Here is a 280209-nt window from a genome sequence, read left to right as displayed (position 1 = left end):
GATATGCACATACATTTGATCTCTAGTTAGGTAGGAAACTGGATATTGATGACAAGAGAGTACAGGTTCAGTTAACTAAATTCTGATCTAACATTTATACATTTCACAAAAAAGATTACTGCTGTCATATCCTTGCCTTTTAACATGTTATGTATTCTTCAGGACCTAAGATCAATGCTAATTTCTCCAAACCTCAATATATATTTAATTATCTTGCCTGTTCAGCCCCATACCATGTTGTTTGTTTTTCTATTATACAAATAATAGATGTTAGTATATTTCTATTATACAAACAAGCAGGGTAATCATCTTAAGCCCTACTTGCTATGAGGTGGTTGTATGATTTAATAGCCACACACAGGCTAAATTGTCATCTATCTTTTTTTAAGCTTTATTGAGGTAATGAGCATATAACATTGTGTAAAATTTGAGGTATACAACGTGATGATTTGATACACACGCACATATATATGTATATGTACATATATACATACATATATATATATATATACTGATAAATGATTGCCACAGTAGAGTTAGTTAATACATTTATCATCTCATGTAATTACCATTTTGTTTTGAGATCATTCAAGGTCTACTCTCTTAGCAACAGTTAAGTATATAATACTGTATTGTTAACTCTAGTCACCATACTGTACATTAGATCCCCAGATGTATTCATCTTATTAGCTGGAAGTTTGTACTCTTTTGACTGACATCTACCCATGCTCTACCTCCATTTTCTGGCAACAGCCCTTCTACTTTCTGCTTCTATGAGTTTGGCTTTTTTAGACTTTTACATGAACATGATACCATAGAGTATTTGCCTTCTCTAATTAACTTGTTTCACTTAGCATAATATAATGTCCCCAAGCTTCAACCATATTGTCACAAATGTCAGGATTTCTTTCTTTCTCATGGCTGAATATACTCCATTGTGTGTATGCGTGTATACACACCACATCTTCCTTAACCATTCATCTGTAGGTAGATACTTACGTTTTTTCCATATCTTGGCTATTGTGAATAACATTGTCCTGAACAGATCTTGATTTCATTTCATTTGGATATATATGCAGAAGTGAAATTGCTGAATCATATGATAGTTCCATTTTTAATTTTTTGAGTAACCTCCATACTGTTCCATAGTGGCTGTATATTCCCATTAACAGTTCATAAGATTTCCCTTTTCTCCACACCCTCACCAGTACTTGTTATCTCTTGTCCTTTTGGTGATAGCCATTCTAACAGATGTGATGTGATGTATCATTGTAGTTTTAATTAGCATTTTTTGATGATTAGTGATGTTGAGCATCTTTTCATGTATCTGATGACCATTTGTATCTCTTCTTTAGAAAAATGCTATTCAGTTCCTCTTGCCATTTTTGTTTAGAATTGTTTGTGAGTTTGGTTTTTTGTTTGTTCATTTGCTTTTGATTTGTATAAATTCCTTAATATTTTAAATATTAACCCCATATCAGATATTTGATTTGCAAATATTTTCTCCAATTCTGTAGGCTTTTTCATTTTGTTGACTGTTTCTTTTGTTTTGCAGAAGCTTTTTTAGTTGATGTAATCCCTCTTATTAATTTTTGCTTTTGTTGCTTATGCTGTTGATATCTTAACTAGAATATCATTGCCAAGGTCAAAGTCAAGAAGCTTTTCCCCTATGGTTTCTTCTAGGAGTCTTATAGTTTCAGGTCTTATGCTTAAGTCTTTAATCTACTTCAAGTTAATTTTTGTGAGTGGTATAAAATAAGAGTACTATTTCTTTATTTTGCATAAAATTATACAGTTTCCTCAGTACCATTTATTATTGAAGAGACTATCCTTTTTCCCATTGAGTATTCTTGGCTCTGTTGTCCAATATTAGTTTACCTTTTATGCAAGGGTTTATTTTGGGAAACTTGTTTCTGTTCCATTGGGCTATACATCTATTTTTATGCCAGAACCATACTGCTTTTATTGCTATGGCTTTCCAATACAGTTTTATGAAGAAGTGTGACAACTTCATCTTTGTTCAGGATTGCTTTGGCTAGTTGAGGTCTTTTGTAGCTCTGTACTAATGTTAGGAATGTTTTTTCCTATTTCTGTGAAAAATGGCATTGAAAATTTGATAGGGGTTGCATTGAATCTATAAATCTCTTTAGGTAATACCGATATTTTAGCAGTATTAATTCTGTCAGTCCATGAACACCAAATAACTTTCCATTTGTTTGTTTCTTCTTCAATTTCTTTCATCAATGTTTTACAGTTTTCAGTTTACAGATTTTTACCTCCTTGGTTAAATTTATTTCTAAGTGTTTTATTGTTTTTGATGATATTGTAAATGTTAGTACTTTATTTCTTTTTCAGATATTTTGTTGTTACTATACAGAAATGCAACTGATTTCCATATGCTGATTTTGTATCCTGCAAATTTTCTGAATTTGTTGATTAGTTCTAATAGTCTTTTAGTGAAGTCTTCAGAATTTTCCATATATAAGATCATATCATCTGCAAACAAACACAGCTTTACTTCATTCTTACCAAATTGGTTGCATTTTATTTCTTTTTCTTGCCTGTTTTAGAGCTTTTAGAGCTATATGTAATAAAAGTGGTAAGAAAGGGTATTTTCGTCTTGTTCCTGATCTTAGAGGAAAAATGTTCAACCTTTCATCGAGTATGATGTTAGCTATGGGCTTGTCACATGTGCTGTTTATTGTGTTGAGGTGAATTCCTTCTATACCCAATTTGTTGAGAATTTCACCATGAAAGGATGCTGTATTTTGATTTTAATCTTTGAAAATTTGCTAGGTTTTGTTTTGTGACCTATCATGATTTATCCTGGAGGATATTCCATATGCCTGGAGAAGAATATGCATTCTTCTGCTGTTGGATAAAATGTTCTGTATATGCCTGTTAGGTTCATTTGGTCTAAAATATAGTTCAAATCCAATATTTCCTTATTGATCATTTTGTCTGGATGATCTATCCATTACTGAAAGTGAGGTATTGATGTCCCCTACTAATATTGTATTGTTGTGTATTTCTCCCTAAAATTTGTTAGTATTTGCTCAGTATATTTAGGACTAATATGTTGGGTGCATATTTATTTATTATTTCCAATTGATGAATTGACTCCTTTATCATTGTATAATGGCCTTCTTTGTCTCTTGTGATCATTTTTGGCTTAAAATCTATTTTTTTATGATATAAGCATAGCTACCCCTGCTTTCCTTTGGTTTCCACTTGCATGGAATATCTTTTTCCATCCCTTCACTTTGAGCCTATGTGTGTCCTTAAAGCTGAAGTGAGTCTCCTATAGGCAGCATATAGTTGCTTCTTTGTTTTTGTTTTTCTGTCTAGCCACTATGCCTTTTGATTGAAGAATTTAATTCATTTATATTAAAAGTAATTTTTGATAGGTAAGAACTTACTAATGCCATCTTCTTGTTTTTGGCTTTTTTGTAGTTCCCTTGTTTTTCCCTCTCTTCCTGCCTTCCTTTGTGAATGGATGACTTTCTTTGGTGGTATACTTTGATTCCCTTCTCTTTATCTTTTGTGTGTCTACTGTAGGATTTTGCTTTGTGATTACCATGAGGTTACATAAAATATCTATTGATATAATGCTAATAAAAATTTAACTATAGTCACATGCAAAATTACTATCCCTTTTGTGTTTTTGATGTCAAAATTTACCTCTTTTTATATGTGCATTCATTAACAAATTATTGTAACTGTAGCTATTTTCAATACTTTAGTCCTTTAACCTTTATACTAGAGTTAAGTGTTTAGCACACTACCATATTATAGTATTAGAGTATTCTGAATTTGACTGTACACTTACCTTTACCAGTATATTGTATATTTTCACATGTTTTCGTGTTACTAGTTAGTGTCCTTTTATTTCAGCTTGAAGAACTCCTTTCATCATTTCTTGTAAGGCAGTTCTGGTGGTGATGAGCTCCCTCAGCTTTTTCTTTTCTAAGAAAGGCTTTATCTCCCCTTTATTTTTGAAGGACAGCTTTGCCACTTAGAGTATTCTTGCTTGGCAGTTTTTTATTTCTTTCTTTCAACATTTTGGATATATTATCCTATTCTCTCATGGACTGTAAGAATCACCTGAGAAATCTGTTGATAGCCTTATGGTGTTTTTTTTTTTTTAATTACAAGCTTTTTATTTTTTCTTAAGATTCTCTCTTTGTTTTTGATTTTTGACAGCTTTATTATAATGTGTCTTTAAGAAAATCTCTTTAACTTATATTTTTTGGTGACCTGTGACCTTCATGAACTTGCATTTGCAAATCGCTCCATATATTTGAGAAGTTCTTGGCCATTATTTCTTTAAATAAGTTTTCTGCCCCCTTCTCCCTCTCTTCTCCTAAGACTCCAATACTTCGATGATTATTTCTTTTGAGGTTATTCAATACATCACATATGCTTTTATTCTCCCATTCTTTTTGCTTTGTTCTCCTCCTACTGGATAATTTCAAAGTTATTGTCTTCTAATTCACAGATTTTAAAATTCTTTTTGATCCATTCTGATGTTGATTTTCGCTGTTGCATTTTTCATTTCACTTACTGTATTTTTTTAGCTCCAGAATTTTCTTTTTTATGATTTCTCTCTTTTTGTTAAACTTTGTATTTTGTTTATGTATTATATTCCTGATTTCACTGAATTGTCTCTCTGTATTTTCTTGTAGCTAATTTAACTTCTTTAAAACAGCTATTTTTAATTATTTATTGTGTAAAATGCCGACGTTCATGTCTTTGGGGAAGATAATTGTGATCCCTTAGTGGAGTCGAATTTCCTTGATTTTTGCATATTTCTTGGAGTCTTGAGATCCTGTTTTTGTATTTTCAGTAGTGATCGCCCCCTCCAGTTTTTACTAACTGACTTTGGGAGAGAAATATTCTTCTGTCAGCCCTGGTAGGGATTCTGAGGCTTTCTCAGACCTTCTGTAGAGATGCCCGCTTCATGCTTCTTGCTCCCTCTTGTGGCAAAATTCTTATATTTGTATGCCTTCTTTGCTCATACAACATATCAGGCCAAGTGCTGACAGCCTCTTTTCACTTTCTCCAGAGTGCCCTAAAGCTCAACTCTGTGGTTTCTTCCTGGCCCGCATAGCCAGGCTGGCTTTCGGCAGGTGGCCACCAGCCATCTGCCAAAGCTCACTCTGGACAGTTTCATGAGTGTGCGCAGAGAGCCAGCCACAGGGTGGGAGTGAGGCGTGTATAGTAATGGGGGTGCCTGTGTGCCATTTGTGGGGAATCAGCAGGCCAGGCATCCACAGTGGCTCATGAGCTGGTGTCTTGATGGAGTCTGTGATACCTTTAATAGGATCCATGTCCCTTGAATGCTCTTTGACAGTCCTCTTTGTTGCTCTCTGGCTTCTTCCCACCCCCCATTCATACAGCTCACTTCTCAGTACTCTGGGTGGGGCGAGAGATAGTTGGGCCTCTTTGGCAAAGTCCCACACAGCTGGGGCAGCCAGGCATTCACTCACATGCTCCCACTTTCCCCCAAGGGTAAATCATGGGTCAAAAAGGTCTCACTTGGCACTAAGCTGTGCCACCTCAGGGGGGGATGACTCAGGTAAAGTAAAACGGCTCCTCTTACCCTCTCCAATGTATTCAGTCTCAGGTGTTTTTGTTCCAGTGATGTACTGGAACTTCTATGCTGGAAACCTGGACTTCCACATAGAAGCCATGGGTGATTATCTAAGATACTTTTCTCCAGGGGCTCTTAGCAGTTGAGAGGGCCTGGAGCCAGTTCATTGGCCACTGCAGGATCCATAGCTGTGACTGAGGTCTCTGTGACTATTACCCCCATGCATGGGTAGGCAATACTCTTCCCAGGTCCCTTGGCATATGGTGTGGGATCCCATAGCTCCCACTAAGGCATTTTTGTCCAAGGATGGATGCCAAATCTTTGTTGTTGAGGAGGGATACTAACTATGAGGGATGCCTTATTCAGCTGTGTTGCTGATGCCACCCCAGCATCTATCTTTAATTGAGACATTAGTGTTCTACTTGGAACTTGAACTAGCACTAAGTACTCTATAATACTGTGCAGAAGTTAATCCCATTTGTTATTCTCTGTACAAATGTCAAAAGAGTGGTCAGCTTGCATGCACATATTTGGCAGCACAAATTTAGTGTTTTCTATATTTCATCAGTTTCTGTTTTTGTTTGATTGCTTGTTCCTTCTCTTCCTTGTTAACATTTGGTCACTCCAACGTGCAGTTTATATATTTGCACATCTTTAGCAAGTTCTAATTCAGTTGAAATAATTCTCTTAAATTCGTCTACATATCTGTGCTGCCCAAAACGAGGAAGGAAATGTGTTCCTATATCCACACTTTCCCTATAGTCAGCCTCAATAGAACTTGTTTAAATGGCAGCATAATCCACCTGTAGTTGTTTTCTTGTCTGCAAATCATCTTAGCTCAGTTTTAACATCTCTTGTTCTATTTAAAAATTATATTTCAAGAAAAAGTTTATTAAAAGGTTTTAAATGCTATTTCTGAATTCGTTCAATTCAATTAAAGAAAAAGACAAAAATATGATTATCACTAGATTATGGGAGATATAGTAAATTAAAATTGAATATGATATCCTGGCAATAATTTCAGTAAAACATTAGAAAGAGTTGCCTTATTTTTTAAAACATGCTCAGAGATAAGTTATTCAAAAATAAATTTCCTGCCTACCTGCATGAAGGTAACTTTAAGGGAAATTGTATTCCTGTTGGTTATGCCTGAATATATTTCACAGCCAGAATTTCAATTACTAAGGACCTTACATTAGTAAGCCAGGAGAAATCTGTCAGTAAAAAAAAAAGTAAGTGAGTAGACTAGAAGTATCTCTTCTTGTGCTTCTTCTGTGTATGGGAAAAATCAAGTTGCTCTCATCGTAATCCCAAATAGAAGGAGCAATTGACTTTGGGGAAATCCTGTAAAATTTATTGCTGACAACATGTTAGAGAGTACTTTCTAAGGATGATAGAATACATGAATTGATTTTGCTTCCAGTGACACTGGGATAACTGATTCTCTCAATCACATAGTGTAGCTCTGGGGTTTGTTGTCACTTTTCCCTGCAGTTTAAAAGGTTTATATCAAATATGTGGGAGGCCAATCTGAAAGGAGATATCTAATGTGGTACTTAATTAATATGATATATCCAACTGCCATTGCCTGAATATAGATACTATACAGAGTTAGTTACTAAATATATAGGAAAGGAAATATTGACTTAAATATAACAACAGGGTTTAAACATTAGCAAATATATTAAGGGATTAAATAATGTACTACACAAATATTAATTGAAATTCAATTTAAGAAAGATATAATTTGAGAGAAACTCTCTTATTTAGAAATATATTCCCTTATGCATCAACTTTAATATTTATAGTATACAAATGCATATAGTTATCAAATACAGTGGTTGATTTTGGAAGACTACATGGAATTCTTGAGTAAATAATATTTATATCTTGCCACATTCACAGGGTATTTGTGAGGTGTAAGGACACAGAGTGTGTGTGAGGTATAAGACAATATGGTGTACATAGACATATGCATACCTGTATGTGTATGTATTTTATTAGTATACATTGAAACCTACAGACATATACATTCACAGACATTTATCCATGCACATATACAAGTATAGACATGCATCAGAGATATTGCGGGTTGTTTCAGACAACTGCAATGAAACAAATATCACAATAAATTGAGTCACAATTTGTTTTTGGTTTCCCAGTGCATATAAAAGTTATGTTTACAGTATACTGTAGTCTACAGAGTATGAAATAGCATTATGTCTAAAAAAAGTGCATACCTTAATTTTAAAATACTTTAAAATTGCTAACCATCATCTGAGCCTTCGGTGAGTCATAGTAGTAACATTAAAGAACGCAAATCAGCATAGCAAGTATAATAGTAATAAAAAAGTTTAAAATATTGTGAGAGTTACCAAATGTGACACAGGGATATGAAGAAAGCAAATGCTTTTGGAAAAATGGCACCAATAAACTTGCTCTACCCAGGGTTGCTACAAAACTTTATATCTAAGAAGCCCAATAAAGCAAAACATGCTAAGATGAGGTATGCCTGTAATCAATTTCATATATACACATGTAATTTACATATTATAAAATATTTTCAAATACATAGGATGTAAGCAGATTTTCTTAAGCTATGCAATAGAAGAGAAAAGAACAGAATATTACAGATGTTTTGTAACTTCTTTTCCTCCTCCTACTTATGCCTCCCCCCATCTCCAAAAAGAACCTCATGGGAGTCAAAACCAGGATTAAAATACAAACATTCTATTTTTAAAGGCCTATGTGACAGATTGCAAGTTAGCCCATCCTATTCTCTCAACTGTTCCACAGAGGGCTCTAAAGAAAGGCTGAGGGAAAAACAATAGGGTTATTTCATCTCCCTCTGAGGAGAAGTAGGAGGTGTCTATCATTACTTCCAAAAGGAAGGACTCAAGTGTCCTTTGGGGAATACTAAACAGTCACACGCCTGCCTACTTTAAGAGAGGTAGTGGTCAAAAACATGGAAGATACGACCTTAACAGAGGAAATTGGCAGCAGACTGCCCATCAACAACTTCCACCAACGCCTTCTTGGGCAAAGGCACGGAATCCTTCCCTTCATCTTAAGCCAAGTAAAGGAGGTTTGAAGGTAAGCACAGCAAGAGTGTGTATGTTCGCTGGGGCTTGAGGACCCGAGGGGCCAGCAGAAGAGGCTACACATCATAGGCTAAGGTGGCAGAGAGAGAAAGCCAAACCTTTACTTCTAGCAAGATGAATGTGCTCCACACACAGCAAAATAAGACAAGCTTGGGGATTCTGCTCAAGAGCACTGCCTGAAAGTTTAAAATAACCCTCAGTGACAGAGTGTTAGCCTCCTTTGACACAAAGGAGGAGAAGTGGTAAGTAAGGTGCTGGAGAAGTTTTGGACATTGTCTACATCAAGATGATTGCTATTGCAGGTCCACAAAAATGGTCCCTGAGGAAGATCCAGCAAGGGTGCCTCAGTGATGGAGAGAACACCAACCCAAGATCACAGCTAACTCTGTCATGTATGATTGTGTTGCCTTTAGCAAATCCATCCATTCCTTTGGGTCAGATTCTGGAAGGGTTTAAAATTGCAGCTGAGTTGGGAGTAGAGAAAAAATGATATCTAAAGAAGAAACCAACTAGCTCATGTCCCACTGGAGGCTTACAGGTCTTAAGCAGACCCAAGCTTGGGATCTGCTGTTATGGACCAGATTGTTGTTGTGACAGGATTTAATGAATATCCTATCTGGAAGTTTTATGCCAAAGCAAGGAACTGTTTATATTGTATATTATGTGGACTGCCTGAAAAGCTAGAGGGCTTGTCTGAGGTTTTATCCAGGAGCATAAAAAAGGATTAGACCCCAAAGCAGATGTAAAGGCGGGAGTAAAAGTAGTTGGGTTTCTCATTACAAGCCAAATCTAGGTCAGTAAAAAATCCAGTGTTCAAGGGTGTGAAGCCATTTCGATGTCTAGTAACTCTCCTTGTAAAAAAACACATCCTTTTACTGTAAACTTAAAGGAAACATGTATTTCCTATCTTAATTATAGATGTATTAAAATTTGTCCCCTCTTTGCCACTCCTGATACCCCCATAGCTCATATACCATCATGCCTCCATGGTCCCTCCGAATGGTTTTGCTACCTGTGGTCTTAGAATTCTTAATGTATACTCAACACTTTCTCCAGCTTGTATTTCAAAAAATCAGAATCCAGTCATTTCAATTTTTGCTGCATAAACTCCAATCTTCACCTCCCCAACACCTTCAGAATAAAAGCCATACTTTTTTTTTTTATCAATACATATCAGACCCTTTTGTGTTCTGTCTCTTATTTTGCCTTTCAAGGATCATGTTTTCTGTCACTACATAAACTCCCTTAGCTCAAATATTTCCTCAAAAATATGATGCCTGCACATCTCTCTGTAAAATGTCAGTATCACTGCCTCACTGCTTCCACCATTTTTGTAACCTGACTAATGTCTACTTTTCCATCAAAATTAGTCTCAGAGACACTTCTAACTGGTGATTTCCTTAAAAGCCCTTCTTAACTTTTTTCAGCTACCACTCTGAGCTAAACTTCTCTACCCTGTTATGTTAACCTCCCACAAATTTCTGTCATAGCACTAGGTCTGTCACAAGGAGGTAATAAATAGATACTGCTAATAACATAAAAATTGTCAGTAAAATAAAACTTCTAAAGAAAATCATATTCTAATCATTTATTTCCACCAACATGTGAATATGATAAAAATGGTACAGATTAAATGAAATTTAAATAATAAAATTAATGATGAATCATACCTACCAAATAAAAGGTTGGTATCTTGTATGAAAAAGTATATAAAAAGTTAATATGAATAGCATTGATAGCTACTATTTATTAAGTGCTAACTTAATCCCAAATAAGTTTTATAACCTTACAAAGAACATTATATAAGTTAATTAAACTTCAAAAATTTGTAGCTTACTCTTATTTTTCCATTCTTTATATGAGGAAACTGCTGTTCTGAGAGATTAAGTAAATTCACAGACCTATAAAAGAGCAAGACAGAGAGCGAACCCTATTCCTGTCTGATTCTGAATTTCTTTCAGTTAACTTCTAGTTTTCACAAAAGACTTCTTATGACCCATAATTCTTATTTTTATTATATCTGCTTATCATAGATATGTATCCCTTTAAATAAAAACAGAAAAGCAGGTTGATACTTTTAGCTTGGTTCCTAAGTGTGTTCAAGGGATAAGGGAAGAAAGGAAGAGTTTTGTCTTATGGTTTTGATGAGACTCACATAGAAGTTCCATTCTGGACAATCTTTTAGATTAAATCCTCTCTCTGGTTAAAGGTTTCTTTTCTCCTTTAACATCTTTTTTTTGACAGAACTTGAATTCTTGTGTTGCTGCTTCTGATGGGGTGTGCGGACCTCTAAATTGCTATGATGCTGATGCTGAGAGGCAGGTCTTTCTACTTTATGTCTCCATATTTTAAATGTATTTTTAGAATTACATATACAACTAGCTATGAAAAAATGTCTTTGAAAAGCGATTCTGTTGAAATACTTTTTTTTTAAAATCCAGATATACATTCTGGCAACTTTATTCCTATAATTTTGTCTGGAAAATATTTCCTTCGTGTGTTCATTGTTCCCATATTGACTTAGGAAGCATATACTATAGGGATAAAATAAACGGGGATTACATATTTGTCAGTTAGTGTTAATTTTTACTTAATCTTAATTGGAAGACTTTTTTGTTTTACAATTACAAACATTGTAATTGTAAAATTGTAAAAAGTCCTAAGCAAGGACTTTTCTATATGGATACCCACAGATTTCTAAGAAGCTGATTTAATATTAGAATTTATTATGTGGAGTTTTTAATGTGTAGTTCAGAACAAGTGGTTTATAGATTTCCATGGCATGTGCTGTTTCTTCTTGCCTTGATTGAAAACTCTTGAAAAAGTCTGCAGATTAAGGAAATGTTCCAGGGTAGGGATAAGAAGTAATTCACTGGGAATTCCTTATTTAGCTTCTGCCATAAAACTATCCTTGCTGTAAGAGTAAGCAAAATATGCTGTAAGAGCAAGCAAAATATGCAAACACATCAAAAATATATACTAGGGTCACAAAATAAAGTGAATCTTTTCATTACATAGAAATAAATATATATTTTTCCTAATTTAAATTAAAAATATCCCTCCATGTATAAAACTTAATTCATCATGAAGAATATGAGAGAAGAAGATTTGGAGTCATAAAACTAAAAGTGTTATAATATTAGTTGAAATCCAAGGTTTTTCTTTAATTCATTATTAAAATTACTGGGAAAAATTGACACCTGATTATAAATAATTCATAATCAAAACAGAGATTTCATGTACAAAATGATGTGAGCATCAGTTGAATAGCTAAGGGGTGAAATACAAAAGAGGAACATTTAATTAGGCAGCGAGTAGTATTTGGTTCAAAAGTTGAGTCTCAAAACAAACAGTGTAAAATTGGAAATTGATTAGTAATATTTAGTTACTTACAAGCCCTTCCAGAATGTCTAATTTGACTTTTTCCCTTTATATTAAGAAATGAAATGTACAAGGCATTTAGCTGAGATATGTTTAGATCTGTTTCTAGAATAAGACTATCCCAATGGATACTTTGATAGTTCTACCCTTAAGTATCTTTAAAACACATCATATCATTTTTTTCTTGCCTGTATATGTCTGTTTTTGAATAATTGGTGTTTTCAGATATTTTCAATTACAAATGCATACCTAAAGTATCTAATAAGAATAGTTTATTGATTTTCTCACTTTTCTTATAGTGGTAAGTGAAAGTAGCGTTTTCAGAAATGATGGTTGAACCCCCTGGTCTCCTGATGGCATATCACCATCAAATACAAAACTAGTAGAAGAGAACGCAGCAGCAGTGTAAGTGGTCAGTGATGCATCTGGGCCTTGGCTGAGTTGGCCTAGGCTTTTAGGCACACTGACCCTCCAATTTACTGGACCTGCTCCCTGTGTAAGTATTGCTGCAGGGAGGAGATTGCTGCTACTAAGTTGTCTCTGCCTGCTTGGGGCTGGCCTCTGGGACTCACTACAAAAGCCTTTCTTAAATTGCATCAATCGCTAATGGCCTAAGGGATTCGAAATTTTGCATTTCTTGCCCTTAAGTTAGGAATGTCAGTGAGAACCGTAACTCCTCTAACTTTATCTTGTGAGACCACACTTCTTTCCTGGGGTGGTGGGGTGTAAATATGCCCAAATCTGCAATTAACCTTGAAATTGGAAAAAAAAAATACAGAAAAGCAAAAGAAACAAAATCCTTGCATCAATACCTTTCAAGGCAACTCCATTTTATTATAATTCTCTCTTAACTATGAGCATTTTGATCTGAAAGTTCATTATCTTCCAGTCAGAAAAATTCCTCCCTTCGCCCGTATCCTCATCTGTCTTTTCCTCCCTCCCCGTCTTCTATCTTTCATCAATGCATGTGTTGTATTTTATCATTTTTAACAACTTTGTTGTCACTTATTAGATACTGAAGTTTATCCTCTGTATTGGCTTTTCTCTCTCTCTTATCTCTTACACTCTTTTTTTCACTCTTCTCCATGAGAAAGTTTCAACATGTTTTCTACATCATTTATTTGATTTGAATTTTTCAGTACTGATGCTGTAGTTTATTGCTTCTAAATTTGTAATTTAATTTAAATTCAGTAATAAATTTTGTGGGTTTTTAAATGTATTTTTTCTCATTTAGGCCACATTTTAATTTATATTCCGGTTTCTCCATCTCAGTAAATGACAAATGCATTCTTCTTATTGCTCAGGCCAAACAACAACAACAAAACAAAAAGTCATCCTGAGTTTTTCCTTTCTCCCACTTCTTACAGCCCATCCATCAGCAAGCCTCATCAACTCTACCTTCAATATATATCCTCAGTTAATCACTTCATTTCTCCTCTGTTTCTAATATCTTAGGTGGAGACATTATCACTTTACATAGAAGACCTCAATATCATCTGATCTCATCTCCCCAATTCTATCCGTACTCCCATATAGTGTATTCTCCACAAAACATCCATTGAAGGATCCTTTTACTTTATTTTATTTTTTAACATCTTTATTGGAGTATAATTTCTTTACAATGGTGTGTTAGGTTCTGCTTTATAACAAAGTGAATCAGCTATACGTATACATATATCCCCATATCTCCCCCCTCTTGCATCTCCCTCCTTCACACCCTCCCTATCCCACCCCTCCATGTGGTCACAAAGCACCAAGCTGATCTCCCTGTGCTATGCAGCTGCTTCCCACCAGCTATCTGTTTTATATTTGGTAGTGTATATATGTCTATGCCACTCTCTCACTTCATCCCAGCTTACCCTTCGCCCTCCCCGTGTCCTCAAGTCCATGCTCTATGTTTGCGTCTTTATTCCCATCCTGCCCCTAGGTTTGAAGGATCCTTTTAAACTTCACCCAATCATGTTAACTTTAACAGACGGTATTATTGTTCACAATCACCTGCTTCTTCCTTTTTCTGCGGTATATGTTCTTCCACACCTGTTACGTTGAGATTTTCAGGAGAAAGAGTACATATCCTGATGTCATCCAGAGGCTTGGTGATGTGACTTGATGGGTAATTTGATGTGAACGCAGTGATCTGGGCTAGTTCCCAGCAGAAGTAACTCCATCTCTCTTGCTCTTCCCATCTGCCTTGGCGCATGGTTGTTCAGCCTGGGCTCCAGAATGGAAGGACACAGAGGAGAGCCACAGCTGACCTCCATCCTTGGATGTGGAACATGAACAAGAAATAAATCCCTACTGTTTATGTCAGAGCTCAGCCTATCCAGGCAGAGTCCTCTACCTTCTCTACCAAAACCATCCAATGTTTCCAGCAAACTGGAAGACCAGACGTTTTCGAGGGCCTGCAGGGCCTTCCATGAGTTAGCCTCTCTACCTCCCTACTCCGATTTACTTTCCCCGTATACACTCTGCTCCAGCCAAACCGCCTGCTAACGTTCCTGCACTCCTCCAGCTCTGCAGTTTGCAGTTTGCATTTACTTTCACTTCTGCCTGCAAGGCTTTTCTTAAATTATCCCATGGTTCATTCCCTCCCTTCATTCTCAGATCAGCTCTCATCTTTCATACAGGTCTTTTCTAACCAGTCAGGAAAATATTCAGACTGAGTCAACTTCTTGTTTCACACTCTGCTTTGTCTTCGTACAACCTATTGCTTATATCTTTAAAAACAACAGTAACAACATTTATAAGTAGTTACCACATGCAAGCACGGTTCTAAGTCTTTTCTGTGTTTCATCTCATCTTATCCTCTCAATAACACGATGAAAAAGGCACTGCTATTATCTTATTTTACAGATTAGGAAACTGAAGGACAAAGAGGTTAAGTAATTTGGCCACATTCACAGAGAATTAAGTGAAAAAGCCTAGGCATTCTCATTTTAGAGAACAAGCTCTTAGCCATTATGCTAAGCCAGCCTGAAATTGTCTCAAGTGTGTAGATGACTTCTCCTTGGGGCGACACACTATTCATCTAGAAACTGTTGAGAGATTCCTTGCCAAGATCAGAAGTTGAAAGCTGGCGTGATGTAACCTGGCATTATTATTTCAGAGGTTCAGCAACCTTAGAGAAGCAAAGATGCCATTAGGGCCATACTAAATCCCAGCAAGGGAAACAGACGTTCTGTTAATTCTGTTCCTGGTTTTATGTTTTTTAAATTTTTCTACTCTTTATTTTTGTAATTTTGGGGAGGATCCATGTACAGAAGATCAGCATTTCAGTATCTAGCTTATTCACAACATCCATGGAATAATTATATCAAAACTTCTTCCTAGCTATGACCCAATGTCAGGGAAAAACCTTGAACTCCACTATATGGGGAAAAGGAACAGCAGTTCTAATGAGTCATCTGCTTTCTGTTTATTGTTGCTTTGCTAGCACTAGGCTTCCAGATAGAGGTGATTCAGAATGACTTAGATACAGCACAGGAAACAGGCTTTGAACACATTGCTTTCATCTCTTATAGCCCCTGCTCATTTGGGTATGTTGGTGAACTTAGATGGTGTGTTTCCTGTGACACAAGCCACAGTATTAGAAAAAAATGTACACTTCATCCCTAAGAATTTTTCTATCATTTGGTTTTCCAATCCATGACCACCTGGCTTGCATTCAATTTGTCGAGGGCAGTGAGGAGGAAACAGACAATAAACAATAAAAACATAATAAAAATAAAATTACATAGAATGTTAGAAGATGATAACTGCTGTAGAATAAAAAGAGTTCTAATTAGAACAAAGGGATTAGGAGTGCCCAGACTAGGACAAAACAAAAAGTTTGGTATTAAATAAGGAGTCAGTGTTGGTGTGTTGGCAGTAATATTAGTATGTCCAATCTAAACGGATAAAAATCTACCTGCAATTTGTAGAGTTCCAAAGCTCTACTTTAATCTTCCCCAGAGGAGTAAAACTCCATTAAGAAAAGAGGCACAGATGGTTTTCATTCAATTTTTTCTCTCAGGTTTGCTTGAGAGGTGATGGTATTTACTCTGTCATTTCTGGCTGAGTCACATTGCTTAGAAAAGGTAACTCCATCGTTACGGAAATACGATACAAAAGAAAATCTATGCTTGCAAAATGCCAATAGGAGTAGAGATTTGGCTAAGAACAAACATCATCATGATTTCAGCTGTTTTTTTTTTTCTTGTTTTTACTATCTGAATGATATACTATACTAATATGTGAGTAACTGTGAATGTAGCATGAGAAAATTCTGACAAAAGATGAAAGAATGCATAGAATACAGAGTAGTGGGTTTTTTTTTGTTGTTGTTAATAGTGACCATGGTAATTCCACAATTTTATATGGAGAGTTTTGTCTTTATAAATGAAAATAGTTTGAATTTAGTTTATATTGATAATATATCTTGGAGTTTAGAGATACCAGTGTATGTGAAAATTACTAGTCAAACGTTTTAAAAGTAAATAATTAAATTTAAATCATAAATAAATTTATTTATACCCTCAAGATACATCATGTGAACAAAACATTTACGAAACAGAAATAAAGCACTTTTGCTACAGAAACATTTGAATTCAAAAAATCATGCATCTTTAGTTGGAAATATGTTTGTGCATGGCATTTGAACCATCAAAGAGGTGATTAATATTTATTAATTAAGCTCCAGAACTAGGTGTATTTGTAAATCCACAGCTTATAATCCTTTTCTATAGTGTTTATTGCCCTGAGTGAATCAGACTATATAAAAATCAGGGGAGAGCTTTTTAACTTAGTAATTGAAAATTATCGATTGAGCCAAGCCTATTTCAGCAAATAGTGGTTTTACGGGTAATATTTCACAATTCATTGGCACTTTACTAAGAGAAAAATCCCACTTTACTTTTAGGAAACTTTCACTTGCTGCCATCACCTATAATAAGTATACAGTTTTGACTAAAAATTAATGGGAATGTCTATTTTTCCTCTGCCAAAGCACATAAAAATGATTGTAACTCTGGGTAATTTCTTTGGAGAATTATATTCTATACACCATGTCAAGCCTGTTAAACATACCTTTGAACTTCCCTTTCAAAATCATATTCAGAGACAGTTTGTAGTGCAAAAGTAAAATAGAATTTAGATAGATAAATACATATATGCATACATATAAATACATAGAGTCTGCTTTCTAAGAATTTATACTCTTTTTTTTTTTGGTTCAAACACGTCATAATCATTTTCTTTAATTTCTTATTAATTAGATTTAGCTTTAAATTGCTACATGTATTTCCAACCATCAGATGCAACTTCCGAAGATGAAGGACTTTATTATTAAGGGTTTACAAAGCAATCATTTCTCATTTCTTCTGGTCTTCCAGGAGTGGTTCCAAAAAAATATCCCAATAGCAACATCTTTGACGTGAGAATTAAACCAAGAGAAGACAACTTTTGGAGTTCCTATATGTATTTGGGAACTATGTAAATGTTGGTTTTATATAATTTAAGAATTACATAATGATCAAAATCACCTAATGATCAAGCATCAGTAAAATTATCAAATATATACTTATGTCAAAAAAGTTGCCTACAGTAAAATATAAAGTACTCCCATAGGCAACTCTGGTTAACTAGGCCTACTAATTTATGTAAGGAACATCCTACATTCATTCATTTGCTCTGGAAAAACAAATCTGTCATTGATGATCAGTAGAAAATCAGTAAACACTTATCAGCTAATCCAGATGAGTCATGTAATATTTTGTGTCTTTCTCTTCATCAATGAATTAAGAATAATGTAAAAATATTTTTTCCTGTCATGTCACAGGGCCATATGGAGTTGAAAATTAGATTGTTTATGTTACAAAACTCAGTAAAGGTTGAAATACTATATAAAAATTGTGAGAATAGTGTTCATCTAAGCATATTCTTTGGGAGAATATTATCTGACCTTCCTGACACATGACACTATATAAAAATATTAAGAAAAATGTTCAATTTTGCTTATGATTTTGCTTGTGCTTTCTGGGCACTTTTCTGTGCTGTGCACATGTTATTTTATTTAATCATTATAGTAGCCTTATGACATGATGAGAACCCATGATCCACACTTTCTAAAGGAGGAAATTCAGTCACAGAGAAGTAATTTTCTTAAGGCCACAGTGTTAATCAGTGAGAAAAGAATTTGAATTCCATCAGCCTGTCTGCAGAGCCCATGTCCTTAAACCATACACTGTTTTCAACATTGTCTAGATTTCTAGTGTGGAGGAAAACATCATCTTGCTCGATTAAATAACAGTATTGTTATGTATCAAAATATAGTTATTTACAGTTTTTTTCTTTCACACATTATAAAAATGGTTCTGCAGAAATAGCTTAATATGACATTAGATGAGAGAAGAATAGAATTTTTCCTTTAGCTTAAATTCCCATATGCTATTACAAGCATACTTCAGGGAAAAAGAATTTGTCTTGCATTTGACTGATGTTTCTAAACTTCTAACAAGTTAGAAGTTACTGGAGCAGTATAATTGCACCCGAGACCTTCTCATTCATTTCTAACCACGGCCTACATGTTTTGGTAGCCAGAAAATAATTTAAATATTGATTAGGAGATATCCCACACCTCAGTGCCTCATTCTGTAAATAATTTTTTTTAAATGTTTGAAATAATCCAGGTTGAACATACTTGGTCATACAACGTTAGTAAAAGGTCATTCTCTTTAATCTGTAAGCACACATGTTTGGGGACTGTTTTCTGTACCCCTTTGTATTCTGAGCACTTAATATGTGATAATACAATCAACTCTCACTGAATTATTTTCTTCATTAAATGAATTAACTGAATTATTTTGGTGATTTCCAATTTGTTAGAATTTGGTTCTTTTAACATGTGAAATTCAATTGGAGGAAATAGGCTGTGTTGTATATCTGTTGACATATAGAGATTAGGCTAATGTCTTTGTTTCATTATTAATTCTGTTTAATGGCAGGTTTGCAAAGTAAAATCTGAAGACAATATATAGTAAATCTACTGTAGGGAAAAGATACATTACAGGGGCGAGATATACAGAAATTTTATGATTGTCTTTATTTGCAGAGAGGTGCTAGGTAAGCAACTGTGCAGTGTAGCTGAATACACCGCATGGGGCACCACTTACAACATCACACGGTGTTCTCGACTGAGAGGGTTCCAGCAGTCAGAGCAACCTTTGCAGCCTGCGGGGAAGCAGGGAGCCACAGCAGGCAACTGGAGAATGCATGCAAAAGCATGGGTGCGACGCTTCAATGGAAAGCTTGCACCTACAGAACACAGGGAGGGAGGGATACAAACAATAGAGTTCATGTTCTTCACCTAAATGATGGTGCCCCAGTTAAAGAGAAAAGATGGAAAGCAGTTTCTATAAGCTTAAGTTTTGATTAGTAGGAACTGGGATCTCAAGATGATTAAGTGAACTAGCTGCAAAATCATATTTAGCATATTCTTGGCACATGAAAAATTTTCATAATTACATATATATATATATATATATATATATATATATATATATATATACACACACATACCGAGAGATAATGACCATCATGACAGTATATAGTAAAGACTTTCTAATATAATTGGAATTGCAGGAAACTCTAAAGCAAAGGGATAGCCCTGGATTTGGGAGTAACAAAGAGGCTTTAGAAGCAGCAGGAAGAAAATCAGAAAGAATGAAGAGAAAGTAACTCTACATTCGGATAAGAGAAGTTCGATGTAGTCAACCTGTCGAAAATATGGTTAAAAGATGCATTTCTAATTGGAATTGCAAGCAAAAACATGCAAACCACTAGAACTACACATTGAGATATTGCCAATGCCTAGGCAAACAAAACAAATAGCTCACCATTCTAAATTCACTAGGGAAAAATAAAAATCAGAGGACAGTTCAGGAATTGTGAGGTTTCCGACTTGCATATTCGGTTTGGAAAAAATATATATACCCATTTTGAATAAAACAGAAAAACAAATGCCTTCAAAGTAGGTGATAACTATATTGATCATTCGATATGTAATATGCATGTTTCTAAATGTTTTCATGAATTTACTAATGTAATTTCACATTAATCAAGTAACATATGTAGTATTGGTGTTTCCATGTACAGTTGAGGAAAGTTAGACAAGGTAATGGTGGAACTGAGATTTGAGTGTAGGCAACTGACTGTAAACCCCGAGACCTTCAACCATATCATGTTGCCAAAATATGTCATTTATGCAAATAGTCTACCCATGTAGCTAAGGGAAAATTCCAATGGTTAAAACATGCAATTAATGACCAAAAAGTGAAGTTAAAAAGAGAAAAAAAGATACAGTAAATCCCTCAAAATATTCATGTAGAATAAGAGATATTTTTATTTTGTACTGAGGTATAATTGACATATGACATTATATTGGTTTCAGGTGTACAACATGATTCAACATTTGTATTATATATTGCAAAATGATCACCTCAATAAGTCTAGCTACCATCTGTCACCATACAGAGTTACAGCTTTTTTTCTTATGATGATACATCTCTCTACTGTCTTAGAACTTTCAAATATGCAATACAGTATTATTAAATATAGTTACCATGTTGTACATTACATCCACGTGACTTATTTATTTTATAACTGGAAGTTTGTACCTTTTGACCCCCTTCACCCATTTTGCCTACCCTCCACCCACACCCTGCCTCCTATTTTCTGTATCTATGAGGTTTTCGGGGTTTTGTTTCTTTTAGGTTCCACATATAAATTAGATCATACAGTATTTGTCTTTTTCTGTCTGACTTACCTCACTTAGCATAATGCTCTCAAAGTCCATTCATGTTGTCACAAATGGTAAGGTTTTATTATTTTTCTTAGCTGAATAAGAGATTTTTTAAAATAGTCCATTATAAATATAAATTTTAATGATATTAATAGCCTGCAGTACTTATCTCTGAATGACTTTAAATGTAGTATTGGATGCTGGTTAGCTATATTTCTTCTGTATTTCAAAAAGACAATATTATTTTCAATTTTTGTGAATAAAATGTGAGTATATTTCTTAAGACAGCTCATAAACCCTTTAACAAAGCTCTGAATATTTTTGTGATATATAGCAAAGTCTCTTGACCCAGTCTACAACTTGAAAATAGCCCCAGAATTTGAGAAATGGCTGGTCCAGTGACCTTGCTAAAGTTACTACAAGGAGAGATTAAGAAGTAAAAATAGGGTTTCCCTCGTGGCACAGTGGTTGAGAGTCCCTCGTGGCGCAGTGGTTGAGAGTTCGCCTGCTGATGCAGGGGACACGGGTTCGTGCCCCGGTCCGGGAAGATCCCACGTGCCGCGGAGTGGCTGGGCCCGTGAGCCATGGCCGCTGAGCCTGCACGTCTGGAGCCTGTGCTCCACAGCCGGAGAGGCCACAACAGTGAGAGGCCCACGTACCACAAAAAAAAAAAAAATAAGTAAAAATATATTTTTAAATCAAGGGCTTGAATAAAAAAACTTTCTGTTACAAAGAGAAGCAAAAATTGACAAACTGCAAATCAGTTTGGATCTCAAATGACATAGTGAAGGAGTAAAATTGGAAAGAGTTATGTTTATATATATATTATGCTACTGCTTCTGAGCTAATGTCAAATATGTCAAAATTCCTACTTAATACACCTTCTCAATTGTCCATATGCATGAAATATCTCAGGTTTATGACTTACCTTTACTCACTTTTGGTGCTCTCTGTTTAGTTAATTCCTTTTAGAATTATTTCTGAAAGGGAAATACTGCAAAGCAAGATGTATAAACCCTTGCTTGGTGAGCTCATGCAGTAACTTTGATAAGTGGTGCTTGAGGCACTGGAGAGACATCTATAGGTTCTCTGGAACCCTAAGAGTGAACAGCATTAAAATAAGCAGTGAAAAGTGCTAAATCAAAAAAAGCTATATGATTTCTGGGTTTATTTTAATAGAAAAAGTCTGTAAATAATGAAATCAATGCCTCATTTAGCCTTTCTTCCTCAGCCATTATTTGCCATGTTAATTCTCTTCCTGGTTCAATCCTTGTTCCGTAGTCTTGTCTGATTATTTTCTTGTTCTCTAATATAACTCACTCTTCAAATTCTAAATAACTCTGTATGAAGAATTCTCAAATATTTCCAGCAAATCAGATTGTTATATTCAGTCTGTAATATATTACATTGATTAATACAGTATTTGTTCTACTTACTTCTTAGGCTGCCTTAGGTTCTTTTTCTGCCTGGTCTTCCTACTAAGAGACAAAATGAAAATATATTGAATGGAAAGTGATTCAGTGAAAAAAAGATCTTGATATGAAAATTAGAAAGCAGCCACATCCAAACTGTAGAATTCTTGTCCACCTCACAAAACACAAACATTCTTAGCTACAAAACAAAGACAAAACACATACATATGCACAAAACAAAAAAATAGGAAACAATGGATCCATACCAAGCCTATATGCTACTTTAGGGAATTTAGAAATGACATTAAAAATATAAAGCTACAACAGGGCAGGTTTTATATATTACATTAGTTCTAGTTGCCAGACATCTTGTAGGACATAGCTTGTCAAAGGAAGGGCCACACTGATAACTAATAAGCGGCAGAAGGAGGCTATGGATAGACGGTTTAAATTAGTGACTGAAAAAAAAAAATCTACTCCCCACTTCTTAAATTATTTTTTTCTACGAATCTTTTTTCTTCCATTTTTGGGGGCATGTTGTGTACTTTTCTAAGTATCTCTAAATGATCTTTATATTGTGCAAGAAAAATCCTTCAAATCTGGTTGAGGAAAGTTCAGTGTAGTCAAGTTGTTATAGTACTTTCTGACTACACTTGAATTATACCTTGTTAACATAAAGGACTAATTTGGGTAATTCTGTCAAGCTGTAGTCATTTTATAGAAGGAGCAAAGTAATGATATTTTCAGTCAAAATAGTCATTTATTGTTTGACATTCACTAAGATTAGATACATTGATTTTATCTCATTTGCCTTTTTTTTTAAGTAAATTTTTTCTGTCCTGATTGGTAATTTTTTAGTACATGATACAAGGAATAAAGCTTCAATAGAGAGCAATTTAAGTCATTAATTATAATAAGTGGCACTCTCTTCATTATGTTGGGCAAGAGTGAGTTTATATCTATCCATCTCTTTATAAGTATCATTATTATCCTGACTCGCCAACCCAGACCTTTCTACAAACACCATGTGTTCAACTACCCATCAGTCTTTTTCACATAGATAGTTCTTAAGCACATAAAAGTCAATAGAGCCATGAATTAACACTCCCTTCACTGATCTTTGTCTTATACTCTTAATCTTGTAGAGGGATTCCCTGCTGACCAAGTTCTTAAGCCAAATGCCCGACTGTCATCTGAATCACTTCCTTTCCCTCACACCCTACTTCCAATCAGTCATCTTGTCCTCAAAAATGTCCTTCAAAATGCCTCACATATCCTTTTCTTCATTTCATATCTACTGTTAAGTTTCAATCTGGCTGCTACATTCCCTATGATGATGCCCTTGACATCGTACTTGACTTAGCAACAGCATTTGTCACGCTGGATCCATTTCTCTTTCTTGAAATACTTTTTCCAGGATGCCACACCCTCTTGGTTTTCTCCCTGTCTCAAGGATCATTGCTTTTGTGCTGCTTCTACCTTTTCTCCTAAACTCACTGGCATGTGGCAGTGTTCAGTATCTGAGCCTATTTCATACACTCATTCCTTTGCTAATCTCATCAGTCTTAATGAGGTACAAAGATATTCTTTTTATGTTGACCACATTATGATGAGAGTCTGAACTGCTTCTCTAAACACCAGCATACTGTATGCCAACTGAACAACTCTGCCCCGGAGGTTGAAGACACATATGACAGAGTATGTCCAAAACTACTTTCTGAAACTCCACCCACCTCCCCACAAGCAGTTTTTCTAACCGTTTTCTATGTCTCCATCCAAAAAGCTTGGACCACACTCTGTTTCTATTTTTCTTTGATACAACACATCTATTTCATCAGCAAACATTACCTTCAAGACATCTCCTCACTTCTGTTTTAACAAACTTTATTGTAATTATCTCTTCACCTATCATCTCCTTAATTCCACCCTGTTCCACCTAGTCTATCCCCAACACAGCATCCAAAGCACATGTTTTTGTTTTTCAGCCGAGGCACGCAGCTTGTGGGATCTTAGTTTCCTGACCAGGGATTGAACCCAGGCCCTTGGCAATGAGAATGTGGAGTCCTAACCACTGGACCACCATGTGAAAATATGTCAGATCACATCACCCCTTTGCTCAAAACCTGCCCATGTCTCCTCATCTCTTTTATGGCCAAAGTCAAAAGCACTACAATAATGCACGTGCCTGTAAATGATCTGGCCTATAATGTCATTCTGATCTCACCTCCTCTTCTTCTTGTTCTTTTTGCTTTAGAGGTGCTGGCCTCAGAGGTTTCCCTCCAACAAGCCAGAAAGCAGCCACATTAGAACATTTGCACTTGTGACTCTTTGCCTGGAACTCTGTCAAGTCTATTTAACGCTAGTCGTCAGTGGTGTGCTAGTAAATATTGAACAACCAAAAATATGTAAACGTGTAAATAAGCAAATTTCACTGATTAAAAAAAGATATGTAGCACCCCATTTACAAACAATTATAATGCATACACTACTCCTTATAAATTCCACATAGCCTATTGATTCTTACAGAATGCTTGCATTGATTTTTGCCAAACGCTTGCATCCACACACAACCTATTGTTGCAATCCAATGAATATTGACTAAATCCTACTCCAAATAAATGCTTGATTACTATCTGATTCAGCAAATAAGTTGCTCAGGTCACTGACAAATGAGTTTAGTTCCAGCTTGGGTGTTGGTTGATACTTCTGTTTACATTAGCCTGTAGATAAAAGATGTTTGTAAAAACTTCAGTTTTTCATCAATTATATAAGCCACTTTTTTTTCTGCTAAGTTGAACAATAGGTTTCATTAGTTAGAATAGTATTTCTTCAAATTTTGTGTTATTCGCATGTAATAGCTACACACGAGTTTAATATGCTTTATTTATGCTTTCTCCTTTACTTTCTCAAGTCCAGACAATCACTAACTAAATAGGTTAAGCCTTGATTTAGTCAGCATTTGCTGACTTTCATAATAAAAATATTTCCACTGCCCATGATTTTCAAGTTACCAAGATGACACCACTGAACATATAGTTGGGAAAGGATGAGCAGTAGTACATAATTCTGTAGTATTTCTACCACACAGATAAAATAAACAGATAACAACAAGAGTATATATAATAGTAAAATATAGTAATTCACTTAGAAAGAGATGTTTTCAGATACTTTTAAAGATATGATGTTGAATTGTAAATTTATATAATTTAATTATTAGCAATGGCTATATTTACTAACCAGCTGTACAAATCCTTTTTTTTTTTTACATCTTTACTGGAGTATAATTGTTTCATAATGTTGTGTCAGTTTCTGCTGTACAACAAAGTGAATCAGCCATATGTATACATATATATCTATATCCCCTCCCTCTTGAGCCTCCCTTCCACCCTCCCTATCTCACCCCTCTAGGTGGTCACAAGGCACTGAGCTGATCTCGCTGTGCTATACAGCGGCTTCCCACTAGCCATCCATTTTACATTTGGCAGTGTATGTATGTCAGTGTCTCACTTCATCACAGCTTCCCCTTCCCCCTCTGTGTCCTCAAGTCTGTTCTCTACATCTGTGTCTTTACTCCTGCCCTGCCACTAGGTTCATCAGTACCACGTTTTTAGATTTCATATATATGTGTTAGCATACGGTATTTGTTTTTCTCTTTCTGACTTACTTCACTCTGTATGACAGACTCTAGGTCCATCCACCTCATTACAAATAACTCAGTTTCGTTCCTTTTTATGGCTGAGCAATATTCCATTGTATATATGTACCACTACCATATGACCCAGCAATCCCACTACTGGGCATATACACTGAGAAAACCATAATTCAAAAAGAGACATGTACCCCAATGTTCATTGCAGCACTATTTACAATAGCCAGGACATGGAAGCACCTAAATGTCCATCAACAGATGAATGGACAAAGAAGTTGTGCCCAAATTCTTAAAATTTTAACAATCAACTCTTGTGAGCCAGAACTAGCTAACTCCAACATCCCACTATTTTAGTCCTAATTAAAACTGTAAGCCCAAATTAAATGCTTCATTTCCCCCCCTAGCCATTAACACCACCTAATCTGCTGTGTATCATATAGATAATTATCTAGTTGGTGTTTTTTTTTTTTTTTTCCTAATCTACCTTCTCTAGAATGTAAGCTTTTTGAGGGCAGTGATTTTGTCTGCCCCTAGGACAGTATCTGGATTTTAGTGCACTCTATTACACGCTATTACAACTAGTAGTTGAAGGAATGAATGACTCTTTACAGTTCACATTATAAAGAAATTCAAAGCCACTCTTCATGATCATACATTTGTATAATACCTAGTCTTTGATCCCTGAGACTACCCACACAAAGGTCTTTCTTCATCTCCATCTTTTCCGTGACATTGCATTCTTTCACAAATTTTTTTTTTTTTCATATTTTGTGTTTTTTTCTTAGGGTGCCTTCACCAGTCCCTTTTTGGTCAAAGTAACTCTTATGATTGTATTTAAAGAGTTTCCTAATACAGGCTCAAAGAAAATATCATGGGTTGAATTGTACTCCCCTCCCCCCTCAATTCGTATGTTGAATTCCAAACCTCAGGATCTTATAATGTGACCTTATTTGTAGATAGAGTCTTTGCAGAGGTAATCAAGTTAAAGTGAAGTTATAGGGCAAGCCATAATACAATATGACTGGTGTCCTTATAAAAAGGAGAAATTTGGACATAAAGATATCACAGAGGGAAGATGATTTGAAAATACAGGAAGAATGTATTGTGGGCATGAAAACAGTCATCTGCAAGCCAAAGAGAGAGGCCTGGAACAGACCCATCCCTCACAGACCCCAGGAAGAACGAATCCTGCCAATACCTTGATTTCGGACTTTTAGCTTCCAGAACTGTGAGACAATGAGTCTTCATTTTTAAGCCACCCGGTTTGTGGTACTTTATTACAGAATCCCTAGCAAGCTAATACATTTAATATCCAAAGGAAATAAATTAAATTTAGTAACTTATTTGTTTTATATCAATTTTAGTTTTATTCTAAACCCCAAATTTAATGCTATGATGAATTCCTATGGGTTTTGTGGCACTTCATTCATTCAGCAAATATTCATTGAGGACAACTATGGGTTGGGGATTGTTTTAGGACAATGAGGATACAGCAATGAAAACGTAACAAAAAAAAATTTTTGGCCTTGTGGAGCTTTTAGTTTAGTGGGAAAGAACAAATAGCTGCCAAAATAAGTAAATTGGCATAATGATAAGAAATAAATTCGTGTGATGACAATACAGAATATAAGAGGGTAAAATTGAGAGAAACAAGACAATGAAGTCTTTGGGAAAGGTAGGAATAGTATGCTGTGGCCAGTTTGCTGCAGATGAGATGAAAACAGACATTATCCATTGGATCAATGATAGGATTGAAGGGAATATCACATGAGCATTTTTAGTCATTTACATCTTCAGTGGAGGAGCTTGAAATTAGGGAAAGCAAAGTAGGTTCACTGTGAGGTAGACAGAGATGCACATCTCCTTTAAAGAAGGACTTGCAGTCCAGCATGGGGAGTACATTCAGCATCTCACTCCCAGCTGTCAGCTCCTTCAGGATCTATCCCAAGTGCTGATAAACACCTTGCCGAAGCCACGTCATTTCTGGGATAACCCTCATCCAGTGACGGAGTGTGGTGGACACTCAGACAGGCAGTATACCCCAGCTGCATTTGCCTAAACTTTGTTAGACCTGCATCCCAGACCAGTATCCCCCTCTCATCATTCATGCTCCCTCTCCCCTCCCTTCACAGTGGCTCCCTAGTAAATATCCTGCACCTAAATCTCCACCTCAGCAACTATTTCATACTATATATAGACAACTGTTTTTTTGTTTTTTGTTTGTTTATAGAGATTTGGCTTCAAGAATTGCAGAAATTCGGGGACGGTATATTTTTCATTTTTTATATGACAGGTACTATCGCATGTGGTATGCAAAGATTACAGAGATGTTTACATTGGTCACAGTGCAGGGAGAGATCTAAGAATCCCTATGCCTGTTCACTTCTCCTCATCTACCATTTTATCATCACTGGAGAAACTAAGTAGAAGTTAACATTTGGATGAAACTTTCTATTTGATCTGTCTGATTTTACTGTTTAGTGTTTCACATCTCTATTCATCATAGGCAAGATAATGACTTTTGAATTTTTCTACCATGGATTCGATTTTTGATAATTTTTAAATGCAAATTCCTTTTCTGAGCAACATATTAAATTATTCAGTATTCTCAGAAATCAACAGAATGACATATTTATCAGTTTCCAGTCATTCCTTCTCTTTCCATAGTTGTCTTCAAGGTTTGCTCCTCAGCTCCTTTTTTATTTCTTAGAAACCCTTTTCTAGAAGAATATTCACGTACTGATTAAAAGCCCCACTTGACAAATCATATAAGAATAATCATTTCCAGTTAATCTTTCCAGGGTTAAGGGCTTTCTACTCACTCTCTTCATCAAAGGAACAAAAATCTGTTCATATATTGATGCATCCACCTTCTGTGCCTTGGGTTATCAAATAGTAATGGATCCTATGACATTTTTCTATCACACAGTAAAAAAACACCAGAATTTTACATTTACATAACTCAACAAGCACTCAAATATTTTACTTAGAATGTAGTACTCTTTTACGTTCTATGTTCTGTTATTACCACTTAGCTGCTAGTTAAACAGGGTACCAGATTATTCATTTATGCAATACTTACATCTAGTAAATGCTAAGAATGTTCCCAAGCTACTATCATTGCTCACTTGAACCTTTGAAGAGTGTGAACAAATAAGGCTTTAACACATGAGTAAACCTCTCTCCCAGGAATGAGACTCTATAAAACTTTCACCTTTTTTGAGCCACTTAATGTTCCTTTTATTTTATGTGACATACCACTATGCTTGTAAGTAATATTCATAATTAGTTTCCCTATTCACATGATCTTACCATGTTGCCTCTCAGTGATACTGAAGCCACAATGGACACTCATTAGTTAATAACAAATGTATCTATAAATTAATGTCTCTCAGACATCTAAAGTTGAATTATTTACTAGTCAAATTTATACTATCAGTATAATCTCTCTCCAAATACTTTCAAACATGTTAATCTCTTATCATTTTATAAATTTCCAGTGGATTATAGGGACTGTCATAGTTAAATGATTGATTTTATGTTTTCACTTTTTTTTTCTGTTTTTGATTTTTTTTTAATATCTTTATTGGAGTATAATTGCTTTACAATGTTGTGTTAGTTTCTGTTATACAACAAAGTGAATGAGCTATAAGTATACATGTATCCCCATAAACCCTCCCTCTTGAGCTTCCCTCCCACCCTCCCTATCCCACCCCTCTAGGTGGTCACAAAGCACCGAGCTGATCTCCCTGTACTATGCGGCTGCTTCCCACTAGCTATCTAGTTTACATTTGGTAGTGTATATATGTCAGTGCTACTCTTTCACTTCGTCCCAGCTTCCACTTCCCCCACTGTGTCCTCAAGCCCGTTCTCTACATCTGCGTCTTTATTCCTGCCCTGCCACTAGGTTCATCAGTATCGTTTCCTTAGATTCCATATATGTGCGTTAGCATACAGTGTTTGTTTTTCTCTTTCTGACTTACTTCACTCTGTATGATAGACTCTAGGTTCATCCACCTCATTACAAATAACTCACTTTTGTTCCTTTTTATGGCTGAATAATATTCCATTGTATATGTGTAACACATCTTCTTTATCCATTCATTTGTCGATGGACATTTAGGTTGCTTCCATGTCCTGGCTATTGTAAATAGTGCTGCAATGAACATTGTGGTACATGTATCTTTTTGAATTATGGCTTTCTCAGGGTATATGCCCAGTAGTTAGATTTCTGGGTCATATGGTAGTTCTATTTTTAGTTTTTTAAGGAACCTCCATACTGTTCTCCATAGTGGCTGTATCAATTTACATTCCCACCAACAGCACAAGAGGGTTCCCTTTCTCCACACCCCCTCCAGCATTTATTATTTGTAGGTTTGTCTATTTATTTATTTATTTATTTATTTTTGGCTGTGTTGGGTCGTCCTTGCTGCACGCAGGTTTTCTCTAGTTGCAGCGAGTGGGGGCTACTCTTTGTTGGGGTGCACGGGCTTCTCATTGCAGTGGCTTCTCTTGTTGTGGAGCACGGGCTCTAGGTGCACAGGCTTCAGTAGTTGTGGCTCTCGGGCTCTAGAGCACAGGCTCAGTAGTTGTGGTGCATGGGCTTAGTTGCTCTGTGGCATGTGGGATCTTCCTGGACCAGGGCTCAAACCCGTGTCCCCTGCATTGGCAGGCAGATTCTTAACAACGGCACCACCAGGGAAGTCCCTGCTTGTAGGGGTTTTTTTTGTTTCTCTTTTTGCGGTACGCAGGCCTCTCACTGTTGTGACCTCTCCCGTTGCGGAGCACAGGATCCGGACGCACAGGCTCAGCAGCCATGGCTCACGGGTCGAGCATCTCCACAGCATGTGGGATCTTCCCGGACCGGGGCACAAACCCGCGTCCCTACATTGGCAGGCGGACTTTCAACCACCACGCCACCAGGGAAGCCCTGTAGGTTTTTTGATGATGGCCATTCTGACTGGTGTGAGGTGATACCTCATTGATATTTTCACTTTAGACTTATCTTTAAAAGATCAAAGGCAGTAAGAATGCATGAGCATTCTTGAAAGCCTAAAGACAACTTTACCATATTTTTCAATTATATTTGCACTTTTTTATGCCGCTCCTTGAATGTACTACAGTCATCCTGGCCCCATTCTAATTCTTATTCTAAGACACTTAATAGTCACTTGAGTTCTACACAGGCGTCTTCAGGATTCAACCATAAATTACGTGCCAAAGAAAATACAACTCATATTATATGCATACCCTTGAAAACTCAAGGCTAGTTTTATAGATTGGCCACATGAGTTTGTTTAGTACTGCTATTTGCTGTATGTAATGTGTATAACGTGTAGATAATATATGTGCATATATATCCAAAGTTATAGCATGCATATTGTGATATACAGCTTATTGTAAATGGTAATGTCTTCTTAGATTATTAGATTATGATAAAATGCATCGTAAAATAAAATCATTCTCTAAATGAAAAAATAAAACTTTCCTTGAAAATTCAAAAAGCAGATGACACAATAGGTAAATTGGTATTACAGGACGAATTGTCAATTTCGATTTACTTACAGGTCTATGTTGTCAACTAGACCATTACTAATAGAACTGGTTGGTCATTTGTATATGTATATTTTATAAAGCAATGTTTTAGTATTTTCCTTAATTAAATGCCTTTAAGTATAGTTGTCTCAAAAACAAATATTCCAAAGTTTTTTGATATAATCATATTAAGCACCATTTCTTAAATAGCATCTGTGACCCAAAAATCCTATATAAAGCATTTTACCTTTTTAAATTCATTTTAACCATTATATGATAAAAACTAAAGATAAAACAAATAAATTGTAGAAAAAAATAAACATAGTAATAGAAAAATATATCAATATTTAAACAAGGAATATCTACATAATAAACTTAGTGTTCCTTTTATGTGTTTGTATTTTTAGCCCCTAAATTTTTAATAAACCACATGAATAAGCTATTTTGGGAAAATTATACTTGACTACTTCTAGATTTCTAAATTTCTTTCTTATTATTTTATTATTATTTTCCAAGACAATACATTTATATTTAAGTTAGAGTGTATCTGGATTCAGTATCTTATAATAAAATATTTTATCTGATATTATAAATATTTGAAATTACATTTATATATAATTCTCTTAATTAAAAATATCATATATAATTTTTTTTACTCCCATAGAGTACAAATTACCAGATGATAATAATCTTAATAATTTCAGTGTTTACAGGAAGTTTTATTCCCTGTGTTCATTATACATCAGTTATATGAAGGTCAATTTTATTTTCCCTCTTCTCTTTATCTTCCAAATACTATGTTTACCTGAACTCATGAAATACGTATACATGTACCATAGCTGTAGTACTTTAGACATAGGCTTTTCTGTATAGTATGTGTACATGCACTCCAGCTCTGGAGAGAAGGGTGGGGTGGGAGGAAGAGAAGGAGGGGAAGGAAGGAGAGAGAAAGGGAGAGGGTAAGAGAGAGAGAAGAGAATATAGTATTTAGGGAATGCCTAGTCTTGGTTTAATGGTGTTAAGGGTAGATCTAAAAAGCCAACCATCATTTATTTCCCTGTGAGGAATATATGTGTGTGTGTTTGTACATATGTGTGTATGTATGTATGTATATGTGTGTATGTATGTGTATGCATAGGTATATGTATGTTTACAAATTTCTATGTGTGTGTCTGTGTGTGTATTCCAAATTTGAATGCCATTGCAAACTACCCCAACTCAGAGCTTTCAAAACAACAGTGATTTTGGAAGTCAAGAAGTTGAGCAGGAGTTATCTGGGGAATTTCTTTTTTCTTTTTTCTTTTTTTTTCTTTTTGGCTGTGTTGGGTCTTCGTTTCTGTACGAGGGCTTTCTCTAGTTGCGGCAAGCGGGGGCCACTCTTCATCGCGGTGCGCGGGCCTCTCACTATCCCATCCTCTCTTGTTGCAGAGCACAGGTTCCAGATGTGCAGGCTCAGTAGTTGTGGCTCACGGGCCTAGTTGCTCCGCGGCATGTGGGATCTTCCCAGACCAGGAATCGAACCTGTGTCCCCTGCATTGGCAGGAAGATTCTCAACCACTGCGCCACCAGGGAAGCCCCTGGGGAATTTCTTGATCCATGCGACACTGACTCAGTGTAGCACTTGGTAGCACTCAGCTGGCACCTGCACTCATTCAAAGATGAGTTCACTAATATGCCTAGTGCTTCAGTGGGAAGAGCTGGGGAACTGGGCTCAGATGCATCCCTAGCCCCTTCCATCTCACGGCCTCTCTATGCGGTCTCTAGCAGGGTAGTTAGACTACTTATCTGCAGGCTCAGAGTTCATACATACCAAGGTAGAAGCTTCCAATCCTCTTAAGTCCAGGGCAGAAATCGTCATACTATCACTTCCACTGTACTGTATTGGTCAAAGCAATCATAGGCCAGCCACAGTTAACGGTACTGGTATTTGATACCCTGCAAAGAGACCATAAACAGGTAATGGCCACTTGCAGCAAGATGAATCTTAGGTTTCTAAGTTTCTCACTCTTTCTCCTGTTGAACAAAAGGCTGAAACCTCATCTTTTGGAGTCAGATCATTTGGTTACCCATTGTATCCACCATTTTCCTGACATCTCCTTGATTATCATCAGAACTTTGATTCCAGTGCTACTAGGACCCAAACTGGCCAAGAGAAACAGAGATTTCTTCTGATACCACGTTATTAAGATGCAGACATTCTCCCAAAATCTACTTCAGGCTCTTTTGCAGTATTTTCCTCGATTTACTCACAAGGAATCAGAAGCTCAGAAGGTAGTGATTGTGACAGCAGGCTGTGAATTCTAATTGCATGGATTAAATACTGACTGTATGATACCTATCTGTCCTTGGACACTTTTCTTAACCTTTCTGTTCTTGCAATCACTCTTTGATACAGGGGATAATATGAATAGCATCCATAGTCAGTTGATGTGAGGACTTAACGTGAGGATTTAGTGATTTAACATAAATATTCCTCATTATGCTTAACAAATACTTAATAACTGTCAGTAGTTCTATCATCATCATCATCATTACCATCACCATTGGAATTTCATCACCCAGGTAAGCCTTTCTGGAAGTTTATTATTTATTTTTCTCCCTACAGTGCTGTCTCAGTACATTTTTACTGACCGGAGTAGTTAAGCTGAAAGCCTGCAAGTCTATAGAATATTTGGCCTTCACAAATGCCCTGGCAAACCTATGATTTTATCAGTGTGGTTATTAAATATATTGACTAGAAAGACTGGTGTTTGGAAGTTGTAGATCACATTGAAACCTTGATAACAGATATAAACATTAAGCATAATGCAAAAATGAGAAAAATATTGGAATAAAACCTTCTAGGTCAGAAGCATATTTATTGATGCATAAACACAACTACATTCTCTTTCAATCTGTCTGATCTCTGTCCCCAAATCCATAGAGAAGGTAATGCCCAGTTTTTATAATACTGTTCCTCTTTCCACCTCCTCTTCTCCTCCCTCTCTCTCTCTCTCTCTCTCTCCCTCCACAAACACACCCCTCCCTGTCTCTCTCTTTCACAATAGTACAAGCCACTCCTAAGGGTCTACAAGGTTAAGGACTTCATTACTTGAACTAATGACACTGTGGCATTCCGATTTTACTGTCAGGAAGTCCTGGGTTATATTTCAGCTTCTGCAAATTTCTGATCTGGAGAAAGTTATTCAAACTTTGAACTTTCTCTCTCATGAAGAATATGGAGAGAAAATATGAGCTATATACCTGAAGAGAGTGCCTATACTTCCATGCCTATACCTGAAGAGGTCACAGCCCATACTCAAAACCTGTGAACTCACCATCCTTTTCTGCTCACCAGAAATAAAACGCTTCACTGTCCATTTTAATGGTAGGACGAAAAAAATCTAGAGGAGGAAAAATTGAATCTTCCTACTAAATCATAAAGATGTCTACATTCCTGAATTTAGGATTGTTAATTCCATGAGTCATAGACTGAAGTTAAGTATGTTTTTTTTTTTTTTTTTAATTCTGGGATGCCAGTGTTTCATATATCTTATATTTTTTCTTTAAAAATAAAATATATAGTATAGTGAAAATATAAATAAAATTATGAAGTTTAATCAGTTATCCACTGAAGCTTTAGAGTCTGAAATGTGCTAAATTTATCCATAGAGATAACCATGCATCTGCCCAACCACAGACTGTAACAACTTACCAGTAGTGAAGTATAGTCAGTCTTGACTTTCCACAGGGGCATCAGTGGAACTATTCAAACTTTCAGTCACTTGAGGAACAAAACCTAGAAATATTCTGAGAGTATTAATGAGTACCTAATCTCTATTATTCTCCTACAGTTGTTTTCCAATGAAGCCAATGTGGTCGATACAGCCATGCACATTCTGTATCCACGCCTTTGTTCATGTCAGATCCTCTTTCCATGGATTCTCTACTTCTCCATCTATCTTTCATATCCTACAAACTTGTCATTGTCCCATAAAGTACTCCTTGGTCATGCTCATCCATTTCGATAACTAAAACCTTTCAAGTCTGTGTTTTGTCTTCCATTTAATAAAATCTATTTGCAGTATTACTTAACTTTCCATATTTGCATATTTATTTCCCTGTCTGTAAACACTCTAATCACAACCTTCTAAAGTCATAAGCTCTATCCTATATACCTTTGTATTCCACATTTTAAACAGAGCAGAGACACATTCAATATACATTGGATTGGTGACAAATGAAGGAAAAAGGTTTCTGAAACTGTGGTAATGTTGCATACATATAGATTCAATGTCTGAATGTTTTTTATTTCAATGTAGACAGGAATTTATGGAAGCCACATTACCTTTACAAAGTTAGTAGGGAAAATTCATAATGTGTATTTGAATAGAAGTAGCATATAATATACTAAATGTTGAAACAAATAGCAATTTAATATATAACAAAAAATCTGCCAGGTACCTAGATCATCACAATTAGGTAGCTGGAAAGATGAATTATTACTGCCAAGATATTAAGTGTCATTGTGTAGAAATTGAAACTTCTAAGCATTTATAAACCTCTCAGTGTTCATATTAATTATTTTAAATGAGCAGCTCCTCCAATGAAATATGAGCACCTTGAGGCCAGATATCATATGTTCTCAACTGTAGGTGGATATCTCAAATTGGACTGCTCATGAGAATCACAGAAGGGGCTTGTCACAAATATTGATTGATGCTGGGCCCACTTCCCCAGATTCTGATACAGTAGGTCTAAAATAGTGCCCTTGGAGTTGCATGATAATTGTCAATTCATGTGATTTTGTTAAGTGGCCCTTGTGCCCCATTAGAGAAACACTAGGGCTCCAATACATTTTAATAAACATTACAAAATGACATAATAGACTTTAAATGAATGAATGAACGATTGAACAAATTCAGAGGCAAAACAAGCAATTGAGCAAAAATGAGTATGTGTAGTTAAAACCTGGAAGAAAATTGACCAGTTCCTCTTATAAATGCATATATGTACCTTGAAGGTTTTTGTAGGAATTTGAATGTCATGCTTGTTTATTTGTTTCAAACTTTTAGGGGTTTTATTTTGAAGTCTTCTGTGGTATTATCTAATCAACTAGATTTGTATATTTCCATCTTAAATACTTTTTAGTGGGTAAAGTACAAGAAAAAATTTTGGAGGGTCTATTGCTCTATATGAATATCATCAGTCAGGAAACAAAAACACAAAGTGGGTTAGTGAGTCAGGTTCACTGAGTAATGTTTATGACCACAGACGAGTTTCAATGTTATGAGCCTGTGTTGAGCAGAGAGTCATTCCCAGTTACAGGCCCCTACATAGCAACATGATTGGGAAGCAGTAGTCAGAAGGTAATTTGCAGGCAGTGAGGCACCTACAATTGTTTAAAAGGAAAGTAATAAGAAACAAAACAAAATGATACAAGGGTAAGGACATCCTGTTGATTCAACACAGCATCACAGGAGAATAAGAGGAACAATTCCTGTTAAAATTTTTGAAGTAAACATTGCTAGTGAAGATATCAAACATTCAAAATATGCCATTACCAGTTACCTAGCATTTACTGAAAAGAGGAGAGTTTTCTTTGTTTTTAAACAAACAAACAATGCAATAATTTATGGTGATTAATTTAGCTGCTCTGAGTTGTTTTCTTCACAAATTTACTTAATAAAAGGGCCATGTGGTAAGTCCTTATTATGTTTATTTGGAAGACAAAAATAAGTTATATTACAATTACTGGGTCCGTGGGTACATGACAGAAAAGCCAAGCAAAAAACCAAAACATCAATTCTTATTTGGACTGTGTAAATATAGTTTATCCTAGTCTTGTACATGAGTTTAGGCTTCACAATTTTGAAAAATGTATATTACTATTGCATATTGTTTGTTGTCTGTGCACATGTGTATATCCTCATACATGCTTTTATTGACATGACAAGATGGCAATAAAAAGTGAAGAAATGTATGAATACATAATGGCAGAACTTCGTCTTTCTAACTGTGGCTTTTCAAAACATAGTTTGGACCCACTTACACTGGAATCACCTGTAGTAGTTGTTATGGATATTGGGGGAGGTCATCCAGAGGATGTGAATGCCAGTTGGCCAGCAAGCTGGACCCAGGCAACCAGAGGATCCGCATCCCCTTCTCTGACCTTGGAATGTGAGTTCTGCCCACATTTCCCACAGCGGGAGTTATTTTCAAGGATGCAGTCTTGAGAGAGCAAGGTTTCAGGATACAAGGTTAATATATAAAAGTCAATCTCTTTCCTATATGCCAGCAATGAACAAGTTGACTTTGATTTAAAAACACAATATGATTTAGGTTAGCTTCCCCTAAAAGAAATACTTGGGTATAATCTAATAAAAAAGGTATGAAATTGATATAAGGGAAACTACAAAACTCTCATTAAAGAAACCAGAAATATTATTAAATAAATGGAGATATATTTTATGTCCATGGATAGGTAAAACTCAATATTGTCAGTTCTTCTCAACTTTATCAATGGAATACCAATCAAAATCCCTAAAAGTTATTTTGTAGGCATTGAAAAACTTGTTTTAAAGTTTGTATGTAGAGGCAAAAGACCCAGAATAGCCAACACAATATAAAAGGAGAAGAACAAATTAGGAAGACTGACAGTACCCTACTTCAAGATTTACTATAAAGCTATAGTAATCAAGGCAGTGTAGTATTGATGAAAGAATAGACAAATATACCAATGGAACAGATTAGAGAGCCCAGAAATTGTTTCTCATGCATGTAGTCAACTGACCTTTGACAAAGAAGTAAATATTATACAATGGAGAAAAATTTGTTATTTCCACAAATGGTGCTGAAACAAATTGACAACCACATGCCAAAAAAATGACACAGATATTACACTCTTAGCTTAATGTCACTCAAAATGTGTCACAGACCTAAATATAAAACTATAAAATTCCTAGAAGGTAACATAGAAGAAAATCTAGATGACATTAGATATCTTAGGCTGTGACTTTAGGTATAACATAAAAGTTGTGATTGATGAAAGAAATAATTTATAATATGGATTTCAAAGTAATTAAAAACTTCTAAACTGTGAAAGACACTGTCAAAAAAATGAGAAGACAAGTAATAGCCTGAGAGACAGTATTTGCAAAAGACTTATTAGTAGGGGACTGTTATTTAAAATATGCAAATAACTCTTAAAACTCAACAATAAGGAAACAAATAACCTGATTTTTAAAAGTGGACAAAAGGCCTTAACATACCCCACCAAAGAAGACATACATATGGACATAAACATATGAAACAATTTTCATCATTATGTGCCATTAAGGAAATGCAAGTTAAAACATCAGTGGGATACCATTATACACCTAATACAATGGTGATAGTCTGAACACTGACAACACCAAAACCTGGCAAAAATGTGAAGCAACAGAAATTCATTCATTGTTGGTGGGGATGCAAAATGGTACAGCTACTTTGGAAGACAATTTGTCAGTTTCTTACAAAACTAAACAGCCTCCTAACATAAGATCCAGCAATCACACTCCTTGATATTTATATCAAGGAGATGAAAACTTATGTCCACACAAAAACCTGCACACAGATGTTTATAGCAGTTTTATTCATAATCACCAAACCTTGAAAGCTACCAAGACGTCCTTCAGTAGGTGAATGAATAAACAGTGGCACATCCAAATAGAGGAATATTATTCAGCACTAAAAGGAAATGAGCTATCAAGCCATGGTAAGACGTGGAGGACCCTTAAATGCCTTTTACTAATTGAAGAAGCCAATCTGCAAAAAATTGCACACTGTATGGATACAGTTATGTGACTTTTTGGAAAAGGCAAAATGTGGAAACAGTAAAAAGATCAGTGGTTGCCAAGGTTGAGGGGAGGGAGGGTGAATAGGTGGAACAGAGAGGATTTTTAGGGCAGTTAAATTATTCTGTGCAATACTACAATGATGGATACAAATCATTATACATGTGTCCAAACCCATAGAATGTACAACACCGAGTGATCCCTAATGTAAATTATGTACTTTGAGTGAGAACGTGTCAATGTAGGCTCATCACCTGTAACAAATGCATCATTTTAATACAGAATGGTGCTAGCTGGGGAGGCTGCGTGTGTCAGGAGGAAAAGGGTACATGGTAACTGTCTGTACTTTCTTAATTTTACTATGGACCTAAAACTGCTCTAGAAAATAAAGTCTACTTAAGAGGAAAAACTGTTACTGTGCATCAGCTGTGTTCTAGACTACCCTACTTACAAGCATCTGGGCCACATGTTTGAATAAGGTTATTGTATACAGGGATCATGTTGCTATGGCAATTTGCCTGAACATTCCCCAGTTACCTATGTGCCCTCAGGGGAGGTCATAGCTAAGCACATGCAACTGAGCCTTTCTCAAGAGAACCGAGAGTTTAAATGAACCCTTAAACAATCGTTTCTGAGAAAGATGTGTCAATTCTGGATATGCTCTTTTCTTTCCATAAACAAATTTAGCTGACAAATTTCTTCCCATTTCATGTCAGAGTAGCAGTATTATAAAAGAAGGGAGATAATGACTATTGCAATGAAATTATTAAAGTCCATGCTGTAAAACAGGGGTTGTGCTAATTCCTCTTCTCTGATCCGCTGAAATGAATAACATTCAAATTGCATAAAAATATCTATCATTCACTTTTTTAATGACAGATTTTATTTTCACATATGTATATTCTGCAAATATCACTGTAATGATTTCATTGTAAAACATCCTGGACAGTAATCTCATACTTCTGCACATCAGAGGCAAGTCCCATTTCTAGTGTATTCTTTTTAGGATGGCATTTTTTTTTCAAATATCAGAGAGTATACATTTCTTTCATTAAATATTTTCATAAATTCTTAACTTGTTCCTTTCTGCATCAATTTATTTTTTTCTTATATAATTACCATATGTGATAAAATGTTCTATTTAGTAAGGATGCTTGAGGCTTTTTCATATGCATGAATTAGATGAATCATTTATTATCATATTATTGTAATTTCTTTTGATAAGAATAATTTTCATTCCTATTTAGCTTCAGGAAAGTTCTCCTAAATTCCCTCAATTATATGTTCACAAGTTTTGAAAGTAGGGGGATCTCTTTTCCTGGGGCCTGTGGCTCTCCTCTCAGAGCATTGCATGTGCAATCAATTCAGTGAAAAAAAAAAAAAAGGAAGTGGTTAAGTGTTCTGTATTCAAAACAACTGATTGACTAAACCTTTCCACTTTTAAAAGACTATCTTTTCCACTTGGATATACAAACCCATTTTCTCCTATTATATCAATATATTGTCTGCAAAAGTGTTTGTTAAGCTCTATAGTTGGCAGTCATTATAAATGGCACTGTCCCGTGAATTGTGCTGCTAACTAATCAAGTGTGAGTTTGATTGAAGCCATTGGTGCCTTTCTCAAAAGTGACATGATCCAACTATTTTAAATAAAAGTAAAAAGGTGGTTGTTAAATGGTGACCTATGTTTCGAGTAGCAAATATATTTATATTGTACATTTATATGAATATAAAATATAAACACATGTATGCTTATATATTTATGTGCTTATGTTTAATATGGCTCATGTATATGAGGACAATTTTTTATTTTAAGACATATTTGATAGTCCTTGCATGAACTTGACCTGCTAGAAAATGTGTTCCAGTTTCTAAATGTAAGGCTTTATTGGCAAATCTATCTAATTTATGTGTGCGTGTGTGTGTTTGCCTACACAGAACTACATATGGATATATAACATTTTGTTATATTAATTATAACAAATTAATTAATATAATTAATTAATTAATTAATATAATGAGAAAGTGCATTAATTAATTAATGAGAAAGTGCATTAATTAATTAATGAGAAAGTGCATTAAGTGTCTTTTTTGGTACTACAAGACAAAGAATGTGACTTTTACATGCAAGTTTTGGAACCAATCTCATCACTTTATTTTGCTTGTGTACTTAGATCTAGTTCTTATTGTAGTTATTTCCTGACAAAAAGTCAGTTTCTTAGTCTTGATAAATGTTAAAATGCCTCCTGCCTGTAATCTTTGTTCAAGTGTCTACACTCCTCCATTGTTTTTCATCATCAAACTTTGACAACCCTGTCAGAAAACTATGTAAATTGTTCTGTAAGGAGGAAAATTAACCTCTGCTCAAAACATCTCAGCTAACACTTGTGAGGAGAATGAGATGTGAAATATTCAGGCCACCAACAGAAGAAAAGAGCAGGGACTGCAGGGCTGCCCTCTAGAGGCCAGTGACCCCAAGGACCGCCAAGAGATGGGTATCTTCATTTGCCTCTAATAGATTGGTTAAGGATGCGTGTTTATAAATAAATATTTCGATGAGACAGTTTTAATAACATTGTCAAGGTACTGTTTGTCTCAGAAGCCTGGTTTTCTCTCAAAAGCATTTCAGTTAAAACTACTTTTCTTAAAAGAAAAAAGAAAAAAGAGAGAAATACCTTGTTGCTTCTCATTTAATGTATAATCCATACTGTTTTGTTTAAAATATGTATTACAGGAGTTATTAGAACTGCCTTACATAATATGGACAGAGAAGCCAGAGAACATTACTCAGTGGTCATTCAAGCCAAAGACATGGCTGGGCAAGTTGGAGGGCTGTCGGGATCCACCACGGTCAACATCACCCTGACAGATGTCAATGACAACCCCCCACGGTTTCCTCAAAGTACGTACCTGTTTCTTCTGATTTGCACTTATCACTATTCATTTATGTAAAACAGATTGAAATACAGTTGACCCTTGAACAACACAGATTTGAGCTATAAGGGTCCACTTTTACATGGATTTTTCTCAGTAGTAAGTACTACAGGAATACATGATCAGATCTGTGGTTGGTTGTATCTGCAGATACTGAGGAACCTGGATACAAAGGGCCGACTATAAGTTATACACATTTTTGGACAGCATAGAGGTTGGACGCTCCTAACCTCCATGTTGTTCAAGGGTCAACTATACTTGAACATATAATATCATGTTACTATTATCTTAAATGGGAATATTTTGTTTTGTATGGTCTTCCTTTTATACACAAGACTAAAGAAATCACTCCATCTGTGGCCTCCTGAGCCTGGCAGATAATTGTTATTGTGTTAGATATCCATTTCAGTTGGCATCACAGTTAAATACTAAAAATGAGATAGTGGTACTAAAGAATGATATCCTGCATTTGCTGAAGTAGTTATGTATTACTAAGGAATTCATGGAGATATTCATAATACATTTTGATATGGGCATTCTACTCTTGCAAAATAGTCAAAAATGCACGCTTTGTGACTGAAATTAAAAGAAAAATCCTGCAGGTTAGGAATGAACACTTTTCACATACACACACACACAAACATGCCATCCAACCACAGGGTACGGCTAATATAATAAAGTCTGATCTCAAAGTAGAATATGAACCTTGTGAATACAGAGCACAAACTGTCAGGCAATTCAAGGGGAAAGAGTGTCAGTTCTGTGAGCTCAGAATGAAATGGTGTTTGTGACACCCTCAGAAAGGGAAAGGAACATATTTGAGTATTTCTAATGTGGCAGAAACTGTGGATGACATTTTATAGAAAAACCATTAATTATCATAAAGTCCTATAGGGGAGCTCTCCTACTTACACATGCTGTTTAAAAACTGTAACGAAGTAGATAGCGTGGGATATCAATAAAGACTCTCCACAAGTCAGTATGAAAGGCCGTCCCCAGCCTTATCTCTCAGCATCATTCTCAGTACACTCCATACACGATGGAATACTGCCTGTTCCGAAAATATAAGTTTGCACATCCTTAAATCAGCCCAGAATTTTCCACACTCACATTCCTTTGTTTAAAAGCCCACTTACAAGTTTCTCTGACCTCTGTTGCAGAATTAGCAGAGAGTTAATTAACCCTCATTTCCTGTTACATAGCACTTTCCCATGAACGTTTATGCTATATTTATTTCCATAGGTGCATATCTCCCCTACTTTGAGTCCCTCTAAGTAAGAATGATGCTTGATTTGTCTTTGCAACCTTGAATATTCAGATCACTGCCCAGCTCTGGATAAATGACTATTAAATGAATGAGTAAATTAGTCGAATTTAAATACTCTGTCAAATTACTATTGTTAAAAGACCATTGTTAAAGAAATGCAGGACTAATTCATAGTTAGGTAAAGCTACTTTAAAATATCGATTCTAAGGATAAGATTATATGACCTGGTCCTTTTATGTGGCTTTTGCTCCATGAAGAAAATATGTTTGAAAGAAAATTATAAATCATAGATAAGTCCACATTATTAAGCCATGAAGTATAATTAAATTTCAAGGGCTTCCCTGGTGGTGCAGTTGTTGGGAGTCCGCCTGCCGATGCAGGGAACACGGGTTCGTGCCCCGGTCCGGGAAGATCCCACATGTTCTGGAGCGGCTGGGCCCGTGAGCCATGGCTGCTGAGCCTGCATGTCCGGAGCCTGTGCTCCGCAACGGGAGAAGCCACAGCAGTGAGAGGCCCACATACCACAAAAAAAAAAAAAAAAATTCAAGTAATTTTACAAAATTACAGTGTACTTTTTTTTTTTTTTTGGCGGTACGCGGGCCTCTCACTGTTGTGGCGTCTCCCGTTGCGGAGCACAGGCTCCCGACCCGCAGGCTCAGCGACCATGGCTCACGGGCCCAGCCGCTCCGTGGCATGTGGGATCTTCCCGGACCGGGGCACGAACCAGTGTCCTCTGCATCGGCAGGCGGACTCTCAACCACTGTGCCACCAGGGAAGCCCTACAGTGTACTTTTGTATTCATTTTATCCCTTATTCCACACAATATACATATACACATATTTCATTATGAGAAAAGTGCTGTTGAACTCAGCTGAATATAAACTTTATTATAACTTACAACACCAACCTTATTTTCAACCTACCTTATTTTCAAATACAACCTACCTTATTTTCAAATAGATTCTACCACCACTATTTTAAAGATATTAATATTATAACCCTTATTATAATAGAGTGAAAAACTCAAACTCTACGCAGTAGGGGCTCAATAAATGCTTGATCTTGGTACAAATAATATCTCCCATTCTTTCTCTCCCTCCTTCTCTCCATAAACTGATTTTTAAATAGATAAGTCCATTAAAACTGATTTTAGAAATCAACCGAAAATTGTAATGGTGATGAATATAGAAAAGTATATTCCTAATTTATTTTGATTGATGATAGTTGCTGAAGCATCAGTTCATAGGAAAAACAATTGTTTTACCTGACAAGGACACAGAATAAACGTACACTCATTGAATTAACTCATTATATCCAATGGGATCTACATGTCTTCCGTCTGTAGCAGCCTGTGCAGAATGACTGACAACTGTCAATCCTGCCACATGCTGAGATGCTCTTAGTGTTTTGAAACAGAGGCAGTACACACCCGGAACCTCACACTCTGATTTGTTTAAAAGATATTTTATTGTGCACTCATATTGCACTAAACACATTGCTGTTTTCAGAATGGTGTCACCATGACAAGAGTAGCTTGCAGTAAAGTATTCTTTAATTTTCCCACAAGCATTATAACTCACCAAGTGGCTAGATATATAGTGGGAAACTTTGCAAACCGCATGGAGGAAAAAAAAAGATGTACTATGAGGACTTGAGTTCATGAAGCACCATGAAATGCACCATGAAATCTATATACAGTTCAAATTCTATAAAGATCAGTCATCAAATGGACCCAGTAGTCTAATTGTTTCTCTTAAGATGTTTTTGTTTTGTTTGGCTTACAGTTCTTCTGACTTTTTTTTCTCTTCACTTGAGAGAGCCATGTTTTACCATAACTGACTGACTCTGGTTTAAACATCTGGCACACAAAGCTTTGCAAAATGTTCCCTCATAGCATTTTTTACAATGTCTTTCTCTTCCTATCAATTTGCTAAGGCCTGTGAAAATCAGCTTGTTACATCTTGTATCTTAATTTAAAGTTATCAGTGTATCTTAATTTAAGGTAAATGGGTTTTGAGTAAGCATTTGAGAGTTACAGGTGAACTAGACTAATAATTTGCTTTACAAAGACTTTCTACACTAGGCAGATGCAAACTCAGTGGCCTGGAATACAAGGCAAATGAAAGTCCAGGTGGAAGAGGGCTGCCAGTGTCAGGGAGGCTATAGGGGAGAACAGAGATTGGATGGTACATGTCCAACTAAGAGGACAGCTACTGCTCAATTCCAGTAATGCCTACATGTGGGCAGGAAGAATTAGGAAAGGGAGCTACTTGTCAGACTCACAGTGAAAGAGGACAAATCAGCCCATCTGTGCCTTGAATCCTTACTCAGAGGACACAAGGGATGCCCATTTCTTCTTCAGAGACAATATCTCAAGGTGCAAGTTCCTCAATATAAGTTCTTCTATTGAAAGGAATCTATTCTACTTATTAAGATTCTTGCTATTTCCTTCTCTGGTTTTAACTATGTTATGGTTATTCCATAATTGATTCTCAGACAGATAAAAAGTCACTGAGGTCTATTATTCTGTGTAAAGAAAATGTGCATAAATATCAGTAACTTCCATGAAAGCTCATAAAGCAAACCTTCTATACCCTAAAGGAAGTTGTATTTGAGAATTGTCCTCAAAGAGTAAATAACCAGTCTGGGGAAACAAGAAGAACACATGTCAAATAATCATAATCAAAAAGTAGAAATTTGATCGTTTAACAAAACTTCCCCTAAGAACTTGAAATAATTGCAAAATTAAGTCATGCAACAACTTTAGCCTGCTTGTGACTCGAGTTGATATAGTGCAATGTAATATTGGGAGGATCAAGTCCTAAAAGCTCAGTAGATGGCAGTATTTCCCATAAACCTAAGAATGAGAAAGCTGTAACTGATGCGGGTAAATTTAATGTTAGTAAAAGAGGTAATACCATTGATGGAAATATTGACATTGATGTAATTTTGTTGATGGTAAAATATTTTAGATGAAGGCCCATTGTTTTAAAGTTATTATTTGCATTTTCATGAGAACAAATCTAAATGGCATATAATATATTCGGCATGAATATTTTATTTGAAACAGAAATTAAAAGAAACAAGCAAGCAAGCTTCTTTGATCCATCAAAATGTGAAGTGCATATTTCAATTACCACCAAGTTGGAGTTTTTCTAGCATACTTTAAAAAATACCTGGTTTATTTTACCATGGTTACAGGCATATATTTTGAAACTTCTTGAGAGTGTTTTTAAGTGTCAGCATGTACTTGATTTAAAAGAAGGTAAATTCCACAGCTTCATGGTTAGTTTTCTACATATATAAATTAGTTCAAGTTTATTCATTATGTCACTGCAATTTTCTATATTCAAACAGAAGTTTTGTTTGTCAGCTCTTGAGAGATATATGTTATTATATCCCATTATGATACTGGATTTTTCTATTTATTCTTTTATTTTCTATTAGTATTTTTTGGTTTTGTTTTATTTTGGTCAGATATAGTTTGAAATCATGTTACCAGATGCACACAGATTTAAGGTATGATATCTTCCTCTTTGAAAGTATGTCATTGTGAAACATCTCTCTTTAATAATGGTTCATAACTTAAAGTCCAATTAACCTGATATTAATATAACTATTCCAGATATTTCATTTTCCTTTTTTTAGTTAACAGTTGGATGGTATAATATTTTTCATTTTACTTTTTTACTACATTGTTCTTTTTTTTTAAGTTTTATTTAAGACACTAAGTTTTTGTTGATTTGTTTTAATCTGGTTTCACATTTTTGTTGTTTATTTTTATTTACTATACTTATAATTAATTACTGGTACATTTCTATTTAAGTCTATCATCTTGCTACTTGTTTCTTTTGTTTCTTTTCTCTCTTTCCTTACTTTCTATGAATTATTCATGTATTTAATTTTGTTCATTTTATCCTCCATCAATATTTTTTATTTTACTTTCTTCTATTTTTCTTTAATGTTTGCTCTAGACATTTCAATTTATTTCATTCCACCTTAAAATATAATTTATCACTTGAAAAATGGAATAACTTTAAACTTTAAAAATCTTTGATTTTTGCTATTTTTGTTATCTTATAAATTAAGCCTTATGGGAAATTGTAATTTTGTTTTGTTTTGTTAAAGAATCATGTTTTAAGTCAATTATAATTTATCCTTCCTGGTGCTATTTATTTTCTTTATTTTCCATTTTTCCTTCTATAGTCATTAATCGTTTTTAAAGGAAATTCTAAATTTTCTTTAAAAATCCCTTTCTGTTCCTTTAGTGCTAGTCTACTATCAATGATTTTTTTTCCTTTTTAGTTTTTTTCATAAACATTCTTTTTCCTACATTTTTAAAAGGGTAACTTCCAATGGAAATGGAATTCTAGCTTGAAGGATATTTTTTTCTATTTCAATAATTAATGATGTAATGTCTGCTGACCACCATCTTGTCTGTTAAAAAAAATCGGTCTCAGTCGTCTTATCATTTTACTATAGTTTATTCTACTTTAATGGATCTTTCTTATTTTAAGATATTCTGTGCTTAACTTTCCAGAATTTTAACTATGTTGTACCTAGGAGGTATTTACTTTTTTAAGAATCTGCTTTTCAATTATAAGGCATTTTAAAGCTATCTTTTATTGAGTTCCAGGGAATTTTGGTCAGCATTTACTAAAATATTTCTTCTCTCTTATTTCCTCACTTCTTAACTACTGGTTCTGCAAAAGTATACATGTTTGGTCTTTTAACTATGCACCATCAGTCTACTCTTCTATATATACATATTTTTATCTCTCTTTTTTGACATAGCTATTTTATATTGACCTATATACTAGTTCACTAACCTTTTCCACCATGTTTATTCTCCAATTAAACTTGTGTATCAAATTTATTAACTATATGCTTCAGCATTGACATATTTTGGCTCTATCATTTTCCCTTGACTTATTAAATATACATTATTGGTATTTGCTACAATTCTTCACCTTTTTTCTATATGTTCTTAAGCCTTAATCTTAATTATTTCAAAATCCTTTCCTAATAATTCCTAAATCAACATCATATCTGCGTCTTTTTATTGCTTGTTTCCTTTTTGGTTTTGGTTATTTTCCATTTTTAAGCGTGTCTTATTACTATTAATTGAACATTATGGATAAACGACTGTAGAAGTTCCTGATTATGTCACCTTCCTCCACAGAGAGTTGTTTTTCTTCTTGCAGATATATAGAATATGATTACCTAAATTAGTTAGACTTTGTTATAACTGGTTAAGTTCATTTTTCCCCTTATTCCTGGGAAGTAGGAATACTCTTACTCCTAAAAACTAATTTTTCTCTAATATCAACTGGAGTCACAAGCATTTACAAACTCTGATTCTTGGTGCCTCATGCCTGCTGAAATGTCTGCTTAGGTCTTTTGTCTTCCAGCTTTGCTTTCTCTGAGTCTCCACATATGCAAATGTAGTGTATATACCTATAATTATCACAGGGAAAATTGCATTCAAATTTTGGGGTTCATTTCTCTGAGGTTTCTTCTTTGTACCTTTATTCTCATTTCAGCTACTGTGCCAGTCCTTTAACCCCAACCTCTGTTTCACAAAGTATGTAATTTGGTCTCTTTTCCATAGCAGAGCATATTAAAAAAATGCCCTGAGTCGTTGAGAATGTAAAACTCATCTTGTTATGCTTCCTTTCCCTCAAGGACCATACCTCATCCAAGCCTCGCTGCATTGAATTCTCTCCAATGGCAGTCATTTTATGTATATTGTGCAGCTTGTATAGTTGTATTTGATGGGAGAGTTAGTCAGATATATACAATTCCATCAGGTCCAGAATGGAAATACCTCTCCATTTGTTTAAGTTGAAATATCATGGAAGATACTTAAATAAATAGTATATCAATTTGATATTTAACCTGGCTAAATTGAAAGTATACATTTTGAAAGAGAGCTGGAATTCTCTAATTAATGGTAAAACAGGCAAGTTATTGGTCTATTGTAAATAGTTTTTCATCAACCTTATTAAAGACAAAATATATTTATCTATGTTATGAGACAATATATAAAGACAATTGAAAAAATTATTTTATTTTATATTCATTCTATTAAACAAGATACATACACCTGAAGAGAATATTCTTTCAGACAAGATAACAGCTATAAATAAATAAGTTTGTGGAATTCTTTTAAGGTTGGATATTTTGGAATAATTTGAAATTGCCTGTTTAGAAACTAACTGGTCATAACACATCAATCATTTTATGATTTGTTTTAACCTATTTGGCTGTATGCTATGACAGCGTTGTAGACTGATTTTTTTTTCTTTACTTATTCTGTTTTGTATAGATATGTGTTTTTATGGACATGGGCATATATTTCTTAGAAATGATTTGATTGTTACTAGTTAGTCTTTACAAATCAATTTCTAATTCTTCATAGAATGCTGTAAAAAGTAAGAATGATTTTCAGTTGGAATTTATAAGTTTACAGTTTTTTCAGTTTTTTATGAGTGATGCTTATGATTAAAAGTGATAGAGTGTTAAAAAGTGGCCCATTGTATCATTACTTTGAAGGAAATAAATTTGTACAGGAGAATCAGCTTTGCAATGCTGCGTGTTGACAAATGATAACATAGAATGTAGGTTAAGCAATTTTAAAGGTATTATTCCCAATTACGGTGAATATTCTGATATAGGACAATTGTCGTTTTAATGTGTGGCATTTGAATAGCTGTAGAATTAGTCTTTTATTTTATTCATGTATTAAAAACATTACAGGCAGAGCTTAACGTAATGCTTAATGATTAGTATTCAATACATGTGTCTTAGATTCAGGGAAATCCCAGATTCCTTGTGTGTCTTTTTTTTTAATTTGAAAGTAGCATTTCCAATGTATACTATATCTGCATAAAACAATTTAATGTAGAGATTTTGAAACTCTCTGGTTAACCCTATGATGTCAGACATACTGGATAAATCATATTACAGTATCTTAACCAATTACGTGTCAATCAACTTTCTCCCAGAATCATAAATAAATATATATCTTGTGTAAAGGTGGTCACTTTCCCAAGTAAATATTATTCATGTAATAAAAAATATTAACTAGTCAGAATAAATGTAATGATCAGTTGATTACAGTTCTTATAGGCTAGGGCATAAGGTTAATCTTAGGAAATGACTTATTTGCTCACCTGGTAAAGCTACTGAAGGAAAGGTACGAGGTCTTTTTAAAATCAATTAGAATCAAGACTATCCTGGGAAAAAAGTATATTAAAAGGGACAAGCTTCGGGCTTCCCTGGTGGCGCAGTGGTTGAGAGTCTGCCTGCTGATGCAGCGGACACGGGTTCGTGCCCCGGGCCGGGAAGATCCCACATGCCGCGGAGCGGCTAGGCCCGTGAGCCATGGCCGCTGAGCCTGCGCGTCCGGAGCCTGTGCTCTGCAACGGGAGAGGCCACAACAGTGAGAGGCCCGTGTACCGCAAAAAAAAAAAAAAAAAAAAAAAGGGAAAAGCTTCAATGAACCAAATTCTCTTTTATTATTCCCATGAAGTCTTCCTTTCTTAAATGTACTTCAGCTAATCATTAACATTTTATGATGGAGTCTAAGAAATTATTGGAAAAGGATCACATATGAAATTATGGAATATTCAGAAAAAATATGAAATAATATCTGTATCTCTATGTCACATAAAATTATGTAGTCTTAACACCAAAATAGGTAACATTAGCCCTATTTAGAGGTATCTTTAAAACTTGCTAATGAGGTAGAATATCACTTAGAAATTATTCACATATATTCAACCTAAGAAAAAAAAAAGACACTACTAATGTACTATAAACAATTTGATACCTAAAATTCAATAATACACATTGCACCACCTCATAGCTCAACAAGTCTAAGCTTCACATCCAGGCATTTAAATCATAAATGTTCCATTATATTTACTTTTCCCAGATAAGGAGAAATTCTATCTTAAAATAATTTAAGACATCAAAAATGCTATAGACTCTGTAGTAGACATTTGGTGTAACAGAAGTTTCATTCATAGAAAAAATTCTCTCTACACACTTTCTAATTTTTTTCCATGGAAAATATAGTTGCCAAGAGTGAACCAACCTTCATGATATTTACAAAAAAAGAAATGTAGGTGTATACTTAATCAACATTTTGACAACAACTCAACAATATTAAAAAGGAGCTTAAATTTAGAGGAATGAGGAAAAACAAGTTGAAGACTTGTTTGATATGACAAGTCTAGTCTCTATAAGCTGGCACCAGCTATAGAACTCAGAGGCTTCTTCTTTCCAATATAGCCACCTCTTCAGCTAGGGAGCTTCCCCTCTTGCATATTTGCCCAGGTGCTGAAGTGCTCTCTGTCTCCTGACCTTGAAAATATACAGAACATTATAGGAGTGGGAGTTCCTTTCTACGGGAGCTCTGTTATAGAGTTCTGTGAAGCCTAAATGTCATACTCTGGACAAATAAGAGATTAGGGAATTATGTGCATTCTGATACTGATGTAATTATGTTTTCCTTCAATAAATTTTAATTTATATTTTCATGTGGTTGTAGTATTGTGAGTGAATCTGCACTTCAAGGGGGAAATTTGCAAGCTAATGTTGTGAGAGCCCAGAGAGAATATAAGGCAGGATGTAGGCACTGGGAGCTAGCATCTTAGCTTGTTAGCCCTGGAGAAAGGAGGAAGTATATAATTACAGGAATTTAGTAGAGATGTTACTAGAGTTAGGTGTCTGGTATGAAACCAGGGCTTGCTCTGAAATGAAAAATGGAAAAACTATACTTATCAATCAACAGAAGATGCAACGTAGACATTGACATTAGGGGAATAGATTAGACACAGCTGAATACAGAGTAAGTAAACTGGAAGATATGTTTGAAGAAAAATAACCAGAATGCATCTGAGAAGCTGAAGATGAGAGAGAGAGAGAGAGAGAGAGAGAGAGAGTGAGAGAGAGAGAGAGAGAGAGAGAGAGAAATATGTACCAAAGGAAAAAAGCTTCAATGTACAATCATAGGACTTTCATATGAAGACACCAAAGAAAATGGTGAGACAGTGTTCAAAACACAAAAACAAAAATGTAGACTAAGAGTTTTCAAGAATAAATACAGACATGAAACCTTAGATAAATAATTATTAGAAGCTCCAAACAGAGTGGAAAAATACTATCACCTAGATTTGTTATGGTGAAGTTTAGAATTCCAAAACCAAAGAGAAAACCATTTAACTCACTATGAACTTATTATCAACAAAAGCAGAGTACAGATGACAATAGAGAATTGTGTTCAAAATTGATGAGAAGGGGGAAAAACTGTTACTCTAGTAATCTTTAGCACACTAAATTGCATTAAAAATGAAGATGATATAAAGATACCTTAAAAAAAAAAGAATGAATTCACTGTTCAGAGAACCTCATTGGAAAACTACTTAAGATGTTTGTGTCAGAGGCTGCAATCATTATACAATATTCATTCTCATTTGTCTTCCTCAGAGAATTCTGTTTGGAATAGTATTTTACTGACTTCTCATCCTCAAATACTTGGTGTCTCTCTCACCTTCCCTGCTAGATTTAATTGTTCTTTCCCTGTCTCTGCCATGCTTTCCAGTGATTAGAAGATATTTTCCCATTGAATTTAGGATTCACCAGTTAATTTGACCAAGACACCAACAACAATAAATTATGTGGATTTGTGTTTGAAGAAGAAAAAGTATGAAGTAATGCTTATAGGATGCTAGAAGTTGACTGTGTTTTGCTTTGAGAAATATTTTCTAGGATAATTTGGAAGGCAGAAAATGTACCTAATGAAGCTATGGCTTTAGGAGAAGAGATATTAAGAGGGAATGTCTATGATATGAGTTGATTTTTATTAGCTGTATTTGATAAGATACTACAAGAAAGAGGTCAGCTCAGAAAAAAAAAATCATGTATTTTCTAAAGAGAAGAGGAGGAAACTAGAAATTTCATAACTTTTAGGGCTAAAAATGCAAATGTAAAGGGTTCGACAAATAAATTAGCCTTAGAGCCTTAAGGACAGAAACGCTTTTAATGATTGCAGACAATAATTTCTGAATTGCTATGAGCCACTGACATATTTTCCCTTTTAAACCGGGTGTTTATTTCAACAATTTTGTCCTTATTCATCCCCAGTTATATATTGAATTTTTGGTGGGCAAATAATGTGTCCTAATTCAGTGGTCTCTGGAACAAGAAAAGCCACATTGTATATGATTATATCAAAAGGTCTTGAAATCAAGACTGGTGCCATATTTTAAAGAGATTTGGGGGTGTCAGGGAGCAAGTAAGTGGGTTTTACCTCTAAGGGGCACATAGTTATTTTAGTCTAGAGACTGGACAGTGAACAGATTGTATTATTTGTTCACAATTATTTCTTTCCCTCCCTTATCATGCTTTCCTGTAGGTGGCATATATGTCCTTGCTACTTTAACTGTGCTTTGCCAATGACTTTGTTTTGCTAACAGAATATGAGAAGACATGCCATAAGCCACTTTAAATGCCTTTAAGTGGTTTCATTCTGTGTTCCCAATCTTTCCTTCCCAATGACTGCCTTTTCAGCTCATATTCTGAAATGAAAATTCACTTGGAATTGAGCCTAACCTAGTAGTTGTAGCTTAGTCATAGTTCTTATATAATGCAAGATAGAATTAAATATTTGTTGTTGTAAGCTACTGAGATATTTTGGTGATTAATCAACACAGAAACGGCTGATTAATAAACATGCTATATCTGTCATCTTTAGCATTATCACAGCATAATATACTGTATAGTTTTGTCATATATCTTGCCCATTTTCTTTCTCATAAGAATGTACACTCCGTAAGGATGAGGATTTTTGTGTTTTGTTTATTGTATACTTAGTACCTGAAATTATGCTGGCACAGATAAGTAACATTTACTGAATGAGTCAATAATCTAGACTGATCCAAAACTTCATGTGGAAGAGTGCATATCCATAAATAATCAAGAACTCTTAAGGGAAAATAATGGAGGAGGGGCTGATAAAACAGATATCAACATCCATTTGGTTTGGAAAGTAGATCTAGTGGACTTTGTGGAGTCCTTAGGAAGCTGTGTAATATATACTTCAGGACTTGGTATAGGTCCAAATTGGAGTTACAGATTAAAATACATTAGGAAATGAAAGGCACTGGCACCACAGGTCATCCTTGTAAAAAGTAGATAAATTGACATACTAAAGGTTTACCAAATTGATTAAAGACATAGGCTATTTATGCTTGTAAAGAAAATGAGATTATCTTATGGTACTAGAAGAGGGGAAGATTAAAAAAAACAAGGACATTAAACATAAAATGATCAATCAATATTACTACATAAACATTAAATTTCTTTAAGCTAAAGATATAAACAGGGAAAAGACAAATTAAAAAAACATAAAAACATAACAGTCATAATAATAATTACATATCATTAATGAGATTAGAAGGTTTTAAAAAATACTTTTGTATTACAAAACCAGAAAAGTTAGGAACATTACTGCAATAAAAGAGAAGATAATCTTACAGATATCCAGAGATCTGAGGCTAAGCCAACTATAGGCAATGAATTTTCTTTTTAGAAAACTAATTATCATTTTTAATATAATTGAAACAAAAATAGTTTCAGTATAATAGGTAAAGAAGTCTTGTAAGTTTCTGATATAGATACATTGTTGTTCAAATAGTTAAGAAAAAAAAAACAAAAAACCAGGCACCCTGATGATGTGTAAAAGGAGATGTAGGAAATAAATTAGGAGTTCTAGAAAATTGAAAATGCTTAATTAAGATCAGTCTTGAAAGCAGTAAAACTCGAAAGAACCAATAATAATATAAAAACAGTGATATAAAAATTAGGGAAAAGAGAAAAATCTTGATACAATAAGCCCAATAGTATTTTATACGTAGGAGAGGACAGATGGAAAAATTATGAATGTAAATAACCCTTCAAAAACAAAAACAACAAAAAATAAACGTTTTGAAAAAAAACTTTCATGACTAGGAAAAAAGAGACTCAGAACTCAGATTAAAGCATCTCAACATATTTTAATATAAAAACACCACCAGAGCTAAACACATCCTGGTGATATTTGTTTATTATAAAGACCAAAATATATCTCAAAATTATGGATGCAGGAAAAAAGCTTACCTAACAGCATTAAGTCAGCTGCTTGATTGTAGTTTTCTCCTCCGCCAAACTGTATCCCATCTCCTCACAATATATAGTGGTGCAAATGTGGACACTGTAGTTGGTTTGGGGGGAGGTTTTTTTTTTTTAATATAAATTTATTTATTTATTTTTGGCTGATTAGGTCTTCGTTGCTGCATGCAGGCTTTCTCTAGTTGCAGTGAGCGGGGGTTACTCTTTGTTACAGTGTGCGGGCTTCTCATTGCAGTGTCTTCTCGTTGCAGAGCACAGGCTCTAGGTGCACAGGCTTCAGTAGTTGTGGCACGCGGGCTCAGTAGTTGTGGCTTACGGGCTTAGTTGCTCCGCAGCATTTGGGATCTTCCTCAATGAGGGATCGAACCTGTGTTCCCTGCATTGGCAGGCGGATTCTTAACCACTGCGCCACCAGGGAAGTCCTTAGGGGTGTTTTTGTATTGCCATTTTACAAGTCATTACCTACTTCAACCATCAACCAAACAAAAAATTCGCTTTGCCATGAAGGATTTTTTTTCAGTGATTTTTTACTGCTACACAATTCCGCTAGAATACCCTTCCACAGTTGATGACTGTCATAACAATAACCAGGGCTGTTCTGTTGTAGCTTGTGTATATGACAACCAAATTTTTACCATGAGTGTACTGGGGCAGCATAATTATTAAATATGATTGTGTTTTACAAAAGCAGAGATACGGGTTAAGGAATGTAATGACTGTTTTACTTACTAAATAATGTGAAACATAAATTTCTGTATTTTTAAAAACATGTTAAATGATTTGGGTTTTTTTTTTTAATCCATAACCTATTCTATGAGATATTGTTTTAAAATCAATTCCTTTGTTATATCAGCTAGATCTTTGATTATATCTATGACATTATGAGATTTCAAAATAAATAAATATGTTCTAGCTATGAAATATATATATTTCACATATATAGTTATATGCATCACAAGTTTTCTCTAGTAAACACTCCAAGAAAAGGAAACTGAGAAAAAAACAAAAATCTCTCCCCTTAATTTTAACATGGAGAATTAAGAATTAAGTCTCTTGTTTTAAATTTGTGTTTGTCCTTATGGACCTAATTATAAAATTTATTTCTGGGAAACGAATACATGATCTCTCTCTCTCTCTCAAGCTCATATATAAATGGTGATACTATGAAACACACAGTCAAGTAATGTGTTGTGTATATGTATACCATACGTTTATGTGTGTGTGCTTATATGTGTCTGTGTGAAATAAAAATTCCAATGTGAAAAAAAAACCTCAATTTTGTTTTTGTTTTGTTTTTGTTTTTTTTAGTCTTCCTTTCTCCTTTTGAAAATTGGATAACACTCCTACAATATATAACCTTTTTTTGAGCTCAGACAGAGTACTCTAAGGATTTTTTGGCAACTATAGAAATGCTGATTAGGCTGCACTGTAAAATTATCCAAGATAGTGTCTTTTTTTTTTTTCCCAGAGACAGCAATTACTGAGTAAAAATAACATGGAAAGGCACAAGATCATTTACCATGTATACTAAGATTCTATGAGTTATGACCTTTGTTAATCTTATTTAGATAAGAGTGCATTGTTTTCTAAATAATAAGCTGACTCTTTCTATGTGATTGAATTATATCATGAATAGCAAGGCAAAACTTTAGACTATTAGTCAAAGATTTCTAAATACATTTTGAACCATATCTTTTAAAGTTTCTCCCAAGTGTTTTTTACTCCCATAGGGAATGCCAGTTTTCATAAAATAACAGGTAGACAAAAGTTTATGTATTATAATTATTATTCAAAGATGATAATACCTAGTTATTTATGGACTATTGACTCTCAGTTGTCAGAATTCTTAAAGGTGATTCTACATGTTATATGTCTTCAGGATTGATGGTTGCATGTTGTTTTGTTTTTTGTTTTGTTAGAATTAGTGTTTAGAGTAAGTTTTGTCTGATATCATTTGTTATTTTAGGATAATTTTATATATTTCCTCCCATGGTTAATCATATTATCCTAAAAATGTGATGGAACATAAAGGTATTATATTTAGGATTAAAGTTTCAAAGGTACATGTGAATATTTATGTTAAACACAAATACTAATAAAATATTTGAGCATTAAATGCACACTGGGCTCTTTAGAATATGCTTTCTACTCTAAAAAAAAACCCGGGTCCCAAAGACCTTTGTTTCCTTGAAATTATTTAATTCCTAGTAACTCTATTTTTATATACTTAGTGATCTTTATTGTCAGAGACATCCAATGCTCATTGAGTTCATCTCAATTTATCATAATATCTCTGTTTTTTCTAATTTCTACTTTTAGTAATCTTATAATTATCTCACTAGAATATCATATACACACACATACATACAACTCAGTAGTTTTATTTTCCAAATTGCTGGTATTTTTTATCTTATTAGACAGGCTCTTTATTCATTCTTTTTATTCATTTGCCTATCAATGGACACTCAGGTTGTTTCCATATCTTGGCCATTGAGAATAATGCTGTAATGAACATGAGAATACAGACATCTCTTTGAGATCATAATTTGAATTCTTTTGGATATATACCCTGAAGTGGGATTTCTGGATCATATTGTAGTTCTATTTTTAATCTTCTGAGGGACCTCCATACTGTTTTACATAGTTGCTACACCATTTTACATTCTTACCAACAGTGTACAAGGATTCCAATTTCTCCACAACCTTGCCAACACTTTTTATCTTTTGTTCTTTGACAATAGCCAGCCTAACAGGTATGAGGTGGTCTCTCACTATAGTGTTAATTTGTGTTTCCCTGATAATTAATGATGTTGAGCATCTTTTCATATACCTGTTGGCTATAGGTATGTCTTCTCTGGAGATATGTCTGCTCAAATACTTTGCCCATTTTTAAATTTGGGTTATTCATTGTCTTTGTTTTGTTTTGCTATTGACTTGTAGGAGTTACTTATGTATTTTGGAAATTAAGCCCTTATCTGATATATGGTTTGCAAATATTTTCATGCGTCCTATATGTTGCCTTTTAATTCTGTTGATTGTCTCCTTTGCTGTGCAGAAGATTTTTTTAGTTTGATGTAGTCCCACTAATCTACTTTGCTTTTATTTTCTATGCTTTGTGCCATATTCAAGAAATTTTTGCCAAGACCAGTGTCAAGAAGGCTTTTCCCCATGTTTTCTTATAGGAATTTTACATTTTCAGGTTTTACATCTAAGTTTTTAACTCATTTTAAGTTGTTTTTTTTATATAGTAACATAGGTATTCAATTTCATTTTTTGCATGTATGTATCTACTTTTCCCATTACTATTTGGTGAAGAAACTCAGTTCCCCATATTCTTACTCTTGGCACCCTCATGAGAGACCAATTGACCTTATATGCATGGGTTTAATTCTGAACTCTCTGTCTTGTTTTATTGGTCTATATGTCTATATTTATGCCAGTACCATACTGTTTAATTACTGTAGCTTTGTAATATATTTTGAAATCAGGAAGTATAAAGCCTTCAGTTTTGTTCTTTTTTCTCATGATTGTTTTATATATGTTGAGTATTTTGTAGTTTCATAAAAATTTTAAGATAATAGTTTTCTATTTCTGTGAAAAAGTACCATTGGAATTGTGATTAGACTAGCGTAGCATTAAATTTGTAGATTTCTTTGGGTAGTATGGACATTTTGACAATATTAAGCCTAACATTATAATCCTTGAGTACAGGATGTCTTTCCATTATTCATGTCTCCTTTAATTTATTTTGTTTTATCAATGTTTTGTAGTTTTCACTACACAGTGATTTTATCTCCTTAAGTTTATTCCCAAGTATTATATTATTTTCAATGCTATTGTAAATAGGATTGTTTTCTGAATTTCCTTTATGGATTGTTCATCATTAGTGTATAGGAACACAACTGATTGTTGTGTGTTGATTTTGCAAACTGCCAATTTTACTGAATCTGTTTCTTCATTCTAACAGGGTTTTTATTTGTTTATTTGGTTTTATTTTTGTCTTATGGAGTCTCTAGGATTTTCTACCTATAAAGTCATGTCATCTGCAAACAGAGATAATTCTACTTCTTCCTTTCTCATTGTATTCCTTTTACTTTTTCTTCCTTATTTATTTGGCTAGAACTTCCAGTACAATGTTGAATAGAAGTAGGTGAGAATGGGCTCCTTGTCTTCTTCTGGATCTTTGAAGAAAACTTTTTATTTTTTTAACATTGAGTGATATTAGCTCTGAGCTTTTCATATATGCTTTTATTATTTTGAGGTATCTTCCTTCTATACCTAGTTTGTTTTGGTATATATTCAATAATAATGGAATATTATTCAACCCTGAAAAAGAATAGAATTCTACTATATGTGACATGTATGAGCCTGGAGAACATTATTCTAAGTAAAACAAGTCAGTCACAGAAGGACAAGTACTGTATGATTCCGCTTATATGAGGTTTCCAAAATAGTCAAACTTGCAGAAGCATATAATTCAGTAGTGGTTGTAAAGGGCAAAGAGAATAGAGGAAATGGGGAGTTGTTGTTCAATGGTTGTAAAAATTAACTTATGCTAGAAGATTAAATTCTAGAGCCCTGCTGTACCACATAGTGACTATAGTTAACAATGCAGTGTTGTGCACATCCAAATATGTTAATAAGGTTGATCTCACATTAAATATTTTTTTACCACAAAAAACAAAATAAAACAAAAACATGCAAAGAAGCTTTGGAAAGCATTGATGTATTTATCACCTTGATTTTGGTGATGATATTGCCAGTGTTTGCATTTGTCCAAACTCATGAAATTGTACACATTAAATATATACAATTCTTTGTATATCAAGTGTACCTCAATAAAGCTATCTAAAAAAAGAGACTCACTGTAGTTATTCTCCTGGAATTTAGAGTAATTTTAAGTATCTGGCTATTCATTCAGTCCTTGGACATTCTGCAGAAATATTCTAAACCTCTCTTGATTTATAAATAAATATTATCTATCAGCTATTTTGTAGTGATTAGTAGACATTTCATTTTGAATACTTTGGTATTATACATTTTAATAGTTTGAATCAGTTTGGGCATTTTATAGTCTTCATTATACACTTTTTAGGATATCCACTATACTTAGAATTATCCTTCTGAGTTGTATAATAGCATCTTAAATTCATGTCTAATTATTATTTCTAAAATATAATCCTCTTTTATAAGGCTTTTTTTTTTAGAGGAGTTTTAGATTTACAACAAAATTGGGAAGGAGATGCAGAGGTTCCCCATGTATCTTCTGCCCCTGCACTTAAATAGCATCCCCCATTGTCAACATCAATCACCAAAATTGTACTTTTTTTTTAACCAAGGATGAACTTATATTGACACATAATAATCACCTAAAGTCCATAGTTTAACTTAGGGTTTACTCTTGGTATTATATATTTTATGGGTTTGGACAAATGTAGAATGACCACCATTATAGTATCACACAGAATATTTTCACTGTCTTGAACATCCTCTTTGTTCTGCCTATTCATCTCTCCCCACCCCACCCCTGGAAACCACTGATATTTTTATTGCTCCATAGTTTTTTTTTTTTCCAGAATGTCATATAATTGGAATCATAGAGTATGTAGCCTTTTCAGATTGGCCTCTTTCATTTAGTAATGTGCACTTATTGTTTCTCCATGTCTTTACATGCCTTGGTAGCTCATTTCTTTTTCTTTTTAACAATAATGTTTCCTTGTGTAGATGTGCCACAGTTTATTTATCTATTCACCAACTGATGAACATCTTGGTGGCTTCCAAGTTTTAGCCGTGATAAATAAAGCTGCTATAATAGTCTTGTGTAGGTTTTTATGTCAAAAGAAATTTTCAGCTCCTTTGGGTAAAAAACAAGGAGCATGATTACTGGATGGTATGGTATCATCTAGGAGGATGAGCTGAGAATTTGAATATGACAAGTGGTTCATCTTGAGCACTGGCCGTAACAGCAATAATTTATTTCTTTATAAAATAAGATGTGGAGATAAAAAGACATTTAAATACATTATTCCAAGAATAAATGTTTATCATGATTTTTGTTTGTTTGTTTGGATTTTTGTTTTGTTATGGCTTTGGTTTTAATTTCCCCAAACATTATGCAAAGTGAACAGGATGACAAGAACTAAAATGGTCCTTTGTATTTTGCAAATCACTGACAACTACGGTGCAGTTGTATATGGATTATCTATTGCTGTATTGCAAATCAATCCAATTTAGCAGCTTAAAACAACCAATATTTATTATCTCACTATTTCTGGAGATCAGGAATCTAGGTTTGACTTAGCTGGAGGCCTCAGGTTCAGGTTCATAAGATCCCAGTGTAGGCAGCAGCAGAGGTTATGGTCTTATTCAAAGGCTTGCCTAGAGGGAGGCAGCGATGGTTTTTGCTTCCAGCTCACTAACACGATTGTTGTCAGTTTTCAATCACTTGTCATATGGTCCACTAGGTAGGGCTTCAATACAACCTGGTAGCTGGATTCCCCCAGGGGAACAATCTAAGGGAAAGTGAGAAAGAGTACCCATGATAGAAGCCATGGTCCTTTCATAACCTAATCTTGAAAGTGACACCTCATTAATTTTGCTATGTTCAGTTTATTAGAAGTGAGTCACTATACCTACCCAACATTTGAGGAAAAGGAATTACTTAAGGGTATGAATATCAAAAAGTAGGAAACATCAGGGGCCACCTCAGAGACTGCATACTAAAGGTTTTTTCACAGTTTACAATTCATAAATTCTCAACTATATGGAAAGTGTATAAAATGTTAAAGTACTAATCTTAATATACCCCATTTTGTCTAATGGGGCAAGGGGAAAAGTTACTATACTTGTAATACTTGTATCAACAAGTATCAATTCTTCCTTTGCACTTGATCTTCTTCTTCCAGGGATACTCTTCCTCTTGTAAGACTCTACCAAAATGTTTTCTGGGCCATGAATTTTTATGACCCACTGGTACAGGTTTTTGCAGCTTTCTTTGTGAAAACAATGTGCTTTGTAATACTACTATCATAATAGTTCTCTGATTTACTTATTTATCTCTGTGTGCTGACTTTTTTTTTTGTTTTTTTACAAGTGTCATTGTCCTAGTTTTAGCTAGTTGAAAGTCCTTTGTGAGGCTTACTGAATTATGGGAAGTTATCTAGTTTAGCTGGAATTTATAGACTTTAGAAACCAGGAACTTGACTTCCTAGACTACCACAAAAAGTTTTAGGTGACATGTTCTAATTTATTTTGCAACATTTCTATATATTTTTTCATCAGAACAGTGTTCTATTTTGTATGTAACTGCCTAGGAACATCATAATATTTTTAAGGATTCTAAAAATTATTATGGCCCTTAGATTAGTTATTTCAACATGAATTTTGCAAATATGGCCATTGTCAGAAGCCCCTTTTAGTGTTTCACAGCCTTGCTATCAAAAAGGGACTGACGTTCTTTCCTAGTTCCAGTTTGAATATTTCGGGGAGCATACTCTTTTTGTGAATCATTGTGAATCAGCTGCCTATCCTTTTACCCTTCAACTGTGAAGGGCAAGGTGGAGTCCTGTAAAAACATGGGTTTAATGCTCTTCCCAGGTCAATTAGCTTTGTCAGGAGGGATAGAGCCTTTAGCAATATGACAGATCCTGATAAAAGCACGTGATTCAGCTCAGCGGATAATGTGTTTCACAGAAGAAGGTGCTCTACCCATGAAATGTTATGTTGGTGAGAGCTGTTGAGCTAAAAAATAACATTTGAAGTCAAGTAGTGTAAATATATTTATAGAAGAGGACTGGGAAATATCTCTGTTGAATAATGGATAAACACAAACACACACACACACACGTCGATGTTCAGTAGCAACATACAGCACTTTAAAACATACAATTGTACCTTTAGAAGCAAATTAGAATATTCCATACACTTACCAGATGCACTAACCTAAAAAAACTTATTATCATAACACAACTAAACAATTATTACCTCAGAGAAATTATTTTTATAGATGTTTTATATTCACTTATCCATGTAGTCTAATTGTATTTATGTATAATGTTAAATCACCATTAATTTAATCATGGTTGAAAATCTTTATAAAATTACATTTTAATTAAAGATTTCTGTTATTTATATAGCTATTTGAGATTTGCTATATAAATAACTTGCTGTAATAGATATGATTCTAACTTGACAATAAAACAATTGATGACAACATGTCCATTATGCTTAATGTCTAATTCATAAGTGTCTATAGGGAAATGTGAACATTTGTGAAAGAGATATAAGCATAAATAGATGTATGGTCTAAATATTTTAATGTCTCTTTCTAATAAGATTATTTTATGAACATTATTATCATTAAATAAGTTTAATATGAAATATTTTTCAGAGCACTATCAGCTGTATGTTCCTGAGTCAGCCCAAGTTGGTTCAGCTGTTGGGAAAATCAAGGCAAATGATGCAGACACTGGTTCAAATGCGGACATGACATACTCCATCATTAATGGTGACGGTGTTGGGATATTCTCTATCTCCACTGACAAAGAGACCAGAGAAGGGATCCTTTCCTTAAAGAAGGTAAAAAAAAAAAAAAAAAAAATATATATATATATATATATATATATATATATATACTGTTAGTGATTTAGGCAATTCATTCATTTTTCCACGAATGGAAATTTGGCAGAGGTATGAATAATGTATATTGTCATGTCATTAAAATGATCAAATATTTCCGCTTTAATATGTAATTACATTTTAATTATGATTATGTCTAACTGTTTAAATCCTCTCTTAAGAAATGTATTTTAGTAGGGTGGGAAGATTGGATATAGAATGCACTATGAATGTGTCGCCTCATCTTTGTTTTCAGATAACATATTTATCATGAATGCCTGTTCTATTAATGTCATTACTCTATGCTGTACTAATCAAAGTAGCATTAAGAGACCTTCTAACTAATGTAAAAAACTTCATCATGTTGGCTAACAATATTTAGGAGACGAGTTTGCTTGACGGTCATGGATCTTTTAGTGAAGCCATTAACCTTCTTCCCCATTCTTTTTTATTCCTAAGAATTTGTCATTGGACTAAATCTATTGCTTTTTGCCTTTAAGAGACAATAATGCTCATGTCCTTGTAAAAATGAAGTGGAACACAGGCAATTAGCAAAGAAGGATTTAAATGTAATTCCTAATGCAGTATGTCTCAGTCTTTAAATGTTTAACAACTTCAGCTTGCAAATATACTAACATTTAGGTCCCTAGGCCCTTCCCTCCATATTTTGATTCAGAAAGGATGGAGTGGGGGTAAAGAATTGGCCTTTTTAACAAGTACTCCAGATGATTCTACTGTGTAATATGTTCAGAGCACAGGCTGAGAAATTTTATTCTGATGTGCTACTGTAATATCGAAGTGAACCAATCAATCTATCTTTCAATCTATCAATCATCTATTTATCTATTTGAATCTAGCTATCTTTCATCTATCATCTAGCTATCTATCTAATCATCTATTTGTGTGTTTTGTATACAATTTTCACACTTTGTAAAATCTCATTTATTCTTCTAATAATCACAATTTTATATTGATTTAAAATTGAGGATTAATATGCTTTTTGTATGTTACAAAAGGGGCCTGCAAAGTAGAGCTTAAAGTGTGTAAATACTTAAGAAGTAGTCATCACTGGTCTATATAAAATATTGATTCTTCACCTAAAATATCTCATTTTCAACTTTCTGAGATTGTCAAACTTGGATCAAAAATGTGTTAATAAAAGTAGTCAACTTCCATGTCTTCGTTTAACAAATATGTGAGCTTTGAGTGTCTCTTATGTGCCCATAACTGTGCTCTACAAGAGTCATGAGAGCCTGAGCAGAACCAAAGTCACTGTCTTCTTGCATAGAGCTTCCACTCTATTGAAGTGGAGAGATACCAATCAAATATCATATGCATTCTTAGATAGGTAATAAAACTGTTCTGTGAAGGAGAGTTACACAGTGCTGTTGGGAAAACAAAATCTAGGGTGTTTGGTGCTGTCTGATAGTCAGCAGTGATTGAACAGAGAACTGAAAGAAATTTAGGAGGTAGTTAGGTAAAGAGCATTACAGGAAGAGGAAAGAAAACACAAGAACCTGAATGGAGTAGAACATGGTACAGTAAGGACCTAAAAACCTTCATTGATCCTGGAGCAGAGAGTGAGGGAGTTAGTGCATAGGTGAGCACACAGGGCCTTGTTAAATTTTACCCAATGGAGAGCCATTGAAGCTATCTAAGCAGGAAGTGATAAGGTCTCATTTGATGTCAGTATTTCTAATTAATTGTTAATAGAAACTACACAAGGACAAGACTATTTTTTAACTTATCACTGCATTCCCAATGTCTAGCATGTTTTCTGACATTGCGTAGGCATTCAATAAGCATTAGAGTAATTAATGGATATACTATGGATTAAAAAATGAAGTGAGGATTGTCTGCTTTTCATTCCTTGGATGGCTTCTTCACTCAGGTAAATCCAGGTAAGCAGATGAATAACTCTTTCTGAAAGATGAGTCTTGAACCCTAGGGAACACCAGTATTTAAGAAACAAGCAGAAGGCAGGAAAGAAATAGAGTCTTTGAAGAAAATATCAAAAAACAGAGGTGAATTTTATCATTGAAAATTCCCAAGGGATGCTGAACAGGAGGAAGATAGTCATTAAAAATATGAAGGATTCTAGAACTGAAACACAATTTAGGATTATAAAGATTCATTCGATTTGGCAAAAGGGGGCAGGGTGATTCTCATGAGCAGTTTTCAGCTCTCCATCCACATCCGCATCATCATTATCATCACAATAGATAGTAACAGCAAATAACATTTGTTAAGTGTTTCCTCTGTGTCAGGATGAGTTTTAAGAACTTTTCCCAAATATTTATTGAGCTGGTACACCTATTATCATTCCTTTCAATCTAACTGGAACATTATGATATAGGGAATATTATTATTCTCACTAATAAAACAAACTGAATCACAGAGAAAAAGAATTGTATCCGTGTAGAAACTGATGGACAGAAAATTGAACTCAGGAATCTGTCTCTTCAGAGTCTGAAAAGTTACCCATTTTACATACTTAAATGAAATATATGTATTTATTATTTGCTAAAATGAAGAGAAGAACAAATTTAGTGTGGTGGAGAGAAAATTGTAGGCAAGGAAATGGGAGAAAAAATTAAAAGGAAAAAAAAGAAAAAAACAACACTATCCCCTTTAAGAAGCTTTGTAGTAAAGCCAGGGAGAAACTTTAAAAAGCAAGTAAATGAGAACATCATAAAATGGAGATTTTAATTGTAAGTTGGGAGACTGAAAGTGTGTTTATAGCAGATGGATAAAAGGTCAATAGAGACAAGAAACTGGGGATACTAAAGAGAGGGTAATTGAATTCAAAAGATGCTCTGAGGTAGAAATGGCCCTGTTTAGGATCTCGATCACAGGTGGAAAGAAAGAACCTATGATAATATTCCTCCTTATTTGACAAAATCAAACAGGAGGGAGAAATAAATATTTGCAGATAAGTTTGCAACGATTTAGCTGGAATATGTGTGGGGTGTGGGTAGCAGGGGGATCCTTGCCTATTGAGAACTATTGTCCTTATAAAGTAGGAATTTATATCATGTTTACAAATGTGAGGGTAGTGGTGGATGATGTGAATACACACATAATCCAAAATACAAGTATAGATTGTGGGTTTAAGGACAATGGGGATCTTACCACCCTGCATGGCCTCAATTAATTTGATGCTGTTTGTGAAAAATGAAGGCAAAATGGTATATGTGCATATGTGTGCACATATATGTAGTTAACATTCTCTATTTTATATTGCATACACATATACACATACTCAATAGGTATTTTCAAGGTAAGTGTTTCAATTACGTAAATGGTAATGACTATGTACTGAAAATAACCTTGATAATGAGTCCAAATTATCTTTCTATTTTTTTCCTGAATTTATTTTCTAATGTAGTCTACACTTCCTCTAAACTGTATTAATGTTTGCATTGATCTATTTTCTTAATCCTTCAGATTAGGATTATCAATTTTAGAGTTATTCCATTGCTGTATATTTTATGTTATAAATAATTACAATTTGGAAACTAAACTGTATAACTCTGTGGATTTTAACCTTTAAGAGGCACTCATTCAGATGGCAGGGAACAGAAAAAACAGTCCTTTCAAACCTGTTCCTTATTTAATCTCTGAGGCAGCTCACTTTAGCCAGCAAGGCAGAACAGCTAATCTTCCCAAAGATCAAAATCAGCACTGCTCTATAAATCAGCTTGCAGGAGCATCTGCACATTCCTGTCCATATCATGCCTTCATCAGAAAATTGCCAAGTTGAATTCACCAGTCCATGGTGTGGTACGTTGTAAATACACTTTGATAACTTTCATTTATTGTTTAATGGAGCCTGACTGGGTGGAAAGGGGAAAAAAAGATATGGTTGAATGCAACTTGATGTGCTCTTTCCTCTGACATAAACCCTGTAGCTAGGGATAGGCTTCATAGCAGTCTCTCTCAGATTCTCTTCTTGTGGTCCATATGCCGATTTGCTTTCTTTATAATAAGCAGTTGTTCCATTTTTCTTTTTAATTCAAGGGTCCAATCCTATTTGCTTTCCTGACTCTCAGCAAATACTGTCTGTAGTATCACTTTTCTTCTTCAAGTGTATTTAACTGCAAATACAATGCCTAATATTTTAAGCCAAAATTCTTAAACATGGTTTTTCAAGTCAATGAAGGGTGGTGGAAAATACAATCTTTACTGTCAGATGAAATATAAATTTTGGTCTTGCCATTTAAGAGATCTATGAATTATCTCAAGTCTTTTAATCTTCAGTTTTCTTATTTTAACGTTTTATGAAGTGATAATTACAAAGAGATAAAATAAGGTAAAATAGTATTCTAGGCTGTGTCTGGCTAATAAGTACAATAATACCTCAATATCTTTTGGAAATCCAAAAAAGAGGGGATATATGTGTATGTACAGCTGATTCATGCTGTATAGTAGAAACTAACACAATATTGTAAAGCAACTATACTCCAATAAAAATTAATTTTTAAAAATAAAAAATAAAAACAAAAGTTAACATAAAAAAGTATAATAATACCTCAATATCTACATTTCTTGTCTTCCTTTCTTTTTCTATTTGCACCAAATTTTAATTACACTTTCTAGACCTCTCCATGTGTTTATTTTACTGCCCTCCTTTATTTCATGTTATCCAAATCACCTATAATCACACAAAGAATGACACATCCTGTGTATATTTTTTTGAATGATGTCAATATTTTCTTATTGAAGCATAGTTGATTTACAATGTTGTGTTAATTTCAGGTGTACAGCACAGTGATTCCTATATCTATCTATCTATCTATCTCCTTTTTCAGATTTTTTTCCCTTATAGGTTATTACAAAATATTGAGTATAGTTCCCTGTGCTATAAAGTAGGTCCTTGTTGGTTATCTGTTATATATAGTAGTGTGTATATGTTAATTCCATCCTCCTAATTTATCCCTCCCCACGCCCCTCCCCCTTTGGTATCACATGCACATGCTGTCACTCATGGCTCTTGGTGATCTTCTTCCCCCTCTGTCTTCTGTAAAAGATTTTTATCAAAGTTCAAGTTTAATTTTGTCTTTGCAGTGCAACATTTCCAGAGATGTTTCAGTCACAAATACTTTCTTTGAATTATCTTCTCTGTTTTATGTATCAAGGTAGGCATTTCACTAATTTTTCACTGTAGAAAACACAGCAATTCCATATCCCTCTTAAATCTGCTAGATCTAATAGAGTAGAAAAAACTTATTCTAATTATTCATTATGAATGTACTGATAATTTCCATTAATGTGTATCTGTGTGTGCTACAAGTGTATGTCTGTCCACAGTAGTTGTTAAACATTTTTGCAACTGGGTACCTTGTATTTTTAAAATTTTTATACTGCGGTGTGTAAAAGATCTTTATACCACTTTATTTAACAAAGGATCAGAGATGGATGGTGAGAGTAAACATAAAACGTTATATAAGTATTTTTAAAGTTTAAATTAATCCTAAGAGAAAATATATGAAATGTTTCCAGCTATAACCATACTAGGTCCATTCCAAATAGCCACATTTTAAATTTTTTAGTGGATTGCATTTATTGAATTTTTCTTTATCATTTCTTTGACTTGCGTTGAGTGACAGAATAAGAATCAGGACTTCCTTTGCTATTGGGTTGTAAAGTTTGGGGACTATGAACCACAATGTGCAGTAAAAAAATAAGGCATCCCAACTTATTATAAATGCACACACAGGCAAACACATGTGCACACTTTGTATATAAGAAGGAATAGGTTTCTAATGCTAATGGACTATTTATAAAAACTAAACATTCATTAGAGATTTTATTACTTAAAAAATCAGCCAAGCTACTATTTTTATTCTTATAAGATTCTAATACCTGGAAAGTGGTTCTCCTGCTTAGCCAGAAGCTGAAGAGGAAAGTCCAACTTTCAATTCAGTGAAATCTATCACTATATTTATACTACCTTTTGACAGAGGACTGCTTTGGGCAAACTTTTGTTCTGACTCTTCATCTATAGGCATGACCATGGAGTGACAGACCCACTGAAACTATTTTGAACATCAATTAACAGTTTTTAACACATATTCCTACAATATAATTTAGTGTACTAGTTGAAACAGCCTGTTGAGTTAAGCTATCCACACCCATGTGTTATTGGTAAATTTGCATATGTGTGGGACTATTGAAATATCCACACATATGTATATGTGTTTGTATGTAAATATATATAAATAATATAACATAGAATATATAAATATACTTCATATATATTATGTATGTGTTATTTAAAATATTTTAAAATATTTAAAATATTTTCATTCATTTCTTCAGTCTTCAAATGACAGTGAGCAAATATGTAAGATTTATTTGTATCAATAACCTTGGAATTATACACATTAAATGATCATGACACTCTTCTGCATAGAGAAATTTATAATATAACTTATACATGTGTTCCAGTCTTTGCAGAATGTCCACCATCCAGGAGAGGACTTTGACAAGGACCACGAATCATGGCATAATCAGAAAGCCTAGCTGATGAAACATTCAACTTCATGCAATTTTTCTTATGTTTTTGGCAAACTACTATCATTTAAGATATGCCATTTTTCAGGAAACAATAATTAATAAAAATATCAGTCACTATTCCAGGATTTGGCCATTTTTTGCATAATTGAAGTGACATTTTTTCATGTATTAAAATGTTGGTATCTGTCCTATTATTATCCTCCCATTCCTGCAATGGAAAACCTGGATGATGATGCAATATAGAAACTCGACCAAGGAGAGGTCCTATGGAGTCTCTTCTCTTATTATTTAGGAAAACAGAATTTTAGGAATTTCTTAAACTCCAAGAAGAATTGAGTCATAGAGCAACTTGACTAAATGCTGTTTTCAGTATCCATCTATTTATGATGGTTATATAGTTCCAGAGGAGGAATATATTAGTGTGATTTAATGAATAGTAGAAGTGATTAATGAGAAACAATTAACATGTTCCAAATATGTAAATCTGGCTAGAAAGATAACTTATCTACAGGAATATGAAATGTGTTCATATTAAAGAGGGAAAATTATGATTTTAAAAGTTAGAAAGAGCAATGATATGTGAAAGTAATTACTAGGAGTAATAGGATAAAATTAAGAAACTAAAACGTAAGATGAAAATTGGAGTCAATTCAGTGACAGTGAACTGCATTAGGACATTAACAGTAACTAAAGAAAAGTAAGAGGAGTCCCACTGCCTGGGGAAGTTAAAATTACACCAGAATAAACACATTAAAAAAATAAAATTGAAGTTAACTAGTTAATTTCTCATTTCAGATAAATGACAGTTTCCTAGTATAAGTATATCCTATGTGATAACTGACACATATGTTATTAAAAATAATTTTAATTTACTAAATTTGACAACAATAATCATAGCGTTTGTTAACTATGAGCATCAATGAGTTGGTAGCTTTGTTTTCTTACTCTCAGAACTTGGACCACAAGTGAGCCTTGTCCAGGGAACTAAACCCAAAACAAATTCTATAAAAATGAATAAAGAATCTGATGGTGTTCCTCCAATATTTCTCTCTAAACATTAATATTATGTTAGTAAACTCCAGGAGAACACCTTTGCCTTAGGCTCATCTACTTCTTGTCTTAAACACTGAACTCTTAATCCAAATTTGCAGTTTTCATAAAAAAGAAAAGGAAACGGCATAGTTCTGAAATTTTGTTAAATGAGATAAACTATGTTCAAATTGTAAACACTCACCCCCCCACACCAAATATCTTGGTGAGACCAGATTTATGGAGTAAATAATGGTGAACATTATCAAAGACTGGAGCCTATTCTTTCCAAGAGTCTTCAAGTAGCTCAAAAGGGAATAACTCTTTCCACAGTTCTTTTTTTCAGCTTGATTGTTTTAATCATCTGTTCAATCCAAATGATTATTGTAAGAATCCAGCCCAAAAAACCTACAAGCATGGGCAGTTGAAATTTTAATATAGTATAGCTGGAAAAAACTATTTATTATGCTCATAAACAATCTCTGGCTCTATAATCACCCTTATCAAGTTCCTACTGTGCCTCATGTTTATGGAGTTATTCTGTATCCATTTTTGTTTTGTTTTGTTTTAAGACAGGAGAAGGGTATGTTTTGTGTTATGTAAACTCGCAGCCAGACATTTCATGTTTTTGCCTTCTTGGTACTCTGATAACCTGAGTACATTTTCTTTTAATTTTTTTCCTCCACCTTTTCATCAAAACCAGGTTTTAGATGAATAGCTCTCACTGTTCTTGGTATATTGTTTCTGATAGACTATTTTAGGTAATAAAACAATCTGCTGGTAACTATGGAAGGTGAAAACCACAGACAGAGTTCTAACTAGTTTCCCAGGAGCAAAATATTACTACGAAATTACTGGAATATCTCTTTACAATGTATGAATGGTAAGTATTTGGAAAACTTTACCAGGATTTACAGTAAGAGGAAAAATAACAATTATAATCCTAATCCAATCTCTATGTACTATTGTAGTTTTAATACAAAACAAAGAATTAACATACTTTATATTGTATACAAAATCCTGCAATCTCCAAGAATAAATAGTGTAATTTCTTCCCAGTTTTTCTATACTTGCAATTTAGCACTGCCATGTTTTCTTCATAAATGAGGTTGTTAAAAATATTTCCATCTACATTAACTCATCTGCTTCTAAATTCCTGTCCCAACCTGAAATAATGCTTCTCTTTCCTTAGTGACTCGAAATGGGTCCTATCCATCCATCTGCCTGAAAAACAAGTCCTCCAAAATGATTATCCTTTTCTTGGGGTAGTTAAATATACATGAGATAATCATAAACATGAAACCATGAGTTCACATAAACAGCCTGTACCTTTGCAGTAGGTAGGTGAGCGTTAAGATAAATGACATCTAACTTGCCAGGGGACCTGCTAAAAATGGAAAAAGAGATGCCTGTCATATTGGATGCACAGCTTGATAATAATATCTGATAGGGTAGAGGTGGCCAAAAATATCCCCACAAATTTCATTGAGAGTCTTTCTGACTCTCAATGAACCTTAGTCATTATAAAGTCTACCAGATGCAGCAGATTAAGTCTAAAAAATTACACTGATCTCAAACAAGTAGTAAACCTGCCAAGGGTGTTGCTTTCCATGAGCAAAATGCCTGGATTCTGACAATCCATGTTCCTCTGCGCCAAGGGGACCACACCTGTGCACCTAATTCTTCTTTTTTTTTAATTTATTTATTTTATATTTATTTTTGGCTGCGTTAGGTCTTTGTTGCTGCACACAGGCTTTTTCTAGTTGTGGCAAGAGGAGGCTACTCTTCGTTGCAGTGTGTGGGCTTCTCATTGCGGTGGCTTCTCTTGTTGCCGAGCACTGGCTCTAGGCGCGCGGGCTTCAGTAGTTGCAGCACATGGGCTCAGTAGTTGTTGTGCACCTAATTCTTGATAGGCAGAAAGTGTGTACCATTTCTAGAACAGGTGATTTAAATTTGGATGAGACTTCTTGAATTAGCCCAAGACATTCTTATTTACTAATGTTAAGGAGAGAGGAGTCAAGGAAAGAAGTACAATAAATCTGTGGGTCCAACTGAAAGTAATACAACCTGCCAAACAAGATGGATGTTAGTTACTTTGGCAATTCATTTCTAGTCTTAATTCCCTGAGAAGGAAATGAATCCCACTTGGTGGGTTATAAACTTCAGATCAATTATCCCTTCTTTAAAGTATATAAATCTAAAATACATAATATCTGTACCATATATAAATGTATATGTATCATATATATGGTTCATATTTAAGAATTTTAGTTTTAACATTATTTAAAATTTTATTTTGTCTTATAAACACTTGTAAAATATTGTAATGACCCAGTCTCATCCATGGCCCTGAGAAGTATTCTAGGTTCTTAGTATCTGGTTGGGAAATTAAATGTTTGTTTTTCCTTCTTGCAATCTCCAGTCTTTGGGAAGGCCAATTTTCTAAGGCAATTCAGAAAAAATAAGGGAAATAATCATCAGTAGGACTGATCTTCTGTTTATAAGATCCCGTTAAGGATACTCTACAAATTCTCCTTGGCTCTTAGGGTAAAGGAAAATATCTGAGTTCCTCCATAGGGAATGATCATACTTTGATCCTGCCAAGAAAGAAGGCTGCAAGATTGAAGCAGGCTACTGAAAAATCAGTGGCAGAAATAGGGATGAAAAAGTATCTATTGTTTCTTTTCATAGGTGTTAATCTATAGGTAATTCACAATGATCAAAATAAAGGCTGATATCTGTATCACCTGCACTAGCATCAACATGGAGACTTTTGATGTGGCTAATCCTAAATCTAAGCTCATTTTATGTCACACAGCCTATGTGCGTCATGTTTAACACTTTCAAAACCTTCAGTTCTTACCTAAAAAGGTACTTCCTCTTGCAAATATTACCTACCTGCTCACACACTTCTGTATCTATGTTTGTATCCTTATTATTTTCATAATACCTACTATGTCTTATAACACTAAATGTACAGTGCTATAAATGTCTATAAATCTTATAATAGACCATATATTCCCTGGGACAAAACACTAGACTGACCTTATTTTTATTCATTATTGTATGCTAAGCCAAATTCGTGACTCCGGACATATATGATTAATAGAAAAAAAATTGGCTGGGTGATTTAAAAAATAAGAAAAAAATAAAAAATTATGACAAACTATTAATGTAAATTCAAAGCTAAAAAGTAAAACTAAAAATGAACAGAATACTGTAATAAAAAATAAAGTTGATCAAAACATAATAATAAAGGGAATAAAAAACAAAACTAATACATGAAATGGTATTAACAGCAAAAAAGAAATTAAAAAAATAATACAATTAAAACAACAAAAATGAAATTCAAAAGTCTGTATAAAATCTTCTGCTAAAATTTCAAGAAAATATTGTTGCACTGAAAATGTAAACATTTATCCAATTTTAAAATAAGATACCAAGTTTAAAACCAGCAAAGTGAAAATAAGATGATAATAGGTAAAAATCAATGATATGAGATAAATTGTTTAAATGCAAAATAAAAAAATGTATTTTTTAAATTTCTCAAATTAGTAGCAAATATTTTAAAAATTAATAATTTAAGCTGAAGAGGAGATAGAAAGAAGTTACCAGAAGAGACTAAGAATGAGTCTGCAAAAATCAATATTTGTTTGACTGCGGGAAATTTCCTTTTGTTGCTAGTTATCATCATATTTATGGCTCTGAAAAATCACAGTTGATTCAGACTTGAGTTTCCATGGTTTCTGCTTTAGGTGTCACTGTTAAGATAAACTTCATAGTTTCTTTATAAATGGAAGTGGATTGACCTAAACCTATCCATGTTTGTTTGTTTGTTTCAAAAAAAGGAAAAGAAAATATTTGTTTAACAAGTGATGGTAGTCATAATATTGGAAATCTTATTTTTTTTCCCACAGCCACTGAACTATGAGAAAAAGAAGTCATATACCCTCAACATAGAAGGAGCCAATACACATCTTGATTTTCGCTTTTCTCACTTGGGTCCTTTTAAAGATGCTACCATGCTGAAGATCATTGTTGGGGATGTAGATGAACCACCACTATTTTCCATGCCTTCCTATGTCATGGAAGTCTATGAAAATGCCAAGGTTGGGACTGTTGTTGGCACAGTTTTGGCACAAGATCCCGACAGTGCTAACAGCTTAGTAAGGTATGGTATACTTCCACCTTTTAGACATATACAGATTTTATTGACTCTCACAGTAATTTAAAATGAATTAAATAATATTTAAAATATTTATTTTCTATGTTATTTTCTTTTTTTTGCATATATACCATTGTATTCTTTTTTTTTAACAACTTTATTGGAGTATGATTGCTTTACAATGGTGTGTTTGCTTCTGCTGTATAAAAAAGTGAATTGGCTATATGCATACATATATCCCCATATCCCCTCCCTCTTGCATCTCCCTCCTACCCCCCTTATCCCACCCCTCTAGGTGGTTGCAAAGCACCCAGCTGATCTCCCTGTGCTATGCAGCTGCTTCCCACTAGCTATTTATTTTACATTTGGTAGTGTATATATGTCACTGCCACTATCTCACTTCATCTGAGCTTACCCTTCCCCCTCCCCATGTCATCAAGTCCATTCTCTACATCTGCGTCTTTATTCCTGTCCTGCCCCTAGGTTCATCAGAACCTTTTTTTTTTTTTTTTTAGATTCCATATATATGTGTTAGCATACAGTAATTGTTTTACTCTTTCTGACTTACTTCTCTCTGTATGACAGACTATAGGTCCATCAACCTCACTACAAATAACTCAGTTTTGTTTATATTTATGGCTGAGTAATATTCCATTGTATATATGTGCCACATCTTCTTTATCCATTCATCTGTCGATGGACACTTAGGGTGCTTCCATGTCCTGGCTAGTGTAAATAGAGCTGCAATGAACATTGTGGTACATGACTCTTTTTGAATTATGGTTTTCTCAGGGCATATGCCCAGTAGTGGGATTGCGGGGTCATAAGGTAGTTCTATTTTTAGTTTTTTAAGGAACCTCCATACTGTTCTCCACAGTGGTTGTATCAATTTACATTCCCACCAACAGTGCAAGAGGGGTCCCTTTTCTCCACATCCTCTCCAGCATTTATTGTTTCTAGATATTTTGATGATGGCCATTCTGACTGGTGTGAGGTGATACCTCATTGTAGTTTTGATTTGCATTTCTCTAATAATTAGTGGTGTTGGGCATCTTTTCATGTGTTTGTTGGCAATTTGTATATCTTCTTTGGAGAAATGTCTATTTAGGTCTTCTGCCCATTTTTGGATTGGGTTGTTTGTTGTTTTGATATTGAGCTGCATGAGCTGCTTGAATATTTTGAGATTAATCCTTTGTCACTTACTTAATTTGCAAATATTTTCTCCCATTCTGAGGGTTCTCTTTTCATCTTGTTTATGGTTTCTTTTGCTGTGCAAAAGCTTTTGTTTCATTAGGTCCCAACTGTATATTTTTGTTTTTATTACCATTTCTCTAGGAGGTGGGTCAAAATGGATCTTGCTGTGATTTATAACATAGAGTATTCTGCCTATGTTTTCCTGTAAGTGCTTTTTATTGTCTGGCCTTATATTTAGGTCTTTAATCCATTTTGAGTTTATTTTTGTGTATGGTGTTATGGAGTGTTCTAATTTCTGTCTTTTACATGTAGCTGTCCAGTTCTCCCAGCACCACTTATTGAAGAGCCTGTCTTTTCTCCCTTGTATACTCTTGTCTCCTTTATCAAAGATAAGGTGACCATATGTGCTTGGGTTTATGTCTCGGCTTTCTATCCTGTTCCATTGATCTATATTTCTGTTTTTGTGCAAGTGCCATACTGTCTTGATTACTGTAGCTTTGTAGTATAGTCTGAAGACAGGGAGCCTGATTCCTCCAGCTCTGTTTTTCTTTCTCTAGTTTGCTTTGGCTATTCGGGGTCTTTTGTGTTTCCATACAAACTATGAAATGTTTCGTTCTAGTTCTGTAAAAAATGCCATTGGTAGTTTGATAGGCATTGCATTGAATCTGTAGATTGCTTTGGGTAGTATAGTCATTTTCAAAATGTTGATTCTTCCACTCCAAGAACATGGTATATCTCTCCATCTGTTTGTATCATCTTTAAATTTCTTTCATCAGTATCTTATAGTTTTCTGCCTACAGGTTTTTGTCTCCCTAGGTAGGTTTATTCCTAGGTATTTTATTATTTTTGTTGCAATAGTAAATGGGAGTGTTTCCTTAATTTCTCTTTCAGATTTTTCATCATTAGTGTATAGGAATGCCAGAGATTTCAATGCATTAATTTTGTATCCTGCTACTTTACCAAATTCATTGATTAGCTCTAGTAGTTTTCTGGTAGCATCTTTAGGATTCTCTATGTATCATATCATGTCATTTTCAAACAGTGTCAGTTTTACTTCTTCCTTTACAATTTGGTTTCCTTTTATTTCTTTTACTTCTCTGATTGCTGTGGCTACAACTTCCAAAATTATGTTGAATAATAGTGGTGAGAGTAGGCAACCTTGTCTTGTTCCTTATCTTAGAGGAAATGGTTTCAGTTTTTCACCATGGAGAACAATGTTGGCTGTGAGTTTGTCATATATGGCCTTTATTATGTTGAGGTAGATTCCCTCTATGCCTACTTTCTGCAGTGTTTTAATCATAAATGGGTGTTGAATTTTGTCAAAAGTTTTTTCTTCATCTATTGAGATTATCCTATGGTTTTAATCCTTCAATTTATTAATATAGTGTATCACATTAATTGACTTGCATATATTGGGGTATCCTTACATTCCTGGGGTAAACCCCACTTGATCATGGTGTATGATCCTTCTAATGTGCTGTTGGATTCTGTTTGCCAGTATATTGTTGAGGATTTTTGCATCTATATTCATCAGAGATACTGACCTGTAGTTTTCTTTTTTTGTAATATCTTTGTCTGGTTTTGGTGTCAGGGTGATGTTGCCTTGTAGAATGAGTTTGCGAGTGTTCCTCCCTCTGCTATATTTTGGAAGAGTTTGAGAGGGATAGTTGTTAGCTCTTCTCTAAGTGTTTAATAAAATTCACCTGTGAAGTCAGCTGTTTCTGGGCTTTTGTTTGTTGGAAGGTTTTTAATCACAATTTCAATTTCAGTGCTTGTGGTCAGTCTGTTTATATTTTCTATTTCTTCCTAGTTCAGTCTCAGAAGGTTGTGTTTTTCTAAGAATTTGTCCATTTCTTTCAGGTTGTCCATTTTATTGGCATATAGTTGCTTGTAGTAATCTCTCATGATCCTTTGTATTTCTGCAGGTCAGTTGTTACTTCTCCTTTTTCATTTCTAATTCTGTTGATTTGAGTCTTCTCCCTTTTTTTTCTTGATGAGTCTGGCTAATGGTTTATCAATTTTGCTTTTCTTCTCAAATAACCATCCTTTATTTTATTGATCTTTGCTATTGTTTCCTTTATTTCATTTTCATTTATTTCTGATCCGATCTTTATGATTTCTTTCCTCTGCTAAATTTGGGTATATTTTGTTCTTCTTTCTCTAAATGCTTTAGGTGTAAGTTTAGGTGGTTTGTGTGAGATTTTTCTTGTTTCTTGAGATAGGATTGTATTGCTATAAACTTCCCTCTTAGGACTGCTTTTGCTGCATTGCATAAGTTTTGGGTCATCGTGTTTTCATTGTCATTTTATTCTAGGTATGTTTTTATTTTCTCTTTGATTTCTTCAGTGATCTCTTGGTTATTTAGTAATGTATTGTTTAGCCTCCATGTCTTTGTATTTTTTAGAGTTTTTTTTTTTTTTCCTGTATCTAATATTTAGTCTCATAGTGTTGTGGTCAGAAATGATACTTGATAAGACTTCAATTTTCTTAAATTTACTAAGGCTTGATTTGTGGCCCAAGATATGATCTATCCTGGAGAATGTTCTATGAGCACTTGAGAAGAAAGTGTATTCAGTTGTTTCTGGATGGAATGTACTATAAATAGCAGTTAAGTCCATCTTTTTTAATGTATCATTTAAAGCTTGTGTTTCCTTATTTATTTTCATTTTGGCTGATATGTCCATTGGTTAAAGTGGGATGTTAAAGTCCCCTACTGTTATTGTGCTAATGTCAATTTTCCCTTTTATGGCTGTTAGCATTTGCCATATGTATTGAGGTGCTCCTATGTTTGGTGCATAAATATTTACAATTGTTATATCTTCTTCTTACATTGATCCCTTGATCATTATGTAGTGACATTCTTTGTCTCTTATAATAGTCTTTATTTTAAAGTCTATTTTGTCTGATATGAGAATTGCTACTCCAGCTTTTTGTTGATTTCCATTTGCATGCAATATCTTTTTTCATCCCCTCACTTTCAGTTTGTGTGGGTCTCTAGGTCTGAAGTGGGTCTGTTGTAGATAGCGTATATTCAAGTCTTGTTTTTGTATCCATTCAGCCAGTCTATGTCTTTTGGTTGGAGCATTTAGTCCATTTATATTTAAAGTTATTATCAAGATATATGTTCCTATTACCATTTTCTTAATTGTTTTGGGTTTGTTATTGTAGTTCTTTTCCTGCTCTTGTGTTTCCTGCCTAGAGAAGTTCCTTTAGCATTTGTTGTGAAGCTTGTTTGGTGGTGCAGAATTCTCTTAACTTTTGTTTATCTAAAAGTTTTAATTTCTCTATCAAATCTGAATGAGATCCTTGCTGGGTATATTAATCTTGGTTTAGGTTTTTCCCTTTCATCACTTTAAATATGTCCTGCCACTCCCTTCTGGCTTGCAGAATTACTACTGAAAAATCAGCTATTAACCTTATGGGGATTCCCGTGTACATTATTTGTTGCTTTTCCCATTGCTGCTTTTAATATTTTTTCTTTGTATTTATTTTTTGATTCTTTGATTAATGTGGGTCTCAGTATGTTTCTCTTTGGGTTTATCCTGTATACTCTCTGTGCTTCTTGGACTTGATTGACCATTTATTTTCCCATGTTAGGAAAGTTTTCCACTATAATCTCTTCAAATATTTTCTCAAACACTTTCTTTTTCTCTTCTTCTTCTTGGACCCCTATAATTTGCATGTTGGTGCATTTAATGTTGTCCCGGAGGTCTCTGTGACTGTCCTCAATTCTTTTCATTCTTTTTTCTTTATTCTGCTCCCTGGCAGTTATTTCCACCATTTTATCTTCCAGTTCACTTATCTGTTCTTCTGCCTCAGTTATTCTGATATTGATTCCTTCTAGAGTATTTTTAATTTCAGTAATTGTGTCGTTCATCACTTTGTTTCCTCTTTAGTTATTCTAGATGCTTGTTAAATGTTTCTTGTATTTTGTCCATTCTGTTTCTGAGATTTTGGATCATCTTTACTATCGTTACTCTTAATTCTTTTTCAGGTAGGTTGCCTATTTTGTCTTCATTTATTTGGTCTTTTAGGTTTTTACCTTTTTCCTTCGTCTGTAACTTTTTTTTTTTAATGGGTGGTGCTGTATTCCTGTCTTACTGGTTGTTTGGCCTGAGACGTCCAGCACTGGAGTTTGCAGGCAGTTCGATAGAGCCGGGTCTTTGTGCTGAGATGAGGTCCTCTGGGAGGCCTCACTCCAATTATTATTCCCTGGAGCCTGAGGTTCTCTCTTAGTCCAGTGGTTTGGACTCAGACCTCCCACCACAGGAGCTCAGGCTAGACCTCCACCCTGGGAACCAATATTTTGCAAGCTCCCATTCCCTAGTTTTATCTCTTGGTTCCCATCTAGTCACTTCACATTTTTGGCATCTTTATTCAGAGAGACTCTTCTCCTGGAGCCACAGAGACAAACCGTCACAGCTACACATCCCATCCATGTTATTTTCTATTAATATAATTCAACTATAATCTTAGCTGATTATTTAACTGAATAAATAACAGATGGGTTTCTGTCAAATTTAGCATACATGTAGCTATCTCCATGAATATATTGGTGACCATACAGATGAGTTTTTTCCATTTGACTTAATAGATGGGAGCATAACTGACTGGAAACATTTAGAGAGGAATATTTAATCACAAAGTAGAGAATGTTTGGTATCTTAGCAATAGGAAGTATAAATACACACACACACAAATGAGGGTTTGGGAATAAACATTCAGCTCTGACTCCTTGTTCTGCCACCATGGCTATAAGCCTTTAGGAAATTACTTTTCCTTATTTGTGAAAGAACACCACAGATATCTATCTCTCAGAGTTACTGCGAGATTGTTTCAAGCTATGTGCTTTAAGTGCTAAGCAGAGTGGCCTGCACCTAATAGTCATTCAATTAATTCTAACTTGTCCAAGGCAAGTTAGAGACTCACTTCTGAAGACAGGAAGACCAATGTGGGAATTCTGGTGACTTGATTTACTAACTGTGTCATCTTATACAGTCATTCAACCTTGCTGAGTTTCGATATCAAATATATGAACAAGGAATAATAATGTTGCATACATATATTGAGGGAATTAAATTAGGTTGACAGAAAGTACTTAGCATAGTCAGCACGTGCTCACTGACTAATATTTTATTATTGTCATATGTCATGCAGAGATAATTAAAGGTTTCCTTGCATAATAAGAAGGGTGTTTGGTGTTTTTTTGTCTCAATTATGACAAAATCAAAGAATTGCATAATGTATAAAACTCTTTACTTACCCTGTATTTATACCCTCAGATAATTCTAAGGCTCTAGATAGTCTGAACTCTGAAACAAATCTGTCTACTTTTTCTCAAGTTTGTCTTCTCACTTTCTTTAGTTCTCATCCATTTTAACAAAAGCTAATATGATAAGTATTCTCCTTGATATCTATGTAATGTTTTGTAAAGTGTTTCCATTTCCTTTTATATAAGCATGATTGTTCTTAAGTTTTTAAATAATGGCCACAGCACTCATGCCTGGAGAGAAACAATTTTCCAAGCACAGAGGTATGTATTAAACAATTCTGCTTCAACTGTGAATGCAGTAACATTACCTTGTTAGTTGAGAACCCTTCTTTCACACTGAGAGAAAGAGCTGGACATGCTTGAAGCAGGATAGATAAAGTATACGATATAATAGGCATAAACCCAGTTGTGAAAATTGATCTTTAATTAAGCAATGCAAGCAGAAGTTGATATGCTTATTTGTCCAAGCACAGGAAGGACCACGATACTTCATCATTCCATAGAATGCCATCTTTTAATAGCATTTTTGACACTTAATAATGAAAGTGTGTCTACATTGAAAGTTAACATTATAAAGATATTTATAAATGTAGCCATTTACCAAAAGGAGCCAAAAGCTTTTGATAGTAAAAATATTTCCTGCTGTGAGTTTGATGTGGAAATATTTGATAAACACTGATAAGACTTTTTTTTAAAAAACTAAAACTTGATATTAATGATGCATTCTATATTTTTAATTAAAGGAGGTGGGAGGTACATTGATTTTTAAAAGTGATATTTAAAGCACCTTTTATATGCAAATATTATGATATTCCTCAGGATAAAGAAATTAAACAAATGCACACACACAGAGCAGCTTGAAGTCCAGTGGAGAGAAAAAATTTACATCCTTTCATAAGGGTGATAAAAGTCTGATACATATGTAGGGAATAAGTATGCCTGACATATTCCGGAGGGAATGAGTTGAGGAAGATTGAATTGAAGCTCAAAACCCAGGTTAAGATTAGACAGGTGAAGAATAGAGAACATAATTGCAGTTTGTTGTGTACACAAGGAGCTTAGGTTACCTGTGCGGGAATAGCAAATAATGAGGTTGTAAGAAGATGCTTTAGAGAGATCATGAAAAGGCTTTGCACTTTGTGCTTGGAAAAGGCATTCCAAGGTGACATCTTGGAAATTTATCGTGACAGCAGTGTCAGTGGGGGGAAAAGATAAATCAGAGATGCATGAGTGAGTTTAATAAGAAACAGTGATAGGAAGATTTGCATTTCAAAATAAATAATAATGAAATTTCAGAATGCTGTAAAGGGTGGAATATATGTTCCTAAAAGGTAGGCCAAAGGAGGAAAAATTGAGGTCAGGGACAAACTTGTTTCAATGTTGCTCTATATATCCCAACATACCAAAAAAAAAAAAAAAAAACTATTCCACATAAAACAATGGTCACCCAAGGGCAAATTCCCCCCTACCGGGGGACATTTGACAATGTCTGAAGACGTGTTTGGCTGTCACAACTCCGTGTGGAATGCTACCATCATTTGTAGGTAGAGGTCAGGGGTGGTTCTGAACATCCTACAACTCACAAGTGAGTCCCTACAACAGAGAATTATCTGGTCTGGAATATCAGTGTTTGAAAAACCCTCACCCAGAGTACACCAAACTGGGTAGTACATTGGTAAAATGGGGGTGCTAATTATACTCATGGAAAGAAATTTTGAAAATATATTTTTGGGAAATGCATACCAGCATGTATGTTTCATATATATGTGTATTCATGTGAATATTTCAACATACGTTTCATTTAGTAAAAAACTACAAAAAACAAATTATATATAATGGTTCCATTATATTGTTAATTGCTTCAGTAATTGCTCTATATCACTGGGAGCATTTAATTGAACACCAGCTATGTTACACACATTCGCCCAATTGTTGCTATGCAAAGGTGACGGATATATTGTCTTTAAATGCAAATATTGAGAAGCACAAATCCATTAGCATGTACATTATTCTTTCTGCTTTGTGTTGGTTAGACAACTAAATTGAATCCTTCCAAAGCTGCCTTAAAATAATCAGACTCCATAGCTGGTGTCTGAGGGCATAACTTATATAATATTTGTTCTTGATTTTAACAAAAGTGTGTCATTTACATGGGCCTCTAGGTGCAAACAGTGAATAAAGCAGAAAACATTAACAAATACAAAAGTAATCCTCATACTTCCACCTTTCCCAGGGACCAAATGTTTGTACTAATTAAGGAGGTGCACACTGAGAGATGTACCTTGCTATGTGCCCTGAAATGCAATTAACTCCAGGTCAGTAGAATTGATAATGAAAGGGAGTTTGAGTCTCACAGGTATTTGTGAAAAACTTCCTGACTTGTCTTTTGTATTCCCATTTTCTAAACTATTAGTAAGATTCTTCAGATTTCTAAGAGCATATCATGTCTAGCTTTTGTCTTTTTTAACTCAAAACAAGGATATGCAATTTACAGCAATATCATCATCAACTTTCTTAAAAATAAAATCAGAACCAGGCTATTTAACAGTAGTGAAGAAACCTTGATTTAAACTGGCTGTGCTCACTTGCTGGCATACTGGAAATAGAATTCAGGAATTTCCTGAGTAGCTACTGACAGATGAGCAGTCCTATGATGGACACAAGAAGCAGGGGAGTTTTCTGAAAATGTGACCCTATATCATGTGGCTACTAAAAACAGTGACCATTTGCTGCTTGCTATCTGTGGGCCAGGGGTTTGTAACAGCATGCCCCAAACCCTTGTAACAACCCTAATGAGTCTGCAATATTAGTCCCATTTTATAGATGAAGAAACTGAGGTACAAACAGGTAATTTGGCCAAATTCACATAGTGATAAAGTGGCAGATCCAGAATTTAAACCCAGTTTTGTTTTACTACAAAAACCCTGTTTATTTAAAGCCCCCAAATCTGCCTGTTGTATATTTCAACTAATAATAATAATAAAATGCATTTACAGAAGTCTGATATCACAAAGTAGGAAATGAATGTTTCCCATGTTCAGATGTGTTTCATACTCTGGGAGAAAAAGATGCTGAAGAGAATTCCATTTTTAACTATAGCATCTCGCGAAAAAAACCTGTTCTTTATTTTAGAGTTTCTCCATATTGTAAAGTCAAATACTTATGCCACTTGATTTAGTGCAACATAAAGAAATTATTGAAGCCCTCAATTAATAATTCTCGTAGGATGAAGAGCCTTAGTATGAATTTATATGAGTAAGTATATCCTCCCATCTTTGCTTCTTTTCTACTCTGATTTATAATCTGAATTTATCTATACATTTATTTATTGGTAAAAATTTTAGTATTTTCTTTGTATAGAAACTTTAAAGCCATCAGAAAGAAATATTAAAAATCTTACATAATTTTTTCAAATGCTTACCTTGACATTATTTAGGAAACTATATGCTAACATAAGAAATAAAATTGTGATCAGGTTTGGAAATATTTGCTAAATTAAAAAAATATCTTTCTAAAATATCTTAAAAAAAAAGAATATTTGCAGAGAATTAGAAGTCATTACTCATCCTGTTTTGAGTTTAATTGTAGCCTCAGAGAATAAATGATTCCAATATATTCATGGAATCCTTATTAGTGTGTTGTTTTCTTACACATTTCTGAAATTTTCGCACAGCTCATGATGAGATGGCAGTTAGGAATACCTCATTAATTTAGAATGTTATAACAGCAAAAAATAGATATTTCAAAATAATGACAAGGTCATATGGCAAACTTGAAAAAGAAAGTAAAAATTTTTGATTAAGAAAGTTTGAATACAGGATTCAAACTTCTGAAAAGAAAGACAAGAATACTCAGGAAATGTGTTTCAAAATATATTCATATTAAACTGAGTTTTTATTCTGTTGACCAAATTGATTTATAAAAGTTTAGCTTAGTGAAAGTCAAGAATATCTTAATTGGACCTTTAATAGAAAGCCTTAATATACCCTCATCAAAACTGTCATAGTTTTCTGATACAAAGGAGATAATTCATTAAGGACATTTCATGCAAACTGAGTTCAGCCAGAAAGCAGGCTTCCATTTAAAATCGGAAGTCTGTCTTTGACTTGTGTTTTGTCATTTATCACATTGCAGATAGCGAAGTTAGCACATTTAGATTGACCAGTACTTTACTGTTTGTAAACAGTACTGTTTACTGTTAAACATCATGTGACTATGGCATTTGAGAATGTGAAGGGACCTAAAGATGACTGAGACAATCCTGTTCTTACAGAGATGAATATATCATAGACTAAGATGCCTGAGTGACTGGCTTCCAATCACACAGCTAACTAACCATAGAGATTGAATAGAATGTGGTCACTTTTACCATTCTTCAATAAAGATACAGAAGACCCCTGAACATTTTTCCATTTGGGGCTCAAATTTACCTAATAGCCTAGTATGTGACGGTAACCACCCCAAATCAGAGTCCTGACACCAGAAGGAGAACCTATTTTCCAGGTGGGCATGTGTAACTCATTTAGCCCTGGAATGAATGCCTAAATCCAGGCTTAGTGACATCTGTTAGTCTACTGACTGGAGACTAAAACATCCAAATAGCTTTCATGTAAATTTTTCAAATAAATTTTTTAAAATGCTTAAAATGGTTCAATAGCATTTCCAGAACTCAATATTATTGGAATTTTTAAAATCTTAGGTACTTAGAGGCATAAATAACAGACAAACATATTTTCTTGTGTAGAGATTTTACTTCTTTAGGCACTTTTGTTTCTTTGGATCAAGGTTTTGGTTCAGGAAGTTAAAAAGCTTTCCAAAATATCTATGTGCTCTGAGTGCTGCCCATTTTATTAAGTACAATACACTATCAAGTGACAAATGATCCCTAGGTTCTAATTTTTTAGAAAGATTATTTTCTGGATGCATGACTTGTGGAATAAATTGCATCCCCAAAGTGAGCTAAGGGAATCTTAAAATTTTTTAATGAATCTGAGCTATACTGAAGATGTGTGACTTTTTGTTAAATTAAAGATGAGGCTAAACTGCTGTAATATCCCAAAGGGTGTATATTGATTAAACTTTATCCCATCTATTGATCATAGTCAGTAAAACTTACAAAAACAGCTGTTTGGGAGGCAAAATCTCAAATATATTTGCTTAACAACTCACATTCTGTATGTACAAGTATCAAAAGTGTGACAACTGAAAGACATCTTCTACACTTTTAGCCAACTGATGTTTCTCAGAGTAAATCACTGCAAAAAAAGATTTCCATTACATAAGTTTTAAATTAATTTTTATGGTGAAATGGACAGACTATAATGAAAATAATAAGTGCCTTTGAGGACTGAAGTTTTGTTATCGAAGTGAAAAATAACTTTTCTAATGTACTTTAACATGACTAATAATTATCTTGAATCTATGCCTATATAATCAAAGGGAAATTGAGTGTCAAATGATGAACTGGGTAATTTGTTTAAAGTAGCTTCTGTTGAAGAAAATACTTGAATAGAGGTAATCATTACTGAGATTGACTGCTTCTTGTGATCACAACTTGTCTGCCTATTTGTTTGCCCACAAATTCTAATTTTAACAATAAATTTTCATTTTATTTCAATGTAATGCGTTTTCTTTTCACTTTGCCCATTGCACTAAAACATATTTACTAGAAATATGAAATGGTGCATATATTGAATGACAGAACAGAGAGTAGTTGTAGGAATAAAAATTGTAACCCATGTTTATAAACTATAGTGGCAACTTTGCAAGATCTCCTGTGTTAAAAGGACCCATTTCTCTGCCAGCATGAAATTAGTCAGGGTTTGAATATGGAATTGTCAAATTAGAGGGCTCTAAAGGACTAGTGGACAAATCTGAGCTGGCACAAGCTTAATTGCACTTCCTCTGGTCTATAGCCAGGAGATTATCAATCCCCCATAGGTAACATCTTACTGATCATTGATTATACAATTTCTTAAGTAGCATTTAGTATATTGGTTTGGCCACAAAGTTCGTTCGGGTGCTTCCCTTCAGAAAAACCCAAGCGAACTTTTTGGCCGACCCAATGGATATTATCTTGACACCTACTTCATGGAGGATGCAGTGAGATTATAGTGGTGGTCGTGTTATAATGTGCTGTAATCATGGTATTAGAGTAGCCCTTGAATCTGCCTCGATATTTCCACCCTCATACTAACCCTTTTGGTCATATATGCTGTAGATTCGTCTAAAGCATCAGCTAGATGTACTATGGAGTGGCTCTTTTTCTTAGATTCTACATGAGGTCTAAAGAAATGGGCGTTAAAAATGATAATTGTATTACAACTTAAAATTAGTTTGAGAACTATAAGTTAAATGAAATACTGCAAAAAGTGTACATTTATTTGTCCTTTTTGCAATGTTTAGATATATCTCAATGAAAGGAAAACACGAACTAAGTACACACTGTAAAAAAAAAAGTTTATTTCCTGAGTTATTGTAACAAATTTCAAACACAATATTAAAAATATGTATAAAGGATAACGTTAGGAATCTATAAAATCGTAATCTCTATATGAAAACATACTGCTCTTGATAAGTAAAGCATAATGACTTATTGGCCTGATTATTTCCACCAAAATATTTACAAAAGAAGTAAAGGCTACAATGAAATGCCTTACTTAGTTTTACATTAGGTATTAACAGGTTCTTCTTTATATTTGTTGAATGCCTGGTTAGTTTATTCATTTGCTTATGAGGCAAAGTCATACACCTATGCTATTCAGGTGGAAGAAAAAGAACTTTATTCTCATAAACTTTCCAAATGAAAGTTGACTCATGTGCATGGAGAAGGAAATTAAAAATAATTTAGTTTTCTGACAGATTTCTTTTTTTTAGAAATGGACAGCAGTTCATGCTATTTGTATGGAGACTCTTGTTCATTCAGTAGTAACCCTTATTCAGATCCCACTGTGTTCACATACTTTGCCAGAAAGAAAAAGACAAACCAACAAATAAATGAAAAAAAAAAAAAAAGCATTCACTATTTTTGAAGTGTCTCAACAAAACAGACCCAAGTTTTCCAAGAAAGGAAAAAAAGAGAAAACCATCCTAAGAGACATTAAGACAAATAACATTTATCTACTGAAGCATATCACTTGATACTCAAGCATAAAATACTTTCATATATTACCTCACTTTATTGTCAAAATAAAATTATGATGTAGGTTGTATCTCCATTATGCTAACAAAAAAGCTCAGAGAGGTCATAGGGCTAATAAGTGGTTTTATCTGTGATGAACATCACGTTTACTTGGTTTCCAAGACTGTGTTTATTCTCTTACTATTGATCCATGCCATTTTCACAGTATGGTGGATCTATTTTAGAAATAAATTTCCATAGAATTCATCTTTACGTAGTGAATGAATCAAGTCCAGGATCTACAGTTTATTATACACTGAGGAAAATAATGTAGGAAATGTTTTTCAGTGGCCTGAAGAGGTTATTACATCTATGATATCTGAAAATTGGGAAATTTGTTTTGGGTAAACCCTCCTTGGCATTCTTTTCGTCTATTAATCTTCAAAAAACAACCTATACAGAAGTGCACTGTGGGTTGAATTTTTCCCCACCAACCACCTCTAATCTCTCTCTCAAGCATTCTCTCATTGGTTTAGTCGATGATATGATTGAATCAATATTCATTCCATATCAAAGAATATTTTATTTTAAAATAAGTTCTTCTACTCTAGTGTAATACTGTGTAGGGGTAGTAATGTTGACTGGGGCATTAATGTGGGAGTGAAGGAGGGAACGTCTGTCTGTATCCTACCTACAATCTCAACATGAAACCTCTCTCTTTCTTCCTCTCTTACTAGTCTAATATCAAAATAGTAGTGGTCTGAAAAATACCACCACACTTCACAAACCAGAGCTAAGATATCTGTCTCTCTCTCATCTGAAATTACTAAATTTTATACTTTCTAGATAATCTCTAACACATATCTCTCCTGTTACTTATACTTCAAGACTGATCACACTCATGTTTTCCCTGAACACTTTAATTGCTTAGAGTTTTACTCTGACCTCTGATTTTAAATTCTCTGAGCATCAATCAGTATTACCTTGCAAACGCTTCCTTTTTCTTTTTTGCCTACTTGTTTCCTTAAGTAAATCATGTCTAAATAATTCTCAGGTCTTTCTATTTCCTCTCTTTTAAATATTTCTTTTTATTGTACTCCTTCAAATGAATATCTTTCTTGTACTTGTACTCCTTCAAATGAATATCCTTTGAATTAATGGGTAAAGCTTCAAATATTGTCTACTTTAAAAAAGATCTTATAAATATTTCTTAATTTTTTAAACTTGTTTTAGGGACAAGTGTTTGTTTTGTTTTGTTTTTTAATGTGCTTGCATTTATTTATTTATTTATTTATTTTTGGCCATGCTCTGCAGCATGTGGGATCTTAGTTCCCTGACCAGGGATCAAACCTGTACCCCCTGCAGTGGAAGCGTGGTATCCTAACCACTGGACCACCAGGGAATTCCCAGTATTTCTTAGTAGACTGTATTAATTTTTAATCTCTTGCACTAACTAGCTCTTTGATGTTGAATAAAATTCTCCATCACCCTGTGTATTGGTTTTCTCCTCTATAAAAAATGTGTCTATTAATAGTACCTATCTCATCCAGTTGTTCTGGGTATGTAGTAAACTAATGTTTAGAACACATTTAAAGCACAATATAGTATATTGTAAGGGATCCATAAATGTTAGCCTTTATTATCTCATATCAGTTTGCTTTTCTAAATAGCTTATAAATGTGTATAAGTGTTTCCTCCCATTCTCAAATATCATCTCTATATAGTCTTATGTTAAGGGGGAAAGTAGAACTTGAAGAATATCTTTAAACATCTTATCCAGTTATATACACTATAGCCTCAATTTACACTGGTTCATTTTTGACAGCTATGATCTAAGATATTAAAAATAAAATCTCAAAACTCTAATTCTTTAGGCTTCATAATCAATCCCGATTTAGAACATATATCACCTAGGCAAATGGTTACTTTATTTTATACTTGCTGGATATATCTAAAAATGTCAAATTAACATTAGCAAAAAACCTTAATATATATATATATATAAGTTCATGAAGTATTAAGATGTTGTGTTTACTTTTTGAAGGTTAGTGAAGGAAATAAATGCATTTTATTACAAAAATATTTTGAAAAGTTACCTACTGAGAATATTTTATCTATTTGTTTTGATAAACAGTTTTATGGACCCATGTAACTTCTTAATTTTAAATAATTTGCATTGAATCATTGTACATATAACACCCGCCCCCCCCGCCCCAAATAGTTTTGAATAGTTTCTTTCACATTTCTGTTTTCCCTTTTTCTGTGTTATTATTACTATGGCTAGGCAGAAATCCAAGGGTACTTAAGCAGAACTATTTAGTTCTACTTGAGTCGAAATTCAATTGCAATTCCATGAATAAGACTTTTTGGCTCAAAGCATTGCCCTAATATCTAGCACTTACGTTGCAGATTTCCCAAGAGAGTTAGGTCACATAGAAAACTAAGAAGTAAATAACTTGAGTCTGAGGACACATGCCTTACATTATACCTACCATTTAAACATAGGTTATATATTTTTCAAATTCAAATAAAAAATATATGTATTCTAAAAGTATTTAACCACAAGTACTAGCACTTAATGTTAGAAATCTCTGTGTGAAGTGCCTGAGAGGGGATTGTTCTGATAAAGAGGCTGTACATTTTCAAATTCTTAATTTAGCTTATAAACAGAAGAAAACCCAGTTTATTCCAGACTGACAGCTGTGAAGTGATCAGATTTCTAAAATGCGGCATGTTCTTCTATATTACACAGGGTTGCATTGATAACAATGTAATCTGAGTTTTGCTGATAGTTGCTGCAGGAAACATTGAAGTTGAATAATATTTTTTAAATTTTAGGTCCAACTTTAGAAAACAAGAACCATTATTCTTAAACTACCCAAAAATGGAAAGTGTCTCGAAGACAGGTTACTTTAGATGATATAATAACCAGACTGCCAACTGATTACATTTTAAAGGATGTTATTCCTTGCGTGTGAAAAGATTTCTCACATCTCCTTAGCAAATCAGACTTCAGCGGCGTCAGGTCCCAGGGGAAGGATATTATGAGAGGGGTTTTTTGTGATATAAACTCAAGTCAAAGAAAGTAGATCACCTTTAGGACTCTCTATGTATAGTATCATGTCATCTGCAAACAGTGACAGCTTTACTTCTTTTCCGATTTGGATTCCTTTTATTTCTTTTTCTTCTCTGATTGTTGTGGCTAAAACTTCCAAAACTATGTTGAATAAGAGTGGTGAAAGTGGGCAACCTTGTCTTGTTCCTGATCTTAGTGGAAATTCTTTCAGTTTTTCACCATTGAGGACGATGTTGGCTACGGGTTTGTCATATATGGCCTTTATTATGTTGAGGAAAGTTCCCTCTATGCCTACTTTCTGCAGGGTTTTTATCATAAATGGGTGTTGAATTTTGTCGGAAGCTTTCTCTGCATCTATTGAGATGATCATATGTTTTTTCTCCTTCAATTTGTTAATATGGTGTATCATGTTGATTGATTTGCATATATTGAAGAATCCTTGCATTCCTGGAATAAACCCCACTTGATCATGGTGTATGATCCATTTAATGTGCTGTTGGATTCTGTTTGCTAGTATTTTGTTGAGGATTTTTGCATCTATGTTCATCAGTGATATTGGCCTGTAGTTTTCTTTCTTTGTGACATCTTTGTCTGGTTTTGGTATCAGGGTGATGTTGGCCTCGTAGAATGAGTTTGGGAGTGTTCCTCTCTCTGCTATATTTTGGAAGAGTTTGAGAAGGATAGGTGTTAGCTCTTCTCTAAATGTTTGATAGAACTCACCTGTGAAACCATCTGGTCCTGGGCTTTTGTTTCTCGGAAGATTTTTTAATAATCGTTTCAATTTCAGTTCTTGTGATTGGTCTGTTCATATTTTCTATTTCTTCCTGGTTCAGTCTCAGCAGGTTGTGCATTTCTAAGAATTTGTCTATTTCTTCCAGGTTGTCCATTTTATTGGCATAGAGTTGCTTGTAGTAATCTCTCATGATCTTTTGTATTTCTGCAGTGTCAGTTGTTACTTCTTTTTTATTTCTAATTCGATATGATACTATACACAGAGAATCCTAAAGATGCTACCAGAAAACTACTAGAGCTAATCAATGAATTTGGTAAAGTAGCAGGATACAAAATTAATGCACAGAAATATCTGGCATACCTATACACTAATGATGAAAAATCTGAAAGTGAAATTAAGAATACACTCCCATTGGGCTTCCCTGGCGGCACAGTGGTTGAGAGTCTGCCTGCTGATGCAGGGGACACAGGTTCATAGCCCGGTCCAGGAAGATTCCACATACCATGTAGTGGCTGGGCCCGTGAGCCATGGCCACTGAGCCTGCACGTCTGGAGGCTGTGCTCTGCAACAGGAGACGCCACAAGAGTGATAGGCCCGTGTACTGCAAAAAAAATAGAAAACACTCCCATTTACCACTGCAATGTAAAGAATAAAATACCTAGGAATAAACCTACCTAAGGAGACAAAAGACCTGTATGCAGAAAATTATAAGACACTGATAAAAGAAATGAAAGATGATACAAATAGATGGAGAGATATACCATGTTATTGGATTGGAAGAATCAACATTGTGAAAAGGACTCTACTACCCAAAGCAATCTACAGATTCAATGCAATCCCTATCAAACTACCACTGGCATTTTTCACAGAACTAGAACCAAAAATTTCACAATTTGTATGGAAGAACAAAAGACCCCGAGTAGCCAAAGCGATCTTGAGAACGAAAAACAGAGCTGGAGGAAGCAGGCGCCCTGACTTCAGACTATACTACAAAGCTACAGTAATCAAGACAGTATGGTACTGGCACAAAAACAGAAATATAGATCAATGGAACAGGATAGAAAGCCCAGAGATAAACCCACGCACATATGGTCACCTTATCTTTGATGATAAAGGAGGCAAGAATATACAGTGGAGAAAAGACAGTCTCTTCAGTAAGTGGTGCTGGGAAAACTGGACAGGTACATGTTAAAGTATGAGATTAGAATCCTCCCTAACACCATACACAAATATAAGCTCAAAATGGATTAAAGACCTAAATATAAGGCCAGAAACTATCAAACTCTTGGAGGAAAACATAAGCAGAACACTCTATGACATAAATCACAGCAAGATCTTTTTTGACCCACCTCCTAGAGAAATGGAAATAAAAACAAAAATAAACAAATGGGACCTAATGAAGCTTAAAAGCTTTTGCACAGCAAAGGGAACCATAATCAAGACCAAAAGACAACCCTCAGAATGGGAGAAAATATTTGCAAATGAAGCAACTGTCAAAGGGTTAATCTCCAAAATTTACAAGCAGCTCATGCAGCTCAATAACAATGTTTTGACATTGTTATTCTCAATAAGACAATAACAATTCTTATAACAATACTTATAACAATAAGAATGCTCAACATCATTAATCATTATAGTAATGTAAATCAAAACTACAATGAGATATCATCTCACAACAGTCAGAATCGCCATGATCAAAAAATCTAGAAACAATAAATGCTGGAGAGGGTGTGGAGAAAAGGGGACACTCTTGCACTGCTCATGGGAATGTGAATTGGTACAGCCACTATGGAGAACAGTATGGAAGTTCCTTAAAAAACTACAAATAGAACTACCATATGACCCACCAATCCCACTACTGAGCATATACCCTAAGAAAACCATAATTCAAAAAGAGTCATGTACCAAAATGTTCATTGCAGCTCTATTTACAATAGCCAGGAGATGGAAGCAACCTAAGTGTCCATCATCAGATGAATGGATAAAGAAGATGTGGCACATATATACAATGGAATATTACTCAGCCATAAAAAGAAATGAAACTGAGTTATTTGTAGTGAGGTGGATGGACCTAGAGTCTGTCATACAGAGTGAAGTAAGTCAGAACGAGAAAAACAAATACCGTATGCTAACACATATATATGGAATTTAAGAAAAAAAACAAAAAAGGGTTATGAAGAACATAGGGGAAAGACGGGAATAAAGACACAGACCTACTAGAGAATGGACTTGAGGATATGGGGAGGGGGAAGGGTAAGCTGTGACAAAGTGAGAGAGTGGCATGGACATATATACACTACCAAACTTAAAATAGATAGCTAGTGGGAAGCAGCCGAATAGCACAGGGAGATCAGCTCGGTGCTTTGTGACCACCTAGGGGGTGGGATAGGGAGTGTGGGAGGGAGGGAGATGCAAGAGGGAAGAGATATGAGAACATATGTATATGTATAACTGATTCACTTTGTTATAAAACAGAAACTAACACACCATTGTAAAGCAATTATATTCCAATAAAGATGTTAAAAAGGAAAAAAAGAAAGTCAACCAGTTTCAGTGCACCATGGCCTAATGCTTTGGGAAAGCCCAATGGCATACCTCTTTACCACTATTCTGTAGTGTCTGGATCACGTGTCTCTGAATCAGATTTGCTTTGTACCCCTATCTTTTCTCATTTAAATTGATTTTGCATGTTGAATTTTCTTTAATTAACATATAATTATTATTAGAACAACTGGTACACAAAATAGCCAATTCCTTGTTTTGCTCACACAATTTTAAGTGATGTCTTCTGTTTTTGTCAGGTGTTATTTTCACTAAATGAGCTCCTAGATTTCTTGGGATGCTCTATAACTTGGATCTCTGTGGTGCTATTAATATCTTCTGCTATGTTTGAGCATGTGTGTCCACAGGTTGTTATGAGGTTTATACCTGAGTGATATGTTCTAGGTACGCTGTTAACACCTTATGCCTATGCAAGACACAGGTTGTATTTCAGTTATGCTTATACTCTCTTCTAGAAAGTATGATGAAGTTTGTAATATTTCCATCACCACAATCACCTGTCTTCTGAGATTTTCCTCATGTTGAAATGCAAGAAGTGTCTCTGTTACTTTTAGTGGAAATCCTTATATTTGTGCTCTGGAACACAGTCTGTTCACCTTCTCATGAATTTTCTCTTTATAGATATTCCCCCCCCCCTTTTTTTTTTTTCTTTGGCTGCACCACATGGCATGTGGGATCTCAGTTCCCTGACCAGGGATCGAACCCCCACCCCCGCATTGGAAGTGTGGAATCTTAACCACTGGATTGCCAGGGAGTCCCCTTTTTTTCCTCCCTCTTTCAAAATTATTATATTCTTCAACAAAGACAGTGACTAATATTTCCCATATCAGAAGAAAATTAATTTGTTGAACCCACTTTTCTGATGACATAAGGCACCATTTTTCTCACCTTTACTTCAGGTACTATTATCCGATAAAGTCTCAGGACTCATGGGTTTCCTATATTCACATTCAATATACTTTAGAATCCACTACGGTAAAACTTCCATACTTTCATATTTTATTGAAACTACTCTTTTCAAATTAACCAATGATGTCCATCCTGTAAAATCCAATTCAGCCTTTACTAACCCCACTAAACTTAATAAATTTTACCCCAGCTGTCCACTTAGAACACTCCTTTCTTGACTTCTATGCCTCCTCTCCCTCCCAGTTTTCCTTCTCCCCTGGGCTGTTCCTCTCCTTTTGCTGGTACCTTCTCCTATTCAGACGCTGGACTGCTTTAGACTTAAAAGATTGGATGCTGTACTGCTCAATCTTTCCCTTCCTTTTCTCTTACAATTCTCTCCCAGATGAGATTGCTCCCATTATTTTACATTTAGGCTGATCTATCTCAAATTTATATTTCCTGTTCAGAAAGTACACTTGAACTCCACACCCATTTCTAATTTTCTTCTTTTTATTCCATATGTTTATTTAATTGACATCTAAGATATAACATGTCAAAATCATTGATTTCTCCCAAACTCTTTTTCTCCCAAAGGGAATCTTTCCCCTAACTTTTTATCCAGCTCTATGAATGGGCTTATTAATTATATGCTAGATCAAATATACAGATACAACACAAAAATTGAGTCATTTGTAATTTCTTCCTTTTACCAATGCCACAACAAAAAGCTTTATAGGTTGTAGTCAATATATAGCACTATTTTATACACTTCATTTTCTTCTAATTTTTCCACTTTTGTCCATGATGACATCATTTCTTTTCTTAATTGTTTTTAACATTCTATAATCCAAGATTCAAAGCAGCCACTGTCATTTTTCCAGAATGTAAATAGATCCGTTATTTCCTTTGTTAAAAATGTTTTCCCATCGATTTTATAAAAAAAATTAAAACTCTTTACCATGTGCTATAGGACTTGCTTGTCCTATGCCCTAGCCATCCACTTCATTCATTCTGCCAGCTACACTGAAACACCTATCTGTTTTTAAACCAAGTCAAGCTTTTTCTTTAATTTGGATCTTTACACTTTAGTTCCCTCTATTCAAATATTCTGCCCCTTGCACTTTTCACATAATAGTTCATCTTTTTTTCTTCAGGTGTAGATGAAATGTCACTTAAGCTAAGATTAATGATGAGGGAAGAAGTATTAGAGGTTTGAGGAGAAAAAAAAAACTCATTAAATTGTTTTAGGAATAGTTTGGAACATTTCTAGAACATATGATGATTGTTGACTATATTATTTATTCACATTTATGTTAATTAACTACTGCTGAATAATGTAAAACCCCAAAACTCAGGGTATAGGAAAAAGGCATGTATAACCATGGTGTATGTGTCTGTGAGTTAGCTGAGGAACAGCTGAACTAGGCTGGCCTCTCTTTGCCAAGTCTGCTAATCTCCAGGACATTCATTCCTACATTTGCTCATTTACTAGGTAGCTCTACTCTAGGATGGGAAGCTGACAACTCTGCCTTGAGGGCTCATCTTTCTTCTGGGAACCAGTGGTCTAGCCCTGGAATGTGCTTCTTATGGTAGTGGCAGAGCATAAGAGGAAACATTTAAAGTCTCATGAAATCTAGACCCAAATGTGGAACAGAACACCAACACTTTCAACTCATTCTATTGCCAAAGTAAGCTGGAGGCCAAACCTAATAGAAGAGAGCCCTACAAAATTACATGAACTAGTGAGGGAAGAAGATTTGTGGCTGAGGATGCAAACTACTTCCTGTTTATTTTCTCATTCTTTGACCAAACAAGTTTCTAGGTGATGGAGACACAATGGTCATTAATTAAAATGTTTTGTTTTTCATTTTGTATTTATCTTCAAACCTCAGCTATGATGAAATTCAAGATAAATTAATCTTTGACATCTGTTATCCTAAAAACATTGTACATATAGCAATGAGAAGTTTCATTAAAGGTTTATTTTTTTCTTAATGTACTATGGTCTTCACAGAGGCAGTTTTTTTAATCTTTCCCTTATTAATTACTGTGCTTTTGCTATCTACTATCTACTATTCTATTCATGGAGTTTAGTGTTTTGATTTTTACCTTTTTGAATGAGTAATGGAATTAAACCTTAATTAAGGACTGACAGAAAAATAATTGATATCATTTCTATGCAAATATAAAACAGGTGGACATATCTTAAGGGCCAAATATGGGAAGTAAAAATACATATTTCAATATTTGAGTATAGTAGATTTAATACCTCCCTTGGTTCAGTTTTCTTTTCTTCATTATAACATCAAGTAAAAGAGTATCCAATTTTTTTTTTCTCTAGATACTTCATCGACTACAATGCTGAAGATGACAGGTTTTTCAACATTGATGCCAACACTGGGACCATTAAGACTACCAAGGTTCTTGATAGAGAAGAAACTCCATGGTACAACATCACAGTTGCTGCTTCAGAAAATGGTAAATTTCTTTACATTATGTACCATAGGAAAGATGTCACTTATACATGAAGATTTATGCTGAGACTTTCTCTGGAGCAGGGCTATCATGATTTCTATTTTTTATGCCATGATCTAGCAGAGTGCACAGAATATAGTAGATACAGTTACTCATTGTCAGATGCAGTGAATAAAGCGTATACCTTTTTCTTTACTTTAATCCCAACATAGTGGTGGAAAATTGGCATCACAGAACACTTAGTCTGCATCACTGAGTCAAAATATTTCATTCTCTTCTTAATTATGAGACTTGCTTTGTCATGTGCTTATGTCTTACTTAAGTAGAAGAAGAATACTTCATATACGGTGGAGCAGTTTAGGAATATAAAGAGAAGAAACAAAAATCTAACATTTTACTTGAATAATTTTATCAATATAACACCCCTCCTCAAGCTTCAATTAACACTTAGAAATTTTATAGCAAAAGAATAGCTCTTGGCATTTCAACAGGCAGGTCTAAGTTCTTTTCAAGAGACGCACATGGTATACAACTGAGGAAGGCCATTGTTCCATCCTCATCCAGAGCATTGCATTGTGCTAAACACCTAAGTTTTTTTAAAAAAGCATAAATGTCAACAATTATCTCTGAGTTCAAAAAGATGTACATAACTGTCTTCAAATGAAATTAGAATAAAGCTTTAGGAAAATGGACTACTCTCAAGAAAATGAAGTCTTTCTTTAAATGTTGAGAAATAAGTGAAAGGTACAAATTGCCTCAAGTTTAGTATTATATATACTATAATAAAATTTAGTATAGTATACCCAGCTTACATATACATTTTAAAAGATTCCAGCATACTCATGAGTGAACTATAAATGTTAAAATTTAGGAAAACTTCATGTTAGAAAATAAAGGTATGTAAAATAAAATTATGCTCTCTCTTTCTTTTGCCCTCAGAAGGTATAAGACATTTTTAAAATATTAAAACTTCATTTAGAAATAGTTTACATACCATACCATTCACCTTTTTAAGGTGTATAGTTTAATAAGTTTTAGTAAATTCAGAGCTGTGCATCAATCACCACAATTGATTTTAGAATATGTTCATTAGTTCAAAAGGAAATCCCTGGGCTTCCCTGGTGGTGCAGTGGTTGAGAGTCTGCCTGCCGATGCAGGGGCCGCAGGTTCGTGCCCCAGTCCGGGAAGATCCCACATGCCATGGAGTGGCTAAGCCCGTGAGCCATGGCCGCTGGGCCTGCGTGTCCGGAGCCTGTGCTCTGCAACGCGAGAGGCCACAACAGTGAAAGGTCCGCGTACCGCAAAAAAAAAAAAAAAGAAATCCTGTCCCCCTTAGTCATCACTCTCTACTCCCCCTTCCCCATGCCTCAACCCAAGAAGCGACTAATCTAGTTTTTGTTTCTATAGATGTCTTAGTCTGTTTAGGCTGCTATAACGAAATATCATAAACTGAGTGCTTTAAACAGCAAACATTTTTTTCTCACAGTTCTGGAGTCTGGAAATCTGAGATTAGAGGCCAACAGATTTGGGATCTGGTGAGAACCCACTTCCTGGTTCATAGATGGCTGTCTCCTAGTGGTGTACTCACATGGTAGCAAGGGCAAGGAATCTCTCTGGAGTCTCTTTTATAAGGGTACTAATCTCACTCATGAGTGGTCCACTCTGAATTTTGGGGAGACATAAACATTCAGTCTATAGTGATAGATTTGCCTTGTATTGGTATTTCATATAAAATAATCAATAACACATGGTCCTTTGTGACTGGCTTATTTCACTTAGCATGATATTTTCAAAGTTCATTTACATTGTAGCATGTATCAGTATTTCCTTCTTTCTTATTGCTAAAAAATATTCCATTATATGGTTACACCACATTTTATTTATCAATTCATCACTTGATAGATGTTTGGGTTGCTTCCACTTTTTGCCTAATTTGAAGAATTCTCTTAAGAGCATTAATATGAATGTTTCCGTGTGGATGAGTTTTCATTTCTTTGGGATATATACCTAGGAGTGGGATTGCGGGGTCATAAAGAAACTATGTTTAAAATTTTGATGGACGGCCAGACTGTTTTCCAAAGTGGCTAAATTTTACATTCACAACAACACAATATGGCGGTTCCTATTACTCTACATTATTACCAGTTTTTATTATTACATACTGACCATAACCATTCTAGTGGGTGTGGGCTGATAGCTCATTGTGGTTTATGCTCTTTTATAATGTCCTTTATCACAAATCAGTAATTAAACTACTCCAGTCTTTTTTTTTTTTTTAATCTCCCTCATCCCATTTCTTGGTATCTGCTATTTTTTTTAATTAATTAATTAATTAATTTATGGCTGTGTTGGGTCTTCGTTTCTGTGCGAGGGCTTTCTCTAGTTGTGACAAGCGGGGGCCACTCTTCATCGCGGTGTGCGGGCCTCTCACTATCGCGGCCTCTCGTTGCAGCGCACAGGCTCCAGATACGCAGGCTCAGTAGCTGTGTCTCATGGGCCCAGTTGCTCCACAGCATGTGGGGTCTTCCCAGACCAGGGCTCGAACCCGCATCCCCTGCATTGGCAGGCAGATTCTCAACCACTGTGCCACCAGGGAAGCCCTACTCCAGCCTTTTCTATTCCACCTGAATTTTTCATGTTTCTCATCTGAAAAATCAACTCAAGTGGTTTCCATTTAGATATTTTTTCAGCACAGTATTTCCCTTTGAAAATAAGCATTTTCAAAGGGAAATACTGTGCTGAAAAATTATTTTTAAATGAGTGTTATAAAGAATACATGAGTGGGTTCATTTATTATAATTCTGGTTAATTTTCATTTTCAAAATAATCAGACTAGGTCTAGATTTGCATGTTCTTAGTCACCCAAGTACAATAAAATAGCTGTTAAATGATAAAGGATCGTTTAAAATTAGTTTTAAAATAAAAGAATAAATGGATTGATATACTGAAGTAGATGTGATGGAGACATTGAAAAGTTTCCAAAAATATTGTGTAGCTCTTCTTGAGAACAGGTTCCATGTACAGAAGAAGGAAGGGAAGAATCCCTGGAGAGAATGATATTTGCTTGTCAGAAAGAATAGGGGCTTATTTTAAAATAACATCAAGTTCAACTCCAGAGGTATTTTGATCAGAAGCCATACTTTAGATCACTTCTAAATCTCACCTCAGCCCAAATAATATTTGTATCAAGTAGAAGCTAATTTATAAATATACATGAGTTCAAGTATATCATGAAAATTATATTATTTGCAATCATTACTAAAGGAAATGTTCATTTTTACTAAAGTAACGTCTTAAATATGTACTTACTACGTTCTTTTTCTTTTCTTTCCTTTTTTTTTTTTTTTTTTACTATCTGCTAGTATTTCATATGGGAAATGAGTTAATACACATCTACTAAGTAAAACAGTACAGTAAAGAGTAACATCCTGAATTTTATAGATGGTAATAAAGAAGCCTTAGAGACTCCTCAATGAGCACTACTAAAATATAATTTAATCCTAATCATAAACAGGTATGTAGAAAGAACGAGCACTAGTTAAGATTTTATAGCCATATTGGGAGACTGTGTCTGGAAAAGCTCACATTCACTTACTGATTGCTTAGCCTAAGTGCCTATTAAATAGAGTTGGGTGCCCTTCTGCGTACCCAACCCAATGTAAGCATTTACTTTAACATGAGCCATGTCATCAAAGTATTTTCTATTTTGGATACTTTTTCTACAGGATCTTTTTAAAAGCTTTATTTTGTTTAGTGCAGTTTTAGGCTCATAGCAAACTTGAGAGGAATGGACAGAGACTTCCCATATATTCTCTGCACCTGCACATGCTTAGCTTTCTCTGCTATCAACATTCCCCCACCAGAGTGATACATTTGTTACAATTGATGAACCTACATTGACACATCATAACCAACCAATGTTTATAGTTTAATTTAGGGTTAACTCCTTATTCTATGGCTTTGGATAAATGTATAACGGCATAAACCCATCAATATAATATCATACAGAATAATTTGAATGCATTAAAAATCTTCTGTGCTGTACCTGTTCATATCTCCCCATCCTTACCCCTGGCAACCACTGATCTTTTTATTGACTCCATAGTTTTACCTTTTCCAGAATGTCATGTAGTTGAAATCATACAGTATGTAGCCTTTCAGGTTGGCTTCTTTCACTTAGTAATATGGATTGAAGTTTCCTCCATGTCTTTTTATGTCTTGATAGCTCACTTTTTTTTGTACTCAATAATATTCCATTGTCAGGATGTACCAGAGTTTATCCATTCATTGTCTGAAGATGAATTCATCTTGGTTGTTTCCAAGTTTTGGCAATGATGAAATAAAGCTGCTATAAGCATCCATGTGTAGGTTTTTTCTATGGCCAGAAATTTTCAGCTCCTTTGCTAAATACAAAATGTGCACTCCTTGGATCATATGGTAAAAGTATGTTTAGTTTTATAAGAAATTGACAAAATGTCTTTTGAAACAGCTGTGCCAGTTTGAATAGCCACCAGATATGAATGAATAAGAGTTCCCATTGTTCCACATCCTAACCAGCATTTGGTATTGTCAGTCTTCCCTGGATTTGGGCCACTCATAGATATGTAGTAGTATCTTGCTTTAATTTGCACTTTCCTGATGACGTATATGTGAAACATGTTTTCATATACTTATTTGCCATGTGTATGTTTTCTTTGGTGAAGTATCTATTAAGGTCTTTGGCCCATTTTTTAATCAGGTTATTTGTTTTCTTAATGTTTAATTTTGACTCCTTTGCATGTTTTGTGTAACTAATTTATTAGATGTGTCTTTTGCAAATATTTTCTCCCAGTATGTGTCTTATCTTCTCATTCTATTGACATTGTCTTTCAAGAGCAGAAATGGGATTTTCTAAAACCTTAATGTAACAGTTTTGAGGAGACTGTTGTTCTACGGAATTAAAATTAGAAGTTAAGGTTTTAAAATACTTGTTTAGCCTACCTAGGGGTTAAGAGAAGAGAAATGTTCCTTCTCTGGGCAGATGAAGCAATGCACCAGGATTTAAGAGAAAATAAGAGCAAAGCACCTCTGTGCAAAAGAAAACAAAAACAAAATATTGGTCTTTCCTTCAGGTGGACAGGCCTCCTGCTAGAGGACCAGTGTGAAAGCTGAGGGTGTCACAGCTGAAGTGGGCATCCTTTGAGCATTCAGGTGGGGCTCAGATGCAATGCAGCTGTTAATTACATGATGTTTGGCTCTGCCTTTTTTCATCCTGTGGTTCTAGGTCAAAGTGATTATTCAGCTGCCCAGTCATGCAGGAAAGACAGGAAACTTGGGTCTGGTCTGTGATATCTTTTACTACTGCAGCTAAACATAACTAGCAGCTATTTGCACTTGTATGGTGTGTTTTACAGCCATGTCATCCTAACAAAGTTTTTTGTGAAATAGAGAAGACACATATTTTCTTATTTTGTAAGAGAAAGGAAAGTGAGACTCACACAAAATATGGATCTAAATATTTTGGTTCCTAGATCTGTGCTTATTCTAATATGACCCTCTGTGGCAGCTGTTGTCCATTGAACCCAAGTACTGGTCAGGTATTTTAACTGATTGAGGTTTATTCTATTATTTTAAAAATTCATTCTGAGACATAAGATTATTTTCACAATTTTAAAGAATACACTAATAATCAGATAAATTCAATATATGTCTGGTCAGGGAAATAGAAAGTGATGTCTTATTATCACATATCACAGTTCTGGTGGAAGGGTACTTTCTCAAAAAATACCTGTGGAACATTTATGTTACATGTAACAATATAATCCATAATGGAGCTATTTGGTAACTTCTATTACTTTTCTATTAATATGTAACAAATAATCATATGATTTCTTTAGGTCAGAAGTCCAGGAGTGTTCAACTGAGTTCTCTGCTTTAAATTTGGAAAGACTGAAATAATGTGTCAGCTGGGCTGGGCTCTTATCTGAAGGCTCCAGGGAAGAATCTGATTTCACACTCATTTTCCTTGTTGGCAGAATCCACTTTCTTGAGGATGTAGGTGTGAGGGCTCCATTCTTTTTCTGGTTGTTAGCTGAGGCAGTTCCCTCCTCTTAGAAGCTGCCTGCATTCCTTTACCTTCTTCAAACAAGCAACAGTGTGTCAAATCCTTCTTATGCTTGAATCTATTTAATTTTCTCTTCTGCTACCATCTGGAGAAAGTCTCTGCTTTCAGTGGTTTTCACCCAACTGGGTCAGGCCCACCCAAATAATCTTTGTGTTTTAAGGTCACCTGACTTGGGACTTTAATTACACCTGCAAAATTCCTTCACAACAGTATCCAGATTAGTGTTTAGTTGAATAACCAAGGGACAGAAATCATGTGCTGGCACCTTTAGAATTCTACCTACCATAACCCTAAAATATCTGTAAAATTTGGGGGTATTATTTTTTTATAGGATAATAAATATTCTTTCAAACTTATATGTCATCACTTACTTTTCCTTTTATATGACTCCTAAGTAAAATAATAGCACTAGTAGGCACTCAATAAGTAGTTCTTAATATATTTTTCAAGTGACTAGCTCTCATCTCCCTCAATTTCCATGTTAATGTCTCAGCTCAGGATAATGTATAGCTTCATTCTAAGTGATTTTCAGAAACTGCCATTGTGTTCATCACTTCCCAATAGCTAAACCAATGAGTACTTTTCATTTCTTATCTCCCCTGATTTATTTGTGTTGTTTGACTGTACTAATCATCCTCTCTCCTCTTGGAATGTTCTACTTCCTTGGCTACCATGCCAGTGCTTTGGTATGGTATACTTTATCATCTTGGTCCTAAAGTATACCTTAACTAACTCACTCAGAATATATTAATAAATGATACTTGCTAGGTAGTGTAGTATTTTAGGCACTAATGATATTGAGGGTGTTATTTTGTCTTTGAGGAATTTAAGAGTCTAATGCAAAAGATAAGTTAAGCAAATCATTGCATTATGGATAATTACTGTGGTGATGTTTTCTTTTTTTAATTCTTAAATTTAATATTTTTTTATACAGCAGGTTCTTATTAGTTATCCACTTTATACATATTAGTGTATATATGTCAATCCCAGTCTCCCAATTCATCCCACCACCACTCCCCCACCCCCCATGCCACTTTCCCCCCTTGGTGTCCATATGTTTGTTCTCCACATCTGTGTCTCAATTTCTGCCCTGCAAACTGGTTTATCTGTACCATTTTTCTAGGTTCCACATATATGCGTTAATATATGATATCTGTTTTTCTCTTTCTGACTTACTTTGCTCTGTATGACAGCTTCTAGATTCATCCACATCTCTGCAAATGACCCAATTTCATTACTTTTTTATGACTAATATTCCATTGTATATATGTACCACATCTTCTTTATCCATTTGTCTATCGATGGGCATTTAGTTTGCTTCCATGATCTGGCTATTGTAAATAGTGCTGTAATGAACACTGGGGTGCATGTGTCTTTTTGAATTATGGTTTTCTCTGGGTATATGCCCAATAGTGGGATTGCTGGGTCATATGATAATTCTATTTTTAGTTTATTAAGGAACCTCCATACTGTTCTCCATAGTGGCTGTATCAATTTACATTCCCACCAACAGTGCAAGAGGGTTCTCTTTTCTCCACAACCTCTCCAGCATTTGTTGTTTGTAGATTTTCTGATGAGGCCCATTCTAACTGGTGTGAGGTGATACCTCATTGGAGTTTTGATTTGCATTTCTCTAATAATTAGTGATGTTGAGCATATTTTCATGTGCCTCTTGGACATCTGTATGTCTTCTTTGTAGAAATGTCTATATAGGTCTTTGGCCTATTTTTGGATTGGGTTGTTTATTGTCTTGATATTGAGCTGCATGAGTTGCTTATATGATTTGGAGATTAATCCTTTTTCTGTTGATTCGTTTGCAAATATTTTCTCCCATTCTGAGGGCTGTCTTTTCATCTTGTTCATAGTTTCCTTTGCTTTGCAAAAGCTTTTAAATTTCATTAGGTCCCATTTGTTTATTTTTGGTTTTATTTCCATTACTCTAGGAGGCGGATCAAAAAAGATCTTGCTGTGATTTATGTCAAAGAGTGTTTTTCCTGTGTTTTCCTCTAAGAGTTTTATAGTGTCTGGTCTTATATTTAGGTTTCTAATCCATTTTGAGTTTATTTTTGCGTATGGTGTTAGGCAGTGTTCTAATTTCATTCCTTTACATGTAGCTGTCCAGTTTTCCCAACACCACTTATTGAAGAGACTGCCTTTTCTCCATTGTATATCCTTGCCTCCTTTGTGATAGATTAGTTGACCATTTGTGCATGGGTTTATCTCTGGACTCTCTATCCTGTTCCATTGATCTATATTTCTGTTTTTGTGCCAGTACCATATAGTCTTGATTACTGTAGTTTTGTAGTATAGTCTGAAGTCAGGGAGTCTGATTCCTCCAGCTCCGTTTTTTTTTTCCCTCAAGACTGCTTTGGCTATTCAGGTTCTTTTGTGTCTCCATACAAATTTTAAGATTTTTTGTTCTAGTTCTGTAAAAAATGCCATTGGTAATTTGATAGGGATTGCATTGAATCTGTAGATTGCTTTGGGTAGTACAGTCATTTTCACAATATTGATTCTTCCAATCCAAGACCATGGTATATCTGTCCATCTGTTTGTATCATCTTTAATTTCTTTCTTCAGTGTCTTAGAGTTTTCTGCATACAGGTCTTTTGTCTCCATAGATAGTTTTATTCCTAGGTATTTTATTCTTTTTGTTGTAATGGTAAATGGGAGTGTCTCCTTAATTTCCCTTTCAGATTTTTCATCATTAGTGTATAGGAATGCCAGAGATTTTGGTGCATTAATTTTATATCCTGCATCTTTACCAAATTCATTGATTAGCTCTAGTAGTTTTCTGGTGGCATTTTTAGGATTCTGTATGTATAGTATCATGTCATCTGCAAACAGTGACAGTTTTACCTCTTCTTTTCCAATTTGTATTCCTTTTACTTTTTCTTCTCTGATTGCCATGGCTAGGACTTCCAAAACTATGTTGAATAATAGGGGTGAGAGTGGACATCCTTGTCTTGTTCCTGATCTTAGAGGAAATGCTTTCAGTTTTTCACCATTGAGAATGATGTTTGCTGTGGGTTTGTCGTATAATGCCTTTATTATGTTGAGGTAGGTTCCCTCTATGCCCACTTTCTGGAGAGTTTTTGTCATAAATTGGTGTTGAATTTTGTCAAAAGCTTTTTCTGCATCTACTGAGATGATCATATGATTTTTATTATTAAATTTGTTAATATGGTGTATCACATTGATTGATTTGCATATATTGAAGAATCTTTGCATCCCTGGGATAAACCCCACTTGATCATGGCATATGATCCTTTTAATGTGTTGTTGGATTCTGTTTGCTAGTATTTCGTTGAGGATTTTTGCATCTATATTCATCAGTGGTATTGGTCTGTAATTTTCTTTTTTTTGGAGTATCTTTGTCTGGTTTTGGTATCAGTGTGATGGTGGCCTCATAGAATGAGTTTGGGACTGTTCCTTCCTCTGCAATTTTTTAGAAGAGTTTGAGAAGAATGGGTGTTAGCTCTTCTCTAAATGTTTGATAGAATTCACCTGTGAAGCCATCTGGTCCTGGACTTTTGTTTTTTGGAAGATTTTTAATCACAGTTTCAATTTTATTACTTGTGATTGGTCTGTTCATATTTTCTATTTCTTCCTGGTTCAGTCTTGGAAGGTTCTGCATTTCTAAGAATTTGTCCATTTCTTCCAGATTGTCCATTTTATTGGCATATAGTTGCATGTAGTAGCCTCTTAGGATGCTTTGTATTTCTGTGGTGTCTGTTGTAACTTCTTTTTCATTTCTAATTTTATTGATATGTGTCCTCTCCCTCTTGTTTTTGATGAGTCTGACTAATGGTTTATCAATTTTGTTTATCTTCTCAAAGAACCAGCTTTTAGTTTTATTCATCTTTGCTATTGTTTTATTTGTTTCTATTTCATTTATTTCTGCTCTGATCTTTATGATTTGTTTCCTTCTGCTAACTTTGGGTTTTGTTTGTTCTTTCTCTAGCTCCTTTACATATAGGGTTAGATGGTTTATTTGAGATATTTCTTGTTTCTTGAGGTAGGCTTGTATTGCTATGAACTTCCCTGTTAGAACTGCTTTTGCTGCATCCCATAGGTTTTGGATCATCGTGTTTTCATTGTCATTTGTCTCTAGGTATTTTTTGATTTCCTCTTTGCTTTCTACAGTGATCTCTTGGTTATTTAGTAATGTATTGTTTAGCCTCCATGTGTTTGTGTTTTTTACGTTTTTTTTCCCCTGTTATTGATTTCTAATCTTTGTGACCAGAAAAGATGCTTGATATGATTTCAATTTTCTTAAATTTACTGAGGCTTGATTTGTGACCCAAGATGTGATCTATCCTGGAGAATGGTCCATGCACACTTGAGAAGAAAGTGGAATCTGCTGTATTTGGATGGAATGTCCTATAAATATCAATTATATCTATCTGGTCTGTTGTGTCAATTAAAGCTTGCGTTCCCTTATTAATTTTCTGTTTGGGTGATCTGTCTCTTGGTGTAAGTGAGGTGTTATAGTCCCCCATTATTATTGTGTTACTGTCAATTTCCTCTTTAATTGCAGTTAGCATTTGGCTTATGTATTGATGTGCTCCTACATTGGGTGCATATATATTTATAATTGTTATACCTTCTTGGATTGATCCCTTGATCATTATGTAGTGTCCTTCCTTGTCTCTTGGAACATTTTTTATTTTAAAGTCTATTTTATCTGATATGAGTATTGCGACTCCAGTTTCTTTTGATTTCCATTTTCATGGAATATATTTTTCCATCCCCTCACTTTCAGTCTGTATGTGTTTCTAGGTCTGAAGTTGGTCTCTTGTAGACAGCATATATATAGGTCTTGTTTTTGTATCCATTTAGCGAGCCTGTGTCTTTTCATTGGAGCATTTAATCCATTCACGTTTAAGGTAATTATCGATATGTGTGTTCCTATTACCATTTTCTTAATTGTTATGGGTTTGGTTTTGTAGTTCTTTTTCTTCTCTTGTGTTTCCCACTTAGGAAAGTTCCTTTAGCATTTGTTGTAGAGCTGGTTTGGTGGTGCTGAATTCTCTTAGCTTTTGCTTGTCTGTAAAGCTTTTGATTTTTCCATTGAATATGAATGAAATCATTGACAGGTAAAGTAATCTTGGTTGTAAGTTCTTCCCTTTCATCACTTTAAATATGTCGTGCCATTCCCTTCTGGCTTGTAGAGTTTCTGCTGAGAAATCAGCTCTTAACCTTATGGGAGTTCCCATGTATGTTATTTGTCATTTTTCCCTTGCTGCTTTCAATAATTTTTCTTTGTCTTTAACTTTTGCCAATTTGATTACTATGTGTCTCAGTGTGTTTCTCCTTAGGTTTATCCTGCCTGTGACTCTCTGCGCTTCCTGGACTTGGGTGGTTATTTCCTTTCCCATGTTAGGGAAGTTTTCAACTATAATCTCTTCAAATATTTTCTCGGGTCATTTCTCTCTTTCTTCTCCTTCTGGAGCCGCTATAATGTGACTGTTGTTGTGTTTAATGTTTTCCCAGAGGTCTCTTAGGCTGCCTTAATTTCTTTTCATTCTTTTTTCTTTATTCTGTTCCATAGCAGTAAATCTCACCATTCTGTCTTCCAGGTCACTTATCCGTTCTTCTGCCTCAGTTATTCTGTTATTGATTGCTTCTAGTGTATTTTTCATTTCAGTTGTTTTATTGTTCATCTCTGTTTGTTTGTTCTTTAATTGTTCTAGGTCTTTGTAAAACATTTCTTGTATCTTCCCGATCTTTGCCTCCATCCTTTTTCTGAGGTCCTGGATCATCTTTACTATCATTATTCTGATTTTTTTTTTTCTGGAAAGTTGCCTATCTTTACTTCATTTAGTTGTTTTTCTGTGGTTTTGTCTTGTTCCTTCATCTGGTACATAGTCCTCTGCCTTTTTACTTTGTTTATATTTCTCTGAATGTGGTTTTTGTTCCGCAGGCTGCAGGATTGTAGTTCTTCTTGCTTCTGCTGTCTGCCCTCTGGTGGATGAGGCTATCTAAGAGGCTTGTGGAAGTTTCCTGATGGGAGGGACTGGTGGTGGGTAGAGCTGGGTGTTGCTCTGGTGGGCAGAGCTCAGTAAAACTTTAATCTGCTTGCCTACTTATGGGTGGGGCTGGGTTCCCTCTATATTGGTTGTTTGGCCTGAGATGACCCAACACTGGAGCTTACCTGACTCTTTGGTGGGGCTAATGGAGGACTCTGGGAAGGCTCACACCAAGGAGTACTTCCTAGAATTTCTGCTGCCAGTGTCCTTTTCCTCACAGTGAGACACAGCCACACCCCGCCTCTGCAGGAGACCATGCAACACTAGCAGGTAGGTCTGGTTCAGTCTCCCGTGGGGTCACTGCTCCTTGCCCTGTGTCCCAATGTGCACACTACTTTGTGTGTGACCTCCAGGAGTGGAGTCTCTGTTTCCCCCAGTCCTGTTGAAGTCCTGTAATCAAATCCCTGTAACCTTCAAAGTCTGATTCTCTAGGAATTCCTCTTCCCATTGCCAACCCCCGTGGTTGGGAAGCCTGACGTGGGGCTCAGAACCTTCACTCCAATGGGTGGACTTCTGTGGTATAAGCATTCTCCAGTTTGTAAGTCACACACACAGCAGTTATGGGATTTGATTTTATTTGTGATTGTGCCCCTCCTACCATCTCATTGTGGCTTCTCCTTTGTATTTGGATATTGGATATCTTTCTTGGTGAGTTCCAGTATCTTCCTGTTGATGATTGTTCAGCAGTTAGTTGTGATTGCAATGCTCTTGCCAGAGGGAGTTTTAGTGATAAATATTTTAGGGACTAGAGAAACATGAAAACATGGTGTCTTAATCTCTCTAATAGGACCAGTGAAGATTTCATAGAGCAGATAATTCATGGATTCAGCCTTGAGATGAGTAAAGATTAACCTGCATTCTGCTGTCAACTGTACTTTTATTATTCAGGGTGCTACAGAGAAACAGAATCAATAGGATTCAGAATCAATCAGTTCATTTTGATGAATTGGCTTATGTTGGCTCCTGCAGTTATGGAGGCTGGCAAGTCTAAAATCCTCAGATCCCATGTCCTAGGGTACATCTTTTTTTTTTCTTCTTCTTCTTTATTGTAGTATAATTGCTTTACAATGGTGTGTTAGTTTCTGCTTTATAAAAAAGTGAATCAGTTATACATGTACATATGTTCCCATATCTCTTCCCTCTTGCATCTCCCTTCCTCTCACCCTCCCTATCTCAGCCCTCTAGGTGGTCACAAAGCACCAAGCTGATCTCCCTGTGCTATGCAGCTGCTTTCCACTAGCTGTCTATTTTACGTTTGATAGTGTATATATGTCCATGCCACTCTCTCACTTTGTCACAGCTTACTCTTCCCCCTCCCCATATCCTCAAGTCCATTCTCTAGTAGGTCTGTGTCTTTATTCCTGTCTTATCCCTATCTTCTTCATGACATTTTTTCCCTTAAATTCCATATATATTTGTTAGCATATGGTATTTGTCTTTCTCTTTCTGACTTACTTCACTCTGTATGATAGACTCTAGGTCCATCCACCTCATTACAAATAGCTCAATTTCGTTTCTTTTTATGGCTGAGTAATATTCCATTGTATATATGTGTCACATCTTCTTTATCCATTCATCTGATGATGGACACTTAGGTTGTTTCCATCTTTGGGCTATTGTAAAAAGAGCTGCAATGAACATTTTGGTACATGACTTTTTTTGAATTATGGTTTTCTCAGTGTATATGCCCAGTAGTGGGATTGCTGGGTCATATGGTAGTTCTATTTGTAGATTTTTAAGGAACCTCCATACTCTTCTCCATAGTGGCTGTACCAATTCACATTCCCATAAGCTGTGCAAGAGTGTTCCCTTTTCTTCACACCATCTCCAGCATTTATTGTTTGTAGATTTTTTGATGATGGCCATTCTGACTGGTGTGAGATGATATCTCATTGTAGTTTTGATTTGCATTTCTGTAACAATTAATGATGTTGAGCATTCTTTCATGTGTTTGTTGGCAGTCTGTATATCTTCTTTGGAGAAATGTCTATTTAGGTCTTCTGCCCATTTTTGGATTTTTTTTTTTTTTATTGAGATGCATAAGCTGCTTGTAAATTTTGGAGATTAATCCTTTGTCAGTTGCTTCATTTGCAAATATTTTCTCCCATTCTGAGGGTTGTCTTTTGGTCTTGATTATGGTTCCCTTTGCTGTGCAAAGGCTTTTAAGTTTCATTAGGTCCCATTTGTTTATTTTTGTTTTTATTTCCATTTCTCTAGGAGGTGGGTCAAAAAGGATCTTGCTGTGATTTATATCATAGAGTGTTCTGCCTATGTTTTCCTCCAAGAGTTTGATAGTTTCTGGCCTTACATTTAGGTCTTTAATCCATTTTGAACTTATTTTTGTGTATGGTGATAGGGAGTGTTCTAATCTCATACTTTTACATGTACCTGTTCAGTTTTCCCAGCACCACTTACTGAAGAGGCTGCCCTTTCTCCACTGTACATTCCTGCCACCTTTATCAAAGATAAGGTGACCACATGTGCATGGGTTTATCTCTGGGCTTTCTATCCTGCTCCATTGATGTATATTTCTGTTTTTGTGCCAGTACCATACTGTCTTAATTACTGTAACTTTGTAGTATAGTCTGAAGTCAGGGAGCCTGCTTCCTCCAACTCCATTTTTCGTTCTCAAGATTGATTTCACTATTCGGTGTCTTTTGTGTTTCCATACAAATTGTGAAATTTTTTGTTCTAGTTCTGTGAAAAATGCCAGTGGTAGTTTGATAGGATTTGCATTGAATCTGTAGATTGCTTTGGGTAGTAGAGTCCTTTTCACAATGTTGATTCTTCCAATCCAAGAACATGGTATATCTCTCCATCTATTTGTATCATCTTTCATTTCTTTCATCAGTGTCTTATAATTTTCTGCATACGGGTCTTTTGTCTCCTTAGGTAGGTTTATTCCTAGATATTTTATTCTTTTTGTTGCAATGGTAAATGAGAGTGCTTTCTTGATTTCACTTTCAGATTTTTCATCATTAGTGTATAGGAATGCCAGAGATTTCTGTGCATTAATTTTGTATCCTGCTACTTTACCAAATTCATTGTTTAGCTCTAGTAGTTTTCTGGTAGCATCTTTAGAATTCTCTATGTATAGTATCATGTCATCTGCAAACAGTGACAGCTTTACTTCTTCTTTTCCAATTTGGATTCCTTTTATTTCCTTTTGTTCTCTGATTGCTGTGGCTAAAACTTCCAAAACTATGTTGAATAAGACTGGTGAGAGTGGGCAACCTTGTCTTGTTCCTGATCTTAGTGGAAATGCTTTCAGTTTTTCACCATTGAGGATGATGTTGGCTGTAGGTTTGTCATATATGGTCTTTATTATGTTGAGGAAAGTTCCCTCTATGCCTACTTTCTGGAGGGTTTTTATCATAAATGAGTGTTGAATTTTGTCAAAAGATTTCTCTGCATCTATTGAGATGACCATATGGTTTTTCTCCTTCAATTTGTTAATATGGTGTATCACATTGATTGATTTGTGTATATTGAAGAATCCTTGCATTCCTGGAATAAACCCCACTTGGTCATGGTTTGTGATCCTTTTAATATGCTGTTGGATTCTGTTTGCTAGTATTTTGTTGAGGATTTTTTCATCTATGTTCATCAGTGATATTAGCCTGTAGTTTTCTTTCTTTGTGACATCCTTGTCTGGTTTTGGTATCAGGGTGATGGTGGCCTTGTAGAATGAATTTGGGAGTGTTCCTCCCTCTGCTGTATTTTGGAAGAATTTGAGAAGAATAGGTATTTGCTCTTCTCTAAACGTTTGAAAGAATTCTCCTGTGAAGCCATCTGGTCCTGGGTTTTTGTCTGTTGGATGATTTTTAATCACAGTTTCAATTTCAGTGCTTGTGATTACCATGTTCATATTTTCTATTTCTTCCTGATTCAGTCTTGGCAGGTTGTGCATTTCTAAGAATTTGTCCATTTCTTCCAGGTTGTCCATTTTATTGGCATAGAGTTGCTTGTAGTAAGCTCTGAGGATCTTTTGTATTTCTGCAGTGTCAGTTGTTACTTCTCCTTTTTCATTTCTAATTCTATTGATTTGAGTCTTCTCCCTTTTTCTCTTGATGAGTCTGCCTAATGGTTTATCTTTTTTTTTTTAATCTTATCAAAGAACCAGCTTTTACTTTTATTGATCTTTGTTATTGTTTCCTTCATTTCTTTTTCATTTATTACTGAACTGATCTTTATGATTTCTTTCCTTCTGCTAACTTTGGGGTGTTTCTTTGTTCTTCTTTCTCTCATTGCTTTAGGTGCAAGGTTAGGTTGTTTATTCGAGATGTTTCCTGTTTCTTTAGGAAGGATTGTATTGCTATAAACTTCCCTGTTAGAACAGCTTTTGCTGCATCCCATAGGTTTTGGGTCGTCGTGTCTCCACTGTCATTTGTTTCTAGGTATTTTTTTGATTTCCTCTTCGATTTCTTCAGTGATCACTTTGTTATTAAGGAGTGTATTGTTTAGCCTCCATGTGTTTGTATTTTTTTACAGATTTTTTCCTGTAATTGATACCTAGTCTCATAGCGTTGTGGTCAGAAAAGATACTTGACAGAATTACAATTTTCTTAAATTTACCAAGGCTTGATTTGTGACCCAACATATGACCTATCCTGGAGAATGTTCCATGAGCACTTGAGAAAAATGTGTATTTTGTTGTTTGTGGATGGAATGTCCTATAAATATAAATTAAGTCCATCTTGTTTAATGTATCATTTAAAGCTTGTGTTTCCTTATTTATTTTCATTTTGGACGATCTGTCCGTTGGTGAAAGTGGGGTGTTAAAATCCATTACTATGAATGTGGTACTGTCGATTTCCCCTTTTATGGCTGTTAGTATTTGCCTTATGTATTGAGGTGCTCTTATGTTGGGTGCATAAATATTTACAATTGTTATATCTTCTTTTTTGATCAATCCCTTGATCATTATGTAGTGTCCTTCTTTGTCTCTTATAATAGTCTTTATTTTAAAGTCTATTTTGTCTGATATGAGAATTGCTACTCCAGCTTTCTTTTGGTTCCCATTTGCATGGAATATCTATTTCCATCCCCTTACTTTCAGTCTGTATGTGTCTCTAGGTCTGATGTGGGTCTCTTGTAGTCAGTATATATATATATTTATATATATATATATATATATATGTCTTGTTTTTGTATCCATTCAGCCAGTCTGTGTCTTTTGGTGGGAGCATTTAATCCATTTACATTTAAGGTAATTATCGACATGTATTTTCTGATTCCCATTGTCTTAATTGTTTTGGGTTTGTTATTGTAGGTCTTTTCCTTCTCCTGTTTCTTGCCTAGAGAAGATCCTTTAGCATTTGTTGTAAACCTGGTTTGGTGGTGCTGAACTCTCTCAGCTTTTGCTTGTGTGTAAAGGTTTTAATTTCTCCATCAAATCTGAATGAGATCCTTGCTGGGTAGATTAATCTTGGTTGCAGGTTTTTCTCCTTTATCACTTTAAATATGTGCTGCCAGTCCCTTCTGGCTTGCAGAGTTTCTGCTGAAAGATCAGCTGTTAACCTTATGGGGATTCCCTTGTGTGTTATTTGTTGTTTTCCCCTTGCTGCTTTTAATATATTTTGTTTGTATTTAATTTTTGACAGTTTGATTAATATGTGTCTTCGCGTGTTCCTCCTTGGATTTATCCTGTATGGAACTCTCTGTACTTCTTGGATTTGATTAACTATTTCCTTTCCCATATGAGGGAAGTTTTCAACTATAATCTCTTCAAATATTTTCTCTGTCTCTTTCTTTTTCTCTTCTTCTTCTGGATCCCCTACAATTTGTATGTGGTGTGTTTAATGTTGTTGCAGAGGTCTCTGAGACTGCCCTCAGTTCTTTTCATTCTTTTTTCTTTATTCTGCTCGGCTGTAGTTATTTCCACTACTTTCTCTTCCAGGTCACTTATCCATTCTTCTGCCTCAGTTATTCTGCTATTGATCCCATCTAGAGTATTTTTAATTTCATTTATTGTGTTGTTCATTGTTGCTTGTTTCATCTTTAGTTCTTCTAGGTCCTTGTTAAATGTTTCTTGCATTTTGTTTATTCCATTTCCAAGATTTTGGATCATCTTTACTATCATTATTCTGAATCACTTTTCAGGTAGACTGCCTATTTCCTCTTCATTTGTTAAGTCTGGTGGGTTTTTATCATGGTCCTTCATCTGCTGTGTGTTTTTCTGTCTTCTCATTTTGCTTATCTTACTGTGTTTGGGGTCTTCTTTTTGCAGTCTGCAGGTTCATAGTTCCCGTTGTTTTTGGTGTGTGTCCCCAGTGGCTAAAGCTGGTTCAGTGGGTTGTGTAGGCTTTCTGGTGGAGGGGACTAGTGCCTGTGTTCAGGTGGATGAGGCTGGATCTTGTCTTTCTGGTTGGCAGGTCCATGTCTGTTGGTGTGTTTTGGGGTATCTGTGGACTTATTATGATTTTAGGCAGCCTCTCTGCTAATGGGTGGTGGTGTTGTTTGGCATAGGGTGTCCAGCACTGTATCTTGCTTGTCATTGAGTGAAGCTGGGTGTTGGTGTTGAGATGGAGATCTCTGGGAGATTTTTGCCATTTGGTATTACACGGAGCTGGCAGTTCTCTTGTGGACCAGTGTCCTGAAGGTGGCTCTCCCACCTCAGAGGCACAGCACTGACTCCTGGCTGCAGCACCAAGAGCCTTTCATCCACAGGGCTCAGAATAAAAGGGAGAAATAGTAGAAAAAAAGAAAGGAAGGAAGGAAGGAAGGAAGAAAGAAAGAAAGAAAGAAAGAAAGAGTATAAAATAAAATAAAATAAAGCAAGAAAAATAAAATTATTAAAAATAAGAAAAATACTTATTAAGAAAAAAAATTTTTTTTTAAAGTTAAAAAAAAAAAAAAACCCGACGGATAGAACCCTAGGATAAATGGTGAAAGCAAAGCTATACAGACAAAATCTCACACAGAAACATACACACTCACAAAAAGAGGAAAAGGGGAAAAAAGTAATAAATCTTGCTCTAAAAGTCCACCTCCTCAATTTGGGATGATTCGTTGTCTATTCAGGTATTCCACAGATGCAGCGTACATCAAGTTGATTGTGGAGATTTAATCTGCTGCTCCTGAGGCTGCTGGGAGGAATTTCCCTTTCTCTTCTTTGTTCGCACAGCTTCCAGGGCTCAGCTTTGGATTTGGCCCCGCCTCTGCGTGTAGTTCACCAGAGGGCGTCTGTTCTTGGCTCAGACAGGACGAGGTTAATGGAGCCGCTGATTCAGGGGCTCTGGCTCACTCAGGCCGGTGGGAGGGAGGGGTACGGATGCGGGGAGAGCCTGCGGCAGGAAAGGCTGGCGTTGCGGTGCACCAGCCGCTGTGCGTTCTCCTGGGGAAGTTGTCCCTGGATCCCGGGACCCTGGCAGTGGCAGACTGCACAGGCTCCCAGGAAGGGAGGTGTGGAGTGTGCCCTGTGCTCGCACACAGGCTTCTTGGTGATGGCAGGAGCAGCCTTAGCGTCTCATGCCCGACTCTGTGGTCCGTGCTTTTAGCTGCGGATCACATCCGTCTATGGAGCTCCTTTAAGCAGTGCTCTTAATCCCCTCTCTTTGCGCACCCGGAAACAAAGAGGGAAGAAAAAGTCTCTTGCCTCTTCGGCAGGTCCAGACTTTTCCCCGGACTCGCTCCCGGCTAGGTGTAGTGCACTAACCCATTCAGGCTGTGTTCATGTGGCCAGTCCTCTCTCTGCACTCCGAGACCGAAGCCCGAGCCTCAGCTCCCAGCCCTGCCCACTCCGGCAGGTGAGCGGACAAGCCTCTTGGGCTGGTGAGTGCCGGTCGGCACCGATCCTCTGTGCAGGAATCTCCCCGCTTTGCCCTCCGAACCCTTGTTGCTGCACTCTCCTCCGTGGCCCCGAAGCTCCTGCCTCCACCACCTGCAGTCTCCGTCCGCGAAGGAGCTTCTAGTGTGTGGAAACTTTTCCTCCTTCACAGCTCCCTCCCACTGGTGCAGGTCCCATCCCTATCGTTTTGTCTCTGTTTATTCTATTTTCTTTTGCCCTACCCAGGTATGTGGGGAATTTCTTGCCTTTTGGGAGGTCTGAGGTCTTCTGCCAGCTTTCAGAAGGTGTTCTGTAGGAGTTATTCCACGTGTAGATGTATTTGTGGTGTATCTGTGGGGAGGAAGGTGATCTCTGCGTCTTACTCTTCTGCCATCTTCCCCCTCTCCCTAGGGTACATCTTAAGGCCAGAGCCAGGGAGAGCCAATGTCTCAAAGGCCATCAGGCAAGAGAATTCTCTCTTATTTGAAGGAGGATCAGCCTTTGCTTCTGTTCATGTCTTCAGCTGACTGGATAACGCCCACTCACATAATGGAGGGCAATCTGCTTTACTCAGTCTCCCAATTTAAATGTTAATCTTATCTAAAGACAGGCTCACAAAAACACACAGAATAATGTTTGACCAAATATCTGGGAACCCATGAATTAGAAACTGGTTGTGGCCAAGTGTCCTGGGTTTTATCAGGCCCTGTAGGTGATTCTCATTCATTTTAACATTTGAAAAAACACTGACCTATGTGATTCTAATGTAAATTAAGTTTAAGAAACATTGTTTTTAATAACAGTTAGATTTATGTCATAGTTTCATGTAGTCCTACTCTCATGGGTATGCACACATGTGCGTGCACACACACATACACATGTCCTGTTTGCCTGAGGAATAAACTTCATATGTGACATATGTGGTATTTCTTTATAATATTTGGCCCTCTGTTCTCAGCTGAATCATCTGAAAAATATATATCACGCTTTTAGTCACAGACCTTCAAACAGGTCATGTTCTTTACATAATTTTGTAATCCTTTCATCTCTCAAAGCCCTCTTCTCATTTTCTTCTGCTTTACAAACAGCTATTTTCTTTTCAAAAACTATTTCAAATGTCACAACATCTGTGAAATTTCTCTCAACTTCTCAGGCAAACTTTAAAGCTCCTTCCCTTCTGTACTCTAACTTTACATGGGTCTTAGAATAACGCTCATCATTTACTAGTCTTGAATATAGCACTTATCACATTTTTTTTGTGGTATTTTTCACCTTTACTACATTGTGAATATCTCAAGTCTAAGAATCAGGTCTATTTTGTCTTTGTTTATCAGAGTATTCCCAAATTCTTTGTAAGTTTCCTGACATATAGAACTGGGTTAATAAAATTTTGTTGAATTCATCAATATTCTTTGCCCTCATTTCTCCACCCACCTTAATTACCCAACAACTTCATCATTCAGTACACATTGCAATGATCACTGTATATTTCCCATTTTACCTAAAATATTCGATTTCTCCTTGTTCTATGCACTGAATGTGAGAATGTATTCTATCTGATCAATACACCAAAATGGGACTCTCTTTCATTAATTGCTTGCATGACAGTTGTACTTCCAAAGGAGTCAAATTTGAAGAGATGCTTGTTTATTCATACTTCTAATGAGTCCAAAAGTTTCTGCTGTCTCCAGAGTTCACAGTTTAAGCAACAATAACAACTGCATGTTTGTGCATTGATACGAAAATTTGCCTCAGCTCCCTGTTTCATTTTTTCTCTCAGATTATATGCATAATTCAAGTCCAGAAACCAATGTGTACATGTTCTTTATTCATTGAATCTTTCTCATTTATCCCCCTCAATTCTCATGCAAATGTATTCAGAGATTAGGATCCACAAATTTCAAATTTAGCCCTATTGTTAACTGCAGGCAATGGAAATTAAATTTAGATTTTATGAACTCATTCCTTGTTGCCTTTTAATCTGAAATTAATTTTTGTTAGCAGCTGCAGCTAGCAATATAAAATGCTGTTACTGAAGAGTGGGTGGTTTTAAGTCCCTTTGGCTTCTACACATTCTTTTGTTATTGTCAGTGTGCTTATTTTGATATATAAAATTTGTCTTCCACAATGTGTTCATATTAGCAATTTCCCTAGCACACAAAGGTTCCTAACGGGCCTTTTATCCTTGGCACACAAAAGGAATAGCACACAAAGAAACTGGCATTGCTTTAACCAATGATCAAAAGTAATACAATAAAATACTTTTCTGAAATTTTTATTTATACATGCATGGGTCAGTGTATTAGTTACCTATAGCCATATGACAGAGTACTCCAAAATATCAAAAAATAATTCAATTTGGTCTAAGATTTAAAATAAATTTATTGGTTCATTTACCTGAAAATTTCATAGGTGAATCGGACTTCAGGCTTACTTAGATCAGGTATCTGTCTCCATTTCTCTGTGATTTTTCCATTTCTGCATTTCTTTTTATCTCATATTTTTCTTTAATGTTGCTATATTATAGTAACAAGCAACTAGTACTATGTTAACTTTTAGTATATTAACAGGATGAATGCCACCTTAAGGTGGGATACACTCAACCTCATTCACACCCAGGGTGAGATAAATTGTCACTTTAGATAACCATTAAAAACATTGTTCCAATTAAGTCATTTATGAACTAACCTCCATTCACTGTCTTTAAAAATAATATTTAATATGTGAAATGTGCCCACAATTTAATTACTTAGTGTAGCAAAATGTATGGGATTGTCCACATTGGCTCAGGACCTTCGAGGTTCATATTTTTATCTTCACTTGCAGTCAATTCCATTCAAAACTGTTGGATTCTACACACAAGGAAGAGTTTGATCAGACAATTATAATATCTAATACAGTCTATTTTTCTCATTGTTTACCCAATATGTCAATACATTGAGGGATTACTAATTGCATTATCCCAATCTCAGTATCAAATTCTAAAAGAATTAGAACACAGTTGTTTGTTCAAAAGAAACTCAGGCTTCCCTGGTGGCACAGTGGTTGAGAGTCCACCTGCTGATGCAGGGGACATGGGTTCGTGCCCCGGTCCTGGAAGATCCCACATGCCGTGGAGTGGCTGGGCCCATGAGCCATGGCCATTGAGCCTGTGCGTCTGGAGCCTGTGCTTCACAACGGGAGAGGCCAGAGCAGTGAGAGGCCCACGTAACACACAAAAAAAAAAAAAAAGAAGCTCAAGTAACTCAAGCAATTACATACAGCCCTGCTAAATATGTATTTTATCGTTTTTCCTCTCTCTACAATTTTTCAATACTTTTTCAAATTTCCTTACATGCATCAGATAATCTTGCTTCTCTAGTGACATAAAATAAGCTCAGTCAAAAAGAATGTCCACATTTTCCTTCTATCATATCTACCAACCTAACTAGTACTGTGGGCAATAATCCCCATAAATCTGACTTTTGTCAGGTTACTGTGAATGAACTCTTCACGCCATGCTTATGGCCACACCGCTATGTGTGCCCTGAATCCTGTCCTCCCTTGCTCACTCTGAGACATTGCACCATTAATAATTTCTCCTCTTTCCTGTATTTTTATTTTTCCTTATCTGGTACATAATTCCCCTGTCCTCAAAAACAGGCTTTATTTTCTATCTGAAAATAAAATCAACTCAAGCAAACAAAACCCAAAAACCTTCCTTGATGCAGTGTTTCCCTCCAGATACACCTCTACTATTTCATTCCCTTGACTGAAAAACTCCTTGAAAGAATTGCCTATATTCACAGTTTGCCTTTTCTCTCAGGCTCTTTCAACCTCACTCTAAAGAGTCTTATTTTTATTACTTCACTAAAATCACTCTTGTCCTTCATACTGCAAAATCCAATATATAGTTCTCATGCCTCCATTTGCTCAAAAAATTTGCAAATCTGACACAATTGACACAACTCCTTCAAGAAACAAGTTCTTTCTTTAGCTAAAGGGAACAACATTCTTATTCCTTCACCGGATTCTTCTTTCTCAGCGTGCTGCTTAGCTCCTCCCAATCTCTTCATTCATTGAATTGTGACGCCTCCCAATTTTCAGTCCTCAGACTTTTCTTGAGTTATTGCCCAATTAATCTCATTCAATCTAATGGACTTTTGTTAACATCTACATAGAGATAACTCTTGAATTTAAATCTACAGCAGCTTGGTCACCTTTTCCATGAATACCATATTAGCCACCCTGATTTCTTTTCTCCGAGTTCTCAAACTCAACATGATCCAAGTAAAACTTTTCCTCAAAATCCAGTTTATCTGTATATTTGCTCCTCCAGAGACCTTATCCATCTCAACAATGATAGTCATAGTCTTCAGATCGCTATGCAAATCACCCAGGTTCATATTTGAATCTTCTCTTTCTGTCATGCTGCACTTCCAGTTCCTCAGACCTTTCTGTCAGATATACTTTAAAAAATATCCATGAGGCGACCACTTCTTCCTATTTCCATCACTCCCACCCCTGTCTAAACAACCATCACTCCCACTGGATTATTGCAATAGCTTTCTAAATAGTCTAAATAGTCTTTAACCCTTGCCTCCTTTAATCTGCTGTAATGTTCCTTTTAAATCATAAGTAATACCATGTAGTTATTTTTTTCAGTATGACAAAATACTCCCAAAGAAATTAAGGCTCCAAAACATGACAGTTATATAGGGTGAAGCAAGATAGACACACACACACACACACACACACACACACACATTCACACTCACATCCTGCCAAACAAAGCGTAAAGATAAGGCGTGTCTTCTGTTTTCAACTTTGCTCTGGGTAGAGGAAGTGAAAATGTGAAAATGTTACCTATTAGAAACACTGAGTACGTGACACTTCTTACATGTTATTTCACATCACCTTGGCTTCAATGACTCTTTGACAAGTGTGAAACAGAAATGTTTTCAAACAACTAAAGTTGAGGAGGTTAACATTGTTACTTTGGAAGTTCTTAGAAAGAAAGAAAATTATCTCAGAAGGAAGGTTTAAGATTCAATAAGGAATGATAACAAAGCAAACGGTACACATGAGGACACTGACTCTGTAATAACATAAAATGTCAAATTTGACGGATTAACAAAACCTCAATCATCATCATCATCACCGTAACTTATAGGCATAAACTTGTAAGACTTGATTGGAATTAAAGCATTTAAAAGTTCTTATAGGGCTTCCCTGGTGGTGCAGAGGTTAAGAACCTGCCTGCCAATGCAGGGGACATGGGTCTGAGCCCTCATCCGGGAAGATCCCACATGTCACAGAGCAACTAAGCCCGGGTGCCATAACTACTGAGCCTGTGCTCTAGAGCCTGCGAGCCACAACAACTGAAGCCTGTGCACCTAGAGCCTGTGCCCTGCAACAAGAGAAGGCACCACAATGAGAAGCCCACGCACTGCAAGGAAGAGTAGCCCCTGCTCTCCTCAAGTAGGGAAAGCCCGTGCGCAGCAACAAAGACCCAACACAGCCAAAAATTAAATAAATAAATAAATAAATAAAATAAAAGTTCTTGTAATGTTCAGGAAGAAAGTGAAGATGCCAATTGTTTTTAGATTTTCCAGAGTTACACAAGCATGTTAACATTTCTAGATAAAAAAAATAAAAGAAGGGCTTCCCTGGTGGCACAGTGATTGAGAGTCTGCCTGCCAATGCAGGGGACATGGGTTCGTGCCCCGGTCCAGGAAGATCCCACATGCCACGGAGCGGCTAGGCCCGTGAGCCATGGCCGCTGAGCCTGCGCGTCCGGAGCCTGTGCTCCATAATGGGAGAGACCACAGCAGTGAGAGGCCCACGTATCGCAAAAAATAAATAAATAAATAAATAAATAAAAGAAATTTAGTGTACAGATGTAAAATCAGAACGGAAATTTAATAAGAATACAACTTTAATCTACTGGAAAATAATATTACAAAGGATTAAAAACAGAAAAATTAGGACAAATTTGAAGCACACAATAAAGTGGTAAAAATATATATTAATAACCAAAGTGGCATAAATGAGATAAACAATATTACCATACTGGAGTGAAATAAGAAAAAATTATCTTTATGCTATTCCTAATAGGCACATGATAAGATATAGAAACTTTTAAAATAATACAATACAATAAAAAATAGACAATACTAACCAAAATAAATCTGGCAGAACTGTTAGTATCAGACAAAATATACTTTAAAACAAAAGGCTGCCATGATGATAAGAAAGTCACCCAGTGAGGTAACCATTTGGAACTTGTATGCACCTAATTAAATGTATTCAAAATAAACAAAAAATATACTCATGGAAGAAAATGGTAACAGATCTCTCTCAGAAACATTTTATTAAGCAGACCAAAAAGTCAATAATGATAAAAGTGTTTCAAAGAATGAAAGGAAAACACTTGAGTTTAACTACATATATATGTATATATATTTTGCAGTAAACTTAAAGAATACATATCATTTTCAAACACGTAAAGCAAAATATACTAACATTGCTGACATATTAAACCACGTAACAATTTTGAAAAAGAAATGTGTTAATACAATTTGCATCCTTTGAAAACCATGCAAATTGCTAAAAGACAGTGTTATTGGCAGGCCAGTGGGGAGAATCGACAGACACTACAACAAACAGCTGAAGACAGAGGTATGTCATCTGGCTCTGAAAATAAAAGTACATTATTTAGCTACCTCACAACCATAAAAAATAAGCACTTCCAATTTGTGGAAGAAAAAAATTAAACCTTAAATGAAATGTAGGATAATATGACTATGGCTTAGGAAAAGAGCAAGTTTTATAAAAGTACAAATTGTAAAACCCTTAAAGGAAGACACTGATAAACAAAACTATGAAAATTGTGCTTAGTTGGTAATTAGAACATAATTTGAAATAATGAATGAAGATATGTATGTGTATGTACACAGATATCTCTATTAGTATATGAATACATTAAAATAATTGGACCAACTATTTTTCAACTGGTGTTGTAAGATATATCAAGTATTGGTATATTGATATCTTAAGTATATAGTCAGTTTAAGTAATAAACAAAACACTAATTTAAGAGCCACCCACCTTGAAGAAATAAGCTTTACATGTGCCTCACTGTGACATTCCTCTCCATTCCACCCAGAGCTCATCAATATTGAATTTTCTATTATTTGTTCCTTTGTTTTCTTTATAGTTTTACCAAATACAGTTTGGCCATTTATCTATATTTATGTATATAACTACATCTTTGTATTTATTGACTAATGGGCATTGTAAATGTAAGTGGCCTAATATTATATGCAGTTTCTGTGAATTTTCTTTTTTTTTTGGTGCTGTGTTTTAAAGAATCATCCATGTAGAGAAGTACAGCAAAAATTAATTCATTTTCACTGTGATAAGAAAATAAATGTATTTTAACTAACTAATGCATACAACTTCCAATGGCTTTGGGTTGTTTACTATTTTTTATAGCTTCAGATATTATTAATATTGCTGATATTACTTGTCTTATACATGGTTCTTATTGCATGTGAAAAACTTCTCTAGGTATATACCAAGAGTGCACATACCAAGAGCATATATTTCTAGAAGTACTCTCAAATGTTTTTCAAAAAGAGAATGTTTAACAATGTTTTTAATAAATATGTAACTATATTCAATGATTGACTCTGAAACTAGTGTGTATGTTTAATATGTGAGTTAAAGATCTCAACCAATAGATTTCATTTTATGCAGAAAAATTCCACTCTAAAATGTTTGTATTCAGTTCCAAAATTACACTAACTATCCTAAGTCTCACCTTTCTTGTTCCTTGAAATTGTAAGAATTTAAAGGTTATAGAAAAGATGTTTTAATATCTTGTATATGAATCTGGACACATTTTAGATATTTTTTTATAAATGTAGACTGCTCTGGCTTTTTTATTGTTTTCATTATGTATACTTCTCCACTTTTACTTCTATATTAATGAAGGGTATTGATTTATATCTAATTAATTATCATTGTATTATCAATAAAATCCTTACATTTTCTAGTAGGCAGTAATGCATAATACTTAAGAATACTAAATCTGAAGTAAGAGAGGCTCTAGTTAAATTCTGTTTCTGTTCATTATAAGTAGTTGAAACTTGGGGAAATTATTTAACAAAAATATTACATATTTTCTTATCTATAACAAAGGATTACAGTTAGGATTAAATGAAGTATCTTCACCCAGTATCTAGTACATGGTGTCATAATAAATGACAGTTCTTATCATTATTATAAATATGACTGAACTATATGCTAAATTAATATCAGTCATTACTTGGTACATCTTCATGGGGATTAGGGACAAAATTACATTTTGGAAACTACTAAAAAGTAACACACAGGTCAAAAAGTTGGAAATACATTCTTATAAATTATTATATATAATGATAAAATATTCTAGCACCTATGTCAACATTTAGAAAATGATTTCACATTGGAGCCCTATTAAAATACATTAATTAAACTCTCTTAACTATGATTGATTTTGTGTAACACTTACTTAGTTGATGCCCACAATTAACTGTATGCCAGTAATTAGAATAAGATTCTGTCTAGGATGTATGAGCATTCTATTCCCCTTAATTAAGGTTTTTTTTTTTTTAGAAAAGGATAATATTGACATTTACTAAAACGTACAGATCTCCTTACACTTCAATGGATTTTCAAAGGCACACTTCCATGTAATCACATCCCTATCAAGGTACAGGACATTTCTGTACCTTCAGAGTGGTTCTCCTTTACAGTCAATTCCCTTACCCTTCATTCCTCAGAGGTAACAATATTGTAATTTATTCTGTCATGTTCAATTTATGGAATTTCATATAAATGGAATCAACAAGTGTATAAGATTTGGGGTATACAGTACATATAATTTGGGCTGCTTTTGAAAAACATAATATTTTGAAATTAATCCATATTTCTTAGTAGCAGTAATTTATTTCTTGTTGTTTATAAATAATATTCCTTTATGAATATAACATAATTTGTCTATTTTTCTGTTGATGAGCAGTCAAGTTGTTTCCGGTTTGGGGCTATTATTTGTAAAGCTCCTATAAATATTTGTACTCCGGTATTTGCATGGCTATGTTTTCATTTTTCTGGATAAATACCTATGAGTTGAATGTTTCCATCACACAATATGTGCACATTTAACTTTATGAAAAACAAACTATTTTTCAATGTTGTTGTAACATTTGTCATTGTTAGAGATTTCAGTAATAAAAATGGGAAACAGAAACTTAGGTTATTTTCCTTATCAAAACTGTGTTCCTTGGAGCCGCAATATTATGATGGTTTTTGTGCTCTTGTACATTGGATGTCTTAAGCTGAGTGCAGTTTAGGGGATCCTTTCTAATTATAGGAAGGTACTTGTTTCCTTCAACACTGTGATCTGACCTGGGACAAATCTGTACTATACACTATGTAAATGGCTAACAAGTCAATCGCAAACCAAGTGAACGTACAAATCTTAGTGCTGGTGCTGAAATCTCTTCAGGATAGTCATCATGATCTCAAAGTTTGTTTCAAAATTTGCAAGCATCAAGTGTCAATCATAAATGAAGATGGAACACTAATGAATGTTGAATTCTCATGTTTTAGGTGTACTTCCTTATTAGAGTTTTTGGTTCTCTGCTACTTTTACCATACATTTCATTTAAATTTCCTACATACTAACTTCCTTTGTGCAATTGAAATAAAATTGCAGTATATAAAAAAATAAAAATAAATTAAATAAAAAATAAAAACATGAGAATTCTGGCTGTGTGCCTCATCATTTGGAGTGGATAATCTCTTTAAATTTTAGTCATTCATTTGGGAGTGTGGTAGAGTTACATTGTGTTATTAATTTCTGTATCTTTAATTATAAAAGATACTAAACACTTTTTCACATCTGTACTGGTCATATGTATATATTACTCTGTGATAGCATTTGCTCACTTTGTTTTAAGTTGATTTCTTATAATTAAATATTGTAAGAATTATTTTTATATTCTGAACATAAATCCTTGGAGATGTAATATGAATATTTCCATTATGAGCCTTGCTGTTTTGTTTACTTAACTGTATTTCTAGAAGAACAGAAAAGTTTAACTATCTTGAGTTAACATTATCAGTTTTTCTTTTATAATGTCATCCCTTTGTCTTGTTTATAACATGTTTGCCTACCCAAGACTGTGAATATTTTCTTCTAATAGCTTTGTATTTTTAGTTCTTAAGTTTAGGTTCAACCCTCATCTAGAATTGTTTGTACCTCAGTGATGTAGGAATGGGAGTAGATTATTTTCCCATACAGGAAAATGACTGAATCACTTTGGAAAATTTGACAAAAATCAATTTACCATATACGCCTGTTACTATTTTTGGATACTCTTTCCTGTTCTATTGATTTCTTTGTCTATACTTCTATTTGTGTCTGTATGCCAATGACACATTATCTTCATTACTGTAACTTTACAGAGAATTTTGAAATCAGGAAGCAAAAGGTTTACAACTATGATCATCATTTGCACAATGGATTTAGAATTCTGGGTTTTTTTTTTTCCTTGAATTGCATTTCCTTATAAGTTTTATAAACAGTGTGCCAATTTCTACCGAAAAAAGAAAAAAGCTGCTGAGATTTGGATTGGTATTGGATTAAAATTTATAAATCATTTGGGGAGAATTGACATTTTAATAGTGTCAAATCTTCTAATCCACGTATATGGTATATATCTCCATTTATTTAATTATTCCTTGATTTCTCCCAGCAATGTATTGTAGTTTTCATGTGGAAGTATTATGCATCTTTTGTAAAATTTGTCTCTGAGAATTTTGTGATTTTTTAGGCCATTTTACACATTTTTAAACAAATATTTATTAATTAAAGCTTTATTTCCATAATATTTAAATTTAAAAATCTAATATCATTATTCATAATGCAATTAATATCTAAACTAAGTGATACTATTTCTTGGCTCCAAGTCAAAAATCTCAGAATATACCACTGTTTTGTTTAAGTCAGATTTATAAAGGAGTAATTTACATAGTAACATCACTTTTTTTTAAGTATAAATTTTGGTGAATTTTGCAGAGACATCTAGTCATATGAGTAATGCCAGAAAAATGATATAGCATAATTCTATCACTTTCAGAAAGTTCTCTTTGAAACGATTTCCTTTCCCCTACTTCCAAATCTTAGAAACTAGTGATTGATTTCTGAGTCAATAGTTTTGCTTTTCCTAGATGTAATAAAAATGAAAGGTAAAACATATAGACTCTTTTGATTGGCTTTTTCTCATGTAGCATATACTTTTGATATCTGTCCATGACATTATCAATAGGTAATTACCAGTTATTCTCTTATATGTATGTATACCACACTTTATTTTTAAATTTGTTGATGGAAATATGACTTGTTTCCACCTTTTAGCTATTCTGAATAAAGTTTCTATCAATATTTACAATCAGATTTTCTGAGGACATATGTTTTAGTTTACCTTGGGTCAAGAGGTAGAGGTGGGAATTTTGGGACAAATAGTATGTTTAAGTTACAAAAATATGCCGAATTTTTTCCCAAAGTGGCTATTACCATTGCCACCAACAGTTATTCCTCAGCCTTGACATTGTCAGTGTATCCACCCCCCCATTCTAGTGTGTAGGGACATAATATTATTATTTCAATTTGCATTTCACTACAGACTAGTGATGCTGAAAACATTTTTATGTGCTTACATCTATATATCTGCTGTTGTGAAATTGCTGTTAAAATTTGTGCACATTTTTATAAGGTTGTTTAGCTTTTTAGAATTTAGTTTTGAGATTTTAATATATTATAGATATATGACTTTATCAGGTATCTGCTTTTCAAAATTTTTTTTATATTCTGTGTCTTATCTTTTCATTTTCTTAATAAACATTACTTTACATAGCTGTTCGAGGAAGGGTAAGTTTTTGGAAAAAGTATAATTGTATATTTTTCATTTATTTTATGATTCTTGACTTTTTTGGCATTATCTAAGAAATGTTTGCTAAATCATAAGGTAGTAAAGCTTTTACCATATTAGTTATTATATATTTAAATGTAAGGTTTTATGTTTTGGTCTATGGTTTACTTTGAGCCATGTTTTGTATATAATGAGCGGTAAGAATCAAGATTAATTTACTTTACATATGAATTTACAACACACACACAATTTGTTATAAATGCTAATATTTATCTATTTAATTATCATGACAACTTTGACCATAAACACTGGACTCTCTTCCATGCATACCAAGAGTTTTATTTATATATATATATATAATTTATAATATTATATAAATTATATAATAAACATAAAACTTCAGGGAATTTCATAAAATAATGTTGCTGTACTTAAATTATTTTGAATTTATCTTCACATTTTCCTTCATTTGGATTAATCAATTTTGGATTCTTCGATGAGGCAGTGCAGGTGGTTTTTACAGGATTTATGACAGTAACCCCAAGCAGCCCATCCATTCTCAGAGATAAAACTTTATCTCTACATCCAGGGATCTGAGATTGGTGAATGAATATGTAGTCAAATATTTTAATATAAATATTTAAAAAATATATGTATCTAATTTGTATTAATGAATTCTTGTTAGCTATTTTGTTATAATTAACAAAACCACTTTGAGGTGTTGGCTGTATATGATAAGAAAATTTTTATTATCCTTATATTTCTCACCCAGAAAATGAAAAAGAATATAAAATGATTTATGTTATTAGCGAACTTTTAGGCAGCATAAAAGTATGACTGCAAATATAAGCTCAAAGGACAGAACAATAGTTGATCACAAGCTGAATTTTGGGAACCCTAACAAAGATAAAAGCTATAATAGTTCATAGGCATTATGGAGGAATAGACCAAGATGAAAAATAAATGTTAAAACTGAATTATTACATAAAACATAGAAAATAAACATTAAATTTGTTAGATTCTTTAATATAATTGAATGGGTCAATTGTGACATTTTAAGAGTTGTTTTAAAAACGTATTTTTAATTAATTTTATAATCAATAGCAAATACTTAGATTGCCCATCCCAATGTAATGATTTTCACATAGAGGTGAATTATTTTGACTACAGTTCTGATTTGTAGAACAAAGACAGTGTTCATTCTTGAAATCAAAGATATGACAAAGTTTTGAAGCCTCCAACTTATACTAGCCTCAGGCAATAACACTAAAGACATATTAGAAGTGTTGGAGGATCTATGGGTAACTAGGAAAAAAATAATGTCCTTAAGGAAGCTGAGATTTATTTTAAGTAATTCACTTCAACCTGTGATCTTTATTGATGATCAGGGCGTTAATAAGATTTTATGTTGTAAACTGACAAAAAATTAAATAAATGCATGGAATGAGTTTTGACTGATGCATTTCTAATTGCCTTATAATTTTTGAAGGTGCTTCTAGGCAAGTATTAGTTTTCTTTAACTATTATGAAATAAGTAAGTGATCTAAAACATGTAGGGTTGCTTTAGTTTTCTATTGTATAATAATCACAGAATGTTTTATTTTAAACCATTTTGTCTGACTACAAGAAAGAGATGTTTGAGGATTAATCTACTAGATATCAGATGTATATTCTTATCCATTATGACAAATTATTTTTGTTACAATGTTTGATTTCTCAATCAATATTTAAACAAGATATAAAGAAGGGAAAGAAGGAGATAAAAAAGGGCATATTAGGGACACCACGCAGATACCAGACATTGTGATAATTTTATCCATAAATTAATTTTAAAATATATTAGATACATATTAATGAGTTTCTATTACTTATTAACTATTTTATCTTATTTTTTGCCTATATATTAAATGACTTCCATATACAAGATTTTAAAAAGACAAGAAAAAATATCAAAACTACCTTTGTTTCCAAACAAATATATCATGTGGAATATTTGAGATTCACTTGAGCACTTACTTATTTGCAAAACTTATTTATTTATTTGTGCGGTACGCGGGCCTCTCACTATTGTGGCCTCTCCCGTTGCAGAGCTCAGGCTCCTTACGCGCAGGCTCAGCGGCCATGGCTCACGGGCCCAGTTGCTGCGCGGCATGTGGGATCTTCCCAGACCGGGGAACAAACCCGTGTCCCCTGCATCGGCAGGCGGACTCTCAACCACTGTGCCACCAGGGAAGCCCCAAAACTTATTTTTATATAAATTGTTTAAGGAAATGCTGGAAACATGTTTGTTCATAAATAAAATATTAGCCAAGCGTGTTAAAATGTTCTATCACCTGTGCATATTAACTTTTGAGAGTGCAGACTGTTTTGGCTTGTAGATATTTGCTTATAGTGAAATGTTTTCATAGAAATCAAAGAAGCAGACCACAAAAATAAATTTTTTAATGCATTGTTATAAGCGTGGACATTTATGAAATTTAGACAGCTATAAATGTAATCATTTAATTAAATTTGTAATCACTGCAGTTTAGTATTTTAGTAGTATATAAGGTTTTTCATAGTGAGTTTTCATAAAGTAAAAGTGGTTTTCTGAAACCACATTTTCAGAAAAATAATCTACATGATATAAACAAGAAAATTAATATATTTATATATTTTCCAACTATTTAATACTAACTTCAGAATATGAATAATTAGAAATCTACTGAATTCCCTAGTAAACCTTGCTACATATACTAATGAATATGATTTAGGTTTTTAGGAGGGCATATTTAAGTAATAATAGCTTTGGAGTAAACATATATTACATACATAAGTCACAATTTCAAAGAAGACAAATTGAAAAAATACTATTATTGAATCTGTTTTCTCCAATCCATATTGATAATGGGAAATCTAGAGGGGGGCATATTTCACCGTTTCTGTGTTCTCTAGAGCCCAACATAGTAGTGAGTACATATCAGATTTTCAAAGTAACTCACTAGATAAAATAGATTATTCTTCAAGGTATTGTGAATCCTCTACATATCTTATTTATTTATTTATTTATTTATTTATTTATATTTTTTTAACATCTTTATTGGAGTATAATTGCTTTACAATGGTGTGTTAGTTTCTGCTTTGTAACAAAGTGAATCAGTTATACATATACATATGTCTCCATATCTCTTCCCTCTTGCGTCTCCCTCCCTCCCAACCTCCCTATCCCACCCCTCTAGGTGGTCACAAAGCACCAAGCTGATTTCCCTGTGCTATGTGGCTGCTTCCCACTAGCTATCTATTTTACGTTTGGTAGTATGTCCATGCCACTCTCTCTCTCTTTGTCCCAGCTTACCCTTCCCCCTCCCCGTATCCTGAAGTCCATTCTCTAGTAGGTCTGTGTCTTTATTTCCCTCTACGTATCTTAGCATGCAGTTTGTACTTGCACTGGGATACAACATTCACTGCATCCTTATCTCCATAGAGGGCGCTCTGCTGATGTGAGCTCCTGTTCCACCTGTATTGCATAATACCTGAATGATTTGTACATAGTACAGGATAGTTTGTGCCGAAAATCACATGTATAGGATTGTCAGTGTGCCATCTATTTTGTTCTTGATTCTGTTTTGTCCTTCATTTTCAGAAAGGATTAAAATTGGTATTCTGCTCTCTCCCAGTCTCAGTGTTTTAAAGTTTACATAGCTTCCTTAATTGTTTCTCAAAAACACAGTTTGGCACATTACATGACTCTTATTCCTGTTTACAGATTAAATAATTAAGGTATAGAAATAACAAATAACTTTCCAAAGTTCATGTTTCTTAAGAGTTCTGGAAAGGGCCTCCTACTGACGTTTGTCTGAATATGGTGTATTTTATTTACTCTGCCATCAAGAGGACTGAAAACTGATTTTTAGAAATGAAGCATGGACCTAAAAATAATAGTAGCAATAATAGAAATGTTGCATTAAGAACTCCAGCGACATTATCCAATTTTTGCCTTAGCAAAGTGCTTCTCACACACATGAATATGTTCACATTTATAGGTAAAGTGATTGGCATTCAAAGGGTAGAATACTAACCCTAGGACTGTGGGAAATAAGAAATAAAAACCCAAAGGAACTTGTCAATTTACTAATATAGATTTAGCTAATTTCATTATTGAGCAGAAAATACTAGAATGAGTGAAGTTTGGCCACAAGTGGTTACAAAACTATAGTGGGTTTTCAGCTCTAATTATCTGGAATTTAAAGCTACAGGTTTTATACACCATCCTACTTTTAGGAAATAGACAGCAATTATTCAATTTGCATCAGTAATGACGTTAAGCTTACTCTGACATTCTGTTTTTCATAACTCTTTATCCGTATCTCCTGAGGTTCACCTACATGTCCTACAGATCATTAGCTGCATCTACAGTAAGGTTAGATTCAGTTTAACTTCCCCACAGAACACAAAATGGTAGTAAGCCTACAGACAAATCAATATCTGTCTGATCCCAGCCCTGTACTTTTAATCCTTAAGTGATGGAATAGTAATTGTACACTAGAGATGTTCATTAACATTGGAGCAACATGGAGAGAGTCTGTTTCCATCCAGAAGGATTTAGTTTCCTGTACCCAAGTATGGAATGTAGCCAGGCTATGCCAGTTCCAAAGGACAGCATGAGCAATGCAGAGGTGGGGCAGTGAGAAGGTGAGGCTTGAAAACAGTCAAATGCTTAGGTGTTTTTTTATTCTAGTCCTTCCTCAAGATACAGTCTTTCCAGAATCCTCTCTTACAAAACAGTTTTCTGATATGCCAAGGTTGCTTCTAACCTTTCCTCTTCAGAAAAGGAGCAGATAACTATTTACTCATTTTAAGGCTGCTGATACCAATGATTAAAACTAATAATATTATTCTTGCCTCAGATTTCTGGAACAGATTGCTTTTGTCTGCTCTTAAATGTAAGCAAATACCTGGTTGAGAAATATAAGACTACACTAACAATGGTTACGATAGAAAATATATATTTATATAGTGGCAGTAGTAAGGCCTGAGAAGTAAACCATAACCTTGGCTTTGCCAAGATAGGTCATTTAAACGGTGTCAATTTCAATTTTGTAATTTACTAAATGAGATTTCAGGCTGAATATTCTCTTTCAGTTTTAAAATTATTAAAAGATCAAGTATTAGCTTCTAGAAAAGCTTAGCAATGCTTTTTCATAATAAGTAACTCTAAATAAGCAAATATTTAAATTAGCATTTTACTAATTTTAATTTCATGGATCTATTTATCTTTATAATAAAAAATATTATATTAATTAATTATCTAATATAATACACAAGCATCTCATTATCTTTCACTGTATAGTGACAAAAATCCATTAATGCCAATTCTATTAGATATTATATATTAAGCAATCTACACAATATATTAATTTTAAGATGTTTTTGTAACTTTTTTCTGTATACTTAATGTAGTACTCCACACTTACAAAGAAGATATTGCAAAACATAATAATAAATAAATTTTAACATATCACTGTACTTAAGAATTAGTGTTGTTAGGAACATATCCTCAACAATATACTATTTCATTCTGCAACCAGTTATTTAGTTTTGTGTGTTTTTTTTTCAGCTTTGCAATATTCTACCATATTTGAATGCAATCTTCTGAGACATTTCTGAAAAAATATTTCAATCAACATTTTGTTTCTAAGATTGTCCCTAATGTTGTAGCTATGTTGCTATTCATTTATTTTCTCTATGATATAAATAATCACATATTGCATCTATTCAGCTGTTGTTGGACATTTGTAATTTCCTGTTGTTGTTCCTATTAATTATGCTGGTGGTTTATGTTTTCAAGAGATTTTCCTTTGGATATGATCCAAGGAAATGGCTGGATCTTGGACATGAGAGTATACAACCGTATGAATTATTACATGTGGTTTACTTTAATTTGCAGTCATTCCCATTGGTCTATATCCAATCCAGCACTTGGAGAATCTTGTCAAACTTCTTGATATTGTGTCAATATTGTTGTGATTAAACGATAACTTATTTTGGTTAAGCTGTATTTCTTTAAATACTATTAATGTTGAAAACTTTCACGTTTATTTCCCATTGATATTACTTCTTCTGTTAAATGTTTGTCCTTCGTTGTACCCGTTTTTATATTGAGCTATCTCTTTTTCTTATTGATTCAATACATTGCATTATATATTAGAGATACAGATCCTTTGTCAGTTGTGTGTGCTGCAAATATTTTCACTCATTTTGTGACATTTTGTTTTCTTTGTGGCATATTTGGAGGAAATGAAAAAAGTCACATTTCACTGTAATCAAATTTATCAATGCTTCCTTTATGATTAGTGCATTTTATATTTTGAAACCTTGCTTGAGCTTTACTATATTACATGCTAATATTTTTTCTAAAGTATGTATAGTTTTTGCCTTATACATTTAAGTCCTTAATTATTTAAAATGTATTTTTGTGTATAGTGTAGTTATGACCCATTTTATAATGATGGTAATGACGTGGTTACAAGCTTTACTAAAACTATTTCTTGATCAATCTGTACTTTCCCCATTGATCTGCAATAGCATTAGTACCATATATTTAATTTCTATATATAGTAGATCTGTGGCTGTGTTCTGTTTTCTTTTTCTGTTTGTCTATCCCTTTGACACTTTCAAAGTGACCTAGGTTCTAATACCAAATAATAAAGCCTGATAAATGGTAAAGCAATTATCCTTTATTGTACTTCATTCAAGTCTGGACAATCTTAGTACTTATAAATCTTAGAATCAGCTTTCATTCCTCCTTGGAAGTCTATTAGATTTCATCAAAAATACACATCAATTTGGAGAAGTTGGCTTTATTTATGATATTTTGTCTTCCAACCACATAGGCAATATACCTCTTAATTACTTTAGATCTACTTTAATGACATTCAATAAAATGTTTTGCATATGTCTTTCATATACTTTGTTAGATTTATTTCAAGGATCCTCATAGCTTTGTTTATTAACTCTTGTTAGTTTTTGACCATTAAGAATAATGTTTGTTGTACTTTTTGTTGTTGTTTGTTGAATGTATCCTTAATCAGCTTGAGAGGATACATTCTGTTCCTAGATTGCTAAGAGTTTTCTTTTTTGATTTTGCTTTGTTTTGTTTAGAATGTATGGACATTAAATTTTATTTTTTGTTTTTTTCTATGTGTATTAAGATAAGCATCTATGTATTTTTTCTGTCCCTCTTTTAATTCATTAACGTTTTGGATAACTTTTATGCTTTTTAAAATTCCCTTCTTCATTTCTTCTCTCCCTCCCACTTTCTTTCCTTCCTTCCTCCCTCCCTCCCTTCTTTCTTTCCTTGGTTTAATGCCAAACTATGCAAGCATTCCTAGAACTAAACTGATGACAGACTTTCATTTCCATTCCAGTAGAGTGGGTTTGGTATTATTTTGTTTAGTCCAATGACAGCTAATATCTCTCATGAGTGGGGGCATATGGTATTGATATTAAAGTTTTACTGGCCACAAAAAAATAACTTGTAGAGTATTTCCTCCTTACTCTGTCTTCTGGGGAAAAGATGTATAAGACTGAAATCACCTGTATCTTTAACTGTAGATAAAATTATCTAGGCCTGATTTTTTACCTAAAAATTGAGTTTCTTTAGTTATTGTAGTACTACTCTGATTTTCTACTTCTTTTAAAAGTACCTATGGCATGTCTAGTCCATCCATATTCTTAATGGATAATTAAAAATGGATAATTTAAAAATCCATTATCTTTAATATCTTCTGTGTGTATATATATATTCCCTTTTGCCTAATGTGTTTAGTTTTTGCCTTCTTATTAATTTTTCCATTATGAATTCTTCAGTTTTAGCTTTGATGCATAAAATAAACCAAACATTTATCTTTTCTTATATCTCAGAACTAATAAACTTACTGAAATATGAGAAGACTGCACTCAAGAAGTATTTTAAAATATTAACTGTAATATTTTGATGTTTACCAGAGTTATATATGAATTCCATGCTAAGTTCTAATCTAAATTATTCTTTATTTTTCCCCAAGTATGACTTGACACCACAAACTGCATATATTCTCCTGTAAGAAAAATTTTACCCTGGTATAAAGAACTTTACTTTCTATTTTCTCCAAGTTGATTTAGACTGGAAACCTTGAATGTTTTAAAGATTATGTAATTTTTTTTCCAACTACTCTATTTTTCTTAGATTAATAATGAAACCAGGTGTTCATCCCTTAGACTCTGACAGCATACAATGAATTCTGACAACTTTCTCCCATTTCAGTTCCTGAATAACATGTAATTTCCTTGATATGACAAAATATCATTTTAGCATTCATGTCATGCCTTGGTGTTCATTTTTCATTTTTCTGTAAGTTAATGACTTCTAACAAAGAATGACATCATAAAGTTGTCTTTTGCCAAAAGTCCTGCTGCGGCATATGGGGCTAGTGACAAGCTACAGTATTAAGGAGATTGGTTTTAAACCAAGCCTCTAAAGTGTGCATGGAAATACTAAATGCATCCCTATGCGTTTTGCAGACAATCCGAGTTTGCTGAGCCATGTCACAGTGGTTATTAGAGTTCTGGATGTTAATGACAATCCACCCGAACTTGCCAGGGAATATGATATTGTTGTCTGTGAAAATTCTAAGCCTGGCCAGGTAAGTTAATTTTTTTCCTTCCTAGCATTTGAATGGAAGAAAAATAAGCAGCTCTATTTCTATTATTCTTAGGTATAATCCTCAAAGATCCCCCAGTGTTATTTTTGTGCTTAGTAAACATAATTTTATAAAGCTTTATTTTAAGTACCAAATAGATATTTTGAGACTCATAGAAAATACTCTTTCTCCAGATCCCAAATGTAATTCAACCAATGAACTCATTCATGTATACATTTATTATACCAATAAAATGATATTGAATGATTTTGGTACAGCCCTGTATTAAATGAGGAGGAAACAGTGAACTCTTCCTGTCCTAATGAAGCTTAGAGACTAGAGTGGGGAGGAGAGACTGGCCTGACCTACATATTTTGGAGGGAATGAGGGAGTCACATACAGTGGCCATTGAGTGTTATTGATACTAGAAGATGATTAGGTTTTAACATGAAGAGTGGGAATGATTGGTGGAGGTGGGGAGAGTGAAGGATGGAGAGAAGAGCTTGAACATAAGGCATGAATCTGGATGTAATATGGCAGCCAGTTAAAGGAGCATGACAATTCCGAAGGGAGGCCAGTGTTTTGACGCCCATAAAGCAAGTGGGACATGGGAAGGGAATGTGCATCTGTCTTCTCTGCTGTGTAACAAATTACACAAATTTAGCAGCTTAAAACAACACATATTTATCATCTCATAGTTTCTGCAGATCAGAATTCTGCTCATGGCTTAGCTAGGTGTTTGCAGGAGTCTCATAAGATGTAATCAATCTGAGTTCTTAACTGAGGCTTGGGGATCTCTTCCGAGCTCACGTTGTTGTTGGTAGCATTCAGTTACTTTCAGCTGCAGACCTGAGAGCTTCAGGATGTTCCTTGGCTCTTCAGTGTTCCCCAGAGTTCTGAAATGCCACCCAGAGTTTGTGTGTGTGTGTGTGTGTGTGTGTGTGTGATATGGGTTCCCCAACATGACCACTTACTTCATCAAACAAGTAAAGAGAGTCCCTCTGGTGAGTCTGACAGTCTCATATAATGACCAGAATAAATATATCATCCAAAATTATTTTAAATCATTTTGAAGCTTGTGACAAAATTATAGTCCTGAGAAACATTGCCTTGTGTATGAGGGACAATCAACTATGGCTTGCTAAAATTATCATTGATTATATGTTTTTAATATTTCCAGGGGAGGTATTTACATATATATATATATATATATATATATATATATATATATATGGAGGGCACTTTATGTAAAAACATGAAATTTTCTCATGTTCATTTCTCACAAGAAAATTAGAAAATATGAATGAGGACAAAATGACTGAAACTTATATTTGAAAATATTTATAGGCTATCTGGTTTACTCTTAGCAATGCTTTAACATTATCACTTCCAGTGCTTAAATATTTTTCCATATCACCATTTCAAAAACAGTATTTTATGGTACAGATATATAACGACTTACTTACCAAATCATACTTCAATTGTGTTAGAAATGGATGCACACATCCTAGAATTATTTTCTTAACATATTTTATACAAGTACAATTGAGAAAAATGTTAAACATGCAAATAGAAAATTTAGATTTTAAAAATACAGCCACTTAATATAGGATTTCAATTTTGGTAATAACGTCAGATTAGACATAGCTGAAGAGAAAATAGTGAACTGGACAGTAAGTTAGATTAAATATTCATGTTAAAGCATGGAAAGTCAAGAAGATAGAAAACATTAATAAGAATATGAAAGATATAGAACATGCAGGTCTAATACACAAGTTATCCAATTCTCAGAGGGATATTAAACAAGAGAATTGGGCAGAAGTAATATTTGAGGAGCTCATGACTGAAATTTTTTCCATACTGTTGGCAAGCAACAAGTCAAAAATTCAAGAAACATAAAGGAAAACAAAAACAAAAATCTAAGCAACCGTTTAAAAGAATAACTTTACCTAGATGAAATTTCAGAAATAAAATTAAGTTTAAAATTTAAAACATCTAGAAAAAAAAGACATAATACTGTTAGGGGATAAAATGGATGTAGTGTCAGGCAAAGAGTTCTTGGATGACACCAAAAGCATAATCCATAAAAGAAAAAAAATGATAAATTGGACTTGATCAAAACTAAATATTTTTGCTTTCTGAAAGACCCTGTTAAGATGATAAGAAGAAAAACCACATAGTGGGAAAAGATACTTGCACACCATTTATCCAATGAAGGATTAGTATGTAGAATATAAAAATAATACTCAAAACCTTTAAAAGAACAATTTCAAAAGCTGATTATTTAATCAGGAAGAATGAAAGATTAAAAAAAAAAATTTAAAAAAGGAAAGATAAATCCAAGAGCCAGAGATACTATCTAACAACCATGAATTCTTTTGTGTACTAAAAATAGTCCTTAAAAATAAAGACAAGAAAAGCTCGTATTTAGGCAAAAACAAACTACAACAACAAAAATGTGACAATTCCTTGCCAATACACACATTAAAGCTTTTTTTGGAAAAAGAAAAAGGAAAATAATCAAATTGGCATCTTGGAGTGGTAAGAATCCGTAAAGACCAAAACAATCAGTAAATATATTGTTAACAATAAATTATTAATGAGTGAATAGAAAACAAAGGAACATTTTCTGGGGTTTAAAATATACATAGTATACATGGGAACAAGGTATCAGAAGGAAGGAGACAAAGTTAAAATATTCTAAATTCCTTAAATTTGGGGTAATTGAGAAACTACTAATTTATAATAGATTTTATGTGTCAAGAATGAATACAGTAATTTTTAGTTTAATAAAATAGTAAGAGACTATGTAACTAACAAGATAATAGAGATTGGAATTTAAAATACTCCTAAATAAAGTGATGTTGACAGTTTTATTTATTGACCTTTATTATGTTTATTAAAATGTTCATTCAATTAAATAGTTCACACATTTACAAAATTGTTGCATGTGACTTTATCTTGCTTTTTTATATTTTATGATACAAAGATAAAGGGAAAAAATCTTTTATATAGGACCTATTTTCAAGGATTCTAGAAAGGCATATTTAAAAACTAAAATGTAAACTTAATAAAATATGAAGTATATAACCAATTTAATATTTCCAAAGTAACCCTGTGAATTTCTGTGAAGTTTTTATAATTCAAAGTTAGAATGACAAATTTTCATATTTGCTCTTGAGATATAGTTTTGTTTTATAACACAAGGTAGGTAAAATAAAAGAGAAAGGCTTAGTACACAAATTTATAATAGCTAGGTAGAAGTCATGGTAATTTTTTTAAAAACCAAGAAATAAGTTAATAAATATGGAACAAGTAGAAAAATAAAAAGCAGACAAATATAATGTAAACTTAAAGAAGTATATATCAATATTTATGTTAAAATAAAATCACCAAAGTATTTAAGAAATGTCTACTGAGATTATTGTGCTGAGAGTTTTAGTATGCTTTTGTCAGAAACTGATAGAATAATCACATAAAATTTTATTAAGGAAACTGAAAATTGAATACCACAATTAAGAAGCTGTACTGTTTAACAAATATAGAACATTGCATTGAACAACTTTAGATTATGCATTCTTTCGAAACTTACACAAAACATTGACCAAAATTTACCATGTTCAGGACCACGAGGCAAGTTTTAATAATTTTCAAAGAATTGGTCTCATTTTTATTACAATAAAATAATGCAAGATACTAATTCAAAAATATTGCTAGAAAAACTCCATCAGAAATGAAGACACTTCTAAATAAACAATGAGCCAATAAAGTAATAAAATTTGAAAATAGTTAAATGGAATGATAATCAAAATATACTGTATCAAAAAGGAAAAAAGGGCAATCAGTTTTTTACTAATTTTATGCTGACAACAAACTTTGAAATCAAAACCTGAGAAGGATATAATTTGAATTATAGATTTTCTCTTTCATGAACATAGAAATATCATAAATAAAATATTGTCAAAGCAAATCCAGAAAAAATAATTACTTTAAAATGAAAAGGAGAAAAATTAAAATTCATTTTCATAGGTGAAGCCAAAGGTTTTGATAAAGTTAAACATTCATTAATAATAAAAATACTACTAATAATAGTGGTAATACTACTATACAGTAGTTGAAATTGTGAATAAAATTGAGCACAAGTTCAAACTTGTGCTAAATATAAGGTCAATATAAATGTATTTCTTCATTTTCTTTATATTAGAAACAATTAGAAAATGAAACTTAAAACACTATACCATTTAATATCACTTTAAGAAAATATCTAGAAATAAATACTGTTTTTCTTAGGTATCAATCACCTAATCTATAAATAACATTTTTTAGTAAACTTAGGACCTTTCCCTCACTGAATCTTTGTTTCTTTGGTTCCTAGGTTATTCAGAGAAGTTAAACTTAGATCATTTGAAATGTGACATAAAGAATCAAAAATCATCAGCTTTTATTAGATGTTTTCTTTTTAGATTATTTCTTCTAAAATTTTTGTTTTAATTAACTAATTAATTAATTAATAATTTTTACTTCAAGGATAAAGTGTGATCTTGTATTAGGAGCAGCTCACACATACCAGTTTTGTAGGTGTAGGTGAAATTACTGAATTTCTGAGCAGATGATACTCAGCCCTTGCTCTTGGATCAACTGATCCTTCCCCTGTGGATGTAAACATCTTCTCTGTAATCGAAAATGCTAGTCTCAGTTTTCTGGCTTGAACTCTCTTCATATTGGCATGTGACCTTGAATTTTTCCATTGACCTTGCGTGTTGTCCACATTTTGCTCATGAGGAAGTCCATTCAGGCATTCTCACTGGCCATGCTCTCCTCTTAATGTCACATTGTTAGCCTGGGTCCCTCTGTTTTACCATCCACACTGACCACCTAAACTCTGTAGCTTTCCTAAGAAGTAATTTAATGTGATGTTGACAAGTGCTCTCTTAATCTCTAAAATGAAGAAAATTGTCAGAATTTCAGGGCCCTTCCAAGCCTGAGATTCTATGAGTATATGACTAGATAAGTCTTAAATTCCTTTAAGTGTGGGTTGTCCTGTTCTCCTCAGGTGAAAAGTTATTCCATTTTTTAGAGAGGGCTAAATCTGTGACAAACTGTTTCTTTTGTGAGTCCCATTAACTATTTATATAGTATTTATGTTTTTTCATATAACTGTTACTATTTTCAAGACATAATTGCTAGACCTAGCCCCCCAAATTTCTAATATATTTTTTATGTGATTATTTCTTATTCTTTGTAAACTATATTCACATTTAGCATCATTGCTGTCTTTAGTATTGCATGATTTTAGATGTCACTGTAAGAAAACTGGATTCTTTATGTTATCTGAGCTTTTGTTTCCAACTCTTTCACCAAAATGAATTTAGACTTTTCATTGAGGGAATAAAAACATCATTTTAAAAGTATTGCTTATTACACCTGCATTTAAACAAATCATTACCCATTCATGTAGTCAATTGTATGATTAACCCATTACAGTGGAAAATTGTCTGAATCTTTCTATTATTTAATTTTGAAGTCTTTTGTTCATTTACTTTTATGGTTGTAGCATTTCTGGAGAAACTGTATATTTTGATGCAGAGTTGGAATAGGAAATTATGTAAATAATGATTTGTGAAATAGCTTTTCTGAAGCATATTTGTATTGCCACAGTTCCTCTTTCTATGACAATTGCTTTTAGAATTACAGACACTTCTGTTATGGTTGTTGTGCATTTAAATGTAACAGCATGTGGCTACAGCTGAGACTGGTCTTTTCTGAAAGCAGAGGTTCAAACCACATGTAAGAGCAGAGTTCAGGTCGATTCAGGTATCAATATAAACTTCAACAATATATTTCTCTGAGTTAATATATTTTCCTGCTCTGAAAAAAATTTTAAGTACCTTGCATAAAAAAATACTAAAAAGAAAATCATGCATGCATGAAATTTGAAATCATGTAAGAGCAGAGTTCAGGTCGATTCAGGTATCAATATAAACTTCAACAATATATTTCTCTGAGTTAATATATTTTCCTGCTCTGAAAAAAAATTTTAAGTACCTTGCATAAAAAAATACTAAAAAGAAAATCATGCATGCATGAAATTTGAAATCAGTTCCCAAAGAAGAGTGAATTCAAAATAGTTGAGATGTGCCTGTACCTAGAAACTTTGAGAAATAACAAAGGGAATGCTTTCTGTCTTATTCGTATTGACTTTTCCCTCTGTATTTTTTCTTTTTAAAAGTAAACTTAGGGCTTCCCTGGTGGCGCAGTGGTTGAGAGTTCGCCTGCCGATGCAGGGGACACGGGTTCGTGCCCCGGTCCGGGAGGATCCCACATGCCGCGGAGCGGCTGGGCCCGTAAGCCATGGCCGCTGGGCCTGCGCGTCCAGAGCCTGTGCTCCACAACGGGAGAGGCCACAACAGTGAGAGGCCCGCAAAAAAAAAAAAAAAAAAAAAAAAAAAAAGTAAACTTAGAAAACATAACATATAAAAGAAAACATTTTATTACATAACACCAGCCTCTGCCCCCATGATATCCATGGTATTATTGATATTATTAACAGTACAACTTTGTATGAAAAAAGTTAACTAGATCAGTAGAGATTTTATATCTTACCAAAGATAAACCGCAGCTAAATAACAAAAGTTGGTATTATTATCAAATAAAATGATCATTTGAGAGCATATTATAAGGCAAGCTCTATTAATTAAAAGAAGATGCAATGTGTTCCATAGAATTTCCTTTTTAATTTGCTTTAGTTAGGGTTAGCTCATTTACCAAATAGAAGACTATGTTATTTGTATAAATTTCTGACACTATTTTTCCTAATTAAAGTACTCTAGAAGTGATAGATTTTAAACGTTTTAAACACATTTAAACAAGGGGATACATTTATTTAATAAGAGGAATATAAAATTGGTTTTAATTATTTTCTACCAAAGGTGAATCCTTATTCATGGACATTATCAAAAAATTCTGCTAGTAATTATTTGTAAATATCATCAATCAATTTGAGTTTTCTCTCCCTTTGTTAGAGTAAATCTCAGATCTTTCAAAATAATCAAATACGTTATGTACTTATTGCATAATGTGCAAGTGATAGAAAACATTTGAGTCCAGTTAGAAGGAAAGAGAATCAGAAAATAAATTTTTTATGGATCATACATCACCAACTAGCTGCACAAACAGAGAGCACAGGTAGCACAGTGTAGATAAATAAATAAGTCTGAAAAAATGGTAGAAAATATTGATGAATGGAAACATGGCAATTATCTGATATCTGCCAGAAGTTTAAATCTTCTAAAAATCATAAGCATGTTAACTTCTTAGGTACGTTTTCTATTAAAAGTCTGAGGAAGCAAATGGAAATCCCATTTCCTAATGAAAAAGTGATTAGTAAAACAACCAAAAAATAAATTGAATATACCTTCTCTCAACAAAAGAATACCTAGGAGTTCTAAATTAAAAAAAAAAAAGACCAACATACGTTTTTAGAATCATCTCTCAGAAATATTATGAAAAAATATTTAAGTACAGATGCATGTCCAACACTTCAACAAAAGTTCAAGATGAATCATTCACTCTTAAACAAAATGTGGTAACCAACTTATCATTTACTATGTAGATGAGACTGAGAACCCTTTCTGAGGAAGAAAAATTTGCCATAAGTGAGCTTCCTGGTAAATTGAGATTTGAAATTACCTGTATAAAAATGGAAGGGATATTTATATTTTAGAGATAACAAAAAAATAGTAAACATAATATAACATGAATTATATCAGTGTTTAACAAGTTGAATAGGCTCATGTTTGTAAAAATTTAAGAAAATTTAAAATAAGTGATAAATTAGCTTTGAAATGAGAAGAAAAGAAAATTGTTCCAAAGCATTGATAACAGAAAACATAAATAGCTCAGTTTATATAAATTAATTGTTCTTTACCAATCCCCTCCAGAGTTATATTCTAGGATAAGAAGTGAACTTGTAAATGTGTCAGTATGTTATGAGGTATCATTGAGGAAATAGGATTGTAAATTGCAGAATCACAATGAATGAAGAATAAGAGTGAGAAGACATTTATTTTCCCAAAGAAAAATTTATACGGCTGTCCCTTAGAATCTGTGGGGAATTGGTTCCAGGACCCCGCCCCCCTCAGGATAACAGAATCCACAAGTGCTCAAATCCCTTATATCAAATTGTGTAGTGTTTGCATATAACCTACACACATCCTCCCATATACTTTAAATCATCTCTTATAATATCTTATAATACCTAATACAATGTGAATACTATGTAAATTGTTGCAAATACAATGTAAATGCCATCTAAATAGTTGGCACAGCATGGCATCAAGTTTTACATTTTGGAACTTTCTGGAACTTTAAAAAATATTTTTGGCCCATGGTGGTTGAATCCACAGATTCAGAACCACGGACATGGAGGGCTGACAGTATTTGTTTTATCTAACCCTGAAAACAACCTTGAAAATTTGATATTTTATTTCAATTTGATACTAAGTAACTAACGTGTAGAAAATGTAGTTGTGTTCTTCAGATTTTGCACACTCTAAATGCTATGGAGCTTTTCCTGTGCTTGAGAAAAATCATAAAGATTTCTTCTGATTATCCATCAGTTTATTCTATTTATAGTCAAAAGGCAATAACAAGAAAAAAAAAAGATCTGTTCAGATACTAGTTGTGCTTTCAATGAAAAAAAAAATCAGCAGCTATGTAAATTTTCAGTTCATAGATAAATAATATGGAGGGAAATAATGAAGAATGATAGAAACTTCTTGGAATATGTAGGGAGAGGGGCTTTCACCAGGATCTCCTGCTGAGAAAGCAAACTCTGAATGGTGATGGGAAAGGGCATAAGGAATGAGCCATGGGCATATATGGAGGAAATTGATCACTTTTATACCTTGAAGCTCTTTCTTCATTTTCACTTCATGAAAACACATGCTCTTCTGTTCCTACTCTCCCTGACCACTCATTCTCAGTACCTTTATATTCCTCCTCATCTCCCTCACAAGCTAACAGTCTCAGTACCTGGAGAGGAATTTAGGTTTTAACTATGATGCATTTTGGTGGATTATCTCACATGTAAAATATTGAAATACGGTGAAACTGAGTAAAATGTTCTTAGAAATCATACCAATTTTTGAAATGCACGTACTATATTTCATATGCAGGAAATACTATTTTTCTGGCTCTACTTTCTCTCTGTTTTCAATTTCTCTAAGGATAAGCTAGAAAGAGCACACTTGAGCATTAGGATACTAATTTTTTTTCAAAAGTAAAATATCATCTTGCTTGTTTGTTTCAATATTACTTTTAAAGATTGTAATGACTCTAACGATCAGAATGTGTACGCTGCTCTTAGGCTACCTGGGATATTTTTTTATATATTCTAACTTTCTCTGTTTCTTAATGTGTGTAAAGTCCAAATTTGGGTATTGCTTTCTCTCAACCACTAGGGATTAAAAAATTTCCTAAAGCTCTGGGTGGTCTAGTTTTACCTCTGCCAGATTTTTACAGATTTGAGGCACATCACACTCCTTTTGGGACTCAGAGTCCTTGTCTCTAAAATACAGGGGCTGGATCATGATCTCAAAGGTCTCCTAAAACAAAAAATTATGACTCTAGTGCTTTTTCATTTGCTGACTGAGACCAACATGTACAGAAAGGCTGTTCTACATCAACACTGGAATATTGGTATTTGTACAAACCATATTTCACGTCTCCCTAAACAAGCGTTCACACAAAACCTTACAACTAATTGGCCCCAAGGTACTGTGGGTAATAAAGGAAAAAAAAAATTAAATGTTTGTGCCATGCTAGAAAATAAAGTGTGAATGATTATATGGTGTGCCATAATACATTTCTTAAAGTCTAATGCAAGGGAGAGCAAATTAGCTCATACCTTTACTAGAATAAGAATTTGAAAACACTCAAGTTGGATATTGAAAATGTTATAATATTAAAATCAAGGGATGAAGCCAAATTAAATTTACTATTTAATTTTGTCTTTTCTTTAGGTTATTCATACCATCAGTGCCACTGATAAGGATGATTTTGCCAATGGACAAAGGTTTAACTTCTTTCTTGATGAGCATCTGTCTATAAACCCAAACTTCACTCTGAAGGACAATGAAGGTGAACATGAATACATATATTTTTTGATCTTTGTGGTATCTGCTTTGACTTGATATGGAATAAGCCTGAGCAGCTTTGCTTTATTCTTATATACTCATGAACAGCTTGCAAATCAACATTCAAAGTCAGTTTGATGTTAATGTGTTATGATCCGTGAATAGCTTGTGTTTAAAATTGAGCCATATGTACAAATAACTTTCAATGAGTTTATTCAGAAGCATCCCTTTAAACAAGAAATCTTCATGTAATATGCTCTTGGGCAACTTTTAAGAGAAATCTTAGCTGACAAACATGTTTATGAGAACTGCTGCAACTGCTAGGAGGTGGAAAAAATTTAAATTAGGATAAATGAAAAATATGTCCTAGGGAGCATTAGAAAAGGAGCTGCAATGTTTGAAATCATCTTGCTTTAGCAAGGTTATCAAGATGTGCTGTACAAATTATATTTCCCCTTGTTATTATGAATATTTTTCCAAAATATGGGTAGATACATATGCATAATTACAGAGCACTGTGGAAATTTTTGAATTATTTTTGTTTAAACTTCTTATTGTGTAGAGAAAAAAGAACATAATAACTAGAGAAGATTCACCATGATTTAGAATCCTGATTTGGTAGATTCCTCAAAGTTGTGTAAAAGTCATTCTTCCGTATGGAAGGGAAACAGCAAGCCACTCAATATGTACAGTGTTCCGACTGGCATCAACTTTCTTCTTCTCAAAAGTAGTTTTTGATCACATATATCTGAATATACTGTTATTTAAGATTTAAGATGTGCCTCAGAATCACATGAAAGAAACAATAGCATGTACATTTTGAACTAGTTAATTCCTTCTCTGTACCCTTCATGTAGAAGCATTTTCAAATTCAAGCAAAAATAAAATCACTAAATGACAGCCCACTAAACATTTTTTCCATTATCCCTAAGCTTCCTTAAATAATCATAACAGGGATACTAAATTGTGCATGTGGCCATAACAAAATTCATATAAAAATACCAAGCTTGTTTGTCTCTCTCAGTTTAACTATCCCTGTGGTCAGCTGTACTTATGGCAATACATACTTATCCATGTTTGTGTATGACAAATTGTATTAAATTGACTATTGAACATTTATTTACATCTGAACATCCAACCCTACAATCCCAAATGTATTTAAATATTATAATTAACTATGCTAAATATCTGAAAATCAATTCATATTTTCCCATATTCAAATAATTGCATAATTTGGAGAGCATTCAACTTTCTGCTTTAATAAACTGAAATTTACTATATTTAGAAATACATATTTAGAAATCATATTTCAGTTGAATTTTTTCCATTCCAATTAAAAATGTATTTACATTTTAAAAGCAATTTTAATTTGATGATATTATAAAGAAAAATTGACTTAGATCTGAAGATGTGTTGTAATCAAGCTATTTAATGTAAATAACTCCTGAAATATTTTAGAAAAACAAGAGAATTTTACTGTTGTTGAAACCTATATTAGTGACTAAAAGTCCTTCATTCAAGATTATTATGCCTGGAATTTCTCAATTTAACTAATGAATACATTCAAAAGGTCTCATTTTAGTTATATGACAACATTACCAGTGCTGGGAACTCACATTCAAAAAATTCCCCTCAAATATGTACACACTTTTGAAAGTGTTTATAATGCTGATATAAATTTTTTAACATTTATTTTAACCATATATATGAATGCTTTAAATCAGCTATGCCATCTCAAGTATGTGATGCCTGTGGGCAGTTGTATGGGAGTAAAGATGTTTTAATTTATTTTAATATTCATTTAATTTATTTTAAACATTTTTGGGAATTGATGAAATTATATATAACACAAATAATTTCTTTCAGATAGAAAAAGCAGCAATGTTCTTAAAAAAAGATACTAGCACATAGGTGAAAACACATGCTTGAGCAAACAGCCTTGTTTCTGCTAGATAAGACAAGCCACCAAACTTCTCTTAACCTCAGTTTTTACATCCATTAAGTTTGGGTTTGAAATATCTACTTTGTAGCATTGGGGACATTAATGGCACTGTATAAAGATATTGAGTCAATGGGCTTCCCTGGTGGCGCAGTGGTTGAGAGTCCACCTGCCGACGCAGGGGACACGGGTTCGTGCCCCGGTCCGGGAAGATCCCACATGTCGCGGAGTGGCTGGGCCCGTGAGCCATGGCCGCTGAGCCTGCGCATCTGGAGCCTGTGCTCGGCAATGGGAGAGGCCACAACAGTAAGAGGCCTGCATACCGCAAAAAAAAAAATATATATATATATATATATATATATATTAAGAGTCAAGATGGCTTTTTCTCTAAACAGAAGGCAGTTATGGATAATAATTTATAAAGATGAAATTTAAAATGGAATAGTCATACCAAAATGAATATATACATATATTCATGGGTACATAAACATCTCTCTGGCCAACAAGCAGAAAAAACTACAAAGAGTAAGAGTCAGCAAGTCCAGGCCTACTGGATCCTGCAGCTTGGTCATTGCATTCCGTGAGTTAGTAAACATTTACATGCCCCCAGAATATAAAGAAATCTAGAAGAAAAAATTAAAACCATTGTTCTTCTGTGCCCCCTGCTTACATGAATATGAATATTCAGGGAACAATAGAAGCCAGACAGAGACTCCAAGCCAGGATGAGTGATCAGGAAGCCATTGGTTTAGTGGCATCTCCAAAACTGCTTTATGGCAAAGAGGGAGTAGAGACAAAAAGCTGTTTCTAAAATTAGACAGAGAGAAATGCATATTGTTGTGTATGATAAATCTGAAAGTCAAAAAATTAAAAGATAGTCAATAAATAATAAGAAATAAATCAGAAAATGAATTCACTCTGAATCATGCAAAATACATAAATGAACAGAAAAATACTTGAATATTAGCATGTTTAGCATTTTCAAATTAAGAAAAAGAAGATTGTTTTTAAAAAGACCGAGAAGTGATTACATGAAATGAGACAATGAAAGAAAATATTTATATAAAAATAATTTTAAAATCCTTATTAAAATAAAACTACAGTTTTTGCCTAGATAGAAAAGTATATAAAATGACATGAAAATTTATATATGTTTAGTGTTATATACATAATTATATAGAAACATACAGAAATTAAAATTTTGTTTATATATATGTATGTATATATGTCATGTATACATAAGATATATATTAAAATATAGGTATTGAATATATAGAAATGTATATAGAACTATATCTAGAAATTACATAGATTTAGTTATACATATAGACTATATAGATATAAATTATCCATACATTTAAAATGTATGTGTAAACATATATGTATATATACATGTATGATGTATGTATGTATATGTGTATGTATATGTATATGTTTTATATACACACACACAGATACAAGGAGAAAACAATAAAAAAAACTACATTACTTCTAGACTGGACACAGAGAGATTTAACAAGTCAAAAGTAAAATCCATTAATTCAAGCAAACAAAGTTCAGATACGTCAAAATTTTTAAAAATTGTGAGAACACATAGATATGGAATATAAAATATTTGGAAGAATTAGAAATTATAGCAACAAGCAATATATGTAGATAAAATTGCATGACAATTTTTCAAGGTTGAAAATATGTGGACCCTCATGATTAACATGAACACCAGGGACTTCCCTGGTGGTGCAGTGGTTAAGAATTGCCTGCCAATGCAGGGGACACAGGTTCGAGCCCTGGTCTGGGAAGATTCCACATGCCACGGAGCAGCAAAGCCTGTGCGCCACAACTACTAAGCCTGTGCTCTAGAGCCCATGAGCCACAACTACTGAGCCCATGTGCCACAACTGCTGAAGCCCAGGCACCTAGATCCCGTGCTCCACAACAAGAGAAGTCACCGCAATGAGAAGCCCATGCACTGCAATGAAGCATAGCCCCCACTCGCCACAACTAAAGAAAACCTGCATGCAGCAACAAAGACCCAACACAGCCAAAAATAAATTAATTAATTATTTTTAAAAATTGGATATTATATAAAAAAAAGAACACCCAAAGGCAAGCAGGAAATCAAATCTATACTTGAATATGCCAATTTAAAAGCACTAAACCTCAAAGATAAAGAGAAAAAATATGTAATCAAAAGGAAAAGGCAGAATATTTAAAAAGCAATAATAATTAGATCTAAAGTAGATTCCTGTTAAAAAAGAAAAAAATAGATGACAGAAGTTGATAACAATTATATGCTCAAACTGCTAAAGGAAAATAATTTCCTATTGTCAACATTCTCTATATTTAGTTAGCAGTGGTAAGCTATCAGGAATTAAGGGAGGACAGTTATTAAAGACTTTTTTCCAATGTATAAGAAAAGAAACTTTTAAATTTTTAGCTACTGACATTTTGGCAAATATTGTATTAATCTTTGCATTCAGGATCTCTGCAAGAAATAATAGACAAAAAAGCCTTGCAATTAACATTTCATTTCAAATGTTAAAACTTGAAGAGTTAACACTAGAATAATAGTTAATAGAATAAGGGTCTGTAATTTCCAAAGCAAGGAGAGATTTTTAAAAAGTTAAATAATAAAACATTTCATCAGTAGAACAGAGGTCAGAAAGTAGAATAAAAGATGCAAAATAGAAGCAATGACAATTTTATTTGAAGTAGAAAGTAGTTCAAATATACCATAGTCACAGATTAAATATCATTTTTAAAGATATTTTATTTTAAAAATAGACTGTTATATGCTGCTTACAAGAGATATGCCAAATTCAAAATGTAGTAGGAAATTTTACATGAAAAGTTAGAAATATTTAGCTATTGCTTAAAAAAACAGCTATTGCTGAAAAAGAAAACAATTCCAAAACTAGTTTTCTTAAAATAAAGCACATTTATTCATTTATTTAGCTCACATTTCTAAGAATTAGCAATTTCTGATGGGTTCAGCTGGACAATTCTGCTAGTCTCAGGATATTTCAATCACTACAATTAATCAGCAGTGTACTGAATGTTCTCCTCAGTCCAAAAAGATAAAACAAAACAAAAATAGAACAAAAGAACAATAATAAATAGAAACAAAATATAAGGTTATCATTGTTAACAAATGAGATGCAATTGTCTTTCTGAAAATTTAAAAGAATCCACAGAAACATCTTAAGAAACAATTGGATAGATTGCCAAATTTTGGAATACAAATAAATGGCCCAAATGGCTAGATTTTCTATATGTAAAAAACATGAATAAATAGCAAATCAGATAAATGTAAAATGGTAAAAACAAATCAAACAAATTAACAAAAAACTCTTCTAAGATCATCAGAGAAAAAATATCCAATAAATAATGTTCAAGTCACCATTATGAAAGGCAATGTTACTGAGAATATTAAAAAAACACAAAAATAATATATTTACCCCATTAGTAAATCAACACTCAAATTTCCAAATTAATATATAAGTTAAATATAATTTTTATCATAAACTGAATTTAATAATCTGTTAATAAAATGCAAATGGTAAAGGGTTGAGAAAAGCAAGAATGTAGGAAAATAAGAAAATAGAGGAAAGAGAAGAAAAGAGGGCATATCCTAACATATCAAGATATTATAAAGATGGTAAAGATTTACATCTCTATAAAAGGAAGAAATGGCTATCAACTAAAGCAATGGGTGTTTGGAGTACCTTTTCTTTGAATGGATGTATTTGCTTTGATAGATAGGATTCTTGCTTTCTAGAACAGAATGTTAGCTCAAGGAATAATCTGTTAATTGTTTCCTCTAATTATTATGGAGATGATATTATAAAGATATAAAGGTAGTGTAAACCCTGACAGCTGGCTTTTCTTTTCTTTTCTTTTTTTTTTTGTAATGTAACTGCGTGACTAAAATTTGATTGATTGACAGGGATCCATTTCAAAGAAGCAGCCATTTCAAAGATGGCTGTCTTGAATAAACACATTGTCAGCCACTAGTAGATAGAACGACAGCTCCCCCATTCCCTTTTGTTCTAGAGATTTTGGGGTGATTTCAGTAACTGATCATTTGGGCTTTTTTTTTTTTTTTCTTTTCCCCAACTTTAAATTCCTGTTCTTATGTTTTAAATTCATCTGTAAAGAGTGAGCTCGAGAAACTCTAGGCCCCTACCCTTGACCACAATAAAAGCTGAATCCCAGAGACATATACCTTAATAGTGTTTATGCCTGGAATCATAGCTAATGTCCTCATATCAACTAAGAAGATTTTCCTCCATCTATACCCTGGTGGGATTCTCCTATTCACAGCCCAGATCTGCTTGATAAATACTTAAATTTAAGGTAATGTTTCATGTTGTTCCAGTTCTTTACCATCTTTGTTAGATCTCTCCTGCCCTATGTTTTATCCCTCATTAATTTGGAATCTGCTAATTTATCTGAACATTACAGAACAAATGTCTTCTTAAGTGTTCCATCCTACGTATATAAAAGTTTCTTTATTCGGGGCTTATTTTTGTTTATTATTCACTGTGACATATGTTAGGAATATACTGGTAGAAAACACTAGCATGTAACTAACATTCTGCTCAAGGAAGCAAGTGTCCTATCAAATCAAATACATGCACTCAAAGAAAATGTGGTCTGCTCACTGATTTGGTTGATAGCTGTTTTATCTTTTTTTTTTTTTTTCCTTTTATAGAGATATAGATCTTGTGAAATTCTCTATAATTTCTTTTATGTTTTCTATCTTTTCTTTCTCCCTCTATTTTCTTGAACATATTAATCTTAATGATTTTACAATCACTTGTCAGCTAACTCTACTTTCTTAATAAAGTGATAAATTTTCTTTTTGTTTTTCATCAAGGGGACTGGGGAGACAGGACTGGGATATAATGGCTTTGTTTCTTACTATCTCTAGCAATTTTTAGTTGGGTGTCACACATAGTGTCTAAACATAGAAGAGCCTCAAATCGTAATATATTTCTTCAGAGAGTGTTTGCTATTTTCTTAGATGAACAATTAGAGAGGGGCATCATTACAGGTGAACCTCAGAGACATCTTGGGTTCAGTTCCAAACCGCCACAATAAAGCAATTATCATAATAAAGTGAGTCACATGAATTTTTTTATGCTCTCCAGTTCATACAAAAGTTTTGTTTACACTATACTGTAGTCTATTAAGTGTGAAATAGCATTATGTCTAAAAAATGTACATACTTTAATTAAAAAATACTCTATTGCTAAAAAATGCTAACCATCTTCTGGGCTTTCAGTGAGTCATAATGTTTTTGCAATAGTAACATCAAAGATCACTGATCACAGGTTACCATAACAAGTTATACTAATAATAATGAAAACGTTTGATGTATTGTGAAAATTACCAAAATATGACATAGAGACACAAAGTGAGCAAATGCTGTTGGGAAAATGGTGGCAGTAGTCTTGCTCGATACAGGGTTGTCTCAAACTTTAATTTGTAAAAAACCCCACAATATCCAGGAAGCACAGTAAAGCAAAGCAAGATAAAAGGAGGTGTGCTTGTACTTTAATCCAATCAGGGTAGGATTGAACTAAGTCAAGGCTAAGTCAATGCTAATTTGCAGTTTTCTTTAGATTCAGCCTGTCTCTGAACTATCCCTGTCCCTAAGGCATGGCCCTCTAGGGCTTTCAACTGAGAGCCTGTTTGTGCACTAGGGCCATTCACCCTGGTCCCCTACCTTAATCACTGTCTGTTCAACAGGAAGAGATGGAAAACAAAAAGCTCTTCTTTTCCACTTAGAGTTTTAGATCTCTGCTAAACTTTCAATTTTAACTTTCAATTTAACGAATATCTTTAGGGAGAATCAGCCATGTGTTTAAGGCCCCTTAATTTCCAGTATGACTGTGGGCCCAGGAGGGTGGGAGAGAGGGAGACGCAAGAGGGAAGAGATATGGGGATATATGTATATGTATAACTGATTCACTTTGTTATAAAGCAGAAACTAACACACAATTGTAAAGCAATTATACACTAATAAAAATGCTAAAATAAAATGATTGAAGGGCTAGGACATGGCACAAAAAGCTAATCATTTAAAGATCGAAGCCAAAAAAAAATAAAAAAATAAAAAGGCTCGGTTAAAAAAAAAAAAAGTTCTATTTTCTCTGTCCCCAGCTTGGAATTCCAGCCTGTTGTTAGCTCCTAATATAAACAAATACATTGTAATCCACAGTTCAACTTCCCACATTTTTGCGCTCTCTAGAATTTTACCCCTCTACTTACATCACTTTAGCGGTTCTCTAATGTTAGTAAACAGAAATTTCCTTGAAGATTTCAGGCTTTTCTCTCAGTTATCAGGGAGACTACTGGTTAGTCAAAAACTACTGTTTTATCCATATTACGTTTTATACTTCAAGAACCATTTGGCAAGTTTCATTAAATAGTTGGGATATAAACTGGGCTTGGAAGAAAGCTCATAGTTCATTAACAGTCTATCATTAAGATGTTGGCTGCCTGGTTGTTCATGTATATGCTACAGATATTTGTTCTTAAAATTTTAATTAAAATTAGTTCAGAATCTCATCCTATGTACTGAACAAAACCAAGATCCTCTCCAAAATTTCTGAGGATTATATTATGCGAGTGGGGTATACAACATTGTCACTTTTTATGCCACTCACCAATTCAACCATTCTTTTCTCTATTTCTCTGCCTTTTGTTTTTTTGTTACTCTTCCATGCCTGCTATAATCTTTCTCCTCAAAGTACCATGTGCTCAAAGCACAAACTATTACCAAAAGTAGAATACACAGAGTTCAGGGAAAGAGCAGCCCAGCGTGGCAGTTATCTGAAAGGGATAGCAGAATGAAGAAAACTGTAGCCTAAAAACTGATGTCAAACTCATTCTTTTTTAAAAAAATCTTTACTGAGATAACATGTACAGCTAAATAAACTTAACCTATGGATGAATCCTGAAAATCACCTCCAAAGCACAGAGGCATTGAGAATCACAAGAAGATATTTAGGTACTGGCCCAAATCTACCAATTAAATCTTACTGTATAGGAGGAATCCATTCAGAGCTCAAAGAACCTCCCTAAGTGGATGATCAGAGGACATTGCAGGGTCATGCAGGTTGAAGGACAGAGGCGGTTAACATATAGTGGGGTGTACTTAACATTAGAATGAGAAAACCATACTTAAATATCTAAGGAAGACTTTTCGAGTTGATGTATGAAAATATTACCAATTTAAATATTCGGGTAAGGTGATAAAATTCAAATGGACACTGCTAAAACCTGAATTAGTAACCAGAAAGATCAAAGAGGAGGCAACACTGCCCAAGAGAACATCGCTTTCTCCATCACAGCCTCACAAGGTGAGCTGGGAGGTGGAGTCGTTGTCCTTGGGCACCTCCCTGCCCCTCTGAGTCTTGTGGCATTTAGCTGCCTCTCCTGGTCCCTGTCATCTACCAAGCCCCCCTTTTTGCCAAAGTCTTGGGAGCACTTTCTCCATCCATACTCGAAATCATAACTGGAAAAATTCAATGTCCATAAACGCAAGTGAGCCAGCACTTCAGACACCCAACACTCAATACCCCACAGTGATCACCAAAGCAGATCCACATCTTTAAATGACAAATGGGGTTATTTGACACCCTGCACCTCCCTAATCCTAGCACTTATCACACTGTGACCTCTCTCCCATTTAGACTGTAAGCTCTGTGAGGAGAGGGACTTTTGTCTGACTTATTTGCTGCTATATTCCTAACTGCTACCAGAGTGCCAGACACAGAGGAAAGTTTAGATAAAAATTTGTTAAATGAAAAAAAAGGAAAAAAGAAGGAGAAGGAAGCAACATAGAAGAATGTTTCAGAGTCTGACTCAGGAAACCAGTTGCCTGAATCTGAAACCAGGTTCCTCTGCTAATTATGTGTGAGGCCATAGCCAAGTTCCTGCTCTCAGTGTGTTTCAGCTTCCTCTTTTGTCAAATGGAGATATGGAAGCAATTACTACCATTTCATTTTTTTTTTTTTATGAAGAGAGATCAAAATACAAAGAAGTTGAAATCATGCACAAAGTGCTGCAAATTATAAAGGGCACAATGAAGATAACTAAGAATTAAATAAATAAATAGATGGAAAAATAATAATGAAATATCTGAAGGAATTACCTTGAGTGAAGGAATATATGGGTTTTAGATCCAAAAATATGTATAGTGTCCCTAACTTGAGAGATAAGAAATCATTTTACAAATTTCCAGACAATGAATTTAAATTGTAAAGAGAATAATCAGTGCTGAAGTACTCATTTGCAAGATTCAAGCTAATAGTCCATGGACCTTGTTTTAGTGACATTTCAAAGAAACAACTACAATAAAATACATCTCTGCCTATTTAAGATGACACTCATATGACAATTAAGGAAGGGTATTGTAAAATACTGAATGCCTCAGAAAATATAAAAAACATGTGTCAATTACAGTAAAGTTCTATTGACAAAATATTTGGAGCTATAGCAAACAAATGAAAATAAAATAAAATAAAAATAAATTTATGAAAAAGTAAAGACAGTATAGAACAAACAATATATGATTAAATATCAAACAGAAATAATGATTTGAGTAGCATATATTCTCATAGAAAAGCAATAATGATAATATGATAGGATATATAATATTTCTTAAGAAACATCTATGAAATGCACTTTGAATATTTTCAGTAAGAATATATTCATGTATTGTATTGAATTAAAAATGAAAAAAAAAACACCTGAAATACACACACACACAGACACACACACACACACACACACGACTCAGACCTATCCCCTCCCCTGACATTTTACTTGGGGCTGTCCAGTGTGTTCTCCAGCCTCACACTGTATTGCTATTTACCACCATTCTTATTCTCCTTTCTTAGAATGCTTTCCTCTAAAAGAAATTCTATAGTCAGCTCTTAACATTGTTTTTTTTCCTTCCATTCAGTCTTCAAGGCATTGTCTGCTGTGTATGAGGCAGTGATCTAAGCTGTCCAGATGCAAGGAAATAAAACACATAGCTCCTGCTTTCAAGTGACTCTCCATCTATTTGGGAAAATAAAGATGAAATGAAATGTAACTTGCAATTGAAGGCAGTGAAATGTGAGTTACTTTAGAGAGATCACTGAAAGTCCTATAATTAAAAGAAGTGGAGCATGATTTGACTTTACAGGATAGAGTCGATTCCTTCATGTAGAGTGGATCAGAGAATACTTTTCAATGAAGTGGGGAATGAAGACAGTATAGAGGTGACAGAATGCAACATTAATCTTAAGAATCTAGCTAGGGAGATGTGACAGAGCAGAGACATGAGCATTTTAATTCACTATTAAAAACACTAAATATTAAGCACTGTGCTGTATTTTGTGCTCCCCCGAAACAAATAAGATATTCTGCCATTAATTCTTTATTTGCTATAGTACCAAACTGTTGCAGATAGAAAAATTTTTGCTAAGCAACCGTCTTCAATATTTATCTGGAAAGTTATGACCCCTTACCTATTAAATAAGAAACATTATGATTTGGAAAATAGCCAAGTGACAGATTTCTATTTTTTTAACAACATATACAGCAAAACGTATATTGTAAATATGCTTTTTGATAATGACCTTATTTTTATCATTAACTAATATACTGGTAATAATACAATTTTATTTAAAATTAAAGACTGGAATTCAGATGATAATTTTTAAGTTACAGCATTTAAAAATTATATTACCTTAAAACAACAATGAAAGCATGATATGTTTTCTGATTAAAATGTAGATTTTTCTATAGTCATCTTCTCTTTAAATTGTGATAGGTAAACATTTCATCTTGGTATCAAAGAAATCCATTGTATAATTTCAACTTTTTAACCAAATATCTATAATAAATGTACTAAAGCCATAATGTCATAAAGTCTGTGAGTCTAGGCTTACCCCCAGGAGGGTCTGTGCATACAGTACCTTTGTTCATTCATTTTGTAATAGAAAAGTGTATCCTAATCCACCAATATAAAATCATTAATCTACAAGTCTTTTCTGCTTCATGATCTTTATGCTGCCTCTTGAGGGACTAGGTTTTATTTGATGCAAGATTTGCCAGACTAATTCCTAGGCTTAATTCCGACTGTCAAGTGCATTTGTAAATCTTACAGATTTTAGTAGGAGAAGAGATTATTTTTAACTATGTACATGTTTGTATCTCTTTGTTTTCAGGGTTCTAAATCACATTTCATGTGCCTTTCAGATTGAAAATCCTTATCGTAATTTAACTGATAATTTGCTATCAAGAACATCTACTGCTCATATTTGTCTCTAGATTATCTTCTTTAGATACATGTTTTCCACTTCTGTAGACATTTCCAGTCTTTAAGAATGAATGGGTTCACTAACACAACATTGCAAAGCAACTATACTCCAATAAAAATTAATTTTAAAAAAGAAACAAATGAATGGGCTCAAATAGCACACTCTTTTTAAAATAGTGAGTGAACTGTGCCAAAAATGACCATTTTAAATCATATTAAATGGAAGATTCTGTAGACTGTCACTTTCACCTTGTTGCAGAATTTGAAGATTTTTTTCCCCTTGGTTTTATTACTTTTTATTATTTCCTTGTAATATTACTTTTAAAAGTGAAGGTCTTATTATTTATAAGCTTTATCATTTTTAACAAAATACTTAATAACCATTGTCAGAAAATACTGATTTTCCTTGTGGCTGTTTGGGTTTGGTGAAGGAATATCTAAGTTTATGTTGCATTGATTTTAAGATAAGGGATATTTTCAAATTTTACTATGAGCTGTTAAGAAGATGTCTTTTGGGGCATTTTCGTTCAGATTTCATAGTCCACTGATAGTGAAATGCAGTTTTTTAGTTTGATACATATTGGAAATCATGAGAAATTTTACATTTATTTTGTACTTCTTTGGCATTGTCAGATCCCTAGTAGTTGATATTCCCATCATTTATTTTTGTCCTTCAAATGAGAACTCACAGCTGGTATTGTAATGTGCTTAATGTCTCTATAGATTGCAACCATTTAAAATTCTGTTTTTTTCCACAGGGCTTCAAGAGACCATTTAGCATTTTTTCTCCCATTCCTAAATAAAATAGCATGTACACAGTCTGTCCTGAGAATATAGTTGCAAATGATGCCTCAAACAGTCTTTATGGGGTGTGGGAGCACCTGTGCCCCAAGTCACTACTGTCAGTGATGAGGCTGAGACACGAGACACGTTGTTTTTCTTCGGCTACTAATCTCCTTTCTCCTCCTGGTCAAGTCTCAGTCTTCACTTACTAGCATTTACCCAGTCATACTTGATAGACTCACACTATCCTTTATGGGAAGGCAGAGATTCAAAGCTTGACTAGTGAGAAGGCAAACAGTCTGTAAGCCATCATGACACCAATATGGGAAAGGGTGATTTGCAAATGTAGTGGTGTGTTTTAGTGAGTCTTTTGCTTTAGATAGAAAAATATGCATTTATTCTCTCCTTAGTGATTTTAACCTCTGTTGACTTTTTTTTTTACTTTCATGTTATTTTTTTTCTAATGGGTTTGTTAGCCCACACCTTATCTAGTGATTTTAACCTCTGTTGACTTTTTTTTTTTTACTTTCATGTATTTTTTTTCTAATGGGTTTGTCAGCCCACACAGTATCACCTTCTTATATTCCTACTCACAGTGACAGCAGGAAAAATAAAAGGAAAACAGAAAAAAAACCAAATAGCTGACACATATTCTAAGCAATAAAAATATGACCAATTGGGCCATTCTGTGCCACTTTGTTTTGCTTTCCTATTGTGAAAATGTAGGTTACACTCTTTTGCCTTAATTCCTTCCTTGCTCGGAATCACATAAATGCTGCAGGAGTCATCAGCTCTACCCTGTGCCTTAAGGGGGTAAAAATTTATTTAAAAACAGATTTTTAAATAATTTTAAGAGCAGGAATATGTATTTGCTTTTTCAGTCTCTCTAAGGATTAATCTTTAGAGTTTCCTTCAGTGTTTATAAATATCATGACTCCATAATTTATTGTACTTGACTCATCCATTTCCTACTAAAAATTTAGTATTTATTAAAGGTATGTGATAAATATTGGGTAGAGGGTTTCTGTTGAAATTCATGTACTTTATTTTTTATTTTTTTGGTAAACTGCTGTTCTCTGTACTTCTACAGTTTCTGCAATTATTATATTATTGTGATATGCTTATGAATTATTTTAGATTTGGGGTTGGGTTTACTTAAAAAGCTGTTTTTCTTCTTTATTACCCTATTTATCTAAACTAATGCTCTTATGCAAATTTATATGTGTTTTTCATGAGCAGATTTGCTGATATTCTTCAAGATTCATATTTTTGTTTCATACGTATTCATGTTCTTTTTTTATGTCACAGAGTCTTGTATACATAGATAGACATAATTAATAGCAAAGAAGGTTGAGCAGTTTTCAAATGTGGTTTTCATATGTTGATAATAGATGGTAGCTTCTTTTCAGAAAAAGCTGTTTTCCTGCTGTGAGTGGAGGAATAGTGCTTAAGAGAAAATGGCAAAATAAGCTTAGAATAGCTAGCTAGTCTATGGCATCTGATGAAATATGGATATTAATACATTAATTACCAACCTCCTTTGAGAGCTTAGAGTTACCCTATATACTTATTGGGGTCACTTAAGATGGTTACAACTATTTACCAGCGTTGTTTATGAATCTGAAAGCAGAGTCTTTAGACAATGTATGGTTGTATTTATCTGGGATTTAAAAAGCATCAAGAAGGAGTGTGGCAGGTGGTCAAAGGGGTGACATTCCAGGGTGCAAATAGGAACATAATAACATATTGGATCATGCATTTGTGGTTTGGCAGAAACACAAGTGAGGCCAGGAGAATGTTTACAAACTTAAATGAACTTGCCGAATCCAGTTGAAAATTGAAATTAGGGTAATTCTAGGATTAAAAGAATGGGAAGTGAGGAAACAGGAGAAAAAGAATCAACCTTCAGCAGAGAGCATGAGGAGATCAAGATAGATTAGTTCATTTTGGTTTTAATTTCTTAATACATGTCAATATAATGAGGAAACTGTAAGAGTAGACAGGCTCCTGCTGAGTGTAGTTCAAATCATTATTTATCAAGTACCTGTTATGTGAAAGGTACTTTGCAGGAAAGCAAAAGAGCGTTGTTTCCTGCATGGGCTCTGATGATAGTTAAATTATGAATGGATCTTATTGCTGCTGGAAGACCAGATAAAAATGAAATGCTATGAAGCCATGCATATTTATCTCTTCGGTGGAAGTTAAGTTTCTATCTCCCAGCTTTTTCTTCAGCTTTTAAAAAAAGTTTAATCCAATTACAGAGTTACATCTGAAGATCTCAAATGTTTCTGCTATTGTGATAGATTTGGAAATATTACTTTAATAGTCTGCTAGGCTATACTTGAGACAAAGTTTATCTTTATGTTTGCATGATCAAATAAGGAATTCGTTGAAATGGCAGGGAGGGTATGGGCATCTGATAGTTTAAGAGTTTTGAAGAACACATGATTTTTTTTTAAAATCAATTAACCATAAACATAACGGTTTATTTCTCAATTCTATTCCACTGGTCTCTATGTCTATCTTTATGGCAGTACTACAAGGTCTTGATTACTATAGCTTTGTAGTCAGCTTTGAAATCGGAAGCATGAGTCCTCTGATTTTGTTCTTCTTTTTCAGGATTGTTTTGACTATTTGAGATTCATTGAATTTCCATTTGAATTTAGGATGAGTTTTTTCCATTTCTGCAAAAAACACCATTGGAATTTTGATAGGGACTACACTGAATCTACTTTTGGTAACATTGTCATCTTAACAATATTAAGTCTTCCAACCCATAAACATGGGATATCTTCTCATTTATTTAGATATTTAGTTTCTTTCCATGAAGTTGTGTAGTTTTGGGTATACAAGGCTTGTGCTTCGTTTGTTAAATATATTAAACATTTTATTCTCTTTTATGCTATTGTAAATGAAAATTTTTTATACACCTTTATAGGAGTATAATTGCTTCACAATGCTGTGTTAGTTTCTGTTGTACAACAAAGTGAATCAGCTCTATATATACATATATCCCCATATCTCCTCCCTCTTGAGCTTCCCTCCCACACTCCCCATCCCATCCCTCTAGATTGTCACAAAGCACCAAGCTGATCTCCCTGTGCTATGCGGCTGCTTCCCACTAGCTATCTATTTTACATTTGGTAGCGTATATATGTCCATGCTTCTCTCACTTCTCCCCAGCTTCTCCCTCCTCACCCCATGTCCTCAAGTCCATTCTCTATGTCTATGTCTTTATTCCTACGCTGCCACTTTTTTTTAGGTTTTAATACTTTCCAAGATATAAGGTAATTTTGGACTTTAATGTAGGATGTGTTTTTGCCCAAGGGAGTATTTTAAAAGTATGCCTTATTTTAACTTAAACTCTACTACAGTTTATGAAAGTAGCACAGAGATTAGAACCTTTCAAGATCGTTCAAACTATTGAACAAAGAAATAATAGAGCACATACTACTAGTTCAAGAAAATTATATCTGAATTTTAGAAACACAGTGTTACTTGTATTATACTGTTGTATTCTGTAGCCTTCTGTCCCTATAGAAATGTAGAAGTTGGAAGTGTATCTATCTACCCAAACTTGTATTTTACTGTAATATTTTTTGTGTGAAAGATCCCCCCAAAATTATCAATTATGAAGTCCCTGGACTTCCTATAATTGCAAAAATAAAATTTTGTTATTATTATTGTTTTTCAAAGGACTCAAAATTTCAATTCTTTCACAGTCATCACAATGATATTTGTAAATATCTCCATGATTCATCTGTATATCTGCATGGCAGTCTCCCTGCTTCCTCCTATATATGTCCATATCATTTTCTGAACAAAATGAGATATGCAACAAAATAAATAATACATTGTCATCTATTTTGAAAGACCAAACCATGTTCAAGGCTATTTCCACATTGCATCAAAGTTATAGTTGCTGGGAATGTCAGGAAAATATTGATTATATTCAGAAAGACATTAATTACTAACAGAGTTTCCCAAATTTTTCTTTAAATTTCTAAGTCATTTCAGGCCCCTAAATTCATATAAGACATGTAGAATTTTCACACTGTTTGTTTCAAAGATTCTTCATATGACATACTTTTCTAACACTTTTATTGCAGTCAAGGTCTTCTAAACTGGGTTAAAGTATCACTTTTAAGATAGTAGACCCAAATTTATGCACTGTATTCCAATGACGTCTTCCCAATAAAGATCTGCATAAAAATTCCATATCATTATTGAATCCTTCTGAGACTGTTTTAGATCTATTGCCTCATTGCTACATTCAGATAGTATATGTATTAGAAAATAATAGATGTTACACAAAATCTCTCCCATATGATACTTTTCAAAGTGTACTGTCTAACACATATCTTTAGTTCCTGTCTTGTTAGCTTAAGGTCTTTGTGCTAGCTGTTCAAAATCTCCTTAAATCTTAATCCAATACATTAGCTATATTAGCTTGGCTTCCAAGTGTTCTATAATATTCTGTCTTCATCCAAACTCTTGACAGTTAGAATTAAGAACAAAACTTGGGTACACATTATTAGAGATTGTCCTTTATTTGACATTGATAATTAGCTCTTCTCATCCACAGATTTTACATCCTGCTATGGTTTCCTTTTATTTAATTTATATTAATTTTTTATCCAGTTTAAAGTAGTTATGCAAGACTTTCTGTAATACTTGTTTTATTTTTTAAACATTATATTTCAAGTTTAGAGATTTGTTTTCTTCTTGTCACCTAATATTTCAGTTTCAGCAAGACAAAGTTTGTTCTCATATGTATATGTATAATTATGTGTGTGTGTGTATGTGTATGTACACACACACACACACACATATATATATATATATATCTTCTTATCTCTTTCATTTTATTTCAAAGTTTTCTTGTTCAAGTTCAGTGAGCCTACTGCCAAGTACATTTTTTGCAGTTCCAGGGAGATATACAATACCCCTTGTCAAGAGTTCATTATTCTGCTGTGCTAAGCCTTTCTGGGTAGGAAGCTCTTTGTTTCCTGAATCCTCTTTTCTTTTCAAAAGTCAAACCTTCAGCTGGAAAAGTGAAAGAATATTGTCATGTCTCCATGTGTGAGAGCTTTCTATTTGAGAACTTAAAATGCACTAGAAACATATTCAGGCTTTCTTCTTGTTTCTCATCATGTTTCTGATTGCATTTCCAATAATTATCTTGAAAAGGAACATGCTTCCAGATTAAGAATGTAAAGTGGACACGAGGCTAGAGCCATGAAAGAGAGTCCCCATCTACCCCTGCATGTTATCATGTCATTCCACACATTATGATATTTACTGAGACCAGGGACCAGTGTCTTACATCTCTTCTTCAGAGGACCAGCAGTAAGATTCTCAAACGTGTTTGTGCCTATGAGCCCAAGTTCAAACCTTTTCCTTAGGCTAAGGAATTGTGCATATATGCAAGTTTATATTAATCATGAAGCAACATCCTACACCTGATAGGTGTGCTTACTCAAAGGTCAGGTTTCCAGGAGAGTACCTGTGATAGCTATACTCTTAAAAACACACATGATGCAGTTTCTCCTCTTTTTTTTCCCATCATTCTGAAACCTGCTTCAGAGTAAGCAATTGACACACTTTTCTTTAAACTTCTCTTCTTCCAATTGAGAAAATATTTTAAATAACTTATTAGATTATTTATTTATGTTCTATAACAAATCTTCAACAACTTATACATATATATGTGCATATATGTGTGTATATAATTTTAATTTACATATATAATGTGTATTATTCATGTTTTATTACCTGCGTTATATTGAATATTTGAAATATTCATTATCTTTCTATTGCATTAGTTTGGCAATGTACAACCAAGAGAATATAGCTGTAAGGTATTGTATCATGACTATCATAAACATACTCATAATTTTAAAAGTTCCAATTTTCAGAATAAGAGAAATTGATAGGGAAAAAAGAATCCCTAAAAGTAATTGTCTAATGATTTACTGACTTTTTAGTGAAAAGTAATTAACTCAGATGTGTAGTCACAGGTTGGATGATCAGGAAAGCAGGCTCTGGATTGGAGTTTAGGGGGCAGGATATTTATTGGAGTGTGCTCTCATGATCGACATCTGTGGACCACAGTGGAAGTGGAAGAAAGAAAGGCAGAGTGAGCAATTAAGCTGCCATGCAATTTGAATGTGTCCATGGTTGACCCCATGGGAAAGCTCTGGAACTAAACTTGCCCTTCAGTATTTTCTGCATTCAGCAGAAATGGCTTGACATTTATAACCTTGCAGCAATAAGTCATTGGCTATGTGTTGCTCCAGAAAAGTGTAACCTTGGGCCAGGTGGCAATCTACAGTTCAGGCAAATGTCACTTCATGCAGGGGTTCTAAGCAGCACATCCAAGTGTGCACCAAAAGGGTCCTTTAGCTAACAGACACGGAAGGGGGACTAACAATGCTAAGATAAACATTTCCTATGTGCACCTGAGGCATCAATACCAATTGGAAGTGAACTGGTGGAGTAGAGGCAGTATGACATCCTGGTTTTGAGCAGGGTTCTAGAATGTATTGGGGTTGTAGCTTGATTATTCACTAGCTCTGTGATTTGAGGCAATTTATCCTCTGGGACTGAGGTTATTTATTTTAAAATTATTATTCCTAATAAAAATGATTTTCCCTAAAATGTAAGGAATTTAACATCCTCTCCCGTATAGGGTTGTGTGGACTATCAAAATACCTCATGCAATCATTTACTATAGTACATAGTATTTTAAAAGCACATAAAAAATGAAACTATTTTATTCATTATTAACTTACCCATGGTGTGCCCACTATAACAAGAGTGCTTCAAATCACAAGTTTAAAACAGTTTATCAATTGATCTGGTGTCTCCATAAATACATTATCTGTACCAATGATTCTTGAACATTTTTGTACATTAACCTCACCCGAAGTTCGCTAAAAATATAGCTGTCTATTTCTATCACTGATATTCAGAGTCACCAGGTTTGTGGTAGGAACCACTGGCTCACCCCGAAGTCTGGTATCCATGTATCCTTTTCAGTCCTTTGGCTATTATGCCCATGCCCCAAATGCTTACTGCTTCCTTCCTCCTCTGTCATCCACTATTTCCCCTCCCCTTCAGTCCAGGCCCTATTAACTTTTCATATATGTTTTTCCATTTGAGAATGAGTTTTAGTCCCTGGTTAATAATCTCCCCTTCACGTTCCTTTATCCATTTCATAAACGGAAAAGAAATCGCACATGCCCATTTTATCCATTAAAGGAACTGTGAATCTTTAATGGCGGCTTTACTAAGTCCATGTTGTTCTGCTTATGTCTGTCATAGATAACACAGCCAGCATTCTGACAAGGCGGAGGAGATTTAGTCGAACTATTCAGGATGTGTATTACCTCCCCATTATGATCTCTGACGGTGGAATCCCCTCTCTCAGCAGCAGCAGTACCCTCACCATCAGGGTTTGTGCGTGCGAGAGAGACGGGCGCGTGCGGACCTGCCGTGCAGAAGCCCTCCTGTCCTCGGCTGGCTTGAGTACAGGAGCCTTAATCGCTATTCTACTGTGTGTTGTCATTCTCCTAGGTAAGTCATTCTAAATCTTAATGTGTGATGACGATTCTGAGTGTACCCTACAATGGCGCGTTAGAAAAGAGAGCAAAAGAGACAGAGAGAGAGAGAGAGAGTCATTTTGACAAAACTTTGGAATTAGTAGTGCTTTACGTGATAACAAGACATGGCTGTTTCCTTTAATTAACTTTCTCAATACCATAGTTAATCTGGAAATGATTTGGTTCAAATGTGATGAAAGAGTTGAAATATTAAAAGAAGGGATACAATAAGAGAAATCTTTTTGGAAAGGACCTATTTTAGAAAGAATTGATATTAAATATTCTAAATTTCCTATTGAAAGGGCATTTACAATTTATTTCAAAGAACATAAGTGACATTACTCTGCAAATGAATCTAACCACCAAATAAATGGAATAAATTTCTTGTAGAAATTTCTATCAGTCTAAAATGAGTTTATCATCAATCTTAGCTGAATTTTAAAGGATTAAATATAAAATAATTTTTGCCTCGGATATATCAAATTTTATTAAATTAAAACTAATACATTTTTTTAGTTTATTTTTTGCATTACATTTTATTTTAATAGAAAATAAAGTACTTTCTCTAATTTTATGTTATCTTTTTAATAGTTGGAATCTTATCACAACTGCATTTGAAACTAATATTACTATAATCTCTTTAGAATTGCTATACAAAACAAGAAAGGAAATCCAGATTTTTTTATAGGAAAGGCAGATGTAAATAATCTTTTGCTTTATAGTTTAAAATGGGTACATATATATATTTTCCAGTGTGTCCTCTCCCTCTAGTTTTCTCTTAGGAGTCTTATCTTTTGTTCTTTTCTTGCTACTGTGTATACATAAGGAAAACAAACAAACTATGTACTTTGAGACACAGATATTTTTGCAAGGAATATCCTTTGTTTTGTTCCTGGGTTAGAAGACCAATTACCCATACAGAGGAGTGGAGATCAAGGTGGAATAAGATTGAGTAGAAAGGATGTTTAGGCAGGGTCGAGGCAGGTTGGGGTAAAATGGCAAAAATGGTGGGCTTTGTTCTAGGAGTTTGAGGAGAAGTTGAAAGTAGGTGCGCCCCATCATGAAATTTGCATGTTGAACAAAGATGATTATGAATGAAGTGGAGAACAGATCTCATGCTGGTAAAGAGAGCAGGTAGGCAAACTGACTAGAAATATGACACATTTGTCTCACTCAGATATAGCATAATTTGGACCAGTATACTTAAAATGGAGCTGAAGAAAGATTGATAGTACCAAGATGTCTTAGGTGAAATCAAAAGTGATCTTGGGTAATAGGCTGCAAATCACAGGATGGAAATATTTACCAAAATCTTTACTGAATGCTTATTGGAAGTACCTGAGATTCCATGTGAAAACTGCAGTGTTAATTATTTCAGGTCAGTGAACAAATACTTAATGTTTATGACATGGTGTCTTTTCTTGGAACAAGTTTCCAAGGGCTAAAAGTAAAGTAGCCAAAAATTAAAACAAACAAAAAAAAAGTGATCTTGGATAAGCTGGATATGAGGCTGAGTTAGAACAGTATCAAAGAAGAGTTTTCATCTCTTGCTGAATATGGGCCCTGATCTTCCCTGAGTTGGGGGACACCAGAAATGCATTTTGTTGGTGTTACCACAGCAAGAGTCTATAAAGAGAGAGAGGATAGACTAGGACTGAGCTGTGATAAACTCCAGTGTGATCGCTAAATCAAGAAGGATGCGATAGCATAGAGCAAAGGAAAAAATCACAGAACAAGGAACAAAATTAGTAAGGTATAATATCCTGAAACAAAGAAAATAAGTGCATCAAGGAGGACAGAGCATTCAACAGTGTTCAAAGCTGCCCAAAAGTTAAATAAATTGAGTAGCAAAAAGTATCAATTGCACTTAGCAACTTGGAGTGTGGAGGTTTGATTCACCATAACAAAAACTATTTCACTGCAGTACAGTCTTTTGCAAAAGTGTGGTAGAGATGGTATTTGGGAAAATCAGGCTTTCTTGATTTTATTAATTTATATATTGATTATTTATATATATTTTAACTGCTATTTTCTTTAGAAATTAAAAAATTACCTTTTATGTCTTTGAAACTGAAAACCAAAATATCACAAACCGAAAAGGAAAACAAAACAAGAACAAAACCCCGAAGAATAAACAACTATAAACATTGAACCCTCTACGGTTCCTAACTGAAACTGAAAAGAATAGAACTCAGTGACTTTTCATAAGTCAATTTTACTTCCATTAAAACAAAAACAAAAACAAACACTCTGACATTACTATAAGTTCCTCCAGAGGCCTTATTCTGAAAGATATTTCAACTGGTGGAGGCATGTTACCTTTGGCTTTTGTTTTCATTTATCGTCATAAAATTATTTTTGCATACTAAAATTGAAAATCTTTAAAATTGAAAGATGTCAATATAAGGTACATTCAGGTGTACTATATAAAATAACATTTTATTATTTCATGAAACAATACATCCCTTTAATTGACTTTATGAAAATGTTTCCCCTTTGGGGTAAATAAGAGAACATTTCTATATTTTATGCTGTACCTCAGGGCTAATGAAACAAAGTTTCTATTTGATATGTTTGCTCTTTCAATTTTTATTGAAACTCAAATGTGTCTTTACAGTTTTATCCAAATGTTGCAGAATTTCTTAAGCTTAGATTTAAACAATCACTATTTATAATGTAATTTATATTTTTCATGGCATTTTAAGGGTTTATATCATTATTCAGAAAATATCTGACCCACAGACTTGGATGGAGTCATTTGCAGTTTTGAAATATTGTTGGTTAATGTGTGAGCTCATAGATTTCAAGGAAAATATCAACAACATCAGAGGTAGCAATACTTTTAGAACTTGTAATTCTGAAATAGCATTCAACCTCAACAGCTAAATAAATCATGAAGTTAAGTTAATCTTTTAATACTGAAAAATGTTTTACTTAGTAGCTGTTTGAGAACATGACTGTGATTGTGGAAACTCAGCCCCAGTTTTGCCACTAATTAACTGTGTGATCTCAGGACCCATGAAGTATCTTGCTTCTATTTCTGAATCTATGAAAATAAAGTTTCAACTAGAATGACCTTAGAGTCATCTGTAAACTTCTGTGGTGCATATTTATGTTTTATTATAGGTTAAATATGATTCAATATTTTACAGTTTGGTCAGACTCCATCTATGTATATATTGATTACCAGAAGATGGGGTGCTTGAAAACCAAAGGGCCTAACTTTAAATGGTAAATGTAAACCTTGTGAGTTGAGTTATGTTTTGTCAGGATTACCTTTTCAGATCCATTTCAAGGAATGGATAGAAAATAATTTAGAGTGAGCCATCATGATGCAGTCAGAGTTTGGTGCCAGAGGAGGGGATTGTCAGAGTCCTCTTTCCCTGCCAGGGATCTGACATTTCTTTCCCAACCCACCCTATTACTTATCAGAGGGACCAGAACTGTTGGTAGAGTGAACCAGTGCAAGAGATGATTGAATCAGGATCTGCGTCAGACCTCTGGAAGTCTACCTTTGTAGTCCATGCATCACATATGATCTGCTGACCTAGATGAATCCACCACATAGTTTGCTCCTATTCTTGGATGTAAATTTCATCATAAATGGGGATCAAGGTGGGTGTGGTGGGAGGAGAGTGAGGAACTAGGAGAGGAGGTGGAATTGATGAGAAGATAACTGCCAACCTGCTTGCCATGAAAGCTATTTTAAATGACCTTGTGGGCTCCCCTGAGTTTGAAAACTTGTTTCAATGAGAAGTGTCATTACCAATTATGGCTACAGAAGCTAATCAAAATCATCTCCCTGACTTGGGCCACCTCGTTCTACCAAGTTTAGTACTCACATATGATGGTATGAAAAAAGAATCAAGTGATATTTAGGGGTAAACAAATCTGCTATGAAAAGTAGTTTGGGGGAGTATGTTAGGAGTCAGTACATAATGTATTCAAATGCAAGTTTTATGTCAGTTTTATTTATGAAAACTCAAAGCCCCTTAGTACTCTAAGCACTGGAATGATAATATAAGTAAGTAAATATAATATAGGAGAAAATAAAGAGAAAACTGTTTCCACAAATTTGAATTCCTTTATGAATAGAATAAATTACTGACACAATAAATTCATTATAATTTTCTTATATAAAAAGAAGCACTTGGGTTTAAAATCGTGGCCAGACTTAAAGAGAAGAAAAAGACATATACTAACCAAGAATAAAATATTCATTAGAATAAAGACATCTCAAAAATACTACAATTAATTCATTTTATTCCAGACTATGTAATCAAACTTGAAAATACCAGAAATCATTTATAGTATAATTTTGAACAAAGGACAAGCTCTGTACCCCTCTCTTTCTCTCTTTTTTTTTTTTAATAACACCATGGCTCTATCATATTATATTTTCCCAGATGAACCACTGAAAGAAGTACTACCCTGTTATACATGTATGGTTTGATATACTGTGGGAGACTCATTTGATTATGCTTATTTGCCTGCCAGTTCATAAATAGGGATTTAACTCTCAAATTTATATGTATGATTATTATCTTCATTTATTCTCTTCAAATAAATTTGGCCTTGGGATTTTGGGGGAAACATTTAGTTTGTTTTTCAAACTTTAAAAAATATTCTCAAGCAAAATTAGGTGTTTGGTATTATTAGGAGCAGTAACTTGATTTTTAAAAATATTTAAAAATTATTTTCCTAGTGAGACTATTACTATTTCCTAGTGAGACTATTACTATGAAGATGCACTTAACCCAGTGCCACATTATCACTCTCACAGAGATTATTCTTTTGTTCATCCACATAAGAATTGTTTACAGAGTATCTGCTGTGTGCCATTTGCTCCAGAAACATCTACTGAACAAACATGATTGTAAAGAAATTCATTAAAAGTGTACCTTCTCATTCATGCTTCCACATTCTTCTCTGAATTGATTTGAATTTGTCTTTGACTAAAGGGACCATATGTCTGTATTTGTCCTGATGTCCTGATGTAATTATAAATGAAATCCCCTTCCACCCTTAAAAAGTGTCCCAGATTGTACGGCTATTTATAAATTGATCTTTATAATAAATAGTTATGTAACAAATCTAGGAATCATTTGTCACTGACAAGTAACTCTCTTTGTCTAGAAAAAGAGAAAGATGTAAAACTCTAAATTCAAACTTACCTAGTATCTATATTTTGAATCAACACATATGTATCAGGAATATTTTCTTAAATTTGGGGAAATAAGCAAATAAAAGCTATCATAATAATAAACCCAGCATTATCCACTATGTTTCATTAGGCAAATATGATACTGATATTGGTGTAGGATGTAAATTACTTCCATACTTCGATAATAGTATTGATCACATTCTTCCTGTTATACATGCACATAAAGTCCCTTGGCATTAACTACCAACCATTTCAACATAAGGAAAATAATTTATTGACAAAAGTAAGAAATTTTACTATAATAAATTAGGCAGTCTGTAGAAATAGATGTTTTGATCTAGAACGGCCTCCTCAGTTAATCATAAAGATGAGCAGAAATATATAGTGGATGACAAATATAAACCTCTTGGTAGAATGGAGTGCATTATTTGAGGATACTGCTTGGGCCACTGAATTAGAAAGCTGTAGGCTGGATTTACACTAAAATAAACAGTGAGGTATTAAATGCATATTGATGGCATTCAGTGAAATGTTTCTTTGTTGTTGTTTGTTTGTTTCTTTTTCCCAAAAAGAAAGTATAAGCAACGTGAATGGGAAACTACTGTATTCTGTAGCAGAGCATTTATGAAGCAGAGCCACATGCAGCATCAGCATTTCATTTTCTGCTTTTTCTGTAATCACTCCCTTTCCAACACAGTGACTCAGTAATTCCCCATGTCTACTATAATCTCCCCGTTGCATTTCCCCATTACTTAGGCAGTATCCTCTTATTCCATACTTTTCCAGATGATTCCCTGACCCTCCCTAAAGATGTTTTGTCTCATTTTTCTTTATTCCCACAGGTTCCCACTTGCCTCTTGTATGCAAAATTAGCTTCTTCCCAGTACACTGTGACCACCTCTTTCCACATATGGTAGATTTCCCTCTCATAATTATCCTTTCCACTTCTGGCTTGAATATCTATTCCTCTTTCTCTCTACATTTTCAAGTCTTAAAATCACATATACACTATGATATCTAGTTCAAATACAGGCAAAGCTTATCTGTATTGTTTATGGGTATACATAAAAAGGGGTTAAACTATAAAGATAAGCAAGGAAACAATAAAAGAAAAATAAGTTATTTTTTAGAGGGGAAGGGTAAAAGGGTGGATTCGAGGGTGTCAGGTATGTTCTTTGTCAGAGAATAGGTAACCCGGTGTTCGCTTGCTTTCTGACCATTTGTTAAAGCTTACATATAATCAGTATTTCCAGGTAAAATACAGTTTACAGACATAAATAAATAGACAAAATACAGTGTAGAAATGTGAGTTTTGTATAAAAAATATATATCTGTAGGAGTTTCTGTGTGTGTGTATGTATACACATACACCTACAGATATATTACATGGGACATACTTAAGCTATATATATGTATAAGCTATAATATAATTTTGAGATATATATATACACACTTATGCTATAATATGTATAGCATAAATATGTCCTATGCATAATAATGGGACAAATATCTAATATATATACTTAATGTGTTCATAAAATATTTGCACATTGCATGAGACATACTTAATTGTATATTACACATATATGTATGTGTATATGTACACATATTATATATAGTATGTAATATGTATGAATACATATATTATACATGTATTTTTGTTGTGTTTCATCTCATATTATACATATATAATACATATATATTTTCTGCTGTTATTCATATCAAATTTACATTTAATTAAGTGTCCTGCATTATTTGTTAAATCTAACAACCCTACATTCCATTTGAATATACCTCTCTGATTATTATATTATAAGGAATGTTTTAAATACTAGTGAACCTTATAATTGTTATCATAAAGCCTAAATTATCAGCTAACCAATAAGCTAACAGTCTGTAGAGATGAAGTAAAGGGTATTGGGCCTAATGACATAAAGTAGAAATATCTTTCTATTTAGTAATGGTTTAATACCATCAAATAGAGTAATCTGAAACTATTGAAAAACCACCAACACAAAATACCCAAGACCTATTTCTATTAATTTATTCAACGGCTACAACATTATTGATAATAAGAACCTATTCACTGCTTTTGGCTAAGTTGCCCTAAGACACACAGCCAACAGGTCACTCAGTTCCTTGTTCTATATTTTTAAAATAATGAAGTTTAATATGGTAATGGAAACATCATCATCTTTGGTGTGAAAAGTCATAAACTACAGCCCAAGGTTTTCCACCTGCCATTTGTGTGGTCTTACAGTTACATGGTATTTACTCATGTAATCTCTCCTGAGTCTCAGTTTCCTCATTTTAAAAATGAGGAAATCCCCAGCTCTGCTTTGAGGATTAAGTTAAAAAGTTATGTAAAGAGCATTGTGTAAACAAAAAAATTCCTATGAAACATAAATTATATACAAATAAAATAACATCTTGGGGGCTTCCCTGGTGGAACAGTGGTTGAGAGTCTGCCTGCTAATGCAGGGGACACGGGTTCGAGCCCTGGTCTGGGAGGATCCCACATGCCGCGGAGCAACTAGGCCCGTGAGCCACAACTACTGAGCCTGCACGTCTGGAGCCTGTGCTCCGCAACAAGAGAGGCTGCGATAGTGAGAGGTCCGCGCACCGCGATGAAGAGTGGCCCCGTTTGCCACAACTAGGGAGAGCCCTTGCATAGAAACGAAGACCCAAAACAGCAAAAATAAATAAATTAATAAAAAAATAACATCTTTTGCAGCTTGATAGATAAGTGCAATAATTAATGCCTGATAATATTATTCTAAAGGATAATGAACAAACAAGATGTACCATGTAAAATATTCCTGCTTTGATTTTCTACAAAGCATCAAAAGGAAAGAGTTAACGATAGGGGTTCCTTCTTTCTATTTTACAAAAACTTAAAATATCCTGCCTTTAGTGTACTCCTTAGAAGGATAAGTATCTATAGATTGACTCCCACACAGAATTATTTTTCCAGTCAAAATTTCATATTGCTTTTCCATCATCTGTTTCCCTGACTGAATGATTTGACTTCATCACCGGTCACGAATCCTGAAGCCATAGCCTGGCAAATGAGAATATCACAGAGTTCTCCAGAAGATCAGCGATTCCCAATGTTTTGTAGAGATAGATAGTCATTTTCTACATTCTTCAAGATGTTAAAATCTCTTGTGGTGGTATTCACAGAGTGCAGAGATCAGGGCTGTGTTACAATGTAAGCCTAAATGGAATGTAGCTGATGATAGTGGCTGGGAATTGCTGATGTCCAATCTCCAAGAATGTCCTTCTTCTTTTTCTAACCCTTCATCCTCTTTCCATTTTTCCTTAGCAATTGTAGTACTTTTCATCACCCTGAGACGCAGCAAAAAAGAGCCCCTGATCATTTCAGAGGAGGACGTGCGGGAGAACGTGGTCACCTATGATGACGAGGGAGGCGGCGAGGAAGACACCGAGGCCTTTGACATCACAGCCTTGAGGAATCCGTCTGCTGCCGAGGAGCTCAAGCACCGGAGAGATATCAGACCGGAAGTGAAACTCACCCCCAGGCACCAGACGTTTTCCACCCTGGAAAGTATAGATGTTCAGGAGTTTATTAAGCAAAGACTGGCTGAAGCCGACCTAGACCCCAGCGTCCCGCCTTATGACTCTCTGCAGACTTACGCCTATGAGGGTCAGAGATCAGAAGCTGGGTCCATCAGCTCGCTGGATTCAGCAACCACACAATCAGACCAGGATTATCAGTACCTTGGAGACTGGGGACCCGAGTTTAAAAAGTTAGCTGAACTCTATGGAGAAATAGAATCTGAAAGAACAACTTAGGGGGTCAATTCTTGCAACCTTCTAGAATTCGCTTCCTGAGCAAGTGGAGATATAACCTCAGCAATGGCAAGGAAGAAGCTTGGAAACAGTACTAGGAACTGAGCAAGCAGAGCACAGCTACTATAGAAACAAGTGCCCTTTTCATGATCGAAACTGGGTTATTTAATCGGAAGAAAGTCAAATTAAAAAAAAAATACAGAGAAAAAGCTATTGTTCCTTGTGTATATTTTCAATTGCTCAATAAAGTCTGTGTACTGTTTAATGAAGAATACCTGAATTAAGCCAAACAATGATATTTGTTTCAATATTTTGTGATTTCTTTTCAAAAGCAAAACTGAACAAAAAGTTTCCAAATCACTTATGACTGATTTCTAGGGGTGATACACTGTAAAATGAAACTGGTGAAGTTAGTCACAACCTCTTTTTCCACTATTTTGGGTGGACTCTTGAGACCCACACCCTGTTTTTGTGACACATCTCATTAGCTTTGTCTTGTGTTGAAATGACACGAGGTATTTCCAATATACCAGGACACTCTGTCATGGACTTGTATGTATCATTTTCCTTTGCCCTCCCCACTTCTTTTCTCCATATGAAATTGATGGAGCATGGGGATTTGCTGCTTGCACTATGATGTATGCAACTTCTGTGCACCAGTTGTGCACTGCTCTGAATCACGGAGACTACTGTCTCTGTCCTGCCTGTCCCCCTTTATTTTAACAGGAGAACCCCCTTTTTTAAGTGGATAGAATGAATGTTTTAAGATATACTCAGATCATCTATGTCAGGGAAAGATTTAATTAAAAAAATACAAAAAAACCTACAAACCTTATCCTGTACAAAACATTGAGGAACTCTATACTTTTTTTTTCCCCATTTGTTTTAGTGCATTTACGTCAGCAATTCTGATCATTCCTGTACCTAAAATTGGTTGTCAAATATTTGATGATTGGTTTATACTTGTCTAATTTGCTTATTTTTCACATGGCAGTCATTAAAAAAAAATGAACCTCATATGATAACTATGTAGCCTGAAAAGACTATCCTCCAACTTACATAAACTTCGTAAACTTATGATTGACTTGTCTTTATTCCTCACAGAAGCTCAGACTTTCCCCATCTCACTGATTGATTAGCCCTTTATGTTTGAGACCCACAGAAAATGTGTAGGGCTTGGAACAAAAAAATAGGAGTTTCCCACTTATTATTCTCAGACACGTCTCTTAAAGTCAGAGTCCCAAACTACAAAATAGAGATGGCAAAGACTTCCCTGCTTAACTTACAGGGTTATGTGAAGATCAATAAGTATCTGTAAAAATGTTTTGCCAACTGCAAAGTGTTCTGTTATGTAAAGGCTGGCAGACACTATCATTTTCTAATTCCATTAGTTCATAATTATAGAGTTGCATACATTTTGAATAAAATACTATATTACCATGGGAGAATTTCATGAAACCTTCAACAGTGAAGTAACTGCTAACTGGAAATATAATGTGAACGTTTAATTCTTTTGACATTTTCCCAAATAGGCTAATTTTTTTCAGAATTTCTTGCGGTTTTCCCCCTAAATTGCTTAGATAACAGTTTGCTGTTGTTGATATGGGTCGTGAAATAAAAATTCATAGCATAATGATCCTAGTCTCCAAAAATGACCATATTTATGTATTTTAGATTAATTGTAATTTTGAAACCCTCAAATTAAGATTTATTTTAAGGGGAAGTTTTGCCTTTGCTCTTTAAATATATTATAGAGTCTTCAAAAGTTATATGCCATTTTCTGTCTGATTCTACTGATGTGCAAAATTTTGAATTTTGCCTCTGTTCACAACTGCCCTGTGCTATTATTTTTCAATTTTGAGGTATGGGAAGAAAGTAAATTTAATTTGAGTATTTCTCAATTTGTGTTTGAAGCCTGAGGAATAAAATGTAATTTAAGTTTTTAACAACATTTTAGCTTTCCAGATGCTGCTTTATCATTTTTTATATCATAATAGTATGCAGTCCAGTATAAAGCTAAATCAAAAGAGACACTCAGGGGCTTTGGGGAACAATCTCTGGAGACCCATACTCTGATTATGCAAATGCTGGACTACATTCACCCTGACAGAAGGGTCCACATTTGAAGAATGACTGTGGATGCTGGTGCTTTGACTTTCTTATGCAAAGAGGACCAGGAAAACCAGGTTTTGGATGTCCCATAGGTTTTTGGATTTAGATTTTTGATAAACTATTCACAGCTTTTGTTTTGTTTTGTTTTAATATTCATCTGGCAACTTTACAGGTAAAGGCTTGAAAGAGGAGAATACATGTACAAACCACTTAAACGTAAAAGCCAAGGTCCTCTGCATGGTTTTGAGTACGGAAACATTTCCCTGATTTTGTGGAAAAAACACCCCAGATCCATCTGATTTTAATTACACATTTTAATGATAATGGATTGCTTCTAAGCCCCGATATTAAATCTCATATAGAAGCAAAATGGAGCTTCTGTAGTATTGAAATAATATGTTCCTATATTGATTTATTTTAGAATTTTGTTAAGGAAAGCATTCCAAATATTATTTTTATATAAATTCTGAAATGAGGCAATTATATCATTATTATAAGTATGGACTGGGTCTCATATTTTTTAATGTGCTACTTTGGGTCAAAAAACCAATAATGATATATAAATGTTCTGCCAAAGGACTGAAGTCATTTAACATTCAATACCTTGCTTTAAAAACTTCAGTTTATCAGTGTGAAAAGCTAATTCTCAAAGAGTTTAGTGGGTAAAGAGTTTGCACGTACTCTGAACCCTCTCTAGCCACAGATAATCAGATATGGAATATGTGATTCCATATGGATTCCACTATGGAATCGCTAATGTGTCTCAGCACATTTTGTAAGCCTTGGTTGATATTTACAGAAAATATATAACTTTGAAATCAATTTACTTATTTCCAAGAGAAGAATTTTCCACAGACAGACCTTATACAATGTGGTAGCTACTAAAGTAGAGGAAATACAAACAGTTATAACTTTTTTACCCCATGGCTTTCTTAATAGAATTTATAAATTCCAAATAACCTTTGTGCAGACGTAGGTCTTGCAGAAATTACTAAAGACCTATCATTATAAATTCTTTCTGTGATAAATCTGTATATACACAGATTTGAAGGGGAAATTGAAGAGGAAATTATCCCTAAGATAAGGCTCTATGCAAAGTTGTGACTTTCCCTAAACCAGGTATAAGAAGGAAAATATTCTGAGAAATGGCATTCATGTAACCACACACCCATACACACACATACACACATATGTCTTCTTGAAGAATATTTAGAGAGTAAAAAAAATATTCAAAATAGTGACTTAGATATTGATATGATCCAAATATGTGATGCATACAAAATTTAAGTACCCAGCATATGGAAGATTCAGCAAGAAGTTAACAAACATTCTTTTTGGCTTTTATTTTGTGTCTAGCCTCAGCCTAACTTTCAGTGCTGTCCATGATTGAAGCTGGTTTCACAGAGCAGAAAAAAATATTAATAATAAATCAAAATTTTAGAAATGATGATTTAATGAACTCAGTGTGGCTATTAAATACTAAAAAGTGATTTGACTTAGATTCTTAGTGTACTGCAATGTAGTCAGAAGTCTGGGTCAAAGAAGGAAAATGTACTAAGTACACCATTTTCAGCAATGTTGAAACCTTACATAAACGATTAGTCATTGTTTTATTTGTTCCTACAAACCTACATCCATAACTTTGATTCATTGTCCTTTTGGTTTAGCTGAATATATAGGGAAAACACAGAAATTCAGGTAGACTCATTCATGTCAGCAGCAATCAAGAAGTTCCAGGTACACTGGAACACTGGAACATGCATAGATCCAATAGGTACACTGAAACATGCATAGATCCAATATTTTTTGGTAAAAGCTTTATCTGCTTTTTAGTATGGGCAGTGCTTGATCAGCTATTCAGCAAAGCAGAACTCTAAAGCTGATCATTCTGGAAAGAGGCAACAGCCTCATTTTTCAAACTCAAATTGTACTTAGCTTCAAGTTATGGTTACATTCAATTAATTTACTTGCCTTTCAATTTCAAGAATAGAACAAATCTCAGAACCATCCTTGGTAGATATGTGACTCAAATCCTCTCTTTTTTTTACCCTTTAGGATTAAAGGCAAATCAAATATTATCTGAAGGAAACAAAACCACTTCAACTTTTATATTCTACCTCATCAGCAGAAGGTAAATTTTTTTTGTAATATAGAATTAGAAATCTCATAAACCCCACAGTCAAAAGTAGCTCACAATCATTTGAAGATAACACTAGCACAGAACCCACTTTTTTCAAAGATTCCAAATACATCATTTTAAAATGAAAATATTAATAGCAACAGTTTTTAACATGTCAAAAGATATATTCTGCCTTTGGTTTCTACCAATGAAAGAAGTAGTGAGGAATTTTTTGGTTTTTTTTGTTTTGTTTTGTTTTAATTAGAGATTAAAAAAACAAGTTGTGTTCTTATTTGAAGCTTGATGAAAAAAAGCTTTTAGGCTAGTAAGGAATGATTACATTTATCTTCTTTGCTGAGTCTATTGAATTGAAGGATTTTTGCCCTTCTACAGAGACATCAAACCTATTTTAGTAATAATTTGTTTTTAAAGTCTTAGGTGAAAATAAATGGGAAAATAGGAATTCAAAAAATCCTGAAATGATATTCTGTAAGGAAGTCATGTGTCATTTACAGATGGAAGTGGATTCATCTGATGATTTCGTCTTATTGCCCAGCAATATTACCTTCAGAAATAAAGAAATGGGCCATAATAGTTAGTGTCACCCTAATGATTTTATCAAGGCAATTTTTCTTGTGTCATAATGCATCAAATTCTTATTCTAAAATATTTATTGCCATTTTCAAAGTGCCACTTCAAATGCCTTAGTTTCAAACAGGAATTCATACAATCTAACATTGTGATTTACTGAGTAAGCTCTTCTAAACATGCATCATATGTAAGATACTATTCCAGGCACTGTGAAGACTGTAAAAAAAAAAGTGTCTTGGCGATAGGCGTTATCATCAATGAAATGAGAGTCTCACTTGAGAGCTAAGACCTACATATAAAAAGCTATAGACAATATAATATAAAGCAAAGAGTGGCAAGTGTTCTAAAATAGGCTCAGATATATCTAGAAAAGGTTTTAGGGTCACATTAAAACTGTGTCTGTAGTATGCAAGCTTGAGGTACTCCCCAGGATGTAGGGAATAATACAAGTCCAGAGGGAGGGTGAAGCAGGGGGAGCCGTTTCAACAATTGCCCAAAAGTAGATCATTCAACATGGGATAGAGGACTCATGCAAGGCAATAATGATAACATAAGGTGTTAGGAGAAGTTAGATTTAGATTTAAGGTGATTCAATGGCACTCATCCTTTAATCAATGTCACTGAGTTTATTTTTCTCCTAAACAGAAAAATGACCATGGCCAGACATCTCTTTTAAGAAACTCAGTCTTTCATTAATGTCTATCATTCAGTGAAGATATCTTAAAGAAAGATTACAGAGTCATTTGTGCCTCCAGAAGGAATATTAGATTATTTTAATTATTTCCAAAAGATAATACCCATTTTAGGAATATATTTTGAGAAGGCAAAAAATGAACAAAAAGACATAGGTGATTTACATTTCAGGGTTTAATTGTTGGGTCATTTAATTTGATCAATTTATTCATCCTAATATAAATAAATTTAAATGAGGGCAAAGGAGATACTTTTAAGAACAATATTTATTCATATACATTTATTCTTAACTGGCCAAATGTGCCCATATTCTATAATCATTTTTTTAGGTATAAAAATATTTTTGGACTAAAAAGAAATAATAACCAAATACCAAAGATCAAATTGATGCCCTATTAAAACTGCATCAGTTATTTTTAATTAGTCACAAACTTTAGTGTTTGTGACACTAGACGTCTCATACTCCAGTGTTTCATTTTATTAAAAACTTTGCATTTGGATTTGTTTTCAAAAAGTGACTATCGTAAACATGAAGATGCAATGATAGAGGTAGATTTCTTAAACTTAGAAATTCCTACTTTTAAAACTTGTTTCTCATTTTTCTTTTTTCACATTTACTTGCTTTTTTAAAAAAACAACCCTCGAAAAGCTATATTTGAGCAATTTCTATATCTCATGTATTTTTCAGAACGAATTCAAGAAAATGTTTTTCAGAAATAGAAAGCAGTTATCATGTTGTTTTCAGGGTTTAGATTTTCATCACATTTTCTCTCCCTCTGTCACTAATCATGCCCTTCCTCACCAAAAAGTTATAAAAGAAAAGTGCATTCAGAAAAATACTCTGTGACAGTCACTTTCCTGTGAGCCTGTTTCCTTCCATGATGCGGTTTGGTTTTTTTAGCTCTTTCGGTCAGCACTGTGTATTTCCAATCTCCTGGAAGTCATCCTGTCTTCTGCCTTCCAAAGATAATTGGGGGAGAAGTCATTTTTGTTCATATGAAATATGTTTCAAATATTTCAGATGGCTGGGACGATCCCTTTCATAAGCCATTGAGATTAAAAATGAAATTAAAACAGTGCTTTCCTCCTTTTAAGCATTTTTAGTATCATGTTTTAAAAGTTTAAAGTACAATTTTTAAAAAATCAGTATAATTTTATGGATACCCTTTCCTTTCCTTCAAGGAGACATTAGAAAATTGTTTTCTCAGAAAAACTAACACTGAATAAGTCTCCCAAATTTCATCACCTAAGTGATATTTTTCTCTTTTCAGATGCACATAATTTCTCATTGATTCCACAATGATGAGAAATGGAAGTTAGCATATCAATAAAATACTTCATGAAAATTTAGTTTTAATCATATCTTCTCATTTATGTTGTGATATGATGCTTAAGCTTCTTTTAATTTGAATTTTGCTAAATTCTCCTCAGAATATGATTTCCAAGGCATGGAAAGATTAACATTCCTTCCCTGCCTCTTACCGACATTTGTCATTTCCTTTCATTGCCCCTTTTTATATTTGCTGTCCTACCCATCCTTAGCTGTCTCAGCTTCAGTTTGAGAGAATGAATAATTCAGGGAAATGAAAGACCTGACTGGGACAAATAACTTTTTTAAAAAAAGGTCAGAACTCAGCTTTCTTGATTCTTAATCAATGTTTTGAATTAAAACCTGAAACTGGAAAACATTAACAGAATATATCTATACTTAGATTAATAAGGAAAAAAAAAACAACCAAAAACCTTAGGACTTGGAGTCCAGGATTGAGAACATGTCAGGAATCTGTGACTACAACTACTTATATAAGTTTAAATGTCATTTTAAACATTGTTTAAATCCCCCTTCCATTTAAAGTAGAAATAATATCTTTATATTTACCTCACAGAATTGATATGAATACTAGATGTAATCTTGTGTTTGAAGCACAGAAATGAGTAAAGTTCTTGGCAAATTATATTTTTATTATCATGGTTTCTTTTTTGTTCCTCAACCTTCCCCATCTTCTGGCTTCAGAAAGTTGTGACTTGGGCTATAAATTACAGGTATGAAGGCTTTGCAAAATTTCAACACACACTAAGCAGTGAAGTATTTCCCACCCAAGCAGGCAAAGAATAGAATCATCTACTATAGCAATTTGATCCTTCTTTTCACCATGCAGAGGACAAAGGAAATTACTATCTCATTTCACTATGTGTCTTTGATTTCCTTTAATAACTTTAGTACATAAAAATCTAAATATAAGATTAAACTAATAAATTAGAGTTGTGTTATAACTTATACTTAATACTCTTCTGTGTTTCAGAATCTTTTTTTCATGAAAATCAGTTTCTCTTGTTGATATAATTATTTTAAAACTTTTTAAAAAAAAATTTTCTGATTTTTTAAGAAGACATAGAATTGAAATGTTTAGAGCAAGGCTATATGGAGGTTCATAAAAACTCTGAAAATTCAAGAGAAACAAAACTCATTAGCATAGCCATGAAGAACATTTTTCATTATTAAGGAAACACACTTCTATGATATCTGAGAGCTCTTTGTGTGGTGTTACAGGGATTCTATCATGAATAATAACACCATATTATTATATAATAATTAATAAACACCAAAATATAATAAACACTCAAGTGTCATGTAGTGCTTGGAAATTCTTAAATAGAATAGACGTGATACAGGATCTAGAAGAAAACCTGGCATTTCCTTCAAATTCCATTTTTTCCTCCAATTTATCCACAACCTTAAAATACCAGGGTGTTAATTTTAATTGAAACGTTATTTACTGTGATAGAGTTATATCTCTAATAGAGAAGAGAATCTATTCTCCAATTTCAATCAAAGAAGAATGTTCCTATTTTAGGAAGCATTGAACAAAATAAAAATGATTTCCTCAGAGGCTAATCCTTCACCTGCCAGACAATAAAACTTCATATTCCACATACAGGAAAAGAAACACTTGTTTTCATAAAACAAAACTTCCTTTTGAGGAAATTGACATCAGTAAAATTTTATTAACACACAGTAATTTAAGAATATTAAGACGGATCTTGGATTTCTCTGGCAGTCCAGTGGTTAAGACTCCATGCTTCCACTGCAGGGCATGCAGGTTCCATCCCTGGTCAGGGAACTAAGATCCCACATGCCACATGGCGTAGCCAAAAGAAAAAAAAAAAAATTAAGACGGGTCTTATTGGAAACAAGAATACATTCTGAGAAAATTTCTTCTTTTCTCTATATCCCCATCACATGCCAGCCCACTTCTGTTAAATGTCAGTCTAATCTCCTTGTTTACTGACAGGGTAGAAATCCCTGCATAAGACAAATAACAGAATTCCACAACTTTCCCTTTTTCTCTCCCAAATCTTATTTTGTTTCAACAAACAAAGTTGACATCTAGGACTCTTCATCAATCCCTTTGAAGTCTACATCCATAGCTACTTATTTTTCTGTCAGTTAGTTAAAGGATTGGTCTCTCAAATTTTCATTCAGCCTTTACACAGAAAAGACTGTTGAAGAAGTTCCAAAAAAAAGCAACGGACCAAAAAACAACAACAAAAAAAGTTTGTGTTGGTGAAATTGTACAGGTTCCTAGAGTGTTACTCCCTGGCACAATCACTGCTTTTTTGCCAGTGGTTTCTTTTTTTTTTTTTTTACATCTTTATTGGAGTATAATTGCTTTACAATGGTGTGTTAGTTTCTGCTTTATAACAAAGTGAATCAGTTATACATATGTTCCCATATCTCTTCCCTCTTGCATCTCCCTCCCTCCTACCCTCCCTATCCCACCCCTCCAGGCAGTGGCACACGTGAAGTCCAAAGGTATTCTGCTGAAGAGCTACCACTTGTTCTAGAAGGCTGGTCTTTTTGTTCTACTCATGTCTTTAACTAATTAGATTGTGGAGGGAAATCTGCTTGCTCAGAGTTCACCAATTTAAATGTTATTCTCATCTAAAAACACCCTCAACTTTGACACATAACCTTAACCATCACCATGGGTACCAGATTTTGTCAAAGGCTTTTCCAGATCAGTTGATATGAGTACATGGCTTTTCTTCTTTAGCCTGTTGATATGGAAGATTCCATTAATTGATTTCCAAATGTTGAAACAGTTTTGGAAAATAATGATAAATTCCACTTGGTCTTGGTGTGTAAATTATTTGTACTGCTGTATAATAAAGAATTTGTTTAATCTTTGTCTTGTGTTCCTGGGATGGAGCTTCTAAACCTTTAGCATGTCCTGAGTGATAGGAGTGTCTTTGTTATTCATAGTGGGCCCCTGAAATCATCCCTTAGTTTATGCTAATGAGATAACTTATGGTGGATCCCCAATAGTTTCAAGATGAGTAAAGTGTGAAAGCTGACCATGCCAGGAAAACCAACTATGTGATTTGACTGTTGGATCTTTGAGCCAGGTGATTTCAGCCCAAACTCAGAGGTGTAGACGGGGTCTAGAATGAAGTACAGTCATTTAGACAAAAATTCAATCAATTGTACCTGCATAATGAGACCCAATAAAAACTCTGGATATCAAGCTTATTTGAGCTTTCTGGTTGGTAAACACAGGGATGGGTCAGGAGGGTAAATTTCTTAATAGACATGTCTATTAAAATTGTTTCTTTCTCCTTGTGTCAGTTTCAGTAGTTTATATCTTTTGAGGAACTGTTCATTTCATCTAATTTGTTGAGCTGTTACAGTATTCCTTTATTATCTGTATAATATCCATGGGATCTCGCTCAGCTTACATCAGTCTTCTTTTCTTGCATGTTGTCTACTTTTTCCATTAGTGCCCTTACCTATTAATTATAATTATTTCATATTCTAAAAACAGTCATCTTTAAGTCTAATTTGATGCTTCCTTGGCCCCTTCAGGCTGTGTTTTGTCCTTGTCTTTCAACATGTCTAGTAACTTTCGGTTGAAAGCCTGATATGGTTAGTCAGGTAAGTGGGGCTTATATTATGAGGTTTTACGATCTTCTAGCTACAATTTGAACACTGTTTAATGTTTGTGTTACCTGCACATGCCAGAGAATTCATAATCCTCTATTGTCCTTGTTTTTGTCTTTCCTGTTGTCCTGAACTCCTCCTTCAATAGGTCTGTGCCTCACCGCTCTTTTGGTTGTAATCCACTGTTTCCGTTGTATATAATACACTGTAGCCCTGTTGATATGGTGGTAAGAAGTGGGGAAAGGGAAGTACCCTACAATCTCATGATTAAATCTATGCATTTAATTTTCCTGTGTCCTTGGGCTGTGATTTTTTTTTTTCACAAGTGCTTCTCAGTTTACACCCTCTCTAAGCCTTAGCCTAGAGATGAAGTCTCTTCCCTTAGGTGGAATAATGCTCTGATAAAGCCTTTTTCTCATTTCCCTTGTTACAAAGAAAAAACTATGTTTATTTCTCAGTGGTTGATTTCCCCTCACCTTGCTGGAGCCAGAAGGAAATCTTTCTTGACTCTTTGATGCAAGAACTTGATGGAATTCTTATAAGTAAGAACTTAATTGTGGACCCCCTTGAGCTTGAGGCCCCAGGATTTTTTCATGCTCACACTAGTCCACAATGAGCCTCTAGCAATTGGTCAAAATTACCACTCAACTGTCCCTATCAGTTTTGACTCCAATGGCCTCTGATCTAGACAAGCAAATATTGGCTGTTATTCTGTGTATTTGCGTTTCTTTCTAGATTTCTGTGTGGCAGTTCTTCCTAAGGCCTCATTTCTCTGATAGGTTCAAGAAAATTCATTGATTTTTAGTTTTTTGATTTTTTTGTTTTTTGTTTTCTTCTTCTTGTAAGGATGGGGTTAGTGACTTCCAAAATTTTCGTATGTGGAGACTGAAACCAAGAATGGTCATTTTTAATACATTCATTCTATTATCACGCATTTAATAAACCTTTTTATTTAGTTGAATATATTGATTCTATATGTTCACTTGTATCTTTTTTATTTCCAGAATCTTTCGTCTTCCATTCTTTGAGGTGACCCTGCTAATTTCTGAAGAGAAGGGACAACTGTCACCACAAATTCTGACCAAATTGCAGAACTGTGAGTAAAATAAATGATTGTTGCTATTGTAAAGCACTGACTGATTCATTATGAATTAGAAAAAACTAGAATACCTAGGTTAAGGGAAGATTTTTGTCATTGTTGCCTTATCCAGTACTAGAATTACTATCAACTAGGAACTATCTCAAACTAAATAATCTGATGACACTTTCATTAGGAGTCCTTTTTCAGCCTTGTATTATGGCTAGGATGTGTTTACCAATTCTTAGAGGAAAATTGTCGTTGATCTTGCTTCGTCCTCTTAGATCCAGACCCCAAAATGTGATGGGCTGCTCTCTTTTCTGTCTCCTTTTACAGTGTGATTTTCTAAATTCTCACTTTTATTGATGTTTCACTTTTCTTGCTCCTAGACATATGAGGAGGTTTCTAATCTGAAGTCCCAACTTTCATGAGCCCGTAAGCTTTTTCTTTTGTCTCCATATATATATATATATATATATATATATATATATATATTTTAAATTTATTTTTGGCTGCATTGGGTATTTGTTGCTGCGCACAGGCTTTCTCTAGTTGTGGCGAGCAGGGGCTACTCTTCGTTTGCAGTGAGTGGGCTTCTCATCTCGGTAGCTTCTTTTGTTGCAAAGCAGGGCTCTAGGTATGCAGGCTTCAGTAGTTGTGGCACGTGGGCTCAGTAGTTGTGGCGCACGGGCTTAAATGCTTCGCGGAATGTGAGATCTTCCCAGACTAGGGCTTGAACCCACGTCCCCTGTGTTGGCAAGCAGACTCTTAATCACTGCACCACCAAGGAAGTCCCTTCGTATAGTTTTTTTAAAGCATAATTTCCAGGTCAGAAAGCCCATGGGACCACTGCTGACTAGACAGCTTGCTTTCCTTTCTGGATTCATGCTTTTTCATTGTTTGGGACCCATGAAAATTCCCTTTATATAATTGTCTGCTCAGCGGTATCTTTTAAAAGTATGTCTGTATTTTATCAAATATTTGAATTGTTTTCCACAAAGAGGCTTTCTTGTTTTTTAAGATGTCATATGCCCTTGTTGCCAGAAAGAGAATTAGTTTGCATTTCTACACTCTTCTTAAGTTCTTATTTTAGAACAATTCTCTAAAATCTAGTAACAAATCATGCCAGATATATCTCAAAAAAAACCACACACACACACACACACATCAGTTGTTATTGTATTACACCTCAAATAAAAGGAAATAAGTGAAAAGGATATGGTGAACCATGTTCAATCATTTTTAGCTTGAGAATATATTCACTGCCATCACTTGCTTCTGTTTTTTATTTTGGAACGTTCATTTAGTGAGGATCTTTGGGGGTCATGAAGCAATTTGTGTTTGTACGAGTTTATTGATATCACTCATAGGAAAAATTCTTATCAAAGCTCACACATCTCTTGGGTGTATTCTCTTTACTTAAGAATCCATGTAAATTTTGCTTTCACAAAAGGAGGGTGAAGGTTCAGCTTTGAACCCCCTCTTATTTCATCCACTTAATTTCTTCATGTGTTGAATATATGTGCACATACACACACAAACACACACACATATAAAATTAGAATTACTGTTTTCAACCACAAATCCCTGTTAAACCATAGAAATAAATGCATTTGTATTTTCATTCATTAAAATAATTCACAGAATTACCTAGTCATGTATTTTTAACTTCTAAGTATTTAATATCTTAGGTCACATTTTTAATATCTTAGGTCACCTTTAATATCTTTAGGTCACATTTTATAAATTATATATTTATAATTTACTATATTATGATCTGGGAATATGACTTTAATTTTTGAATATTTAAAATATTATAACCGAATGGTCTGATAAATATTCTTTTAAATATTACATGGATATGCAAGAATATTTATTCTGAGTTCAAGGGATGCAATGTTTTATATTGAAAATAATTCTGATACCAAATAGTTTATTATTTTCTTCATGTTTTCATAGTTTATTCTGTCTCCCTGACATCTTAGATTTTGTTGAATTCAAGATGCTTACAGGGAATGTCTAAGTTTGCATTGTTTTTCACTGTTCGAGTCTTTCAAACTGAAGACGTGTATTTCTCCAACTTGTCGGTATTGCTTTCCATTGTTTAACTGTTTCTTTCTTCCATCTGCTCCTTTTCTTATCATAACAATATTTTCATTAATACATAAGTTATTGAAACTCTTATTCCTCATACTTGTCTGTCTTTGTATTTTCACTTTGAGTTTTTAGATATTTCTTTGATTTTGTATCAGAGGTCACTAATTTAGAAATTGATGGTGACAATCCATTCTCCAATTTATCTACTTTTGCTGTGATTTGTTGTTGCTTTTAAGATCTAGATCTTTATCGGATTCTGGTTGAATTTCCTGAAATATTATCAACACCACTTTCTTGCAAATGTAGTCTCTTTCCTTTAGTGACTGTGTTGTTGGTTTAGGCACCATATTTAGTTCTACCTTCTGTCTTTATACTGTTGTTATCCAATAGAAATATAATGTGAGATAAAAAGTTAGCGTAATATATAAATATGAGTATATCATACATTATATAAAATATGTAATTTCACATATTTTTAGTTTTCACATTAAAAACAAGTAATGAGAAAATGTAAAACTAATTTGGATAACATATTTGATTTAACTCAATATATAAAAATATGAAACATCAAAATATGACTGTAATATGCAATCAATATAAATATTAATAAGATACTTTATTTTTTGTTGTATTTTTTAAACTGGCTGTATGTTTTACTCTAAGCAGACATCTTAATTCAGTCACCAAATTTTCATCAGTTAAAATGAAATGTAGTCTCATATGTATATATCATTTTTTTTCAGATTCTTTTCCCTTATAGGTTATTACAAAATATTGAGTATAGTTCCCTGTGCTATACAGTAGGTCCTTATTATCAATCTATTTTATATATAATAGTGTGTATATGTTAATCCCAACCTCCTAATTTATCCCTCCCCCCCGTACTGTAAATGCTTTAATCTGGATTTTTATACTTAATATGATATCAAGAGCCTTTTTGTTTACTGTGCTGTACACCTGAAACTAACATGATATTGTAAGTCAACTCTACTTCAATAAAAATATTTACAGTAAAAGAAAAAAATGAAATGTAGTCTCACTCATGGGAGCCACGTTTCAGGTGCTTAATAGACATAGGTATCTATTGAACGGTTCAGTCCTGGTACTTGGACACCTTAATGTGTTGTTATTTGACAATTTTTCTTTTATTCAGTTCTGGCTCTTAGAAAACACAAAGGATATAATACAATATTTCTCTTACTATACCGGTGTTAGGACAAGGGAAACCTTAGCTGACCTATTTTCTTTCTCAGCATCTTTGAGACCAGAGGTAATAGGGATTATGACACCAACAAAATCTTGGGTCCGTTAGGGCCAAGTCATGAAAAGATACACATACAGGTACAACCATGAGGATCTCGAAAAAGGTATAAGGATAATTTGATGAACTTAACAGTCTTTCATAATTAAAAAAAAACTTTAACAGAAGAAACTAGAAGAGAAGACACGTAACAATAAAAACTCCGGGCTTCCCTGGTGGCACAGTGGTTGAGAGTCCGCCTGCCGCTGCAGGGGACACGGGTTTGTGCCCCGGTCCGGGAAGATCCCACATGCTGCGGAGCGGCTGGGCCCATGAGCCATGGCCTCTGAGCCTGTGCAGTCGGAGCCTGTGCTCTGCAACAGGAGAGGCCACAACAGTGAGAGGCCCGCGAACGGCAAATAAATAAATAAATAAATAAATAAATAAAAATTAAAACTCCTTATTGAAAATGAAGGTAGATGTAACTATGTTCATTGAGAAATCTATTAGAAACAAGAGTCGGACACATTATTGAGTCTACTATTCAATATATGGAAGACCTGATCAGAAGAAAAGAAAGAAGAGAAAAATAGACATTTTTATGACAAGAATTTCAGAGAAAAAAATGCCTTTATTTGAGATCATGTGAACATCTGAGAAAATCTAGAAACAATTTATCAGTGGTACAAAGAAATTAGTAATTTCGCTAGACACAAGTGTATTGGGGATAAATGAGTACCTTTCTTTATAAAAATAAAGTTTTTAAGTACAATACAAATAAAAGAAGTTATTATTCTAGATAAAAACAAGAATTATAAGCCTTACTTTTATTACCTGAAATATGGATCAATTGCATTTTATATTTAGATTCTACATAGATGTGACCTTCAACAACTTATTACAGCAATCAATGTTTACGGCCAGACAATTCCATATGATACTATGCAGAAGGATGACTTCTGGGACATTGTATCGTGAAGTCAGCAGATCATCCACTGTCATATTTCTGGTCTGTCTTCTAAACAGTTTTTCACAAAATGTATTTAACATTTTATTTCTTAGCAATGTTCTTACTGGGCTTTTGCTATCAATATTTGGACATTGCCTCAGTGGAAAGACAGGTGTTATGCCTTAGGATTCTTTACTTGGTGGATGAATTAATATGTTTTTCTTTCTAATCAACAATTTCAGATGTTCTATGGCAATGTATAACAGTAACCAAAAACTGTGTTAGTTTGTTTCTGGATATTGTGTCATAGTACTAATCAATATGATACTCAACAATAATGGAAATTTCTATAAGCTGTGCTTTCCAATATGGTAGCCACAGTCATATATGACTATTGTGTAACTAAAAAATTGAAGTTTTAATTTGATTTAAATTTTCATAGTCATGTTCAAGGCTAGTGGATAACTATATTAAATAACACAGCTATAGATCACCATTGTCATTAGAAAAAGATGTTACCTCTAAGTGTATTTTGTGTTTAAACATCAGGATACCATTTAAAAATATATCCTATTCCATCATTCATAGATCAAAAGAAGGAAGAGTTTTCTTTCCACCTCAACATATATTGAGCTTGACTACAGTATCCTCAAAGTACTCTTACACAAGCTCACTAAATAAATGAGCCAATGAACTCATTAAAGACAAACATAATTTTGTTTATGGGAAAAGCAGAACTTATTTGGCCTCATTTAGAGCATACAAGCATTGTGTATTGCTCTCTACTTAACAAGCCATGATGTAGATCTGGATAATCTCCCAAAACTAAAATTTCGGAAAAATGAATAAGTATACACCATGCCTTCCTTTTCTTCATAATAGGCATAAATAATGTGATACCATGTGTGACTCATTTTTTAGGCCTACAAGGTAATCTAATTTATATTTTATAGCATCTCCAAATATTCTATGAATTAAATAAATCACTTAGGTTAAAGCAAAATAAAATGCTATGTTCTGGTTTTTCTTTGTTTGCTTTGTTTTGTTTTCCTCTAACAATAACTATCATGAGAACCTTAAATTCACATGACTCCAAATGGCTATAGAATTTTTAAGTACACCATTTTTTCGAAGCATAATTAACATAAAATAAAGTTCACATATTTAAAATATTCATTTTGATAAGTTTTGATGTATGCATATATCATTTAAGCCATTATCACAGTCAAAATACCAAAATTTTCTACTAGAGTTGAATTGCATAGTTAACAGAAAAGCAAACTGAAAGAAGTCAGATATTTCACATTTTTTTATTCTACATGGAATAAGTAATTTATACCTCTACTACCAATGGGAAATAATGCCAATAAATAATATTTCCACTGTCATCTTCAAGATCTAAACTTTAGAATAAATACTAAATCACCACAGCACATGGAGAAGACAGAAAGTAATCCCTTGTCAACCAATGCTATTTTCATTTAGAAATAGTCACCCATCATGATTAGCTTATGCTACATAAGCATTTGTAGAATGGAATTCAAGACACTTGAATAATGATAGAATAAGAAACTTGGCTCCCTTCTCAAAGAAGTCAAACTTATATAAGATGTCATTTTATGTGTCCCCAAGGAAACAGTGACAATATTAATCCATGTGTTGGAAAATTGCCATTCTGAAGGAAAATGGGATTTTATTTTATGAAATTACAGTGGAAGTGTGCAGTGAAAAGTGTTAATATCTGTTGGAATTTCGTGTAGACTCATATATAATTCAGCCAATGAAGGTTTTAATAGATGTGTGTGTTAGAGATTTCTCGCAATATTCCATAATTCATTTGTCTTTCCAATACTCCAGCTACTTCTTCCATTATTTTATAATAAGTTGGTTTATCCAGTCTTATGAAATGTGATAAAATCATTATACAGCAAACATCATTGTTGTCAAGGATAACACTTGTCTAGCCCCTTACAACTTGTAAAATTAGCTTTGATTAAAATTTTTATTTTTTTTTTCAATTTTACGACAGGAAACTGACGAATAAAACAATATATAACAGTGATTGGGCTAGAGAAAAATCTTTTCATTCTCATATCAGGAACTCTGCTCTCTAGATGGTTAATTCAATTTAAATTTAACTTAGTTTCCAAATATAAATAGCAGCTATATGTTGTAAACAGCTGAAGGCCTAATGACTGATAGTATCTTGCCAAATAATCAAACAATAATGTGAAAGTGGCATGATGCAGTAAAAGAGTATCAAACTGAAAACAAGAAAGGAGACTGTATGAAGTTCTATCTCCCAGATGACAAGTTGTATGCTGTGACATGACTCTTAATATTACTGGATGTAAGTCTACTCATCTTTAAAGTGGAGATAAGACATGGGATCTCTCACCTTAGTTCACACCTCGAAAAGTAGAAAATTCTACATTATTTTTCCTTTTCTTATGTGATTTCACTCAATTTAAGGTGTTTTATTTTTAACATTTAATCATCATTATCATGGAAGAGAATGGATATTCCATTCCTAAGGATGCACAGCCAGAAATTTCAGTTCTTTCATTAATTTGCTCAGTTCCAGATTTCCTGAAACTAATTTCTCTGACTAAAGCCTTGAAAATTCAGTGTTTGTACTACCTAGTCAGATGCAGGTATTTTATCTATGATTCCTACATGCTAAAACCTGTGAATCTGTTCTGAAATTTTGACTTTATTTTGCCATAAATTGTTTTTGATTCTTTTGTATCTGTGACTATTTTTAGATTGGGCCAAAAAATGATTAATTGCTCATTGCCATCTGTGCCACCCAATGTCAAGTATAATTCCTTGAAGTTATAAGTGACGCTTACCAATGTTTCAGGCTCAACATCTTGACTGGATTACGAGAGCATTAAACTAAACCTTATGTGCCAATCGGAGTATTCCATTTAAATTTTCTCATAATTCCTTAATTCCAAAGAGTCTTTCCCAAACATTCCATGATAATTATATGACCACATTAGAAAAATGGAAGTGCGTAAAAATCTAAGGAGTGTGTGAACAAACAGGAAAATGAACACAACTGATAAATTCTTCCATGGTAACATCGAACAGAACTATTTATTAAAATGCAATACACAAATTTTAATGAGGAAAAAACAAAGAAAGCGGAACACAACCTTCCCTTGAGTTTACCTTGATTGCACTGATGAAGGGCTAACTGTTTCTCAATTGGGAGTATGTTGTTTTTGGTTTTCAGCACAGATGTTCCCTTCTTCAAGAAGTAGACTCCAGTTTTTCACATATATACCAAAATTTGTGCAATTTTTAGGTAGGCATCAGTCCGCTGTAGGATAAATGATTGCACGTCTGTGTTCATGTGTATTTCACAACTGAATTTCATTCTCAAGTCTGGGAAAACATTAATTTAATAACTCACAGTCTGTATCTTAAGTATTTTCGATTTAGTCCCAGGTAGATATCACTAACATATGTGGCAGTGCCAGTTTTACAGTTCTCATATCTAAACATAGTATGTTTTATGCCTCAGACATTTCAATCTTAATTTTATTTATTTTTCTCACCTGATTAATTGAATATTTCTTAAACTTGATAACACTGTGATGCTAAGAATGTAGCCACATAGTCTAGTGACCCCAGGTGAAGAATACTAAGCTCCATTATTGTAATTGTAATTGTGGGGTTTCAGACATGCCAGCACTCAACACCGGCTACCAAGGCTACCAATGTTTGAAGGCAGCCACATTCTTCAAGGGTTTTAAATAAGGCAGAATGCACATTCCTAGGACAACAAATAGTCTAGGTGCTCTCATTCCAAAATTTAGTTGTAAATATTAATACTACCGGTTAGATGGGACATTTGAAGCATTCTGCAGTCAGGAAAACTAATTAAGTACTAGATGATGTAGAAAGATGGCCTCATTTAATGCTCATTATGATTTGATGAGTTACGAATTAATATTTAGGTAAAAAGTATTGCTCAAATCCCATAGCTTTTTCCTGGCAAAGTTGAGGTTTAAGACTTGGATTTCTGACTCAGTGGAAAGCTATGATTACATGTGCTCAGCATTTTCCTTAGAAAGCAAGATAATGAATATTTACTAACTTGGAATTAAAATATTAACTATACATCAGCTCTTAATTCATAATTCAGGCAAACTTTTTGCAAAGAAGACTTATTATGAGTGTCTTTGTGTGTCAAGGATTGTAGCATGGGTTTCAGGATCATATTAAAATACAAAACAATGTCCTATTAAGACCACATCTTTTACTGCTAGTCTGTATTCATAGCAAAATAGTGAATATATTTCATCAAATACTTTTTACTGGGTTGTTATTTGGCAGAAATTATTCCCCGAACTTGACATTTGAAAAATTCAGGAAATTATTTTCTTTCTGTAATGAGGAACTCTTCAACTTCTAGGACAGACCACAGAAAGGAAATTACCAAACATATCAATTGACTTAAATTAGCATCTTGCCTTTAGAACAAGGATGATTTTTAATGTTCCTTCATTATTAAATTTAACCATAAGCAAAATATACACATATTTATTACTTGATGTTTTTAGAAAGGTGGCTAAATAGAGGTACTATCATTATCAAATAAAATCCAGCAGAAAAAAAATAATAAATCCTAAAAATAGAGTACGGGTATTAAAAATGAAATATGAAGGAGTTATCAAAATACCTTCACAGTATGCTGAGTTGAAGTATTTGGTCTAATAGTAAAGAGTGTTAATACCCTACATTTCCCATAGCTATCCTTGCTACAAGGAATATGCAGTGTGGTTCTCGTACCAAATCCATGTTTGTGCTCCTGTGTGGAATTCTTCCATTCCTAATATCACGTGAAGGATTTTATTTCAACCTTCTTTGAAGTCATTCTTACCCAGCGCTTTATGTTCTGCTCTCCCATGTGTTACACTGCTAGAGCAATTAAAAATGTAACGATCATTTCCTTGAATCATTCCCTCTGTATTAATTAAGGAAAAATGATATTCTCTTGAAATTCCTCAGTTGATATTGCAAATGTGCTTCTGTTGCTCATTACTTTTAAATGTTTTTACTCTAGAAATAAGTAAACATGTCATGATGGATTTGCTGTCTCCCCATTGTGAAGGATCTCACTAGCTCTCTTTGGGTGTAGGCTCAGGGCTCACACTCTATCAGAATTACCAACTTTGAGGATTTATAAAGGCTGCAAGGTTTTTTTCCAGGGAGAAAGCAAATTTGAACTGAGTAAAACATGAAAAAAAGCAATCTCTGTGTATTCCTAACAAATATCCCACTGTTTCCAGCTGCTGAGGATCTATTGGTTAACCATATTTTACCCACCACATGAAGGCAACAGCAGTTCCATAATGATAAAGAGTCTCAAATTATCTTTTTATTGACTGTAATTACCTCAGTTATAGTAAAGCATACGGACAACTAGGGGTACAAAATTACAACACATTTGTACTTAAAAATGGAGTTTCTATACTTAAAGATCAGTATTTAATGGGAACTACTTTGAAATCAACTGCCACAAGTGGATTTATACTAAATTATCCACAAAACTACAAGATGGTTAAAGATGTTTCAATTTTATTTTACAGAATGTCAAGTGTAAAACTCCAAATGGCACGGCCAAATTTAAAAGGAAAGAAAATACATGTTCAAGACTTTCAGAGTAATGCTCAGCCAGTTTTACAGTTCTTGAAATTGATCTTATTCAACCTGGTGAACTTTATGAGAAAAAATTCTAATCAGAATCATAAATAGCTCATATTCATAAAATTGAATTTCAAACCAGTTGTTCCACCAACAACCTATTGAGTTTAACTAAATTTTCCAATAATCCTATTTGGAATTCCATAGATTCAGTCTGCAGGGTGCACTTTCTTCAGAATTACTTCCATTCCATCGATCTAGTAAGACAAAAGCAAGTCACACATGGATTATAGGAGCTTAATTTAAAAGCAAAAGATACAGTATGGTTTTGTCATTCCAAAATGAGCAAAACAATTATGATTTGTAGTTTCCAGATGACAGATATATTTCTAAGAGAATCAAATGGTGTATTTCAGACGTATCCATTACTGGCACTCTTTCACTTAAGAGTATATCAAATTTCTGTGTATTAGGCAGAAATGATAGTGGCTAGTCCACGGTGAATTACTTTTCCTAGATGTTTCAGTTGGAGGCTATTTTTAGGTAAAATAGCTTCTCATCCAGCTGAGCCCTTTGATAAAATATCCAGTAATGGTCAATTATTTTTATAACTTGACCTGTTGTAGCTAATATGCAGAAAGCCACATAGAAAAAAAGGAGGTTAATGAAAGTTCAGGATTCATGATTTTGCCATGTTGCACCTAAGTTTCTAATAAAATTTATCTACTCATCATGTTACTCATCATTTCTTCCCCACTCCCATACCACTCTACTACCTATAACTTGATTCCAGTCAGCTTACCTTTTGTTTCTGCTCTATGCATTTACATGAGTCTTGTCTAGCACTGTGATTCCTCAGTTTTTCTCTCTTTTGAGTTTGGCGTCCTTTTTTAACCATAGCTTAACTGATGGTGGTTAGTCGTCACTGTAAATTTCTCCTCCATTTCAAATAAGTAATATTTCGTCTTAACAAATCTGCATAGTACAGGCAAAATGAACCATGTATGTTTAGACCCAGCTACTTTTCAGTGCTGCACAAAGTAGAAAAAAATGTCAAATTACATGTTAGAGAAGAATATTTTCCCTCAGTTTAAAACCACAGAGTGGTTAAGGAGGCAGTGTTTTTCTCCCATTATCCTTGTGGCAATGTTTTATTTCTATTTGGGGTTTTAACACTGAGGAAAAAAAGCCGAAGGCGTTAGAATCATCTTATTAAAATGACTACACAGCATCCTTTGTCAAGCGTTCTTTTAGGATTTTAAAACGTATTGGAATTTAAAGCATATTAAGAGGTCACTCATGGATTTTACTATGTGCATGCTTCTGGAATTTAGTTAAGTTCTTGAGTATCTAAATTGAGAGAAAATCCTCTCAGTACCTTTTAAAGTGGAATTTTTCTAATGCTATAAATATATCATCCACTGTGACAGAAGTAAGATGTTTTAAGACAACACCTCCTCAAGGACATTACTCAGGTTTTCTCATCCTGGGCATTCGAATCTTAATAAAAATAATTAATTACAGTCTATTTTCCATAGAACTTAGAATGATTCTGGCTTTCAAATGGATAATAAATGCTCAATAAATATGTGGAGAATAGATAAATCAAGGAAAATAAATCATGGGAGTTGTATAGAGATTGTTAACAAAAAACTATATTTTATATCGGGTATATATAAAGTGGGTTGAATTTTAACTGCTAAGACCCTTATACAGAGATTTAGCAAAACTTATTTTTAAAGTGCTATGTACTGATTAGGTACCTGTGTTTTCCTACTTTTTAGTCATTCTGTGCCTTATCGATCTTCTGTTCCACCCTCTATCCCTCCAGCAGCAATCTCCATCAGAATGGCCACTTTAATTTAATGTCAGGGTTTAGACCTCAGTCACTGAAATTTTTCCATCCTTACTTGCTCAAGCAGTGAATTTTTATTAACACTTTCTATAGCACAGAGCATACTGACATTTAAGAAACTATTTTCTATAAAACGCATGGTTCCTCCTTTTCGGTGGCAATTACTTTTTCTATGCCTCTTCTCCTGAACTCCTTTGCTTTCACTTTTTAATTTTCTTCAGTATTCTTGAAATTTGCTGAATTGTGAAATAATTTAATTCCTTCTTTGGTAGGAAAGATTCATTTCTTGACTGAGCATGACCCGACTTAGAATTTTTTTAAAAATAATAAAAACTTGGGACTTCCCTGGTGGTTCAGTGGTTAAGAATTCACCTGCCAATGCAGGGGACACAGGTTCTGAGTCATGGTCCAAGAAGATCTCACATGCCGCGGAGCAACTAAGCCTGTGCACCACAACTACTGAGCCTGCGCTCTAGAACCCATGAGCCACAGCTACTGAGTCCACATGACCCAACTACTGAAGCCCACGTGCCTAGTGCCCGTGCTCTGCAACAAAAGAAGCCACCACAATGAGAAGCCCGTGCACCGCAAAGAAGAGTAGCCCCCGCTTGCTTCAACTAGAGAAAGCCCACGTGCAGCAATGAAAACCCAACACAGCCAAAAATTTTTTAAAATAATAATTTTATAAAAAATAATGATAATAATAAAAACTTACTTCTCATACAACAGCCTTCCCTCCACCAAACCCCAATTAACAACCTGCACCCTACAGCTCACGATTTTAATCTTTAACCACAGCAATTATTTGTTAAACTACAATACTGCTCAGCCTTTTTGTGTATGTATGTGTGTTTCATTAGTTATGTAAATAGTTGTATGTATATCTGAATGGTTATATATATATATATAGTTACTGATAAATTGTAATAGCAGCCTGCCTACATGAAAATGAATATTTATTCTTCTGAATCATGTATTTTATTACAGTCTACTGAGGTTGCATGTATAGCTGGCAAGATTTGGAGATTTAATAGAAGGTGTATTACATCTGAAGCCTTTTGATATAGTGTTCCCCAGCCTCCTTGCCTCAAATCTGTATCATCCATAAAAGACTTTTACTGAAGAAAGGATGGTGGGAATAAGGGATTGTATCCAAATTCCTATGACATACTCCCTGATTGAAACCTCTGGTAAGAATGGCTTTGCTTTATTCTGGACTTGAGGACATGGGGAGGGGGAAGGGTAAGCTGGGATGAGGTGAGAGAGTGGCATTGACATATATACACTACCAAATGTAAAAGAGCTAGTGGGAAGCAACCACATAACACAGGGAGATCAGCTTGCTGTTTTGTGACCACCTAGAGGAGTGGGATAGGGAGGGTGGGAAAGAGACACAAGAGGGAGGGGATATGGGGATATATGTATGCATATAGCTGATTCACTTTGTTATACAGCAGAAACTAACACAACAATGTAAAGCAATTATACTTCAGTAATGATGTTAAAAAAAAAATAGAATGGCTTTGCTTCGGTTTTGGATTTGTTGAGCCTTCCTTGTAGGAAGAACTGAAGGAGTGGAGAACATAGCTTTTCAACACCACACTTTTCCTCAAGCAATTCTTCAAGCCAGAGTCATAGTTTTGCGAACCTCTCTTATTTTGAAATGGGTTGGCTCAATCAGGCTTTTACATTTTATTCAAAGTTATATCACATATTGTTACTTTCCTTTAGTTTCAGTATTTTCCCCAACTTCCAACTCTTCAGAAAGCTATTGATCTCACTGGGTGACATAAGAGATTTCCTATCAAATGTTGTCTTTTCTGCAGAAAACATGGAAAGTTAACAATTGTTCGAAACTATATTATCTGACCTTGTGGAAGGTAATGTTTATCTTTGTATTAAATGCTGCCTTTCCAAAGATCAAGTACTGCTTTGAATAGCTGGTGTTCTACTCACCCGTGTGACTGAGGATAGTTGTTAAATAATTCTGAATTTCAGTTTTCTCACCTGGAAATGGAGTGACAGATCAATAGAAATTACTGTAAGTATATACATAATGCATTTGAGCCTTTTTTTTTTTTTCCTGATGGGCCATCAAGAGTGGGGAATATATATATAGTCCTAACTGAAAACTTTCTGCTGAGTCCCTGGTTTATCTAACAAATTCAAAGTGGATCTGGGGTGGGGTGAGATGGAAATATAGACCTTGCAATGGTTCTGGCTGTCTTTTCACCTCCTACTTCTCTTTGTGTTTTTGTGGTTTTGTTTTATTGTGTTATGTTTGTCATTCTTCTGGTTAAGGTTTTGTTGACTTTTCCAGTTTTCTTGAATCCACTATCTTTATTTTATTTCTGTTATCTTACCCAGATAACCTCTTTTCTCCTATACAATTAATTTTCCTCTCTAGACTGTCCCTCCAGTTAATTTTGCCCACTCAGCAAAAAATCTCTCCCATTAAGATGTCATTTGTGGTATTTTATTCTATCATACATGAGAAGGGCAAAGAAAAATATTTCAGATATGGAAGGACTAAGAAAACATAACTTACTGGGTGAGGAAAATAATTGAGATGGGGGAAAAAACCTAGTCAGTATAACTAAATCAGAAAAGTTCTTAACAGAGAGGGGGAAACATTTCCAAAATAATAGTGAACAAAGCTGATATATTTTCAGTTAAACCTAATGAAATTATACAGTATGAGTTTAAGCTGAAATCTAAGAATTACAGAGGATAAATTAAAAACATAATTTTAATTTATAAATATAATAACTAATTTTCTTAACACATGGAAAAGTGCTTTGGAGAGTTGGAAGTAAAAGTTACTAAAGTCTTTTCTTGACAGGCATGATCATTATTTAATTTGGCATTCTGATAAAAAATAGATAAAAATTCTATCACATTTTAGAAATGGAGGAGGTATAGACATTTTAAAATTACTTGCTAGATCAAGAATAAAATAGAGAAAAAAGAATAGTAACAATAAGGGAAGCATATTATATGGTAAACATGCAACAAATATTGAGTAGGAAATGGTTGGAGGGAATAGATCAAGATAGTCCTAAAATGTTTTAGTTTTGATTAGGTGACAATCAAAAACCTAAGAAAGCATATTCAAGATAGATGCTGTTTAAAGCAAATCTATCTTAAACAAAAAGATAGTGAAACTATGCAGCAGATATAAAGAAAGGAGTAGTTTTATCTGAGTATTTTGAACTGGAATATTCACCAAGGTAACATATTATTCCTTGAAAAGGCAATTGGTAGTTTTATACTATTATATTATAAATATATAAAAATATAAAAAAGCATTATAAAAAATAGAGACGTTCACATATATAGACATTCATATATTTAAGTACCAATGCATATAAATAAATAAATGCAAGAAATAAAAACCTTAATATTGATATATCCTAAACTGCTTGCAGAAATACAGGAAGGAAGACAAGAGGGAGTACCATTTTTGCTCTAAACACAGTTTTATTCTTATTTTTCAGTGTACATTCAGGTGCATGTTACTTTCACATTTGAAAAAAATTATACAAAAGAGATATTTAGGGCATTTATAATTGTTGGACTTTATTGTTTATGTTCTAGTCTTATCTAATAATGCCCATCTATGGGACTGTAATTATATCCTTTGAATTTGGGTTTATATAATTTAAAATGATATGCAGGACACAAGTGGAAACTCACTCTTGTATCTATCATGTCCTTCTTGGTACTTGATAGTTTAAGAAATAATGTCATGATGTATTTAAACACTTTTAGTCACACGTGTAGACAACTATAAAGACTTTGAGTGGTAGAGGAATTGATCTCATTGGTCCCAAATGATACAAAGGAAGGTGGAAACTATTGGACAAATGGCTCCTTGAATGTGATAGAGGTACTTTTCTAACACCTCTCTGATATATTGATAAGGGCAGAAATATATGGTTTACCACAGTCCTCAAAACGACACATTTGGGGCTTCCCTGGTGGCGCAGTGGTTGAGAGTCCGCCTGCCGATGCAGAGGACACGGGTTCATGCCCCGGTCCGGGAAGATCCCACATGCTGCGGAGCGGCTGGGCCCGTGAGCCATGGCCGCTGAGCCTGCGCGTCCAGAGCCTGTGCTCCACAACGGGAGAGGCCACAACAGTGAGAGGCCCGCGTACCACAAAAAAAAAAAAAAAAAAAAAGACACATTTGGATTAAAAGGAAAAAATAGTAAACAAAACCAGAAAAAAATTTGGAACATAAGTGGCATATTTCAGCATTGAGTAAAAATACATTTAACATAGAAAAACAATTGTAGAATAAGAAAGTTTATCAAAGTTTTGATAATAGACCTAATTTATGAATGGAGAATAAGTTTCTGCTCATATGTTAACTAAATTAAAACATGATTTATTACTCATATAGTATATGTATAGCTGATTCACTTTGTTATAAAGCAGAAACTAACACACCATTGTAAAGCAATTATACTCCAATAAAGATGTTAAAAAATAATATAGCTTAAATTATGTTTTTATTTAGAATAATTGTATTATTTACAAACCCTCTCTTTTTCCAAATAGGGTTAAAACATTATACAAAATGCATATACTATATCAAGGTAAAAATAGTTCAACAAATAGAGATCAATGAAAGAAGACATCAATGGAATAAAGACAGAAATGGTAATATGTGGCCAATATATTATGGTAAAAAGTTCAGCGTCAAATCAATTATATAATTGTAGTTTCCAAAGGCCAAAATAGACGACAAAAATCACCACTGGTTATGTGAATTATGTTTTTCATATGCAAAACATATCAATCAAATATTTATTTTAAGACCACAGATATTCTTAAAAGGGAGACCCCTATGGCTGCATCATTAGACACCATTATATAATCAATAACTAACCCATAGACTCCTTGCATTAAATATGACAAGAATTTGCATATTCTTATCTAAAATCCCTCAGTGTAGAATAATACCACAAAGTCAAAACATATTTCAGAAAATGTTGTTTTTTTATGGTTGGAGCAAAAGGTGTGGAAGATGTCGATTTATATAATTCAAATACACAAGCCTGATAGTTTGACTTAATTCTTAATCTAGATATTCTTCTGTAAACATGGTTATGAGTTGAATGTATCCCTGAAAATTCATATGTTGAAGTTCTAACCCTCAGTAACTCAGAATGTAAACTTATTTTGAAATAGAGACATTGCAGGGATAATTAGTCAAATTAAAATGATGTCATTGGGGTGAGCTCTAATCCAACATGTCTGGTATCCTGAAAAGGAGAAATTTGGACACAGAGACAAATACACATAGAGGGAAGACAATGTGAGGAGACACAGGGGAAACACAATGTGACAATGAAGGCAGATGGAGTGATATTTCTACTAGCCAAGAAACCAACCCAGCTAATTTCTTGATCTTGTACTTCTAGACTTCAGAAATGTGAGACAGTATATTTCTGATGTGTAAGCCACCTGGTTTGTGGTAGTTTCTTATGGCAGCCCTAGCAAACTAATACAAACGTTATTTCTCTTTACCATGCTTTTGATAAATGTTGTGCTGCTCTGCTTTTGAGGATATAAGCTTTGAGAAATACCTGGAGCTGAGTGTTCTGTGTTGCAAGACCCTGTGTTTTGTTTTAACTCTCTGCAACCTTACTGATAGGCTTCACAAGGGCAAATATGTTTGTCTTTTTGCTCACTGATATAATCTATATAATCTAAGCCATCTGAATGGTATGTTTGGCATATGGTCCACACTCAGCAGATATTTTGTTGCATGACTGATTGAATTCTCTTAAGAGAGTTGAAGGGTCTAACTACTGCTTCTCACTGAGTAGACTGCTACTCAACGGTATCACAGAAGCGGACCAAGGGGGGATTACTTATCAACAGATCCAAAAGATTTCCTCAGCAAATAATTATGGATTAGCTCCATAAGGAAAAATATTAAGTTGAGCCTCTAAATTCTCATATTAAAGAGAATACAGGAATGCTATTTTCAAGCTTGTGTTTCCAAATATCCATTATTGAACTCTGATGTAAGAATGAGAAGTGAGAAATAAAATCCACAGTGGAAGGTAAGCCTGGAAAATCTCTGAAAGTACCTTTTTCTAATCTTTTAGAAGAAGGATTTAGACAGACTTTTTATTCATCAGTCTCTCCAGAAGGTTCAAAAATGATTGGACTTACACAGTCTGGCAAATCATCAAGAGATACATGTAAAAATCAACTGTCATTATCTCATTCCAAAAGAAAAGTATGAATGCACCCCACTCTGGCACAATTGCTAACCTGAAAACAGAAAAGCAATCCACATGTTCAGTTTCTGCAGTTGCACTATTTTAATAGAATGAGGGCAATGAAAGTAGTTAATTTGATCTTCCATGTTGGCTAGAAAAGAATCTTGAAATCATCAGGGCGAGTGGTGACAGCTCAGTTTGAACTGTGACTCTACCCAAGCTTAAGGACATGTCTAATGGAAAGAAAACCCATCTGTTGTTTTACTTGTTAACACCTAATTTTCTGATTTTTTAAGGGACTATTTCTGATAATTCTGATTCATGATTTCACTTTAGAGACACATCTATAAGAAATCTATGCTGAATGTATACAACTTAATGCCAGTCCTGCAGACAAAGATCAAAGAAAGATCAATACATACTAAAAAGAATATTATACTTTTAATGTGATTCTTAGGTCATAACAAAAAATTAAAATGATCTGAGTTGGATTAGGCATACTGAAATCTAATGTGCTTCTCAATTAAAAAAGTGTTGATGATATTAGAAATATATTTTATTTGATTCTGAGTAAAGGTTCCTAATGCTTTCAAAAACTTTTCAGAGCAAGAAGTAGTTTACTGACAGTGGAAATTATCAAACTGTCTTGTTTCTGTGTTAATTTGAAAAGTATTTTCAATTTGTGTGAGACAATAGTCTGTAAATAGAAATTTTTAATGTGAAAACACTATGAAAAATACCCAAACATATTTGGAAAATAATTATCAAGACTGTAGAATCTTTAAATATACAGAAAAATAAAACACACATGTAATTGCTTACCATTTATGGATAGATAAAAATAAGAATAAAGATATTAGTGAGGATTGTTATAAGTAAGCATATGATTTAAAATTAGGCAGATCTGAGTTCAAATACTGGCTATCTTTAGGAGTAATTTAACTTGGTCATATTATTTTACTTCCTGAAGCCTCAGTTTTCTTATAAGGACAATGGAGGCAAATAATGCTTTAGTTATAGGCTTTTTCCTGATTATTAGGGACTTTATGCACTGCTTGGTGTGTTAAGGTCTTCAATGAATAGGACTCTTCATATTAGAATTAATATTAATACTTTGAATCTAGGCCCAAGAAAGTTGGAGTTACTATTCTAAGTGGGTCTACAGCTTGGAGTAAGGACCTTACAGTTGGATATGGGAGCAAACAAGATTAGCTATTCCATGGAAAAATAAAAAGTGATATCAATACAGAGGTAGATCAAATGCAAAGTTAGTTCTTAGAGAAAACACATTTTACTTTTTATTTTTTATTGAAATATAGTTGACATAAAATATTATGTTATTTCCATGTTATTTTCAAGAATGATTTGACTTTTAAGTACATTATGAAATGATCACATGGTAAGTCTAGGAACCAGCTGTTCCCATAGAAAGTGAAATTATTAGAGTGTTATTGACCATACTCCTTTTGCTGTATATTACATCCCATGACATTTATTTTGTAACTGGAAGTTTGTACCCTTAATTCCCTTCCCCTATTTCACGCAGCCCCAAGCCCCTTTTCCTCTGGCAACCACCCATTTGTTTTCTGTATCTATGAGTCTGCTTTTGTTTGGTTTGGTTTGTAAATTTTATAGTATAGAGTCCATATAAAAGTGAGATCACAGAGTATTTACTTTTCTCTGTCTGGCTTATTTCACTTATCACAATACCCTCTGGATTCATCCATGTTTTCACTCCTTCATCTGGAGCATATTCCTCTGTGTCCTCATTTTACCTAATTCTCTGTGTTTATTTCTATTTTTTGATAGGTCTATTATGTCTTCCAACCTCAAGGAAGTGGGCTTATTTAGGAGATACCCCATGGGGCCCAGCGGCATGCCTCCCTCTGGCCACCAGAGCTACATGCTCCAGAGATGTCCCCTATGTGGGCTGAATATGGCTTTCTATGGTGGCTGGGCTGACTTCTTGGGCATGCTGGTAGGCGTGGCTAGCCCCTACAGGGCTGGCTGCAGTGCTTGTGAGGCCGATGTGACCCCACAGGTGGGCAGGGATGGCTCTCTATGATTAAAAAAAAGAAAAAAAAATCTTTAAAATAAGTAAAATGACCATATATGAATAGCAAAAAAAAAGTTTAATTTTAACTCCATCCTTAATACACAAAATATATATAGCTCAGGATAGTATAAGTAACTAATCTAAATCGAAAGAAATGGAAACATCCAAGGGAATGGATCTTTGAAACAGGAAGCCTTAGAGCAGCTTTTAGAGATGAAATAATAGGAAAGATCTATGTCTTGAGAATAAACACCTGGCCACTGTAACATGTGTTGAATAATCAGCAAATGGGAAATATACCAAGATAGAATATCAGGAATCATCTGTTAGTGTAGCAAGCAGAGCGTACATGATATATAGTAGATCGGAAAGGATAATTCAGTTTTTGGGTTCCATTAGACTCATGGAATTATGCGGCCACAGGAGAATTGTAAAACACTGCAACCAGTAGAAAGTGTGAATCCTACTACCAACATTATATTATTGTCTAGGTCCAAAGATTTAGATGTGAGGGAATGAACTTTAATTTGAATATATATTTAAAGACCAAACCCTAATTTCCATCACACTTCTGTCTCTGGAATTTCCAGTTCGATCCTCCTATTAAGATACAGAAAGAAAAGAAATTAAAACATTCAATTTGTGGCAACATTTTGTGAGTCCAGACTCCTTGCACAGTCATCTTCCATCTGGAAGGATAGAATAGATAACATTTAAGAGATATATTCCCAAACTAAATTGGGTAAACTCCCTGATATTATTTTTACGTTCTTCTGGCCACTGAGTCCTTGGGGGAAATGTACTATGAAGCATGTGGGGAAATTTAGAATTTCTGATGAAAGGGGATAGATATGATTTACAGCACCTCTTCAATTATATCCTCTTCTTCTTTCTTTTACTCTGAATGTAATTACTCATCATTAGCAATCATCTAGAGAATATGAAGTAAAGATAATACTGGAATCATAAAATGAGCTGGCAAACTTTTTCCTCTTTTATGTACAATAGAATAATTTTATAGCATGAAAATATCTTTTTCTTGATCATTTCATAAAATGGATGATGTATATGGTTTTTCAATGATCACAATTTAACTGTTGATTCAAAATTATAAATATTGATAAGGAAATTCAGCTTTTATATGTTTATTGAGAAAGTTTTAGAAATTATATATACCTGAAAATTACCCATTCATCTATATTAAATTTTCTTTACAAAGGTATATCTACTTAACATCTATTTAACTTGTAGACCTGTCGATTTTATAGTCCCCAAATTATTTACTTTCAGCCATACTTTGTTTTTGAATTTGTCTTGAAGTTTTAAAATCTTATTAATCCTTTCAAAGAACCATATTTTGTTTCTCCTTCCTCTTTCTTCTCTTCCCCTTCTTCTCCTTTTCCTTTCATCTCCATATTCTTTTTTTTTCTATTTTATTTATTTCTTCTCTGGTAGATTTTTTTCCCCTCTGTTTTCTAAGGGTTAATTTATTGCTTTTATAAACTTTCAGACCTTTTACTTTCAATATTTTCTTATTTTCTAAATTTTACACTTAAGGATAAAAAAAAAATTTCCAAGTGCTGCTTTATTTGTATCACACTAGTTTTAAGATGTAGTGTTCTCATTCACTTCAAAACAGTAATATTATAGTATTATTAATCTTTTTATTGTTTAACAGACATTATATTCTTTACTTTTAACAATTCCTTTCACTGTCATAAATACCATGTATTTCAAGAAATGGCATGCTTCTAATAATAGTGCTAAATAATTCCGAAACACCCTGTAGGTAGTAGAAGTTCTCAAGTATTCCTTTATAGTGGTTTATATTAGACAGTTTCTCCATATATATCTCCCAAATTTACAGAGTTATGTTAAAAATTAAATGATATGAAGAAAAGACAAGCCATTGAGTGTCAAGAGTGTCCCTGGATATGTTGTTGCTACATTTTTAGTCCTATTGTTTTCTTATCAGATACTTGCTTGTGATAATATTCCTCAGGCTTTAGGAGAAGATTCATTAGATTATTTATTTAAAACTACTTCTTCAGCTATAAAGCACTATGCAACTTTTTTTTTGTCTGTTTTTTTGATTGGAGTATAATTGCTTTACAATATTGTGTTAGGCTCTGCTGTACAACAAAGTGAATTAGCTATATATATACATATATCCCCTCCCTCTTGGACCTCCCTTCCACCCCACCCATCTCCCCTATCTAGATCATCACAGAACACTGAACTGAGCTCCCTGTGCTGTACAGCAGCTTCCCACTAGCTATCTATATTTCACATGTTAGTGTATATATATCAATCCTAATATCCTAATTTGTCCCACCCTCCCCTTCCCACCGTGTGTCCACATGTCCATCCTCTACGTCTGCATCTCTATTCCTGCCCTGCAAATAGGTTCATCTACCATTTTTCTAGATGCTACATATATGAATTAAAATTCACTATTTGTTTTTCTTTCTGACTTAATTCACTTAGTATGACAGCAGCTTTTAATATAATAAAGTGACATGTTTCAGAAAGATGAAAAGCTTGAGGTCTCAGTAAACACAATAGTTCAGTGAATACTGAACTCTTGATATCATGGTTAAAAATAGAAAACTGAACCCCCATCCTTCTTGTTATATAATGTGGTTCAGAAATTATAGTTTGAGACGTAAAGGAAATGGTATTTAGCTCCTGTCTTCACTAAAGGAAGTTGTCAAAAACCATGAACAATCTGAGGCTCTATCTCATTTGCATGTTAAGAAGTTAGCTTTCCAGTTTCAAAGGTAGTAAGAAAACACAGGACATCTGGGTCAGAGACAAAGAATGTTATTACTCATGGAGAGCAGCATGATTTTCAATGTTCACTTTAGTTTCCCTTGCCTCTGCCCCAATTACCTTAGGGCAGTGTAGAGTAACCCAGTTGAAAGCCATACACACAGTGGATTGGGTCACAGATGAATGATCCCCAAGTTTAGGAAACCTCCAATTTATAAGGGGCTATGAGCAAACCTGTCCAACATTTCCCTGGAAAGAAGCATTATTTTTATTATCCTGATCAGACAGCAAAAATATACCTTTTGCTCCAGATGGAGATACTCTATCTCTCGAGGCTACTTGCTATGCAAACATCCTTGAAATAAATAATCTGGAAACCCAAGGTATCAATGCTTCTTCATGAGATTTTCAGAAATGCAAGAGATCCATTAGGAATTGTCTCTCAACAGGAGAATTCAGTACACATTGGTGCCCGACAATAACACTGATTATTTTTATTGCAAATCTACATGTACTTTTCCTGGAAAGCATAAAATTTAGTACAAATTCTACAAGAAATATTTTGGGAACTAAGATTTTGACATTTAGTTCTGTTTACCAATAACTATGATGATTTTGTATATGAATTAAATGATTGAAGAGTCAAGAAGTAATCACATGATTTATGACAAAGAATGACATTTATTTGTAATTTCTAAAAGAAATGACATATCCTGAGCTATGTTTTCATTTTGAAATAAGATCACATCATCTATGACATTTCAACTCTCAAAGATGGAATAAAAATAATCTAAATGAATTTGTAAAATCATCTGTAAAATCTGATAGCAAGTACTAGATAATATGAATTACACATTTTCAAACAAGAGTTGATGGCTTAATAAAAGCATTTTGGACAAATTTAGTACATAAATGATTAATCCATGTCAAAATATAAATTACTGACAAAAGCATGCCACCAGTCAGTATAGTATTGCTAACTGCCCATTTCAAGGAATGATCTATGTGTAAGAATTACCCTGACATTTTCCTCAGGCAAGGCAATTGAGAGAAATATATTTAGTCTCTTTGCTGTTTCACTTCATTTACACCCTCTTTACATAGTAATCCCACTGATTTTCAAGCTGGCTTCCTTCTGTTAATATGCAGTTAGAACTTCATAATTTTGCTTTCAAGATTACTATCTGGTGATTCTCATTTATTTTTATCCTGCCTGTCTTCTAGTTTTGTTTCCACATGAAGAAAGAGATGCAATGAAAGTTACCTGAATAAAGAATCTCTGATGTGCTTTCAGGGTGCAGTTCTGGGTATGCATCTAAACTTGACCTTGTATGATTTCAGGGTCTTAAATTGAAAAGTCAACAAGGTTGGTAGCATATTCAAACTTGAATGGGCTGTACACTTAAATTATTAGAAAAAGGGATTCATTGTGAATAAACAGCCTCTGAAATGTGCCATGGCATGAATATCACCCAAGATTTTAAACTATAATTTGAGTGACAATATTGATGGCTGAAGCTTTCAGATATGTATCATGAGCATAATCTGAATATGGATTTATATAATCTCAGATTTCAATTTTAATGTGAATCTATAACAATGTTATCTATAAGAGATATGTTTTAAATTTTTAAAACAAACTGCCTATGCTCAAGAACATTATAAGTTACCTCATTGGTGATTCATGTAAAACAGACACCTGGAGCATATATTTGTCAGAACTAATTTGTGCCAACAATGTGTTGAGAAACAGAGCCCGTCTAATTGAAACTGACATATCATTGTTGAAAGCATAATGTGCTGATAAAAGATTTGATAAATCTCCAGTGGTCACCAACTCTTTGAAACAATATTGTTCTCAATTCCTAGTATTACAATTTTAATTGTAGAAAAAGTATGCATAAAAGTCTTACCTTAAAGTATCTGAAGCCAAGAGTAAGGAAAAGAGACTAGGCCCTCTTGTGAAAAATAAGGAAGTTATACAGAAGTTTCCAACTAAAAATTACAAAGATTATTGTAATGGTCAGAAATCTTATCATTATAACTATGGAATAGATTACTTACTTAGAAGTAACCATTGACAGAGTTATCCAATATATACTGAATTATTGCTCACAAACAACAATCTCGTGATTTGTTGGCCATGAGAATGGCCCTGTGGAAATTCCTATACAACACGGATATTCTTTAATGCTGTGAGCACTGGTATTTTAAAATTTCCTTCTTCATATTTTTTTTTCCTTTTGACAGGAACAATATAAAGCAATATTTTTTTCAAAACACAGCTGAAAATAATGCTAATTAGTAGGAGGAGTATATTAACATAAGTATGGTCCAAGGGGAGAGATTATTAAATTAATTCACTCTTTAAACTTGAATCTGTACTCTTGAAAGACACTACGATTGCAGTTAAATGGTTAAATTTCAGTCAATTTTTGGAAGAAGTCACCAAGAGAAAATTAAGCTTGTGGAAGATAGAGGTTTTTAAGAATGAGTTTTACATTTTGGTGGGCAATATTATTTAAAAACTAATAATCTTAAAAGAAGTTTGAATTTGTAAGGATGAGCCAAGAGGTATATAATGCTTCTTGCATATCAAGGTGTGTTCTCAGAGAATAATATCTGCACACTGAGAAGAAGCAAAATCAACATAGTCTCTCCTAAATTGACACATCAAAATATCTTTGTTTTAATTGATGATTGTATGTTTTATATATTGCTGTGTAAACAATCATCTCACAGTTTAACAACTTAAGACAGCAGCAAACACTTATCTTCAATTTCTGAGGGTGGGAATCCAGGTGTCATTTTGTTGGTTCCCTCTGGCTCAAGGTATCTTATGGTTTTGTAGTTGTACTATTGGCAGGGGGTGTAGACATATCTGAAAGATTAACTGCAGGGAAATTATCTGCTTCTAAGATCAACCTCATGATTGTTGGCTGGCTTCAGTCTTGTTACCTGGGCACCTGCACGGGGCTGTTTTCATGACATGGCAGCAAGCTATCACACAGCATGGCAATTAGCTTCTACTAGGGAAATAATCCAAAAGAGAATGAGAGAGACAAACCAAGATGAAACAACAGATTTTTTTAGCCTAATCTCAGAAGTTGCATGATGTCACTTCTACTATATTTTATTAGTTATAGTAAGTTCAGGCCACATTCAAGGGGCAGGGAGTAAACAAGACAATGAATATCAGGTGGTAGGAATTAATGACAGACATCCTAGAGTTTGTTCACCACAGTTGTCTTCTATTTTTTAATCTCTGGGTTCCTACTCAAAATACTCAGGATCTATATACAGGAATACACAGTTCTCAATAAAATGTTTTATTAGCAACAGGGGAATCAGTATTCATAGGTTCTTCCTCAAGGATACCATGGCCTCACCACATTACTGGTGTTCAAGCAAACTAATAAGTTCAAACTTCTCTTATTAAGGATGTATAGATGTCATTCTCTGATACTATTTGATAGAAAACCAAAATTGGCATTTGATAAATAAAGATTATATTTTAATTAAAAAATAAAGATTCATTTTTAATATTAATAAAATGTACTGTATTAATTTGACTATTTCCTTGAGTATCTGTGACAGAGAAGAACAAACCTGACTCCTTATTGGATCTATTCCTTTAGCTCTAAGCTTTGTGTTCTGTGTTTAGTCATGCTGGCTCTACACCTTTGCCATAGCCTGGAATATACACCATAGCACTTTCTCAATGCTCTGTCTCCCAGCCTTGATCTTTAAAGGTATAACACTTTTCCATTCACACAGAGATCAAAAGTTACAGAACAGAAAATAGTAATTGTCTTATTGGAGGTTTACAGGAACATTGTGACCAGACCTATGCGGATGGCTGCAAAAACATAGGATTTGGCACCAAGAAGTCTGCAAAAACCAGCCACTTCCCCTCTCCTTTTAGTATAAAAGAAGTCTGAATTCTAACTTTGGTAAGATGGCTCTTTTGGACACTAGTCCATCATCTTCTCGATCTGTTGGCTTTCCAAATAATGTTGCTATCCCTTGTCTCAACACCGCATCTCTCAATTTGTTGGCCTGTCTTGCAGCCAGCAGTATGAGCATGGACTCTGTAACAGATCTATCTCTACATGTTTTTTATTCCCATACAATTGAAATGCACTTCTATCCCTCTTTCATTATTAAGTTCACTCTCCTTTCAAAGAAATGGAAGAACTTAAATTTATCAGAGGAGGACAGTTCTTCACATTCTCAGTTTTTTTGCTGGTCTCACTCTCATTTTGGTCCCTGATTCTAATAACCTGCACCCTCACACCATGTACTTCCTTGTACCCTACATCCAGTATATGCTACTTTGGTTTGATAGTTACCTTGAATTCCAAGTCTTTTGCTTGATTTATTACCTGCTGTTAATTGTTCATCTATGATGTCCCTTTACCTGACTGGTTGAACTCCTATCTTTTGATTTAGAGATGGATATATTTTATTTATTCTACGTGTACTTTAACAAGTAGAATATTGCTGCATGCTTAATAATATTGCTATTAACTGTATCTGTAAATATTCTTATAGTCTGCAAACCTTTATTTAATACTTCTCATATTTAATAATTACAATAACATTGCTAGTTACATATTACAATTTTATGACTGAGTTAATTGAAATTAGGTGAAATGATGCCTGTATTGTACAGTTTTTTAACGGCAGAACCAATACTTAAATACAGATTTTGTCTACTGCATACTTTAAAGTCCATATACATAAATGGTTACATTGCATAATATTAGAATAAAAATTATAAAACAGTTCTATAATTAAAGGGGACAATTTTTTCTTTTAATAAACCAGGAATAACTAGGAGGAAACTTGTTTCATAGAAAATTTGTTTTAAGTAAGGTGCTCAAAAATATGATATATCCTTGTAATAGTTTTAGTTAGTCTAGGTCTTACATTCTGTACTGTCAAATGCAAGGAATGTTACTTTTGGATATTTTGCTGACTTTTGAAATGCTGGCTCCCTTTAAGTGTTTGTAGCACTGCTTCTTGTCACACTCTGCCAGAAATCTTAGCATGACCTCCACTAATGATATTGCTGGAAAGAACAAAAGCTGAAGCAGGAGCCCCAGGATAAAGATTAAGGAAATGAACTTATCTGGTGAGCAGTAAACAATCTAAATTGCTGTAATCAATTCAGTAAAGTGGGTATTAGAATGTGGTATTTAAACACTAAATGATTTTTTTAAAAAATGTTGTACATACAAGTCTTCAATGGAATTTTTTGATGCCGAGAGATGATTCTATTTTATTTAGAAAAGAAAAAAAAATCTGCACCACTGTATTCATTTAATGTTTTTATCCCTGAAGCTTCTCATATACAAAATAACATTGCCAAAATTTCAAATCGCTAATTTTATTTCTTTGATTACATTACATTAAAGAAATTATAGTTGTGGAACATTGCAGAGGGAGATAAAGGGATCCATTTATTATCAAATATCTTCCCTCTGTCTTCTCTGTGTTATTATTTTCAATACTAAAATATTGGAACTAGACAGAGTTTCTAAAGAAGAGAAACTATTTAACCCAAGTTATTTCTATAAAGGAATGAGAAGAAAATTAATCTTCATTTAGGATCCATTCTTTGCCCAGAGTCCTACATTAGTTATTCCATTTTTTCTTGTCAGTAGCTTTGCCACATGATTATTATTTTACAGGTTAGAGGAGTAAAGAGTGTTTGAATAATTTATTTATAACAAGGGTAACAATGAGTAAACCTAGGAGCTCAATAACTTCTTTTATTTTTTTCTTACAGTTTATAGGAGAATACCACAAAGAGGTAGTGGTGGTAGCCATAGAGAGAAGTCCATTGCTTAAGTTCTGTGGGATATAGCTTGTTTGCTTTTTCCCTAGTGAAAGACTCATTTTTAAATTATGGACTCATCTACAAACTATGGCTTGCTAAAGTAATATTAATTATTACAAGTTAAACAAAATGTTGAGACAGTGAAATGTTAGAATTAAATTAACATTACTGTTTCAAAATCTACCTATGATGCTGCTTATGGCTGGTTATGGCTAATGAGATAATGTAACGAGTAGAGAATAAAATAGTTACATATTATTTATATATGAATGATGCTTTGAATTCATACATTGATTCATTTTAGAGGAGATGTTTTACTCAATCTGCCTTAGTCTCAAATGACTCATTCTTCCTTCTATACACCTAATTCCTCTACCCTTCCTTTTATCTTAATAATGTATCAAATCCCAGCATTATCAACTCTGAAACACTTCATTTTTTTTGAAGGTGGATTTTGCTCTTCTGTGCTTCTTTAGCATCCTGTTCACATGTATACTTCCATCCATCACCTCACCAATAAAACTGTTATCTTCTCATCACCCTTGCAAAACAAACAAACAAACCCCCTACATTTTAATCAACATCCAGCCTCACCTACTTCTCTTTGTATAGAATTAGCAATATCTTAGTATTAGGCTAGTCAGCTTCTGTTCTGTATACCATATATTTTTTTTCTTTTTTTGTGATATGCGGGCCTCTCACTGTTGTGGACTCTCCCATTGCGGAGCACAGGCTCCGGACGCGCAAGCTCAGCTGCCATGGTTCACGGGCGCAGCCGCTCCACGGCATGTGGGATCTTCCCGGACCGGGGCACGAACCCATGTCCCCTGCATCAGCAGGCAGACTCTCAACTGCTGCGCCACCAGGGAAGCCCGTGTATACCATATTTTCTACTTCCTTATGAATTATTCCCTTATTTCTTTGAATCCCATTATCATTCTTTCTCTCTTCCATCTTGTCAAAACAAAAAGAATTAAATTTTACTTGATTCCAATGCATCTCACAATAATCCCCAGTCCTTCTTCTCTCCTTTAAAGCCAAGTTTCTTGAAAGGGTAGCATGTACTCACCACACATTCGTTCTTCAGATCACTCCAATCTGAAAATTGTCTCCACTACTCCATGAAATAATTCTAACCTAGGTCACCAATAACTTCCTCATTGCTAAACATTAATGCCAATTTTTATTCTTCATATTAATGAAAGTCTTTGCAGCATTTGACATGCTTCTTCCTTTACCATTATTCTCCTTTTTGTGTGTGTATGTGTGTGTGTTTGTGTGATTTCATATCATCCCTGATTTTTTTCTTCTACTCAAGTATTTTTTTTCTTAATGTTCTTGATTTTTGTGTATTGTGATATCTCTTGCTGGTCACAGTCTAACTTCAACTGATATGACACCTCATATTTAGTTTTAGGAACTTACAATTGCAAGCTTCCATTTCCTCTTTTCTAGTCCTTGCACTCGTTTTTATGTTTATTTCTGCATATGTTACATTCTACACAATACACTGTCATTTCTTCTAGATAGTCAATTATTTTCATACACTTAAAATAAGAAAATAAGTATTCTATGTTTACCCAGCGTTCTAAAGTATTTTCAGGACTGCTACCTTTTTAACATCTTTCAAATTTCCATCTGGTATCACATTTCTTCTTCCTGAAGAATTGTTTGTAATATTTTTTGTAGTGCAGTTCAAGCCTTCTGATAATGAATTCTTCTGACTTTCTAAATTTTATTTTGTCTGAGAAGGAGTTTATTTAATGTGTGTTTAGATAAATATCATTATTGAGACATACATACAATAAACTGCACATATTTAGAGTTTAAATTTTAATATTTTTTGCCATAAATATTGTCAATAAAACTATCATCAAAAGAAAAAAATAAGCAGATTTATTACCCCCATATACTTAGGCAACTATTGTTCTCCTTTAGTCACTATATTTTTTAAGTGTTCATAAATTCTGATATATCACTTTATTCATTTATAGATTGTACTTCTGATGGTGTTTTATCTAAAGAATATTTGCCTAATCCAAGCTTATCAAGATTTTCTTATATGTTTTTATATAAACTTAAGCTTTAAATTTAGGTCTGAGATTAATTTTAAGTTACTTTTCCCCCCGGATATATTTTTTCTTCAAGTGTCAAAGATCTCCAAGTGATCCCAACATCCACCCCTTCTTACTCTTACATTCATGCATCTGTAAGATGGTTGCCTAGAACAGGTCTAAAGTTAATTTTTATATGGCATAATCAACGGATCAAAAATTTTACTTTGTCATAAGGATAGCAAATTTTTTCATCACCATTTGTTGAAGAGACAATTCTTTCTTCATTGAATTGCCTTAGAACATTTATCAGTTGTCTAAATATGTGGGGAGCTTATTTTTGGGTTTTACATTGTGTTTCCTTATTCTATTTGTTTATCTCTACATCAATACTATATTTAAAAAATAAGTCTAGAGGTCATGGAATGTTAGTCCTTCAACAATTGTTTTTCTTCAAAGTTGTTTTGTTTATGATAAGTCCTTCATAGCCCATATGGATTTTAGAATCAATTTGTCAATTTAAATAAAACTAAAAATAAAATTATGGAACTCTCTATGGGATTGAGTTGAATCTACAGATTAGTTGAATGAGAATTGACATTTTAACTATATATATATATTAACATCTTTACTGGAGTATAATTGCTTTACAATGGTGTGTTAGCTTCTGCTTTATAATAAAGTGAATCAGTTATACATATACATATATCCCCATATCTCTTCCCTCTTGCATTTCCCTCCCTCCCACCCTCCCTATACTACTTGTCTAGGTGGTCACAAAGCACTGAGCTGATCTCCCTGTGCTATTAAGTCTCCACAATATAGCTCTCTGTTATTTTAGGTAACTGATTTCTTTTATCAATAATTTGTCATTTTCAGTGTACAGATTTTACCCATATTTTACCAGAATTTCCCCTAAATATTTCAAAATTGTGCTGCTATTATAATTGTGTTGTTTAAGATTTTTAATTTGATTGTATCATGCTGGTATTTATAATATAGTTAAATTTGTACTTTCATATTTCTATCCAGTAACACTGCTACACTCACGCATTAGCTCTAGTGTCTATTTTGTAAATACCATTGGATTTGCTACAACAATCCTTATGTAATCTGTGAATAAAGACAGCTTTGCTACTTCATTTCAATTGTAATTGCCTTTTGTTTCTTTTTCATGTCTTATTACATTGGCTGGAATCTCCAGTACAAGGTTGATTAGAAACACTCCCAAATTCATTCTACGAAGCCGCCATCACCCTGATACCAAAACCAGGAAAAGATATCACAAAAAAGAAAATTATAGACCAATATCATTGATGAACATAGATGCAAAAATCCTCAACAAAATACTAGCAAGAAGAATCCAACAACACATTAAAAGGATCATACACCATGATTAAGTGGGATTTATCCCAGTGATGCAAGGATTCTTCAATATACGCAAATCAATCAATGTGATATACCACATTAACAAATTAAGGAATAAATATGATATGATTATCTCAAGAGGTGCAGCAAAAGCTTTGACAAAATTCAACACTAATTTATAATAAAAACTCTCCAGAAAGTGGGCATAGAGGGAACCTACCTCAACATAATAAAGTCCATAAATGACAAACCCACAGCAAGCATCATACTCAATGGTGAAAAACTGAAAGCATTTCCACTAAGATCAGGAACAAGACAAGGATGTCCACTCTCACCACTCTTATTCAACATAGTTTTGGAAGTCCTAGCCAGGGCAATCAGAGGAGAAAAAGAAATAAAAGAAATACAAGTTGGAAAAGAAGAAATAAAACTGTCACTGTTTGCAGATGGCATGATACTATACATAGAAAATCTTAAAGAAGCCACCAGAAAACTACTAGAAATAATCAATGAAGCTGGTAAGGTTTCAGGATACAAAATTAATGCACAGAAGTCTCTGGCACTCCTATATACCAACAACGAAAAATCAGAAAGAGAAATTAAGGTAACACTCCCATTTACAATTGCAATGAAAAGAAGAAAATACCTAGGAATAAACCTGCCTAAGGAGGTGAAAGACTTGTACTTAGAAAACTATAAAACACTGATGAAAGAAATCAAAGATGACATAAATGGAGAAATATGCCATGTTCTTGGATTGGAAGAATCAATATTGTGAAAATGACTATACTACCCAAAACAATCTACAGATACAATGCAATCCTTATCAAACTACCAATGGCATTCTTCACAGAATTAGAGCAAAATATTTTTATAACTTGTATGGAAACACAAATAAGCATGAATAGCAAAAGCAATCTTTTTTTTTTTTTTTTTTTTGCGGTATGCGGGCCTCTCACTGTTGTGGCCTCTCCCGTTGTGGAGCACAGGCTCCAGAAGCGCAGGCTCAGTGTCCATGGCTCATGGGCCCAGCCACTCCTCGGCATGTGGGATCTTCCAAGAGAGGGGCACGAACCTGTGTCCCCTGCATCAGCAGGTGGACTCTCAACCACTCTGCCACCAGGGAAGCCCCAGAAAAAGCAATCTTGAGAAAGAAAAATGTAATTGAAGGAATCAGGCTCTCCGACTTCAAACTATACCACAAAGCTACAGTAATCAAGACAGTACGGTACTGGAACAAAAACAGAAATATAGATCAATTTTACAGGATAGAATGCCCAGAGATAAACCCACGCACATATGGTCACCTAATTTAAGACAAAGGGGGCAAGAACATACAGTGGAGAAAAGACAGCCCTTCAATAAGTGGTGCTGGAAAAACTGGACAGCTACATGTAAAAGAATAAAATTAGAACACTACGTAACACCATACAAAATAATAAACTCAAAATGGATTAAAGACCTAAATGTAAGACCAGACACTATGAAACTCCTAGAGGAAAACACAGGAAAAACACTCTTTGACATAAACCACAGCAAGATCTTTGTTGACCTACCTCCTAGAGTAGTGGAAATGAAAACAAACAAATGGGACTTAATTAAACTTAAAAGCTTTTGCACAACGAAGGAAACCATAAACAAGAAGAAAAGAGCACCCTCAGAATGGGAGAAAATATTTGCAAATGAAACAACAGACAAAGGATTAATCTCCAGAATATACAAACAGGTCATAGAGCTCAATATATAAAAAAAAAAAATCCAATTAAAAATTGGGAAGAAGACCTAAATAGACATTTAACCAAGGAAGACATACAGATGGCCAAGAGGCACGTGCAAAGATGTTCAACATCACTAATTATTAGAGGAATGTAAATCAGAACTACAATGAGGTATCACCTCACACTTGTCAGAATGGCCATCATCAAAAAATCTAGAAATAATAGATGCTGGAAAGGGTGTGGTGAAAAGGGAACCATCCTGCACTGTTGGTGGGAAAGCAATTGATAAAACCACTATGGAGAGCAGTATGGAGGTTCCCTAAAAAACTAAAAATAGAACTACCATATGACCCAGCAGTCCCACTACTTGGCATATACCCTGAGAAAATCATAATTCAAAAAGAGACATGTACCACAATGTTCATTGCAGCACTATTTACCATAGCCAGGACATGGAAGCAACCAAAATGTCCATCAACAGATGAATGGATAAAGAAGATGTGGCACATATATACAATGGAATATTACTCAGCCATAAAAAGAAACAAAATTGAGTTATTTGTAGTGAGGTGGATGGACCTAGAGTCTGTCCTACAGATTGAAGTAAGTCAGAAAGAGAAAAATAAATACCATATGCTAACGCATATATATGGAATTAAAAAAAAAAAAAAGGCGGTACTGATGAACCTAGTTGCAGGGCAGGAATAAAGATTTAGACACAGAGAATGGACTTGAGGACATGGGGTGGGAGGGCAAAACTGGGGCAAAGTGAGAGTAACATCGAGATATATACATTACCGAATGTAAAATAGCTAGTGGGAAGCAGCAGCATAGCACAGGGAGATCAACTACATGCTTTGCGATGACCTAGAGGGGTGGGGTAGGGAGAATGGGAGGGAGGCTCAAGAGGGAGGGGATATGGGGACATATGTATGCATATGGCTTATTCACTTTGGTGTACAACAGAAACTAAGTATTGTGAAGGAATTATACTCCAATAAAGACCTATTAAAAATATGTGGCAAGAGAGACATATCTGTCTTATCCTTAAGCATTCCCTCTTTTATTCTTTCATATTTAATATCATTAAATGTGGTATTATCTGTAGATTTTTTCTTAGATGTCTTTTATCAGGCTGAGGAAATTTCTATTTCTCATTTGCTGAAAGTTGCTTTATTTTTAATCAGGAATGATTTCTAGATTTTTTCAAATGACTTTTCTACATCTATTTAATTAATTGTATGGATTTTAATTAGTTGTTTGAAATGAATTGCATCCATTAATTTCCATTATATCAACCTTATATTCTTGTGAAAAACTACACTTTGTCACAATATATTATCCTTTGTATATGTTACTGGATGTAATTAGCTAAGTTTTAAAAAATGATTTCCATCTTAGTTTTCATGATGGATATTGGTGGAAGTACTGTATACATGTACTTTTAGAAATAAGACTAAAATATATTCTCAAATATCCAAATAAAATAGTACTTATATGCATTAACTTTATAGAAATGGTGCAATTAACAAAAATACAAAGAAAAGTAGAAAATAAAAATTTATTGATTAGAGACTCTGCAATAACTAGAAATCAAAAGATATTGTTTTATTTTGAAAAGACCAAGTAATAATTATCATAGTATTAAATATTATGTTAATGTAAAGGTGAAAATTATGACATATAATGTAGCTGGATTAAAGATTTGTTATTTGCTCATATCAGGGAACTAATATAGAGAACTTAATCCTAATGAATAAAGTTATTTTATAAAAACATAACTGGAAAGTTAAGAACTAGAAAACATCACAAAAGTTAAAAAAACATAAAAACAGAAAACATAGCATAAAAGTGCAAAATGAACTAAGATCAAACATACATATTGTCATATCAATAAATACAAATGTGTTTAATTCACCTATTGAATTTCAATTCCGATTGAATACAAGACAAATCTGAAATGTTTGTCCTGGATAAGGGATGTACCCAAAACAAAATGATGCAGAAAATTTGAAAATAAAAGCATGAGCAATGATCTATTAAATATGGACAAAGTCATATTGGAAAACTGAATTAAAAAAGGAGAAATAGCAATTTTCATATCAGCCATATAAATGCAAACCACAAAGCATTAATTAAAGCAAAGAAGACTTGTAACACTGACATTTTGCAGCAAGTGCAAACAACAAACTACTATGCATTTGTAAAGTAGAATAAGAGAGCCCTCTATGCAAATTTTTGTAGTAGCTCCAAGAAATCATTTTAAGTGAAAAGCATCGTGAATCACAATATGAATAGGAGGCTATCTTAGGTAACATTTAGTAAATGCACCATCATACTCTTATTCAGTGATAAATATTTGCTTTAAGAGATTAGCATACCAAATTTTAGACTTACACATGATTATTCTCTTTTTCAAGAATAGAATTTTAAAAATGCAATCATTTCATTTGGGTTGAGGCATGACTTGAAATAACAGAAATGCATAATGTACGACATACATTTAATATGTTAAAATTTGAAATGAGCTTCAGTTTATGAGAATCAGAAATTCCCTCTACAGGTAAATACAATATTGTGTTTTGATATTTCAAAAAAGAACATCTTTCATGTTCTTTAAAATTTTTATTATGTTATAAAAGCTAATATTCCTTTGTATTTAGCTATTTGTACAGCCATGGTGATTGCTATCACTCAGTAATTCTAGACTGGCAGTTTAGTACATAATGAATATTAAGTCTGTTCCAGATTATTATTAACTTTCAGTTCAAAACAGTATCATATAGGTGAAATAATTATTTGTCTTCTTGAATTAAAACAAAAAGGATTATTTTTCAATGTTTTAAAATAACACCAATAGATGTTTGCTTTAGCTATATTTCTTTAAGTAATTATTTATTCAATGTACGTTACTTATGTTACCATTTAATTAATCAATGTATATTATTTTCCTAGTATAGCTAGATGCAGAAAATATTAACTGGTACTTTTGTAAATTAAAAAGATGGAAGTCAAAGTGGTGATAGAATCCAGAAATTGTGCAGGATTTTTAATATTTGGACTATATCCTTTATTGGGTTACCTTTGAATGCAATACTTGAATTTACGAAAGGGTAAAAATTGATAGATGACCTTTCTCTAATTTCACTTCATTCAAAGCTTGTGTGAATGCGACTGAATCAAAAAGGATTAAATTATTTGTAAAATCCAATTTACCACACTGTAGCACATTCCCAGAAACACCAACCCTGAGCCTTTAAAGTCATTTAAGAGGCTGTGTAGTTTGGGTCTAACTACAGTTGAATAACTTAAAGAAGGTAGTAAAACACTTTGAAAAAAATATATGTGTGTATATAAAATGAAATCCTCCTGGGCACACTCAACCCACCTTCTTTCCACCCAATTTTTTTCTGAACTCTAGTTGGTTGAATTCAAATTAGTTCTTCCTTCCTTCTACCATCTCTCCCTTCCTTCCCCTCCCTCTATCCCTCCTCCCTCCTCTTTTCCTTCCCTTCTGTTCTAGGCCCTGGGCAATACATTGACATCAAATGGTGAACAAGTGGGAGATAGTCTTCATCCTTGAGTCCTTTTTATTTTGATCCAATATGGGAACCAATCTATTTTGATGTATATATGAGTGTGAATGTTCCTGTGTGTGTGTGTGTGTGTGTGTGTGTGTGTGTTGTGTGTATGAAGAGAGAAACAGACAGAGACAAAGAGGAGAGAGAAAGGTTTGAAAAGCAGAGATTATTTACTTTAATATTATTTTTGTGTGATATGACACATAAAGTAAAAAGCAATTTTACAAAACCTTTATCTCTAAGCTACTTGGAGCAAGGTTAAGATTTTGTTTTCATTAAAGGAAGTGAATAGATGTGAGTCATTTAAAAAGGCAAGATTTCAAGAAAGCATACTGATTTCAAGAAAGCATTCCCAAAGCTTCTCCTTTAATTTTTGAGGACCCTATAAAAATATGAAGATATAATCATATTCAGTAGATATTTTCAATATAAACTATGATGTTGGGCTTCCCTGGTGGCGTAGTGGTTGAGAGTCCGCCTGCCGATGCAGGGGACACGTGTTCGTGCCCCGGTCCGGGAAGATCCCACATGCCGCGGAGTGGCTGGGCCCATGAGCCATGGCCGCTGAGCCTGCAGGAAAATGGAATCATGGCAACTCAACAGTGGCTCCTGAAGGTGCCATCTGGGAAATTGGCCAGTCATTTCTGCTGACCTTTCCTTTGTCAGAGCAAATCACCTAGTCACACCACACTTCGAAAGTGAAGGGAAGTAAAATCTGAACATGCCCATGGAAGATGAGGAGCCAGAAATATATTTGAAGAACACAAATGACAAAAAGTGCAATGACGTACTGTAAATGCAAGCATTTGAGTATCAAATATTCAATGCACGGGTGAGGCACACATTGCCAGTAGCTGATGTGAAAAATTCAGCTGAAGACAGTTCAGCAAGGTGAGACGTGGATTGAACAATCCCTATGTATTTTGGCTGCATTAACAAATTTTTGTCAAAATGAGAAGTGGTAGTCTTGTAATCTCACTGCCCTTCCCAGCTCTATAAGCTGTCAGCCAACAGCCTTCAGTATGTATAGAAATTGATAATCTCAGACTCAGGAGCCAATGGCATTCTTTTTCTGGGCTTAATCTTGGATCTTAAAACGTGCTTTTTTGTTGTCAATATTCACTAATTTTGTCTTTATGAAAGAGCCTCTGCTGTGATTTTGTTTGCATGACAATTAGCCTGGGAGACAGAATCATTCTAAGTTCATCTGCACTAATGGCTTCTGATATTTTATAAGGCTTGATAAATCTCTCTTCCCAAAGCATTGTCCTTAAGCCTAAACCTTAGCAATACGCATGGATACTACTTCAAATTGCACCTACACATGAAAATGTCCCTATCTTTCCCAAGATTCCAGCATCAACTCTGGCAATGAAACATCTTGTCATTACAACAAAACGGGATTTGTCCTATTTGTATACTGATAACGTCCAGATTGTGCTTGAACTTGGTATTATTTTAGTTAACTAATACTGTTTTGATAATCTTCCATAGGAACCCATTCTTTCAGGCTTGTTTTTCTGTCTGAGTCAAAGCTCTCTATTTTCGGTGGATGCTGTAACCAGTTACAACAAACTTGCTGGTTTAAAAGAGCAGAAATCTATTCACTCACAGTTCTGCAGTTGAAGATAACTCTTGGTTAAAATGTGAACATGAACTCTTTAATCCCATGCCTCTGACTCTATTTCTATTGAAATGATCATAAACATTTGAAAAAGAAGGTACTATCAGCATTAGAAATCAAACAAAGAATGGTGTCTTCCACAAAGAGAAATGTGTTCTTGAAGGCCAAAATGAAGGAGACATCAGGTTTTATTGCTGGTGAGGACCAAGATCTTGATGGGAATTAAAAGGAAGTCTTGCAAAGCAGAAACTCACAAACTTTAACTTCTGAGTCAAAGCACTTGGGTTTAAGGGCTGGCCAAAGAAGATGGCAAGAGGATCGCAACATGAGAAAAGCCATTTGGTAGAGTCCTGTGTGCAGTTTGCTGCTGAGCTCACTCCATTTACATTCTGTTAACAACTGACATGGGAGATGTGCTCTGGCATGGGTCACTTTGGAGGCACTGCCCAAGTTGATTTCCAATGACAGCAAAAATATGATTTAGGAAAATGTGCCCTCCGCAAACTGCTCTGATTTTAACAAATATGTAATACAAGTCTTCATTCTGAACAAACCCACTCCTTGTGGACCCACAGCCTCCAGCAATAATTTCCTCTGTCTTTCCCTACAGTATTTACCCAACACTCTAACCTTTTAATGTCACTTTCCAATATTAAACCAATTCAAAACTTCCTTGTGAAATTTTATCCATGTATTTCTGTATTTTATTTAAAAAATGGATTAATAAGTTCACCAAGGTATCAGCTACTTCTTCAAGCTTTGGCTAATTAACGTGGTTTCACTTCTACAATTGCGTTCATGGCACTGAAATGTTTAGAGGCAGTTAAGTGCTACAATGGAACATTTCCATCCTTCCCAAAGACATAAACATATCTCACCTTGTATTTTTTCAGTTATTACTTAGTTTTGATACTATGATACAAAGCTGCTTTGAAATAGCAGAAATGCATTCTGAAAATGATGTAGAGTTTCATTCTGTGTGGTCAACCATTTCATTTGTCACTGCCAATTTTTAGTCTTTATCATGTACACATTTATTATTTATATATTTACAATATCTTCATAAAATTATTGCATATGTAACATTTATTGGAACTTCATAATGATATGGTAATCCATTATTCTATGGTATCTTTTTCATTTTTTACCTTTGATAATTTACACATTCCCTCAACTCAAGCCATTATATTTTTGGTAAACCATGTCAACACTTTTCTCTCTATATAAATGGAGATGTAGGAGTAAACATGGTATCATTCTACAGTATCTTCTCTTAACATTACATTTTTCATTTAACAGAAGATCATGAAAATGCTTCCAAGCCTCCTGCCACTATATATATATATATATATATATATATATATATATATATAATTTTGTATATACATATAATTATATAAATAATTTTTAATAGCTGGATAATATTCCCCATTAAAAAGTACCATTGTTTACTTAACCATTTCCTGTTGACAGATGTTCCATAAATTCCCAGGTTTCTGCTGCTGTGAAAGATATCAAAATAACCACTGTATAATTTTTACATAGTGATGCTATCATCTCTATAGATTCTTGTATAAAGTGGAATTTTTGAGTTAAGGATTTACACTTTAATTTTAATTGCTATTATTAGATTGCTTTAAAGAACTACTTTACCAATGCACATTTCTAACAGCAGTATGTGAGAATGTCACTTTCCTTATATTCTTGCAAAAGCAGGTGGTGTTTATTCAACTTTTCCTAATTATAAGGAGTCTATTTCATTGTTTCTTTTATTAAATTTCTTTGATAACCTCTAAGATTGAGAATTTTTCCTTCGGTCTATTGGAAGCTTGGGGATTCTCTTTGGATATCCCATTTCATGGATTCAATTACCTTGCCAATTTTTTTTTATCACACTGTATTTTTTTTTTCTTAATTAGCAGCAGGTGTTTAGACAATATAAATATCAAATTTTTATCTCTATTAAACATTTGCTAATCACCTTGCTTTGAAGCTATGTAATGGTATAATTTTAAATTAAAAAGCGTAAAATTTTGTATAGTCAAATATTATATATGTTATTGCTTCTCAGTTTCTTCTCTTATTTCTGTTTCCCTTTCCCTAGTGCATGCATTTATTCCACTAACATTTATTATTTACTCTTGATTCTTTTTAAAGTGTTTTGCATTTCATACAATTTGCATTGATTTCTCTACAATATGAAGCAAAATTTCAAGCATATTTTTCCAGATGCATATTTTTCCAGATGCATAACATTTTTTTCAGCAAAAGTACTATTCCCATAGAAATATATATATATATATATATATATATATATATATATATATACCATATATAATATATTAAATTCCAAGGCATCCTAGATTCTAATATTGGACTCTTCATTCTGCATCTTTTTAGAAAACCTACTTTTTATTACTATTAAAACACATTAATTTTTTAAGTTGTTTAAAAGTACGGTTTAATATTTAATGACAAAACGTTTTCTAACTATTGTACCTTTTTAGTATTTTTAAATATTCTTCATTATTTCCTTCCACAAGACTAAAAATTGTCTTATCCAATTTTTTAAAAATCAGTAAATTTCCAGGAATATACACTAAAAAATCTATGTGTTTATTTTAACTTTAGAATCAGCCAACAAATATTTCTCCATCTTTTCTATAAAGAAAAATGAAGAACCCAGGGAGACCTTCCAGATGATGGAGGAGTAAGACGTGGAGATCACGTTCCTCCCCACAAATACATCAGAAATACATCTACATGTGGAACAACTCCTACAGAACACCTACTGAATGCTGGCAGAAGATCTCAGACTTCCCAAAAGGCAAGAAACTCCCTACGTACTTGGGTAGGGCAAAAGAAAAAAGAAGGGACAGAAACTGCACTGCTGGGAGGGAGCTGTGAAGGAGGAAAAGTTTCCACACAGTAGGAAGCCCTTTCATTGGTGGAGACCGGTTTGGGAGGTGGGCAGGGGTGAAGCTTTGGAGCCATGGAGTAGAGCACAGAAACAGGGTTGCAGAGGGCAAAGCAGAGAGATTCCCACACTGAGGATCAGTGCCAACCAGCACTCACCAGCCGGAGAGGTTTGTCTGCTCACCTGCTGGGGCTGGTGGGGGCTGGGAGCTGAGGCCACAGCAATCAGAAACGAAAAAGAAATACAGGAATCCAAATGAGAAAAGTAGAAGTAAAACTGTCAGTGTTTCCAGATGACATGATACTATATATAGAAAATCCTACAGATGCTACCAGAAAACTACTAGAGCTAATCAATGAATTTGGTAAAGTAGCAAGATACAAAACTAAAGCACAGAAATCTCTTGCATTCCTATACATTAATGATGAAAAATCTGAAAGAGAAATTAAGGAAACATTCCCACTTACCATTGCAACAAAAATAATAAAATACCTAGGAAAAAACTTACCAAAGGAAACAAAAGATCTGTAGGCAGAAAACAATAAGACACTGATGAAAGACATTAAAGATGACACAAACAGATGGAGAGATATACCATGTTCTTGGATTGGAAGAATCGACATTGTGAAAATGACTATAGTACCTAAAGCAGTCTACAGATTCAATGCAATACCTATCAAACTACCACTGGCATTTTTCACAGAACTAGAACAAAAAAAATCACAATTAGTATGGAAACACAAAAGACCCCAAATAGCTAAAGCAATCTTGGGAAAGAAAAGCGGGGCTGGAGGAATCAGGCTCCCTGACTTCAGACTATACTACAAAGCTACAGTAATCAAGACAGTATGGTACTGGCACAAAAACAGAAATATAGATCAATGGAACAGGATAGAAAGCCTAGAGATAAACCCATGCACATATGGTCACCTTATCTTTGATAAAGGATGCAAGAATATACAGTGTAGAAAAGACAGCCTCTTCAGTAAGTGGTCCTGGGAAAACTGGACAGCTACATGTAAAAGAATGAAATCAAAACACTCCCTAACACTATACACAAAAGTAAACTCAAAATGTATTAAAGACCTAAATATAAGGCCAGACACTATAAAACTCTTAGAGGAAAATACAGGCAGAACACTCTATGACATAAATCACAGCAAGATCCTTTTTGACCCACCTCCTAGAGAAATGGAAATAAAAACAAAAACAAACAAATGGGATGGAATTAAACTTAAAAGCTTTTTCACAGCAAAGGAAACCATAAATAAGACGAGAAGAAAACCCTCAAAATGGGAGAAAATATTTGCAAAAGAAGAAACTGACAAAGGATTAATCTCTGAAATTTATAAGCAGCTCATGCATCTCCATATCTAAAAACAAACTACCTAATCCAAAGATGGGCAGAAGGCCTAAATAAACATTTCTCCAAAGAAGATATACAGATTGCCAGCAAAAACATGAATGGATGCTCAACATCACTAATCATTAGAGAAATGCAAATCAAAACTACAATGAGGGGCTTCCCTGGTGGCGCAGTGGTTGAGAGTCCGCCTGCCGATTCAGGGGACACGGGTTCGTGCCCCGGTCTGGGAGGATCGCACATGCCACGGAGCGGCTGGGCCTGTGAGCCATGGCCGCTGAGCCTGCGCATCCGGAGCCTGTGCTCCGCAACGGGAGAGGCCACAACAGTGAGAGGCCCGCATACCGCAAAAACAAAAAACAAAACAAAAAAAAAACTACAATGAGGTATCACCTCACACCAGTCAGAATGACCATCATCAAAAAATCTACAAACAATAAATGCTGGAGAGGGTGTGGAGAAAAGGGAACCCTCTTGCACTGTTGGTGGGAATGTAAATTGATATAGCCACTATGGAGAACAGTGTGGAGGTTCCTTAAAAATCTAAAAATAGAATTAACATATGGTCCAGCAATCCCACTACTGGGCATATACCCTGAGAAAACCACAGTTCAAAAAAAGTCATGTACCACAATGTTCATTGCAGCTCTATTTACCATAGCCAGGACATGGAAGCAACCTAAGTGTCCATTGACAGATGAATGGATAAAGAAGATATGGCACATATATACAATGGAATATTACTCAGCCATTAAAAGAAATGAAATTGAGTTATTTACAGTGAGGTGGATGTACCTAGAGTCTGTCATACAGAGTGAAGTAACTCAGAAAGAGAAAAACAAATAACATATGCTAACACACATATATGGAATCTAAAAAAAAAAAAAAAAAAGATTCTGAAGAACCTAGGGGCAAGGACAGGAATAAAGACACAGACATAGAGAATGGACTTGAGGACTTGGGGAGGGGAAATGGTAAGCTGAGACAAAGTGAGAGAGTGGCATGGACATATATCTGCTACCAATTGTAAAATAGATAGCTAGTGGAAAACAGGTACATAGCACAGGGAGATCAGCTCAGTGCTTTGTGATCACCTAGAGCGGTGGGATAGGAGGGTGGGAGGGAGACTGAAGGGGGAGGAGATATGGGGAAATATGTATATGTATAACCGATTCACTTTGTTATAAAGCAGAAACTAACACACCATTGTGAAGCAATTATACTCCAATAAAGATGTTAAAAAAAAAACAAAAGAAAAACAAAGGTTTTTCAAATGGCTACTAAAATCAATATACCCTACATCCTTTGTCTCTCTTTTAAAATATTTGTTTAATTTTGCATGAATTCATAGAGTGGAGTAGTATAATTTTTAACTGTTATCTAATAGACTGTAAGGAAACTCTTTATAAAACAACTGTTTCCAGTATTTTGCCATTCTCATCAATCTGTCATCCATTAAACCAAAGATTGGGACTTAGTTTTGGCATTCTCTATTTTGTGCTCCTATTTCCATTTTCAGTATTTATTCAGAAATCATCAATTAGTTCTTCCAGCTTATAATTTTTATTAGAATATCTCCCAGAGTGTGGAGTGTCCATTTTTTTCTGGAGCAAAACACACTGAGGTACTTTGATTTTATTGGGATTGAAATTGGGACACCAAGAGATAGGGAACAATCAATGTGTTTCACAAACACATTATTCTCTTTCAACAGTAATTCTCAACAGTATTGAGGTATTTTCTGCATTGCTTCAGTCTTTTGTCTGATGATGAAGAATTTAATTTTTTTCCTTAGTTTTCTGAAAGTTCTTGAAGCTCAGAGCTGTCGTTTAACATTGACCAAGATGATGCTGGGGAAGGAGCTATTAAAAGGTTGACTTTCAAGTCTACAACCAAGTCCTTTTAGGGATCACTGGGCGGCAATTCTCAAAATTTAAGAGAATTTCAGACCATGTTATTTCTTGTACTGTGGCATCAGCTTGAAGCTTATAAGATGAACATTTACAAACTTCTTTTGAGAAGAAAAGATGCATATATTTCCAAATCTACAAATATTAAAAGGATCAAGCACAGCTGATCCCTAGAAAATGAACTTAAAGAAAAACTGATCTCTAGATGTTATCCATTAGGACAGATAGGGAAAGAACAGTGTGTGCTTGGCATACTTTGTTCAAAAACAATCATCACTGTGGTAAAGTAAAATTGACAATAAAACATAAGAATTGCATTTGACTTCAGAGATTACTTCAATATATTAGAAGGAAACAAACCTTATGATCTAAAAGAAACTATTTGTCTTTAAAAATAAGAAATATTCACCAACATATAAGGAGCTTGCTTTTAACAGACTTTGGCACCAGCATCATGTGTATTTAATAGTTTCAACCACAGAAATAAATATGGTTTTCTTTCTTGTGGAAGAAAATTTACTAGATTTAAGTTTAACAATTACATACAAGGCTGTTTCATACACCCAACCATTCATCACTATAGTGACAAGGTGTTATTACAGATTGACAGTAATTACTAAAATGGTGTCTTGAAATAAGAATGGGGAAGGAACGCCTATGGAGCTCTGAGAGATGGTACTTATGAGTTACACTGTTATTTTAGCAACACACTGTTCTAATCATTTCACCTGTTACTGAAGCCAGGGAGAAATGAGATGGCTGAAAGCAGAGGACCAGAGGATAACTGTCAGTAATCATGACTTACTAGTTCCATTTGTTCTGGTGAAAAGGAAAAATCAGTATATAGTGTCAGGACAGATCTGAGGTCCCATGGATTTTCCATACTAATTACCTTGATGTTAGAAAGATAATGTTTTACGAATGAAAGATTAGTAAAATTGAGCAGGAACCTGTGGGGCCCTCCCAGGTACAAAAACCTTTGTATGTCCCCCATTTTTTGTTTGCAGGAATAAAGCTGCAGCCTCCTACACTTTCCCTGAGTTCCAAAGGGCAGATTCAAACAGATACTAAATAGGGAGGAGAGGGAATGAAGAAACCAAGGAAAGGCAGTCAAGAACAATAGTTTTATCTGTGGTATCCTTTGCTGTGCAAAAGCTTTTATGTTTCATTAGGTCCTAATTGTTTACTTTTGTTTGTAGTTTCATTATTCTAGGCGGTGGATTGGAAAAGAACTTGCTGTGATTTATGTCAGAGAGCATTCTGCCTATACTTTCCTCTAAGAGTTTTATAGTGTTTGGCCTTACAGTGAGGTCTTTAATCTATTTTGAGTTTATTTTTGTGTATGGTGTTAGGGAGTGTTCTAATTTCATTCTTTTACATGTAGCTGTCCAGGTTTCCCAACACCACTTATTGAAGAGACTGTCTTTTCTCCATTGTTTATTCTTGCCTGCGTTGTCATAGATTAGGTGGCCATAGGTGGGTGGGTTTATCTCTGGACTTTCTATCCCACTCCATTGATCTATATTTCTGTTTTTGTGCCAGTACCATACTGTATTGATTACTGTAGCTTTGTAGTATAGTCTTAAGCCAGGGGGCCTGATTTCTCCAGCTCCATCCTTCTTTCTCAAGATTGATTTTTCTATTTGGGGTCTTTTGTGTTTCCATAGAAAGTGTAAATTTTTTAATTCTAATTCTGTGAAAAATGCCCTTGGTAATTTGATAGGGATTGATTACTTTGGGTAATATAGTCACTTTCATAATATTGATTCTTCCAATCCAAGAATGTGGTATACCTCTCCATCTGCTTGTGTCATCTTTGATTTCCTTCATCAGTATCTTATAGTTATCTGAGTACAGGTCTTTTGCCTCCTTAGGTAGGTTTATTCCTAGGTGTTTTATTCTTTTAGATGTGATGGTAAATGGAATTGTTTCCTCAATATCTCTTTCTGCTCTTTCACTGTTAGTGTATAGGAATGCAAGATATTTCTGTGTATTGATTTTGTATCCTGCACCTTTACCAAGACAACCCTCAGAATGGGAGAAAATATTTGCAAATGAAGCAACTGACAAGGGATTAATCTCCAAAATATACAAATAGCTCATGCAGTTCAATATCAAAAAATGAAATCACCCAATCAAAAAGAGGGCAGAAGACCTAAATAGAAATTTCTCCAGAAAAGACATACAGATGGCCAACAAACACATGAAAAGATGCTCAATAACACTAATTATTAGAGAAATGCAAATCAAAATTACAGTGAGGTATCACATCACACCAGTCAGAATGGTCATCATCAAAAATTCTACAAACAATAAATGCTATAGAGGGTGTGGAGAAAAGGGAACCCTCCTACACTGTTGGTGGGAATGTAAATTGTTACAACCACTGTGGAGAACAGTATGGAGTTTCCTTAAAAAAAACTAAAAATAGAGCTAACATATGACCTAGAAATCCCACTCCTAGGCATATATCCAGAGAAAGCCATAATTCAAAAGGATGCATGCACCCCAATGTTCATTGCAGCACTATTTACAACAGCCAGGACATGGAAGCAACCGAAATGTCCATTGACAGAGGAATGGATAAAGAAGATGTGGTACATATGTAGAATGGAATATTACTCAGCCATAAAAAGGAACAAAATAGTACCATTTGCAGATACATGGATGGACCTAGAGACTGTCATACAGACTGAAGTAAATCATAAAGAGAAAAAACAAATACCATATAATATCACTTATATGTGGAATCTAGAAAAATGGTAGAGATGAGCTTATCTGCAAAAGAGAAATAGAGTCACAGTTGTAGATAACAAACTTATGGTTACCAAGAGGGGAAGGGGGAGTGGGATGAATTGGGAGATTGGGATTGACATATATACACAACTATGTATAAAACAGATAACTAATGAGAACCCACTGTATAGCACAGGGAACTCAGTGCTCTGTGATGATCTAAATGGGAAGGAAATTGAAATAAGAGTGGATATATGTATACATACAAATGATTCACTTTGCTGTACAGCAAGAAACTAACACAACATTGCAAAGCAACTATACTCCAATAAAAATTAATAATAAAAAAAGGAAACAATAGTACAGTGAGAGGGCAGGGTCCCCATTCCTCTTGGGGGATGTGCATAGCAATCTGATACATATCACTGAGTTCTACAGGAGCTGGGACCCAGCGGAGGGTGGTAACTTTAGGCTGAGCCAAGAGTAGACCTCATAATGGTTGGAAGCAGAAGGCTGATGACTGAGATTCCTGGAACACAGCACTGTTACCTCCCCATCAACCAATCAGAGGAACATCACAGGCCCTGCAAAAGACCCCACCCCACCAAATTTACCTTTCAACACTCTTCCCTAAAGCCCATTGGGGAGTTTGGGTTTTTTGAGCATGAACTACCTATTCTCCCTGTTTGGCCCTTGCAATAAATAAACCTTTCTCTGCTCCAAACACCACATTTCGGTTTGTTTGGCCTCACTGTGCATTGGACACATGAACTTGGGTTTGAAAACATTAGGAAACTTGTGGACAAAGATTAAGTTTAACAATTGTATTAAGTACAAAGTTGATTCATAGATGCTCCCCTATTCTCTACACCTCCACCCACACTCTATACCATCCATTCTAAAGAGAAGCAGACCATACACAGAGATACACACATACAAAAATATGCCAGAGGCTGCCATAAGCTGTGGTTCCTTCATCCATGTTCCATTTATTTTTTTATACATGGAATATCATTGTTCTTACTTATTGAGTTAAAAAATGGAGGTACAAATTAGAGTTGCATAGTTTCACTTTCTGTCAGCTTTTTATATTTACCACAGCACATATGTTATTATATGTTTTATGATCTTCATAAGACCGACCCTAAGCTTACTTTTACTTACACTCTACAATTTAGAGGTAGTGTTTTCAGTTTCTATTTTCAGTTTCTCCAGGTGGATTACATATACAGGAAATGTTCCTAAAGGAGAGGTTTTCAAATTTCTCTTCATCACTTTTAATAATGGCTGTATATTCTTAAACAATATACATAGTAAAATATCTGGGTCCCCATGGCAAACGCATTGTCTATTTGCTTGGTCACAAGGAAAATGAGCAAGCTTTGCCTCAGGCCAAGTGCAGTGGGAGAAATTGCTCCCAGTCTCCCATTTCAGTGCTTTCTACTTCTCCCCAACCCCTGTGGTCCCTCATTAAGCTCCTTCTACACTCCACACTCTTGTGACTTTTTCTCTCCCTCTTCCCTGTAATTGCTGTAAGGGAACTGAAATGAAAAAGAAGACAGGATTCATTTTGTGTGTGGACATTTGCAGAAGAGCAGCATTTCACAGAACTCAGAGCCCAGAGGTACAGGTGGAAACACAGATTCAAAGCTGAACATGATCTGAGGAGTTAAATTATTAAAAAAATAATTGCCTCTCCTCCCTCAATGGAGAGAAAAATGATTTTCTAAATTATAGGAAAAATAGAAGAGAGAATTTTAGCATTGACTTTCCTTTTGTGAGGATTTGCACCTCAAAATGCAACAATCTCTTTAATATATGGGTCCACTTTCAGTACCTTTTAAATTAGTAGTTTCTTTAATTTGCCAGGTGTAAAATATCTTATCCTCATAATGACCCCACAATATGTTATTTTGGAGCCAATAAATAAAGTGGAAAATGATGACAAATACGTGCTGACTTTGAATCATGGACTCCAAGCAGATTCCTCTGAGTCACAGACGTTCCTTGGCTGCACATTTCCAACAAAAATTCCTTCTGGGCATTTCAAATATAAAATTTCTAAAGTGATTTTCACTACTCATGTTTCCTCCACCTTTTTCCCATTCTTCTCTTTATCTTTGAAACTCATTCAGAGGTCAGAATTGTCTGACTAGTTTTATCAAAAGCTGTTAAGAGTATTTCTTAAAGGATCAGTTTCTCATGAAGGCAAACAGTTACAACAACCCGTTAGGATTAATACAACTACTTTAAAGAATGTGCAGGACAGGCTAAGTAGAGCCCATAAATGGATATGAACGAAGAGAGGTGACAGAGAGACAAGCCCAGCAGGCCCCTCCCAGGGCTTTATCATTTAGATGTTATTCTTGGACATCAAGAGTTCTGAATGTTGAACTATATAATAGTTGATAATATCCCTCTTACTCAAATTCAGTATTGAATAGTTTTGTTCAACCATAACCTCAGATTTGTATATATATATACATATATATACATATGTATATACATATATATATACATATGTATATGTATATACATATGTATATATATATGTATATACATATGTATATATATATAATTTTTTTTTTTTTTGCGGTATATGGGCCTCTCACTGTTGTGGCCTCTCCCATTGCAGAGCACAGGCTCCGGACGCGCAGGCTCTGCGGCCATGGCTCACGGGCCCAGCCGCTCCACGGCATGTGGGATCTTCCCGGACAGGGGCACGCACCCGTGTCCCCTGCATCGGCAGGCGGACTCTCAACCACTGCACCACCAGGGAAGCCCTGTATATATTTTTTGAAGTTCAGAATTATTCCAGGAAGTTTAGAAGTAGATTTATTAATGTGTATATTAGTGTGAGATCATTTCATGAGAAGTCAGAGAAGAGACATGCACTTTCCTTCACAGCATTGAAGTACCTATAAATATTCCCGTAAATGTACTTTTGAAAGTTCATTCCGTGGAGGTGGGAGTAAGTAACTTGTTTACAAAAATCTTGCACACAACTTCATAAACTGAATCTGCATATGATCCAAATGGGGAATAAAGTCCTCCAAGAAAGTATTAAATTACAGTAAAGAACTTATTGTGGTGCATCTACTCTCTATTTGAAGACTGTCATTTCTCTAAAGTGCAGCCATAAACCAAATTATCTCGAACTGATGCTCCGAATGAGAAGCTGTGTGTATGTGCTTATGCCTAATAATGTCTTCCGCTCTGGGTGAAAACGTCCACCTGGGCAGGCTCATTTGCACCTCCCCCTCTTCATGTAAGTTAATTATGTAACAAGGATAAAACCTCGCAAGCTGTTTCGAGAATGTTTGTCTAAGTAAACGCCGCATCATATAAATTCCTACAGCCTTCTGATTTCCCGTTGTTGATGTGCTAAGGTAAATCCCGTTACTCAGATCTTTCAGTTTGTGCCATATTTAAAAAAAAAATGTATATCATATAACTACTCTTTGATGCTTTTGGCGAAATTTGCAGCTTCCCTTGTTTTCTGTTTTAAAATATGTCTTTGAATTGTAAAAATTGATGCACACGTATTACAAAATTTGCAAAATTCAGAATCTTACTGAGAATAAAATGTAAAACTCTTCACCCATAGATTGAAGGTATCTTCTCATTATCATGATCTGTCCAATCATGAACTTTTTCTGCCATTTTCTCTTTAATACTCCCTAATCCCCTTCTCTTCCTCTCCCTTCTTCTTTCATGTTCTCTCTCTTTTCTTTCATTTTTTTTTCTTTTTACATATCATTCTCTCACAGTCTTTTTCTTCCTTGTACATTCTTTAATTTTCTTTCTCAGTCTCATTCGTTGGTGTTCTCTCTCTCTGACTACACACACACACACACACACACCATTAACTCTTATATTGAAGAACTAAAATTGTCTTCAGAAAAGTCCTTACCATTTCTTTTTTGGGTTATATCTAGATATTTTAATTATTTTAGTTGCTATATTTAAAGGAATAATCCCCTCAGTTATGTCTTCTAACTGTATTTTCTGATATATATGAAAACTGATGTTTCTTAAACAATACTACCATAGTTCCTACTTTTATGTAATGCTCCTTCCAAAAGCTAAACTTAACAAAGGAAAACTGATGACAGTGAGCAAGTTTATTTATTCTCAATTTTAAAGGTAATGCTGCTAGCATGTCATCAGGATGAGGAGTATTTGTTGTTATTTGGGGGCATTTATATGTTCTCATGTTAAGGAAATAGCTTATATGATTAGTCTTTTGATCCATTCACTTGTTTGTTTTTTATAGCTGTGGATTTTGGATTTTATTCAATGTGTTTTAGCATTAACTAGTATCTTTGGAGATTTTTATTAGCTGTATGAAAAACATGTTCTCTTAATACAGGTCAAATATCATTTCAATATGGGTTTTAATTCTTTTAAAAATTCTGTAAAAGCAAATTTTATTCTTTATAGGATTTTGTATATATATATATATATATATTCCAAAGTTTTATTTTTCTTTTTCTTTTTCTAAATTTGTAGTGCTCTATCTTTATTTTTTAAAATCAGAATTGAAAGATCATCGCCCTTATAGACTTTTACTAAAAATACCATTATGAATAAATGACTGAAATACTAAATATGTCCTTTTAAATATGTTTGTGCATGGGTGTGTGTGTGTGTGTGTGTGTGTGTGTGTGAGAGAGAGAGAGAGAGAGAGAGAGAACACCAGCAAATGAGACTGGGAAAGAATATTAAAGAGTGTCCAGAAAAGAAGAATATTGTGAGAGAAAGATATGGAAAAAGAAAGATTTATTAATCTATAAAACATCCTAAACTACAAAAATTTTTTTAAAGATTCTAAACTATGATTTAAAATAAAAGAGAATTATTCATTAGACTACCATTTTGAGTTGGTACTCCTATAAATATTTGCCAATCTGAGATTCTCTGTCTAGATTAGACAAATTAAAGACACACAAACACACATACATCTAATGTATAATATGTTTAAAATAGACAATATTGCATTTGTGAGTAAATAATTGATTTACTTATAATTATCTTTATTTTTTTTAAATTTTGCATTCACCAAAGTTTGTTCTCTTTCCTTGATTTTTTTAAGTTGATACAATTTCCTTTGCTTCAATTTTTCTTTCTTAGTTTCAAACTTAAAATTATGTTTCTCTTCCCAACAATTGCAATCTCTTTAAAATGTGTCTAGCTGCAACTATATTTTCAATGCTACCCAAGACTCATCTCTGTATTAAAATTTGGGAAACTATCCACCATTTATGCCTTTAAATATTACCTCTTGCCCATTCTCTGTTCTCTCTTCCCATATAAATGAGAGAGTGTCCAAGATGAAAGCCACAGTCTTTTTTTTTTTTTTTAAATCTGATTTCAGAAAATGCATCCCATCATTTCTATGGTATTCTATTTTGTAAAAGTTAGTCAAATAAGTCTAGCCCACACCCAGGGATATGAATCTAGGACACAGATATTATTGGGGATTATTGTAGAGACTGCCTACCACAATAATTAAAGTATTTAATGATATTTGTTTATCTCTGAAATCTATGGTCCATTCACATATTGTCACATGTAATAAAATTGATTATTTGTAGTCTTATCTGTTCAAAATTTGTATATTGTTATTTTGTTTAGATTACAAAGTTTTACAGGTAGCAAGTAAATGCTATAGCATAAATCATTCCTATCATGTCTTTGTTTTTAACAGGTCTGATCTCTCAAAGGCTGAGGGAATTTTATTATCGTTGGCAAATATTAGATATTCACCAAGGCACACTCATATCACTAAAAGTATCTGATTTTCTTAATATGATATCATGTCTTTCACTTGTGGTAGAGTAATTTATTTAGATATTAACTTGAGTTCTGTTCATCAACTGCCCAGTCACAAAACCCCTGCCATTCTCAGAAAGAAACCAAGGCATAAAGCTGAAGCTGCTTGATAGGAACTTGTAGTTTTTGATGAAAGACGCAAGACATAATTTAGTTGAGTTTAATTAGTGCTCTATTTCTAGCACAGGGATGTACAAAGAATATACATAATAAGATTTGTTGGAATATTAAGTCAAAGGTAAATTTAAGGAAATAAATGAATGGAAAAGGTATAAAAACTCTCATGAGGGCCAGAAGACAGAGGGTGAGGTGACCACAGATGGAGTAAATGCACCTTGGACCTCGAGAGTGGAGCCTGAGGCTCTGAACAATGGCCATAGCAGCAATAACGTTGTTGTTCATTATAGTTAAAATCTAAGATCTTCACATACAATTGGGATAGAACACCCTCATATTGACTGAGATTTAAATTTTCATAAGATTATTCAGATGTAGGCATAATGTCATTTTTGTTTGGTTTATTTATATGTTTTAATTTTTACTATGACATTTTAGCTCTCCTGTGTTTCCAGTCCAAACATCACATATGTTACATAGATGGAGTTTTATCTAAAATTGCAATTATTTCAAAAAATTACAGAAAGATTACCCAATCAGTCATTAAATTTGGTATATTTGGAGACAAATGTTATGACCCTTAAAGACTTTTCCTAAAAAATGCTATTGTGAATTAATGTCTCAAATACTAAATATGCCCCTTTAAATATGTTTCAGTCTACCTTTTGCTAATTCTTAATTGTGGATGTAATAACTGCAAAGTTAAGGAGGATATCATGATAAGGTTCTGCTAACATGTCTGTGGAACTAATTTGGATTAAGAGAGTGTTGTAAGATTGTAAAAACTTAGGTGCTTGGACTAGTTCCCTGTTGTTGCTGCAACAGATTACCATCAATTTTGTGGTATCTTACAGTTCTGTGGGTTAGAAAACTTACTGGGCTAAAATCCAGGTGTTGGCAGGGATTTTTTCCATTTTGATGGCTCTAAGGGAGAAGCCCTTTCCTTGCCCTTTCTAGCTTCTAAATTTGGCCTTCATTCCAGACATATGGCCCTCCTCCTCCAAGTTCAAAGTCAACGGGGAAGGGTAGAGCCCCCCTCACAGGATGTCACTCTGACCTCTGCTTCTGTCCTCACATCTTTTCTGACTTGAACTCTTCGGCTTCCCTCTGCACTATTAAAAACCATTGTGATTACTTCGGGCCCATCAGGATAATCCATGAAATCTCCCTATTGTATTTTATTTCATTCCTTTTTATCAAAACATAGAGTTTTATTAGGGCAATGTGACATACTGGCGTAAAGCACTACACCATTTGACAGGGCACCCTTTCAAAAGTGAGCCCTGGCATACAGTTATGTAGCTTCCCCACTAATCCTTGTTACCTACGGCTACTAATTTAATCCTAACGATTGAGTAAAATTTTCTTTCTACAACACACTGTACACTCACTTCAGTTTAGCATAGCAGCTCTTCTAACTTCACGAATGGAGTCGTGTGCTTGGCTGACAGTAAGTACCTCAATATGCTGGTCTCACATCTGCTCTGTGACCATGGCACCAGATTCCCTGGACAGCTGGGGCCAAACCAACCCCACATCTGCCTGACAGAGTGTTCCCGGATGCCACATCACCCAGGGAGGGAGGACTGTTCCAAGTTGGAGGAGAGGCTAAAAGAAGTGGAACCCAACCTCTTCACCAGGGTGGCCTTAGCTCCTCCTCATAAGTGTGGCCTGCAGATCCTTGGGCTTTTCTGTCTGGTGGCCTCACCCATGGGCTGTACCTGGGCTGAGTGGGCTGCTGCAGGACAGGGACCTCCCAGTATCAGATCTGAGTAACAACATCCAAGGTAACTGTGCCCACACAACTCTAACCCCTTTGTATAAATTAACAGGTTTACTTCTCAAAATTACAAGATGAGTATTATTATTACCCTCCAGTTAGAATCACAGAGAGATTTCACTAATCTGTCAAACGTAGATCCAGGATGTGAATCCAGGTTGTTTGGTTCCAGGAGTTGCAAGCAAAGGGCTAGGGGATGGGATGGAGCTTCCTGGCCAGCAGACAAAGCCAAGGAACAGAGGCAACTTTGTCCATCCTAGAAGCAAGGCCACAACAGCCAGGCTCTGTCCCCTGGCTCCCTGGGCCAGACCAGGGTTCTGTGTTCCTGAGAGGCCAAGGCTTTCTCTCTCCCTGCTCCCCCAGGCTTCCCTGAGTGGATCTCTTTCTCCCAGCAGCACTGTTGCTCTGGACTTTATTCATTCCCTGGGTGACTCCTTCCTACTCCATTAAACTAGGCGGTCCTGACTCAACTGTTTCCCAGCTCCTTACCAGCCTTGAGAGTCATCAAGACCTGTAGTCTCCAAACAAGGAGTGCATCAGCTGCCTCTTCAGGGCAAGGGGGTTCCAAGTCCACCTATACCCTGCTCTTCTCCAGATAAAAATAAAGGATTAGAGTTACTGAACCAAACTTCAATCCGCTCACCCCTGCTCAGTAAAGCCTATCTCCTGACACCGGCTGTAGTGAAGGAAAGGGCAGCGTTTATTGCAGGGCACCAAGCAAGGAGTCCAGGCAGCTAATGCTCAAAAAGCCTTTCAGGAAAGGTTTCAGGAAAGCATTTAAAAAAATTTTTAATCTTAAAATTTTAAAAAAATGTATTATATATTGGCGTATAGTTAATTAACAGTGTTGTGTTAATTTCCGGTGTACAGCAAAGTGATTCAGCTATACATATACATGCATCTATACTTTTTTCAAATTCTTTTCCCATATAGGTTATTACAGAATATTGAGGAGAGTTCCCTGTGCTATGGGGTCACAGAGTATGTGATCAGTTCATGAACAATTCTCTGATTGGTTGATGGTGAGGTAACAGGGTGGTGTCACAGGGTTATTATCAATCCTCAGGCTCCAGGAGGCCTGGGGCTACATCCTCATGGTCATCAAGTAGTTATACTCTTCCATTTGGTGGGGGTCTTCACATCTGTAAAACAACTCAGGAAATGTGCTTCAGTTACTGTTATCTAGGTACTTCAGAGAAGAGCTAAAGCAGAGGATATGGGAAAGAGGTCTATTTCGGGAAAGCCCCTTAGGGTCCTGCTCTGTTATATTAGTGACCTCCTCTATCTTCACCTCCTAGCACCCATCCTACTGCAAAAGCAGCATTACACCCCCTGACAGCACCTGCCGGCCACTGCCCTGTCACCGTCCACTTTCCCCCAACTCCATATAAGGGACCCTCTCTCTGTTTCAGGCTGGGTGTCTGCATTTTGAGGCCCAGCTCCAGCTGCTCCACTTGCCAGGCCAGCTCCTGGACCAGCTGCTCTGCCTCTGATGGACTGGGGACAGTGACTGTGAAAAGGCACCGGGACCGCAGAGACCCCAATGCCCCATCCCACCCCCCTTCTTGCTGTAACTCTGCAAATCTGAGAGCACCAAATCTCCCTATTTTGAAGTCAGCTGATGAACAAACTTACTTCCTCTTGCCATTCAACCTAACATATTCACAGGTCCTGGGGATTAGGACATGGGCATGTTGGAAGGTGGGGGACATTATTCTGCCTACCGTAATGGTTTCAAGGTAACTTTAAGTTAGGAAGCATTAGTCACGTATTCCTGTTTAATGAAAATATGCATTTATCAACACTATTTATACTGCTTGAAAACTGCAGGTCTTCTAATAATGATGTAACTTAAAAAATGTGGAATAGTCTTTTAAGGAATACTTCTTAAGGCAAGACAGTACTGAGGAAATGTTACATGGCCTTTATTAGACTATTACGAAAAAGAGACAAAAAATGAATTTTGAATGTGTGTGTGTTTGTGGGTGTGAGTGTTTCTGGGTGTGTAGGTATGGTGTATAAGAGAGAGTACAGAGAAAGAGAGAGAGAACAAGAATGAAGGAGAATGGAAATATATTTGGCAAAAACATTTTTTTCATGAACTCATTTTCTGGTTAAGGTAATATTTGTTCCTTTGTAATCGCTCTGAAATTTATTTAGGAAATATTTGCTTAAACATGCAATTATTTACACCATTCTTTAATAGCCAATTTCCTTTTACTTAAAAGCCACGTTTGCAAATTTCTAACTAAGGATGACGACCGTGCTAAAATTATACGGCTCCCTTCTTTCTTGCTGCATTTTCTCTTTCCTGTCTGCAACACCATCACACTATTGCACTAAAACCAATCATTTTCCTTTCCAAAAGTATTTTCTTTCTAAAGAAAATCAACAGGAACTATTTTGTAGTCTCACTTGCCTATTCAAATTGGCTTACTGTGTTCCCTTTACATTAAGTTGGCTTACCTCTGCGTGTGTGTATGTGTGTACACTGTTACTGCACTTCTAACACTATTTTACAGGGCCCCAATTTAAAACAACACAATACTCCTTTACACTAATAATAGCATTCTTTCCTACTGAGAACTGATGGTTTAAACAGATTATAAAAAAATCATGATGTTGAACTTACTCATAAGAAACTCCATCCACATATTTGTTTTTAATATGACTTTTTTACCCCTTCACCATTCCTTTCCTCAGTTTCAGAAAGTTAGTCTATTATTCAGAGTCTCTGTTGAGCTGTAACAGGTGGTAATACTTCTCTGAACTTAACCTGACTAGACATGTTTAATCATTGCTTGCCCTTTGAGTATATATACCTCTACTTTTCATGCTGAGGGAGCTGAAATTCCTGTATCATTAATAAAGTCCCAGGGACACTATTAATCAATGTCATTTTGATTCATCCTCCTAATATACAGTCTATGAACTCCTATTTACTATTTTCACCCCAAATGCGTCAAGATTGAACATTTGCTACTGTAAAACCTTCTAGAGGTCAACCAAGTTAGCTCTAATTAATTGTGTTACAGCTTGCATTTTATACAATACTTACCACACTTATAACTATATATGAAATTTATTTTTATTAGTATCTTCCCTCCTCCTGAGACTGGGCCCATGAAAAGACTGTGTCTATATTGTTCAACCTTGTCCCCTGGCTTTTAGCCTCATGGCTGGAATAGAGCAAAGCTCAAAGCATTTTGAAGATTGAAAAAATGCAAGATGATTCCTTTGGATGCTTGGCATAGGATAGTTGGACATAGATATCATGAGAGTAGAGATGAATAACTCTTTTCATTGTTATTGTATATTTTCTAGACTCTGCTAACCAATATTTTCCAAAAATATATATGGAGAATGCATGTATAAACAGTGACCAAGTACAGAAGACCATAATTCTGTAGCTTGTCTTATATCAAAATCTTTTTAAATTCTCTTTGCTATTATCTAGCTTGGATTCCCTTCATGCCTAATGCTCTGTTAAGGTGTTATTTGCAAGGGTAAGGCAATGTATGAACTTCATGTCGGTATTTCAAAGTAAGTAAACAATAGATATCCACTAAATTGTTTTGAGCAAGAAAATATTAGCTAAACCTTATAGTTTTAGAAAAGTATAAAAGATTGTGTATTCTTGTCTCGATTTGTGATTCCCTCCAGTGCCTACCTGCTTTCATGGATCCACATGTTGTTTACCTGCATGAGCATGTTAAGCTTGAACCCAGATATGGGTCCTAACAGCCCCTCTAACTGTTCAGAATGGAGTGTCAATAAGTCATAACTGATTTTTTCTATTATTTATCATTATAAAGGTGACATATACAGTTATTCTTGTGGACATAGTATGGATTTTATAAATATTATTAACTAAGTGTGGGGAAGGACTGACTTTTTTCAAATATTTTTGAGCTGAGTTTATTCTGTAAGCAGTAGATATGTCACAGGCTTTTTTGTTTGTTTGTTTGTTTGTTTTTAGCTCTATGCTAAAGATATTGAAATACCCATTTGGAGATCATATGCAATATTTACCATTATAAATCCATATTTAAGATTTAAACTATGGCTTCTATAGTATTTGATAACTGATGTTTGCCCTTCAAAAATGCCACAATCACGACAATGCTCTTTAAAATATATATTTTCATTTATCTATATCTATATAGTTATATCTATATCTATACATGTGTCTCATGAATGTGTGTGTGTGTGTGTGTGTTTGTAACCTTAATTCTCATGACTTTTGATAAGGACAAAAACAAATAAATGAGGCTTTTTTTGTGTGTGTGTGTGGTACGTGGGCCTCTCACTGTTGTGGCCTCTCCTGTTGCAGAGCACAGACTCAGTGTCCATGGCTCGCAGGCCCAGCCGCTCCGCGGCACGTGGCATCCTCCCGGACCGGGGCACGAACCCGTGTCCCCTGCATCGGCAGGGGGACTCCCAACCACCGCGCCACCAGGGAAGCCCAGTGAGGCTGTTTTTAAAGATAAAGAATCTGAAGTAGAGAATAGACTTTCCATAGAAAGTCAGGAGAAAATGTACTGCTGTTTCCTACAACAGGTTTTAAATTTTGACTAACAAAATACACATGAATGCTCTCACAAGCAGGCGCGCACACACACACACACACACACACACACACACACGACTGTTAATTTGATTTGGTTTGAAGTAAACTAGGTCTAAATTTTTAATAGATTAAGAAACTGACCTTCAGGAAATATGGGTAACAGTGATTTATTACACACTGCTTGTTATACAATCCAAAAATATGGTTAAAATTTTCATGATGGCTTAAGCACCTCTCTAAAAATAAAATTGTCCTCTCAAAATTTTTCCCAAATTCTATAGGGCCCCTTTGAGGTATATGTAAAGGGGAATGTGTGTTGAGAGGAGTAAATATTGGAACTTCAACCTTTATTTTTAAAATTTTCTGTGTAGGTTATTCAGTAGGAAATAAGTAAATTTTAATAAGTAATGATCAAATGCTGGTGGTTACTCTTAATGTTTCTATTATTAAGGCTGTAGTATCCAAGAAGATAGAATCCACTGGTATTCATAATGTGTGTGTCATTTATTATATAATGCCTTATAATGTATTCTTGAGTTGGTTTATACCATACCATTATAAAATTGGGCCAATCCATTTGAGTCTATAGTGTCTTCCTCCAAAATGGATCATGACATTATTAAATCTGTGGTGAAGCCTACAAGGTGGAATTGTGCATATGTGTGCGTGTGATATATTGATTTTTATGTGTGTGTGTGTGTGTATATATATATATACACACATAGTATCTGTATATAACCTACATAGAACTACATAGATGTTACGTATATATATTGAACTTTATATTTTTAGTGTACACATCCCTTCTCACCTGCACACATAATCTCTAAGTGCATTTAGTGTATACAGATTCAAGAGGAAGTGGTTTCAATATTCCTTTAGCTTGATAGAATCTTTGTTCTGGGAAACAAATAAAAATAGCCATCATTAATGCAGTTTCAATATAAATACCTTCTTTAAAAGTAGAGATATTCAGGTATTCAGGTATGATTCGTTATATGCAATTTCAATATGAATATCTTCTTTAAAAATATAGATATTCAGGTATAAATATGACTAGGTATGGACATCAGAGATATTCAGATATACATTCATTGTGGGTGGTAATTTTTTTATTATCTTAGGTAAATTATGGGCTAAGGTAAAATATGGTTACAACTTTTCAGACTAAATTATTTTTGATGAAAATGTATTTTATTTCTAGCTAAGGGGATAAGACATGTGAAGGGAACATCTATGATTTTGTGTCATATCATGTATCTCTGAAGGGACCCTAAATTCTAAATTGGAATGAATTATTTTTGTTAAAGTCTCTGTACACGGCTGCTTCAAGAGAAGACTACATAGTTTGAAAGAGCGGAACTAATGGTCATGACCCTATCTATATAAGAAACTCTGATTTACTTTTGTGCCAAGAAGATCAGTATATTTTTAAAATAGCATCCTCACAGTGTTATTTATCTAAGTAGTTAATGCTCATATCCTATAATTCTAATGATGTATGTTTGTCTATTTTCTTATCTGTTTATCTTAATCCACTCTTATTAAGCCATAATATCAGAGAGCAGATTCTGGAGCTTCAGTTTTTACTCTAGGTCAACTCTTCTGAATGTCCAGAAACTCAACTTGTTTGTGGGGAGATGCTTAAAATACCCTGAACCATTTTGTTGGGGAGTTTTTGATGGAAGGCAATTTAGGCATAGATAGAGAAGGTGAATTTTTCCTATAAGATTCACAGGAATCAAGCAGGTGACAATCAAATGTCCATGTCAAGAAGAACTGCACATCTGTGTGGGCTGTGTGTGGTATTCACAGAAGTGAAAATGAGTGAATTTATAGTATTTCTTCTATTTCCCACTACTGGATATGCTCCAGATGGTGTTTAATAGTCTGCCAATTCTGACTGTTTCTTTTCTGTCTTACTCCCATCACATGCTTCTCCAATGCACCCAGCCACTCCCTTCCCCTTCACTTTTCTTCAGGGGGTGTCTCTTATTCAGCTTTAATGAGGGGGATACAGAGGATTATATTTCTCTTATTCTTCACTCTTTCTAGTTCTATTGTTAAGTTCTAATCTCTTTTCACAGCATCCCTCAGGATTTCCTTTAAATTTCTGCTAGATTCAATTATATCAATTGTTGACTCTCTTTATATCCTAATAAATTAATATTTTAATTATTCTAGAGACTACATTTGTGCACCTCAATCGTTAAGAGAAAATTATATCTCAGAGATAAGGAAAGGAAAATCCCAAAGATTATTTCTAGTTACATTACTAATAAGTTATATGTAAATTCTACATGGATTTCTAATTAAATAATCATACTACATGCATGTGATAAGATTATTCCAGAGTAGACTTGAAGTAAAATATCTTACATAGGTTAAATGTTTAATTATAAGATAACCTATTTAAGTGCTTTCTGGCTTATCTATATATTATCTTATGTGATTAATATTTATTAAAGACCGGATATGCTAAGTCTTATGGATACAGTAATAAAAACAGACAATAGAGGGGTCTGTTCCCATGAAGCTTACTTTTTAGTGGAGGAGATTTAAAAATAGGTAAACAAAGATTATGAGTAACTTTAGATAGAGATAAGTATAATAAAGGAAATAAAAATAGCTAGTAGAGGATGGATAGAGGGAGGATAATTTGTATTATGTGGTCAAGGAATCTCTGCTAAGGCAAATCTAAAGCTAGAAATTGAATGCAAGAGAAAGTGAAAAAATTCTTATCCAAGCAAGGTAAATAATAACTAAAAACTCACTTTTTTCACCATAAAAGTGAGTTTAGTCTGTGTATTAGTTTGCTAGAGCTTCCATAATAAAGTACCACTAACTAGGTGGCTTAAATAATAGAAATTTATTGTTTAATAGTTCTGGAAGCTAGAAGTCTGAGAACAAAGTGTTGGTAGGGTTGATTCCTTCTGGGAGCTGTGAGGAATAATCAATTCCATCACCCTACTCTAGCTTTGGTGGTTTGTTAGTAATCCTTTGTGTTCCTTGGCTTATAGAAGCTTCACTCTGATTTAGGCCTTTATCTTCACATGTCATTCTCCCTTTGTGTGTCTCTATGTCCAAATTTCCCCTTTTTATAGGACACCAGCTATCTTGGATTGGGAGCCCAGCTTATTTCACTAAGACCTCACCTTAACTTAAGTAATTATATCTACAACAATCCTATTTCCAAATAAGCTCATATTCTAGGTCTTGGGACTTCAGCATATGAATTTTGGGTGGACATAATTCAATCCATAACAGATTTATGAAGTCAATTTTTGCTGTAAAACAAACTTCCCAACACTTAGCTGCTTTAAACAACAAATATTTATTTCATAACAATTTTCCTTGTTGGCAGTTAGGGCCAGAATCAGTTGATGGCTTAGCTAGGTTCAATCATGCATTTGTGTTCAGCTGATGGTTAATGAAGCAGCTGTGTTTCCAGAGGTTGGCTGACTGTTGGTTGAGGTGGCAGGTACAACTAGGCTGTGTATCTCTCATCATCCAGCAGGGTAGCTGTGTTGTTCACATTTTGGCAACAGGTTCCAAGAGCAAAAAATAAAAATACCCAATACGAAAACGTTTTCCAAACCTCTGCTTGCTTCAGGTGTGCTACTAGCTCTTTGGCCAAAGTAAGTCATACCCAGATTCAATGCATATAGAAACAGATTCCATCTCATGGGGAGGGAATCTGCAACATCATATTACAAAGGCTTGGATGTGAGCACATAACAAATTTGTGGCCCTTTTTATAGTTTTCTATAGCTTGTCTGAGGACCAGATATAAGATCTGTCTGAATATCTGTATGTTTTAATTAAATCATTTAATTGGATAATTTAAAAAGAAGTTCAATATTTTTACTGTGTACATGAATAAAAGTGAAAACAGAAATGGTAACAAAAGCCCAGAAGTAATTTTCCCGTCTTTGTTCCCATAACCTCTTCTCTTATACCCATGGTAGATGGCCTTCATAATCTGGGCATTTTCTCCATGCAATGCACATGATTTATTGCATGGTATCATGATACCATTGCATGGTATCACCACTTTTTCCAGCCTAAAGGGTTAGGATTCTAATTCTCAGTACCATAAGAGAATTATAGATGCAATCAGTATATGGCTTTTCAGACCTACCTGCTCATGTCTTGAACAGGTTTTTGATATTTATCATGCTCCTCTTCTAACCTCAATTCATTAACACTAAAGAACCTTCTTCTAAATTTGTCCCTTACCTTCAAGGCTATTATCACATTAAGAGTTGAGGTTTACATTTAATGAGCTTAGTTTTTCTATTGAACTAAGAACTATTCTAAGTTCTCCTATATCATATTTAATAGGCTAGTTCTTAGTTTAAAGAAGAGGATTCAAGTTCCTTTTCCATGTAGTGAAACTTTTCTGTATATTGATGACCCAGTATCTATTGCCTACTATTTTGAAAAGAGTACCCTGATTTCCTTCTAAGGAATTATCTCTTTCCCTTTGAGTAGAGTATTTGTGCCTTTACGTAGACAAGGGGTGAGGGAACTACATTAGATCAATCTGACTCATTCTCCTGGGATTTTCCTTGAGACACATGATTCAATGATGAAGCAAATAAAACAGAAGTTCATTACTTGTGGTTGAGGCTCCCTAGTGGGATTGTTGAGTAATTTTTTTATGCACAGCCCTTTGAAGGGCCTGGTGTTGCTTTTTGCTAATCCTGGCTCTCCATTCTTTCTTTCAACTCTGTAAAATACCTGGGATTTTTCTATCTAAGTTTTTTTCCAAACAAGTTAAGCGGAGTAAATTTCCATTGCTTGCAGCTAAAAACTTTACCTCGTATACTCTTATAAACTAAATGATGAGAGTTTATTTATTAGAAAATTTTGATATATATGAAATTCTACTTGTGTCATGTTGAAAATTTATATTTATTTTTAAAATTAATGAATTTTAGTTTGGCCTTGTTGAGTCTTCGTTGCTGCATGCGAGCTTTCTCTAGTTGCGGCAGGTGGGGGCCACACTTTGTTGTGGTGCACAGGCTTCTCATCGTGGTGGCTTCTTTTGTTGTGGAGCACAGGCTCTAGACGCGTGGACTTCAGCAGCTGTGGCCCACGAGCTCTAGAGTGCAGGCACAGTAGTTATGGTGCACGGGCTTAGTTGCTCCACCACATGTGGGATCTTCCCTGACCAGGGTTCGAACCTGTGTCCCCTCCATTGGCAGGTGGATGTTCAACCACTGCACCACCAGGGAAGCCCACAAAATTGTATTTAAATAATGATTAATTTTGAGTGAAAACATAATCATTATATAAAATATAAACATTGTTGGACCTTGTTTCTATTTCCAGTCAGATGAAAAACATACTGAATTGTCTGAAAGTTTTAATTATCATGATTAGAAATTTCCATAAGGATGTAAAATATAATTTACAACTCATTATTCCTATTTCCTGGATGGGCACATTGTCTATATTGTATAATCTCTATACAAATGTAAACTAAGATCAAAGGGAATTAGTTTATACTATGTGATTTAATCTTTACAGTAATGCTTTGACATAAATAATCAAAATAAATAACATATATGTAGCATATTATAATTTACACAGAACATTCCTTATTTTTTGATTTGATACTAACTTCCTCCTTGCTCCTCCCTTTGCAATGCATGCACTGGTAAAATTTATTTTACTTGAAATTACCCATAAAGCGTGTGTGGTTCCATCTTCCTATGTTTTTGCTCATGAGGTTTACTGTGACATAAATATTCATCACTGTTCTGTTCAGCACGAAATTTCAGTTCATCCTTTAAGAACTTGTTCAGGCAGAAGTGGATTACCATACCATTTTTCCAATATTTATTGGGGGTGCAAATCTAGTGAAACACCTCTTAGTTATTTCAGGTTAAAGATAAGGTATAATTTCTATTTTGTATTACATCTGGTAGATTTTAAGTCATTAGCCAATAATTTCAAGTAATCCAAGCTTCAGTTCCTGAGTTCACTTTCAGAGTTTTGTTCTGTAAACTTTATTTTTGATACTGTTAATTTATTGCTTCTTAGTGTATGTTCCCTTAGGATTTTCACCTCTATTTTAGCACAGATCAGACATTATTGTAAATATTTATTGATTTACATCTCATGTCCAGTAGACTAAATTTTCTAAAGAACAAAGGTCTCAAAAAGTACTAAAAGCAGAAAGTGCAAAATTTGTTGCTTACATGCTTGCTTCTATAAATCATGTACAGTATATATTTATAAAGAATTGAGGAATGTCAGGAATTATATTTGAAAAGTGTAGCTTGGAAATTTGGAGTAAAATTCAGAACGTTGACTGTCAATTTCATACAACTTAAAGGGAGTACATTCCAAATAGCCATGCTGTAAAACATATAAAATAAAATTTTATATTTTATAAAATATAAAATCTATGTATAAAATGCATGTAAAATGTAGATTTAGTGAATACAGATTTTCAATTGACCTCTGAGCCATGTACTATTTCATATCTAATTTGGAATAATTTATAATACATAAAAACCTGATATTAATGCCCAACTCAGGCAGATCTGTAGTTTTTTCCAATAAATTAAATATAAGACTATATTTTAAGGTTATTATATATCTAAAAGCCCCAATGGTTCAAAGTTCTCCAGTGGCCATAGATCTGTATCAGATCACTGATTATCAACTATATTAACAATATACATAATCTCAGCCAATATTTTATGTATTGTAAAAAGGAGCACTCATTTTTTTCTTAAGGTAGAAAAGGATTTATGCATCATTCAAATATCAAATGATTTTCATGTCTATTGAACCTAAAATATCACCTAACATTATTGAATAAGAGGAAATTATACAAATTAGAAAATTAAAAATCAATTTCTCATTGCTTTAAAAATTTCTCTCGTTTCACTTCAGTGTTTTCCTCCCATCTCCTCTGTTTAGTAATTGAAAAAAATATATTTTATATTGCATATCCCAATACCTAAGTGGATATTATAATGTTTTGATTATAATATTACATTATGAGATTATATTGTGAAATTTCCAAAAATATGTACCAGAGTCTTAGTCATGTATGTATACATGGTATTCCAAATAATTACTGAATCATATTGCAAATCAAGCACTATTTATACAATTGTAGACATAAGAATCCCTGGTATTGAAGGGAAGGGAGAGACATGTAGTAAGAGTCAATTTGAACTTGGGTTGAGCCTCAGCCAGCTGGAGGCAATAGGAAACCCAAACTGGGAAAAAACAGCCTGGCTTCATTCCCTGCTTTGGTTACCCTTTGGCCAAACACAATCAGAAACTAACTAGAAGACAACACAGTACATACAAGTCAGACAACTTGGGCAAAAACCAGAATGAAGAAGGGGGAGAGAGTGAGGTAAGGTAGGTCAAGAGCGGAAAATGTAAGGTATTCTGCACTATGGTCTCTAAGTGTCTACTGAATTAAAGATGGAAGAAGGAGGAGATTTGCAGGTCAACAGCTGTCTGCTAAGCAGTGGTAGAAGCAATGCCACTTATCTTCCTTAAATCAAAAGCCATAGTCTTCCCCAAAATCAATATGTCAAAGTGTGTTTTTCTCTTTCTTTCTTCCTGTCTTTCTTTTTGTTTTGTTCTTTTTTTTCCGTTTTTTTTTTTTTTTTTTCCAGTAAGCCTGTGATTGGGACGGGTACTCCTCATTACTCAGGTTCCTAAAGCCATCAAGGAGCTTGTCACTCACTTATTGACCTTCTCTAACACTCACCAGCCAAAGATTAGCCAGTTTAAAATCAGCCTAAAGCAAGAATTTTTCTCAAAGCTAAGTACAATATTAATAATACTTAGAAGACTGGGCCACTTGTCCATGTGGTTAAATGCACCTTAGTATCTGGTCAAAGTGGTCAATTCATTAGACCTAAATTCTATTGTATGGGCCATGCCAGAGGGAGCACTCTTTTCAATTTGTCTGAAGATACAATTCCTTTCCTCTCATAATAATAAAAATATTTTTTAGTATGCAAGAAGGTATAAATAACAGGCCAGCAGAGGTCTTTCCAGGAGATATTCAGGAATGAGTGAAAATTCTGTAAGGAAAGCCAAAAACAGCCTGGACAAAATTTCACCTGTTATAATGGTGGAGAAATATGTGGATTTACAATGTCTGAAGGCTGCAAGACAGAGAAACTAAGTTCTCAATTGTGAATGGAGCCCTTACTTATGTTACCTAACATCTCCAGCAGACAAATACGACACCTTAAAAAAATTACATCAGTTCCTGACATTAAAGATAAGAGAAACTATAATATAAAAAAATGAAAATATTTCCTACCTAAGTCTAAGTCCCTCACCTTAAGGCCAAACAAAAGGAAATGAGGGCAATGAAATGAGACTCTGATGGAGTCAGGTTATTACTTCCTCCAAAGCTTTATAATCAAAAAACGCATCTACACAGATATAAAAAAAAAAAAAGTCAGTCAGCCATATATTCAGAAAGATAGAGCACAACTGTTTTATTTGAGATATCCTTAATGATGTGGAAAACTATGAGCTCAAGCTTTTCTGATTTCTGTTTAGTATTAATTTGTTCTAATGTGTTCCTTTTTGGTAATCTGTAGATGAGTTTATTTTATGCTTAGATCTCCTATAATATATGGTTCACATGTTTATTTGTAAACTGTATTTTGTTTTTCACTTAATCAAAAGAAGATTAATAGAACATAATATATAAGATACCTGAAGACATTAAACCCACACTTCTGCTTTCTAAGCCTTATTTTCAGTACACTAATTTGAAAAAATAAATCTTTCCCAATAACTAAAAGTTATTTTGCAATCATTTCTCACTTAAATTATTATTTAATCATATGCTGACATTTAAGGAATTTTATATTGAGTTAAAAATCAACTCAGTAAATGGTAAATTGGATTAAACCATTGGGCTGATTAAGAAGCAAATTTGTCACCATTTGAAAGTTATTTCAAAAAATTCGTAGTTTTCTAATCGCATAAAACAATAACTCTAAAATTGAAAAAGGAAAAAAAAATGGAGAATGCATTTTTAACCAGGTATTTTGAATTACCTTTAAATTTTAGATACTTTTTATTCTTTATAAAAAGTCTTTCCTAAATTTCCTATTGAAAATTAGAAGTCATAATGTTTTCACCTTGGTAATAGATCTTAATTTATAGTTAGAAAGAAATGAAATATTTAATAAAATGAAGTTAGACAGAATATGAAAGTACTTACAACAACTGTGCTCCAAAAATATAACTTTTCTATTGTTAAAAACAACAGGCCCAAAATGGTGTCACTTATGCTAACCCCCGCATCAACAAATTGAGACTTTATTACAGTTTCAGCCCTCCCAGCAATGGAATCTTAAACCAGTTGATCAGGAATCACCTGATTAGCCCTAGTTAGGTAATCTGCCTATTAGACCCACGCCATCCTCTAAAAGAAAGTAACCTTGCCATAACAACCCCCCCCTTTTGCCTAGTATAATTTCCTTATCCCTGCTCCCTTCTGCTTATAAAACTCTTATTTTGTACAACCTCTCTGAGTTCCTTTCTATTTGCTAGAATGAATACTGCTGGATTTTTGCCAAATAAACTCTTAAAATTTTTAATATGCTCCAGTTTCTCTTTAACACTAGTTCAATGGACTTGACGTAAATTGTACACTATTTTTCATTATTTATGAGGAGCAACATACCAAATCAGTAAAACATGAGTTGGAATTCAACATGAAGCTACAGATGTTGTCTTTCGTGTACCTATGGAGGTGATGCAAAATTTTACAGAGGGCAAAGTGGAGATGTATTGCCTACATATTAAATCACTACCACCACCAGCAACACCAAAATAACTGAAAATGAAAACTTTTGAGATACAATTTTAAGTATTAGAGGAATATTTAATAAATGGAAAAATACAACATTGAGAGTAGAAACATTCATAGGAATAAAAGGTAGTATGTTCTAAAAGCTGGGAGAGAGTATGCACTTTGAATACCTTTGGTGGAAGAGGTGTATAGTAGCTGGCATAATCAGGCTTCGTGAATAAATTGAGATTTGACTTAAATTTTAAAGAATGGATAGCAAAAAATATTAGAAAAATAAAACAAGAAAGAAAGAGGCTTTATGAATTATGAGTTCTGTGATTGCAGTGGTTGGAATTTTTTTCCCGAGTGATGAGGACCCACCATATACAGAAGGTGAGTTATTCACCTTCCCTATGAAAGAATCAACAGGGAAAGACACCCCCACTCAGATCCAACCCCCACTCAGATCCAACCACCACAGAGAGGCTAGGAGCTATTAGCAAATAAAAAATAGGAACATCCAATTAATAATAAAGAGTTTAGTAAAACCAATGTCAAAAAAAGCTGTTTCAAACTAAATCCAGAGATAGTGCAATACCCAAGGAAAGATAGCAAAAGAAACGGAAACAAGAATTTAAATTAAATATAATTAATATCTTGAAAAATATCAAAATAAATTAATATACATACATAGAATTAGATATTTGGGAACTTAATAAACTTTTTAGAATAAAAAAAATTATGGGACAGCCTAGTTTAAAAAACACACACAAAGCTAAAGAGTAAATTTTGAGCTGGAAAAAGATATGAACAGGAATTTCACAGAAGAGGAAAAGCAATAATTTTAGATAACAATTTGGCCTTATCTAGTAAAATGAAGATGCACATTGCACACAGATGTTAGGTTTTAGAATAGACATAGCAACTTTGTTTATGAGAACAACTCACTTGAAGTAAGAACATCATCCCATCACTTGTCATTTAAATAGACCAATAAATTTGTGGGTATTCATAAAATACTGAGTGTAACAACACAAAAAAATTTTAATTGGAAAATAACAGTTAACCAGGGGAACATACAAACTTATCCATATGAATTTTCACAACATTCAAAATTAAACAATATAAAGCTTAAGAATAGATACATATTTTATAAAAGTAAAGAGGAAAATTAAAGTCTGATTAATAGACAATTCAAAGGAGTGGTTATTACTGAATATGGGTGAATGCAATCAGATAGTGGCAAACAGAGAGTTTCAAAATTATTAGTAATATTCCTTTCCATATTTTGAGTTGTGGACATGACGTGTTTAATGAATAGACCAAATCTGGAGCTGTAAAAGATGAAATAAACTTTTGATTACATAATTAATGTACATCAAGAGATATCTAAAGCTATTAAAAAGAAAATGAATTGACAAATATATTTATGAGGTGTATGAAGATGAATTTAATAAGATATGCAAACTGAATAAAAAATGGGTGAATGATTAAACAGGAAATTCAGAATAACATCAATCAAATATCTAATGATCTAGACAAAGTTGCCCATATTCCTAAATCTGATAAAAAAATTAATGAAACAAAGAGATATACTTTATTACATACCAGAATGGCAAAAATTGAAAACAAACAAACAAACTGACTTCTTGAAGCAATATGGGAAAAGGAGGAAGAAACATAAAACAATAAAATAATTTTGGAAAGCCATCTAGCACTATTTCATTAAATTAAAAATCCACCAAATATTATACTCAGTAATCTTACTCCAAGGAATCAAATCTTAAGAAATAAATCTACTGGTTTATAATGAAAATGAGATACAGCATATTGTGCTTTTTTTTAGAGTGCAAATTCTAAAAAATTGGAATCTAATACTGGCTATTTTTTTGTCCTTGGAAAATTTACTTAACTTCTCTGTTTCTCAGTCTTCTTATCTTTTAAATAATTATAGTACTTTGTGAAATAATTATATCATGTCCTTTTAGTGTTGTTGAGAATGCCCATAAAGACATTGACTGTATACACATGGTTCTTAACGTTTATCATAAAAATGGGGAGTTAATCCATAAAACTGTGGGCATTAAGGATTTTTTAAAAACACAGCATGTGTGATATTTGAATATGTAGCATCCATGAATGTTATATATTCAAGTATCATATGTGCTTATCTATACACATGAAGTGATACAAAAGGGATTGTCTCCAAGAAGGAAAAAAGCAAAAACAATTGACGGTTAAAGCAGAGTAAATAACTAAACGTTGAAAATTAAAAGATGGGGAAGAAGATCCAAGCTAAACAATGAAACACAGATCTACTTATTGAATGACGTGTTTATTATCTGTTATTTTTTAAAATTTTATTTTATTATTTTTTTTTGCGGTACGCAGGCCTCTCACTGTTGCGGCCTCTCCCATTGCAGAGCACAGGCTCTGGACGCACAGGCTCAGCGGCCATGGCTCACGGACCCAGCCACTCTGCGGCATGTGGGATCCTCCCTGACCAGGGCACAAACCTGTGTCCCCCGAATCGGCAGGTGGACTCTCAACCACTGTGCCAGCAGGGAAGCCCTATTATCTGTTATTTTTTAAAAATTTCTTTAGATTGTAACATTTTTTTCATTTAATCTATAGTTTACTAATATATAGTAATTTTTTTCCTGGATCTCTTATTCCACAGCCCAGTCTAACCAGATAAACACATCATTTAAGTTCTACTTATATAACTTCTTTAAGAAAGTCTCTGATATTTCATCCAGGGGTTTTTTTTTTTCTTTTTATGACTCATCATTTTTAAAAGAAAATTTAGAAGAATATTTAAGAAATAGGTGGAACAAATAAAAATTGCTATTAAAAAACATGTAATAGTAATGGCCTAAAAGAGTGCTGAAACTGACTTATAATGGTTTGTGAGAGTGAGTGAATTGTTAAATTTTCAAGATTCCATTTTGGCAGTCTGAAATCAGACATAATGAGTGTATTCATTGTCTAAGGCTGTGGTAATGAAATAGTACAAACTGACAGGATTAAACAACAGAAATCTGTGGTCTCACAGTTCCAGAGCCTAGAAGTCTATGATGAATTTGCCAGGGCCATTCTCCTCCAATGGTGCTGGGAAAGCAGTCCTTCCAGTCTTCCTGTTACTGAATACAAGTTCATGTAGATGGTGCACAGCGAAGCCAAACAATACGGAAATGTCGGATTTTGGAGCAAAGTTTATTGCAGGGACATGCAAGGAGATGGGTGACTTGTGCCCCCCAAACCCAGAACTCCCTGAAGGGTTTCAGCAAAGCATTTCTAAAGGCCATGTGAGGGAGGGGCATGGTTGGTTGTTGCACATTTAGTGCAAGAATCCTTTGTTCTTGCAGCTGACCACCTAGGTCAGGTCACAGCCTGTAAACCTCCAACAAGACAAACGTTATTGTCTGTTCTGCAACTTTTTATCTCTATATGGATGGAAAGTGTTATACCCTTAAATGTCACAGCCTTGCAAATGGACTATTCTGTATATTTCAGGCTATAGGCAATATCCTGAACTCAAAGCAAAAGCAGTAGAATACAAAGGTTAAAGTAAAAGAAACAGATCTAATATGGAGTCACAGTTGCTTTTCCCTATGACATTCTCTCCAAGCCTCTGGTAGTTCTTAGGCTCGTGTCAGCATAATTTCAGTCATGACATGATGTTCTCCCTGAGTACTTATCTGTATCTGAGTCCAAGTTTTAAAGTAATTTTAGAAAGCCATCAAGCACTGTTTCATTAAATTATATATCTACTAAACATTAGACTCAGTAATCTCACTCTTGAGAATCACTATTGTTTTTGAATTAGGGTTCACCCTACTGACCTCATTTTTACTTGATTACCTCTGCAAATACTTTATCTCCAAAAAAGTTCACTTTCTGAGGTACTGGAGGTAAGGACTGCAACATATCTTTGGAGGGGACACAATTCATCCTTTAACAGTGAGAGTTTTTATAAGATGAAAATTGGCCAACACTACACATGCTTTTCCTTTCCTAAAGCCAGTTAAATTTACCAGCACACTACTTATGTGTGTCATATCTAATAAACAGACATTATTAAGTGTTGGCTTCCCTCTTGGGGAGAAAATATGAGAAACAGAGAAAAGATAAGTATTAAGAATGCAAAACCACTGGATTCACACTCACATTACTTAGAAGTACATTCTTTGTGAGTAATTGGGGAATCAAATCTCCAAGTTTAAATAATTATCACACAATGCTTGTGTACATAATGACATTCTATACTAATTTTAAGGTAATTATATCTTATTTTAAAATATTATATATTGGTCCTGAACTTCAACAATTTTATTGCCTGTTTCCTATTTTTGTTTGTTTTGTTTTGTTCTTCTAGCCGTTTTGGATTTTTAGACAGAGTATTACCAAGTTTATTAAGCTTGGAAATAATAATGATAGAATAGTGGAATAGAAGAGAATAAAATAGAATTAGCATCATATAAATAAGCATAGCAATAAAGTAGAACATTGCTAATTAGAGTTATATATGTATTAAGACTTATTTTGAATGGTCAAACACTTTTTTAACTAAGTATTTACAAAATAAGTTGCTGATGTGTAACAATCAACACAATCCTTCCTCCCCCCAAAAAAGTATTGTTTCCAGATCATCTGAAAAGATCTCATTTTCCTTGATTTCCTTCAACTTTTGTAGTAGTGAAATGGTTAAACCTATTAATACTGATTACACTAAAAAAGGTTGCATTTTCTAGATTACTTCTTGAGATAAACATATAGAGTAGTTAAGCTAGCCGGATATTTTTTATTTATGAAAATATTTCTCATAGACTTTCTAAAAGGTTTCCAACTAAGAAGTGATTGACACAAACTCTATTCTTTGTTGAACTACAGGAGAAAGACAAGAAATAAAATATATATTCTCCTGTGGAGAGTGAATTGTAAGTATGAGTGCCAAAGTTTCCTAGTGGATGGAAAAGAAAAATAATTTTCTGATATGTGTTTCCTTTCCCATTTCATTTCTTCACATCCACGTTTCTATGGATGATAACCAATTTTTTTCCATTAGTGTAAAAATTATTATATTTTGAAATAAATCCTCTAGAAAATGAGAATATATAAAAATGTGTTAGTAAATTTACAAATAGAACAATTTATTTATTTATTAAATAAATATTGAATAAGCATCTTCCATTTGTTCTGCACACACCAAAATAAATGAGATCATCCTGTCTGTGAGAAACATACCATCAATTTATAAAGATAGAAAATAATCAAATGATCACAATATTATCCATAAAGAGATAACTACAATTAAGTATAATCATTTTTTATAATTTTTATATATTGAAAGAAATCAAGGATTCAACAGGAAGCAAAGAAATTAAAAAGCAGAATTCTCTTTCCTAAGTCAAAAATAAAGGTTTATACCTGTTAACATAGTGTTGATCATGGAGGCATGCATTCTTTTGCAAAATATTTTAATAAGTGATGCCTTATTAAAATGATTTCCCTTGGATACTATTTTAATTCACTCGGGCTTCTCAGTTTGGGACTCTAAAAAACCCAACACAAAACACAAAATATTTCTTTAAATGACTCTTTTTCTTCTGGGAAGACTTTTTTTCCACTAGTTGCAAGAACAGAGATAGACTCAGGCAGTGTTGAGTAAAAGATGTTTTATAATCTTTTCCCTATGGAAAGTCATAGGGAAAAGAAGGCATCTCTAGGAAATAGCTGAGCCCTTGATCTCTATCTATCTCTCCCCTTCCTTCTCCCCATTTTCATTAGAGTCTTGACATTTCTCTACTGAAATTACAATTTCTCCCTTCACTCCAACTTCATTGTCCTCTCTTTACTTAATGCCCCCCCAACCCTTCATATTGATGGGCTGTGCTTTTTCCAAAGTATATTTTGCACAAACCTGTAAAGGCTGCTTTGTTCTCTCAAGATGTCAAGACTATTCCATTCCATCTCTTACTGCCAGGACATGCCCCCTTTATATCATAGGTCAGATTTCAAGAAAAGGGAACCAGATTTATCCAGGCTTTAAGCAACCCTGCCACTTTTCAGTATTTCAGCAAGATTTCTGGACTGAACAGTTTCATTATCATGGAATGTGGATCTGGAAACAAATAGATACAACCCTAATGCAGTACTGCAGTGTAATTTTACCCATCTTAGAAATATAAGCAAGCACACATAATACTATATGCATGGACTTCAAAAAATTAAAAATTGCAAGACATGACAAGGGAACTTCAAACATATTTGAGAGAGCATGCATTCTTGTATTTAAAAGTTTCTACAGGACCATCAAATCGACATCAGTCGACCTAGATTTAGAATTGACCAAAAGATTCATTGAGAATCTTCCTTACACCAGTTTAGTTAGATTTAGACAATATAAGGAAGCAAAGCAACTCAGAGAAAAAAAGAGTTGTATTGGGAAGTCCCACAACATGTCAAGCACAGTTTCCTAGGCACTTCACTCTACTTCTCTCCTCTCTTGTCAAAAAGAGAAACTTGAAGTAGGTGCAGACTACTTCAGCTCAGGGAAGTCACCTCTCCCTTCTAGGCTTCTGTATATACCATGCTTTTCATGTGCCCTCCCCTGGGCACATGTGCCAAGACTGTACCTACCAGTGAAGCTGCAACTCCTCAATCAGGAGTGTCCCTGTGAAGAATTCCGAAAACCAGGTAAAAACTGACAGTTATTATTTTGTACTTTTTTCAACTTGTATAATCTGTACCTCAGTGCTGCAAGAATGGAAATCCAGTCATTCCAAGCATACTCAGTCTGGAGGCAAACTTCAGACCAACAATTAACCGTTTGCCTGAACAGGTTTGAAAAACAGTTGAAACCACCATATCCAGGATTTCTGTAATGATGAGAAAGTCCAGGACGGACTTCATGGGTTTTCATGAACCCCCTGAAAATACCTGTGCAATGGTCTGTCAGTATGTCCATTTTAGCTGGGAAAGGATAAAAAGTTTCATCAAACTTTCAAACTTTTTGATTAAAAGAAAAATAGCAGAATCCTGCATCACATGCAGCAGGATTTGTTAAAAGGGCTTATATTAGACAGTCTCAGAGAAGCAAAAGAGCAAACTAAAATGTCCACAGCACTTATCAGAGACATTGCTTTCTGGGAGAAATACAGTCCAGCATAGCAACTAGAAAACACTTCTTATTTCCTAAATGCTAATGCAATGGCTCAAAATCCCTCTGGAGTTAACATTGCTGTGTTCAATATTAATGTGATTTAATTGTACTTCAGAAGTATTTGCCTATAGTGCAGACTTTTTATTTCTATAAATCTGCCTTTTTACTATGAAGGGGAAGTCTGTTCGAGAGTAAATTCATCCATTCACAAAAGCTCATTAATATTTACCTCTCCTATGTTCATACTGAAGCATGATTTAATAATAATGTTTATATTTTCAGAATTCTCTAGTCTCCTGTCAAAAAAAAAAATCTATCATATTGATTTGTTTCTAACATCCACAGGTTAATGATCAGAGGCACTACAGGCGATACAACGTCTCATATCTTTGGTTGCAACTATATTTATTGAGGACTGTTAAGCAACACAGGTTTTGTCAATTTGAGTTTGTAAATACATAACTCATTTTTCTTCAACTGACTAAACTCATTTGGGAAAATTTACAAAGATAAAGCCTGGAAAAAATGCTTGATTACCTTTTATCATGGAGAAGACATGTTGATGTATTTCATGAACAAAAGTTATGTTTATTTTATAGAGCACGTTTGTGATTTTAGGGAAACATTTTCGATTTTTTCTTGAATGGTACTAATCTATTTTTATTTTAAAACAAATTATTAATAGCTATTGAAGCCTTGAAAACTAATTTATATATCTAAAGTTTGTAACACTTCCATTTAAATAGACATGTTGAGAATCTCATTTAGAGCATTTTATATTTTTAGATAAATTTCATTTCAAATAGGTTTGTGTGTATATATATTGTTTTGGCAAAGTATAATTCATTGAGTGATTTTTACAAAGAGACTTCCCCTATTTCAATAGGCCAAAATTTGCATGTAGACTTTTTCTAAATTTGTAAATGACAAATTAGAAAGCATTCATGAAAATGCATTTAGCATACATGAGGAAGTGTCCTTAGGCTGTGACTTGGTTATTTCTTAAATCAATGTATTTTTAAATCTATTTTTACCATTCTTGAGATCAATAGCCCTTTCCTAAAAATTTACCCTCATAATGTAGGCAATATGAGATATTACAGCTGCACACTTAATTAAATTTAATCTAAATAAATAAAAATGTAAACTAATTTTCAATATTTTATGTGCCAGCACTGTGTCATAATAATACCAAGCTTAAGAAGGAACTGTGTACTGTGAGCTCTGTCCAGATTTAACATATCCATCTTTGAAATGATGGATTCACTTTAAATTCAGGGAATTTATGTGATGGTCATAAATTTTTTTACACTTAACTTAAAAAAAATTGTTCTCTGTCAACTTTGATTGACTGAGCTATGCTATGACAAATAAAGAAATCTCCAAATTTAGTAGCTTAAAATAAGTTTATGTAGCACTTGTTCTACATGTCTATCACAGGTCATCCAGGGATGCAGTTTATTGAAATTTGTAAGGGTCAAGGCTTATGGGACTCAATGTGAATTCAGGCTTCCATGATCACAGAGGTGGAAGTAAGAAGACACAATCAGTGCTCCATATGATGGATCATAAGGCTTCTCCCCAGAAGTGGTATAATATCTTACAACCATATGTATTTCATAGACAAAAATAAAATACATGGTCAACTGAACAGAGATGAATAAATTTCTCTAAAAAGGAACATATGGTAGTTTTTTAGTTGAATAGAAATATAACCTATCTCAGATAAATTAGTTTAGAAATTGTTCAAAATCTTTCTAGTTAGTTAAAATGTAAGCTTTCCTTTTCCTATTACTAAGAAAAGATTATTGTAATGATTTCCATTAATATTTATCTATAGTAAAGAATGTGACTAGAACCACAGGTAGACCTAAAAATATCACTGACTTTCCTATGTAATTCCCTATTTGGGTTATAGATTGTATATACATTCCATCTATTTATCTATCATCTATCTATCTATCTATCTATCATCTATCTTTCTATCTATCTTGCATGATTTTAAAAACCCGACTTAAATTCTATAATCCTTGGTTTTCTTATTTCTGAAATGGTGCTACTTATATCTATCTTATAGAGGTGTTGAGACCACATGAACTAATGTGTGCAGAGTTAGAAATGCTACAGACATATACAAATTTTAGGGATGGTGGTATATTTTACTATTCAGATAATGTGTATCTTTTATTATGTGCATCTATAAGAATAAGACCAGTTTAACTTGAAAACCTGAGAATATTTAACTGAATACTATCGGAGAACAAAACTGTATTTCCACCCTTAGGAACTATATAAAATAAAATAAAAAAAATTAATCTGCCATGGTGTGGTCCATAAATCACTGTTTTATATCATAGAAAAGCATATCCAGCCCTTATTTTACCAGCTTGTTTCTCTACAGGGGCTAAAATCCTAGTGAAGGAAGTATTCAGAATTCTGTAATGGAGTGAATGGAAGCCCCAAAGACTCAGAATGGCACTGAATGATAAAGAAGAAACAAATGAAGCAATGAATAAAATGCTTCAGAGAATAGATGTAATATTTCTTCATGTCAGTTGATAATCACTTCAGTGAGATGTATCTCTTTCATACCAGAAAGGATGATCAAAAAAAAAAAAAAATCCTGTAAAAAATATTTGTAGGCATACAGTATCAGAGAGACTATACTAGCCAGCTTTATTTTCAAAGTAAAAAAGAAATTAATTGAACTGTGAAAATATTATCTGGATATGGAAATACAAACGATATCAGATATGTGATTCATGGCCACTGCCATTAAAGACCTTGAACTCTACATATGAAAATAATGTTTAAACACATCTAAATTGAAATAAAATGCAACATTAACATTCAAGGTTTGTTTTAATACAGTGTGAACTTCTCCTTGAGTTGTGTATATTAATCATACGTATTTGTATATGAGAAACAGCAACATTAAGGAGAGGATTCTTTCTATCATGATTACTTTGACAAATACTTTTGCATCTCTGCTACATAACTGTTTTAGGCTTTAGGTTCACAGTGGGAACAGTAGTCCATGCCTTCATTGAACAAGTGGTCTAGTGGGTGATACAGTTAAGATAAGAAATACACAAATGGATAAAGTAATTATAAATCTGGGTGCAAACTACAACTAAAACAAACAAAATGTTACAAGCTAATATGACAGCAAAAAACAAAAAAATCATCATACAGGGTGGTCTATAAGAAAGCTGTTTTTGTCGTAACAGACTCTGTGGTTATAGTCACACTTATCTTTCACTCATGATTTGCAAATTGGCAGTGACTCTATTTGGCCCTGTTCCTTATGTCTTCATATTCTGAATTTCAGGTGAAAGAAGCAAACCCCTTTTGATGGCTGAAGACAAGAAAAAGAGGTTGTATCAATCTACAGAGGCACGTTGAAGACTTAAAACATATGTATAATCCACCAAGGAAAGTAAAACACATAGCCAAGCCCGACAATGGGACATGGCAAAGATAGGACATAAAATAGTCTTACGGGGAAGGAGAAAATGATAGGAAAAAGAACCTCTGATTTTGCACAGTCTGCTTTCTTAGTTTTAAATATTCATTGCTCTCCCAAATGAAAATACAACTCTTCCCCTCTGCAGGGAATTAATCTCAAAAACCTCTTCCAATCATAATACGAGGCTCAAAGTCCACGGATTTTTAATATACTTCAGTTCCAGATGAAGTGTCTCCTAATTTAGGTGGCTCACAAGTGAAAATACAAGTTACTTAACTCTCCTCAGATACAACACACAATAATCCAGAATAGCCAAAATGAACCCATTCAAGAAAGAGAATAGAACATGCTGGCCAATGAAATTTTTGGCCAACCCAATAGTAGTCAAAATAGCCTGGAGATGAGCAAAGTTCACTCAGTGGTCTACAGATCTTTTGCTCAGACAGCTGTTGGCCAAAATTGTACCTAAGAGCTTCTACCTCTTAATGTTAAAAAATTCCTTTTTCAAAACATATTTATTCAAAATAAAGGAGGAAGAAGAGGATAATTTTAACAAAAGTAACTTTTTATTTATAACAACAAAGTTAATATTACTAAGAAGAAATTTCATACTCTGATAAATGTGGGATATAATGTTTTCCTTTAAAATATTAATTTTAAAAAGTGTCCATTAAGATATTCACAACTATGTCCAGATTTGATTTTTAACCATGGAATAATTATTGAGAAATATTCAGATTGTGCACCTCAAACTGGCAGAGACTGTGCCTCATATCATTGTATTTATCTTTGACACTATGTACCTAGTACAGTGCTAGACCTTATTAAACATTTATTGATTGGTTGGACAATAAAGAAATTGCTTTGGAAGGCAGAGAGCACAGCCAATTGCTTCTGAATGTTTTGACATACTTTAAAATTCCTTTCCCCCTTCTTCTTAGCAGATTTATATTGAAAATTCCCAGGGCAGGTGTACAAAAGACAACCAGAGAGGTGCTGTCCGACCCTTACATCTTTAGCAATACTCTTTGCTGTTACTTGTGTTGGCCATATCACTACGGTTTTTCTCTTTCTATGATTCTGGAGCTGGTGAGTTGGGCTAAGTGGGGGACCCCTTAGCCCAACTAGCTAAGTGTCACAGTTTGGAGCAAAATCTGGGGTCTCCGAAAGCCATTTTCACATCCCAGATGTGTCCTTCACTAGCTGTTGACCTCGGGCCAATTATTCTTAGCTTCCATATCTCTGAGGATCAGTTTGCTTGACTGTTAAATGGGGATAATAATACCTACCTCATTGGGTTGTGAGGATTAAATGTCTCAAATATTTGTATGCCTTCCTCTGTGTTTCTGCCCCAATTACATACGTATTTATTTATGGAGAGCAGTGTGGCAGAGGTTTTCAAAGTGAAAAGGGAATTAGTTTCTTCATCTGAACAGGAGTCATTATTGAACAAGGAATCTGATGGTGTAACAACCTTCATAGGGCTGAATCAACACACCTTTTAGGGTGCCTCACCTGCTGGAGTTGTGGGAAGACTTCAGGTACTTGGCAGAGATAACATTTTGGGAGAGAATGGCATCAACTGCAGCTTTATCCATCTCAGCCTTATTTCTAATCCTGCCTGCCATCAGCTCAGGAATGTCTTTCCAATGGAGCTCATGCCCCTTCTCTTAGGTAATGGTCACTATGATCTTTTGCTGGATGCCCTGGTAAAGCAAAATTGCCCTTTAGCAGGGCAAGCCTGTTGTACAGTCAACTACAGATGGGATATACTTTCCAGTAGGCTCCAGTTCTCTGATCTCAAACCAAATGAGAAGTACATACATGCTCATGCTGTGGTTAAGGCTGGTTTTGCTCAGGATATTTAACTTGGTGGCTGGAACTAGCATGGAGAGTGACATGGGTGCAGGAAAGAATCATCAGGATGGCTGAGGTGGACTCTTAAGCTCAGGTCCTTGCAGGTGAAGTAGGGCTAACAATGTCCAAAGACTTTAAATACAATGGGCTTGGTTTTGATGTACTCCACAAGTGATTTAGTGACCTTCATGGTCTTGAATGCAGTCAAGTTTAAGGCTTTCAAGACCCTCCATAATCTACCCCAACTGACTTTCCTTTTCTCTTAGAAATAAAGGTCCTAGAAGGCAAGGTTGTTTTTTGCTTTTTTAAAATTTATTTATTGTTTATTTATTTATTTTGGCTGTGCTGGGTCTTAGTTACAACATGTGTGATCATTGTTGCGGCACTTGGGATGTTTAGTTGCAGCATGCATTCAGGATATAGTTCCCCGACCGAGGACTGAACCCAGACACCCTGCGCTGGGAGCATGGAGTTTTACCCACTGGGCCACCAAGGGAGTCCCGGCAGGGGCTTCATATCTTTTTATCATTGTATCCCAGTTGCTTACATAAGCACGTGGGATATTATAGGCAGGCAGTCAGTATTTTTAGAAATGAAAGAAAGCAGGAAGGAAATAAATAAAAAAAAAAAAGCAGGAAGGAAACTAAAAAAGAAAACCAAATACATTATTGAATTCAACTGACCATTTTAAAGTTTATACAGAAAAAAATAAGTTAAAATATTTTAACAGTTGAAAATATTATTTTAAAAAAGTAAACATAGATTGGATTTTTCATATATTAGAGAATATTACAAAATATAATTTAAATGATCGGGGATTAGCTAAAAAGCTGAACGTGTTGAACAACCAGAGTCAAGAAATCCCAAAATAGCATTATATAATAGTACACAATAAAAGAAATTATATGTAAGTATATAACAGTCAAATAATTATTTTGTTAATACAGTCTATTAGAATATCTGTTTATATCACTAGCAAAATTTAAGAAATATATTTGTAATACTTTTAGCTATAAAAATTGACAGATTTCAGTAAGATTTAAAACTTACAAACCATAGCAATAAATATGGAGGGGGGTAACTCTCAAAACCATTCAGGACAGGAAATTTTTAAATGACGGAAGTAGTAGAATAACCTAAAAACTGTAAGAAATAATAAAGAAGAGACAGGTCAATGAAAACAAAATACTATGTTTATACTGATGAAACTAATGGAAGAATATGTCTGTATATACTCAGTTAAATGGGTTGTTGAAATCTGTCAAATTATGATTAGTTCTGCACAAGAGCAACATTTCTGTTCTGAGTGGACTAGAATATAAAGATGACTCAAAATAAAAATCGAAGGAACTGAAATTATATGCTGAAGTTCTTCTGCCAAACTTGTATCTTGGAGAAGATTGTTAGGGGTGGGAGCATAGAGAATCTGGAAAGTCTTCTGGAGTCTCAGTCCAGGAGAATGGAAAAATCACATGACTGTAGAAGCATGGGTGTGAAATATTTGTTTCTCTCTAACCAAAAAGTTGTAGTAGGAAGAAAAATATATAATGACCCAAAAGAGGGGGAAAAAAAAACTTAGCAAATAAAGTTTAGAAATGTTATTTCTGAAACTATAAGTGGGTAAATCATTCTTTGTACTTTATCTAGTATGATAATTGCATCTAAAATAAATTACATGTGGTGTTGAAAGTTTTGAGTTTCTATCTATTGGAAAATCATAGTACAAATCCAACACATCCTAAAAAAGTACACTAACAGAGCTAAATATTATGTGGTTTTAGATGTCTAATATTTAAAATAAAATGTATTTGAAGAACATTATTTGAGTAAATTAAAAACAAATTAAAAAAAGAAGAAACTCTTAAATGGAGACCCTAATAGAGACCTTGTACATAAGACAATAAATTGACATTCCAGGGTTAATTTTGTTTTGATAGTTTTATCTTTACATTAAGTCGCTCTAATTTCCTTGATTGAGAAGACAATCAAAAGACAACTGAACCACAGACTTCCTAATTTGATTGTCTTAAACGTTGTTTTAACGTAAATTAAACTGAATGGCTGGAATAGAGATTTGGAATAGAATTTGTCTGACCAAGTGCACCACTATTCTAATCCTATAAAGAGAAGGAATGGGACTTAATTTCTAATAACATAGCCACTAAATAAGGACTTATACTTCCTGTTAGCTGTATTCCTGCACAGAAAGCATTCAAATTTTGACTTAAAACTTATCTATTGAATACTATTAATTAGGACTTATTGTACAGGTTCATTTAGTATATGCAACCACTAGACTTATTTTGGCTTTTATTTTACTTGCAGTAGCTACAATACAAAAATCTATTAATCTGCATGTTTTAATTACAATATATTCATGTTGTTTGAATTAAAAAATGATCAGGAATGCATGTAGTTTTCCTATTTGTCATGACTGGTTATGCAAATCCATTTTATCTCAAATATTCTTAAATGTAGGTTCATATTTTAGATCTCATTAAATGAAAAGTAGAAAGGCACAAAACTATCAACCAAGAATAATGATTTTTTTATTCTCTAGTTACATCTTAATCATAGACATTTATTGTTCATTTTCTGTTTTAAATTATAGTGTGCTGACTTGGTCCTGATAATACACTTCATTTAATTTGGTTATGCGTTACCAGAGGTAACTATAGGCACATTCCTTAATATCAACTCAGATAGTTTCTCATACGGTGAAACTCTTATTCTTAGATCAGTATACTATGAGCCAGATGCTGATGCAAAGCTCTTAAAAATGGAAACTAAAAAAAAAAAAAAAAAAAAAAAAAATCCTCATTGGAATTCAGGCAAAACCATCCCACACAATCCTAACAGTATATAAACAGGCAAGATATAAATGCAATATAATTACAGCAAAGTGGGATAACTGTATCAAGAAAGACTTCTATTGTATTGATTCCCATCAAATTTGTCACTAGATGTTAAACTTTAATTAAAAAGTAATCATTGTCAGTCACTTTATTTCCTCGTTTTAAGTAAGTGCATTATCATTTTCAATGAAGTTGACATTATTCATTATCAAGAACACCTTTGGAGGAAAATAAAACTGTGTTGCTAATACTCTCTCTCTGAGAGTCAGGTGGTAGAGTCAGGTCATGGGAGATTTTCTATCAACGTCACTATGAATAGAGCAGAAACCTGGGGAATATTGATTATTGGAAGAAATTTCAAGAACTTCTTTGGGTTGAAAACATTTGGTTCTTTTGTCATTTCATCAGCTGCATTAACTCAAAATCAGGGAAAAACAGCAAAGCAGTAATGAGAGACAATTAAAAGTAAACAGTGCTCTCAACTGCCAGGGTTAAATACAGGGAAAGTTTTGAAATATATTAACATAAAAAGTAAACTTAATATATGGTAGAAATATAATTATTTAAAATAAATTGTAGTTTTCAGAGTACAGGTATTTTGTCTCCTTAGGTAGGTTTATTCCTAGGTATTTTATTCTTTTTGATGTGGTGTTAAATGGGATTGTTTCCTTAATTTCTGTTTCTGCTCTTTCACTGTTCATGTATAGGAATGCAAGAGACTTCTGTGTAGTAATTTTGCATCCTGCAACTTTACCAAATTCATTGATGAGCTCTAGGAGTTTTCTGGTAGCAGCTTTAGGATTCTCTATGTATAGTATCCTGTCAGCTGCAAACAGTGACAGTTTTACTGCTTCTTTTCTGATTTGGATTCCTTTTATTTCTTTTTCTTCTCTGATTGCTGTGGCTGAAACTTCCAAAACTATGTTGAATAATAGTGGTGAGAGTGGTCAACCTTGTCTTGTTTCTGGTCTTAGAGGAAATGGTTTCAGTTTTTCACCTTTGAGAACGATGTTGGCTATAGGCTTGTCATATATTACCTTTATTATGTTGAGTTAGGTTCCCTCTCTGCCGACTTTCTGGAGAGTTTTTATCATAAATGGGTGTTGAATTTTTTCAAAAGCTTTTTCTGCATCTATTGTGATTATCATATGGTTCTTACCCTTCAATTTGTTAATATGGTATATCACATTGATTGATTTGCATATATTGAAGAATCCTTGCATTCCCGGAATAAAACCCACTTGATCATGGTGTATGATCCTTTTAATGTGCTCTTGGATTCTGTTTGCTAGTATTTTGTTGAGAAGTTTTGCATCTATGTTCATCAGTGATATTAGCCCACAGTTTTCTATTTTTGTAACATAGTAGTTTTTTAGTAGTTTTCTGGTAGCACCTTTAGGATTTTCTATGATGAAAGAAATCAAAGATGACACAAACAGATGGAAAGATATACCATGCTCTTGGATTGGAAGAATCAGTTATTGTCAAAATAACTATACTACCCAAGGCAATCTACAGACTCAATACAATCCCTATCAAATTACCAGTGGCATTTTTCACAGTACTAGAACGAAAAAATTTAAAATTTATGTGGAAACACACAAGACCATGAAGAGCCAAAACAATTCTGAGAAACAAAAATGGAGTGGGAGGTATCAGACTCCCTAACTTCAGACTATACTACAAAGCTACAGTCATCAAAACAATATGGTACTAGCACAAAAATAGAATGAAGATCAGTGGAACAGGATAGAAAGCCCAGAATTCAACCCACACACCTATGAGCCAATTAATCTAAGACAAAGGAGGCAAGAATATACAATGGAGAAAAGATAGTCTCTTCAATAAACAGTGCTGGGAAAATTGGACAGCTATATATAAAAGAATGAAATTAGAACACCACTTAACACCATACACAAAAATAAACTCCAAATGGATTAAAGACCTAAATGTAAGACCAGACACTATAAAACTCTTAGAGGAAAACATAGGCAGAACACTCTATGACATAAACCACAGCAAGATCTTTTTTGACCCCCTCCTAGAGTAATGGAAATAAAAACAAAAATAAATGGAACCTAATTAAACTTAAAAGCTTTTGCACAGCAAAGGAAACCATAAACAAGACAAAAAGACAACCTTAGAATGGGAGAAATTATTTGCAAATGAAACAACAGACAAAGGATTAATCTCCAAACTACAAAAAAAATTTCATCCAGCTCTGTGTCAAAAACATCTCATTCAGCTCTGTGTCAAAAAACATTTCATCCAATCAAAAAAATGGCAGAAGATCTAAATAGACATTTCCTCAAAGAAGACATACAGATGGCCAAAAAGCACGTGAAAAAATGCTCAACATTATTATCAGAGAAATGAAAATCAAATCTACAATGAAGTATCACCTCACACCTCACACCAATCAGAATGGCTATCATCAAAAAGTCTACAAACAATAAATGCTGGAGAGGGTGTGGAGAAAAGGGAACACTCCTACACTGTTGGTGGGAATGTAAATTGGTAAACCACTGTGGAAAACAACATGGAGTTTCCTTAAGAAACTAAAACTAGAACTACCATATATGATGCAGCAATTCCACTCGTGGGCATATACCCTGAGAAAGCCATAATTCAAAAAGACACATGCACCCCAATATTAATTACAGCACTATTTACAATAGCCACAACATGGAAGCAACCTAAATGTCCATCAACAGAGGAATGGATAAAGAAGATGTGGTACATATATACAATGGAATATTACTCAGCCATAAAAAGAATGAAATAATGCCATTTGCAGCAACATGGATGGACCTAGAGATTGTCATACTGAGTGAAGTAAGTCAGACAGAGAAAGACAAATATCATATGATATCGCTTATATGTGGAATCTAAAAAATGGGTACAAATGAACTTATTTACAAAACAGAAACAGACTTAACAGATATTGAAAACAAACTTATGCTTATCAAAGCGGAAACTTGGGGAGGAGGGATAAATCAGGAGCTTGAGATGAACATACACACACGATTATTTATAAGATAGATAACCAACAAGGACCTACTGTATAGCACAGGGAACTCAATATTCTGTGATAACCTATATGAGGAAAGAATCTAAAAAAGCATGAATATATGTATATGTATAACTGAATCACTTTGCCGTACACCTGAAACCAATACAACATTGTAAATCAACTATACTCTAATAAAATATTTTTAAAAAACACTAGAAAATGAATCATAATGGAAACAAACTATATATCATTTAAAAAGTAAGTGTTTTTAAGGGACTTTCAAGATTACAAAGAAAGTCCAACTGTCCCATCTTCTAAATAAAATAGCTAAAGCTCAGAATTTAAGCTATGTACAACATTGTTCTTTCTATGACAACATATGAGAGAGATGCTAGTCTGCAGTATGTTAATGCTAAATTTCATCTTGGCCAAATATCATTTTGTTGATAAATGATATTTGCTTACAATGTTTTCTTTGAAAGTTTATTGAGTTTGTGTAAACAATTTTAGACCAATTAAGTAAGGCAAAATGGAGGTTTTATATATGTATATGGCACCATTATACATATATAATGATTTACAGTGTTAAATTTGTTTACTATTTACAAAATCTCTCTGCTAGTCCCTGAGCCTGGTGGAATGGAAGCTACTTTTAACT

General features: G+C 34.2%; 1 protein-coding gene across 1 annotated transcript; it reads left to right on the top strand.

Annotated features, from left to right (window-relative positions):
- The first annotated feature begins 41963 nt into the window (after window positions 1-41963).
- CDH18 (cadherin 18) lies at window positions 41964-179919 on the top strand. The gene is made up of 8 exons (XM_022581425.3): window positions 41964-42163; window positions 64029-64216; window positions 75721-75974; window positions 99155-99291; window positions 139693-139814; window positions 149834-149951; window positions 170317-170568; window positions 179084-179919. The coding sequence occupies exons 1-8, from the start codon at window positions 42022-42024 to the stop codon at window positions 179572-179574; spliced, it is 1704 nt and encodes a 567-aa protein (XP_022437133.3). The 5' UTR covers window positions 41964-42021; the 3' UTR covers window positions 179575-179919.
- The last annotated feature ends 100290 nt before the right edge of the window (window positions 179920-280209 follow it).

Source organism: Delphinapterus leucas, chromosome 3, assembly GCF_059928025.1.
Source record: "Delphinapterus leucas isolate spDelLeu-1000000601 "Yukka" chromosome 3, BTC_Dleu_Yukka2, whole genome shotgun sequence".
Classification (NCBI taxonomy): domain Eukaryota; kingdom Metazoa; phylum Chordata; class Mammalia; order Artiodactyla; family Monodontidae; genus Delphinapterus; species Delphinapterus leucas.
This window is presented reverse-complemented; position numbering and strand designations above follow the sequence as displayed.

Coding starts and splice junctions, on each gene's coding strand:
- CDH18 (XM_022581425.3), top strand. CDS start 42,022: ATGGACAGAGAAGCCAGAGAACATTACTCAGTGGTCATTCAAGCCAAA. Junction 75,975..99,154: donor AGTGCTAACAGCTTAGTAAG/GTATGGTATACT, acceptor TTTTTTCTCTAG/ATACTTCATCGACTACAATG. Junction 99,292..139,692: donor AGTTGCTGCTTCAGAAAATG/GTAAATTTCTTT, acceptor TGCGTTTTGCAG/ACAATCCGAGTTTGCTGAGC.